Source organism: Muscardinus avellanarius, assembly GCF_963383645.1.
Source record: "Muscardinus avellanarius genome assembly, chromosome: 2".
Taxonomy (NCBI): domain Eukaryota; kingdom Metazoa; phylum Chordata; class Mammalia; order Rodentia; family Gliridae; genus Muscardinus; species Muscardinus avellanarius.
The window spans coordinates 108,563,573-108,851,930 of NC_137787.1; the positions used below are offsets into that span (position 1 = coordinate 108,563,573).

General features: G+C 45.6%; 5 protein-coding genes across 5 annotated transcripts; 4 read left to right on the top strand and 1 right to left on the bottom strand.

Annotated features, from left to right (window-relative positions):
- Positions 1-10,279: 10,279 nt before the first annotated feature.
- TMEM37 (transmembrane protein 37) lies at positions 10,280-16,984 on the top strand (the record flags this gene model as incomplete). The annotated part of the gene is made up of 2 exons (XM_080689017.1): positions 10,280-10,300; positions 16,412-16,984. The coding sequence occupies 2 exons, from the start codon at positions 10,280-10,282 to the stop codon at positions 16,982-16,984; spliced, it is 594 nt and encodes a 197-aa protein (XP_080545143.1).
- A 2,602-nt stretch (positions 16,985-19,586) lies between these two features.
- On the bottom strand, positions 19,587-67,536 carry SCTR (secretin receptor; the record flags this gene model as incomplete). The annotated part of the gene is made up of 12 exons (XM_080689403.1): positions 19,587-19,751; positions 20,728-20,769; positions 25,466-25,592; positions 27,463-27,554; positions 29,542-29,611; positions 31,323-31,383; positions 39,617-39,770; positions 42,294-42,426; positions 43,364-43,461; positions 49,661-49,764; positions 54,535-54,642; positions 67,383-67,536. 12 exons carry the CDS (start codon positions 67,534-67,536, stop codon positions 19,587-19,589), a joined length of 1,308 nt encoding a protein of 435 aa, XP_080545529.1.
- A 44,684-nt stretch (positions 67,537-112,220) lies between these two features.
- On the top strand, positions 112,221-229,524 carry CFAP221 (cilia and flagella associated protein 221; the record flags this gene model as incomplete). The annotated part of the gene is made up of 23 exons (XM_080690092.1): positions 112,221-112,359; positions 115,512-115,612; positions 132,120-132,206; positions 132,326-132,424; positions 134,227-134,327; positions 151,058-151,161; positions 169,392-169,551; positions 172,973-173,093; positions 173,165-173,276; positions 173,467-173,575; positions 178,461-178,548; positions 180,179-180,265; positions 184,575-184,673; positions 188,334-188,439; positions 190,735-190,865; positions 192,610-192,690; positions 193,939-194,046; positions 194,135-194,269; positions 199,054-199,212; positions 200,824-200,915; positions 206,843-206,935; positions 218,460-218,552; positions 229,416-229,524. 23 exons carry the CDS (start codon positions 112,221-112,223, stop codon positions 229,522-229,524), a joined length of 2,514 nt encoding a protein of 837 aa, XP_080546218.1.
- On the top strand, positions 116,545-122,415 carry LOC308279853 (protein Smaug homolog 2-like; the record flags this gene model as incomplete). Its single annotated transcript, XM_080720043.1, is given in 9 exon segments — positions 116,545-116,599; positions 117,407-117,479; positions 118,166-118,238; positions 118,343-119,001; positions 119,003-119,401; positions 119,403-119,565; positions 119,567-120,272; positions 120,275-120,379; positions 122,330-122,415. Coding segments are annotated over 9 exon segments (2,319 nt in total).
- Positions 229,525-264,296: 34,772 nt separating the features above from the next.
- Positions 264,297-265,256, top strand: TMEM177 (transmembrane protein 177; the record flags this gene model as incomplete). Its single annotated transcript, XM_080688835.1, has 1 exon — positions 264,297-265,256. Exon 1 carries the CDS (start codon positions 264,321-264,323, stop codon positions 265,254-265,256), a length of 936 nt encoding a protein of 311 aa, XP_080544961.1. The 5' UTR covers positions 264,297-264,320.
- Positions 265,257-288,358: the final 23,102 nt, after the last annotated feature.

Here is a 288,358-nt window from a genome sequence, read left to right on the forward strand (position 1 = left end):
AGCATGTGTGTACATACACGGAAGCCCTGGGCTCAATTCCTGGAGAGAAGTAAATTGGTCATATGCAGCTTAATGGCAGTTTGTTCCTCCACTTGACTTCCAGGTCAATGAAGGAAGAAAACTTGGAGAATGTTGGGGAGAGTTCAAGGGTTGGGTGTCCCCCAGCCACAGCTGGAGTCAAAGGCAGTGGCTGTCAACCAGACACCCCGACCATTAAGTCCAAGCCTCCATACTGGGGCCCAAGCATCCACATTTATCAAAGCTCCCCAGAGGATTCCACTGAAAAGCCAAGGCTGGGTACCACTGGTCAGGCTCCAGAGTCACTAGGAAGCAGAACACTGGTGCAGAAGAGAAGACAGGAAGATATTGTCTATTGTTGAAAAGGAAAATACTTTTCTTTCATTAGGAAGGACAGAAGTTCATTAACAGAGACAACTCTGGATGCTTTGGGCCTGGACATGTGGCCAAGGAGTCTCCATAGCAAACCTTGATAACTAGACCCCGCCTACCCTCGATTCACCCATTCGCTATATTGTTTAAAACTGCAAGGTTCTTTTGTTAAGATGCAATATATGCCAAAGTTCTACTCGCTCCTTTCAGTAACCCCAACACTCTTGTTAATAAGTTTGGTTTTTCTCAATTAACTTATCAATATAATTTATAGGATACTAGCCACTGAGCCCAAGATGGGTAGAGGAAACTATGTTGCCATCCCCACAAGTTATTTGGGGGGATTCTGTAAGGCACTGTTTTTAGGCTGATAAGAGAGTTCAGGAAAAAATAAAAACACAACTGTTCTTAAATGTCTTCAGCCAAAAATGATTTTTATGGCCTAGTAACATATTCCAAATCTCTCCAATTTAAATAGCTATTGCCAGCCTGGTGGCAGCAGGCTAGTTGATTACAGGCAGTGTGTGCCTGTAATCCTAATACTTGAGAGGCTGAGTCAGAAGAATCTCAGGCTTGAGGCCAGCCTCAGCAACATAAGGGAGACACTCAGTAACTTAGTGAAACCCTGTTTCAAAATTAAAAAAAAATTGCTGGGCGTGGTGGCGCACGCTTGTAATCCCCGCGCTTGGGGGGCAGAGACTGGAGGATCGTGCAGGTTCGAAGCCAGCCGCGCGCGCTGGCTTACGAGACCCTGTTTCCAAATAAAAAAATGTAAAAATAGGTCTGGGAGTGTAGCCCGGAGGTAGAAGGGCTTCCAGGAATCCCAGTACCACCAAAAAAAAAAAAAAACTAAAAAAAAATTAAAATGGGCTGGGGGAATAGATCAGAGATGAAATGCCTCCAAGTTCAGTCTCCAGTACCAAGAGTAAAAAAAGTCTCCCCAAAGTTCATGTGTTAAAAAAAGTTCATGGTCACCAGCCCATGGTGGTGTGTGGGGTGGAGGAGCCAGTAGGAGGTGGGGGCCTAGTGGGAGTGTGAGACTACCATGCCATTGGGAGTGTGCTCTTAAGGGGGATCCTGACCCCAACCCCTTCCTTTCTCTTTGCTTCCTGGTCACTATGGGGTAAGCAGCTTTGGCCCACCATACACTTCTGCCATGACCTTCTGTCTCACCACACACCCAAAGGCAACAGGGTCAAGCAACCATATGCTGAAACCATGAGCCAAAATGAACCTTCAGTCTTTATAAATTTATTTGTCAGATATTTGTCACAGCAACAGAAAGCTGACCAACACACCAGGCTTGTTTTTGACTCTCTAACAGATCGAGCCTGTGGGTGCCCTGGGCATCTTTGTCTCCTAGGCTCCCTGAAACCTCACGTGGAACTCTTATAAGTCACTTTCAGCGGAGGAGGTAAATGCCAGAGGGTGGGTGGTTTGGTAGCATAGGACCTGGGAGGATGGCTTGCCCAGGATTCAGACAGTACACCCCTTCCCTCTCCAAAGTGTGCTACCCTCCTTCTTCTTGTGTTTTAAATTGATTTAGGGCTGGGAATGACATTCAGTGGTTGTATCTATCAGCATTCTTGCAGCCACAATCTAAATATCTGAGCATACAACTTAGAAGAAAGAAGATTTATTTTCTATGGTTTTGGGCTCAGTCCATGTGAAGCTGGGGACCGCAGATCTCAGGGCATGGTGGCAGGAGGCAGAGGGAGAGCAGGGCTGTGCTCACATCATGGAGGCTGGAAGCAAGAGAGAGAGTAAGGGGAGGAGGCACCCTTTATATAATCTCTAAGGCTGCACCCCCAGGGACCACCTCCTCTAGTCACACTCTACAGCCTACCAGGTACCACCCAGGTAAATCCTTTACAGTGAATTTATTCACCTCTGGGATTACAACCCTCACGACTCAATTACATCAGCTCAAAACCTTAAGTGAGCTCTTTGGAGACATTTTATATCTAACTCTAACAGTGGTTAAGCACTTCACTAGCATGTGTGAAGCCATGGGTTCCATCCCCAGCTCAGCAGTAGTAGGCAGACTACTGTGTGATTCAGGCATCCTAGTGTGTGTGTGTGTGTGTGTGTGTGTGTGTGTGTGTGTGTGTGTTGCTGGGGATTGACCTAGATCCTTACACATGCTAAGCATATGCTTGAACACCAGGCCCCAGCACCAGCCGCAGGCATCTCCATTTGATTTATGGGCCCTTTTCTATTTCATGACCTCTGCATTGACCTGCTTAGTAGTGTGCTTGGAGCGTCCAGAGCATAAAGAGAATTCTCCTCCACATGACAGAACATGGACAAAGATGCTCTTCAGTGTGGCTGCGGGTGGGGCCGGGGACTCTGAAGTGACCTAGTTGCTCACCAAGATGAGCAAATAAAATGTGGTGGATGGAGAGTGGGGCATCAGCAGTGAGGTGGATGGAGAGTGGGGCGTCAGCAGTGAGATGCAGCGTGGTCCGGGAGCTTGCGAGCTTTTCTTTCTGTGGCCCACAACAAAGAAATGGTCCTTATGCTGTAACCCAGGATTGATTGATCTAGCTATCACTGAAAAAAGTTCATAGGAAATTACTTAATTATATCTGAAGCACTTTGACATTTTCTAATCAATATCAGTTAATATAATTGTAACTGACTATATAATATTTCAGTACCTGGGTACGATGTGTAATGATTAGATCAAGGTAATTAACATATTCATCACTTCAAACATTTATCATTACTTAGTACTGAGATATTCATTTTTTTACAAATGCTGGCTATGCCCCTACCACACTGGTTTCACTAACCACTAGTGGGACCTAAGCTATCAGTCATTTGAAACACTGAATTAGATCTATGTGTACATCAACGGGGATGTTCTGAAATCATGCTGTTGGGAGAAAAAAATTAGGAAACAAAAAAAGATCTAGAGTACAATGTCATTTAGGAGAGCAAAAACCACACACAGAGAAGGAGCTACACAGTATATCAAATGCACTGGGAGCTATCAGGAAGACAAGCCCTAGAAGGATCCTGAATGCAAAAGCCACGTGAGCACAGCATGATCTGAGAAGCAAGGCTAATCGGCTCAGACCAGGGTTCAACCAAACAAAAAGATGGAGCCAGTCTGTTGCTAGAAAAATCTGAGCTACCAGGTATGTATCCAGAAAATGCTCAGGAGTTGAAGAACGGTGCATTTTAAATTCTTTTTTTTTTATTTTTATTTTTGGTGGTACTGGGGTTCCTGGAAGCCCTTCTACCTCCGGGCTACACTCCCAGACCTATTTTTACATTTTCATTTGGAAACAGGGTCTCCTAAGCCAGCGCGCGCGGCTGGCTTCGAACCTGCGCGATCCTCCTGTCTCTGCCTCCCAAGCGCGGGGATTACAAGCGTGCGCCACCACGCCCGGCTTAAATTCTTTAAATATATCTCTAAAATCAGTTCATAAGAGTCATAGACAAACTATCTTCTAGTGCCAAGTTGGAAGACAGCAGGAAAGATCCTCTCACCGTAGACACGTTGACATTGGGTACAAAGACCATAACTGGCTTAGAAGCTTTCAAAGAGGAGAGCCAGAGGCAGGGCTGCCACTGTGCCTGAAGTGTGCCTTGGGGTGGGGGGAGTGCTGGGGCCTGGGGCTTGGTGGCCCCAAGGAAGGCCAGCCCCTTACCCACCAGCCTGCCCCACCAGCCCTTGGTCACAGCTTTTTTGGACAGCCTTTACCCTGGATTAACCATCCCTCAGGCTTCTTGCTACCTTTAAATGGAGGCTTTCTACTGGGTTAAGGAGAGTCTCTTAGGAATCTGGACCCAGAAGGGGAGAGCGCATTTGCCAATAAGGGTAAGGGTTGCCACAGAAAGGCCAGGAGGTGGAACCTGGCAGAAAAGGTTCAGAGTCATGGGGGCAGAAACTGGCCAGACATGAGGAGCCAGCTGTGGAAGGATGAAGAGGCTGATGCTCACATCGGGCTGGCTCATCGCAACTGCGTAGCACAAGGTCGGGCTCCACACCATGCTGCTAGAGTGCCACCCGCAACCCAGAGGAGCTGAAGGAGCTGGGGCAAGACTGGTGGGGCTGGAAGTACGTGGCCATCCAAAGGGCAGGCCTGCAGAACAGGGACCATTGTCCCCAGATGGAAAAGTTATCTTCAGTGGTCCACATGGTCTCATTTCTAAGAGAAGTTGAAAATTCTGAGTTTAATGTTCAACCCACATTTTTACTTGACAACTTTTTTTTTTTTCCTTTTAATTAAGGACATCATTTGCCAGGGCACGGTAGTGCGCCTTATAGCCCAGCTACTTGGGAAGCTGAAGCAGGAGGATTGCTTGAGCCCTGGAGTAGGAAGCCAGTCAGAGTAGCATCTCTTTAAAATAAACAAATAAGCTGGGCATGGTGGTGCATGCTTGTAATCCCAGCATTTGGGAGGCTGAGACAGGAGGATCACAGTTCACTGACAGCCTCAGCTACTTAGTAAGGCCCTCTGCTGGGTGTGGTGACACAGTCCTGTAATCCCAGTACTTGGGAGTCTGAGACAGGAGTATTACAGGTTTGAGACCAGACTCAACAATTTAGTGAAGACTCAGCAACCTAACGAGACCTTGTTTCAAAAATAAAAAATAAGTTAAGCATGGTGGTGCATGCCTGGAATCCTAGTACTTGTGAGGCTGAGACAAGAGGATTGCGGGTTTAGGGTAGACTCAGCAACTCAGTGAAACACTCAGCAATTTAGTGAGAGCCTTTTTCAAAAACAAACAAACAAATAGGGCTGGTGGTACAGTTTGGAACTGGGGGTTTATCTCCATAATGAAGCATGTGCTTAGCCTGCCTGAGGTTCTGGGTTCCATACCCAGCACCAGAAAAATAAATAAATAAAAATATATGAAATAAAAATAAAAAGGGTCAAGGGTGTGGCTCAGTGGTAGATCCCCAATAATAGAAAAACAAACACAACAACTTGAAAAGGGGTCTGCACGCTGAGGACTGGGGATAGCCAAAGCAAGACGGAGGCCGCCTGGGTCAAGGCCTGGAGGCTCTCTCCTCCCTCCCAGGAGGCCATCCTTCCCCAGGGAGTCCCCTGGAGAGCTCACCCAGTCTTCCCATCCCTCCTTTGACCCAGCCTGCTTTCCTTGCAAGCAGCAAGTCTCACAGGCAGGGTGGTGGGGTATTTTCTGTGCTTCCACGGAGCTTAGGCATAGCCCTGTCTAAGCTGTACAACTTCCCTCTCCACACTTTCTGGAGCTTAATTTGCTTTCTGGACACTTTGATCCATGCAGGAGGCCTCTGGTAATGGAAGAGCACTCACTTATTCCTGGAAATAAGAGCTCTTAGTCTGTTCCACAAAAGGACCCAGGTGCATCTGTTTACTGTCCCCAAGAGACCTGGTGTCTCCTAGTACTTCCTCAAGCTCAGGGTTCATGGCTACGAAAATGAAAGTGATAGAAGCCTTAGCTAGGGGGCGCTTGGCCCCCTGGAAACCTCCCAGGTCCTGGTGCCTGCCTGCAGGGCTCTGAAAGTGGGGACCTCAAAAGTTCCATCTACACCACTCTCAATGACCTCTTTTAAGAGGCACCTTAAATAACAGTTGGAGGGCTGGAGTAGGAGTTTCAATATATGGAGCTACTTTGGAAAGATAATCTAGCTCCCAACTGGTTTATTTATTGCTGCAACAGAAGGGGTTCCTGGGCCACCTCCTGCCATCGTCAGAAGCTGGGCGTCAGGAGTGGGACTGGCTGTTGCAGGCCCTTCCCTCAAATGCAGCACAACTGTGACCCGTTACCCAGAAATGGAGAAAGGCACCCGGCAGGGTAGGGCAGGGCAGGGAGCCCTGCAGCAGCCCTGTGCGCCAGGCTCACTAGGTGGCTGTAAACAAGCTCTGTGTTGCAATCTGGTACCTGCGGGAAGGTCAGGCTGGTTGAAACTCGGGCCTGAGGCTCAAGACAGAGGAGGCAAAAAGCAGGTGCCATGGGTGCAGGCAAGGGACCTGGACTGGGGGAAGGGCCGGGGAAGGAGGAATAGGGAGGAGGGTGATGAGAGAGCCAGAGGAGAAAAGGTTCTGCTCTCTCTTCAGGGCAGAGATCCAGGGGAGAGTTGGAGAAATCAGCAGGACAGAGCCCCGTGGCTGGGAGTATATGTCATCCCAGCAACCACTCAGCTCTCAAACTATCCTGACAGCCTCCCTGTTACTACCTCTGGCTTTCGGACCCACCTTATCCTGTGTCCAGGAGGTCTCGTCCCCTCTCACCCCCCCAACCTCAAACCTGCAGCGGATGGATGTCCTTCCCAGATTAAAGTTCTGCACGGGTGGGGCAACTAAGGGTCCTTGAGAGCCAGAGACCACCAGATCACCAGACCTTGAGCCCCTGGAAACCTGGATGGTCAAGATTTTAATTGTCGGAGCCTGTGTACTCCAGACAGGACAGTCTGCTGGCCATTTCTTACAAGATGTCTCATGGGAACCTGATAACGCCCAGACGGAGATGAGTCCTCGCCAGTTGAGAAGCAGGGCTCACAGAGGGTAGCATTTGCTGAGAATGCAGCTGATACAGGCTCTGACGGCTAGCACATGGAGTGTTTGAGAGGGACATCAGGCCCAGGGAGATAACTAAAGCACCCTGTACCATCTTGTGGCTACTGGACTGATGTCATCCTCACACACCTCCTCCTGCCCAGCCCTCAGGAAAGTCTTCTATGAAAGAGCAGCCACAATCCCCCGAAGGCATCTCTCTCTGGAGCCGGCCTGCATTCTCCCTTGATGGTACATTTCTTGCTTTCCTAAATAAATCTCCCTAGCTCTACCCCTTGCCTTGGGAATTCTGCACCACGACAGTGGGGTCTGTAGTACTAGGGCTGCAGCTGGGCAGCTGAAGGGGCAGAGAGGAGGATGGAGTCAAGGAGGAGTGTGAAGAAGAGGGAGATGCAGGGTGTGGGGCTGAACCAGGGAGGCCAGGAAGGAAGCACAACCCAAGAAGGGGGATTTTTACCTTCAGACCCAAGCACTGCACTAACTGCTGAGGACTTTGTCTTTTTCTTCTTGGCCCTCATTGGCCAGGGCAGTGGCGAGTACACAGTAATAAACTGATTTATTCATTTATTTAGTCAATGAATAGTTACTGAGTACCTACTGTGTGCCTGGCTCTGTTGGTATACCCAGTGAACACGGCAAAGTCCTCGGCCCCTTAGAGCTTTAAAGAAAGTGTACAGAGCTCGGGGCAGCACCACACATCTGCAGTCCCAGCTGTTTGGATGGCTGAGGTAGGAGATTGCTGGAGACCCTGAGCTCAAGACCAGTGCAGCAAGATAGCAAGAGCTCATCTCAAAATTAACTACTTAATTAATTACAATGACAGGAGAACCTTGTTTTGGAATAAATTACTGCACCGAACTCTCAACAGACCGGGCTAAAAATTAAAATGGAGTCATTCACATTAATGTTCTACTTCACTCAGCTGAAACTGCACTGTTTATCTGGCCTTCTGATAAATAAGGATTAAGAAAAAGAACAGCCAAATCTCCCAAGCAGGCCAACTGCAGTGGCATGATACTGAAGATTCTCCTCCCCTAGTCTTTTCACATAAAAGGCAGGCTGAGCCGGGCACCGTGGTACATGGCTGTAATCCCAGTACCTGGGCAGCTGAGACAGGAAGACTGCATGTTTGAGGACAGCCTCAACAATGTAGCAAACCAGCAAGATCCTGTTTCATAAAAATAAAATAAAATAAGGGCTCGTGGTGTAGCTCAGGGGTTAAATGCCCCTGGGTTCAATCCTCAATACCATAAAATAAAATAGATCAATAAAATAAAAAGGACTGGGGGCAAGAGTGGTCAGAGTGGTGGGCAGGGGCCACTGCCCCCTGTGTGCTAGTCCTCTTTCCCCAACTCTGACCAGGCACAGAGGTGGGAGTGGGGCAGGGCTGCATTTATCACACTGTCTGGAGAAAGGGCAGAAAAAGTCAAGGAACGAGCAGGCTCTCTCTGCACTGACCCAGAGCTCAGCACTCCTGTCTGTGCTGCTGCTGTTTTTAATACCTGGAGACCACCCTGTCACCCCATGCACACCTCCGCCCCTGCCATGCCCTGCCCCCACGGACAGCCACCTGGTGAGGTGCTTGCCTCTGGCTGTCTGGCCAGGGCTCTGGAGTTCACAGGAAGCCTGTGGACACTGCCTTTATAGTCTGCGTCTAGTCCAAGGGTCTCAGCTCAAGCTCCACCCGACTCCAGGCCTGAGTCCCCAGTCTCCTGACTTGTATAAGATGATGTGAGCCAGAGAGTTACTTCCTTCTTATTCCTGAGTAATTTCTGCTTCTCCAGGCATCTTGCTGACAAGACATGTTGCTCCACATTCTTCTACTGATTCAAGATTTTTCTTACTAACAGAGCATAACAGGCGACCCGAACACGCCTGAGCACACGTGAAATCTTAGCAGGCACTTGGGGGTGCAGATTGCCCAACCCTGCGGTTCCTTCTGACTTTCATGGCAGGCACTGGCCTCCTTCCTGGTCAGGTGAAATGTGGCGATGTAGAAGGCCGTCCAACAGAGCATTCCAGGGATCTGAAAGGGGCCTTGAAGAGGGTTAGGTCCTCCTCTGCCATGCCGGTCTCTCCTCCCTGAGTCAAACTCTAGCAATCCAGTCTCTCCTCCCTGAGTCAAACTCTAGCAATCTGTGCTGGAACAAACTGGCCAGGGGTTGCGATGCCAGTGGTGACGAGAGCTCAGTCTAGGCCCATCAGGCAGTGATGTAAGCAGCTGAAGAGCTAGGTGGAAGATGGATCAGGGATGGAACGGCCACCTTTCCCACTGTGGCTCTTTGCGGGGGAGGGGGATAAATAAGTTCAGTTGCTTTTAATGTCTCTGGAGAAAGTCACAGAGGACCTGCCTGCCTGGGACGAGCCAGGTAGTTTTTTGGGTTTTTGTTTGTTTCTGCGGTACTGGGGCTAGAACCCAGGGGCATTTGACCTCCGAGCCACACCCCCTGCCCTATTTTTTATTCTTTATTTTGAAACCAGGTCTCACTGAGTTGCAGAGGGCCTCACTAAGTAGCTGAGGCTGTCCGCGAACCACGATCCTCCGGTCTCAGCCTCCGGAATGCTGGGATTACAAGCGTGCGCCACCACGCCCTGCTCGAGCCAGGTAGTTTTATGTACTCCATTTAGTTGCGGATCCCGCTTTACCTAAGCAGAGCACACCACTGCTCCCCACGACCCCCAGCTGCAGAAAGGGCAGAGGGGGTGTCCCTTGGACTTTGCCGCCCAACCTCTCTTTGGGGGTGGGAATGTTCTGGCATATCTGCCTTTTTTATTTATTTTATTTTATTTTATTTTTGCGGTGCCAGGATGGAGCCCCAGGCCTCACACCACGCTAGGCAAGCGCTCTGCCCCTCGGCCACACTTCAGTCTACAAGCAGGATCACCCCAGAAGTTTCCACTCCATTCACGTTTACCCCAACCTACCATACACAATCTGACTTACTGGCTGGAGCTCTGCAATGTTACACAAGCCGTGGGGAAGGGGGAGGGCAGGGCACGGAGACGGCCACCAGCCGGGCCTCCAACCTCGGGACCTACTGACCCCTCACCCCGGCCACCCCGACGCTCAATTCACGGCCCCGCCGGGCTGTCCGCGACCCCGAGGCATCTGCGCGGAAGCCGAGCGTCCTCGGAGGCTGGGGAGCCGGGAGACTCGGCCTCAAGTCGGAGGCCGACCGCCCCGCTCGGGGCAGGGGGGGCTCCTCCCGGCGCCGCCGCTGACTCGGCGAAACCCGAGCCGCGGGACCGACGCCCCGCCCCTCCCCGCCCCGCCCCGCCCCTCCCCGCCCCCGCCCCGCCCCGGACTGGGGTCTGAGCGGCGGCGGCGGCCGCGGCAAAACGGCGGGAGCCAGCGGAGCGCCGCGCGGCCGCGCAGCATGACCGCGCTCGGCGTGCAGGTAGCCGGGCAGGGGGCGCCGCTCGCCCGGGAGGCGGGGAGGAGGAGGGGCTGCGCCCCCCGCGAGGTCCAGCCTCGGGGGTGGGGGGGCGGCCGGTGGCGCCCACCGTCGTTGCAAACCTGCCGGGTCCCCTGGGGGTCCTCGGGGCTGTCCTGGGGGCGCCCCCCCCCACGCCGCTGCGGCGTCGCGGTCTCCCCAGGTCGCTGCGTGCGGCTGGCGGCCCCGGGGCTCCCATCATCCCCGGAGAGGAGTCGATGCCTCTTTTCCTATCACCTGTGGGTTAGGTTCACCGCGGGGAATCTCCTTTTTAAAAGCGAGGCATTTGGGGCCGAGAACCGACTGAAGCTTGCCTTACTCTGGGGAGGATGCGACTCTGGGGGAGCTAGAACTTTCTGGAAGTGTGGGATAGTCCACCCCCCAGTCGTGTTTGGGATGCTGATCGTGAGGTGGATTTGCAAGAGGCTGGCACCTCCGAAAAAAGACTACAGAGGAGGGAGGAGATCCGCTGCTCCAAAGGTTTGGTTTCTCTTTGGGGTGGTACAAGATGCTTATGTTGGCCAAGAACCCACACCTTCCTGCCCCTTCCAGAGGGAAGTCTGCTGCTGACTTCCTTATCCACATATCCCACCGCTGGCCTCCGGATTGGACGATCCTGCCCTGATGACCACAGGCCTCATGGTTATGCTGGACTCTGCCTTCAGAGGCTCAGACCCCTATCATGTTAGGTATTGCAGCATGTTTATTTGAGTTGGGGGAATCGCCCTGTATCGCCCAGGCTGGTGAAGAATTGAAGTGGTCCTCCTGCCTTAGTTCCTCCCCCATCCAGTAAGTGGGAAGACAGGGGCAGTGCCATGGTGTCCTGCTCTGCCCATTTTATAGATGAAATAACTGAGGCTCAGAAGTAACCTGTCCACAGTGGCCAGCCAAGTTACAGAATCAAGATTCAAACCTGGAACTTTCTGCCTCCCAATCCCACCCTCCCCCTCTATCTTTCCTGGAAGCAGAAATGCTGCCGCAGGCTTCCCCCAAGACCCCTTTTAGCTAACACCCAGACCCTGGGTTGGGCAAGGCACCCTGGTCTGGTGAATTCCTCCTTGTTCTGGGCCTTCCCTGAATCATCTCCAGTGACAGTCCTGGGAGGAAGGGAAGGAGGAGGAGGCCACGACCAGATGTGTTCTCTCAAGAAGTTACCTGTGGCTAGGGAGAGAGACTTGTCTTGTAAGCGGGTTATCAGGAGGTGAGTGTAAATTAAGGATGCAGGTCTCGGGCAGGATAGCTTGTCAAGAAGGGAGACTTTGCGCAGGGCTAAGGGATGCTAGCCAGGTGAGGAGGAGGATGTGCTGGTGGGGGCTAGGCAGGGCCTGAGTCAAGCCCAGCGGCTCTCCTCTGAGCTGGACAAGGCCACCCAGTGGTGGGGGAGTGCTGGGCTGGCTTGGTGCTTACAGGCACTTAGCTTTTAAATTTGTCCCCACAATGAGCACACAAGGTAAGCAGTACTACTATCTCCACGTATAGGTGAGGAAGCACAAAGAAAGAGGAGGTGAATGACAGCTAAAAAACAAACTTTGGGTCACACAGGCGGGGACAGTTGGGGGGTGGGGGTCGGGCGCTGGGGCTGAAAGGAACAGAGATAGACTGGCCTATTCGCAGGCTGCAGAAGAAATTTCAGGGTGTTGTTGCTGGTGGTGGTGGTGATGGGCCTAGGCAGGGTGGGTGTTGAGAGGTAATAAATATGGGAGTCATGTTGGGGCTGCAGGGAATAGTAGAAGCTCAAGGTATCTTTTGGAGAGTGCTATTGGTTGAGGGGAGAGAGGGGAGACAGGATCATGGCATTGGACTCGGTAACCCAGTAGCATGGAGGAATCTTTGCTCTCCAATCTCTAAAAATCATTCAAGGTCATGGGGAAATAGAAAAACATGTTATTTTTTTAAGCAGAGGAAGTCAAAGTCTTGAGATTTAACTGATCACATGAGGGACCGCTGGGGTCAGCAGGTCAGAGGCAGGACTACGCTGCCTCCTTCCCCACTTGACTGCCCTTCCACTGAGTGACTGCTGCCCAGTTGCCCTCCAGGAGAGAATTCCAGGCCCTGGCACAGGAGGTGAGGCGCCAAGTGGTAGAAAATGAAGACTCCAATATGCATTATTGTTACTAATATTATCGACCGCTCCCAAGAATTTATCATGCATCTTTATTTATGTGAACTCATTTAATCCTTGGGATTTTATTGTTGCTGGTGTGAAACTCAGGGCCTTGTGCATGCTGGGCAAGTGCCCTTACACCCCTACCCAAATCTTTGGGGATTTTATTGTTGTGAGAGCGAGTTTAAATGAAGCCCTGCTGTGGGCAGGAGGAGGGAAAGATGTCCTTATATCAGATATCAGCACTCTGCAATCCCAGGGTGATGTCTTAGGGCTGGAGATTAAAGTCCAGTCTGGGCCCAGGAAAGGTGGGGCTGAGGAAAGGACGGGACGTGCCTGTTAGCCAGACAGTGTAATGTCCAGGGTCAAAGGCTCCCGGGGCCCCGTCGTCTGCTGACTTCTTTGCACCGGGCTCTCCCAGCCTCTGACCATATATCAATCTCTAGGGATTTTGTAACGTCAGGTGCCTGCAGGGCCTTTGCTTTCCTGCAGGTGTCACCAGCCTCACTCCAGAAATGAGAAAACAAGGCCCAAAGAGTTAAGAAACTTCCAGAGGACAGATACTGGTATTGGTTTGTACTGTGGACATAGAGGCACAGCTTTCACTTTCCTTTGGTTTGTTTCTTACCAGTAGATTCTCTCTTTTTCTCTTTTGCAACACAAGCTGGGTATGGTGATGCATGCCTGTAATCCCAGTACGTGGGAGGCTGAGACTGGAGGATCACAGGCTCAAGGATAGCCTCAACAATTTAGTGAGGCTCGCAGCAACCTAGTGAGACCCCGTTTCCAAGTAAGAAATAAAAAACTGGTCTGGGGATATAGCTTGGAGGTAAATTGCCTCTGGATTCAATTCTCAGTACCAAATAAGTAAATAAATAAATAAATAAATAAATAAATAAATAAATAAATAAGAAAAGAGTATAGGCAGACATGGTAGCCCAGGCTTGTAATTCCAGTACTTAGGAGGCTGAGACAGGAGGATCACAGGTTCAAGACCAGATTCAGCAACTTAGTGAGGCCCTGTTTCAAAATAAAAGACTAAAATTTGGCTGGCGGTTTAGCTCGGGAATAGAATACTTCTGGGTTCCATCCCTAGTACCACACACACCAAAAAAAAAAAAAAAAAAAAAAAAGGGAGTATAACTTGGAGGTAGAATGTCCGGGTGTTCAATCTCCAGAAACTCCCTCCCGCCGCCACCACACACACACACACACACACACACACACACACACACACACACATACATACTGCAACCCAGGCTCCTAAACCTCCAGTGTCTCGAGCAGGTCTATTGCAGTTGACGTGAGAACAGAGACCCAGGGCTGGCTTGCTGAGTCCCCCCTACCATCTGGTTTCGTGCCCAAAGCCCTCCACTTCCTGGCTCCACCCCAGAAAGCCAGGAGACATGGTTTGAGAATTACAGCCTACACTCCTACCTGACTACTTTTGCAGCACCCAGGACCTTAGTGGAGGCACTGGTCCTAGTTCTGACATGGCCCTTTGAACTTCCCTCTGTACTCACATCCTTTTCGTCAGCAGTGACATGGAGCCCTGGCACACAGGCCTGTCACTGAGAAGGCCCAGTGAATGTTACTAGTGGAATGATTCCCCCTCTGCTCTCTATGCAGTTGTCTGGGCAACTATACCAAGCATTGTTGTGATTTAGGTGAGTGATACTGGGCAAGTTCCTTGTTTTCTGCGTGAAGTTTTCTTTCTTTCTTTTTTTTTTTTTTTTTGGGGGGGGCTACTGGGGATGGAACCCTTTTACCTCCGGGCTATACTCCCAGACCTAATTTATATTTATATTTTATTTGGAAACAGGGTCTCTTAAGCCAGCGCGGCTGGCTTTGAACCTGCGGGATCCTCCTGTCTCTGCCTCCCAAATGCGGGGCTTACAAGCGTGCGCCACCACGCCCGGCTCTGCATGAAGTTTTTTACTCTATCAACCTCATAGGTTTAAGAAGAAAGTGGGCTGCTACTCAGACAGCAGTGCCGAGAGCAAACTGCTTCCTTCCTCCTGTGTCTTTGGGTTGAAATAGCAAGCACCTCCAGTGTGGGTGACACCAGCAGACAGTCTGGTGTGCAGGGGCTCTGACCAGTCTCCCAGGGGCCAGGCTTTGCACTACATTGGCACGGAGAGGTGTGGCCCGCACCTGCCTTTGGAAGCTTAATTTGCGCTTGGCACAGGGCACACCCACGGTCCCCTTTCTCCATTCTCCTGGTTCCCTAGCAGTGGCTGTCATGTATAAGCTATCTGCTTTTCTCAGCTCCCAAACTGGCACATAACCTGCTTCTATACATACTGTAAAGGGGGTAATTCAATCTATGACTGGGTAGGAGACTCAATTTAAAGGGGGCTTTAGATGGAAGTGACAGTGGTTGCCAACCTGACCCTTTATCCCATGGCCCTTCCTTAAGTACCTACTAAACGCCCAGGCAGAACATTGTGGCAGGGACTGGGAATACAGCAGTGCCCTGACGTGGAGGCCTTGCCCTCCTGGAGGACACAATGTCCAAGTGAGACAGACAATGTTCGTGACTACAAAGTGTGACCAGAAAGGTGAAGAAAGCAAAGAAAGTGCCTGGTGGAGAAGCCAGGAGAGGATTCACTATGGCTTGGGTGGGGGTGAAAGACACACCCGAGAAGTGGACTTTAAACAGCATAAAGAATGGAGAAAAGGAAGCTGGGCATAGTGGTGCGTGCCTGTAACCCTGTACCTGTGAGGCTGAGACAAGAGGATCACAGGTTTAAGGCCAGCCTCAGCAACTTAGTGAGACTTCCAGCAACCTAGTGAGACCTTGTTTCAACAACAAAATAAAATAAGATCAGATAAAATGGGCTTGGGATGTATCTCAGAGGTAGAATGTCCCTGGGTTCAGTACCAAAAGAAAAAGGAAAGAAAGAAAGAAAGAAAGAAAGAAAGAAAGAAAGAAAGAAAGAAAGAAAATGGCAAAAAGGAGTCATTTTGAAGGGATGAGGGAGCTCCAGAGAGCCTGTTGGGCAGAGGGATGGGGAGGTCTGGGGAAGAAAGTTCTAGGCATGGAATAGGCTGCCATGGTGTTGAGGGAGAGTGTCCTGGGACATGCACTTGGAAAGGTAAGAAGACAGATCTTGCAGGAGTCTGATTCTATCTTTTGCTTTGTGGGTTGGGAGAGGTTGGGTGCCCAGGTAGCATCTCAGGACAACAGATAGGAGATGCCTCACTGGACACCTAGTTTGCATGCCAGGAGGCTGAGCAGGTGAGATGCACCCCTCCATTGCTGAGAGGCTGGGAGCTGCAGTGGCCTCCTCATGCCCAGACACTACTAGACCAGCCACTTCAGCCAGCTCTGGGTAGGGCACAGGCCAAGCAAGGCCAAAGGGCAGGGTGCAAACATCACTTTCATTACTTGGGAGAATGAGATCGTATGACATAGAGGCCAGACCAGGTGTAGAAGGTGCAGAACCTGGTGGGTAGGGGTTGGGATGAAACTATATGAACTGGGGAAGGAACAAGCTTGTGTACTGGCATGCTAACATGCCATGCTTCATACAGCCTGTGGCCCCAGTGGGCAGCATTCTTGTTTTGGGTACAACAAACTCAAAGCAGGCTGTGTGCTCAAGGTCATAGGAGCCAGGCTAGGCAGGTTTTCTGAGTTCAGAACTGAGTAGAGTCTGCAGGTCAAGTTGGGTTCTTCACCCATTGTAGAGATCTTGAAAGGAAGAATGGTATGAGAAGAGTTTGTGCCTGTGAACACCAGATGGTCCACACTTACAGGTCTACAATGGAGGACAGAGGACAGGCAGACAGGGTCCCCCAGTGGAGGGGTCCTATGCTGTGGAAGCCTAATCAGGGAACAGTTCCAGTCTTCCCAGGAGACCAGAGCAGAAAACAGGCTGCAGGAGGCTGGAAGGCACGTTCTTGGTGTTCCTGGAGAGGGTGTGGTAAGGCGCTGGTGCTGACCCACTGCTTCTGGTGTTGTCTTCTAGGCCCAGAGGATGTTGGGCCAAAGGAGGCCTCAGCGGTCCTTCTTCGAGTCCTTCATCCGGACCCTCATCATCACGTGTGTTGCCCTGGCTGTGGTCCTCTCTTCTGTTTCCATCTGCGATGGGCACTGGCTACTGGCTGAGGACCGCCTTTTTGGCCTATGGAACTTCTGCACTATCACCAACCAGAGTTGGCCACACTGCCTCAGAGACCTGAGTCAGGCACACGTGCCCGGACTGGCTGTGGGCATGGGTGTGACCCGCAGCGCAGGTGCCATGGCAGTGGTGGCTGCCATCTTTGGCTTGGAGCTCCTTATGGTGTCCCAGGTGTGTGAGGACATCCATTCCCGGCGCAAGTGGGCCATTGGGTCCTTCCTCCTCCTGGTCTCTTTCGTCCTCTCCTCTGGGGGGCTCCTGACTTTTGTGATCCTCCTCAGGAACCAGGTCACACTCACCGGCTTCACCCTGATGTTTTGGTGCAAATTCACAGCCTCCTTCCTCTTCTTCTTGAACGCTATCAGTGGCCTTCACATTAACAGCATCACCCAGCCCTGGGACCAACCAGAGAAATTCTAGGGTCTTCTTCAGGACCTCAAGTCCTACAAAAAAGCATGGTCAAGATGGAACTCTGCCAACATGTGACCCTGAGTGGGAAGGGAGTGGGACAATGACCTTGAGCCTGCAGCCTTTTAGCCACTAAGCTCTAGGTGTCTGCCAGCATGACCCATACACCTCTGTAGCTGGTGGGCTGCAGGAACAGGCGTCAGTACCACCATCTGCACAGATTTCGACAAATGTATTAAGATGTTGATTTTTTTTTTTTTTTTTTTGGGTACTGGGAATGGAATCCAGGACCTTATTCATGCTAGGTAAGCACTCTACCACTGAGCTACATCCGCACTCCTAGGATGCTGATTTTTAAAAGAAGAAAAATATTTTAAAACTTGTGTTGGGTTTTCTTCCCTGGACTAGAATAGATTGGGAGCAGCTCCAGTAACTGGTGCGTAGGCTAGCTGTCCAACCGAGCAGAGCTCACACTGTTGAATTGACTTCGTGCTGGGATATTGACTGTAGGGGCCCTGGGGCTCTCGAGGTCACTGGAATGAATTGTTCTTCCACCGCAGGACCAATCAGTGTCTAGGACATTCCTCCACCACCTCAAGGGTCTTGGTGCTCCTCTCCCTGGCCCCAGTAGGTTCCTAATAGGTTTTTTAACCATTTGACTTAATTTCTCTCCTGCCCACTGTAAGATCCTCACAAACCCAGATAACTCCAGCTTTTTGCAGCTGGCTGTCCCTTCTGGTACTCTCGCTGTCACAATCCTTTCTTGAGCAAGTCCTCCCAGGAGGGGCCCGCTGATTTTTAACACACAGTCCTCCCTGGGCCAGCATGCATTGTGCGGGTTTCAGTGTCTGTCCTTTGTAAGGTCAGAGGGCCTCAAGGTACCATTTGTGATCCTAGAACACATTTCAAAGAGCAGGGACCTGGACCTGCTGGACTCCACAGGGTGTGCCGGGAATAGCCAGATCTCAGTAATGATTAACAGCCACCCCTGGGGATGAGTGGAGGTGAAGGGGGGTCAAGAACAAGTGGAGATTTCCACCCTTGCCAGCAGATCTGCAGTTTCGTTTCTCAGGTTGCCCCCTTTCCAGTCCCTTTTCTACTACACTGATACCTTCTCTCTCCCAACCTGTTGAATTGTTTTCCACTGATTGCATGTGGTTTTTGGTCTCTGTCCTGCCCTGTAGCTGCAGGTCTTTCCTGGGCTGGGCATCTGAACCTACCTGCCTCTCTAGTAACCCTCTGTGTTGCTCAGACTGGTACTGAGCTCATGGGTTCAAGTGGTCCTGCCTCAGCCTCCTGAGTAGCTGACTACAGGTGCATCCCACTTAGGATGATTTTTAAAAATCTTTACTCCAAGATGCACAGTCATGAGGCTGTAGATGCTGAATCATCAAGAAACAGGGAGTCCAGGAATTTTGCTTTTCAGTGCTGAGATGGAACCCAGGGCTAGTATACTCTGCAGCACTGTCCCACCCAGCTCCACTCTGGCCCTCCTGGGAACTGCTTGGTTTTGCAGAGAACCAAGTGTATCAGCCACACATGCTGTATCTTAGCCTGGAACATGGGGACCTGCAGCAGTCTGTAAAGTGCACAGGGGTGACTTGTCAGCAGAAAGAGGGCAGGACAAGGGAAAGCTAGCCATGGCTGGGACCAGAGCCGGCTGTCTCCACACTGATGCCTCAGCTGCTCTTCAGAATGCTTTCCCTGGACCACTCGGGGGTTTTGTTTAGTAAAAGGGGTTTAGTTATCTTTTATCCTTATATGGGGACAAAGGGGGTACAGCTACTCATGGGAACTGAGAGCCAGAGTGAACGGTGGGACTAAAGTCCCCAGGAGCTTCATGAAAGGCCCCGTCCTTCCCTGCCTGGGAACGCAGAAAGCTTGGGCACAGTCTTGGAACTCCCGCATTTGAAGTAAAAGGCTTTGGGTCAAACTGCTGCCTCCTTGCTGAGTAGATTGGGCAAGTCACAGGGCCTGGAGAACCTGTTTGTCACTGTAAAATGGGATCGTGTCATGCTTCCTAACACACCTGTCCACCCTACACACACATGAGCCGAGCCTTACACCATGTCAGAGGGATGCAAAAGCGCTGAGGGTCCTGGGGCTCCCTCGTGGCTTCACTGAATTAATTTAGGTGTTGTCCAAGGCTCCAGTGAAAGCTACTAGACAGGCATTTTTTAGTGGGGGACAGATGGCTCAAGTTTTCAGAGCCTCTAAGCTTACTCCCAAAAATGAGCCAGGGTCCAGGAAAGCCCCCTCATCCTGCAGGAAATGGTCAAGAGTGAGCCAAGGCATATTCCCTCTCTCGTTTCAGGGCCAAAAGACTGACAGATACAGAGCAAATCAGTTCCCAGATACCATTTATTTCCCCGCCTCTCCTGGGTTGCCTGGACTGCTCTTCCTGTGGGGGAACACCACAGACCAGTCCCAGGCCCTCATTCCCCCCCCACTTTGCCCCAGGTCACTTCAGTTCTGAGGAATCCCAGGCCTGGGGAGGGGTGTTTACAGCCACAGGGAAGCACACAGGATGTCTGCTGGAAAGATGGTGGCCTCTGGTGTCCTGCCCTCCACAGGACTTGTTGGCTTCTGTCCAGGAGCAGCTGTGTTGCAGCTCTCAGATGATGCTGGACCTGCAGGTCCCCCGGCTCTGCTCGGAGGGGCAGGTCTTGGTGCCAGGACCACCGGTGCCGGTACTGAAGGAGGAGCTGAGCCCCACGGGGCGCAGCGGCAGTTCCTGGAGGTTCCACTGCCGCCACTTCTTCTGAACTTCCAGCTGCACCTGCCCAAGACCAGCTCTCAGCAGCAACCCCGGCCCAAGCCCGGCTCACACCTGGGGGCCTCCACACAGGGCCTGCCACATCTGCCCATCTGGGCCTGGTGTCTCCTCACCTGAGGGCCATTGACCATCACCAGCCTCATGTTTCAAGTTCCTGGGCACTTATAGTAGCCATTTCCTTACATCATTTCCCAAAGAAAGGACTTAAGACTCGTCTCCCAAACTGCAGAACTCAGCCATCCAGATCCTCAAAAGAGTTTTTGCTTATTCCCATGAAGCCACCCCAGCTCTGAATTTACCAGGGAGCTGCTCTGGGCATGCTTCCCCGACTGGAGCAGCCAGACCCTTGACCTTTAGCCTCTGATGGAAAGCATCAGTGGTCATTCCCATCCAAGTGGAAACCAGGTCAATAGCCAGAGAGAGGCTCTGTTTGAATGCAGCACCATATTCAACCATTGCTGATTATGTGTCTTTTGCTGCCCCCTGGGCTGACCCAAATGCTCCAGACCAGAGTCCCCTAAGTGAGTGCACGGCCCCAGGAGCCGGGGTGCTGCTGAAGCCCGCCAGGGGCTGAGCTGGAGGTGCGGCTTCCGATCCATCCCTTTCACCCAGGGGAAGAATGAGGCGCAGCCCCTGTAGCCTGGGCTCTGCTTTGATGCCCGCACTCTCCCCTGTTTCCTACACTGGCCCTTGTAATAAAATCCCTGGGTTGCTTAGAAAATGACCTTTTCTGAAGCCCTAGCCCAGACCTATGGAATCAGAAGTTCTGCTGAATCAGAACCAGGGCAGTGCTCGGGTAGTGTTTTAACATCCAACAAGCCAATCTACTTTTATTGCGCTCAAACACCTATAAGACTGATCAAGCCCTTGCCATGGGCCCCTCCTTCCCGCCCCCCCACCAATAAAAAAGCAATCTCCTCAACCTGCAGCTCCGTGGAGCTTCTGCCCTGGAATCCACTGGCAACCTAAGAGCACTCACCTCCCCGTTGAGGAAGCAGTAGAGGACAGCCACCACCAGCCCCTGCAGGAGAGAACAGGGGTCAGTGCAAGTACTTTAGTGTCAGCCCTGGGCAGTGGGCCTGGGACCCATTCCTCCCACTCTTCCCACCCCGGCCCTCTCCTCACCAGCTGCCACTTACTCCCCCATCTCTTTTCTCAGGAGAATTACCTCTCCTGGGCCCAGCAATGCTCCTGGCTGTGCTCACACCATCCGACTCTGAGTCCTTGTCACCTGTCGTCCCAAGTGTCTCACACAGGGGCTCTGTAGTGTCAGTGACAGACAGGAGCTGCCAACTTGGATCCAGCCAGCAGGGATGAGGAGGGTCACCTGAATCAGTGCCCTGGGCCATCTGGGAGCTGTGTGGCCTTCCTGCCTAGTGGACAGTCAGGGTCCCCGGCTCTGCCAGGGCAGGGATTCCAGGCTGGGCAGCCAGAGGCCTGCAGAGCCATGAGCCAGGTAAGGGGCTGTGCTGCTCACCACCTCGCGGGGCCCACCTGTCCCCATTGAGGCCTGTGTGTCTCTCTCCCCCTCCTCCCTAGTTCTACCAGGCCTGCACTCAGTTGCTTACCACCTCAGAGACCCAAAGGGTGATGACACAGCCTTCTGGGGTGAGCTATTACTGCACAGGTATATTGGCTTCTTCTCTTTTAGTGCTGGGGCTTAACCCCAGGACCTTATGCATGCTAAGCACATGCTCTACCACTGAGGCCCAACCTTAGAATACGGGCACTTTATTGGGTAAGTGTCAAACCCAGAAGAGTTGGCTTTGGAATTGTAGGCATCCGTGACTGCTAAATAGAAAGGGGACTACCAGCATGGCAGGAAGGCTTACTCAGGGCTGCGAGGTTTCCAAATTTTGTAGTACATTAAAATCATCTGGCAGTTAGTGTCTCCGGTTGTACTGTACCTCCCAAATCCCATCCTAAGGTTTGGGAGTGAGGACCTGAGCAGCTTTTGAAGATTCCAGAGACAGAGATGGTGGTGCAGGCCTATAATCCCTGATTGGAAGGCTGAGGCAGGAGTATTGCAAGTTGAGGCCAGCCTGGGCAACATCGTGCCTTGGGTTCAACCCCTAATATAACCTCCCACAGAAAGATTCCCAGACAGTTAGAAGAGGTTCTAACTGTCTAACAGTGGGAACCATTGTTAGGGAGATGGAGGAGGCTATGAAATAAATCAGGCCCGGACTGGGGGCACAGTCTGGCTGGAGTCATGTGGGATTCTGTGTTCCCTGATGCTTCATTGAATCCTCACCAAGCCCTTGGTGGAAGGTAGAGGATCCCACTTTATAGTTAAGGGACTGAGTCATAGAGGGGTTCCAGCAGGACTGGAATTGTGTGTACTTCACGCAGAGCTGGTGGTCAAACCAAGGCTGCTCCCTGTCTCATGGGCCTAGGGTTGCTGGACCAACCTGTCCTGTGTCCAAGGATTCACTTACACTTCTCAGGGAGGGCAGGAGTCCTGGGTGAGGAAAAGTTAGCCATGCCCCAAGAGTACACAGGGCAGGGCTCGCACACACCAGCATGTTTACCACATTTCACAGCTGTTATGCAATCGTTAAAAATGAAGACTTTGCAGAATTTTAATGCTATGAAGAAATGTTCTCGTTTTTATTATTGCAGTACTGGAGACTGAACCCAGGGCTTTGCATATGCTAAATGCTGAGTTACATTCCAGCACAAGAAATGTTCTTGATGGGTGTGATAGAGAGTTAAAGCCGGAGAAAGAACTATACACATCATGATCCTCATTACATGAACATGTGTGTATCTGTGTGTTGTGTATGTATCTTTCTGGTAGATGTTATTTCTGGAGTATTAGATGGGGGTTCCCTAGCTTTTTTCTTAAGGTTCTGGGGATTGAACCCAGGTCTTTGAGTTATGTTAGCCAAGCACTCTATCACTGAGCTACACCCTTGTCCTCCTTTTTTATTTTACTTTGTTTTTTTTTTTCTTTTCCTTATTTTCCACATTACCTGTAATAAGGAAGTAGGACACAATCAGGAAGGATTCATGCATTTCAGATTGTACAAGTATATGTCAGGGAGAAGAGTATGATGGTTGTATGTGTTCTTTTTGTGTGTGTATGTGGTACTGGGACTGAACCCGGGAGATTCTACCTCTGAGCTACACCCCCAGCCCTAATTTTTTATTCTTTATCTTGAAACAGGGTCTCACTGAGTTGCAGAGGTCCTCACTGAGTAGCTGAGGCTGTCCGTGAACCATGATCATCCTGTCTCAGCCTCCCAAATGCTGGGATTACAAGCATGTGCCATCATGCCCGGCTGTTGTATGTGTTCTTTAAGCCTTTGTTTCTTAGAATTACAGATTAAAATGTTCATAGATGAACTAATATGATGTCTTGGGTTTACTTAAAAAGATGGGGGCCGGGCGTGGTGGCACACGCTTGTAATCCCCACGCTTGGGAGGCAGAGACAGGAGGATCACACAGGTTCGAAGCCAGCTGCACTGGCTTAAGAGACCCTGTTTCCAAATAAAAAAGTATAAGATAGGTCTGGGAGTGTAGCCCGGAGGTAGAAAGGTTTCCAAGGGTTTCCAGGAACCCCCCCCCCAAAAAAAAGATGGGGATAGCAGGCCCAGTGGCCCACACCTCAACTTGAGAGGCTAAGACAGAAGAGTCTTTAGTTAAAGGCCAGCTTGGAAAACTCAAAAAGATTCCCATCTCAAACTAACAAACAAACAAACATGGGGCCAGGATGGAAATGAAACAGGATGAGCCATGAGTGGATATCTGTAAGCTGTAGGACTGGTACAGGTGGGATAATTCTATTATTCTCCTTGTTTCTGCATATGGAAGAAATTATTTTCATATATGTACATATACATGTATTTTACTTATATGTATATATGACATATGCACACTATACATACACATATAAACTTTTTAATAATTCATTTCCTTCATGAACATTTCTGTGGGAACATTAGGAAAGTCCTTTTGGTTTTTTCTTGACACGTTCCCAGAGGCAGAATGGCCTTTGCTTGGGTAATCTACACCCCCATCCACAAGCCCCACCTCAGGGGGACAGAAAGTCCCACCTGCGTCATGAGGCAGATCTGGGTCTCCCAGCTCTCTGCAGGGTCACTTTGTGGACCTGGATCTCAAATCCCTGAACTGCTGAACAAGACATACCGCGAGCCCAGCCTCCTTGTACAGCACCAGCGTGACAGTTGCAAAAACTCCCTTGCCCATGGGTTACATTCACAGGAGGCTGGGTTCTCTAGAGGTCAGGGAGCTGGCAGGGGCTCTGGAGCGCTGGACAGAGCTGTGGAGCAGAGGAGGGCAGAGGGACTGAAGACTGGGGGAAGGGCAAGACCTGGCGCCACCCAGTACTGTGTCCTCCCTGGAACCTGTGAGTGGAATGAGGACCCTGGCCGTGCCCGCCCAAAACACACCCTGAGGACGAGGGGGCACTGAGCACCACCATGGCCCAGGCCTGCCCTGCAAAGCTCCCCTGGACGATGGGCATGCTGTTGAGAACTGGCTGTGCCTTTAGGAAAACCCACTGGGAGAAGTCGCTCACGCTCTAGGGCCGGTAGTCACTGGGCTTCTCTGGGTAATTGGTTGGCTTTCATCTTTCTTTTTCAGGGCTGGGGACAGAACCCAGCACCTCCTACAAAACAGGCAAGTGCTCACCACTGACCGCCACTACCTCAGCTGGGGTTGCTTTTATCTTATGAATACCGTAAAGCTTGAAACATTGTTTTTGTCTTTGTTTTGGCTATTGGGAAGTTTCAGACCAAACTGATGACCCACCTCTCCTGTCTTGCTAGGACTTGGTCAAATCTCTTCCTGTGTAGGAACTCAACTAGCTTTATATATTTTCCCCAACTCGTTCTGCATCTACTATTTTTATTTTTTTTATTTTTTTGCCTTCTGTATGGTCTTCCCCAAAGGGACATCATCTTATCCTCCCACCCCAAAGGAAATAGCTATGAATAAATAAATAAGTAACAATGTAAAGTTTGGGATTCATATTAAGATTTCTTTCTATCCACACGTTTCCTTTCCTTTTTTTTTTTTAACCTTGTACATCTTGTTGGATTTATAGGTAAAAGATTTTCTACCTCTCTCCCTTCTTTCTTTTTTCCTTCTTTCTTTCTCTCTCCCTCTATTTCTGTCTTATTCAGTTTTTATTTATATTAAGTTGCTCAGGCCCAGAGTTTAAAAAGTCAAGTGATTCTTGTTGGAAAACCCAGGAGCCTCCTGACACCCTGCCCCCACTTCCTGCCCCTCAGAAGTGACTGCTGGACTCCTTTAAAGATTCTAAATAATCTGCTGATTCTGCTACTTGTGGATTTTTTTTTAGCGTGAGCACCCTCTATGGACTTCCCATTATGAAGACGAGGATTTTGCTGTTTTCCTTCCCACAGGGCTCATCTTTCTGGAAGCAGGCTTTTCAGCCTTTTACACTGGGACTATGTCTATGCTGCGGACAGTTCAGACAGTGCTGGGGTGGCTTCTCCTTTGTACCTGGAGTCCTGTGTGACTGTGGGGACCGTGAGTCTCACTCAGGGTCATGCAGCACAGGCAGGTCCTGTCTCTGTGTCCCTTGGGTTCCTGATGATGAAACATCCCCCTCCCCACACCACCCCTGAGCTTCCAAGGCTTTGCCTTGCTGTCCCTGCCACCTCCATTTCTCTCTAATGAACCAGAGGGTTCTATTTTCAGCAGCAGCCACAGACCCAGAGCTTACCTGGAATGAGCCAAGGGCCAATTCAAAAAACAGCTGGACCTCCATGGCGTCCTCCGGGGAAAAGGCAAAGACAATGTAGTGGACTCCAAAGAGGGGGATCAGCAGGAGGGTGGACTTGGCCAGGCGCCTGGGGACACAGGGACACACTGCCACCTCTGCTCTGCCTCCTTCCTATCCCACAACCCAGCTACTGTCTGTTTGCTGGAAGCCTGACAGCAGTGTCCCAGACTTTTTTGTTTTGCTGGAGATTTTTGTTTGTTTGTCTTTATTTTGTTTGTGATACTGTGAATCAAGTCCAGGACGCTAAGCAAGCACTCTGCCGCTGAGCCGCACTCCTAGCCCTGTTTTTATTTTATTTTGGAAAATTCCTAACTCCCACATGCCTATCACCCAGACACAGCTCTCACCATCTTATGATCTATCCCAAGGCTTTCTGATCACCTAACTCTGTCAATAAATACATTAATAGCTGGGCATGGTGGCACATGCTTTTAATTCCAGTGCTTGGGAGGCTGAGACAGGAGGATCGCACAGGTTCAAAGCCAGCCTCAGCTACTTAGTGAGGCTCTCGGCAACTAAGTGAGACCCTCTTTCTGAATAAAGTATAAAATATGTCTGGGAGTATATAGCCCAGAGGTAGAAAAGCCTCTGGGTTCCACCCCCAGTACCACCAAAATAAATAAATAAATAAATACATAAATACATACATAAATAAATACCCAAATATCTTCTGTTTGTCTATAAATCATGTGCCTGTATTACTGCCGCTCTGTGTTTAACACTTGAAGAGCACAGCTCAGCTGGCCTTGTTATTTGTTAGATGATATCTATAAGGAGAAGTTCTTACATTTTCTTCCCAGGTTAAGGTTGCCAAATTTAGCATATAAAAATACAGGATACCCAGTTAAATTTCAATTTCAGATTCACAATAGACACTTTGAGGAGTATGTTCTAAAATGTTTTCTGTTTATCAAAAGTTCAAATGTAGTAGGCATCCTGTATTTTACCTACCAACTTTATCCTAAATCTCTAGTTCCACCCAAATTCAGAGCTTACTGCTCCAGGGCTGTTGTGGAGAATCTGACACAAGTGATCCTGGCTGCTGCCAGATTCCCAAATTCAACACATAACAGAGATCTAACACTAACTTGACTTTGACATATGTCATGGGCTGAATCTTACCCCCCCACACACACACATACACACACACTGTGTTGTTACCTTCACCCCTCAGTACCTCAGAATGTGCCTGCTTTTAGACACAGAATGTTTTAGGGGATGGGACTTCTAGCCTCCAGAACCATAAGAATATAAATTTCTATTGTGTAAGCCCTTTAGTCTGGTGTTTTGTTATAGCAGCTCTAACAGACTAATACATCTTAAAGGTTTTAAGTATGTTTGAATCACACATTTTGAATATCTGATGGAAGCTAAGATCATTCTCCCCTGAACAATTGTAGTTATGTGTCATCATTATACCGATGTGTCTGAATTCAGGCCTCGGGAGCCCATGTATACTCCCTAGCCTTGCCTGGAGGGCCAGCTTTCTGCTTCCAAGCTGCCTGTCTGAGACTTCTTGATTTCCCCACCCACAGTGTTGGAGGCTTCATAATCAGACCCCATACCCATTGGCATACACTTACATGGTAAACTTCTGAGACTACGTCCATAACTTTTCCTTTTTTAATTTTTTTGAGTGTCTGGGGATGGAACCCAGAGGCATTTGACCTCTGAGCTACACCTCCTGCCCTATTTTTTATTTTTTATTTTGAAACAGGGTCTCACTCACTGAGTTACAGAGGGCCCCACTAAGTAGCTGAGGCTATCCGTGAACCATGATCCTCCAGTCTCAGCCTCCCAAATGCTGGGATTACAAGTGTGTACCACCATGCCCGGCAACTCTTCTTTTTATAAGCTGGTACCAGCTGACTCAGCAGTAGGTGCTCAGTAATGCTTCCTGACTCACCAGCTGAGCAGGTCTGGGTCTTTCTACTTACTTGTAATGGTCGATTTCATTTCCTCTTGTCTCTTGAGTTCTTAGTTTTCTCATCAGGATTCTTAGAATATTTATAAAAAAGATGAAATTGATCTGCAGAACATAAGGCAGAGGTAGGCTGAAGGTGTCTTGCTTTCCCGGTCACCTCTCCTGGCCCTGACCCTGGTCCTAGTGGTGGGGAAGACACTACAGACACCACAGCCAAGATGGTGCATCACTGCTGCCCCTCCTACCCCCCTGCCCTTTCCAGAGGCCATGGCTGGAATCAGCACTCCTCCCTCCCTCCCAGCCCAGCCACCACCTCTCTAAGCTCTGCCAGTTCCCAGAAAACCGCTCACACTGACAGGGCTCTGCAATCCTGAAAGTGTAGGTCTCATGCTGGGCCCAGGAGCCTACATTCCTTATAAGCTCCTGGGTGAGTTCAAGCTGATTGCCTTTACATCAACAATTCTCAACATTTAGGTAAGAATGTCGGGCCTTGTCCCCACTGGCCGTGGTTCAGTAAATCTGGTATGAGGCCAAGGTTTTGTTTTTATTTTTAATTTTTTTTGCTCCTACTTCCCCACCTCTACCCCAGTCCTGAGGATTGAACCCAGGACCTCACACATGCTAAGCAAGTTCTCTACCACTACCACTGAACTGCATCCCCAGCCTTATTTTATTTTATTTTATTTTATTTTATTTTATTTTATTTTATTTATTGGAACTAGAAATGGAACCCAGGGCATTCTACCTCTGAGCTATACCCCCAGCCCTGCTTTTTTTTTTTTTTTTTTTTTTTGTGTGTGTGTGTGTGTGTGTGTGTGTGTGTGTGATACTGGGGTTCCTGGAAGCCCTTCTACCTCCGGGCTACGCTCCCAGACCTATTTTTACATTTTTATTTGGAAACAGGGTCTCCTAAGCCAGTGCGCGCAGCTGGCTTCGAACCTGCGCGATCCTCCTGTCTCTACCTCCCAAGCGGGGGATTACAAGTGTGCGCCACCACGCCCGGCCCAGCCCTGCTTTTTTAAATTTTGAAACAAGGTCTCACTAAGTTGCAGAGGACCTCACTAAGTAGCTGAAGCTAGTGGCAAACCTGGGATCCTCCTGTCTCAACCTCCCAAATACTGGGATTACAAGTGTGCACCACCATGCCAAGGTTTATTTTTTTTTTTTATGTTTACACAGGGTCTCACTAAGTTGCCCAGGTTGGCCTCAAACTTGTAATCTTTCTGCCTCAGCCTCCTCAGTAGCTGCAATTACGTCATTCGCCACCTCACAGGCAAGAATTTGCATTTTTAGTAAGCTCCCAGACAAAGCTGAAGCTGCTTTGAGAAGTGCTGCTTCTCAACCTTGAGTTTTTTGCAGCTCCATCACCAGCTCCAGAAAGCCTCCCGTGTGATTACCTCCCATTCCTGATTCATCAAATTAAGGGATGATGTTACTGTGTAAGAACCCTTAGAATATCTTAAAAGGAGGCTAGGAATATGACTCAGTGATAGAGCATTTGTCACGCATGCTTGAAGGTTAGAGCAAAGGCCTACATGGTTTCATCTGCCAAAAATGTGTCCATGCTGAACACGGTGCTGGACATGGTGCTGCACACCTGTAATTCCAGTACCTGAGAGGCTGAGTCAGGAGAATTGCAGTTTCTAGGCCAGCCTTGGCAACTTAAAAAGGCCCTCAGCAACTTAGCAAGACCCTGATTCAAAATAGAAAATAAAATGGGGCTGGAAGTATAGCTCAGAGGTAGAATGCCCCTGGATTCTATTCCCACTATTATATATATATATATATATATATATATATATATATATATATATATATATATATATATTGTTGTCCACTTTCTGAATCAAAACTTCTAGAGGGGCAATAGTAAAGTCTTTTTCGTCATCTCTTTGGTGCCCCTCGCCTACCAGGGCCTGTGCTGGGAGGTTATGACTTTGCCACATGGCAGTGTTCCCCCGCGCCACCTACTCCAGCACAGTCCTGCTTCTTGAGGCACACTGGCCTCTGGGGGAATTCTGGCCTCCAGGTCCTCTGGTCACCATTTCCCTCTGTCCCATCAGCCCCAGCTCAGGGGAGGACAGCCACTCACCAGGATGGAGAAGATCACAGGTCCTCGGATGACCCACCAGATGGAAGCATTGGCATTTATGTCCCAGCACCTGCGGGGCAGGATCCAGAATGGTTAAGAGCATCTGTGTGCCCAGCACTGAAGCTGTCCCGCTCAAGTGCCCAAGAGCACTATTGGAGCCAAGGGAGTGACCACTGTGTAAGAACACTAGATGCAGGACCCTGGAGATGCAGGACCCTGGATCCCAAAACACTAGCGTATCATCAGAATTCACAGGGGCGCATGGCGGCAAACTCAGCTTCCAGCAGAGCCGGGCAGCTGACATCAGTGAGGGGCTCGCTGGGACATCTTCGTGGGGAATACCTGGACAGAGCACATGCCTGGCCCCAGGCAGCAGAGCAGAACTGCTGATTATTGCTGCAAGGGAAAATGGAAAATGCTAAACTTTCTAAAGGCCGAAATCTAGATTTAAAGAATCTAATTATGATGATGATTAGAGGAGGGTCCTGCAGTGCTGCCCAAGATGACCTCAAGCCCCAGGCTCAAGTGACCCAACTGTTTCAGTCTCCTGAGTAGCTGGGACTCCAGGTGCGTAACACTGCAGCCATCAGATTTTTTTCTTAACGAATTCATCTATTTTAAAAAGGCATTTTGAAACGCTCGTTTGGGGCAGAATTTGGACAATAGGACACTTGTAAGCCTTACCTGACCTAGTCCTCTTACTGGGCTGGTTGTGTCATGGCGCCCTGGGGAAACAGACTCCCGCTCACCATGATGCCTCCCTTCTTCTCCCGGCTTCCTTCAGGCTCACTTGACACAAGCTTACTCCTCACTCCTTTAGAGGACAAGACCGGACCTCTGGTCTTCCCTGGTCACCGCTACACTCACAATTTGATAAGATCTGGGCCCTGCTGAGCCTGGCTCCTCAAGGTTCTTAAATACCCAGGGTAGAGAGGCATCCAGGAGAGAGATCCCAAGCTAGGGAGAGCCGGCGTGGCCCTTCCTTGGGCTTCTTCTACTGAGTAGCACCTGCTTGGAGTGCTGCAGCTCCTGTCTGCACCTGACCTGAGCACAGTGCTGACCCTGCAGCCAAAATGGCAGGGAGGGCCAGGAGATGCAGGCAGATGCAGGCACAGCCCATTGGGAAACTCAGGCTTCAGAGAACTCACCTGCCGGCCCTAATTTGAGGAACAGGCCTTTTCTAGATTGCTCCAAAGAAGTATCTATGAGTTTGAAGAAAAGGACGATAAATACATCGACCTTCATTGTCCACAGGAGATGGGTCCCAGGAGCATCTATAGTACCTAAATCCATGGAGGCTCGAGTCCCTTATATAAAATCACGCTATTTGCATGTAACCTATGCACTTCCTACCATATACTTTGTGTGTGTGCAGTACTAAGAATTGAACCCAGGGCATCCTCCAAGCTCCAGTCCCATTCCTATTTTCTTTTTTCATTTTGAAACAGCGTCCACTAAGTTCCTGGCTGTGAACTTGCAATTCTCCTGCCAGGATTAGAGGTGTGCACCACCATGCCTGGGTCTCCTGTATACTAAGTCATTTATGTATATTTAAATCATCTTTGGATGACTTATAATACCTAATGCAATGTAAGAGTGCTATGTAAATAGTTACATTGTGTTGTTTAGGTAATAATGACAAGAAAAACATTTGTATTATGTTCAGTACAGACCAGTTTTTTAAACGTTTCAATTAGGTTTGATTTAATTCATGGATGTGAAACCTGTGGATATGGAGGGCTGACTGTAAGCTTTTGTCATCTCTTCTTCCAATAGCTTACCCAACGTCTTCCAGAAAGTGCCTGGTGATAGCCCACGAAGCAACAACAATGGCTGGCGAACCTGAGGGTTGAAAATGGGAGGAGGGGAGAGGACTCAAACTTCAAGACTTGTATGAGAAACCAGACAGTAGATTGCCCCAGCCTAAATACCAAGCAGGCACCAAGATTTGGTTTCCACGGAAACCCTTTGCCATCCCATGTCAACATGCAGCCGCATGCTCAAGGGTTCTGGGTGCCCTGGGAACAGAGGTAGGATCTGACAGTCCTGAAAGCCACCTGGGGCTGGGTGTCCTGGGAGCCTGGGCTAGATTCTGTGGTCCCTCTACAGAAAAGGGAGACACTGAGGAAGGGAGAGCCCTGAGGAGGCTCAAGGATCCATGGAGGCACCTGGGAAGGAGGAGAGTAACCAGGTCATAGAAAACATTGGTTTTATTAAAATATTGTTTTGTAAAAGCCTGGCCATCTAACTGGTAATTAAACCATCACTGCCATATTTACCCAAAACTACATTTTGGACTAGAGAAGAAAAAAATACCTGTGGACAGATAAGACATAGCAGGGTGCAGTGGCACATGCTGGCAATTAGTACTTGGGGAGCTGAGACAGAAGAATCATAGGTTCAAGGACAGCCTCAGCAACTTAGCGACGCCCTGTTTAAAAAATAAATTAATAAGGCTGGGGATATAGCTCAGAGGTAAAATATCCTTGGGCTCAATTCTCAGTATCAAGAAGAGAAAAAAAAAAGACCCAAGAACACGTCCTGATTTCTGATTAAACAAGGGAAACTGAACTTGCACGGTTATTTTCTCTCTCGGAATTCTCTCTGAAACGACAGGAAAGAAATAGAAAGGGGGCTGGGGATAGAGTTTAGTTGCAAAGTGCTTGCCTAGAATGTGTGGGGCACTGGATTTCATCTTCAACACTACAGAAAGCAAGGAGAAAAAAAGCAAGAAGAAAAGAGAAGAAAGCATAAGTCCATAATCACAAAGACCAGGAGAGCACGAGACGCCGCCCCACTTAGGAACAAGGGAAGCTGACAGAGGAGAGCTAACTGATGTCCCAGAGCAGAGGAGGCTGAATGTGAGCTCCTGGAAAAGTCTCTGGGGTGCTGGCGTTGAGTGGGCCCCCCCGAAGGAGGGGTGAAACTGGAGCACGCCTTGGCCTGGCAATATGAATAAGACGCAAATGACCACCCCAGGTGCTCAACAGTGCCCTCCCGAGGCCAAATAGCTGTGTGGCCCCAACGAGCCAAGGAGCACCAACGGGCCAAGGAGCGCCGGGCTCCAGCCTGGCAGAGATGACACAGGTGTGACAAGGTCTCCCCTCACCTGCACCATCCAGGACTGCAGCCACTGGCTCCGCTGCGGAACACCTAGTATGTGGCTGGTCCCAGCTGAGATGTGCTGTAAGTGCCAGATAGGTGACAATGTGTTTATTTTTGCAATGTTGGGGCTTGAACCCAGAAGAGCTCTACTAAGCAAACACTATATCTATATCTATATCTATATATCTATATATAGATATATAGATATATAGACACACACACACACAGGCTCAATTCTCAGTATTAAGAAAAAAGGCCCAAGAACACACACACACACACACACATTGTGTGTGTGTGTGTGTGTGTGTGTGTGTGTGTGTGTTTTAAGAGACAGGGCAGCTGGTTTCTACCCCTACTGCAGCCCCCTGGTCCCCAGTAGGGGCAGGCAGGAGATTAAAGGATTCTTTTCTGGAGAATCTGAATAGCCCAGATACAGAGCCTAGTGATAGCAATGCTGGGGACCCCTGAATGCTGTGGACACCCCTAGTGCAGTCTCCATTGAGACACAAGCCTCTCCCAGAGCCCCCGCTCAGCTCTCAAGTGACTCATTCTTAAGTATGAAAACAGCCAAAGTCACCAACATCTGACTACATAAAAGACTAAGAACAAAACAATCACAGAGGGACTCAGAGGAAACAGACCATGCCAAGAGCAGAAGGAACTTGAAAAACACAGCTCTAGGAATGTCATTGGAGAGACGGGAAAGAGCGCATCTCCCTTGTGCAGAAGGAGCTGCAAACCACAGGCCTGGGGGCTGAATGCATGCCGATCCGAACTTAACAACAACTTCATAGGTGGGCGGGAAGATAAATGCTAGGAATCTCCAAAAAAGTAGAACAAAAGAAGAGTGGAATGCAAAGTAGGAAAGTAGAAAATTAGAGGTTGATTTCAGCATGCACACCATCTGACTAAAAGGGTCTCAAAAGAGAGAAAATGAAGACTAGAGGAAAGGAAGTGTTCAACAGGTAATCCAGGACCATCTTAAGAAACGAGGGCATGAGTTTGCAGATGGAAGGGCCGCCTGTGCCAGCAACGCAGATGGGAAAGGACTGAGCTGGAACACATCCCTGAGACACTGGAAAGCACAGAGGGAAGATACTCATCTTATTTGATTTATTCTTTGCCATTCTTGAGATGGAACCCTGGCCTCGTGCATGCTAGACAAGTGCTCTACCACCACGCTACAACCCCAGTCCTTGCCCTTTGGATAGAGTTGTGTACAAGCACTTAGGAACAGCATAGCACTTCCCGTAACACCAGAGGGCCAAAAACAAAAGATTCAAAAATGATTTTTCATCCTGATGTTATATATCCAGCAAAAGTAGAATAAAGATATTTTAAGATATGTAATACAAACAAAAATGTTCCCTCCAGATCTTGTTTGTGAAAGATCCTGGAGAATGTGCCCCTACACAATGAGAGAGTAAACTGAAGAGAGGAAGACAAGAAGCAAAGAAAACAAGACTTGTAGAGGAAGGTGAAGTGGATTTTCCACGTCAAAGGTTGAACCCCACTCGTGCAGGAGAAAAGCTCTAGAGAGAACAGGGGCCGGTACTCGGTATGGTGGCGCACACCTGTAATCTCAGTACTTGAGAGGCTGAGACAGGAGGATCTCAGGTTTGGGGCTGGCCTCAGCAACTTAGAGACTGTTTCATAATAAAAATAAAAAGGCTGCAGTTGTAGCTCAGAGGTAGAATACCCTTGGGTTCAATCCCCAGCCCACCCCCCAAAAAAAATATTAGTGTCTTCGTGTCAGAAAGCAGGACATGGAGCAGATTTCTCTCAGTGACTCCATGAGGCATCCCCACCACCCTGGATTTCAGACTTCTGCTCTTCAGAACTGTGAGGGGATAAATTCTTATTGTTTTAAGCAACTAAATTATAATTTATTATGGCAGCCCTGAGAAATCAGTAATATACTAGGAAAGAAATAGAAAAAATGTGATGAACATTGTCAGGACCAAAATGGAGTTACTTGTGTCAACTCTAACAAAAAAGTACAAAAATCCAGGAAATTATGAAGGAAGGGTTATTATGCAGGATCACCTTATAGTGTCACAAAAGACTGCCAAAACCACAAGTTTTCACAGAGGCCACAGCCTGATACAAGAAGTACTTCCAAGGACATCAGCCCAGAAACTGTTGAACCTCAGACTCACACCATTCTTGTTATTAGTCATTGTGGACAAGAATTAGTATTTCAAAAGAGCTGATACAATCCCCCTCATCTTTGTCTTTAAAAAAAACCTCCCTTAGCCAGGCATGGTGGAGTACGCCTGTAATCCCAGTACTCAGAAAGCTGAGACAGGATGATCACAGTTTTAAGACCAGCTTCAACAACTTAGCGAAACCCTCAGCAACTTAGTGAGATTCTGTTTCAAAAAAAAATAAATAAATAAGGGCTTAGGGTGCAGTTCAGTGGAAGAATGCCCAGGGTTTACTCTGTCCCCTTCCCTCAACCTCTCTGAACACACCCACAGTTTAGCATGACACATGTATTCCCATCACATTAGTCTGCTATTCCCAAAGAAATGTCATGAATCTGTGGAGCATATTTCTCTGATTTTAAAAATTTAGGTTGACAGAACAAATAGAAACTGATAGATTGTTACATATGATGATTTGGAAAATAGCACTGGAGGGTTTTTCAGAGAATTCGGGAAAATTAATAAAAGCTACATGCATGTATGTATGTATATGTGTGTACGTATATGTATTATATGCAAATAAAAGATGACTCCAGGAAAAATAAAATGCTAGATAAATTAGAGGGAAAATCATTGTAGATCACTTGACTCAAGAATATACATATTTATATAGATGTAATAACAGTGTCAACAGAATTCAGTGTAGTAAACTGTTCTGGGTGAGGGGAGGCAGAACGTGGGAGGAAGACTGGGAGGAGGAGGCAGCCTCTCCTACAGCTTCTGTCCACCTCCCAGTGGTCCAAGGACTTGGACCCCATCCCAGCTCTGTGAACTCAGAAGCTCTAGGCAGGGGACCAGCAAGCCTGGCTGGACACGATCCCCTCCCCAGGAGGCTTGTTTTTGTTGTTGTTGTTGTTTGTAGTATTGCGAATTATACCCAGGGGTGCTCTACTGCTGAGGAAACCCCAGACTTTACATTTTGTATTTTGAGACAGGGTCTTCTACATTGCTGACACTGGCCTGGAATGTGCGATCCTCTTGCCTCTGCCTCTGGAGTCCCTGGGATTACAGGTGTGTGCTGCCGCCCCTTCCCCGGGTGATTTTGATGCAGAAACATCAGACCCACCATGCATTCAGGTTCCAGCCCTGAGTGGGAGCCAGGGCTGGGCACAGACTGACAGGGCGGCGACTCTGAAAGAGTAACGCCTTTAAGTCATTATTAAAAAACTTAAACAGGTTGACCCCTTTGACTCCATAATCCAGGCATCCAAATCTGGGGTTCTGTATCACATAGGGACATAGGAAAATGCTTGCCCATCAAGTGTTCATCACTGTGCTATTGATAATAGTGAAACTGGGAGGTGTGGGGTACACCTGTCGTCCCAGCCACTTGGGAGGCTGAGGCAGGACAATGGCTTGAACCCAGTTCAAGGCCAGGCTAGGCAACATAGTAATACCCCATCCCAAAACAAAAAAGTCAAACACATATATGTGTAAAAACAATAAAAGGTAGAAACAACCTAAATGTCCAAACAATGGGGCATTTTGTTAAATCCCTTCACGTGGTAGTTAAAAATATAAGTGATTTGAAATAATACAGAAAATGCTTATGTGTTCATGAAAAGAAGCAAAACTCAAAATCTACATACCGAACAACCACAACTATATGGGGGAAATTCCCAGCAGAATAAAGGCCGAAGGAAATTCCAGGAAATGTTTATATATGGGACTAGGGTAACTTCTTTTCCCAATAAGAAGGATATACATATCCTGTATGTGTGTGTGTGTGTGTGTGTGTGTGTGTATAATTTATAGTTAAATATATTTATTTTTATATATTTATATATTATATGTTTTTATTATATATATATATATATATATATATATATATATATATTTATTTATTGCAGGGTTTTTTTGTGTGTGTGGTACTGGGGTTCCTGGAAACCCTTCTACCTCCAGACTACACTCCCAGACCTTTTTTTAATATTTTTTTAATTTGGAAACAGGGTCTCTTAAGGCAGCGTGGCTGGCTTCAAACCTGCCCAATCCTCCTGTCTCTGCCACCCAAGCGTGGGGATTACAAGCGTGCGCCACCACGCCCGGCTATTTATTGCAGTTTTACAGTGGCATTTAAGCCACCTATCTCTGGAGAAGCTACTATGAATTGAGGGAGAGGCCATTGCTTCTTCATGAGAAAATCTTCTCACAGAAATATATTACTCAATGGTAAACAATATTTACATAGACACAAGAAAGTATTTATGTGATATATATATATATATATATATATATATATATATATTTTTTTTTTTTTTTTTTTTTTTCCCTGCAGTGCTGGGACTCAAACCCAGGGCCTCCCATATGCTAGGCAAGTGCTCTACCACTTATTTCGAGACACGGTTTAGCTACATTGTCTGGACTGGTCTCAAACTTGTGATCCTCCTGCCTGGGCTTCCCTAAACACGTGCACCCCCATGCCCAGCTTTGAATATGATTTAACTAAAAATCACGATGAAGGCATAGGGGTAGTGGATGAAAAATTTTGTATCCCGCATCTTCCATCATATGGAGGCAACAAGTAATGCTTCAAATAGACAAATCAAGAAAGAATAGTTTGTGTTCTAGAAAACTAACAGAGTTACATCCCTTTTGTGAGAATTGGTCAGGAGGAGGGGAACCACTGCTGGGTTTTATTTGTTTGCTTGTTTTATTTCTGTGTGTGTGTGTTTGTGGTACTGGGGATTAAACCCGGGGACATTCTAACTCCAAACCACACCACCGGCCCTATTTTCTTCTTTATTTGAAACATGGTCTCCTTAGGTTGCTGACCATCTTGCGAGGTCGCTGAGGCAGGCCGTCAACCTGTGTCTCAGTCTCTCAAGTACTAGGATTACAGGTGTTTTCTTTTGTGTTTGTTTTTGTCATACTGGGCTTGAACCCAGGGGCATTCTACCTTCAAGCTACACCTCTAGCCCTATTTATATTATCTGTATTTTGAAACAGTATCTTGTTACGTTGATGAGAATCATCCTCGAAACTGCAATCCTCTTGTCTCAGCCTCCCAGGTGCTAGGACGACAGGTGTGCACCACCACGTACACCCAGTTTTGTTATTTATTTATTTATTTATTTATTGTGTGTGTGTGTGTGTGTGTGTGTGTGTGTGTGTGTGTGTGTGTGTGTTACTCGGGATTGAATCCATGGACCTTATGCCTTGATGCTACGCCCCCAGATGTATTTTAGATTTTATTTTGAAACAGGGTCTCATTAAGCTGCAGAGGGCCTTGCTAAGTTTGAGGATGGCAGTGAACCTGTGATCCTCTCAAGTGCTGGGATGACAAGCACAGGGCCCAGTATTTAGTAAATTCTCAATAAATACTTGAGACGATGAGACCCAGGGAGGAAGAAAAGAACACTCCTCTTATGTAAAACTCTCAAAAACCCATGACAAAGACATTAAAACAATGGGGGCTTTTTGTTTTATTTATTCATTTGTTTATTTTTGTGGTGCTGGGGGTCATAGGCCAGGTGAGTGTTTGACCACTAAGCCACACCCCAGCCTCTGTAATGCCATTGTGTCTTCTACTATTCAAATCCCTCGAGCAATTTTTGTACTTTTTGCTTTTTAGATAATTTTTATATTTTTATAATCTCTGAACACAGAGGTACTCAAAGAATATTGAGTAAACTTTGACCCTGATATTATAGAGAATTGTTCATATTCATCCAGCTATACCCTGGCAGATCTGGGCTTTGAAGCTCAGTATATCGAGCTCCAAACTGGGAGATTTTATTTTTATTTATTTATTCATTATTTTGTGTGTGTGTGTGTGTTACTGGGGGTGGAACCCAGGGGCTTTTCTAACTCCGGTCTATACTCCCAGACTTCTTTTTATATTTTATTTGGAAACAGGGTCTCACTAAGTTGCTGAGAGCCTCACTCCGTACCTGAGGCTAGCTTTGAACCTGTGTGATCCTCCTGTCTCAGCCTCCCAAGCACGGGGACGACTAGCGTGTGCCACCAGCCTGGCCTTATTTGTTTATTTATTTATTTAATTTTCAGAGTCAGTGGCATAAAGCAAGCCTAGCCTACAGACCTCTGGGACTTCTGGCCTAGTCAGACATCTGCACAGCCCTACGAGCTGCTGGCTGACGGTCACGTGCTAATCATGCTGAAAAGGTTTAGGACAGGAGAGCGCAGCACGCTCTGCCCTCTGGCATGACAGGGAGGCCAAGCCCTTGCATGTAGGATTTAGACACGTAGAAGAGGCAGTGGAGGGTGTTCCTGGCAGGGCTTCTTTTGTGTTTTGGGGGGCACTGGGATTGAACCCAGAGGCATTCTGCCTTCCCGCTACATACTCAGCACTATTTTATTTTTATCTTGAAAAAGAGTTCCATTAGTTAATGAGCATCTCACTACCTGCTGAGGCTGTCCTGGAAACTGTGAGGCCCATCTCGGCCTCCCAAGTACAGGGATGACAGGCGTATGCCACCATGCCTGCGTTGTATGGCAGGGGGAAGCATCTTGACGCAGAAAGGAGGCCAGAAGAGGGCCGCCGATGGACCATCTACAGGAGATGAGGCAGCATGTGCTAGGCAGAGCCAAACTGCAAAACACTTTGGATGCCAGGAGTCAGGGCTCACTTTTACCTGTTTTTTCCCATCCGACAGATACATAAGCTGAGGCCAGAGAGTTAAACATCAAGCAAGTGTGGGAGATTGTACAAGTTCATTAAGTGTGCAGCTGAAACCAGGAAGGAAGTCCTTCTGGCTCAGTGTGGTCCCTGTGCACTGTACCGGAACAGTGCTGCAGCAACATACCCCATCCGAGCGCAACGAATCCCTGCAGGTATTTCCTTTCTGAGAAGAAGGAGATGGCGAGGAGCGTGTGAAGGTAGAGGCCTTCCACCAGCAGCCAGGCGTAGTTAGCCATGATGCAGTACTGGAAGAAGACCATGACCAGCTTACAGCCCACCTGCACAGAGAGAGGCAGCTGAGGCCGGCTGGCGCTGCGGGCTTCCCTTGCCCCACTGGAAGCAACGGGGCAGAGGCCAGGCCACGAGCAAGCGAGCCTCAGGGTCCCCAGGCCGTCTTCTGTGGCCTCGCTCTGTCAGCAGACCCAGCACAGAACTGTCTAGAGAGTAGACGTCCACAGGTCCAGTGGGTCCAGTCAGATGGCCAGTGGGTCATTTACAGGAGCAGGAACAGGTTTGAATTCTGGATCTGGCTGGTGGCTCGATGAGGAAGATTCTCCCTTGTCTAGAAAACTGGACAAGATATTGCCCAGCCCCTCATTTTTCTCATGAGGCAACTGAAGGTATTTCTGAGCCAAGGAAACAAAACTCTGTCCAGGCTCACTTTCTCCAGAATCACAGTGAAGGGATGTGCGACCACGTTAGCAAACAGCGCTGACGGAGGTCCAAGGGAACCTGACTGTACATTCTGCCTGGACCCCAGACCTCCCAGTACCTGACGGGGATGCACAGCAGTGGAGGGCTTCCCTAGACATTGACGTGTGTGTGTGTGTGTGTGTGTGTGTGTGTGTGTGTGTGTGTGAGAGAGAGAGAGAGAGAGAGAGAGAGAGAGAGAGAGAGAGAGAGAGAGATTGATTGGGGATTGAACCACTCAGGGGTATTCTACCTCAGAGCTACACTCCCAATCCAATTTTACTTTTATTTTGAAACAGGTTCTCACTAGGTTGCTAAGAGTCTTGCTATGTTGCTAAGGCTGCCCCCAAACTTTCTATTCTCCTGTCTCAGCCCCCAAGTGCTAGGTTCATAGGCATGAGCCACCATACCAGCAAGCAAATAATCTTTAGTAGCCATGTCCTCTTCTCCAGGGGTCCTAAGGGTCAAGTCGATGGGATTGTGGGAGAGGTGCCTCCCCATTGCTAGGTGGTTCTCCCCTTCTTATTCTGAGCTGTCCCCTGGAGAGGACAGCCCCTGGGATGGTCCTGGGATGTGTGTGGACAGCTGAGAGGCCAAGCCCCAGGAGAAGGAGGCCCAGTGCTCCCATGCTGGCCAGCCCTGGCTCCTGCCCTGTGGCTTCCAGGAGACTCTGAGTCTTAGCATAATTTCTAGCTTGTGACCTGAGAAGGCTCCTGCGGGGCATTGCTGCTCAGTAATGGGAGGGGCCAGAATTTAAATCTCCTGGCCCTAGTCTGAGTCTCTGGTTCCTTCCTTCCTTCCTTCCTTGCCTCTGCTGTGAAGACTGGGAAAGTAAAAAAAAAAAAAAAGAAAGAAACAAAAAATCTCCACCTCCCAGCTTCCTTTGGAGTTAGGCATGGTCACATGACACCATGCTAGCAAATGAGGCACACGCAGGACTCTGAGGAGGGACAGAAAAGCAAAGCCTCCCTAAGGAACCATGTTTGACCTTTGCCCTTCCTCCTGCCCAGAGCAAGTTGTGAGACCTGGGGTGCAGCAGCCAGACTGCAGCCACGTGGTGTGAAGCCTGAGGTCAAAAGCCCACAGTAAGGATGGCAGAGCAGAAAGGTAGGAGAAGACGTCCTGAGTGGTGCCATGGAGACCCAGTGTACCTCTGGAACACCCACTGTGGGCTGGTTATGTGGGCAGCATCCCCCATTGGCTTAAGCCCTTCATGAACAGCCCTCTGTTACGTGGGATTCCCAAGTGATAACTTGCAATGAGTTAAGAGTTATCTGGGTATTTGGAAGAATAAAGGGGTCAGATTTAGCAAAATACACATGTCTATCATCACATATGCACATACTGGCACATTGCTCACCATTATTATTATTATTATTATTATTATTATTATTAATTATTTTCTTTCTTTTTTGTACTGGAGATTGAGCTCAGGGGCATTGTACCTCTGAGCTGCACTCCCTGCTGTACTTTATTTTTATTTTGAAATGGTTTCCCTAGATTGATGAGAGTCTCGCTACTTGCTGAGGTTGGCCAGACCATGTGATCCTTCTGTCTCAGCCTCCCAAGAGCTCAGATTAAAGCGTGGGCCACAATGCCCAGCCGTTAGTATGTATTGGTACTGGGGTTGGAACCCAGGGGCATTCTACCTCCGAGCTACACACCCAGCCCTATTTCATATTCTTTATTTTGAAACAAGGTCTCACTGAGTTTCAAAGGGTCCTCACTAAGTAGCTGAAGCTGTGAACCAGGATCCTCCTCTCTCAGCCTCCCAAATGCTCACCCTCTTCTTTTTATAACCTATCCCAACTTTCTCCAGACTTGGTCACTTGTCTACAGCTAAGAAATGGCAAGAGTAGGGGAAAACGGAGTCTCAGATATACCAGTTCCGGGGTGGCTAATCCATCCCAGGGCACTGCGTGCAGGGCCGCCCCCACACGGTTACCAGAGCACTCATGCAAGACCCAGACTGCACATGTGTGGCCATCTTCCCGCCTTCCTGGGCTTAGCCCCGGCGCTGACCTCTGCCCTGAGCACTGGAGGGCAACCGGGCGTCTAGCCTCCCACAGCTAGGCTGCAGGCAACCTAGCTCTAGGATGCCCAGGCCTTACCCTGTGAGCGTCGCAGTAGCTGACATCATCTGAGGAGAAGAGCACTGCATCTTTGATGAAGTTGGACAGGGCGCGCAGGATGAAGGACACGAACAGATGCATGTGGATGTAGTTGCGGGTGCAGTGGAGCCTCCTAGGGGGAGAATGCGGGGCTCAGTCAGGCCCACCCTGCCCCCGGTGGACTGGGGAAGCTGAGGCCCTGGACTTGATCCCCTTCCAGGACACACGACCCCAGAGAGGTCCTGGGTCCCCAGGTGCCCAGTGTATTCTCAGACTGCAGTTCTCTAAAAAGCTCAGGGTGTGGAGGCAATGCCGACCCACCACTGTCTCCAGCGTCCAGAATGCTCTCTCTGTTGTAGAGCCCGAGTCTGCTACTCCCCCCTCCTCTTCTGCTAGTAGACCCAGGTTTTTGTTTTTTTTTATTTTAAACAGGGAACCCATTCCAACTCTGAGTGGTGATGGCCATGCCCCCCACACCCTCATGACAGACCTGGCCAATCAGAGAACTCCATCCCCGACTGCAGCATTGGGCTCAAAGTTGGGCATGTGACTCTGAGACTCCTTGGGACTTTTACTAGAACTAATGGTGAAGGGGCTGACTCTGCTGAACTAGAAGACGGTACCCCTGGTTGTGTCTGGCACCTCTGAAGAGGCCTGCCAGAGGAGGAGGCCAATGCAGAGTAGAGAAATGGAGGGAGACAGATCTGATTCTGCTGATACCTGCTGAGCCTGAAGCAGATGCCCCTTAAGTGGTTTGAGGTAGATTTCTGTCTCCTAAAACTCAGGGTCTGGCTAGGCACATGTAGAGGCACTGCTACCAATCTCAGCATTGTGAGAAGATTAGAAACAACGCGCGTAAAGAAACTGGCCGCATGAAGTCATCAGTCCTGCAGGGTAAACGCTGAGTGCATGGAGCAATGAATACGGCCACAGAAGTTCAGTGTTGTGCCACAGGAAGCTTTTGATCCAGGGAAACTGAGGCAGCCCCCAAACCTCCCTCCTTAAAAGCTGAGCAACGAGAGCGAGGCCTGCGCGGGCAGGTTGGGGCGGAGGGCTGGCGGTGTTCTCACCGGCAAGCGCACAGGATGCCGAGGGCCACCAGGAGCATCACCAGGGAAGAGCTGTAGCCCACGGTGTACATGACCTTCAGCTTCAGCAGGTAGGCGTGCTGCGGGGAGAGGCACAGGTCAGCGCCGCCCACCCGGCCCGGCCCCGCCCCTTCGTCCTCTGCCCCCAGGAGCCAGTTCCCAGACGCAGAGCAGCACAGTGGCTTGGCTTCGGAAAGTTCCTGGGCTCCTCTGATGCCTATTCAAACTCCGCCTACAACACTCCGAGTTCCAGCCTTCACTTGGAGACTCGTAAGGACAAGGTGCTCACTGCTGCTTGGTGCACAAACATGCAAAACTAGAGTTTTTCCTCACGTGAGGTTAAATCGGTTTCCTATTACATTGCACCTTTTGGTCCTTTCTTTCGGCCTTCTGAAGACACTTTAACCAAACTGGACTTGTCTTGTATGCCGGGCCTGTCTTCTATGGAAAAGTTATGAAGATTAAACAAAAGGCCTGTCACTTTCAAATAAAGCTATTCTGCACATCTGCCCCCGACTCGTCTTCTCTGCATTCTGTCTTTAACACCTTTCCAAAATTATTCATGATTATGCTCCAGTGTGTCAGTGTCCTTATTTAAGACACCCATGACCACATGGCTGAAGCACTCCAGAGGTGTTCCCTGAGGAGGGAGGAACAGAAGGGGACCTTGTCTCCTCAATGTATGTACTGCGTTCCTGCATCACACTGTTGGCCCATCTTTGGTAAAACATCTCAGAAGACTGGAATTTTGAGCAAAGAATTCAGTTGTGGAATATAGAGATTAAAGACCTGCATTTTGGTTCAGAAAAAAAAATAAATTGTGCAATAGTCTTAAAAAGAACCAAGGAAGTGGAACTTAAAAATGATGATGGTTTTTTTTTTTTACTAACCAAATTAACACGTATTTTAAAATAATAATGTTCTATTCAAGTGAGGGTATAATAGGGATAAAAATTAGTTTAATATTCCTGAAAAGTAATATAGAAATATATATCAAGAACAATTGGCGCCAGGCATGGTAACGCATACCTGTAATCTGAGTACTTGGGAGGCTGAGACAAGATTGCAGGTTCGAAGCCAGCCTCAGCAACTTAGCAAGACCCTGTTTCCAAACTAAAAAAAGAAAGAAGAAAAAAAAAAAGGGCTGGGGCTGTAACTCCGAGGTAGAATACCCCTGTGTTCAATCTCCAGTACCCAAAAAAGAAAAACAGATTAAAATTGCTGGGCGTGGTGGCGCACGCTTGTAATCCCCGCGCTTGGGAGGCAGAGACAGGAGGATCGCGCAGGTTCGAAGCTAGCCGCGCACGCTGGCTTAGGAGACCCTGTTTCCAAATAAAAATGTAAAAATAAGTCTGGGAGTGTAGCCCAGAGATAGAAGGGCTTCCAGGAACCCCAGTACCACCAAAAAAAAAAAAAAAATCCGGGTGTGGTGGCGCACGCTTGTAATCCCAGCATTTGGGAGGCTGAGACAGGAGGCTCTCGGTTCATGGCCAGCCTCAGCTACTTAGTGAGGTCCTCCGCAACTCAGTGAGTGACACCCTGTTTCAAAATAAAGAATAAAAAATAGGGCTCGGGTGTATCTTGGAGGTAGAATACCCCTGTGTTACATCCCCAGTACCACAAAATAAAAGAAAAAAGAAAAAAATTCTTTGAAATATGCATTTATTTGACCTCTTTTCTTCTTTCTTTGTTTCTTTCTTTCTTTTTGCAGTACTAGGGATGGAATCCAGGGGCATTCTAAATCTGAGCTACACCCCCAACCCTATTTTTAAAGTCTTTATTTTGAAACAAGGTCTCACTGAGTTGCAAAGGGCCTCACTAAGTAGCTGAGGTTGTCTGCAAACCATGATTTTCCTGTCTCAGCCTCCCAAAGGCTGAGATTACAAGCATGCGTCACCACGCCCAGCTTATTTGACCTCCTTCTACTTCTACTCTAGGAATTAATTCTATGAAATATAATTGCACATACAGATTCAAATCAACCATGGTAAAAATTATTTTAATTGCATCTGCGCTTAAATGCATGTATAGACTTTCCTTGTCATTATTTCCTAAACAGTATAGTCTAATAACTATTTACATAGCATTTACATTGTATTCAGTATTATAAGCCATCTAGAGACAATTTAAAGTATATCAGAGTGTTGGGCGTGGTGGTCTACACCTGTAATCAGAGGCTGAGACAGGAGAATCCAAAGTTTGAGGCCAGCCTGAGCAACCTAGTGACTCCCTATTTCAATTTTTTTTAAAGGGCTGGAGATGTAGCTCAGTGGTAGAGCAAGTACAAGGCCTTGGATTTAATCCCCAGCATTGCAAATAAATAAATAAAGTGTATAAAAGAGTATACTTAGGTTATATGCGAATATTATGCTACTTTTATATAAGGTACTTTTGAGAATCCTTGGCTTAGGTTTCTGTGGAATCTCAAATCAATTCCCTGAAGATCCCAAGGGATGTTTTCTTGAAGTTAAAAAGGCAAAAGCTATTTATATTTAAAGATGTTTATTACAGAGCTTGTTTATGATTTAAAACCCCTACAAATGTTCAACAGCAGCATAGTTAACTATTTAAAACCCTAATGACTTTAATATTATACAACTGTGAACATGTTGTTTTCTAGTTTTTATTTATTTTCATTTATTTTTGTGGCACTGGGAATGGAACCCAGGGGCATTCAGCCTTCGAACCCCAGCCCTATTTTTATTTCTTAATTTGGAAGCAAGGTTTCTCTAGATTGATGAAAGTCTCACTATTTACTGAGCATATCCTCAAACCTGCAATCCTCTTGCCTCAGCCTCCCACATATTACGATTATAAGTGTGTGTCACCAATCCTGGATAAGTTTTTAAATGTGGATGATATATTGTTATATGAAAAAGGCAAAATCAAATTTTATATTTGCAGTGTGACTCCAGTTATATGTTCAAAAGTGTGAGGCTGAATTATATGAAATTGCCTTATTTTTGTAGGTTGAAATGATTGGACATCAGCCATTCCGTGGGGCTCAATCTCATCTACGTGCATAGAAATGAGATTATAAGATGATATACTGTATGTTAATAAGTGGTTAGCTTTGAATTATAGATTTGTGAAGAGTTGTCATTTTTCTTCATATTTTTCTATACTAACTTTTCTATATTGTATAAGAGCTATCTTATAACTAAAAGAAAAGGGCAATTTTTTTTTATGTGCTATGCAGACACATTCTACCTCTGAGCTATACTCCCAGCCCTAAATGTCTCGCTAAGTAGCTGAGGCTGGCGTTGAACCTGCGATCCTCCTGTCTCAGCCTCCCAAGTACTGGGATTACAGGCATGCACCATTCCGTCTGGCATAATTATTTTTTTAAAGAACAGCAAAGGTGGGAGCCTAGCTGATAGCTTTGAGATAAAAATAGCCAAAACTCCAGTGGTGTCCCCCAGGGTTCACTGGAGAAAGCACACACGCTCTAACTCTAGGACTGTTGCTTACCAGCTTGCTTAACTTCTCTGAGCCTCAAGGACTGTTGCTTACCAGCTTGCTTAACTTCTCTGAGCCTCAGAGTTTTCCTCTGCAAATGAGGATAAAAATATCTACCCGCGGGCTCATTGGAAGAATGGGTGAGATACCAGAAGAGGACCTAGACAATGCCTGACGTTTAGAAGACTCTCAGGGTGTGGTCATTTTCCCCTACTCTGCCATCTACCCTTCAAAATGAGTCAGTGGGATGAAATGGTATGGGGTAGCTGCTAAAAAAAATAAGGCCTATTCTCAGTTACACTGGTGAGCTGCTACACACAGCTGGTCACACTGGAATGCCTGCAGTGTGTGTTCAGGTCTAGGCTGGTTACTTTAACTGGCACATTGATAAACTCAAGCATTTCTGGAGGACAGCAATTGCATCCCCTGGAGAGTTCAAGAAAAAAGTCTAGGTATGCATCCCTGTTGGGGGGAATAACAACTAAGAGGAGAAAAATAGGATCAACATGCAGAATAAAGGCAAGATTTTATGTGCACGCTCTGGGGTAAAGGAATAACCATAGTTTTTTTTGCCTTCATGGGAATACTTGCTAAGGACATTACCTTCCTTCCCCCTTACTTAAGCTCCTTCCTGGAAGCCAGGGGTCACCTTCCATCGATGACAGGAAGAGTTCTGATAGGCACTGAGCTGCCTTATTAATGGTTCCTTAAATGTTGGGTATCAAAGGCCTATGAAATATCCAAAAACTGGGGACAACATGTCACTTATCATCTTGCTGCGTATAGGATGAACCTGTAGCTGAGTGTGTCAGCCTCCCTTCTGGGAGACCTGGGACAGTCTGAGAGGCGCAGGAGAACAGGTCACTCGCTCACTGAGCTATACCCCCAGCCCTTTTTATTTTGAGACAGGGTCTTGCTAAATTTCGCAGGCTGGCCTTGAACTTGCAGCCCTCCTATCTCAGCCTCCCCAGTAGCTGGGGTTGTAGATGTGCACCACTATGCCCAGCTCACTTCCTTTTGTGCTTTTTTGGCATGTCCCCACCACAACCTATAAGGAAGAAGCTAGCTGGTTCCCCATACGCCCCCCTGGGGGAGTTTAGCTAATGGGACTGCTTGAAAGTACACTTTGCAGAAGATATTAGCGGGGAGGTGGCAGAAGAAACACTGGCTCTTTTGGAGATTTGCTTTAAGCCCTGCATCTACTACTTTATGTTTCTTCAGGAGGAGTGCTGGTTCAAGGCCAGCCTCTACAACTTAGTGGGCCCCTGTGTTAAAATTCAAAAAGGGCTGGGGGAGTGGCCCCAGATTTGATCTCCAGCATGCACATTCTCTCTCTCTCTCTCTCTCTCTCTCTCTCTCTCTCTCCTCTCCCTCTCCCTCTCCCTCTTCCTCTCCCTCTCCCTCTCGTTTCTTAACCCCTCTGAGTCTCAGCTTTCTCATCTGAAAAGTCAAACTTTGCACTGGACAAATGGACTTTGTCTGGTGGGTAATGCATGTGCAAGGCTTGGAGGAGGAATGGGGCTGTCCATGAAGTAGCAGGTGCAGATCCTCAGAACAACAAGCTTTCCTTTGGTGGGGGAAGCCAGGGTAGAACCCAGGGCCTCACATAACAAATACTTACTAGACATATTGAAACTGCTGAACACTGTGCTGGACACTGGGGACCTGGGTATCAATAAGGCTCTTGGCCACTGCGGGACGTTGTACCTAGATTGTGCCTGGCCTATAGCAGGAACTCAGTAAATGTTTATTGAGTGAATGAACACCCATGAGGAGCCCATATTTCAGTGAGAGATGGCACCACAAGGCACATGCTGACCTTTTTGTGTGTGTGTGGTACTGTGGTTCCTGGAAACCCTTCTATCTCCAGGCAACACTCCCAGACACCTATTTTTCATATTTTTATTTGGAAACAAGGGTCTCTTAAGCCAGCGTGGCTGGCTTCAAACCTATATGATTCTGCTGTCTCTGCCTGCCAAGCGTGGGGATTACAAGTGTGCACCACCACGCCGTGAGGATACGCTGGCCATTTTAACCTGACATGGGGAGTAATAGCACAGAGCATGGAATGAGGCCTTCCTTGGAGGAAGAAAGAAAGGGCTGAGGTAGATGGATCAAACTGGAGTCTTAGAGGTGTGTAGGACTACCCAGAAACGAAAAGGATGGCTTGGGATGTGTGAGCTTTGGGACAGAGCTGTTCTGCAAAGGGACAGTGACTCAGGTGAGCCATGCCCCCAGCTGGGCTGCAAGTCTCTGGAGGTCCCTGAAGAAGTTCAGCCCGCAGCTCATGGGTGCTTCTTCTAGTGCTAAGAAGCCACCTTGGCTCTGTGCTGGCTCTCTCCAGCTTATCAGAGCCATGACCCCTTTGCAAGCAAGTTTATTGAGCAGGTATCCAGGCACACATCATTTGTATTTTTGACAAACCTGTGCAGTTGGGATTATTATTAACCCCATTTCCCAGGTGAAGAAACTGAAGCAGAGGGCATTTAAGTCCTCTCCAGTCCCACCAAGGTCAAGGCTGGGATTCAGACTCACCAGGCTATCTCTGAGCATTGAGTTACCATGTGGCTTCTCTTTGGCTTAATGAATAAGCCGCCCCCAGTTTCCTGGTGGTATGTGGCAATGCTCACGTGCTCAGGGTCGGCCTGACCTTCACCTCTAGGATGATGGACCAGGGTGGTGAAGCAGGACCAGAGCCTCCGGTGAGCAGGGAGGTGGGCTGAGGGCGGCCCCAGGCCCATGCTGGCCCCCATCCTCTCAGGCCTCCCCGCCCCACAGGCCCCATCCCAGAGTTGGGAGAGTGGAGGTCGACACGTTTACCCGCTTCTCATTGGAAGAGTCGTTCACATTAACCCCACAGGCCAGGTCAGGCCTGGGGAAGGTCTCCGACCAGCCATCCTGGGTGCAGTTTCGGAACAGGGAACCTGTGGGTGCCAAATGCCCAGTAGGTGAGCTATTTTTATAGTAAACTTTTAACAACATATAAACACTACAGCCACTTTATAGTTATGGAGACAGAGGCACACAGTGAAGAAGTCGCTTTCTTAAGATCACACCCTGAATGTGGGAACGCTGGGCTCTGAGCTCCATGGACCACGTTCTTCACTGCACGGCACAGACTAATCCCCTTTCTTACTCCTTCCTGGTGCTTTATCTGACCCCAGGTCCCCTCACCCCCACCCTGACACATAACAGACGAGTCCTAGCTACATCCAGAGTGGTTGACAAGGACCTGGCCACTCATGCAGTCAACCTTCCTCAAGTTTCTGCTGTTACAAGTTCTGCTCCAAGTAAGTTCTACTTTATATCTAATTTCATACCCTGCTCACTGGGACGTTTGAAAACTATCACAGTACCACTGAGATAAACCCTTCCGGGCAACCACCCCTCCCTCTGGGGATGGAGTCATTAGTCCTTTTTTTATTTCTAAAATTTTTATTTGTTGTTTTGAAGATTAAAGTTGATGATCTATAGTAACATATAATGGTTTGAACACAGCATTGTATAATTACTAATGCTTTATATTATGATTTTTATTATTTGAGTTATAAAATAGACCACATGCTATATTAGATTTCTTTTGTGTGTGTGTTTCATACTTTTATTAGTGTTTTATGTCTCACATCATAACGCAGGTCAGAGCGGCAGTGACTTGCATGCACATGGCACTTGGCGGCTTCCCCCTCCCCATACACAGTATTGGGGTTGGTGTTGGTAATCCCACATATGTATGCAATGTCAGAGGAAACATTTCCTTTGTTACCTGCAGGCACAGAAGTGAAGAGCCATATGTTTTCTCTCATATGCAGAAGCTAGGGAGTGATGGAGTACAAGGGGAACTTTAGACAAGGAGGAGAAAGCCCAGCGGGGCTAGGGAGTTGGCCTAGGGAAGGGTGGGGGAGAGGGAGAATTAACAAAGGAAACCAGTGAGGAAGTGCTACCTCTGCAGTAAACCAGAAAACCAGAGCCCAAATTTGGGCCACAGTGCCCGCCAGGCTGTAGCTCGTTCCTGTGCTGCTGGCTAAATGTTTTTGGAATTAAATCAGGGAGCTAGGTTGTCTGAAAGGAAAGAAGGGTGACTACATTCGGCAGGGTGGGTAGGAACACAAAGTCTCCAGGGCCCAGAGCCAGAGGCACCCAGCAGGATTCGCAAGAGAGCTTCATGTGCCCCAAGCGGGTTGCCCAAAGCTGCTGACAAGGCGAAGCCCCTGCTGATGATACCTGCAGGACTGCAAAGGAGGGAAGGCCCGGCACTCTCTGGGGTCCCTTTAACTCTACTTCCTGAACCTAAGTCCTAATAAGTAAATATAGTCAGAGTACACCTCAGGGAACCCCAGAAAGCAATCAGTATGCTTGTGCGTATATGCATGTGCAGTTAAGGAATGAACCTGCCCAAAGCCATCATTCAATTCTGGTCTCTAGGACCCTGATGAGAGTAGGAACCCTGCAGCTAAGGCCAGGTCCCCACTAAGGCAGAGGAGAAAGGGCCCAGGCCCAACTCAACCCAGACCCTGTTTTTCAATCAGGAATTCCAAAAGACCAGAACTCTTTTAAGTAACAAAGGAATGCATCCTAGCAGGAGCATTCCCGCCCAGCACAAGAGCTATCTGGGCTGAAGGCTGCCTGCATTTTCTCCAGTCACACAGATGTGTCCACCCTGTCCACATTCATGCAGTGGGTGTTCTGGAAAAGGAAACATGGAATTTATTTTGCTTATGTTTTATGTATTTATGTATTATTTATTTGTAGTAGGGTTTGAGTCCAGGGACACTTTACCACTGACCTACATCCCTAACCATTTGTATTTTGTATCTTGAGACATGGTCTTACTAAGTTCCTCAAACTTGCCATCCTCCTGCCTCAACCTCCCAGTCCTTGGGATTACAGGTGTGTGTGTGTGTGCCACCACACCTAGCTCTGAGCGCTACCTTGTCTCAGCTGGGTACTCCTTTCTGCAGTTGGGGACACCAGTGGGGGAAATGTCACTCCTGGAGGGAGATAGGGACAGGGGTAGATCTGTTGGGGAGGGAAGGTTCTCAGTGATCATCTGGTGCTGGACAAGTCCTGACCTATGCTCTCGGGCTGGTCAGCACCTGAGGCCAGGACTGAGCAGAGTGTTCCATTGTGAGAGGATCCTCTGCACCACTCCCAAGAGCTGGGCTGCTCAGAAGTTGGTCCTTCTGGTGACTGTGACCACAGCGACACCATGTGGCCATGAGTGAAACTGCAACAGGGGTAGGCACAGAGCCCCAGCTTAGGTCCCAAGCATGGAACAGAGAATTGACCCTCTGGGGAGCCCTGGTGGGTCTCAAGGATGGTTAGGTCTCATGAAGAGACAATGTAATTCTTTTTAGCAAGGCTGTCAGTTACTGGGGAGGGAGGTGACGTGGTCACCCTGTGGCCATCGGTGCTGCCTGGCCTGGCCCCTCTGCAGAAGGGCAGAGGACAGGGGAGGGGAGATGGGGACCCTGTGACTCTAGCAAGGGTTCAGGAGGCTGGCAAGGAGGAGCTTCAAGTCCTCTCCAATGGGAGGAAGCCCATGAGCCAGGAACAGAGTGCTGGCTGCGAGTCAGAGGCCGGGGCTGGTCCTAGACTCAAACCAGCTGCACCAACGCCTATGTCTGTGCTCCAGGACCCCACGACAGACACATCAGGAGGAAAGACTGGTAATCTTGCAGGTGTGTGAGTGTGCGTGCGTGTGTGTGTGTGTGTGTGTGTGTGTGTGTGTGTGTGTGTGGCTAGTGAAGGGGCTGAGACTAGAGGGGATACCTTGGGAGGGGGACAAGAGGGAGGGCAGGAGAAGAGAGAAAGGAAGATATCTAAAATATATTTCCATCCATGTGATGGCACACAGCTGTAATCCCAGTTCTTGGGAGATTGAGACAGGAGGATCATCAGTTTGAGAGAAATTTAGTGAAAGCTATTTCAAAATAAAAAAAAAAGGGCTGGGGGTGTAGCTCAGTGTAGAACCTCCCTGTATTTGATCTCCAGTACCAAAAATAAATTTATATCCAAGAAAGCTTAATAGTCAGGTATTTTGTTCCCCCACTTTATAGATAAGAAAACGGGTTTAGTGACAAGGAGCCACTTGAGTCACTTGGCTGGCCGGTACCAGCTGGGCGGTTTCCCCATGTCCCTTGCAGCTAGGCATTGCTGTGTGTCTGAGTGCTGGCTGCCCACGTGTGGGCCGAGTGCCATTCTGCTCAGGCCTGGCCTTCAAAAACTCCTGGGCCACTCTCTGGGTCCTCCCCACTTGCCAGCCAGCCTGGAGCAGCATGCAGAAGCCACAGCGGCAGGCACGGGGTCTGTCATCACGCATGGCATCGCCTGCTAATCAGGAACACCAGTGTGAGACTCCGATTCCTGCCTACCTGGTCCCTCTGATTCCTGTCCATTGGTCCCCTCTGGTTCCTCTATTGTGGGGTGTTGAATGAGGCTGAAGAATAGTGAGCTATAGCAGCATATGTCCCAAATGTGTGTGTGTGTGTGTGTGTGTGCGCGCGCGCGCCCATGGTGCTAGAGAATTAGTGAGAAGAATCTCCACTCCTCTCCCAGGCCCCAAGGTCTCTGTCTCTGTTACAGTTTGAATCTAGAGTGTTCCCCCAAAGGCCCACATGCTAATGGCTTAGTCCTCACCTTGGGCTATTAGGAGCTGGAGGAACGCTTAGGAGGCAGAGCCTAGTGGGAAGAAGTTAGGTTATTGGAAGCTCGCACTTGAATGGGATATTGGGGTCCAGATCTCTTTGCTTTCTTCCATGTACATCTGCCTCAGCACAAGCCTAAAGCCAACCACCCATGCTATTCAAAACTGAGCCAAAAGAAACCTTTCCTCCTTTGAGTTAATTTTCCCAGGTGTTTTCGTCACAGCAACAGAAAGCTGACAAGCACAGTCTCCATGAATATCATTTCCTTCCTAACTTTGGCAGGCGGGTGGGCTTTGGTGTTAAATCACCTGTTCTTTTGATGTGTTCGTGTTAAGGGCCTCATCAGGTGGCCCTTCCTCCTCCCTGTATGGATGAAGAAGAGGGGCAGCAGGGCCAGGGCAGGCAGACTTTAGATGACAAAGAACCCCAATGAGGTCAGGGGTAAAAAGCCATGAACCTACCTTACTCCCTCCCAGGTTCACCCCAACCATGGGGACAGAGACCTGCCTTGACTATGACCTCAAGGACAGCACCAATTTTGTCGTCAGAAATCAGGATTACGTCCTAATCTCTCCACCTGTTGCTGTGGACTTTGAGGCAACCTTCCCAGCCTCTCTTAGTCTCTCTTATTAATTAAACTCAGGGCATTCAACCTCAGAGCTACACCCCTGATGCTTCTATCTATTTATCTATCTATCTATCTATCTATCTATCTATCTATCTATCTATTTACTTACTTACCTACTTATTTTGAAACAGGGTCATGCTCAGTTGTAGGTCTTACTAAATTGCTGAGGCTAGTCTTGATCCTGCGATCCTGTTTCAGCCTCCCAAGCACTCGGATCACAGGTGTGCACCACCACACTCAGCTAAACCCAGCCATATGTGTTGCCTTCCCCACAACACTGCCTCTGAGCCCCTTCCTTGGGACCTTGAGAAGTAAGCCCACCCTCAGTACCACAACAAGCATCTCCCCGTCATCTCACCCACGGTTCATCCCCAGAGAAGGCTCCTGGCCTCCTGCCTCAGCCCCCCCAGCCCAGTGCTCACCGTTTCTGCTTGTGAGCAGCTGGAAGAAGCGCGGGCACTCCACCTCCACCGTCTGTCCTGGTGCAGCGGAGGGCCAGCAGCTCATGTTGTCCCACATGGCCTCACAGCCTGCGGAGAGGGGCCACAGCATGGGCCTGGGCTGGAGCAGGGGCCATCCTGTCATCAGCCCCTGTCCGCCTGGTGTTCTTACTAGGCCTAATGGGAACTTATTCCCATTAGGCCCTTACTCCTTGTGATGAGGAGCCAGTGGTGTCTAATGGGCAAGCACACCTTTTCAACTTTGGGACCTTGGACCCACCATCTACACAGAAGTGCTCAGGGTTAGAGACATCAAGAAGGAAGGAACCACGCTGGCCTCTGCTTGCTACGGGCCTCCATCCTGGCTCCCAGTACAACCAGCCGGAGGCTCAGCACATACCTGTAGGGTTAGCCACAGAATGGCCCCGTGAAGAGCTCGTATATTGGTGTTTGAAGTTGATGCAATAGTCTTGAGGGTTGTAATCCTGGCAGTGCATAAATCCATTGTAATGCACTTATGGGGTGGTACCCCTAGGCGGATGGGTGTGACTGGAGGTGGTCCCTGGGGTGCGGCCTTGGGGTTATATTGGCTCCTCCTCCCCCTGCTCACTCTCTGGCTTCCGGGCCTCCCTGATGTGAGGAGCACAGCACTTGTGTCTCCCTCTCTCCACATCCTGCCACCGTGCCCTGAGAGCTGCAGTCCCCGGCCTCAGGTGGACTGAGCCCAGAACTATAAGAAAATAAATCTTCCTTTTTTTTTTTTTTTTTTTTTTTTGTGGGTCTGGGGGTGGAACCCAGGGGCATTTGACCTCCGAGCTACACCCCTGCCCTATTTTTTATTCTTTATTTTGAAACCGGGTCTCACTGAGTTGCGGAGGGCCTCACTAAGTAGCTGAGGCTGTCCCCGAACCGTGATCCTCTGGTCTCAGCCTCCCGAATGCTGGGATTACAAGCGTGCGCCACCACGCCCGGCTTAATCTTCCTTTTTCTAAGCTCTGTGATCAGGTCTTTATATTATGGCTGTGAGAATGCTGACTGTAACAATACTTAACCAGGGATCCCAATGGGGTTGGATAGGGTGGGCCCAGGCATGGCTTCCTAATAAAGCTTTCCAGGTGCTTCTGTCCCGGGGGCAAGACAACTCCATAAAGGGCCCAAGTGGTTCCCAGAAGGGGAAAGGGAGGTACTCAGCTCGGGAGCAGACGGTCCTTGGCTCACGTGACAAAAAAGAATCTCAGCCTGAGTCAGTCAGAGACACAGACAGAGGGTTACTTAGCAAAGCCAGAAAGACACATGTCAGGGAGAATGTGGGCCGCCTCAAAAACAAGAGGGGCCCTTTTGGGGTTCATGGTCTTCTTTCATATGAGACTTCTGTGAGGCGTGGGCAGGAGGAGGTATGTGGGGATGACATCAGTCCAGTAGTCATAAAATGATTTAGGGGGTGTTGGTCACCCCCTGGTCCAGGTAGAGCCTTTGCTGTCTTCTCAATAGGGATCTCTCTTATTAAACTATTCAGGGGCCGCTCACAGTGCCCCAGGAGATTATCCTTTGTAACCTCTGGCCTCTGACCTGCTTGACTCTTCCCAGGTTGGACAGTAACAGTCCAAGGTATTTTGTGAGTTCCAGTATGGTGTCTGGCCACTTTTCCCAATCTTCTGTGTGGTCTCTGTCATTTGATCAATAGATACTCCTTTGAGGATTGTCAGTAGTGCTCAGGGTCATTACTAAAGATGGGTGAATGCCTCAGAAAACTGGGACTCACACCACCTTCTACCTTAAAGTCGTGTTTCCTTTGTTCTTCCTTTATGTCTCCTTTCTACTTATTTCTTTACTTCTTCGATCCTGCCTTACTTCTAATGTGGTCGAGGACTTTTGTTCCGCAGTTCTTGGACTTCAGTTCACTTTGGAATTGCTTGGGAGGCCTGGTAAAGCACAGCTTGCTCAGTGGGCAGGGGTCACGGGCCTGAGAACTGTGTTTCTAGCAAGTTGTCAGGTTCCTGAGGCCGCTGTTGATCTGGGCCTGCCTTTGAGAGCCGCCACACTGGCAGCTACACCAGAGTCGCCATTGTCCTTAGGGTAGGAATACTGTTAACAATGTTGCTGTGTCTCAGAGTTCCCTTTGTGAGACCCTTCTAGTATATATCTGTCCTGATAGACACTGAAACTGTGATCATTGAAAGACTTTGAAAAGAATCAGAAACACCAGACGTGGTGGCAACACTTATAATCCCGGTGCTTGGAGGCTGAGACAGGAAGATAGCAGGTTCATGGCCAGCCTCAGCTACTTAGTAAGGCCCTCTGCAACTTAGTGAGAACTTGTTTCAAACTAAAGAATAAAAAATAGGGCTGGAGATGGAGCTCAGAGGTAGAATGTCCCTGGCTTCAGTCCCCAGAACCACACACACACACACAAAAAAGAATCAGCAAGATGCCTGGGTGTTTTCAGTGCAGAACTAAGCATTGCCTAAACAAAGCCTGAGTTATCTAACTAGTTATATAACTCCATGGTGTTCTGGCATTTTATTATTTTTGAGCTAGTTCATAGACACATACAACTATTGTCCAGTTCAAATGCAACTGGCTTTGCTCCCCTGTTTCCAGGCATCCTTGTGTCCACTTACAAATTAATTTGAATCTTCTGTCTTTTATACATGATGCTTTGAATTCTCTTATGAACCAGTGGTAATATCTTCCTGATTTCCTCAATAATTAAATAAAATGCCTGGAAGGTATTCACTTTATATGTGAGTTATAAGTATATGTGAGTTATGACCATACTCTTTTAAGAATGATCATTTCACATAATCACCCAGTAATTCTCCTGAAGTTGAGCCCAGGAGGCAGAAACCTGGGGCAACTGCTTCCTGTGACAGGGATTCTGGAGGCCATCACTGCGGGATATTTGGAAGGGGCTGAGTCACCCCTTATGCAGACCATACCACCCCAAAGCTCTTTAGGAAGAGCCGGCAGACATGGGTTCCGATCCTGCCTCCGCACTCTGCCCTGGTTGACCTCCCTGTCTTCTGGGGATGGAGGCAATGCCTCCCTCGTGAAGCTGTCGGGAAGCTGAGCTCCAAGCACACACTAGGCAGAAGGTGGTAAAGGGCAGCCCCTTCCCCAGGCCCCGGCCACTTCCCTCTCTTCCTCCTGGTATCTGGATTGTGGGTCAGGCTGGGCCTTTGGGTCTGCAGTTTTTAGTTCTGAGGAATAGGAGATGCACAGAGTCTGCCTGGGTCCTTGGAGTGCTAGAGGACAAAGAACCTCATTTTCAAAAGAGCAACAGTTTATATTCAGGCATGAATCCAACCAGGCTCAAAGAATCTATATCCTCTGTGACTCCTGGCTCCTGACAGACAGGGACAGAGGTGGCCGTGGGCCCAGTGAGCAGCACCTGAGGGCACCAGCCTCACCACATACCAGGTGGGGAGCCCCTGAGAGCAGGAGCCTGTCTGCCTGTGTGCACACCTGGCTGCCTGCGTCTCAGGCTCCTGCAGCATCCCTCCCGCATCACTCTTGACTGGGCTTCAGCTCCACACCCACCGGACTTCTTGCTTCCAAGTCCAGGTCCTGGTCTTCCACCCCTTGGCACAGGCTGGGCTTTGGTGCCAATGGGAGGAGCGCTGGGCGCCTGGCGGCACCTCCACTGGACCAGTGAAGTCAGAAGCAGAATGAGGTAGAGAGGCTTCCCAGGGCCACCCCGCCAGGGCGTGCAGGTGCCTGAGAGTGCCACCTCCTCGGCCACTGCTTGGTGCTACCTCACGGCCTCCCCCATCTGATCTGTCTCCAGGTGATGCTGACTACCCCCAGCCTGGGTTGGGAGCTGGAGAGAGAGGTGGACTGGCCAAGGAGGGAGTGATCAGCAGCTGGACAGCGGGGTGGGAGCTGAGGCAGGAGCAGCCCTATGGTCAGGATGCCTGAGAGGGGGCTTTGGAGGGGCAGAGTAGGGAACACAGGCAGGCTGTGGTCAGGGGAAGGGGGTGGAGGTCTGGGGGGAAGGCCCTGGGATGTGGGGGACAGGGGCTCCCACATGGCCAGTGAAAGCATCAGTAGGATGGAGGATCAAGCATCAGTGTCCTTCAGGGTATCCAGGAGATGGGAAGCCCTTGGATACTCCTGAACCTTGGCCCTGAATCTCGCAGTGAGCCCAGCAAGAGGAGGGACTATGCCTGTCTCCACTTAGGACCTCCCCAGAGACCCTGGGCAGGGCTTTGCTACTGGCCGGGAGGCTGGCCCTTCAGCTGCCAGCTGTGGAAGCTGCTCCCAGAGCTGGCAGACCCTGGGCAGCAGCAGGGCCCCCAGATGCCCATGGGCTGGTGGCCTGGCCCTGGGAGGGTACTTTCCAATGCCCCACTGCCTCGCTCACTCTGAGCATCTGGAGTCCCAGGAGACCAAGGAGTTCCTTGGTCCTTTCTCTTATCAGAGCCTCTGCTGACAGTGCGGTCTCCCTGCCTGCTCAGTGGTCTCTGTGGCACTGGAAGCAGGTGGACACTTCCAGAGCATGGAGCAATGCAGGGGCCTATGACCTCACTTTGGGATAGAGGAATTCCAGGCTGGCTAAAACTATAGCACTGGCTATGCAACAGATGACCTATGCCCAGCTGACCAGACAGGCAAAGGGTTCCAGAATGTCTGACAGCCTTCCTGAGCTGGGCCATGGTGGGCGGGGCCCTCAGGGACACCTACCCTGGTGCTGGTAGCCATGTTCAGATGGAGGCCCCAGGCTAGGGGAGGACCACACCAGGCTGTACTGGGCACATAGCAGACATTCTGCAGCTAAATGTCACAGCACAGTCCAGGGGTCAGGTAGGGTCACTGTCCCAGGGTAGAGGAGGAGCCCAGGGCTCCAAGAGGCAAGTGACAGAGCTGGGATGGGTGGGCCCAGCCTCAAATCTCCCCAGCCCTGGGAAGGCCCCTCGCCAGGCCGCCCCTCGAACATTTTTTATTTATTTTAATAATTACACTTTTTTTGGTACTAGGGGTTGAACCTCAAACCTGAAATCCTCCTGTCTCAATCTCCCAAGGAACTGAGATTATAGGCATGCACCGCTACTTCCAGTTTAATAGCTACCCTTTCTAAAAGAGAACTTGGAATGTTTTTAAAAATGATAAAGCTAGCATATCACATCTCTGAGTGTATAGCTCCTAGTACTTAGGTTGAAGCCATTTTTTGTGTGTGTGGTACTGGGGGAGGAACCCAGAGGCTTTCTCCCTCCGGGCTATACTCCCAGCCCTATATTATATTTTATTTTGGAAACAGGGTGTCACTAAGTTGCTTAGAACCTCACTAACTAGCTGAGGCTGGCTTCGAACCTGCGCGATCCTCCTGTCTCAGCCTCCCAAGCGCGGGGATTACAGGCGTGCGCCATGTTTTTTTAAAGTCCACTGATTTACAAAGGAAAATACTGAGGACGTCTTAGTACAAATGCTGCACAGCTGTAGTCTCCTGGCTGCTGGCAGGGATGCCCTTGCTCTGCTCCCAGCACCTGAGAGCTGAGCGCCTGAGATACACTCCCAAGTGCCCCCGGCCCAGGCCAGGCTGGAAGGGGAGGTGGGAGGGCTGCTCCTTCCAGGCTGGGACATGCTCTCCTGGCCCTGGCCTGCCCCCAGGAGCCCTGGCAGGCAAGGGACACAGCCCAGGACTGAGGTTGCTGGGGGATCTCGGGCAGAGTTAAATCTAGAGCAGCAGACTCACCCCTGAGCTGGGGTGAGAGGGACCCATGGAGAAAGGGCTGTGCATGCAGGACCATGGCCCCTGATCCCCATGGAGGGGTCGGCGCCTCTCCGAAGCCTGGCCCCAAACGGCTTAGCCTCTCAGAGTCTCAGTTTCTCACCTGTGAAATGCAGATGATAATAGCAATTATTGCACTGATACTTTTGTTTGCTCGTTTGTTTATTTTGTGGTACTGAGGATCAAACCCAGGGACTTACACATGTTAAGCACTGAACTATATCCCCAGCCCTGTTTACTTCAATTTTATTTTGAGACAGGGTCTTATTGAGTTGGCTGTCCTCAAACTTTTGATCCTTCTGCCATGCTGGCCTCTAACTTGTGTCCTGCCTCAGCCTCCAGAGAAGCTGGGATTACAGGCATAAGTCACCATGACTGTTTGTGCCATTGTTTTAAGCCCTAAAAAATTAAAAACTATCTAATAGGTTCTATAAGATCTACAGAATAAATTAACTTCTTTCTGAAAAACAAGCCAAGATTAGTTGTGCCCAGGAGAGGTCAGGCAGGGGTCAGCTGTGGCCAGCACCGGGAGATGGCTCAGGGCTGGAGGAGGGGGAGCCCTGGCTGCCCAAGGGCATTAGGAGCTGGGGAACCCCAAAAGGAATGGGAGTGTTTGTTAGAGAAACCACATCTGTTCCCCAGATCTCTCAGCAAGAACCACTGATTGATTCATACACCCATGGATGAACCTTGAAAACCTCTTACTCAGGGCAGGAAGGCAGACAGACACGAAAGGTCACGTACTGTATGATTCTATTTTTATGAAATGTCCAGCCCTGGCAGTGACGCAGAGGCAGCAGATGAGTCACTGCCAGCAGCTGGAGAGAAGGAAGGAGACCCAGCGCTTCCTTAGTGAGTACCGGGGCGGATTTTGGGGTGATGAAAAGTTCGGAGCCAGGTAGAGACAGTGGCTGCAAAGCACTTTGAATGCTCCAGACCGCATGGAATTTACTTTAAAGTGGTTAGTGTCATGTGAATTCACCTCAGTAAAAGAGTTCAAAGCCAGGCACGGTGGTGGTAATTGGGAGGCTGAGACAGGAGGATTGCAGGTTCAAAGCCAGCCTCAGCAACTTAGCGAGGCCCTCTGCAACTTAGCAAAGAACCTGTTTCCAAATAAAAGTAGGGCTGAGGGTGTGTCTCAGGGGTAGAATGCCCTTGGGTAACACGCACGCGTGCTCACACACATGAGTGCACACACCCACTCCCCCCCCCACACACACACACAAGGGCAACCCAGCTAGAGGGGACAAGAAAAATGGAGCTACCACATCCCTTCCCAAAGGCAGGCACACTGAGGCCCAGAGAGGTCATGCTCGGCGTTACGTGACATCAGGGCTGGGGTGACATGCTGCCACCATGCTGTCCTTCCAGAACATTCTTCTTCTGGGGAGAGCCGGCATTCTCTCACCGGCCAGCTCTGAGGGGGTATTGGTTTCCATAAACAGAGTAATAAATATCCCAGGGCACAGGCCAAGCAGCTATTACTGTGCCCTGAAGGTTCCCACAGGCCAGCGAGCCCTTGGCCACCTGCCCCAGTAGCTGAGGGGCTCATTTTTCTTTTGTGATAAGTTTGCTGGGCTCAGTGACAGCTCTACCGGTGGCATTCCTGCAGCTTGTCTGACTTCAAACATTAACCTGACCCCAGGAGGACGGGCGGCTTGCCCAGCAACCCTGTGCCCTGCTCCTGGCCCAGTGCTCAGCCCCTGCACAGGCCCCAGGCACCGCCAAACAGCGGCCACCCTGGCCTTGCCGTGACAGGGCCCAACATGAATGTCGGCGGGCCCAGAAGGTGGGCAAGAGGCCATCTAACTGGGTCACCTAGTCTGAGGCTGAGGCGGGGTGGGCAGAGGCAGTTCAGTGCTCCCTATGGGAGGACCAGGAGGACCAGGGGCCAGCCCCCTAGGGGTGATGGGGCGTTCACATCGTCTTCAGGAGCCCTGGCTACCTCCAACCTCTGCCTCAGCTCCTGCTCTCTCCCTTTCTCCTGCTCTCAGTCAACCATCTGCACACATTAACTCACTCGATAAGTCAGTCAACAAACACACATTCAGTGTTCAATGTGTTCAGGTGCTGTGCCAAGCACTGGTGACAAAAAGGGGAAGCCGCGCCATCCCCGCATTGGGCTGGAGGCAGGGCTAGTCCAGCGAGGTCATCTTTAAGCTGAGCATGGTGGCGCACGCCTATAATCCTTGTACTTGGGAGGCTGAGACAGGAGTATCGCAGGTTTGAGGACAGCCTCAGCAAGTAGCAGGATCCTCAGCAACCTAGTGAGACCCTATTTCAAGACAAAAAATTTTTTAAAAAGGGCCTGGGGTAAAGCTAAGAAGTATAATAGCCCTGAGTTCAACCCCCAGTATTACACACAAACAGAGGTTCCAAGAGACAGAGAAGCAGAGGGTCCTGAGGGAGTCGGGGGGCAGCTAGCCCATGGGCTGTGGGCATTAGGACATAATTCAGAAGAACCTACGAGGCCGGTGATCAGCCAGGAGTGGCCGCACACCTGTAATCCCAGTACTTGGGAGGTTGAGACAGGAGGATCATTGGGCAGCCACAACTACTTGGTGAGGTGACTTAGTGAGACCCTGTTTCAAAATAAAAAATAAAATAGGCCTGGAGGTGTCGCTCAGAGATAGAATGCCCTGGGGTCAGTCCCTAGGTACTCAAAAAATAAACGCAGCTAGTGGTTGGTGGAGTGAGGAAGAAGGGTGTTTTGACAGAGGGATCACCATGTGCCAAGTCTGGAGGTTTGAAAGAAACTGACTGTGTCATTACTGGGAGATGGCTTCAAAATATATTTGAAAATAACTTTGGTATTGATGTGTTGGTATTGGAAAATGATTTTGGTATTAATGTATCAAAAATTGGTTTCAAAATATAAAAAGCAGTCAGGGCCTGGTTACTGCCAGGCACTCAGCAGGTGTTATAATGCAGAGTTCCCTCACTAAAAGTAATTAGCAAATACACAGAAGAGTTGGGACCCAGGGCCTTCAGATTTGAAAGACAGTAACTTTGGCCGGGCGTGGTGGCGCACACTTGTAATCCCCGCACTTGGGAGGCAGAGACAGGAGGATGGCGCAGGTTCGAAGCCAGCCGCACGCGCTGGCTTAGGAGACCCTGTTTCCAAAATTTAAAAAATGTAAAAATAGGTCTGGGAGTGTATCCCGGAGGTAGAATGGCTTCCAGGAACCCCAGTACTAAAAAAAAAAGAAAAGAAAAGAAAAGAAAGAAAAGAAAAGAAAGAAAGAAAGAAAAAGACAGTAACTTCTAGCAGATAGGCTAGAATTCCCCAGAGGATGCAGGAGGGCACAGGCCTCTGTCAAGGGGGAGCAGATACCACGCAACCCCTGACTTTGTTAATCATTCAGGTCCTAACAAAGACCTGGGCCTACACCTGCATCAAGGCAGGAAGGCTTTTGGCAGAGCAAGAAATCCCCCAAATCATAATCTCCATAACCGTAAGAAAGGGCCTGCCTCACACCTGGATCAGAAGATTATTGGTTGAGTAAGATGAAGGATAATGTATCTTTATAAAACTGTTCTGTATCCAAAACTCCAGGAACTTATTTTCAGTTACTCCACTACAACCCTCATGCAGTGCTTTACTCTCTGTCCTATCTTTCTGCCTTTGTAATAATAAAATTGCTTAAGCTAACAGCCGAAGATTTTTTGGCTATCCTTTTCTACAAATAGCTAAAAACAAGAACCCACAGCGACATCTCACACTGGTACAGTTTTACGGTCCCACCTAACATGACCAGCCTGGAAATTGCAAGCGGTTTGGTTGAGTGAAGTTGCTGTGTTAGGGTGGAGTCTGGCCCCGGCCTCATCCCAAAGCAGCAGGCAGCGAAGGGATGATTAAGCACATCAGACGTTAAGATAGTCACTCCTTAGGTCTCAGTGTGACCAGAGGCCATCACCATCTTACAGAAGCTTGACCCGGGGCCACTGGAATTTTAGGCCTTCTCCTTAGGGGAGTAGGAGGAGGGGCCTGAGACCTCACCTGCCCCTTCTGGCAGGGCCAGGAGGAGGGCCCAGGCAATCAGGAAGCTCTAATCTGTGCCTCAGGGTACGTAGGCCAGGTCTGGCTGCCAGCCAGGAGGGGAAGGGAAGTCTCAGAGTAACTACAGGGTGGTCAGCGGTCAGTCTCTAGGTGGATGCGTGAGCGACGGCAACACGCACGCCACGTCCACACCAGCACACACAGCTTCCTTCATTTCTTCGCTCAGTTGCTCAAGACAAATACCTGGGCTCATCCTCGATTCTCCTCCCTCTCCCTGGATCCAGCTCAATCGTCATATCTAGGCAATGTTTCCACCTAAACAGCTCTGACCCACGTCTCCAGCCCCACTGCCCTTTCAGAGCAGACACTACCATAAAACCCTCGGACATAACCTATTCTGGCCTCGCTGTCCACTGCTGGCCCCTGGACCCCTGTGTCTGGCGCTTTCTCCAACTATGGCAGCCTGCTTGTCCCCCAGCCACAGAAGACTGGGCGTGCCAGGGAGTGGCGACTGCTTCCCTGCCTCTGACTGCTGGGGAGCTAGTGGCACCTTTGCCACCTGGCTCCGCATTTTGCCAGCTTCCTTCCTGCTCAGCCTCAGTTCCCAAGCCCTGTGCTATCCTGTGGTCCGTGATCAGCAGCTCTGGCCCAGACCACCAGGCCCACAGCACATCTCTCTGAGCTTATGCCTGTCTTGCTCCAACCCGCCTGCCAGGCAGACGATCACAGCACTCACTTCAGGATGCAAATCCTCCACGTGTCTGAGGAGCCCATGCACTGTGGCTTGCGGCTCCTCAGACCCCAGCTCAAGCATCTGGGCCTGGTCAAGACCCTGGCCCTACACTCAGACAGACAGGCCACCTAGCCTCTCTCATTCTCATTTTGCATGGATCTGTGATTAGGTCACTCCTGTCTCTATTGCAGCATGGAGTCAAGATGGCTGTGGCAGTGACTGTTGCCACCCCCCTTCAGTTCTTTCTCACTAGCAGAGCCTGGTTTTGTTCAAGGCAGCCACATGCAGACCTACAACAGATGCTCAGCGTCAGCCTCTGTTGCAGGGGGTGGCTGTGCGGTCCACTCCTGCCAGACACAGGGATTCTCCTTTCCTTCCTGGAGGTGCAGTAGCCATTGTATGACCATGAGGACAAAGCTACACAGTAAGCCAGAAGACAGAGGAACCAGAATGGATGACATCTCGGATCTTCGCCAGCTCTGGACTTTTTGTAACAGGCAACATAGAAATCCACTTGGTGAAGCCAGAGCCCCAGGCACTGGGGGCTGCGTCCTCAGCCTTGACTCCTTTGTTTGACCCACTCTCACCGCATATCCGCGAGTGCTAAATATTTTCTGCATGAATTCTTTTTTTCTTCTTCTTGCTGTGCTGAGAATTGAACCCAGGGCCTCTCACATGGTAGGCAAATGCTCTACCACTGAGCCACATCCCCAGACCAAGGAAGTATGTTTAATTTTACACCAATTTGTTAGAACAGATGAGGAAACTGAACTTGTCTAAGGTCACAAAACTTTCTAGTTTAAGAGCTTGGGTTTATCTTATAAGTGAAATTGCATAACCTAAACTTAACCACTTAAGTGTGCAATCCAGTGATATTTAGTAAATTCACAATGTAATACTACTCAATCATCACTTCTATTCAGTTCTAAGACCTTTTCACCACCACAAAAGGAAACCCTGGATTCACTCGGCAGTAATTCCCTGTTGACCTCCCCTGTCAACAGCTAATCTAATTTCTGTCTGTAGATTTGCCTAATTTGGACATTTCAAATAAGTGGACCCATATGCATTGTGACCTTATATCTGGCTTATTTCAGTTAGCACCATGATTTTAAGATTCATCCGTATCATAGCACATATTTGTACCTCACTCCTTTTTTTTTTACTTTTATTTCTTCTTAAGGATGAATAATATTTCATCATTTGGGTAAATCACATTTTATGTATTCATTCATCAGTTCATAGGCATTTGGGTTGTTCCAATCTCTTGAGTGTTAGAAATAATACTATTATAATAATTTGGGGTGTGTGTGTTTTACTGGGGATTGAACCCAGGGGCATTCTACCTCCGAGTTATACCCTCCAACCTTATTTTTTATTCTTTATTTTGAAACAGGGTCTTGCTAGGTTGATGAGAGTCTCACCTTGCTGAGGCTGTCCTTAAACCTGTGATCCTCCTGTCTCGGCTTCCCAAGCACTGGGATTACAGGTGTCCACCACCTCACATGGTTACAAATGTTTTTTTTTTTTTAATATTTCCAATACCTAGCTAGTTTGCTTGCTTGTTTCTTGGCTGCTGGGGATGCAGTTCTTTTCTTAAAACTGCATCCTGAGATGGTAGGGAGCAAAGAAGAGAAGTTAGGAGAGGAAATAGAAATACAGCATTTAAATATAAAACTAATACTATTTAAAATATTGGTTAATAATTAATATTTAATTAATATTTTATTTATAGAGCACCTATATTTTACACACTTAATCTCATTTATCATTATAATCCTAAAGTAGACAGTATCAAATTTATTCTATAGTTGTTCATTTGTTTGGTAATAAAAATTGAACCCAGAGGCTCTCTACATCTGAGTTACACCCCCAGCCCTTTTCATTTTTTATTCTGAAACAAGGTCTGGCCGAGTTGTTAAGGCTGGCCTCAAACCTAGGACCCTTCTGTCTCGGCCTCCCAAGTACTGGGGTTACAGGCATGCATTGCCACACCCGGCTCCTCCATTCCACAGATCAGGCAACGGAGGCTCAGCGCCTTCAATAATTTGCCCACATTCACACAGCCAGTGACTGTCACCCAAGCCTTGGGGCCCCTGTCGCCCCTCCTCCATTCTCACTCAGACTGGCGGTGGAGGGGAGTGCGCCAACAAGAGGCAAACACCTACAAGAGGAAACAGTTCCCAGCCTTACCTAGGCGAGGTCCTCCTGCGGGATGGCCAGCGCACTGGCTGTCCCTGTGCCCAGAAAGGAGTGGGATCCTGGCTCCTGAGTCCCTGTAGACTGCTAACCAGACCCCCCAGCTGACTGAGTACATAGAACTGCACCAGCCTCCATCTCCCATCCCGGCCAACAAGCTGGCGCCATACCTGGGGCCGGCAGCTGAGTGCTCAGGCGCCCTGGCCTCTCGCTGGAGAGCTCCTGCAGGCACTGCTGCTGCTCCTCCTGCAGCACCCGCAGCACGTCACACAGCCGCGGCAGGGCGCCAACCTGGAATCCAAGCAAGGGTGCAATCACCGCCATGAACCCATCCTGCACACAGGACTTCCTGTGAGCAAGAATGAGGCTAGACAAAGGGGCCTCGAAGCGAGAAAGGCCAGGCATGCAGGAGGCCTGGGCGCAGGGCACGGAGGCAGCCGGAGGCAGCCACCCTGGGAGAGTTCAGAACACAGCCCCGCAGCCACAATGCTCGCAAGACCTGCAGCTCCTCCACGGCAGGTATTGCCCTTGAGTTTCTCAAGGATCCAGAGTTGCTTTTTTGGCATGTTACTTTAGTCTGTAGGATTTGATTTTTTCTATTACACCTGTGTGGACATCTCAGATTTTGAAAGTTTAGTTTTGATTCAGACAAGTTCTTTGGAACCTACACTTGACCATTTTCCTCCCACAGAATCCAGCCAACATGATCGCTCTGTGACTGCAGAGAGGAGATGGGCAGGGTGGAGGGGGCCAGCACATGGGCCCACCTCCCCACCAGCACACCTCCACAGCACCGCTTCCTTACTTCACTGAAACTGAACAGATGAAAGGAGGGACTCTTATTCTCCTTAAAAAGTATGGGTATGGAATTTTAATATTATAGAATTCTTTTACATACATTAACGTAATCAGTTCTTGGAATAAAGAGGCACAGAGACAGAAACTGAGGTCCATGGGGTGAGGGGATATGACCAGGGTCATAGACCCCAGGCTCTGGATTTTGGAAACTGTCTGTAAAGACAAGGTCTTAATGCCCCTTGTCAGCACTAATGTTTTATAGATGAAAATTCCAACATAATGGCGCAGGAAGAAGTCCCTGGGGATAAAGCTAGATTAGGGCCATTCTTCAACAGCCCAAATAAGCAAAACCTTTGGGCCAGAGGACAGCTAAGGCAGCACTCAATATTCAATGATTTCACACCAGGCATGGTGGCACACGCTTGTAATCCCCGCGCTTGGGAGGCAGAGACAGGAGGATCCCACAGGTTCGAAGCCAGCCATGCTGGCTTAAGAAACCCTGTTTCCAAAAATAAAAAAGTATAAAATAGGTCTGGGAGTGTAGCCCAGAGGTAGAAGGGCTTCCAGGAACCCCAGTACCACACACACACACACACACACACAAATATTCAATGATTTCAAAGACAAATGTAGGTACTCTTTCTTTTTTTTTAAATTTTACTGGTACATTATATTCATACATCATATTGGAGTAAAAAACTTGTGTGTACATACAAGTACACATCACCATTTTAACCCCTACCCAATTCCCACCCCATCCCCTCCCCATCCCTCTTTCCCTTGCTTGGCTTAGTGGTTGACTTTGATATGTTTAAGTACACTGTGTGCTTTAGAGATTTTCCTTCTCCCCCCCATCCCCTCATTTAGGTCGTCTTGTTTGTTCATCTATAGGATTTCCTTTTTCATCTAGAGTTGTAGGTACTCTCAATCACCTCCTATATTGGACTTTCCACATCTTCTCACGCTTCACTAATGTAGTCAAAAGGATCTGCCAGCTGTCAGCTACTGCTCCTCTTCGCCCACGTCCTGACATCAGGGTTTACAGTCCCCAGGAAACACACACATCACCTGTCCTGGCCTGTGCTCAGGGACGCTGGGCATCCGCTCTGAGATCTAGCACACTTCTTCTTTCTTCCAAGTCCCTACTTACCCCCAGAACAATATATAGCAAATGACTTTTACTCGCTTTGCTGGGAATGAAACCAGGGCCTCGTGTATGCCAAGCAAGGTCCCTGAGCCTCATTCCCAGCCCTCAGTGACTATCACACTGCAGCTTGTATTTATACTTAAACTGAGCCAACTATCGCTATCCCTCAGTCTCCTCACAGGAGCCTGGTTCCAGAATCACACCCTGACCCAAGATATCAAAACCCACAGATGGGCTTGGCATGGTGGCGCACATTTGTAATCCCAGTACTTGGGAGGTTGATACAGTTCAAGGCCGGCCTCAGCTTCTTAGTGAGGCCCTCTACAACTTAGTGAGATGCTGTTTCAAAATAAAGAATGAAACATAGGGCTGGAGGTGTAGCTTGGAGGTAGAATGTCCCTGGGTTCCATCCTCAGTACCCACCCCACAAAAACCCACAGATGCCCAAGGCCCATATATAAAAGGGCTTTGTATTTGCATAGAACCTACACATGCCTTACATTATCTCTGGTGATGTATAAGAACCTATTGCAATGTGAGTGTTTTGCATTTACTTTTAGACTATATTGTTCAGGGAATACTGGCAAGGAAAAAATGTCTGTACATGTTCAGTACAGATGCTTTTAAAAACATACTTTTAATCCTGGATGTGGAGCCCACAGCTAAGGAGGGCTGACTGTAGCTTCTCTAAGAATACAGCAACCGTCCAGAGGGCCGGCACTGATGCACACCACATATGCACACTGGAGCCCCATTGTCTTCCTTGTGGCCTCTCGCCTGATCTTAGTTGAAGCTCATTGTATCCAAAGCTCTCTGGCCTGGGGTGGAGCTGAAGGAAGAGGCTGGGTGGAAAAACCCACACACGGTTACATGAGCTGCCATTTAACGGTAGACATGGGTTTGTTCAGAGCCACTCAGACCAACATCACACTGAAAATTGAGACAGTTCTGCTTGATCAGAATGATCTTTATTGAATTTAAGGGATCCTATGCATATAGTGACACAGAAATGTCTAAACCCTTTGGCCAACTAACTCTACCCCCATTCCATATGTGGAAAAAACTTTGTCGACAGACTGTAGTGGCTTTATATCTAAAAGGAAGAAAGACAAGCTCTATTTCCAGGAAAATGGGTCAGATGTGTTTTTTCTATTACTTCCAGAAAGTACAAATAAAATCCAAGGCATTAAAAACAAACAAACAAACAAACAAACAAACAAACAAAAATAAAGCCGGGCGTGGTGGCGCATGTCTGTAATCTCAACATTTAAGAGGCTGAGACAGGAGGATCGCGGTTTGAGAATAGCCTTAGCTACTTAGTGAGGCCCTTTACAACTCAGTGAGACCCTGTTTCAAAAAAAAAATAAAAATAGGCCTGGGGGTGTAGCTCGGAGGTAGAATACCCCTGGGTTCCATCCCCAGAACCACACACACACACACACACACACACACTCACACACACAAAATAATGCCAAAAGAGGATGGCAGCTGGGCAGGGACCTCAGGCCAGGGTGTGGTACAATGGCGAACCGCCCTCAGACTGCACATTCTGGAGCTGAAGAGGTAGGCAGAGAGGACCCACCCAGGACAGACTAACAGACCCCGACTCTCTCTAGGCAAGGACCAAGCAAAGAGCTCTTAGCTCACTAGAGACAGAAAACTTTCCCTTTCTGTACCGGGTGCTAAACCCAGGAGCTAACCTTCTAAGCTTTGTTTTGTTTTGTTTGTGGTACTAGGGATTGAACCCAGAGGTGTCTTACCTCTGAGCTACGCCCCAGGCTTTTGTTATTTTTTTCTTTTAAAACAAGATCTTAAAAAGTTGATGAAGGCCTTGCTCCAGTAGTTGAGCCTGAGCTCAAACCTTCGATCCTCCTGTTTCAGCCTCCCAAGTCCTAGGATTACAGGCATATATCACTGTGCCTCCCTAAAATTTTTTTTAATTGATGTATTATGCATCATAGTGAGGTTCAAAGTGATATGAACATATATGCACACAGCACTTGGTATATTTCCTTCTGTTCCTTATATCCCTTCCTCTCTCCCATACATGTTAAAGAGGTTGGCAGCAAAACCTTCATATATGAACACAGCATTATTTGAACAAGTGAACAAGTGAAGCAATAACTGTCCTACTCCTCCAAACACCAAAAAAAAACCCACAGCCCGCCCCCCTGGCTGGAGGTCAGGAGGGAGCCAGGAATCTGCCCTCTGAGGCCAAGGTGCCATGCCCAGCTTGGGTGGCCTCATCCAACAGCAGAATGCACATTTTCAAGTGTCTGTGTAAACATATACCAAAGAACACCATATTCTGGGCCATCAGACAAATCTTGACAAATTTAAAAGAACTAAAATCATAAGAAATGTGTTTTCTGATCACAATAGAATCAAACAAAAAAAATCAGTAACAGAAAAAAAAGAGGACTATCTCTAAATACTTGGAAACTAAGCAACAGGCTTCCAAACCGTCTGACAGTTCAATATTGAAGATCAATGTAATCCACCATCTAAACAGGTAAAGAAGAAAAATCACATGTTCATATCAATCAATGCAAAAAAAATTATTAACCAGAGTGAGTGGTGGAGCCACCCCTCCACCTCATAACTGGGGATGAGAGAGGCAGAGGAAAGGGCCAGGGTCTCCCTGCCCCTCCAAGGTGTGTCCTCATGACCAGCAGGCCTCCTACTAAGTCCTACTTCTTAAGGTTTCCACCACCGCCAATAGCGCCAAGCTGTAGCCTAGGTCTTTAACACAATCACTTTGGGGGAACAGTCCAAATCCAAGTGATAGCACACTTAAAATTAATTGTGTATGGGGGTGTTTTTACTGGGGGTTGGACCCAGGGGCAGTCTACCTCCAAGCTCCACTCCCAGCCCTTTTTATGTTTTCACTAGGATCTCACTAGGTTGCTGAGGTTTTCATCAAACCTGTGATCCTCCTGTCTCAGTCTCCCAAGTACTGAGATTACAGTTGTGTACCACCACACTGCTTACATATGAATCTAACAAACATATGCAGGACATGTGTGCTGTATAATGTTGATGAAAGAACTAAAATTTCTAAATAAATTGGAGCCATGTAGATGCTCCTTGACTTATGAGGAGCTGTGTCGCTGTTTCCCTGGGGATCCCCTGGCTGACTGAGCTTCAGCTCCCGGCCACAGCCCGGCATCACCAGAAAGGACCACATCATATATCTCTAGCCTGGGAAAAGGTCCAAATTAAAAAAAAAATCAAAGTGCAACTTCTATTGGATGCTTTTTCACCACATTACATTAATAGTAAGTCAAACCATCCTAAGCTGAGGACTATCTGTAATCTCACAAGCGGAACTGCTAGAGTCTATGGTAATACTACATTTAATACTTTTAGAAACCACCAAACCAGGCCGGGCGTGGTGGCGCACGCTTGTAATCCCCGCGCTTGGGAGGCAGAGACAGGAGGATCGCGCAGGTTCGAAGCCAGCCGCGCACGCTGGCTTAGGAGACCCTGTTTCCAAATAAAAAATGTAAAATAGGTCTGGGAATGTAGCCCGGAGGTAGAAGGGCTTCCAGGAACCCCAGTACCGCCAAAAAAAGAAAAAAGAAAGAAAGAAAGAAACCACCAAACTATCTCCCCTAGCAGCTGGACCATTTTCCATTCCCATCAGCCATACACAAAGGTTCCAGTCTCCCTCTATCCTTGCCCACACTTGTTAACACGCCTACTGTTGTTAATATTGTTTTACAGTGAGTGGAAGCAGGTCATCCCACAATTGTTTTACCCGTGATCCTTCCGCTAAAATAATAAACTGAAATCATTTTTTTGTGGGTGGTGGTGGTATGCCTATTAAAGAAATCTGTATGTCCACCAGGGTCTATGTGACAAGTCTTGTTGAAAGGACCGAGCCCATGGCTTCCAAGTGGGGACAAGCAAAGAAGCAAGATGGCCCTCGGGGCTGCTGGGAGTGGCTAGAAAGACACTGATGGTCAATGGAGACGTCTTGGTAGGAGAAAGTTAAATGATCTGCATTATCCTAGGGATGGGAGGAGAGACTGATACGGGGCAGATAGGGCAGACAGGAACTTTTACATACTTACTAACAATGTGTTAAATATGCTTCTACTTGAGATGAAAAAGAATAAAAATGTAAAGATGAAAAACTGCTGAGCTTTATATATTTTTTCTCAAAACAAGAACGATTCGTTTTTAAAAGATCTCTTTAAAGTTCAACAGTTTAAAAAAAAATTGTGTTTGGGTAATTACATATCTTTTCTTTCCTTTTACCTCTATTAGTACCGAGAGTTTAATTTTTTTTTTTTTTTTTGGTGGTGGAACCCTTCTACCTCCAGGCTATGCTCCCAGACCTATTTTATATTTTTATTTAGAAACAGGGTCTCTTAAGCCAGCACGGCTGGCTTCGAAACTGTGCGATCCTCCTGTCTCCGCTTCCCAAGCGCGGGGATTACAAGCGTGCGCCACCACGCCCAGCAGAGAGTTTAAAATTTAAAAACAGCACTACTCGATCCTCATCTTCACTTGTCCTCCAGAGGTGACTGTTCTCAGCTCCTTTTAGTGGTTAGTTTTGTGTTTTCATTTTTATCTTTATACTTTGAAGTTATGTTCTTCTACTATTATCTCTTGGCTTATTGAGATTCCCCAAACTTCCTATTATGGAAGAAAAAGATTTAGGTATTTTTAAATATTCCTGCACGTATCTCTCTTCTCCTAGAGTATGTATGCTTCTCTTCATTTGATTTTTAGTGAAATAAATGTTCGGTACTTATAATGATTTCTTTGGACTATGAAATAGTGTTTGCTCCTGAGTCAAGTCACATAAAACAATTATGTGTCTCTTGTACATTCTGTTTTTTCCTGAGGTCAATAAGTGCTGTGGTTTTTTATTTGATTAGTTTTCTGTGTACCTATGGCTAATTTTTCAAAGTGGTCCCGAGGCTCTGTCACACATCTATCACAGCCCTATTTACTTTTCCTCAGGAGACCTCTCTCCCAGAGTCCTCTGTTCCTCCCCCCAGTTCCACCTGGGGCCCATTACCTGGCTGTGGTTTAGGGTGTCCCTTCCCCTCCCATCTTGCTTGGAGTCCTACTTTCTAGTTTTTATTGTCATTTTTTTTCTTGGTTTTTAGGAGCACAGAATTCTCCAGTAACTTCCCAAGAAAACACACATAGGAACTAATTATTTTTCTTTTCCTTTCCTTTCTTTCTTTCTTTTTTTTTTTTTTTTCTTTTTTTTTTCTTTTCAGTGCTAGGGATGGAACCGGGGCCTCGTACATGCTAAAAAAAAAAAAAAAAAAAAAAAAAAAAAAAAAAAAGCCCTCTACTACTGAGCTACATCCCCAGACCTGGGAGTATATTCTTTAATCTTTGCAGAAGTGAAAAGCTTAATTAATCATCAAACTAATAATTTTGTTAGAGATTTCTAGGTTGAAATAATTTTCCACCATTTTTTTCTTTCTTTCTTGGTGCTGTGGGTTGAACCTAGGGGCATTCTACCTCTGAGCTACACCCCAGCCATTTTTATTTTGAAACAGGTCTCACTAAAGTGCTAAGGGTCTCCCTAAGTTGCCCAGGCTGGCCTTGAATCTGCAATTCTCCTGTCTCCGCCTCCCAAGTACTGGGATTACAGATATGCAGAAACACTCCTGGTTCCTTGCAAGTTTTGAAGGTATCTTTCCTCCTCTCTTCCTCTGCAGTTTGTAAGAACCAACTGCAATCCCAAATCTTTTGTATGTGGCTTTTTTCTTTCCCTCTAGAATAATAATAAGATTTTTCTTTGTAGTTATTATGAAATGTCTTACAGAAATGGTTTTCTTTCTTTTTTGTTAATTGGTCGGATATTCACTGAAGACTTGTGTTCTTCAGTTCTGGGAATTAAAAAATATTGTTATTGATTATTTCCTCTCTTTTTATTTTCTGTTTACCTGAAATTCATACTAGTTGATTACTGTACTATCTGGACCAATCCTCTAATCTTTTCCTCTTTCTTGACTATTCTACAATCTACCTTTTGTGATCTTCCTTTTGGAGATTTTCTTTTTATGATCTATGAAGTTTTTTAATGGATACTTAATTTTTACGCATTTCATTTCCAAGAGCTTTTTCCATAGTTTCCTCTTCTTATTTGTGGCTCTGGAATTTTTTAAATAAAAGCCTTTGTTAGATGGGTACAGTGCCACATGCCATCAGTACTTGGGAGACTAGGCATGAGGATCAGAGATCTAAGGCCAGTACAGAGTAATTTAGCAACACCAGTTTTAAAATAAAAAGGGCAGACCCTGGGCAGGTGGACAGGCGCTGGCGGGGCGCCCCTAGGCGACCCCCCTCTTCACCCGGAAGGACAACGTGGTCCGGGCTCCTGGGCCCCGACCCTGAGTGGGTGGGCAGGCGCTGGAGGGGCACCCCTAGGCGACCCCCTTTCCACCTGGAAGGACCCTGTAAAAAAGGAAAAGAAAAAGAAAAAAGGAAAATATCGGAGAGGGGTCAAGGAGGTGGCGGATGCCAGGATACTGGAGATGCAGACAAAACTTAACCAAATGAACTGGAATTATTGGAAAATTTCCCTGCTAAGGAGGACTGTTTCTTCTCTACACTGTTAACAATCTAGGACATCACCTGTAAGGAGAGAGACTTTAGCGGAGACCAAGGAGAAAGGCGGTGCTGATAGCGGTCTCCGCGTTGGCGGTGGAGACTTGTATTCAAGAGGAGCAGAAATCGGAGCCTACCAACCTTTTTTTTTTTTTTTTTTTTTTTGGAGAAATTACACCAAAGGTTGAATGCTACCGTTGCGCATGCTTAGGAAGACTGGACAACATTCAGAGTGGAAAAAGAACTTGGGAAAGATTTGAAATGGTGGAGGCAGTGGCAATGGCAGTGGCCAGTACTCAGGGGAGGCAGAAATCTGATGCATTACACCTGGAACCTTTGAAGTAATGACCCCAGAGGCAGAATGCTACCACCACCACGCACCCTCGAGAACGTGAGAATAGTTGGGCGAAGAGGTTGCTCGGATTAGAGCCTGCCGAGGGTTGAGGCCGGCAACAGACACAGCAAAGTGGGATCGGAGCCTGCCCTGAGGGAAGGCTGGTGCTGGGGCCTCCGAGGCCGGGATCAGAGCCTGCGGAGGGGTTAGGCCGGTGCCAGGGCCAATGGCCGGCATCGGAGCCTTCCGTGAGGCAAGGCCGTTATTGAGGCCTCTGAGGACAGGATCAGAGCCTGCCGAGGGGTTAGGCCGGTGCTGGGGCCAGCGAGGCCAAGATCAAAGCCTGCCGCGAGGCAAGGCCGGTGCTGGGGCCTCTGAGGCCGGGATCAGAGCCTTCTGAGGGGTTTGGCTGGTGCCGGGGCCACTGGCCGGCACCAGAGCCTTCCATGAGGCAAGGCCGCTATTGAGGCCTCTGAGGCTGGGATTGGAGCCTGCTGAGAGGTTAGGCCGGTGCTGGGGTCACTGGCCGGCATCGGAGCCTTCCGTGAGGCAAGGCCGCTACTGAGGCCTCCGAGGCCTGGATTGGAGCCTGCCGAGGGGTTAGGTAGATGCCGGGACCATCGGCTAACATTGGAGCCTGCTGTGAGGAAGGCCGGAGCTGGGGCCTCTGAGACCGGGATCAGAGCCAGCTGAGGGGTTAGGCCGGTGTATGGGCCAGTGAGACCAGAGTCGGGGCCTCCCATGAGGCAAGGCTGCTGCTTGAACCAGCGAGGTCTGGATCAGTCCACCGGGTAGCCAGGCCACAACTGGGGCCGTCAAGAGTGGGATTGGTATTTGCAACGCGGCATGCACAGAGAAATATCGCAGAAAATTAAAACCAGATGCTTCCCCTAATCAGCAATAACTAGGAGGAAAGGGGCAACAGGAAGTAGTCAAGCTATAGAAGGGGCCCTATAGTGAAGCAATTAAGGTGACCAGTCAGAGGGTATGGAATAGGGGAGGATGGAGCCTCTTTAAAAAGCAGGAGGTAGCAGGGCGTGGTGGCGCACGCTTGTAATCCCCGCACTTGGGAGGCGGAGACAGGAGGATCGCGCTGGTTCGGAGCCAGCCACGCTGGCTTAAGAGACCCTGTTTCCAAATAAAAATATAAAAATAGGTCTGGGAGTGTAGCCCGGACATAGAAGGGCTTCCAGGAACCCCAGTACCACAAAAAAAAAAAAAAAGCAGGAGGTACATAAACATTTTGTATCAAAGTTAATCACCAAACAAACATGGGATCGAGGGAGAGGGAGGGAATGGGATGGGGACTGGATGAGGGCTAATTGGATGATGTGTGCTTGTATATCCTCTCAAGTCTTATATTCCGATGTGATGTATGATTACAATGCACCAATAAAAATAAATTAAAAAAAAAGAAAAAAAAGAAAAAGGGCTGGGGGTGTAGCTCAAAGCTATATTTCCCCAGGGTTCAATTTCCAGTACTAAAGCAAATAAACATAAAAGTGCTTGGTCTGTTTTTCTGTTGCTATGACAGATTACCACAGACTGGATAATTTATAAAGAAATGAGATTTGGCTCACACTTCTGGAGGCTGGGACACCCAAGAACAGCGCTGGCATCTGGCAAGGGCCTTTGCACTGAAACCTACCATGGCAGTAAGAAAGCCATGTGTGCAAAAGAGTAGGCAGGCAAGCACAGGTCCTCTCTTCCGCTTATGGGGATTCTACCCTCATGTCTTAGAGAGAGAGAGAGGGAGAGGGAGGAGAGAAAGAGACACAGACTGAGGATTGAACCCAGGAGCATTTTACCTCCAAGCTATACCCCCAGCCCTTTTATTTATTCATTCATTCATTCATTCATTCATTCATTTATTCATTATTACTTTGAAATAGGGTCTTGCTAAATTGCAGAGGCTGACATGGAACCTGCAATCCTCCTGTCTCAGTCATTCTCTCAAGTACTGGGATTACAAGTGTGTACCACCAAGCCCAGCTTCTCCACTGTCATTTGAAGGGAGTTTTCAGGGTCAGTATAAACACATGTGGTCAGTCCACCACTGTGAACTGAATCCCTTCAGCAGAGTTTGTGTGTGTGAGTGTATGTGGTACTAGGGATTGAACCCAGGGTGTCCTACCTCTGAGCTAAACCCTCAGCTCTATTTTATTTATTTATTTATTTTTTGAAACAGGGTCTTTCTAGGTTGCTGAGAGTATCGCTACATTGCTGAGACTGTCCTCAAATCTGCGATCCTCCTGTCTTGGCCTCCCAAGTACTGGGATTATAGGTGCTCACCACCCTGTCTAGCCAGTACATTTCTTTTAATTCTCCACAAATTTAATAATTGATTGTTAGAGAAAAATCACTTAAAGGTGTTTTCACTTATTATTGTATTGTTTTTATTAGCCAAACTCAAACATACATTACACATTCTTTCTTTTTTAGAGTTTGAGTTGAAACCATTGTTGCATGTGAAGTTTCTGTATTGCTAAAATTATGTTAAAGTTTGCCTTTTTAAATATTTGAGCCACAAGAGTTTCTGTCTTTCCTGCAGCTTTTAAGTTGACTTTTTTTCTAGTTGATAACAAAATTCACCGGCTTTTGCCTCATCTCGAGTTGTACTTCCAGGTTCTGAGCAGAATGACCTTGAATACTGCTGTCAACGGTCTTTCCTAGGCCTTTCTTCAAGGAGTCCTATGACTTCACATCTAATTCCTTTCTAGGTCTGTTGCAGAACTGTGGAGTTGATATCCATCCACTGCAGTCCTAGGTGAATTCTGCTTTTAAAAAATCATATTTTAGATTCAGTTTTGGTTTTGCTAGGGTGTAACCTGTGGTTTTGGCTTGTATTGGGGATTGAGCCCAAGGGCATTCTACCTCCGAGCTCCACCCTTCAGCTCTTTTTATTTTTTATTTTGAAATAGGGGTTCTCTACCTTGCTGAGGAGCTCGCTATGTTGCTGGGGCTGGCCTCGAACCTGCAATCCTACTGGCTCAGCCTCCCAAGAACTGGGATTACAGGCATGCACCACTGCACTGGCTTCTGGTAATTTTTAAAGAAATAGTGCACACTTACATCTTGTAAGATGTATGAGGCTTTGCGTGTTCAATGGTGTCTCCACAGGAAATATCACCCTCTGTCTCACTCAACACCAGGTCAAGGTTAAACCTGCTACAATGTACCAGTTCACATCCACTGCTCCTGGGTCATCCTGTGATTAAATCCACCATCCCTTTCTTTGGGGTACTTTTCTAGAGAGTAGACATATTTTGAGACATCTGCTCAGCCTGGGAGCCATGAGCTCTCCCTGGGAAGAGCCTTCATCTCTACAGTGGTTGGTTTGCACTGTACGGCCTGATCTCACTGACTTAATCAATGGAGAAAAACATACTATAGTTTGAATCAATCTGCCTTCTTCCCTTGGACATTTGGATTGCAATGGAGAAGAAAGTCAGTCTTTCCTGTTCCTCAAGCATGTAAACTTGGAAGCTATAGGGGAAGCTATGGGGCAACCAATTTCTGTCCTTTAGAAAGTAACCAAATAAGCCGGGCATGGTGGCGCACGCTTGTAATCCCCGCACTTGGGAGGCAGAGACAGGAGGATCGCGCAGGTTCAAAGCCAGCCACGCGCGCTGGCTTAGGAGACCCTGTTTCCAAATAAAAATGTAAAAATAGGTCTGGGAGTGTAGCCCGGAGGTAGAAGGGCTTCCAGGAACCCCAGTACCACCAAAAAAAAAAAAAAAAAAAAGGAAAGTAACCAAATAATCCAGTCCGCAGAGAGAAAGAATAACCAAGCAGACTGCTCATGAGATGAAAGATGGACAGAGAGTTCTGCTAAGCATTGTAAAGTTTAATTTTGGACTTCTAAATCTGTAAAGATAAAATGTGAGAGGAGATATGATTTTAAAAACTATTAAATTTGGAAGACAGTGAAACGTAATTTTGCTTTTCACATTTCATAATGTAATTACTTACCTGCCAACTTGAGACTAGAGAGACAGTTTCCAGGGAAAGAAGGGAGCAGTAACACAACTTACACAATGAAAATTAAAAGAAGGGGACTCACTAGCACATGACCAGTTCAAACCACAGAACATCAGCAAACATTCACTGGGCACCCACTCTATGTCCAGCTGTCTGCTGGTCACTAGGGACAAGAAGGTAAATGGATTACAGTCCTGTCCCTGAAGCGCACGGTCTCCACAGAGGCACAGAGAGGCCAGTGGCCAGCGTGCACCGGGACTGGTGCCATGCATGCATGCGGAGGCGAGATGTGGGGTGCACAGTGGGGGTCCGGGGTGGCCAGGAAGGTCTGGACACCTCGCTAGGGAAGGCAATGCTAGAGTCAAGTTCTCCAGTGGGAGTCGTATGTCCAGATAAAGTGATGGTGATGAGTGAGGGCTTCCCACGAGCATGTGGAAGGTGTGAGCGCGTGAGTCCATAGGCTCCCCAGGGAGGGCAGGGGAAGGAGCAGGGATGGAGTTGCTGAGAAGGCAGCAGCCAGATCTCAGAGGACCAGCGCTGGCAGCAGAGACCCTCAGAACATGGTCCCAGAGTTTGGACAAGAAGCAAGGACTGTCATCCCAGAGCTGCAACATCCTGCCTCCCAGGAGCGTAGGGATTACAAGCGTGCGCCACCACGCCCAGCATAGTCATATATCTTAATGGGGTACAAGATGGCAGAGGCATACTTGCACACATCGCTCATTTAGCCCTTACCCAATTCCCACCCATCCCCTCCCCCTTCCTCCTTCTTAGGTTTGGCTTACTGATTCGCTTTGATATGTTTATGAATGTATATCATGTACACCCCATCTCCCTGAGTTATTTGTTTTTGAAACAGGATCTCACTAAGTTGCTGCGGGTCTCACTACATTGCTGAAACTGGCCTTGAACCTGTGATCCTCCTATCTCAGCCCCCCAAGTACTGAGATTACTGTCCTGTGCCACCATACCCAGCTTAGAAATATATTTAAAGAAAATGAAATCAGCACCATGTAGAGACACCTGGCATGCCGTGCTCACTCAGCACTAGTCGCAACAGCTGAGGTTTGACTTATCAACAGGTGAATGGATAAGGAAAATAGAGTATAAGTTCAATGAAATATGGCTCAGCTTTTAAAAAGGAGGGAATTCTGCCACAAATGACAATATAGCTAAAACTAAAGGTATGCTAAATGAAATAAGCCAGTCACAGAAAGAAGAGTACTGTATGATCTCACTTACAGGTGGATCTAAAAAGTCAAATATATAGAAGCAGAGCTGCCGGGGCTGAGAGGAGATAGAGGTAAAAGGTATAAAAAGCGCAGTGAAGCTGGGCGTGGTGGCTCACAGTAGTAATCCCAGTACGTGGGAGGCTGAGACAGGAGGATCACAGGTTTGGGGCCAGCCTCAGCTACTTAGTGAGGCTCTCTGCAACTTAGTGAGACCCTGTTACAAAAATAAAGAATAAAAAATAGTTCTGTGGATGTAGCTTAGAGGTAGAATGCCACTGGGTTCAATCCCTAGTACCGCTGGGGGGAAAAAAAAAGGGTTAGTGTAGTGGAATAATTTTGGACAGAGATCATGTTACTACATGGTGACTAGTTAATAATGCTCATAGACCAGGAATTTGCTAAGAATAGGTTTCAGGCTCTGTCAAGACACATGCATGCACGCACGCGCGCACGCACACACACACACACACACACACACACACACACACACACACCACTGGTTGCTGTATAAAGAGACAGATATGCTAAAATGCTTAACTAGTCATCATTTCACACCATATATCAAAAATCATTTTGTGCACTTTAAATAAATGCAATTTAAAATAAATCGGAGTCCAGTGATGGGGCAAAACAAAGGCTACTGCTGAGGCTGACCTCCACGGGCGGCAGGAGGGCGGCAGGAGCCAGGCTGCAGAGCTGCCATCAGGGAACCGCAGGGGGCCGTGGCAGAGGCTCCTCACCTCCTGCTCTGCACAGGCTTAGGCGAGTCGCCCAGCATGGGAAGGGTGGAGTCTGAACAAGATGGCTGTCCTGTCTTCTAAAGAAGGAAGCCCCTGGGGATGAGTGTGGGTGCTGCCATAGTTTGATCTGGGGCGCCCCCAAAGGCCCATGCATTAAGGGCTTGGTCCCCAGCTTGGTGCTATGAGAAGGAGGTGGAGCATCCGAGCAGTGGGTGTGGGTGGGTGGTCTTCAGCTCTCTGGGGCATGCCCTCCCAAGGACATAGCCCCTTCCTCTTTTTCTGTTCTTTGCTTTGTGCTCAGGAGGTGAGTGGTTCAGCTCTAACATGAGCTCCCACCTCGATGTGCTGCCTCTCTGCAGGCCCAAAGCAACAGGTCAATCCATCATGGACTGAAAAACTAGGAGCTGAGCAAACCTTTTGTCTTTATACATTGATTATTCCAGGTATTTGTTATAGTGACAGAAAGTTGACTGACACAGGAAGGTGAGGTTTAAGGACTAGCTGTGAAAGGAGGAGCACCAAGCCGGGCGCGGTGGCGCACGCTTGTAATCCCCGCGCTTGGGAGGCTGAGACAGGAGGATCGCACAGGTTCGAAGCCAGCCTCAGCTACTTAGTGAGGCTCTCAGCAACTTAGTGAGACCCTGTTTCCAAATAAAGTATGAAATAGGTCTGGGAGTGTAGCTTTGAGGTAGAAAAGCCCCTGGGTTCCACCCCTAGTACCACAAAAAAAAAAAAAAAGAAAAAAGAAAAAAAAAGAAAAAAGGAAAGGAGGAGCACCTCTCTTCCCCTTGCAGGAAATTAATAACTGAAGGCTTGTGTCCCCCCCCCCCACCACCAAAAAAACACACATATATTGAACCCTTAACCCCCAGTGTGGCTATATTTAGAGAAGCGAATAAGATCAAATAAAAGTTATAAAAGTTGAACCTAATCCTAAAGAATTCATGTCCTTATAAGAAGAGACACCAGAGCTAGATGTGGTGGTACATGCCTATAATTCCAGTACTTGGGAGACTAAAACAAGATCACAGGTTAAGGCCAGCCTCAGCAACTTGGTGAGATCCTCAACAATCTAGTAAAACCCCATTTCAAAATAATATTTTCTTTTTTAAAAAAAGGGCTGAGGATGTAGCTCAGAAGTAGAACATCCCTGGGTTCAAGTCCCCAGTCCCCAAAGTAGAGGCACCACAAAGTGTTCTCCCCACCTCAGCAGGGCACTCCCTGGAGAGGCCGTGTGAGCCGGGAAGTGGGCCTCACCAGAACTGAACCCCGCCAGCCTCGCTCTCAGGCTTCAGCATCCAGGGCTGTGAGAAAGGACGTCTGTTGTGTAAGTGGCCAGGCTGTGGTATTCTGTTATGACAGCTCAGCTGAGTAAGATGAATGGGAAGGAAGGGGACAGAGAGTGGCCATTAGGAGACTCCTGAGAACCCCTGGTGAGGAACCGGGCTCCAGAGAGGACTTGGAGACCTAGGCAGCCCAAGGGCTGCTGGAGGGATGGAGCAGGGACACCCACACCCATACACACACACATGCTCTTTGGATCAGAAAAGGACTGAGGAGGCTGTGAGGGCTTTCCCTCTCTCTCTCTCTCCACACAGCCTGAGCAGTCTGTTTGCAATGTAAGCGAGGAGATAGGATCTGTTGTGGCTTTTCCCCAGGGCTGTGGAGCTGCAAGTTGTCCTGGGGCTGAAGGGAAGGTCAGCGGTAAGGATCCTGTCTTCTAAAGGCAGGGATACCTGGGCCAGCAGAGAGGGCCACGGTGGCGGTGCAGTGCTACTTCTGGAGAGAAAGTCTGGACTTTCCAGAAGGGTACCGGTGGGGAGGCCAAGGGAAGGGAACTCTGTGGAACCCAGAGGAGACAGCAAAGCTGAGAGGTGGACTCCCCCACTTTGGAAGTGTCTCCCCTTCCCATCTGTTTGGTTCTGTGGTCCCCAAGCTCATCTCTGCCTCATGATAAGTGCTATGTGTAACTCAGTATTTGTTCTAGGCTCTATAAAGAGATTAAATGAAAATAAATGCCACTTTGAGACCCAGGAGAGAATTTTAGGTCAGTCCTTGGGCACCAGAAACCCATGGTGGGTCATACATGAAGCAGGCAATATACTGGTGGAAGCCACTTGCAACTGAATTCTCACGCCTCCCTGTCCAGCCAGGTGACCTCAAGCTACTGCCTTCGCTAGTCTCTGAGCCTTGGTGTCCTGTCTGCACAGGGGGAAGTGGTGTCATTGTGAGAATTTAGTCAGATGGTCTGGGAAGGACTTAGAGCATCTGGTAGGGAGGAGGCACTCTCTAAGAGAGGCTTCACCACCACCACCATCAGCAGCATGCATCTATTTGAACTTTTAAATGAAGTCCACAAGTACTTCTTGATAAACATTAGGGAGTGATTTTCCAAGGATGCAAAGGAATTACCCAGTGACCCTCCTCTGAAGAGTCATCAGTAACCTGCTTCCCCAGGTGGCCCTTGCAGGCCTTCCTAAGGTTCTGCTTACCGCCTGCCACAGGGCCAGTCGGCCTCTAGATCCAGACGGCAGCACGGACAGGGGCAGTGCCAGACCCAGAATGTGGGGTTTTATGTTTCTTAGCCATCAACTGAGGACAGATGGGAGGAAAAAGATGGGAAGGTAGGAAGAAAAATATCAAGGAACCTGTTCCCTGGAAAAACCTTTATGTTTGGCTTAGAAAAAGTTTTGCTTGTTTGTGTATTTTTAAATCGGGGACACCCGGTTCTGTTCTTTGACCCAGGTTCCCTGTCGCCAGTCCCACTGTTCTAAATCCAACATGTAGTGAAGCTCTGTTGTTAGCCCTGTGGATGCTTCTCCCCTGGGACACGACAGCTCTTAAGGCCTGGTTCCCAAACAGGGTCAGTGTTGCCCTTCCCAGCCCCAGAGAACATTTGGCAATGGCTACAGACATTTTCTGTGGTCACACTTTGGAGAGATGCTCCTGGCTTCTAGTGGATAGGGGCTTAAATGTTCCCCAAAGGTCCTCAGTCTCCATCCTGTGGCACTCCTTGGGATGTGGTGGAACCTTTAAGAGGTATGTCTAGTGGAATGACGTTAGGGTAAAAAAGAAGTTAGGAAGGAAATATTGGGACCCGACCCCCTTCCCATCTGTCTCTTTGCATCTGGGCCACCATAAAGTGAACAGGTTTCTTCTGCCACGTGTTCCCATCATTGAATACTATGTAACCATGGGCCCGAAGCTGCCAGAGCCCGAAACCTCTGAAACCAAGAGTCCAAAAGAACCTTTCCTCCTCTGAGTTACTGATCTCTGGCATTTTGTCACAGTGATGGCAAGCTGACTCACACAGTGTCAAAGTTGAGAAAGCCAGCTTAAAGGAAACCAGCCCCGCCCACTCCACTTAATTTATTCAGGCCATCAAGCAAGCAGTTGGTTTGGTGCAGTGGATCAAAAGGCCTACTCCGAGCGGTTCTTCCACCACTTGGCACATACAGTTTGGCAAGCCATGACCACTCTCAAGATAGGGTTCTTCACTACTAGTTGCTATATGAAGCTGCCACAGTTTAGGAGAGTAGGAGAGTTGTTGCCACACTCTCTACTTTGCCATTGTCATCGTCCATTCATTCAGCATCCATTCATCCATTCGACACACACGCCCATGAGCTCCCTCTTGCAGTAGAACAGGCTGTGACCATATGAGACAAACAAGATGAGGTCGAAATGCCAGGCTGCAAGCGTGTGCACAGGGCAGGGGGAGGTGCACACGCATTGGTAAATAGTAACAGTAATGCTCCTGGCAAAGTGTTCACACCAGGGTGGGAGCAGAGGAGGAAGTTCCTCCCTGATTCTTATGGAAAGACTCAGAAAACTCCCCTTCACCATTACCACCTTCTTGTTGCCAAGTGCAAGGGGCCCTTCTGATACTTCCCTGTATGGAGAGATGGAAATATATGCAAGATGGGGGCAGGGTAGGATTAAGCAATTTGGCTCCAGTGACTACCCATTAGAAAGATGCCCATATGTTCCTCAAGGAGGAGCCCCAAATGAATAAAAGTTATTATTATAATTTGGTACAGTGGTTTAAACACAGGGGCATTCTACCTCCAAACTATCCCCATGTTTCTCTGGGGAGGTGCACATGTGTTAGTGAATAATAACGGTAATATATATATATATATATATATATATATATATATACACACACATACATACATATATGTAGAGTACACATGTGTTAGTAAATAATGACAGTAATATATATTGTATAATATATATTATATATGCATATATAGCATACTATATATATATATATTTATATTTAAACGGGATCTTGTTAAGTTTCTGAGGGCCTTTCAAAGTTGCTGAGGCTGTCCTTGAACCTGTGATCCTCCTGTCTCAGTCTCCTAAGTACTGGTATTATTGGTGTGCACCACTGTGTCCAGCCAAAAACCTATTTTTAATACCTCTGAATTCCAAAAACAAATGTCTGATCACTCAAACTGAAGCAAAGCAGGGTTTCAGAGGCTTGGAAATCCTCCAGCCAAAGTAGGTCAATTCCACTCTAATTTATTAATGGAATTTTCTGCCAAGAAGTATGGGACACAACCTCGAGTCTGGATTAGCCCATAAAAGATTTACCAGAGGACCACAATTTATACACAGGAAGCCACCTCATAATAAAAACACAGCACAGTACGTGGGTGAGTGAAAATGACATGTAAATACAGAAGGGCGATGGGCAGAGCCCCAGGGTGCGGGGGATGAAGCAATCCGATGTCTAGTCCCAGCTCTCCTACTAAATCTGGTCTTGGGCAGGTCCCTTCTCTCTGTGGGTCTGTTTGCTCATTTGTAAAATGAGGGAATCAAATCAGAATCTAATGAAGCATCCTTCCAAGGTACACTGAAGACCTGAACCAAGCAAAGACTCTCATTTCCCCTCTGTAATCCTGAACTGATCCCAGAGGTCCAATTCAGATGAAAATGCAGGCTGAACTGTAGTCCTGCAGCCCAGGTACCAGTAAGGACAACCTCAAGATTACTGCAGGGAGGTTCCCAAGGAGGACTTCCTCTTCAGCCTTTAACCACTCAGTAGCACACCTCCAGGCTGTATCTGGCTCTGCTTTCTCCCCAGTGTCCCAGAGATCATTTGCCCAAATTGGGATTCAAGATAATGAGTGGGTTTTGGAGGCTCCAAGAACACATGGGAGATGGGAGAGAACCCCAAATTACACTCTTCCATATAATGGCTGCTGGAATGTCATGGGCATCTCCTGTGTCAGAGCTCTTATCAGCGCCAAGAGCGGACGTTTCCTTATGATTAAATAGGAGAAGCCAGTCTGGTGTGGTGGAACAGGCTTGTAATCCCAGCATTCAGGAGGCAGAGACAGGAGGATCACAGTTCTTGGACAGCCTCAGCTACTTAGCGAGGCCCTTGGCAACTCAGTAAGACCCTGTTTCAAAAAATTTTTAAAAAGACTAAAATATAGGGCTGGGGATGTAGCTCAGAGGTAGAACGCTCCTGGGTTCCATCTTCAGTACAGGAAGAAAAAAAAAAAAAAAAAAAAAGGAGAAGTCAGCATGGTGGTGGTGCCTGCCTATATAATTCCAGTATCTGGGAGGCTGAGATAAAAGGATCACAGGTTTGAGGTCAGCCTCAGCAACTTAGTGAGACCTGTTTCAAACTAAAAAATATGTAGCTCAGAAATAGAACGCCCTGGATTCAAATAATAAATAAACAAACAAACAAACAAACAAATAAATAAATAAATAAATGGACTACAGGAAAATCAGGGTGTCCGATGCCAAGAAGAGGTGGCCAAGAGGTTGGAGACAAAAGGAACATGTGCCTTGGGGGCCAGTTTAGAGTAGTGGTGGGCAGGGATGGTTCTGAAGTCTGCCCGTGCCCCTCTCCACTCCTTCCATTCTGTGGCGAGGGTGCAGACTCTTTCTCACAAATCCCGAAGAACTCCCAGGAGTTTCTATGGGAAAGGAGAAGAGAGAGCCGCCCTGCCGCCTTCCCTTTCTCTTCTCGCCCGCCGCCGCCCACTGGACGTGGTTTGCCAGCCAGCTGCTCCAGGAGCCACAATGGCTAAGAAGGCGAATCCCACCCGGGCGGGCTGGGGAGCCGCAAACGCGCCGTCACGAACCCGGAAGCTCAGGCCACAGCTTTCTGGGATTGTCCCATCTGCAGCCCTGCGCGTGAGAAAATCTCTAGGCTTTGGGGCAGACGAAAGTGGGTTCCAATTCTCTTTTCCTGACATGAGGCAAGATTTCCCCTTCCCGAGCTTTGATTTATCTGTAATGGTAGTAGTAGTGTGGAGACGCGATTGGGATGTTTCAGTGAAACACTGGAGGCAAAGTGCCTGCAACTGCGCATCGCCGGGGGCGGCCCTAGACTTTCGGTCCTGGAGGGACCTGGAGGCGGCGGAGGGACGCGTGCAGCTCGCCGCAGGATCTTAGCGCGGTCTGCTCCAGGTGCGCACGCGGTTTTAATCTGGGGTAGGGTCCTCTGGAGAGGAGCTAATGAGATTATTTTTGGAGCGAGGCACGGACTCCCAGTCTTCAGCACTCTCTGCTGGTCCTCTGCATTCCCATCCCGCGTGGAACTGGGGCGAGACCGCCGCCCGCACCCCGCCCCAACACGGCCCCCTGCCCCCTGCCCCCTGCCCCCTGCCCCCTGCCCCACAGCTTCGCGGTGCTCACCGTGTGCGCGACGCAGGCGATTGGCAGCAGCCTCAGCAGCAGCGGCCGCCACCAGCAAGGGCGCATGGTGCCGGGCGCGCCCCCGGGGGCCACCCGGGGCCGCCGGCCTGTGCGCTCTGCGGGCTCCCGAGCTCAGCGCCCCGCGCAGCGTCCCGAGACCCCGACCGCCTTGGCGCTCGGAGGAGCCATGCATGGGCCGCACGACCTGCGGTGGGTCCTAGGACTGCTGCTCCCGGGACAAGGTGGCCACGCGCTCTGAGTCGCCCAGCCCATCGATAAGGACGCGGCGCTACCCGCGCCTCCACCCAGTCGCGACTAGCCGGGGGGCCGGCGGGAGGCTGGCAGGGAGGAGGTGGAGGGGGAGGGCGGGTGGGGGCTGGAGACCGCAGGCTCGCCTGGCCTTCAGCACTGCAGCCCTCCTCCTGCTGTGTCCTCAAAGGACACTCTCCCAGCAAGGCTGGGGGCTTCCTGGGTGCCCGTGGGCAACTTAGGCCACCTTTCTGTGCCTCAGAGTTCTTATCCCTAACTAAGGATCTAATAATATCCAGCCTCGGGTTCAGAGCAGTAGGGGCTCCGTACATGCTAATAGCAAGTATTTCTGCGCGACAGCCACCTGCTCGGATCCCCCCTCCCTTCCCGATCGAACCCAGGGACATTCTATCTCCAATCCAATCTGATGATTTCTATCATCAGCTCTTTTAATTTTTGTTTTGAAAGAGGGTCTAAACTGCTGAGGGTGGCCTCAAACTTTCAATTCTGTCTCTGCTTCCCGAGTACTGCGATTATGGATGTGTGCCACCACATCTGGCTTGTTTTTCTTCATTATTAAAGTCAGACTTGCTCTGGAAATTTCAGGAAGCCGCTCCCCTACTGGCCCCATCACACCAGAAACCTTTAATGATCAGGTGAGACCAAGAAGGACATTCTGGTTGGAACACCCAGACAAGATTTGGGAACTGGCTCAGCACTTCCTGGGGCCCCAAGGAAGCCTGCTCAGCATGGGTGAGGGTCTGGAGGGTGCATTTGGCCTCTCCTTATCCTTACAGTCCTGCTAACGGTTTGTTCTCTCCTCCCTATCTCTCTCTCTCTCTCTCTCTCTCTCTCTCTCTCTCTCTCTCTCTCTCTCTCTCTCTCTCCTAGACCCAATTCTTCTTTCTGTACACTGGTGCCCAACCCCTTACCTCTTACCTTTCCTCTTTTTTGACGTTTCTCACAGCACTTTAAGAACATCAGCTCCTGGGATCCCCAGACCTCTAGATAGTATCATGGCCTTTGCCAGAGGAGGGCACTGAGTGGAGGAGGATCAGCTCCAGGTCAGCTCCAGGAAAGCCGGGTCATCCAAAACTGGCCTCTGCTCAAACGACTATCCCAGAAGAGATGGTCATTGTTAAGGAAGGCCGGTAAATCCCAGTAGAAATAATGGGAACAGAGGTGTGTTCAGCAGTGTGTTCAGGATGCATCAACCTAAAGTGCATAGTCACTCAGTATGCATCACTAATGTGTATACACAGTCACCGATGAACCCAACAGGTATACGACAAATATTCACTCAGAAGTACTATTCCAGTAGCAGAAAACTGGAGACAATGTTTGTGGAAGGGAAACTCTGGCCTCTGGTGCTCCCTTCTTTTTTTTTTTTTTTTTTTGGTACTGGTGTTCCTGGAAGCCCTTCTACATCCGGGCTACACTCCCAGACCTACTTTTATATTTTTATTTGGAAACAGGGTCTCTTAAGCCAGCGAGGCTGGCTCCGAACCAGTGCAATCTGTCTCTGCCTCCCAAGCGCGGGGATTACAAGCGTGCGCCACCACGCCCAGCGGTGCTCCCTTCTTCTTGGAGAGCAACCGTTAGACCTCTCCTGAGCTCTTTTACCTCTTCAGTAACACATACTCACATGCATGTGTGTACACACACACACACACACACACACACACAAGTCTGGCTCTGCCGGATGAGGCACTTGTTTTCATACTGCAGGGACCAGGTGCTGGTCTACCTACCTACTTCTGGGGGTTACTGTTAGAAATCCTGCTTGCCCACAGAATAAGCTATGTTCTCCAGTGGCAGAGCATTTGCCTAGCATGTGCTAGGTTTCATCCCAAACAACACACACACACACACACACACACACACAACACACACACAACACACACACACACAACACACACACACACACACACACACACACACACACACACACAAAGTGATATTTGGCCCCATCCATCTTAATCTTACTTCTCAATTAGTTCAAGATTCAGGCTGAAGAAAAATGTTTTTTCCTAGGCTCATAGGATTCCCAGCCCCCTGAAAGTACCTGCAACAAAGTTGCAATTTTCACAATATAGATGTCTCTGCTTTCCTTGAATATTTTCTGTAACAACTCTAAGTATTATTTTTTCACCTGAAAGAAATATAATGAAACAACAACAAAAAAGGTGATCTCTGCTCTATGCCAGAAGCTTATGTTGTTTGACTAGAGAGCGGAATATTTGTTCTGGACAATTCAATAAATGCCTGGCCTGTGGCAGGCCATTTATCCTTAAACGGGAAGCTCTGTCTTTCAGAGTTGAGAAAAGGGTTTGAAGTGCTCTGTGAACGACTCTTTCACAAGCTGTGGATATAATCCTGGCTCTGGAAAACCTTCCTGAGAAGACAACAAGTAATAGGGATGAAGGGGTGGGGGTATGGGGAAACTAACAATATCGTTACCACCTGTCACTGCTAGGGAGTCTGTTGGGAGCTGGATGGGGGAGGGAGTTATCATACAGTCCTCTTGGACTCTCAAAGATGGGAGCTGCAGGCTAAGGGAACACTTGCTCCCATTAGCACAGCTAGCAGGAGACGAGTGGGATTTGAACCCAGAACTGATCTGCACCTGTGCCCTATTCAGTCTACTGGGGTTCCTCTCTGTCTTGAAGATGGCTTCCTAGCTCCTGGGGGCTGCCTTAGCATCTCTGCATGAATATTTTCATTTCTCTGTAACTTTTGGTAGGACCAGCAGTCAGGTGCCTGGCAGGAGCAGGAGAAACCATTGTTCAAATGGTTTGTTTGAAAAGAGTTTAATGAAAGAACGATTCACAGAAGATAGGCAGACGCCAACAAGGTAGATGAGACACCAAGGATCAGCCACAGTCTACCGCAAGTGGGAAAGAGACTCCCTACCTGGCCCAACTTTAGCCAGACCCTGAGCCCTATTCTCAACTAGGCCTCAGCCTGACCCCTGTCATAACTTGGATATGGAATAGCCCCAAAGCCTTGCGTTGAAAGCATAGTCTACTGTGAACAAGGCTCTGCAGCGGGGCTTTGGGTGATGACTGGATGATGGGGGCTCTGACTGGGGTTCATCACAGGATGAATGCACTGATGGCTGATGGGACCACAGGGAGGGGCCCAGCTAAAGGAAGTAGGCCACTGGGGGCATGCTCTGGGTTTACCTTCTCCTCAGCCGCTTCTCTCTCTCTCTCTCTCTCTCTCTCTCTCTCTCTCTCTCTCTCTCTCTCTCTCTCTCTCTCTCTCTCTTTCTCTCTCTTTCGTTCTCTCTCTCCTCCCTGGCTGTCATGAGCTGAGCAGCTCCCCTTCACCTTCTGCCATGACCTCAGGCCCAGAGCAATGGAGCCAGCCAAACAAATCTTCCAAAACCACAAACCAAAAGAAATCTTAGCCAGGTGTGGTGGCACACACTTGTAATCCCAGTACTTGGGAGGCCGAGACTGGAGAATTGCAGAGTCATGGCCAGTCTCAGCTACTTAGTGAGGCCCTATTTCAAAGTAAAGAATAAAAAAATAGGGCTGGGGGTGTATCTCAGAGGTAGAATGCCCCTAGGTTTGATCCACAGTATCTCAAAAAAAAAAAAAAAAAAAAAAAAAACAACTTTCTCCTTTAAGGTATTCTTTTTTTATTATTATTATTTTGCAGAGGGTACTGCTGATTAAAGCCAGGAGCACTCTATATATGAGTTACACCCCTCAGCCCTTTTAATTTTTCATTTCAAAGCAGAGGATTGCTAAATTGCTGAGGACCTTGATAATTGAGGCTGGCCTCAAACCTTTGATCCTCCTGCCTCAAGTGTCCCAAGTAGTGGTATTACAAGCATGGGCCACTCTACAGGGACTTCTAAATTGTTATTGTTAGTTATCTTGGTCACAGTGGCCAAAAGCTGACTCACACAGACCCTTCCTGACTTCATTCTTCCTTAGCAAGTATCCCTCCCGGTAAGTTAGTTTGGCAAGAACTCTCAACCGACCCTTAATATCTCATCACCATATCTGATGGTAATTCCTCATCCCCCACCTTTGAGATAGAAGTCCTTGGCCCGTCTTCAGCTAGAATTCTATTTAGTAGGCTTAGTGAGAATTTCCCCAGCCTTGATAATCTCCTCTTAGTAATTTTCCATCCACTGCCCCCACCCCCACCCGCTCCTGGCTATAAATCCCAGTTGTCCTATTGTATTCTGAGTGGGGCCCACCTTTCTCTCCTATTGCAAAACCTTTATTACAACAGTCCTAACCACTTTAGCAAGTATCAGAATAATTTTTTCTTTAGCTAGGAGTAAAGAGAAAAATCAATATTTCCAGAATCTAGCAAGAGCTGTCCTTGGGGGAGGGGTCACCCCCAGGAGCTAGCCATAGACGAATGAAGCCCAGTCCAACGGTGGCCTGGCAAGGGGTCAGGTGGTGGGTAAACACCTCCCTCCTGGGCAGACTTCTGTGCTTATCTTGACAACTTTTTAATTTTTCTGTTTTTGCTCTGCTGGGTATTGAACCCAGGGCATTTGCAAAGGCTGGGGAAATGTTCTGTCTATGAAATACACCCCCAGCCTTTATTTTATTTTATTTTATTTTATTTTTTGTCAATCATAAAAGCTTATTTAGAGCCGGGCGTGGTGGCGCACGCTTATAATCCCCGCCCTTGGGAGGCTGAGACAGGAGGATCGCACGGGTTCGAAGCCAGCCTCAGCTACTGAGTAAGGCTCTCAGCAACTTAGTGAGACCCTCTTTCCAAATAAAATATTTTAAAAAATGAGTCTGGGAGTATAGCCCGGAGGTAGAAAGCCTCTGGGTTCTACCTCCCTACCACAGAAATGAAAAAAGAAAGAAAGAAAGAAAGAAAGAAAGAAAGAAAGAAAGAAAGAAAGAAAGAAAGAAAGAAAGGAAAGTTTTTCCACTTGCAAAGAAAAGCTTACCCAGATTCTAAAGAAGGTGACATTGAATCTGTAGTTGTCAGCCTTCAATCATTATAATTAATATACAAGACATCTAATGCATAAATAAAGAGTTTCTTTGGGCTCACCTTTCCGGAAGTTTCGGTCTATGATTGATTGGCACCATTGCTTTGGGCTCATGGCAGGAACTCAAGGTGGAGTGAAACCACTCACATGAGCCAGGTAGCAAAGAGAAAGATGTTGCATCCTACAATCCCCTTGCATGCCCCCAGTGCACAAAAGCCCCTTCATAAGGCCCATTTCCTAAAGGGTCCATCACCACCCAACAGTCCAAAATAGAGTGGGAAGATTCTAGAAGAGCATGTGGACAATAAATACTGTGATGGCCCTTGTGGGAAATTACCATGCTGGACATCCTTTAATTTCATTGTAACCCCATAAGAGACAGCAGAGTCATCCTGTTGATCTTGATGGCTTCCCAGATCTTGATTCTAATTCCTTTCTCCCATTCCCATGCAGAAGAAGGTGACAGATACATCAAAGTCATGACCACCATACCAAATACTAGACATTCACTGTGTCCTCACAACAGTCATTAAAACGTTCTCCTGAGGATAAGAGATCCTGTATTAGGTTCTAGGGTAAATTCTTCAACAGTTTCATACAAATACTTTTATCACCCTAGTGAGGCAGACAGTAAGATTAACTATAAATCCAAAAACTAAAAATTAAAAATTTCCCTGATATCAAAAGAGATCTTTTCTTCTCTTCCTTTCCTTTTGGCATATCTTTTAGAAACGTCCTGTCTCTTTATGCAAGTCTTTAAAAAAGCTTAACAAGACCCTTGCCAGTTTCAGGTCCCAGGAATGTCTTTCTTTGAGCCCGTGGAGCTTCCCCAGGGACCTGTGAGTGTCAGGAGAACGGCACCTGTCCCTGTGCCATGGGAGGTCAGCTGGGACAGTTGCTTCTGGTTGTAACTTCAGACTCATCCAAAGAGCTGAGAAACTGTCTTTTCCCTTTGAATAAAAATGTTTAGCACCCTCCTGGCCATAGAAAAGGGTGAGATTTCTATTTGTCTTTACAATATCTTTTGTGGATCACCAGTGATATCTAGTTGTTTATTTAATTATAAAATAGTTTCTTTCTTTCTTCATTTTGCAGAGAGCATTTACCAGGTTTTCCATAGATATTATTTTCTGTTATTTCTCCAGGTAGATCTTTTTATTATTATTTTGGTATTTTCCCAATAGCAATAAACAATTTCTGGAGAACTAATGTTCATTTTGTGAATATTTCCTCATCACCTCTCCAGATTCTGTGCTAGGATGACAGAGGTCTGGGGAAATTGCCTTTGGCAACTTCAGCCCTGTACACAAAGCCAAGGCAAGATGTATATTTCCCAGGAGGCCTAGGAAGATGACTGAGGCTGCTACCCATGATATAAGAGACTTATGATCACCACACATTGAACAAACCCGTTGCTTGTCTTATATAAGCAACTGCAGAATGTATGATGGGTAATATTACAACCTGTGGTACGTTCTAGAGAGTACAGACTAAGGGATCAGACCAAGGCTTGGATCGATGCATCAACTTGATTCCTACCAGTCACCATCCTTCTGGGTCAAATGCATTTAAATATCAACAATTCTATAAGTATCAAGCTTAAAGACATGTGTTGGTTCTGCCTGTGTCTCCTCCATTCCCTCTTCTAGGTCAAGAATCTTTTCTATCCACCATCGGACTGTGTGGCTTTCAGGGGGATTTCACTGAGAGTAGTGCCAAGAGTGAGCACATGACCCACACCTGGGTGAGGAAACTCACACTCCCAACTACAGTGATTGGCTCAGGGCTGAGCATATGACTTGACCTGGGCCAATAGGAGTGACATGGACATAAGCTATGTGCTGCCATTACCATCAAGCTAATAGCCAGGTGGTTGCCCTGTTCACAGCATGCAGAAACCCTGATGAGATGGCAGCCAGCTTGGATAGGAACAATCAAGAGGCAGAGAGGTGCAGAACCCTGATACTGGCATCGGGCTCCTAGATACAGCTGTGCCTGAGGTCTTGAGGAAGTCTCTCTCTGTGTCTCCTTTGAATCAATTTCTCTCTTGCTACTCAAAGAGCCTGACTCACTCTTAGCAAAACTTCTCTGAGGAAGTGATATGTGAGCTGGAAGGGCTGGTTTGGGGATGGCAAGAGTGAGGAGAGCAGTGGACAGAGAGAGGGGGAGAAAGTAGCTGTGTCTGAGTCTAAGGTTATCACCGAAAGACCACACAAGTGTGAAGAATGTGCTCTGCTCCTTCAGGATGGAATAAGCCAAAGAGCCCCATCCTCCCCTGAATGTCAGTTTTACTGGGAGGCCAACTAATGTATTATTGATGAACCATAAATAATGGGGTAAGAGTGATTTCCTATTTGGTCCTGAAGTACAAAGGTATAACACTGACATTTTAATGAGGCTTTTATGGTCCAGGCTCACTGTTTACACTCTGGAAATATGAGCTGGCTTTTGCAGGAAAGCAATTTTTCCCTTTACTTTTTAAATTTTCCTTCTCCATTTGTCAGCATTCTTTTAAATATTTATAGGAATTATTATCATTAAGGCAGATCAAATTTTAAAAAAGAGTAAATAAACCCATATCTGAAAGACAGTGTTGCTAGCGCTTCCAAGGCCTTAGCAAAGGAAGGTAAAGGCACAAACTCTCTCATTTCTGCCTGGTAAGGCATTCGGCATAAAGAAAAGAATGTGGCCAAAGACAAAACTGGGTTCAAGTCCTGACTTAACCATCAGTTAACCATTTAACCTTGGGCAAGTTGCTTGAGCTGTCTAAGCCTCAATTTTATCATCTATGTAATGGGGAAAATAAAACCCACCTTTTAGCATTGCATGTGCTTCAAAATAATTCAGTGCATTTTAATTGTTGACCAAAGGCCTTGGTCAACAATTAGGACCTTGGCTGACAGCTTTAACATCAACCATCAGATGACGCCTTGAAATGACTCTGCCTTCAAGATTCCAGATCTTCCCAAAAAAGCCTCAGACATCAGGGAGGCAGATACAAGCCTTCTCTGCTGCATCTTGTCTGAATTCCTATCCCAGAAAAAACATGAAGGAGTATAAATAATTATAGTTGTTTCAAGTCATTAGTTTAGCAGTAATTTGTTATAGAGCAGTAGAAAGAAATATAAATTTTTTTAATTCTAAAAAATAGACCATGTCAAATGAAAAGCTGGGGGAAAATTGTATTGTGACAGTTATCTCAGAATAAAAGAATACTGTTGCTTATATGTAAAGAGTTCCAACAATTCAATAAGAAAAAGACCAATAATCAATTGAAAAGTGGGTAAATGGTATGGATTCACTAAACAGGAAACACCTCTGAACTACATTATTATGTGAGACTACAACATAGCAATAAAAGCATATTAAAAATAAAAAAGAGGAAACACAAATGTCCCCCTCAACATAAAAAACCATGCTCAACTTCATTTATTTGAGAAATGCAAAAATATATACCTATCAAAATACTATTTTCTATCTATCAGATTGGAAATAAAAGTTTTATAATACACTCACTGATGAGGCTATAAGGAAACTGGCTCATGTAGTGGTAGTAGAAATTAACATTCACTGAGGGCAATTTGGCAATAGTTTATCAATATTACAATATTTTAAAATACTTATGCTTTGGGGACTTTTCTACAGATATTCTCACATGTTTATGAGTGGGTATATGCACAATTTTAAAGAAAGTGTATACACACTTATATAAATAACAACATTGTTTATAACAACATAAGATCAGAAACAGGGAACTTCCAGGAAGATGGCGACCGAGAAAAGGGGGGCTTAAGAGCCCTGCTAACAACCAATCTCTATTACCACAAAATCAGCGCCTTTCATAGCCAGAAAACACCATCACCAGAGAAACAAAAAAATCACCAGCCCCAGAGGTGAGGGGGTCTCATATCGGAGCTCAGAGCCACAGAGGAGATACACCAGCCTCACGGCCGAGGACACAGCAACAGCCTTACTGCCAGCGGCAGCGGCGAGCTCACCGAACAGCTCCAGACCAACGCACTCAACAGCCCACCAGGCTCCAGAGAGGAGCGGCGCATAGCGAGCCGAGGTGAGCCGCTGCGGAAGAGCCCGGACAGGGAGCCGAGGTGAGCCGCTGCGGAAGAGCCCGGCGGGATTCGGCAGATTTTTCGGCACAGGGAGCATCTAAAGTTCCCAGTGGCTGGGCTCAGCACACGCTGCAGGGACTCAGAGTGGAGCTCAAAACCAGAGAAGAAATACGCCAGCCTCACAGCCGAGGGCGTGTAAGCGGCGCCATATTGCCACCAGCGCAGCAGCAGCGAATTCACCGAGTCCAGTACAGCTACATCTGCGTACTCAAGAACAGTGAGTCAAATTGCGGGCCCCAGAGGAGAAATCCCAGTACTGACTCCCAGGGACTTGAACCAGTGGGGGAGTGGCGGTGGCAGAGATATCACACCATAGGAGAATGCACAACCTGGCACCCCCCATAGTCTAAAGCAGCCTCTATTGACTCCCTGGGTCTGAGACTTTGTGATATAACCCAGTAAAGGAGTAGTGGGGTTTGAGATACCACAGACTCGAGATCCAGAGCACCTTAAGTGAAGTCATAGTGACCCAAGAGAAGAACCCAGAGAAAGCACAAACTTCTGAAATCATGGGAAAGAGGAATAACAATGGAGCAATGAATGCCCACAATCCCATAACATCAGAACCCGATAAAACAGAAATTCAGAGATTTCTAGAAGATCAAATCAGGAAAATAACTTTAGAAATAATAGAGGTGCTTCGAAAAGAATTCAGAGAGAGCCAAAGAGAGATAAAGGATGTAATTCATGAAGTAAAGACCTCAATTCAAAGTACAAACAACTGATTAGACCACATGGAGAATAGAATCTCGCTCTTAGAAGATAAGCAATCCAAAAATGAACACAAAGTTTCCAATCTAGAAAAAAATATCCGACAGCAGGAATCTGACATTGAAGAAATATGGGCCCATTTTAAGAGAGCTAACCTAAGAATAATTGGAATAGAGGAGGGAAAAGAAGGTGAAACCAAAGGGATCAACAATATCTTCAAGGAAGTAATAGCAGAAAATTTTCCAAACATAGAGCAAGAGGTTGATACACAGGTCCAGGAAACTTATAGAAATCCCTTTAGACAGGATCGGAGAAGAGGATCCCCATGCCACATAATTGTCAAAATGACCCATGTGGAAGCCAAGCAGAGAATCTTAAAGGCAACAAAAACAAAGGGCCAAGTGACATTCAGAGGCAAACCAATTAGAATCACTCCAGAATTCCCAAACCAAGTCATGAGAGCCAGAAGGGCTTGGAGTAACATATTCCAAACTCTGAAACAAAACAACTTCCAGCCAAAAATTTCCTACCCAGCAAAACTTTCTATCAAATTAGATGGAGAAATAAGAAGCTTCCATGATAAACAGAAACTGAAGGAATATATGTCTTCAAAACCAGCACTAGAGAAAATACTCAAAGAGATTAACTACAAATAAGAAATAGGTAACACACACCAGAACCAGAGAAACAAGATTTTCCATCCAACAGACAACTAAGATTAGTTATCTGTGGAGATTCATTATTTATGTTAGTCTTATACCTATCTCTAAATTGTATTGTTTGCTTTTATTGTTAATTTTTAGGATTTCTAGTTGGAATATTAATATACCTTCAGATATAGCATTTGGAAATATTTTATCCCATTCTATCAGTAACTTTTAACTCTGTTTACATTGTATTTGGATATACCATATTTTATTTTTTAGGGAGTTTGTATACCCTTTTGTTGCCTGTGCCATTGAAATCATATCCAAGAAATCACTGCCAATTTCAATGTTGTGAGGTTTTATGACCCAGATTTTCTTCTAAAAGTTTATAGTCTTAAGATTTATATTTAGGTCTTTTATCTATTTTGAGTTAATATTTGTATATGGGATTAGGTAAGAGTCCAATTTTATTCTTTTTCATATAATTATTATTTTTCAACAACATTTAGTTAAAAGATTATTATTTCCTCCACCAAATGTTCGTGAAAACCTTGTCAAAAATAACTTGACAATATATGGAAGAATTTATCTCTAGGCTTTTATTTAACTCCAATGGTTTATATATCTGCCTTTAGAACAGTACTACACTGTTTCAATTATTGTAGCTTTATATGGTTTGAAATTAGAAAATATATATCTTCTAGCTTTGTTCTTTTTCGAGATCATTTTGGGTATCTAGAGTCCATATTCCATATTAGGATAGATTTTTTTCTGAAAAATAAATATATAAATATATGATAGTTTCACCTAAAAAATAGAAAAAAAATATTCTCTGGTAAGAAAGAAAGCAAAAAGAAATATTGAAATGTTATCTTTAAGTCATCAAAAGCTTGGTATCAGACAAATGAAACTGTTATGTGAGATTATCATTTTTAATTTTGGATAAATTGCTATAATACTAGATGTCAACCACTAAGCCAAGCATGGGAAGGAGGGATGGGGAGGGAATGGGGTGGGGATTAGGTGTGGGCTGATTGGGCAATGTGTGCATATATGTCTACAAAAGTTTTTTTGTATCCCACTATGATGTATGAATACAGTGCACCAATAAAACATTTTTTAAAAAACTTAAAAAAAAAAATAAATAAATAAAACAGGGTTTTGCTAAGTGAAAAAAAAGATCAGAAACAAACTAAATATATAACAATAGAAACAGTAAATTATTGAATATTATGCAGTCACATAAAAGGATGAGAAGGAACTTTATCCATAGGTATGGAATAATCTCCTAAATATATTTTAAGTGAAAAATAAAGGTTCAGAGCCAGGCGTGGTGGGGCCCACCTCTGAGTGGGGCCCACCTTTCTCTGCTATTGCAAAACCTTTATTACAACAGTCCTAACCACTTTAGCAAGTATCAGAATAATTTTTTCTTTAGCTAGGAGTAAAGAGAAAAATCAATATTCCCAGAATCTAGCAAGAGCTGTCCTTGGGAGAGGGGTCACCCCCCGGAGCTAGCCATAGACGAATGAAGCCCAGTCCAACGGTGGCCTGGCAAGGGGTCAGGTGGTGGGTAAACACCCCCCTCCTGGGCAGACTTCTGTGCTTATCTTGACAACATTTTAATTTTTCTGTTTTTGCTCTGCTGGGTATTGAACCCAGGGCATTTGCAAAGGCTGGGGAAATGTTCTGTCTATGAAATACACCCCCAGCCTTTATTTTATTTTATTTTATTTTATTTTATTTTATTTTATTTTTTGTCAATCATAAAAGCTTACCTAGAGCCGGGCGTGCTGGCGCATGCTTGTAATCCCCGCACTTGGGAGGCTGAGACAGGAGGATCGCGTAGGTTCGAAGCCAGCCTCGGCTACTAAGTGAGGCTCTCAGCAACTTAGTGAGACCCTGTTTCCAAATAAAATATAAAAAAAAAATGGGTCTGGGAGTATAGCCTGGAGGTAGAAGGCTCTGGGTTCCATATTCAGTACCACCAAAAAAAAAAAAAAAGTTTCAGAAGGGGTAGTGGTCTTACAAATACAAGCATGTCTTACAACATTATTGCTTTTAACCAAAGGGATCAACAATCTTTACAAGGAAGTAATATCAGAAAATTTTCCAAAGACAAAAAAGATGGATACACAGGAACAGGAAACTTATAGAACCCCTTTTAGACAAGATCAGAGAAAATGTTCACCATGCCACATAATAGTCAAACTGACTAACAAAGAAGCCAAGGAGAGAATCTTGAAAGTAACAAAAGCAAAAGACCAAGTAACATTCAGAAGAAAACCAATTAGAATCATTCCAGACTTCCTAAACCAAGTCATGAAAGCCAAGAGAGCATGGAGCAACATATTCCAAACTTGGAAAGAAAACAATTTGCAGTCAAAATTTTTTATTCAGAAAAACTATCTCTCAAATTTAACTGGGAAATAAAAATCTTTAATGACAAACAGAAGCTGAAAGAATTTATGTCTTCTAAACTAGCACTAGAGAAAATACTCAGAGATCAACTGCAAGGAAGAAGTAATAAATACCAGAACCAGAGAAACAATAATTTATATCAAACAACTAAGCAAAGAAGAACAAACACTACTTCAAACAGAAGTTAAAACTCAAAGTGTTAGGAATTAAAAATCATCTTGAACATAAATGGCCTCAACTCTTCAGTAAAAAGATATTAAGTGACAAAGTGGATTAAAAATCAGAATCCACCTATATGTTGCCTGCAAGAAACACACCTTACAATTAAAGATACTCACAAACTAAAGATAAAGGGCTAGAGCAAGATAATCCATGCCAACTGAACTTGAAGACAGGGAAGTAGCAACTATAATGTCAGTGAAATTAGGTTTCAAACCCAAGCTTATCTGAAAAAAAAAAATCAAAGCAGGTCAATTTTTACTAGTAACAGGTACAACCCAGCAAGAAGGAAATAACAATAGTCAACATTTATGCCCCAAACAGAGGTGCAGTCAATTTTTTAAAATAAACTCTTTGTGACATTAAGTCACACATAGATCCCAATACAATATTAATTGGAGACTTCAACACTCCTCTGATTCCTCTAGACTGATCTTACAGACAAAAGGTCAGTAAAAATGCCTCAGACCTAAAAAACACCATCAACCAAATGAACCTATTAGACATATATAGACTATTTCACCCAACTACATCAGAGTTCACATTTTTCTCAGCTGCTCACAGAACCTTCTCCAAAATAGATCACATCCTGCATCACAAAGTGAGCACTAGCAAATTTTTAAAAATGTGACATACTTCCTTGTGTCTTTTCAGACCACAATCCAATGAAACTATAAATCATCTATAAGAAAACCCAGAGTAACCACATAAACTTGTAGAGACCAAACACCACATTGCTGAATGAACAATGTGTCACAGAACTAAGGAGTGAAATTAAGAATTTCTAGAAACAAACAAAAATAGAGATACAATATATCAAAACCTCTGGGACACCTTGAAGGCAGTATTAAGGGGAAAATTTATAGCACTGAGTGCCCACATAAGAAGAACAGAAAGTCACCAAATAAATAATCTGACACACCTCAAAGCCCTTGAGAAACAGTAACAGTCTAATCCCAAAGCCAGTAGAAGACAGGAAATAAAATCAATAAAGTAGAGAATAAAAAAATACAGAAAATAAACAAAACCAAAAGCTGGCATATTGAAAAAAATAAGCAAGATAGATAAACCACTATCCAATCTAATCAAAAGAGAGAATCAATCCAAATTACAAAAATAAGAAATGAGAAAGGATATTGTACCAATAACAGTGTGGAAATACAGAGGATTATCAGAAACCACTTTGAAAAACTATACTACAACAAAATGAAAAATCTGGAAGAAACTGACAAAATTCTAGATACATAAAACCTTCCTAAACTGAGTCAAGAAGCTATAGAAAATTTAAACTGACCAATAGCAATGACATTGAAAGAGCAATAAGGAGTCTGCCATCAAACAAAATTTCAGGACTAGGTGGTTTCCCAGGTGCATTTTATAAAACCTTTATGGAAGAGCTAATCCAAATGTTCCTCAATATATTTCATGAAATAGAAAGAGGATTTCCCCAAATATATTCTATGAGCCCAACATCACATTAATACCAAAACCAAATAAAGACAGCTCAAGGAAAGAAAAATACAGACCTATATCATTGATGAACTTAGATGCAAAACTGCTAAACCAAACACTAGCAACATGTATTCAAAACCACATCAAGAAAATCATACACCCTAACCAAGTAGGGTTCATCCTAGGAATGCAAGCCTGGTTCAATATATGGAAAACAATTCATGTAATTCATCACATAAACAGAACCAAAGACAAAAATCACATGATCATTTCAATAGACACTGAAAAAGCATTCGACAAAATCCATTTATGCTAAAAGCACTGCATAGAATCAAAATAGAAGGAATATACCTCAACATCATTAAGGAAATATACAATAGGCCCACATCCAAAATCATATTAAATGAGGAAAAACTGTGAGAATTACCCTAAAAACAGGAACAAGATAAGAATGTTCATTATTACCACTTTTCAACCATAGTACTTGAGACTCTAGCCAGAGCAATAAGGCAAGAAAAAAATCAAAGGAGTATAAATAAAGAACTAAAACTATCACTATTTGTAGATGACATGATATATACTTAGAAGACCCAACAAACTCAACCAAAACATTTATAGAACCGATCAAAAAATATAGCAAAGTGTCTGGATACAAAATCAATTTTAAAAATCAGAAGCTTTCCTGTAGGCCAACCGTTTGAAAAAGAAATCCAGAAAACACTTTCACTCATGATATCCCACAAAAAAATTAAAATATTTAGGAATAAACCTAAGCAAGGAGGTAAAAGACCTCCTCAGAGAAAATGATAAAACAATGAAAAAAATTGAAGAAGATCTTAGGAGATCTTCCATGTTCTTGGATAGGTAGAATAAATATCAAAATGGCCATTCTTCCAAAAGTGATCTACAGATTCAATCCATTAAATTACCAAGGTAATTCCTCACAGACATAGAACAATTAGTCCTTAAATTCATTTGGAACAACAAAAAACACAGAATAGCTAAAGTAGTTTTCAGCAACAAGAACCATGCCAGAGGCATCATGATACCTAACTTTAAACTATACTACAAAGCCATAGTAATAAAAACAGCATGGGGTTGGCACAAAAACAGATACATTAACAATGGGCAAGGGAGGTTGAAACTGGAGGAACGTGGTTTGCCAACAGTCTCAGCTACTTAGTGAGGTCCTCTTCAACCTACTGAGACCCTGTTTCAAAAAATAAAGAATAAAAAATAGGGCAGCAGGTATAGCTTGGAGGTCCAATGCCCCTGGGTTCCATCCCCAGATCTACAAAAAAAAAAAAAAAAATAGAAGACTCAGAAACAAATCTCCACACTTACAACCAATTGTTTTTTTTTTTTTTCAGGTCTGGGGATGGAACCCAACAACCAATTGATTTTTTACAAAGGAGGCAAATACATACACTGGAAAAAAGATAGCCACTTCAACAAATGATGTTGGCAAAACTGGTTAACCATATGCAGAAAAATAACAACAAACCCTACTTTCTCACCCTGCACAAGAGTCAATTCAAGATGAATCAAAGACTTGGAAATCAGACCAAAAAACTTGCAGCTCCTTGAAGAGGGCATAGGTCTAACACTTCAACACATAGGCACAGAAAGTAAAAACTTTCTCAACAAGATCCCAAAGGCACAATAAATTAAAAGGAGGATCAATACATGGAATTTCATTAAACTGAAGAGCTTTTGCACAGCAAAGGAAACTATCAGTAACCTCTACAGAGAGCTGACAGAATGGGAGAGAACTTTTGCCAACTATACCTCCGGTAGAGGACTAATATCTAGAATATACAGAGAACTCAAGAAACTCACAGGTAAGAAAACAAATATTCTAATAAAAAAATGGGCAAGTGAACAAAAGAAGAAATTCAAATGGCCAATAAATGTATGCAAAATTGTTCAACATCATCAGTAATCAAAGAGATGCAAATCAAAACTGCCCTAAGATTTCACCTAACTCCAACTAGAATGGCAGTCATTCAAAACACAAAAAACAACAAATGCTAGTGAGAATGTGAAGAAGTGGGAACTCTAATACATTGTTGGTGGGATTGCAAATTAGTGCAGCCACTTTGGAAAACAGTATGGAGGATCCTCAGAAGAATGAGAATAAACCTACCATATGATCAGCAATACCACTTCTGGGTATCTACCCAAAAGAATGTAAACCAAATTACCAAACTAATGCATGCATATCTATGTTCATAGCCACACAATTCACCATTGCTAAACTATGGAGCCAGCCAAGATGTCCATCTAATAGATGAATGGATTACAAAACTATGTGTCATGTACACAATGGAATTTTACTCAACCATAAAGAAGGATAAAATTATGTCATTTACAGGGAAATGGATGTAACTGGAGAACATTATGCTAAGTGAGATTAGTCATCACAAAAAGTAAAAAAAATTGGATGTTCTCCCTAATATGTGGAAATTAGGGAGAAAAAGGGTCATAGGAATGCTAGACAAAGAAGGAGAAACCATAGATGAACAAATAAGGTGACCAAACTGAGGGGCTTGGGGGGGAGGGAAATCCCGTAATGTACATGATGTACATTCACAAACATCAATGTCAGTCACTAAACCAAACATGAGAAGGAGGGAGGGGGAGAGAGTGCGTTGGAAATGGGGAAGGGCTAAATGAGTGGTGTGTGCATGTGTGCCTCTAGCATCTTATACTCCATTAAGATGTATGACTACAATGCACCAATAAAAAATTTAAAGAACCAAATACAACTGCTTGTATATATGTAAGACATATTCCTAAAAGACAAATATTAATTTGGTAGTACAAGTTACCTTTGGGAAAGCAAATTTAATAGCTTAAAGGACAGAGGCAGTAGGGAGATGCTTTACTTTTTAAATTTTAAATCACATGAATACATTATCCGTGTGTGTGTGTGTGTGTGTGTGTGTGTGTGTGTGTGGTTTAAAATTTAGAAATCACTGTGAATATGTCATTGCCTTAATTCTGTAAATATTTTGGGGTTTCAGCAGGTGCCAGGCAACACGCAGATGATGGGTATATGGCAGTGAACTGGCCATAATCATCCTCCATTGAATTTCTAGTCCAGCAAAAGCAGTGTCGAGGAGAGAAGCTCAGAAGCCATGGCCTCAGTGTGTATTCCAGAAACTCACGAGTCGGACTCTGGGGCTGTGATTGGGTCTTAGGGCAGCACACACAGACCAAGGCAGCTCTGAAGGGAGAGGCGCATGCTGGGAGAGGAGTGGTGGGGTGGGGCCCAGTGTAGGGGGAACACCAGGCAAAGCCTCCGAGGAAGGGTTCCGTTGGCTCAGTAGTAATTAGTCAAGTTTCTGGTTTAGTGCAGTGGTATAAACTACTATCCAAAAAGCACAGGAGCTGAAAACAGCAACCATGTCATTAAAGCTCACGAATGTCGAGGCTGGAAATTTAGTTGGGACTCAACTGGCCATGAAAGCAGTCACAGGCCCACCGAGACCCAAGCGGGAAGGTGGGGCCACTTTTCCACAGAACAGTGTCAAGAGCTCTGCGGCCCATCTACCCCACCGCAGGCCAGGAGAGGCAGGGGTGCAGGTGAACTGAGGGGCTAGCAGACAGGTCCCTGAGAATATACTAAGGATTTTTCTGTACATGTGAGTATGGTTCTGGGGATTGAACCCAGGGCAAGTTATACTACAGAGCTAACCTCAGTCCTGTTTATTTCTTTCTTTGAAACAGGGTCCCACAAAGTTACCATGCATTTGCCTCAAACCTGTGATTCTCCTGTCTCAGCCTCTCCAGTACTAGGATTACAAGAGTTAGCCACTGCATCTGCTGTATTAAGAATTTTGAATTTTATTTTTTATACAATGTTAAAGCTACTGAGGAATTTTAAGCAAGAAAATGAATGGCTCCCTGTGATATCAAGGCTTATCGCTTAGGCTTTCATGCCTGATGTCACACTCATCTCATTTTTTTGAAGGCCGGGTTACCTTCATGTCCTTCTTGTACATGCTATGTGAAATAAGTGTGGATTATGTGCATGAATAGACTAAGTAACTGATGATCTCAAATAGTTGTACGTCTAAAACATCCGTTAGCAACACGATTCCCAAATTTGGTTGCACCTATAAATCTCCTGGGGAAATCTTATTAAAATGCAGTTTCCGATTCAGTAGGTCTGGAGAGCACAAAATCCTGCCTTCCTCAGGATCTCCTTGCCTCACTGCACACTTTGAGTGGTGAGTATTTAGAAATCACTGTATGTCAGATGTTTTCAGCTTCAAGAAAGAGATAATGGGATATAGGTAACAACCAGCCAGAGGAGAGATGACATGGAGCCCACAGGTCTATCGATGTCACCGCTTTCGCCCTAAAGCTGGGGTCTGTCACAGCCTTGGATGGCTGCTGACATTCCAGATGATTTCTAGACACTACATGGTTCAGAAGGGGAAAGATACTGTATCTACCTGTGTCCTTCTTAGCAGAGAGAAAGCCTTTCTCCAAAAGTCTTCCAGATGTCTCTAAATCAATCATGGGCAGGGAGGGCAAGAAGATTGGAAATTCCATATTGGACAGATTAATTAATCTACTGCTAGAACTGGGAACAGGGGGGAAACATGAGCAAAGGTAGGGTTCTCTTAGAAAGAGACTGAAAGCAGATAATCAACAGTGTCCAAGTATTAAGATATACAATTTGGTTAATTGCTTAAATAGTATGTTAGCCAGCTTAAATAGTATGTTGTTAGCCAGCTTTTCATCACTGTGACTGTAATACCTAGCAAGAACTTAGAAGAAGAAATACTTATTTGGCTCAAGGCAGCAGGAAAGAGGGAGAGAGAAAGTGTGAGAGAATGCAAGGGCGAGAGACCAGGGAGAAGACAAGCTTTCCAGAGCATGCTCCCTTTAACCAACTTTCTCCAACTAGACCCACCTCCTGTGGTCCATTTGACTCTTAATTAAATCACCCACTGATGAGGTTGGGCGCTCAGGAGCTAATGATCACCTAAAAGCCTCACATCTGAACCTCGCTCTATGGGGGACCATGCTTACAACACCTGATCTTTTGGGGGACATTCCAGATCCAAACCACAATATACAGAGACTTGTGTATTGTCTCTATATAATAGGAAATACTTTTCTAAGTACCGATTTTTAAACGTTACCCAATATTCATTAAAAAATACATGGGAACAAATATGATTCAAGTTGGTGTGGGAAGATTTGGGACTATGGGAAACATGCACCTGTTCTGAAGTGTGTGCATGCGTGCGTGTGCATGTGCGTGTGTGTGCGCGTGTTTGTGTGTGTGCCTGTGTGTCTGTGTGTCTGTGTGTCTGTGTCTGTGTGCATTTGTTTTACTGGGGATTAAACGCAGGGCATTCTGCTGGGCATGGTGGCGCACGCTTGTAATCCCCAGGCTTGGGAGGGGAGACAGGAGGGTCACACAGGTTTGAAGCCAGCTGTGCTGGCTTAAGAGACCCTGTTTCCAAACAAAAATATAAAAAATAGGTGTCTGGGAGTGTAGCCTGGATGTAGAAGGGTTTTCAGGAACCCCAGTACCACCGGGGGTGGGGGAACAGGGGCATTCTACCTCCAAGCTATACCCCAGCTCTTTTCGGTTTTTTGTTTCAAAACAGGATCTTTCTAAATTGCTGAAAGCCTATGTTGATGAGGCTTCCAAGTTCTGGGATGACAGGCATGCACCACAATGCCCAGTCTCTCCTGAAATCTGACACCTTGTTGGGACAACAGAACAGAAAGAACTAGAGCAATCTATTAGATAAGCAAATGAATTTTTTCACTCCCTTGGCCAACAGTTACTGAGTAATAATTGTGGACAAAGAACAGTATTAAGAGCTGTGGGAGACCCAAAGATAAAGAAGGCATGGTGCCCTCCCACTAAGAATTCTGCAGTTCATACACATGCACAAATATTGAAGGGCGCAGCATATAAAGAGATAAGCACTATAAATAAGGTGCAACAAAGCATTATGGAAGCCAAAAGGGAAAAAAAGAGCCCTTTTGGCCAGGGGGGTAGAGGGTAAACTTATTCAGTGTTAGCCTTGAAAAATGGGAAGATTTTTTTAAATAGGTAGCAGTGGCGGGGGCGGGGGGGGGGTACTGGAGAATGGAAAGATGGAAGGAATGAAAATTCCAGCTGGGAGGGGAACATCCCCAGCACAAGCAAGAAGGAAAGCAGTTAGTCCCATCGGATGCCTATTATAATCTTTTAATTTAAAGCCATAAATAACATCAAGCAATGCAAGTCATACAAGGAAGGACAGCGGCAAAGCAGCTCCTGAGAAGGAAGAAGCGTGAACTGTCTGTGTGAGAAAAGATACCCAGGCCGAGCAGGTGGCAGGACCCGCAGGCCGAGCAGACAGGCGTCATGCTTGTTACCCTAAAGAGCAGTGTCTTCAGTGAAGAGACTACAGCAAGAAGAGCTAGAGGGGGATCTGCTGATTAAGAGAAAGGTAAAAGGCATATCAATCTATCCTAATATGTAGATTTTTATGGTATTTGAATTCTAACTCAAACTGGTAAATGCTGGGAAAAATAATTATGTCTTATGAGACAATTGAATGCAGTGCTAGGGGCTTTGTTTGGTCCCGGTGCATTCTACTTCTGAGCTACACCCTTAGTCCTATTTTATTTTGTATTTTGAAACATGGTATCACTATGTTGTTGAGGGGCTCACTGAGTTCCTGAGGCTGGCCTCGAACCTGTGATCCTTCCAGCTCAGCCTCCAAGTACTGAAATTACAGGTGTGTGCCACCACACTCGGCTATTATTTGATATTTGAAGATGTTAAGAAATTATTGTAGATGTTTAAAGTTTTGTTATTCTGAGTTTGTTATTGTTTGAGAAGTCCTTATCTTTTAGAGGCACATTCTGAAATGTTTATGGATAAAATGATGTCTGGAATTTTCTTCAAACTTCTACAGAGACTGAAGGAAACATACAGATTAAGCGATTGGCCATGATTTGATCATGGTGGCGGCTGGATGTTGAGTTCATCACCCCCACTCTGCCGGACTTTGCAAATGTATGAAATTTACCGTAATAGAAAACATTAAACAAACTACAAAAATATAGGGCGCCAGGAATGGAGCAGGTGGGAAGCTCCGCCCACTGGCTGGGAGCCCCGCCCCCGCAGGTGGCCCTTCCCAAAGCTTCGCGGGTCCCGGTTCCCCCCGGGAATCCACCGGCCGCCCCCTCCGGTCTCGCTCTCCGCTCTTCCCCCCGCCGGGTTCCCTCGGCCTCCAGCGCCAAGCCGCCGGGCTCCCCCACGGCCCGTGAGACTTTGGTCTCGTCCGCTCCCCATCAGCGCGTCTGCGTTGTCATGGCGACGCTAGGAGCAGGTGCGGGCGCCAGCAGAATCCTGCCTGGGAACCATCTCCGGTGTGAGCGGCCCTGGACCGGGCCGGGGTGGCCAGGGGCTGCCACCGAGTTGCCGAGGAAGCTGGAGCCCCGGGCAGGTGGGCAGCCAAAGTCAGCCCCCGCCGGGATCCGAGGAGAGGTCGCCCGAAGGGTTAAATGAGGCTGGAGTGGTGCGTGGGTCTGGGGTCCACCCCCACCCTCAGCAGGGGAGGAGCGGAAGGTCACTGAGGGGAGCAGGCGGGGACAGGAAGCCTGGGGGTTGGAGGTAGGCCGAGGAGACTGGACGTGGCAGAAGAGAGTTCAATGGCAGTGGGCAGACTGGCCTGCAGACTTTTCATACAGGCGGGCAGGGGAAGGGGCTCAGGTGAACCCCGGGCAGGTGCTGAAGACAGGAGGGGATGAAGCGGGGCAGGGGGAGGATGCTCTGGAGTGGGCAGCCCTCAGCCATGATGCAGGTGAGCTGGCGTTCAGGGAGGGGAAAGCGGAAACTTCTCTCTGAAAAGGAATTTTAGGCCCATCCTTCAGAATAATCACTTGGTGCTATAGACCGGAAACTCTAAAGCCAAGGCCTTCTCCAGATAGCAACCAGAACAAAACACATGAAGGATCCATGCATGATTTTACATTCAAATTCAGGGGCTTCAGAGCAGCCCCCTGGCCCCAAGTTAAGAGACTTAGTTGTAGAAGATATTTTTTAAAATGTGAGATTTGTAAAGTGCTGCGATCAATAAATCATTAATAAATTATTAATGCCAAATGAGCCACAGATGCAGTAATTGCTGAGGAACATTAGATATTAGTGTTGGATCAGAGGGGACTTCACAAGGAAGTGAAATTTAAGTGACTGTGTTAAGGGAAGGAGAATCTGACAAAATGTGTGACCTAACTGAGACCCATGAGCTCCTAGGATGTCCCCAAGTCTCTTCACTAGCTCCTCATCACCCCAATTAGCAGAAGGGCCCAGGAAGGTGACTCATAACTGCCATACCTGCAAACAGTTAATTTAAGTTTAGCTTAAATTAACTGTTTTAACTTAAATTAAAAGTTAGCTTAAATTCCTTCAGCTGTTCCAGAAGCATCCTCGGAGAACTTCTTGGAAACTCCGGAGGCTCCTGGAAGGTTTGCAGTTCTGGCGCCATGTTGGGTCATGATGTAGGACTGCACGCATGGGAAAGGAGTGGTGGGCGGAGACCAGAGGCCACAGGCCCTGAACCACGGTTAACCACATAGTGACAAGATTTGAGAAAAACTATGTGTGTGGTTTCTCATGGATGATTATACTGATGTGGTTTTCTCCCCAGGAAATGACCTTTGGCTCTAGAAGGAGACTCCATTTTTCATGATAAAATGGCAGCTGTCAAAGCCCCAAACCGGAAACTAAAGAATGCGGAAGAACCTTTTAATAACATATCGCCTCTCCTTTTGAAGAATCTAGTGGAAGAGCCCAAGAAAAGAAGAGAAGTGCCTAACCACCTCCTTGAATCAAGTAAGTGGCTAGAAAACAGATTTGCTCTACATCACACACCTTCCCAGGGAGTCCAAAGTCTAGAAGGCATCATGGAATTTTGGGTGGTGATTTACCTATATCATTTTATATGCCCATAATAGTGTTTCCTATTAATAACAATAGTTCTATTTAGATCTAACTGCTTGAATGGTAGATTTCTGTGGTGTAGACTAGTTACCAAGTTCTGTTGCTTCCTGTGACTCAGATGGCTTTCCTATCTGTCCCCACTGCCTGTTTCTCACCTCTGGTCTCCAGGTCACTGGCCACTCTTTCTTTCTTTAAATTTCCTTTCCAGAATCCTGGCTGACTCTTCATCTCCATCCTGCTTGAATGCTCTCGATAGTTCCCTTCGCATACAGAACAGGATTGAAATTCCTTCACTTGGTATTTTTCCCCCTTTGATGAATTTGACAATCTAGCACCATCCCCATGCCGAGCCTGACTCATCCCTAGTTCCAGCCCGCACCAGGTTACCCTCCACCTCAGACAATGGACATTTTTTACACTTTCTTGCCTTTCCTCTACGTATGCAAAAGGCTAATCATCTGTCTGTCTTATTCTCATTGAATCTACACAAAGCAACCTCATGAGTTATATCGATTTCCATTTTACTGTCCCATCATGTTCCCCACGTGGCACAACTCGGAAGTGAAGGGCTGGTCTTCAGCCAGTGGAGCCCTGTGTCCAGCTTTCCACCATCATGTTTGGTGGCTCCATCTCAAATTTTAGAAATGTAATATTCTGGAGTGAGTCATCACTGTAGAATGAATATGTTAAGTTCAATTTTCTGTACTTTACCATGTCTGAGCATTAGCAGAAAAGCCTAGTTTTATATCTACTTTGTGGCCCTAAAATAAGATTCTTTCAGTATTAAAGAAATTACTGAACAATGGTAATTTCAGCACTTGAAAATGAAGAAATACTAACCTATAGAGATGACCAGTCCCCTGACAAACCATCCCCTCCCCAACCCCGGTCCAGCCCTTCAGTCTGGCCCAGAGTGATAACTCACCTGATGGGAAGAAAACACCCTCAGAGGTCACACGCTGCTTCAGATCCACAACAGGGTAGCGATGGGTGCAGGAGTCTGTGGCTCACAGGATTTGGATGAGACCGAAGTCAAAGGCTGTCCGTCATTTGTGAGAAACTCATTTTTCGGAGTGAGGCAGTCAGGTAGTTGGAATCCGGCAGACCTGGGTTTAATTTCTGACTACTAGCTGTGGGCAAGTCGCTCAACCTTGTTGAGCCTCAGCAACCCCCTCTTTGAAGTAGAAATAAGACCTCAGCAAGGATTATAAACAAATGCATGCTGAGCCTTGCACAGAAGTCATGGAAAAGATCATGGAGTAGGGTCCCAGCACCTCCTTCACACATCTCCACTTCTGCATAAGCAGAGAGCAAAGTTTTACAGAGCTGGATGCTTTGAGGACTGTAGCTGTTTAAACCTTGCTCTTGCCGGGCGTGGTGGCACACGCTTGTAATCCCTGTACTTGGGAGGCTGAGACAGAAGGAACACACAGGTTCAAAGCCAGCCTCAGCTACTTAGTGAGGCTTTCAGCAACTTAGTGAGACCCTGTTTCCAAATAAAATGTAAAAAGAGGTCTGGGAGTATAGCCCGGAGGTAGAAAGCCTCTGGGTTCCACCCCAGTACCACCAAAAAAAGAAAAAAAAAAAAAAACCTTGCTCTAAAGCCAGGCATGGTGGCGCACACTTGTAATCCCCGCGCTTGGGAGGCAGAGACAGGAGGATTGCGCAGGTTCGAAGCCAGCCACGCGCGCTGGCTTAGGAGACCCTGTTTCCAAATAAAAAGTATAAAATAGGTCTGGGAGTGTAGCCCGGAGGTAGAAGGGCTTCCAGGAACCCCAGTACCACCAAAAAATAAAATAAAATAAAATAAAAATAAACCTTGTTCTTAAAACTTAGCCTATTTTCTGTTTGTCCAGCACTGGCTGCTGCAGCATTTACCCAGAGATAAGTTATAGATTACAGTCCTAAAGGATTTTCCAGAATGGATAATTGGAAAGCCACTAAAAAAATAAAAAATAATAAAAAAAACTTTTCTTTTTTTTCAGTATTGTTACTGCAAAATATTGTGCAGACACTTGAGCTGGAGGTGTTTTGGTAAACATGGCTTCTTCTGGACACATCTTGTCTCAGGCAAATTTTTGTTCAAGAATTCTTTGATATGCACTGGTCAATCAAAGGCCCAGATTTCACTGAAGTTCATACCCATGTTGGATTTTCTTATAAATAAGTTTACAACTGTACATACTCCAAATAGAAAAGTTGCCATGGACGACTCAGTCAGATTTGTTTCAGCCTGTTTGTGTAAAATTAAATGAATGTCCGCCGGGCGTGGTGGCGCACGCTTGTAATCCCCGCGCTTGGGAGGCAGAAACAGGAGGATCGCGAGGTTCGAAGCCAGCCCCGCGTGCTGGCTTAGGAGACCCTTTTTCCAAATAAAAATGTAAAAATAGGTCTGGGAGTGTAGCCCGGAGGTAGAAGGGCTTCCAGGAACCCCAGTACCACCCAAAAAAAAAAAAAAATTAAATGAATGTGGCAGTGAGCAGCACTGTTTTTTCTAAGTAGGAAATGGGTTTAAAAAAGGCATTCACATTATGACAAAAGCCATTCAAGGCTTTCCATCCAGAAGAATACTCAGGCTTTTAGGATTTTTCTATATAATTCTCTAGTGCTATCTGAAGGAAATCAAGTAATAAAAATTAAATACACAGTTATAAAACTGGACATTTGGTCTGTGGCTAGATATTCAACATTTACTGAGCAATGTCAGTGTTAGAGCAAAGGCAGAGCATGTCGGTCTTACAAGTTGGTATTTTATTAGAAAGATATCCACGACATATGTGCAGAACAACTTATTGTAATAGGTAGTAAACACAATATGAATTTTATTGGGACAGCAGCATCTCCTAAGCGAGGCTTAAAAACAAAGAAGCACTCCAGTTTCTTCAGACTAGATGATTAATCTTGCAGACAGCTGTCTCTTGTGTCTCAAACCTTCATGTGCTTTAAATGTCCCACACTGAAGATAGCCTGTGGTAATAGAATCTTCTCTAATTTAATACTGTCTTTGATGTCTCATGAGGTACTTATCTGCCTTGTTTTTACAGAGGTTTATGCCACACTTCTGGATAATAAGGTCATACAGGCAAGACCTGGCATAGTACATTTTGGAGGCTATCAAGTAGGAAAACAGCACCAACAAGTTCTGGTGGGTACCTTTTAAGGGAGATAACTAATCATATGAGTGAAATGACGTGAATGGTCCGCATTCGTATTTCACATTTTCTCTTGTTGTTCTCCTCCTACTCTTCCTCTTCCTCTGCCTCCTCCTCCTCCTTCTTTTCTGTGTGTGATACTGAGAATTGAACCCAGGGGCATTCTACCTCCAAGCTACACCCCAACCCTTTTTATTTTTTGTTCTGAAACAGGCTTTCTCACTAGTTATGAGTCTCACAACTTGCTGAGGCTAGTCTTGAACCTGAGATCCTCCTGTCTCAGCCTCCCAAGAACAGGGATTACAGGCATGGGATTATACACCCGGGCTCGTATTTCTCATTTTCTTAAAGAGCAGCATAATCACCCAGAGCAAGAGGCTAGAAGTGTAGTTCCATCCTTAGACAAGGGTCTCATCCTTGTCTCATCCTTAGACAAGGCTCCTCCCGGCCCTCTTTCCAAACTCACATCACGTCCCTGCCAAGCCCTGTTAGAGCCAGGTACCCAGCTTCGTGGTTCACATTACTGAATTTAGTCCTTGTAGTACCTCAGTGTGGGGTGAGTTATTCTCTCTTTATGTACAGGAGGAAATGGAGATTCCAAACTTTGGGTCAGCTGTCATGCTTCCATCAGTCATCATGACCAGAGAGGATTTGTTGCAGTCTGGGTGGCTGGGATGGGGAGGGACAGCTCCATTGAAGGAGCCCCAGAGGGCTGGACTGCCAAGCAGACAGCGCCCATGGGGATTGAGGTTCACTGGAGAGCCACAGTCCTTCTGGGCCCTTCACTGACCTGGATGCTGATCAGGGTGGGCTCTGTGTGACCTCAGGGTTCTACCCACACTAACCCATCTGAAACATACCTGAGCTTTTACATCAGCTCCCAGCCCCAGGGACCTTAGCATGATCTTCTGAAGTTACACTGGGCATGACGTCTGGGAACGGGGGTCTAAACCGTGCAGGCCCCCAAGCTGTGTTGGCAGGTGGGTGAGGCTGTCTCCCCACTGCACAAGGTGGCCCTTCTGAGACCCTGGCTTGTATGTGGTATCTCTCTCCAGTCTGTCCCCAGGCACCACAAGACTCTGCTCTTAGAGACAGTCCATTCTTGAAGTTATTTCTTAAGGGGAATCATTTTATTATACCATATCGTTCAGAGATAGGTGAGTCACTGAAGGAGACTGGCATGGAAAAGCTGTCAAGAAGTGACATAGGGTTCTACCAGGCAGTCCCCAACAGGCAGGGAGAACACAGTTTCCCTGAGTCCCTATCACGGAAGCAGACAGAGGAAAGGAGGCTGCAGGAGCCAAGAATTTCCTCTTAGGAGGATTAGGAAATTCACTCACCAAACGTCAAGGAGAACTTTCTTAGAACATAGCATCAAAGATCAAAGTTAATGATTTATTTGGTAGCCAACGTTCCTTTGTTGAAGTTTGCTGTCTAAGTCATGGTAGGATAGATCTGAAATCATTATTATTCATAATTACTCACTGTTCATAACCTCTATATATACCAGAAGGTAAAATAGAATTTTATTGCTTGTTCTTTATTATTCTCTCCTTTACAGTTTCATTGAAATAAAACTTACCCATTTATAGTCAATTTAATGATTTTAGCAGATTTGTGGATTTGTGCAACCATTACCAGAATTAGGTTTAAAACTTAGAGAATCACCCCCAAAGGAAGCCATACTCATCCTTGGTCCCTCCCCGTCCCTCACTCCCTACATCCCATCGCCTTGCCCCACCCAACCCCCACCTTGGCAACCACTCATCTATTTTCTGTGTTTATAGATTTACCAAGTCTGGACATGTTAGAGAACTCATACAACACGTGGTCTTTTGTGTGCGGCTCCTTTCACTTTGTGTAATATTCTTTGTCTCTTCCAACCTGTGGCTTGAATTAGTATTTCATCCCTTTCTAAGGCTGAATAAAATCCCATTGTATGGAAAGACCACATTTTGCTTATCTTTTCATCCACTGATGGACATTCAGGTTGTTTCCATCTGGGGTCTCTTATGAATTATGTTGCTGTGAACATTTAGATTCATGGTTTCCTATGGACATACTTTCATTTTTCTTGAGTATATACACAGGAGAAGAATTGTTGGGATATATGGTATATAAATTTTTGGCAGAGCCAGACCTGGTGGTGCCCGCTTGTAATCCCAGTATTTGGGAGGCTGAGATAGGAAGATCGTGGTTCGCTGCCAGCCTCAGCTACTTAGTGAGGCCCTTTGCAACTCAGTGAGATCCTGTTTCAAAAAAAAGAATAAAAAATAGGGCCGGGGGTGTAGGGAGCTAGAATATCCCTGGGTTCCATTCCCAATACTGAAAAAAAAAAATTTTTGGCAGCTGCCACAACAAATTACCACACATTTAAAGTATTAAAAAATAAGAGTTTAAATGGGATGGGGGTGGGCGGCGGTGGGGGGTGTGGGAGGAGGAGAGGGGCTACGGGGTGGCGGAGGTGGCCTGAGGAGGCCCGGGCAGCGGCAGAGGTAGAACCTGGAGAGGTGTGGCTGGACCAAGACCTCCCCCAATGTGAGCAGGTTCCCTCCTCCCCCCACCACCCATTGCCACCACACCAGGGAACATCCTCAAGCCCTGGCCTTCAGGGGAGAGGTAACAGGAGCCCAGAGACGAGACCATGTGACGGCGCTGGCCCTTGCCACCGCCGTCCCCCCAACCCTGGCCCCAGACCTGGCACCATGATGCTCTGAGACCAGGTGGGCATCCTTGCTGGCTGGTTCAAGGGCTGGAATGAGTGTGAGCAGACAGTGGCCCTGCTGTCACTTCTGAAGCGGGTCACCCGTACCCAGGCCGGCTTCCTGCAGCTCTGCCTGGAGCATTCACTGGCAGACTGTGATGACATTCACCTTTTGGAGTCGGAGGCCAACAGTACTGCCATTGTCAGCCAGTGGCAACAAGAGTCCAAAGAGAAGGCGGTGTCCCTCCTGCTGTCCCACCTGCCCCTGCTTCAGCCAGGCAACACGGAGGCCAAGTCGGAGTACATGAGGCTGCTGCAGAAAGTGCTGGCCTACTCTGTTGAGAGCAATAACTTCATTGAGGAGAGCCACCAACTGCTCTCTTATGCCCTCATCCACCCAGCAACCACACTGGAGGACCGCAATGCGCTGGCACTCTGGCTGAGCCACCTGGAAGAGCAACTGGCTAGTGGCTTCCACACCCGGCCAGAGCCCTCTTACCACTCACGCCAGAGCTCAGATGAGTGGGGAGGACCTGCAGAGCTGAACCCTGAAGAAGCAGGGCCAGGCTGGCAGGACAAGCCACCCCGAGAAAATGGACATGTGCCCTTCCACACTTCCAGCTCAGTGCTGCCAGCCATCAACAGTATTGGGAGCAATGCAAACACAGGTCTCCCTGCCAATCCACCCTAGCCCACTGAAGCGCTCCATGTCTCTCATCCCTACAAGTCCCCAGGCCCCTGGTGAGTGGCCGAGTCCAGAGGAGCTCGGTGCTCGGGCTGCTTTCATCACGCCTGACCACGCACCCCTCTCGCCCCAGAGCAGTGTGGCCTCCTCTGTCAGTGAGCAGATGGAGGAACAGGGCTCCAGCCGGAACACTTTCCAGGAGGACGGCAGTGGTATGAAAGATGTACCCTCATGGCTCAAGAGCCTCCGCTTGCATAAGTATGCAGCCCTCTTCTCACAGATGAGCTACAAGGAGATGATGACACTTACTGAGCAGCACCTGGAGTCACAGAATGTCACCAAAGGTGCTCGCCATAAGATTGCCCTGAGTATCCAGAAGCTGCGTGAAAGGCAGTGTCCTCAAGTCCATAGAGAAGGATATGCTGGAAGGTGGGAATCTACGGAATGCTCTGCAGGAACTGCAGCCGATCATCATCACCCCTATCAAGGCCTACAGTGTCCTTCAGGCCACTGTGGCTGCTGCTGCTGCCACCCCAACTGCTAAGGATGGGGCCCGGGGGGGGGGGGGCGGAGCTGCCCCTGCCAGGTGCTGAGCGCCCCCTAGCCCACCCTAGCACAGACAAGGGCACTGAGGCAAATGACCCTCCGGCTACAGAGAGCTACCCCCCTCCACCAGCTCCAGCTCCCACTGATGGCAGTGAGCCAGCCCCAGCTCCAGTCACCGACGGAGACCCCAGCCAGTTTACACGGGTGATGGGCCAAGTGTGCACCCAGCTGCTGGTGTCCCGACCAGACGAGGAGAACATCACTAGTTACTTCCAGCTCATTGAAAAGTGCCTGACTCATGAGGCATTCACAGAGACGCAGAAGAAGCGGCTACTGTCCTGGAAACAGCAGGTGCTGAAGCTCCTCCGGACATTCCCACGCAAAGCCGCACTGGACATGCAGAACTCCCGGCAACAGAAGGGCTGGGCATTCGGTTCCAACTCACTCCCCATAGCTGGCTCTGTGGGGATGGGGGTGGCCCTGCGGACCCAGCGGCAGTTCCCATTGCCTCCACGGGCCCTTCCACCTGGCAGGATAGGCCTACTGAGCCCCTTGGGCATTGGGGGTGTCTCTCCCCTACATGCCCTCACCAGCCCCAGCCTTGGGGGCCAGGGCCAACAGAACCTGTGGTTTGCCAATCCTGGAGGCAGCAACAGCATGCCCAGCCAGAGCCGCAGCTCTGTGCAGCGTACCCACTCACTCCCGGTCCACTCGTCACCCAGGCCATTCTCATGTTCCCTCCAGACTGCCCGGTACCTGGGCCTGACCTGGAGATCAATCCCACCCTGGAGTCTCTGTGTCTGAGCATGACAGAACACGCCTTGGGTGATGGGACAGACAAAACCTCCACCATCTGATGGGACCCATAGGCTCCTGGGGCAGTGGGCGGGGGGCAACCCCCAACGGGCTTCTCTATGGCAGCGAAAGGGTGGGCTGGCTCAGCTATACATTCTAATATTTTTCTACTCTCTCACCCTTTTAACTTTTGTTTAACATTGGCACATGCCTTGCTCACTCCCAGGCCCGTGGAGAGATCTCTGCTGAGGCCGGGGGACAGAGGGGGCAGCCAGGATAAAGGGGCAAGGACTGGCTAGACTGCCTGCCCCTCCATCCCTCCCACATCCCCCACCTGGCCTTGGCTCACCCCTGCCTCCTCCAGACCATTGACTGCTGGCCCCTCCTCAAGGGAGCAGACTCCCCAGACAAACTGACCGCTACCTTGTGGAGCCTGCTTGAAGCCTTTGACATGGTTTCTGGAGAAGAGGGTGAGGAGGGGAAGCATTCTCCCTCCCCTCTCCATTCTAGACTGTCACCACTCCCATCATTCCCTGAAGACAGGCACCACCTTCCTCTCACCTCTTGCCCTGTTTTATCAGAGGTTCTCTACAATTAATTTCTTAGGCCTATTTAAGATACATATTTATATAGTTCTTAACGGTTTTTCTCTTTGATCATTCCCCATCATTTTTAAATCCCCAGGCCTCTCTTTGAGCCAAGACAGTGGGAGGGGGCCTGAAATTTTTGAGTGGAGAAGGCAGAGCCCCCTCCCCCAGGACCCCCTCCCCTCTTCCTCCTGCAGCCCTGGCTCCTCAGATGCAGAGGTTGAAGGTGGCAGCCAGGGCAGCGGTGAGATCAGGGAGTCTGTTGCCTTAACATCCCCTTCCCCCACCAACACACTCCCTTCTTCGCTCCTAGGTCTGGTGAAAGACTTGGGGGTTAGGAATATGGGAAAGGGGATTGTTTGGTTTTTGGTTTATTTCCCACCCCACCTTTTCTTTCAACCCCCCACCCCATTATGTCATGACCTCATATAAGTGGAACACTATATCATAATCCAGAGGTGCATCCCAGCCCAAGTCACACAGACCCTCTGGTCCCTGTTTCTGATGAGGGTTTGTACTGGGGCCAGATGGAGAGAGGATTTGGGGGTTCAGACTGTGGGGAAGCCAGGGTTCTTCATTCCAGCCTTCTCTTCCTCCTCAACCTAGCCCCTCATTGGGACATCCTCAAGCTTTTCACATGGAAAAGGAAAAAATGTTATTTTTAGATACATTTTATGAATAACTTTTGTTATGAATATGGCTGGTAACCATTGTGTATGTTATTAAAGATAAAAATGTTGGGGAAAAAAACAAAACAAAAAAAAGAAAACCACCACCCTCCCTGCACTATCAGCCCATTCCCCAGACTTTGCTCCTGCCCCCCTGGTCTGTGGACCTTCCTCCACTCTGAGCCCAGGGAAGGGGAAGAGACCAGGGGGTAGAGCAGCCCTGGGGACCTGCCTCTGGGTCCCCACTTCCTCTCTCAGTGCCGGGCTGGGTGGGGTGTCAGGTTTATTTATGTACTCTTACACACTCATCAACCTATGCAAGTCCCCACCCAGGGCCCCTTCATGTTTCTGTGCCTTTGCTCATTCCCCTCAAGCTCCCAGGGCTTGTCCAGCCACCTCCCACTAGCCACAGGAAGTGGGATGGATTGGGCCACCTTGTTTGGAATCAGCAGGATGTCCCTCTTGGGACCCTCACCTCTCCTTGGCTGGTCCTATTCTGTCCACTCCCCGTCAGGGTGAGCTGACTCTGCCTGGCACTGGGAGGTGGTGAGGGACACCATCCCACACACAAAGGGAGGTGAGAGCGAGCTGCCCCCTCCCCACCTGACAGCAGAGTGTAGGATGCAAGCGGCCCCACTCTGATGGGCAGGACCCTGACCCTCTCCTGCTCCACCCTCCCCCAGGCCCTCCTCCATGATCTCACCTTCCCTACTACTTGTCCCCAGCCCCACTGGCAGAATCAGCTTTGAGTAACTATACAGTTTTTCTCACTGTTGGAAAAGACTTATTTGTTGGAGCTTCACTTGTTTAATGGTCTGGGCTTATTTTGGAAATAAATAAATAAATAAATAAATAAATAAATAAATAAAATAAATGGGATGGTGGTGCATGCTTGTAATTCAAGTACTTGGGAAACTGAGACAGGAGGATCACAGATAGGAAACCAACCTCAGCAACTTAATAAAACTGTTTCAAAATAAAATATAAAATGGGACTGGGGTGCAGCTTAAAGGTGGGATACACCTGGGGTCAATCCCCAGGTCTAAAAAAAAACATTGACTCATAATTCTGGAGGCCAAAGTTCAAACTCAAGCTTAACTTCTTTTGCATGCTCCAGTATTTTTTGTTAAAAAGACTATTGTTTCCCCATCGAGCAGTCTTGGTGCTATTATGGAAATTCAGTTGACTGTAAATGTAAGGGTTTGTTTCTGGACTCTCGGCTCCCTCTGCTAATGTGTGTGTCTGTTCTAATGGCATTACAATACTTGATTACCGTATCTCACAGTAATTTTTGAAAGAAGGAAGTGTAAGTATTCCAACTTTGTTCATCTCTTTCAAGGTCATTTTGACTATTTTTTGTTGTTGTTGTTGTTTTGTTTTGGTCCCCTGAAATTCCATATAAACTTTCTGAAAAAACAAAACAAAACAGAAAAACAAGAAATAAACAAAACTACCTCGGATTTTTATATGAGTCACACTGAATTAATTTGGGAGTATTGCATTATAAATATTAAGACATAATTCTTTCTTAACGATGTGTTTCATAACTTTTATACTTGCCTTAGGGTATTTTCTCCCTGTGTAGGTGTGGTACAGGAGGGTTCACCTTCCATAAAATAAATTTTTCTCAGGATCACACAAATTATAGTTCGCTTTCTAAGATTCCCCTAGTTTCAAGAAATATTGAGAGTTCTTACAGGATGGCAATTATTAAAATTAATAATTAACTGGTAATTTTAGAAGTTACTGTGCCAAAATTTGCAAAGGGCCTGACCAAGTACCTGAAGCTGTCCTCAAACTGAGATCCTTTTGTCTCTGCCTCCCAAGCACAGGGATTACAAGTGTGCACCCCCACGCCCATCTCTGATACAGCATTTTTGTGTGTGTGTGGTACTGGGGTTCCTGGAAGCTCTTCCACCGAGCTACACTCCCAGACCTATTTTTTTTTTTTTTTTTTGGAAACAGGGTCTCTTAAGCCAGCATGGCTGGCTTCGAACCTGCCCGATCCTCCTGTCTCTGCCTCCCAAGCGTGGGGATTATAAGCATGCGCCACCACGCCCGGCTGATACAGCGTTTTTTAACTGGCATTTTTTATGTTAATGATTCCAACAATGTTACTAAATTTAAAATTATTTTGCCTTCATAATTTTAATCATATTAGCTATATATCTTTTACTATGCATTTCTCTAACTGATCTTTCTTTGTATATTGTTTTATATTTGGTGAATTTGTGCTGGTTGGTATATTTTATGCCGTTATAGAGTTGAGGATTTTCTTGTTTAGTTCCACGCATGGTTAGAGAGAGCATGCGTGGTGAGCTAAACCACGTGAAAAAGCATTATGGGAAATGCCAAGGTACACAAAAGCAAGGAATTTTCCAAGTAGTAGAAGGTATTAAAAAAGCAACCAAACAACCTGAACATAATACTAGGCAAGCAAGATGGTGTGAGAAAGTAAGAAGGAATTCTCTGTGGAGATAAGGCGCCATCTCATCCACACAGAAGAGTAGGAAAAAGGCTCAGACCCGAAGCCATAGGGAGTGGGGAGAAGACACACAGGGCACAGAGGAGGTGTGGAGAGAAGTAGAGTGGGCTAGGGGCGAATGTAAGGTCTGGTTTACCTGGACTGCAGGGTTTGAGGAGGGAACTAGTGATGGAGAAGGTGGGACATGTGAATTGGGACAGAAACAGCAACATGAAGAGCATGGGTATAATTCATACTGCAGAGGAAATTAATGAAGTTTGTCTTGTTTTGTTTTTGTTCTATGGTGCCAGGGATTGAACCCAGGGATATTCTACCCCCGAGCTATACCCCCAGCCCGTTTTAGTTTTTGTTTTGAAACAGGGTCTTCTGGAGAGTCCACTACATTGCTGAGGCTGGCCTCCAACTTAGGATCCTCCTGTCTTAGCCTTCCAGGTACTGGGATAATTAAGTATTTTTGAGCAGAAGAATGATGCACTTAAGAAAACTGAGATCAGTTTGGTAGAATTTTGGAGATAGCTGGACTCAACCTTTTCTTTCATTGTCATCCCCTAAGGAGACATAGTGAAAGAAATGAAATAGTAAGGAGTAAGATTTTGTCAGAAAGGGTTGACCTTTGGAAGGTCCAAGCCACTGTAATATCTAAGATTGCTTTGCCTTCCCAAGAATCAATTTTCACTCCCCTTGTAGCAACTTCTGTCCCACTGAGAATGGCTGAGAAGCAAGAGGGTCTGCTTTCATTATTGAAGTAGACACGAAGCTCTGCTTCTCTCTGCTGCAGGACAGAGGCCCCGAGTCTTTCTAGTCTTTCCTGTGGCTTCTTTCTTTCTGCCTAACACAAAGCCCGTCACACAGAAGGCATTTAGCAAACACTTGGGGAGGAGCGATACTGAGCTCACTTTCTTGGAAGAGACTGACTTGGCAGAGGCTCCCTAATTTCAAACAAATACAGTGTAAAGTCTAAATTACCATACCACTTCTATTAGACATTAAAACAAACAAAGGTACAAAATGATTTCATTGTAATAATATTCTGGGAGATACTGAGAGAGCCAGCTTCCTGTTTCCACCAGCAAAGTGAAGCGGAAACCGGAGGCGATTGCCTTGAGATGCCAAAGGGGAGAATCCTACAACCCTTTTTATCTTGGTTTTCTAAGGAAGCTCTACAAATTGCCCAAGGATGGGATGATTAAATCTGCATTTAAAGCCATAATAAATTGTTCATTAACATTGGAGACCGATCAGTTCTGGTTAAAGGGTTTGAAACATTTTACTGGCATTCATATTGAAATCAGTCCTTCAATTCACGTTGCAGTTTGAAATATAGCCCTCAGTTTTCTCAAAGCCATGACCCCTTACATTCTTTTTGTACTTTGCGGAAAGACATTTGCATGCAAAATTATATCTACAAAGTAAAACAATCCATTAGTTTCCCTAGGATACAACTAGTGTTGCTGTTGCCAGCCCCAGACAAATTATTAACCTATAAAGCCTAATTTTTTTTTTTTTTTTTTTTTGCAGTACTGGGGATGGAACCCGGCCAAACTCCACCCCCAGCCCTATTTTTTTATTCTTTATTTTATTTTTGAAACAGGGTGTCACTGAGGTCTCACTTAGTAGCAGAGGCTGTCTGAGAACTGTGAGCCTTCTGTCTCAGCCTCCCAAATGCTGGGATTACAAGCATGCACCACCACACCCAGTTTAAAGCCTAATCCTAAATGAACAGTTTCTTCTGGCTTTCTGAAATAATATTACTTTTCAGTTTCCTGATACAGCTTTTATGGACCCCTCCCCCAACACACACACATACACACACACACACACACACACACACACACACACACACACACACCAGATCTCGCTTCTCAGAATTAGAGCCATGAATCTCAGTGGCGTATCCCCAGCATATGAAGGTGGGGGAAATTGAAGCCACAGTGTAAACATAATGCATCTTTCTAGAGTGTCAGTTTTACTCTCAGAGTTTACAAAAATGCAGTGCAGATCAAAGTTTTAGGGTAAAATACATGACTAACATGCATTTTAAGATAAACACTTTGAGGAACTTATCCAGCTGCTTGAACTTAGCCCCAGATTCCTTGGGTGAAGTGGAGACCTTCTCTGAGAAACTGTGCTCACAAGGAGAGGGCTAAATAAGCTCACCTTGACTGTGCCCCAAGGGTTTACTGGGGGCAGATTCTGCCTACTGGGATGTGCAAGGTGGAAGGTGTGAAGGTGGGGAGGGGAGTGAAGAAGGCTCTGAGCCCTGTTGGGAAAATTCCTACAAATCCTGAGTACCAGGTGTTAAGCCCATAGCTACTTGGGAGTGGGGTGAGTTTTATGGGGTGTTTTTGGGGAAGGGGTATTGAGATTGAATCCAGGAGAATTCTACCTTTGAGCTACATGTACTCCAACCCTTTTTCTTGTTTATTTTGAAATAGGGTTTTGCTAAGTTGCTGAGGCTGGTCTAGAACCAAGGATCATCCTGTCTCAGCTTTCCAAATCCTGGGATTACAGGTATAGGGCACCATGTCTAGCAGGGAGCAGTTATTAAAGTCTGCAGAAGGAGCTGGATTTTTTGTTGTGGTCAAGGTGTGTGTGCCTTGGCAGCAGTGCCAGGGGGATGGGATCTCAGGACCGGATCAGCTCCCAGGGAAACAGAGGTCCTGGAGGGCTAGGAGTCTACTGACCTCCAAAGTGGAAGACAGTTATCTTGCCTCAAGGGCACTGCTGGTTTACTCTTATTTTTATATGTTTTCAAATAAACTTTTAGTATAAATTCAAAATGTTACGGTGGGAGAACTGTTAAGGGGGCCCTATTGGGCTCCCAAACTGTAACAGTGAGGGTGTAGCTATGGGTTCTTGTTCTGAGCTCTGTATAGAAAACAATAGCCCAAACTCCTATGAGATTAAGCAATATTTATATTATTACAAAGATGGAAAGATAGGACATAGTTAATAAAGCCCCATACCAGAGGTAGTATAGGGGGGTGACTTGAAAAGAAGTCACTGAATTCTTCTACATGCAGAGCATTTTTGTTTTTTGGTGATATGGGGTTCCTGGAAGCCCTTCTACCTCCGGGCTACACTCCCGGACCTATTTTTTTTTATATTTTTATTTGGAAACAGGGTCTTTTAAGCCAGCAAGAATGGCTTCAAATGCGCAATCCTCCTGTCTCCGCCTCCCAAGCACTGGGATTACAAGCGTGCACCACCATGCCTGGCACATACAGAGCATTTTTATAGATACATGGTCCTTTATCTTGCTCTACCAAGTAATCTTCTGACCTAGGTGTAAGTCTGCCCATTAACTCCGTACAGGCCCCTCTTTTATGATTATGGGGATTATGATTATGGGGATTTCTAGCTCTGCCAAAAATCCTTCCTGCCTTACTGCAGGTGTAAGCCTAGGTTTCTTTGTTAGGACCAGAATGATTAACAAAGTCAGGGGTCATGTGGCATCTGCTCTCCTTTGACAGAGGTCTGTACCCTCCTCCCATACTCTGTACTCTCTTCCCTCACTCTTTGGGAATTCTTAGCTTTTCTGCTAGATGGCATTTATTATGTAAACCTGTTTTTAGAATATGAAGGCCCTAGGTCCCAACTCTTCTATCTACTTGCTAATTCGTTTAGTGAGGGTACTCTGCATTATAACAGCTGCCTGAGTGCCTGGCAGTAATCAGGCTCTGAACTTTCTACATTTTGAAACCGGTTTTTGATACATAAATACCAAATTCATTTTCCAAATTCATTTTCTAATACATTAATACCAAAGCCATTTTTCGGTACCAGCAGATTAATACCAAAACTATTTTCAAATACATTTTGAGGCCATTTCTCAATATCGGCACATTAATACACAAGCTATTTTCAAATACATTTTGAAACCATTTTCCAGTATTGGCACATTAATACCCAAGCAACTTTCAAATACATTTTGAAGCCATTTTCCAATACTGGTACACAAAATATACTTTCTAAGTACTTAATTCTTTTCTCAAGAATTTTTTGAATAGTATTTTCCCCAGTTTTAGTTTTAAGTAAAGGCAGGAATACCATTTTATCTCTGAAAGGAAATTGCTTTAAACAATCCAAAAATAATGTTGAACTGCTAATACAATATACAAAGAAAGCTAGGTAGGACCCATAGTTTGGGCCCTGTGATAACACTGAGGTATGAGGCAGTAGGAGGCAGAGGAAAGAGCCCTAGACCAGGAGTCTAGACCTACCCTGTGCCACAGCAGCACCAAGTGATTCTGTCTTCATAAAATAAGGGGATTACACTAAATGGTCTCCCTGTCCTCCCAGGGCTCAGACAACACAGTCAACAGGACAAACAATATGCATTGGTCTATGTATCTGTTTTTATGCTGATACCATGCTTCTTTTGTAGTATAATTTGAAATCAGGTATTACTACACCTCCAGCTGAGCCAGTCAGGTGGCGTGTGCCTGTAGTACCAGCTATTTGGGAGGCTGAGGCAGGAGGATTGGTGGAGACAACAGGAGTTCAAGACCAGCATAGAAAATATGCAAGACTTTGTCTCAAAAAAAAAGTCCTTATCCAAGGAAGGAATTCCCTTCGTTCACTACTGCTAGTCTGTTGGTAGCCTGTCGACCATCAAGCATGGGGAGCGAGGTGCCCAGCCCTTCAGTGTTAACTAGTTTTTATTTTACTTCAACTCTCCAGTAGAAGCTAAAATTTCTTCCTCTTCCTCTACTTCTCTTACCTACATATCTAAATTTCTGTTTAAGTTTGTTATTTCTCTATTGATCCAAGTTAATAATTCCAGTTCAAGAATCACTTAAAGATGCATATGAGAACCCATACCCATATGATAACGTACATTTTTGTCGTGAATGAGATTTATGTCATTTTTTCATTAAGATAATTGTCCAGTGTTTTCTTATTTCTATTTTTAGCTCACTTGACCATACAGGCATCATCTTATGAATTCAAATGTGCCACCTTCAAGGTTGAAAGAGATAGTGGGTGTGTTTTTATTTTCTCTGCCAAATCAAGATGGGTCAGGTATTATTTTTTTCTATATCAAAGTCTGAGTTAGCCCTCTACCAATGGGTACTGCTAGATCTCCAGTCCCAAGAGCCCCGGTTCCTATCTCCCAGGGGCCATTCAGGAACAGCAGGACAGCTGAAGCAGCCTCACAGACCTGAGGACAGACCTCTGTTCTTTTGCCCATGAAGTTGCTTATTGCAAACTGATTTAGACCAGTGAAGTTACTTCTAGTTTGGAGTAGATATTGATTGTCTGGCCCTGTGGGAGATGGATGTCATAAGTCCCAATCCACCAAGTCTTACTACCAGAGAGTCTACTGCAGTACAATTGAGTACAGGGGTGGGACCCCTCATCTGAAAATCCCAGACCTCAAATGTAGAATCTAAAACTTTTGAGCACTGACATGATGCCACAAATGAAAATTTCCACACCATGAAACTACCTTATGCATAAAATTACTTAAAATACTGTTTAAAATTACCTTCAGATCGTATGTATAAGGCATATATGAAACATAACTAAATTTCATGTTTATATTTGGGTCCTATCCCCAAGATGTCTCATTCTATATATGCAATATCCCCAAATACTAAAGAATCTAAAACCTGAAATATTCCTGGTCGCAAGCATTTTGGAAAAGATATCTCAACCTATTCAAGGAGAAATTCTGCCACACATATAAACACTTATTAGCAGGCATGGAAAACAGATCGTTATAATCTCCAGAAAATCCCAGCTGTAACTCCTGGCAAGGAGCTTTGCTGACAGTGGATACTGCAAGTGACTGACAAGTTTTTAAGCAAAGTGCAAAACACAGTATATAAGGGAATCCTAGGCTTTTTTTAAGTGTCATTCTCAAGGATATTGGGCTTCTAGGCTCTCCAGATTCTCATCTGTCTTTTGAGAGTGGAAATGCCACTCCTGCTAATCCTGGAGCCCCTCCAGCACCTACTTTGGTGAACGTCATCGAAGCTTTCTAGTTGTCACTTTCAGAGTGTGGATGCTGGATGAGGACCTCTCAGTGCTCACTGAGCGCTCCCAGAGAAAGGATTGCTGGTTTCTCTAAGGTTAACCACCCCCCTTCCCCAGGGGAGACACACTGCAACCGATTCACACACCCTTGTTTGTTGCACTGGCTTTGCTGAATGGCAAGGCCATTTGTCATTAATGACATTGTCATTGCTTAAATGACAAATGATAGAACCACTTCCGCTCCCACTTCTCCCTGGACTCCCAGCTAGAAGCTTCTTCAGTCCTTCCCCCATGACTAGCATAGGATCAGAGGTCTTTGTCAAGTCTAACAGGCCCATAGCACCTCTCTGTCCCCAAGGGCTCCGCATGTGATGAGTCTAGCACACCTGCCCTCCCAGTCTCTCTTTAAAGATCACCTGTGTGTGGAGCCCCTGGGAGACCAGCCTTGACCAAGACTGTCCCCTCTGAAGAACCTCTTGGAAGTCATGAGAGGCCTCGGAAAATTCTTTTCTAGGATTTTAGTATAATACAAGAGGAAATAAAATGAAGCAGGGTCATAATTGTGGCACTTAAGGTAGCAAATAGCCATTTCTTAACACCACTGTCCTCTCCTCAGAAGATAATGTCTAAAGTATAAATTAGGGCCTTGCTGGCCATGAGGCCTCAGGCACAGGCTTTCTGGCCCCAGCATCATCAGCTAAACCTCTGGCCTGGATTTTGGAAACCAGAAGACTCTTAACTCTCCCCTGACCCAGGCGAAGACCAGTTGTCTAGAACTCGAAGTTTTTGCTTCCATCTCAAGCAGAAGAAACACTCCTCTGTTCCTTAACTTGTCTAACTTATCTTCCAAGTGACCTTGTCCCTGAAGGGGCCTTTTCCTGCCACTGTCAGAGAACCATCTTTTCCTTTGACCCAGCCACACTCTTCCTGATTTTCTGACAGGCTAAGTATCCCCTGGCCTTAAAGCCAGTGGCATGTAACTAGAAAGCCTGTGAGAGTTGGGGGCTGGGCTCAGCTCAGGTAAACCTCAGGACCAGGCTGAGCTCATCCCAGCGTGCACACGTGACCGCTGAGGACTGAGGAGTGGACGAGGACCAGGCAGGGGCTAGAGCTTTGGCATTGTTTTAGAAGCATGAGTCTATTTCATTGTTCTTGTTCTTTAAGTGGTGTATAATATATTTAAGTGGTGTATAATATAGTTAAAAAACAGAAAATGAGCTGGACATGGTGAATGCTTGTATTCCCAGTATTTGAGAGGCTGACAGGAGGATCACATATTCAAGGCCAAACTTAGCAATTTAATGAAGTCCTTTACAACTTAGTAAGACCCTGTTTCAAAATAGAAAGTAAAAAATGGCTGGAGATGTACCTTGGAGGTAGAATGTGCCTGGGTTCAATCTCCAATTCTGCCTCCCCTCTACAAAAATGTTTAAAAATATAACACACAGCTGTAATCCCAGTACTTGGGAGGCTGGGATAGGAAGATTGCAGGTTTGGGGTCAGCCTCAGTAACTCAGGAAGACTATATAAAAGATAAAAATAAGCTGGGTGTGGTGGCACATGCTTATACTCCCAGTACTTGGGAGGCTGAGACAGGATTGTGCAGGTTTGAAGCCTGCCTTAGCTACTTAGTGAGGCTCTTAGCAACCTAGCAAAACCCTGTTTCCAAATAAAAAATAAAGTAGGGCTAGTAGGGGTATAGCCCAGAGGTAGAAGGCTGCTGAGTTCCATCCCCAGTAAGTACCACAAACAAAAAAAATAAAAATAAAAATAAAGAGGGATATAGCTCAGAGGTAGAATGCCCCTGGGTTCAATCCCAGTGCCAAAATAGAAAAAAAGGGTTGGGGATGTAGCTCAGTGGAAGTGTGTTCACTTAGCACGCTCAAAGCTCTGGGCTTGATTCCCATGTGTATGTGACCGTATACAAACAAGCCAAAAAATATGTCCCCTCAAATCCTTTTCAGAGCAAGGGTAGGAATAAGTAAATGAGGGGATGAATGTGCACATCAGCCAACGGTGTCTTGACTCTATACATCTCTCTCACCCAGAGCCTGGTCAATGTTTCTGATGAAGACACACATGTCCATATCTTACCCCCACAAACAAAATACTTCCAGATCAACTATGTGAAAAAGGTAAGCGTCCTGGGGCACCTAGTGCGCGGTGGCCTTGCCGGGTCGGGTTTCCGCTGTCACTCACCTGCTGCCACTATGAGGCCTGCAGCTCGTCCCACAAGAGCCCACTTGCCTTCCAGGAACACCGCCTGGTCCCTGGCCTGTCTCTCACGGTCACCATTACGTTTTCTCCCAATGAGTGGCGATACTACTATGACTGCATCCGCATCCACTGTAAGGTAAGTTTCCTAAGGTTACGCGCGCGCGTGCGTGTGTGTGTGTGTGTGTGTGTGTGTGTGTGTGTGTGTGTGTGTATGGGGGAGGCAGAGGTCAACACATATCCTCAAGGGAGGAGGAAACACAAGTGGAGGGACCAGTTTGAGCCTCCACAGCACTGCACAGGGTGTTCCTCTGCCTGGAAGGAGTGTTACCCGGGAACGTGAACCCCAGCCAGGAAGGTGTTGGTACCGAGACACTGTGTGCCACCACTTTAACGTATTCCTTTTAGTGCTGAGCTGAAAAATTAACTGCCACCCAAGTTGTGATTATAAACACTGGCAACTGGCTCATGTCTTGTGCAGGAATGTCCACAGAGGAGGCCCTGGGGCCTGTGGGACGGGGAGCCTGGTGACCTGGCCCCAGGTGGCTGTGTGACAGGAGCTCTGAGGACCTTTTCTAGGTCTCCTCCTTCACCCTTTGGCCTCCAGCCAGGGCCAGCTCTGTGTGTTATCAATTCTTTCTTTAAACTGGTCACTGCAGCCCTTCCCTTTCTTTATATGGCAAAGAATCTTGGAGCTTGGAAAACCTCAAAGTTAAGTGCACTCGTAATGTTTCAAAATTAAAATGGAAGAATATGATTTAGTAGTGAAGGAGTTTCCTTTTTCTTTTTTAAGCAATGCTTCTTATTGCATAAGATCTATATAATAAAGTGATTTTCCTTTTTTAAAAGTCATAAAACTTTGTAAAGTTAATTTTACAAATTGATAGCACTGTCTTATCACACCTGAGACCCTCTCCCCTAGGGGAGGGGGGCTTAGACCTGAGATCCCCTAGGGGAGGGGGGCTTAGACCCAAGACATTTTAGATTAAGAAGCACATTTCCTTAAGAATGGGATAAACCATGCTTATTATTTTTTTAGTTTCAATTTTTTTTAAAGAAGCCTAAAAATAAAGCCAGAAAACTATTTACAGAAGGAGTGTTCTGTACTCTGCAGAAGAAAAATTACCAGACTAAGCACTGAACACAGCACCAGGGCGTGTTTTCTGCCACTTGTAGGAATGTTAATAACACGACTTCATACTGATGCACTACTTCTAATTTTTAAGGTTATCATTTGATTTAATTTTTAAAGACACTTTTAAGGAATGGTATGATTATCTTCATTTTGTGGAGGAAAAAGCAGGTCTGGAGATGTCGAAGGTCATACCTTGTTCAAGGTCGCAAGTTCCGCAGGAGTGGAAGCAGGTTTCTACGCCCTCCTGCCAGTAAATTACTACCTGTCCGGCTTGGATTGGATGAGTCTGTGCTGGTTTTCTTTCCCTTGGGCCACCAATCAGCGTTTTTAGTAATTTTTTTGAAATGGAAGTAGATTACCATTTTCATATCTATGAGAGGACCTTGTCTTTAGCTTCCTTAGATAATAGTCAACATCATTTTGTGTGTGTGTGTGTGGTACTGGGGTTCCTGGAAGCCCTTCTACCTCTGGGCTACACTCCCAGACCCATTTTTACATTTTTATTTGGAAACATGCGGCTGGCTTCAAACCTGCGAGATCCTCCTGTCTCTGCCTCCCAAGCGCAGGGATTACAAGCGTGCGCCACCACGCCCGGCTTGGTCAACATCATTTCAATTTAGTATACTTAAAATATTCTACACTTCATTTATGGCTAAGGAAACTGAATATTTCTAATGTTGTAATTAATCATAAGTTTCCTAAGGAAAAATTTTAATGATAAGTAGAAAGTGAAAAATCTACAGGTCTATCTTTAAAAATCATAATTTTCAGTATCTTGAACTGGACCTTTTTCTCGTTAATTTTAGGGAGATGAAACTTTGCTTGTTCCTATCCATGCCTATCCTGTCATGAACACATTGGACTTTCCCAAGTTTATCAATCTATCAAATGTTCTCCTTGGTGAAAGGTGAGTTACCAAAATAAACCAGCAAAATTTTGTCATAGATGGGGAAAGTTAAGAGACGTTCACACTAATTAATGAAAACTTAGACTTGTGTTTTTTCTAGTGGAAGTTTATCCTTCTGCCTAATGGCCAAACAAAAGAACAAAAACTTCACATAAGAAACTTTATAACACTCATGAATAGAAACGAACCCTAGTCAAGGTATCCAAAGAAAGAAAGGGAATGTGTTGGATTCTTTAAATGTGGTAGGGATGGGGAGTCTTCAGGCATGGCTTGATGTAGGGACTTAAATCAGTTCACAGAAGCTTTTCTCTCTCTGTGCCCTGGCGCCACGGTGAAGTGGGTGGTCCCCACTGCTGACCCAGTGTCTCCTGAGGACAGGCACCCAGCCGGCTACTCTGAGGGGAATGGGCGGCGGGAGCAAGGGGGAGCCCATGCAAGACTTCTGGGAAGAGCACATGCCTGAGCCTGCTTTAGGAAGATGGTTAGACTATAACCAGCCGGGGAGGGAGTGAAGGAGGAGTGAAGAGTTGGAGCTCCAGGCAGAATGGACGGGAGGAAGCAGGGGTGTGAAATGGCACAGCACATCTGGGCCTGTCTAGAACATTCTGTGACCGGGCATGTGTTGCAAGACCCATGGCAGAAGTGAGTGAGAGGCCTCAGGCTTTGCTGGGAAATGTAGATTTTACCCCAAGGCCATCACTGAAAGGGTTGAGCAGAAAAATATGCTGGACATATCTCCATTTTAGAAACTGCACTCTGGAAGTCCTGTGCAGAGGGCTGGAGGGACTGTGGCCAGGCCTGCTGCGGTCAGCCAGGTGAGGAGTTTGAGAGGCACAGAGAGGTTATTTTCCAGGATCACACAGCCATCATGAAGCAGAGCCTAGAGGGAACCCAGGCAGAAGTTTTCCAGAGCCTTCAGGGTTTGTGCTCTGAATGTGACACTGTATTGACACATCTCCTTTTCTTATCCAGTCTGTGGCTTCCTGTTATAACATCACAAAATTAGGCAAAGACACACTTACCTTTTTTAAAAGTTTTATTGAGATCTAATTCGCATAGCAAAATTTTACCAATTTAAAATATATAATTCAGTCATTTTGGGTATCTGCAACAATCACCATGATCAACTTTAGAACATTTTCATAATCACCCAAAGGAATTTTGTACCCAATCCCAAACCCTCACTTCTCAGAGGTCCCAGTCCTAAACAAATTAATTTATTTTTTGTTTTTATGAGTTTTTCTATTCTGGACATTTCATATAAATAAAGTCATAGATTGAGGTCTTTTGTGACTGACTTTTTTCACTTAGCATGTTTTCAAGAATCACCTCACTTGTACGTCATCTAACTTAAATCAGTACCTAATTCCCTTTTTATTGTGGAATAATATTCTATTTTATGGACATACCACATTTGATTTATCCTTAGTAGATGGAGATTTGAGTTCTTCCCCCTTGGGGGCTTTTGTGAATACTACTGTTATAAACATTTGAGTATATATTTTATATGGCTGTATTATTTTTGTTTCTCTTGTCTATATACCTAGCAATGGAATTGCTAGATCATATGACAACTCTCTGAAGAAGCACAAATTCAATAAAAGGTGGATTCTGAAGAATATATTTTCCCTTTGCACATAGAATTGATTTAGGCAAAATTGTCTAAAGTCATGGGTTTTGTATTTAATACCACTAATTTTACTTTTTTATCGTGGAGTTGCTGGGCAGAGCTTCTCCAAAAATAGATGGCCACTTAGTCCATTTCCCACAGGGCCATGAAGTGGACCTGTTTATATTTACCCACTGAATTTTCGGTGGTTGAATCTGATAGCTGAACATTTTCTTTACTGAATTAAAATACCACGTGGACACTTGCCAACTACCTATAAACAACTTTGATGGCTTAAAAGACCTGGTGAAATGCACCTTGACAACCTCTGTAAATAACAGAAGTTGCATTCCACTGTCTGTCCAACATCTCTAAGTCAAACGCAGCACTGTGGGGTTCAGAGGCTGCGGCTCTTCTGCTTTTCTGTAGGCCCAAACTGCTTCATAATTGGATAATCCCCACCATCACGGCTTGTTAAACACGGTAGTCACTCCACATCTTAGTACTGAGCTAAAATGCACTCTCATCTTTCCTGTGCATATCAGGAAAGAAGAGCATGCTTATATTAGACACAAAAATTTTCTTATCATTCCATTCCCACAGTTCTGAAAAGATTTATGTTCATTCTCTTGCTCTGTAGTTTCTGCAAGTGTTTTTCTGGTACCAGATAACCAGCTGGAATTGGCAGCAAAGGCAGTCAGTTGACCAGTTGTTCACCCCTCCCTGGTCTGTGGCACATCACGCTGACCCTGAGGACCAACAGTTCAGCGTGCTGTGGTCACGTGCATGTGAGTGCCACCAGGTAGGGATGGACAGCCCAGGAGAGGGCCTGTGCTGGACCTGGCCCTATGGCGAGGCTGCCAGGCTCCCAGGGCAAGCTGGCCCTGTACTCAGCTTGGGGCAGCAGAGGCCCACATGAACAGCATGAATGGAGAAGGTCTGTGGCTACTCCATTCCAAAGCCAGAATATTTGTCTTTGGAACTTTTAAGTCATAAGTTTAGCAATTTACCAAAGGTCACTTTTTCTTAAGCAGTGAACCTTGTGGCTCATTTTAGAAAGCACAAAAATAACCAAGCTCTGAATATGATGTTAGAGTGACTGCGAGTTCTGTCACTGTTCTTGGGTTTTAAACATCTGGGTTACGCCAGGCGTGGTGGCGCACGTTTGTAATCGCTGCGCTTGGGAGGCGGAGACAGGAGGATCGCGCAGGTTCGAAGCCAGCCACGCTGGCTTAAGAGACCCTGTTTCCAAATTTAAAAAGTATAAAAATAGGTCTGTGAGTGTATCCCGGAGGCAGAAGGGCTTCCAGGAACCCCAGTACCACCAAAAAATAAAAAATAAACATCTGGGTTACACTGGGCGTGGTGGCGCACATTTGTAATCCCCTCGCTTGGGAGGCGGAGACAGGAGGATCACGCAGTTTGGAAGCCAGCCGCACTGGCTTAAGAGACCCTGTTTCCAAATAAAAAAGTATAAAAATTGGTCTGGGAGTGTAGCCCGGAGGTAGAAGGGTTTTGGCCTTGACCTGTGATCTTCCTATCTTAGCCTCCCAAGTACTGGGATTGTAGATGTGCGCCACCACACCTGGCTAGAATGTGCACTCTTATCTAGCACTGAGAGGGAAGGTGGGTTGGAAAAGTTGCCTCATACAGACAACACCAAGCCTAGTCTTGCACTGTGCCAACTGTGAGCCTTTATATGAGGGGCCAAGAACTGGCTGTAACTGAGTAGAATGAATGTGTCAGGAGACAACTATAAAACTGATCAGCAGAAAGAGTTTTTGAGGGCCTCTTTACTTGAAGAGAAATAATTCACATTTTTCAGCTTGTCAAGGCAGGGATGCACATAGTAAGGATTCATTTTATGCCTACCAAACTCAGAGTCAGTTGGAAGGAGCAGCCGCATTTTGTGAATGAATGCTAACGAGGGTGACTTGAGCTCATTAAACACTTGTTATTTAGCCCCTGCCTGGGATTTGGGGACAGCAGTGAGCTTCTCTTCCAAATTCAGTATTTAGATAAAAGTCACTGTGACCTAACAAGAGCTTGGGTTTTCACTACATGAGAAATTCTCCTTTCTTCATAGTTAGAAGTTCTTCTACTTAATATCTTTTATTGATTATCAATCTAGTTACTCATCTTGACCCTGTCTCCTTGCTCCTTCTATGAATTTCAGCAGGAAAAGATTATCTAACCTCTAAGCTATAGGGATCTTTATTAATAATGACAGAAATGACATAAATGTTTCCCTCTTTCACTTCGTAAAAGTGAGCGCCAATTTGAGATAGTCACTGAAGAGAGCTTCCTGTGAAAGATCTCAGTTAGCTTTTATTCTTTTTGTCTTTCTCACAGAATTCTATACTTTTGACTCCTTGGAGAAAGCAGTGCAAAGGTTGAAAGCCTGAAGGTAGAAAATCATTACCGATCTTGTGAAAGTCTAGCTTGATATTATATACTGTTTTTCTCCCTTGAACTTTTTACATTGTGCTCGATTGATTTGTGTGAAGGGTAGAGCAGCACAAATTGGCATCACGAGCAAATGAATGTATGCATCGGGGCAGGAGTTGAAAGTGGAGCATTTTTCTTGCTTAGAGTCTTCTAGCCTGTATAAATTTTTCAAATGATTCATTATATTCAACAGCATATGCATATTGTGACTTATAGGAAAACACTAAACTAGTAACATATACTAAGCAGTAGAAAACTTAAGCTATTATTATTATAAATTTTTTTTTTTTTTTGGTGGTACTGGGGATGGAACCCTTCTACCTCTGGGCTACACTCCCAGACCTATTTTATAATTTTTTTTATTTGGAAACAGGGTCTCTTAGCCAGCGAGGCTGGCTTCAAACCTGTGAGATCCTCCTGTCTCCACCTCCCAAGCGCGGGGATTACAAGTGTGTGCCACCACGCCCGGCCTTAGAATCTCTTAAATAGCTATTTTTGTTAAATATGTCTTCAGTTTCTTATCCCAAATTCTTATATATCACAATTTCAAAACCAAGCGTATTTGAATTTAAGTTGCTTTGCTTTAAAAACACTTTGTTTCTTATTCCAGTGTAGAGTGAACTTCTTGTTTCACTAATTGCTGGGAGCCATGAGGCCTGGGAGCCTGGCAACTGGGTGCCGCTGGCTGTGTGAGCCACAGGCATGGAGCCGGGGAGTGCGGGCCGATAGAGCTAGCATGTGGTTCCTTCTACCCTGAACTCTGAAAGAAGAGGAGGCTGTTGGTGCTTTTAGCTTTTAGTGTGTCCTCTTATCTTCCCCCATGAATGGTCTGTTTTTCTCAACAGAGGAGCCATCGGGCTGCGGGCGCTTTCTAGCTCCCTCACATCCCAGTTAGCGGCTTCCTTTCCCTTCAACTTAGAATGGTTAAAATGCTAGTAAATTTTGTTACTCTTATATTTATTTATTTTTATTTTTATTATTTATTTATTTATTTATTTATTTATTTATTTATTTATTTATTTTTGGTGGTACTGGGGTTCCTGGAAGCCCTTCTACCTCCGGGATACACTCCCAGACCTATTTTATTTTTGGAAACAGGGTCTCTTAAGCCAGTACAGCTGGCTTCGCACCTGTGCGATCCTCCTGTCTCTGACTCCCAAGCGCGGGGATTACAAACGTGCGCCACCATGCCCAGCTACTGTTATATTTAAAAGGGTTGCTTGTGTTTTCTTTTCAGTTCTAGGGGTCAAAACCAAGGCTCCTAGTCCTTTTCAAAACCAAGGCTTACGTCCAGCTCATCCTTTTCTCTGGGCTCCTGCCACAGGCCCTGCTTCCCCTCCAGGGAGCCACCCCCGAATTTCTCTCCTTACCCCCCCCCCGCTCCCATTAGCCCACATTAGCTGCCACTCTGGGGAGGTAGAAAGAGCTATTTCCTGTCACATTTATTATTATTATTAATATTTTCTTGTTAAGTAAAGTTACCATGTGATCTTTAAAGGATCTTTATAGGAAGTACCCAGAGTCATCAGACTCACAGAGACAGACAGTAGATGGTGCTCTCAGGAGCTGGAGGAGCAAGGAATGGGGAGCTTGTGTCTAATGGAGACAGTAGTTCAGTTTTGCAAGATGAAGAGTTCTGTGGATGGATGGTGGTGATGGTTGCTGAACTTAGAATGGTTAAAATGCTAGTAGTAAATTTTTGTCACAGTTTTACTTAAAAGGGTGGTTTGGGTTTTGTTTTTGGTTCTAGGCCTCACACATAATAATCACGTACTCTACCACTGACTGCATCTCCAGTCCTAAAGGGTGTTTTTGAACTCTGAACAGGCCACTTGTTATCTCCACCAGATGGCAGATATGATGCTTTCTGGTCCCTGTCTTTTTCTGAATTCAGTTCCTGTCCAGCCCCCAGGGAAATGCCTTAACTTCTTTTATCAGGTGTAGAGAGGTTGTTACCTTGTACATTCAGCAAGTTTTTGATTTCCTAAGCCACAGGCAGAGTGAGGGCGAGGATGGGGCAGTGCTGCCTACAGGGAGGAGCTGGGGCTGGACCAGGGACAAGGAGGCCTTCCCGGGCATCCTTTCTCTAATATTGGTCTAAGCTTAGTCTAAAATGCAGGCAGTGCTTCTTCTCTAGGTGTAACAAATAATTAAATGCCTGTTACTTGGACATTTCTGTACATAAGTTTGTTGTTGTCTATAATTGACTATATCATTAAGGATCCTGGGTTTCCCTGCTTCCTGTTTAAGGCCCCAATTACAGTGAAATTGTGTCTTTGAAAAAAAAGAAAAAAGATAAGCAACATGTGAAGAGTTCGAGATTTGCCCACCTTCCCAAATAACGGAGAACACACAAGGAATGTAATTCCAAGCAGGGTTTATTGCTGCAGCGTGTTCCTTGCCAGCAAGGGGCCTTCCCGGATCGACGGCACTCACCCGTGGGGAGGAGGAGTCAGTCGTGGTCCGGCGGCCCCTAGCCTCCGGTTCCCTCTAACTTTATAGCCGGAGTAGGGGGTGGGCACACACACCAGAGCCCGCCAAAGAGAAGCCCGCGAAAGATACATCCAATCAATTAAACTGGTAAAAAGGTACAACCACTAAGTTTAAAGCAATCACACATCCATTTGAATTACAGCAAATGGTTTCACAGAGCTGCCTCCCTACGTCATTGCCCGCCAAGGGTCTCCTTTGTCTTCCCTATGGGGGGATGTGCGCCCGTGCTTCAGGAGCCACCCCTAGCTGGCAAATGTTTCCCGTCAGATAACTTTTATGGCTTCCAACATTCCTTCCGTATCACCCCTGTCTGAAACAAATGGCTATCTCCTCTGCTTGGACAAATGGCTATCTCTTGACACTTATCTCTGGTACCTCAGCCAGGGTCTTAAGCAGGTTATAACAGAAGTAAGAAGTTTGCCCATTTATTCAATTCATTGCTTACACAAACTGCTACCTTCTTATCCTAACCTTATATAATATTCCCTTAACTCTAATATTGGCAAGGGCTTCCTTAACTAAAACCTCAGGCTGGGGAAGACTTTTCTTCCTGCATTCCTACACATGTATCTTCAAAAAGAACAAAAAGTGTGGGGTGTGGTGGCGCGCGTTTGTAATCCCTGCGCTTGGGAAGCAGAGACAGGAGGGTCGTGCAGGTTCGAAGCCAGCCTCGCTGGCTTAAGAGACCTTGTTTCCAAATAAAAATATAAAATAGGTCTGGGAGTGTAGCCCAGAGGTAGAAGGGTTTCCAGGAACCCCAGTACCACACAAAAAAATAAAGAAAGAAAGAAAGAAAGAAAGAACAAAAGAAAGAAAAAGAAAAGAAAAAAATATCTTTAGGAAAAGAAACATTTTTAAATTTTAAATTTTTAAATTTTTAAATTTGAAATGTAAGTTACTCTGAGCTCTTTATATGTTTTCAAATTATTGCCTGTTTGTTTGGAACTTGGAAGTCCAACTTATTAGGCAACTAATAATGCCTCTCATATTCTTCTCTTTTTGTTGGCTGCCTTCTAGACATAGTAATTTATATCTGAAGCTTAAGTGAGAGTGACTGGCCAGTCTCTAGATTTCCTTCTTTTTCCCTGTGTACATGAAAGGAGAGGAGGTTGGTACACTTAGGAAAAAGTCTTGGGATTTGTCTTTGCACACACTGCTATAAGAAATCATCACAGACTGAACAGCTTAAACAGCAAACATTTTTCGCCATCCTAGACTTTCAGCCCAAGATCATGGTGCCAACACCGGCAGGTTCTGTTGAAGGCCCTTGTCTGTGTTTCCTCACGTGACAGTAGTGGGGTGGGGATTGTAGAGGACTCTGGCCCCTTCTTCCTCTTAAAAGAACACTAATCCCATTGTGGGGGGTACTCAGGTCCTCACCTAACCTTAATGACCCCTCAGAGGCCCCACCTCCATCATGGGAATCAGGGCTTTAGCTAATGTGTTTGTGAAACTTGGTCCACAGGAGGTGTTTCCAGGTCTTTCTTGATGATTTTCCTTGTAAAAAGCTTCACAAATAAAGTTCAGAGGGATCAGTGTCAGGGAGTCACAGAGAAGAGGACTGCTGTGCCAACAATGAGACAGCATTAGCTGGTCTTTAGTATCAGAGACCTAGGGAGGCACTGCAGGACAGCAGTTCAGAGCTCAGGGTCTGAGACCTCTGCTTTGAATCCCAAGTCACCTTTACGACTGTGTGACCTTGGACTTCCCCAAAGGTAGTTTATTCATGCATAAAATGGGGATAATCATGGCACTTACCTCATAGGGTAAATTAAAGGTTAACTGAGATATAAGTATATCTCTTAATATGACTAGCACATATTAAGAGCTGATGCAAAAAAATTCAAAATTGCCAAATTAAGATTTTATGCAGAATAAAGTAAGATAATTATTCACAGAGGGATAAATGAAATGGGAAGGAGAGATGCTGTTTGGTTCCATCTTTCTATGTAACAAACCACTCCAAAAGTAGGGGCTTAAAAGAATAACAATCATTGATTTTGCTCATGGATCTACAATTGGCCAGGCCTGATAGGAAGGGCTGATCTCTGCTCCATGTAGCCATAGCTGCTCAACTGCCATTGAAATTCTACTTCCCAGATGGTCCACTCACAGGCTGACTCTTATCTGGGAGCTCAGACACCTGAGGGCTGGGAGCCTTAACTCTGGTCTTATAGGTCTCTCATAGGCTGCTTGAGCATCCTTGCGCAATGTTGATGAGGGTCCAGAATGAATATCCCAAGAAAAGTGGAAGGCACCAGTTTCTCGGGCCTTGGCCCTAAGAAACAGGCACTTACCTCATAGTGTTCTCTAGTCAAGTGGTGACAGAGCTTGGAATCAGGGAAGTAGGCCCAGACTCCACCTCTCAAAGGAGGGAATGTCAGGGTTTGTAAACCGCTTTGAAGACCATCACAGTATGTAACCCCAAAGCTTGCCCAGAATCTGGATAGTTGCAATAGTCTGGGACATTTGGAAGGGAAATATGATGTGCAGATATATTATTGTCATCCACATCTTGTAATCTACGAGTGGTTCCCAGATCAATGAGCAGTTGAAAAAGAAAAAGTTGAGGCTGAAACAGGAGGATCTGGGTTCATGGACAGCCTCAGCTACTTAGGCCTCTGCAGCTTAGTGAGACCCTGTTTCAACATAAAGAATAAAAAAATCGGGCTGGGGATAGAGCTCAGAGGTAGAATGCCCCTGGGTTCAATTCCCAGCACCACACACCAAAAAAGGGAAAAGTCCTACTACACTGACTCGACCCTAAAATGAGAGGGCTGAGCCTGTTGGCTGCAGGCATTGATAGCTGTGTGTTCCTGTCTGGGCATGGCTTGTCTTGTCCACACATTTTTGTGGGAAGGCCCTTTCTCTTGATAATGTTTCCCTCAAACTTTACATAAACATAACAATTAATGGTCAATTGCTTTTGCTTCTGAATCCAGCCATCTTGGAATAGCTTGCAGTAGTCATGCTTTTTGCCCTGTGCCTTTTGTTTTCCAGAAAAGAAGCCAAATCCTATGTGGTAAAGTGTCCTGGTCACTCTACTCTCTAGGTATTGGAAGCAGTAGATTAGAGAGGATGTTTGATTTCACATTATCTCTAGTAACTTCACAAAGCACTATCCTTTCAAAATCTCAAAGAAATAACAAGGAAGAAATTTGAATATATTTTACTCTTTTACTTTTTTTTTTTTTTTTAATTTGGAAACAGGGTCTCTTAAGCCAGCGTGGCTGGCTTTGAACCTGCACGATTCTCCTGTCTTCGCCTCCCAAGCGCGGGGATTACAAGTATGCACCACCACACCCGGCACTCTTTTACTTTCTATAAGGCAAATTTATGTTCTCCTCTAATAGGCATATAATTTGGACATGATTTTAATGTAAAAGCTTAGTATTTAAAATATTTGAGCTGGATTTTATCCAAGAGTGGAGAATAATTATTTGAAAGTACTTAATATATTGTTATACATAGCCCTTGCATAATTGAGAAAATGTTTAATGATAAAGTAACAGATTAAAAAAATTGTGGCTACCTCCAAAAGTACTAACTTCTACTTGCTTTCCTGTTTTAGTTGCTTGCTTCCTATACATTCTAGAACTTTCATCTCTTATTTACTTCTGAGGAGTAATAAGCACAAGATATGTATATTCATGGTTCTTTATTGTAGATCGGTTTCAAATGGTATTTAGCAATGGGAATTTAGTTGAGAATTTTTAATTCTACCCAGATCCTATGATATTCTGTTTCTTCAAATATGAAAAACTTCAAAATAAACAAAACTTTATATTACCTAAGCTTCTTATTGACCCAAATTCACCTAGACCATTCTTGATTCATTATCATGGTAGCAGCCCCACTAATTTGACATCCATAATAGGAACAGTGGCAATGAGCACAGAGTCCAGAGATTCCACTGAAATTTGGATGACTTGTGCCACTAAGTCTCTTGAATCATGGTGTTTGGAATTTTGTACCTTTAAGAATTGTTTATTTTTCCTGACTGGTTAATGCTTCAGGAACTTGGCTTCACATAATCATCATTAAACAAAAACCTTGACACGTTTTCTATAGGAATTATAAGAGCTGTGAAGTTAACTGAAAACTGTATTTGTGACCAGTAGGAAAAGTCTCAAAAGAGTTTTTTGAATTTGTTTCAGTTCAGGAAGATGTAACCAGGCGGGTTTTAGCAGAATGGCCCTAAGGGTCAGCTCATACGTGGCTGGGACAGCTCTGGGCAGAGCCCTGAGGGTGCTGATCTGAGGGCTGCACAACCCTGGGGCTGTGCAAATCCCAGCCTAAGCTTCAGAGGGCACACTGGTCAGTTTAATGGTTTGTGTTGTCTGTTACCCACAACCTCCCTACTTCTCCACCAGCCTCTGTCACTTGTGTGCTGATGTGACTTGCAGTGTTGATTTAATCTGCCCAGGTTGGGTGAAATAATCCACCTCAATGGGGCCCAAGAGTCTGTTAGGTTGAATGACCTTGAAAATGTAATGGCTTCATATGCTCTGAATTAGGAAGAATCTCAGAGAGTTGAGATTGACTGCAGCCCGCCAGCAGAGCCTGATTTAGGACAAGATTTATGAACTTAGTTGAAACCCCTCTAAAGTGCTCATCTCACTGCTGGCTGAAAAGAACACTCTGTATATGACCCTCAGGCCTGTCCCTATTGGTAGTCTCATGACAGGTAGCTCATAGAACAGCTACCTTCACCTCACAAAGACATCATAAGGAACAACGTTTAAAAATAAAGGCAAGTGAAGATTAATTAGGACCAGGACGCTGCCTGGCAGGCCTAAGAGCCCTCTGCATTCAGTGTGCAGGTCTCTCAGAAGCACATTTAGAGATCTGCTCAAGATGAAGCAGTGAGTTTACACTGTATGGCACCTCTTCTACTCCAGACAGTAATAGTGACAAATGAAATATAAAAAGAGCCTTCCAGAGTGACACCCAGCTCAGAAGCCAGGCGGTCAGTCAGCTTTGGAGTGGGAACAGAAAAGAAAGGACAAGAGAGAAACTGGGTGAGGCCCACGCAGGCGCAGGCTCTGAGGCAGGGAGAAGGTGGCAGGTGGGTTCACTCCCATGGGTGGGGTCAGGCAGCCACATGTCCCGTGGATTCAGGGGCTTCATGCCCCCCTTCCCATGAAGGAAAGCTGGAAATCCCTGCTGGCTGTTACCTGGGCCTGGACTTTGTACCCAGACATGGACAGAGGGCAGCAGAAAACAGGAATAGCCAGCTTGTGATGTGGAGTGAGCGAAGCTGCCAGCTGGACCTGGGGCTAGTAGGTAGTCCTAAAACAGCTGCCTGGTGGGACCCTGTGCAGCCATAGACAGCAATGTAGAGTAAGTCCTTTCATCCAGGATGAGCCTGCACATTCAAATTTCAAAACACATGAGTAAATATCATGCTAAGAAAGAAATCCAGGAACAAATCATCAGAACAGAATTGGGAACAGAACAGTTGGATAAAGACTTGAAAATGTGTATATTTAGAACCCTCAATAAAGCCAAAATAGGTGGAAAGTTTTAAAAGACCAAGTAGATAAGAAGAACCAATTTGAAATCTTAGAAATTCAAAATAGAGCCGGGCATGGTGGCACACGCTTGTAATCCCAGCGCTTGGGAGGCTGAGACAGAAGGATAGCACAGGTTCCATGGCCAGCCTCAGCTACTTAGTGAAGCTCTCAGCAACTTAGTGAGATCCTGTTTACAAATAAAGTATAAAATAGGTCTGGGAGTGTAGCCGGGAGGTAGAAAAGCCCCTGGGTTCCACCCCCAGTACCACAAAAAAAAAAAAAGATATTAAAAAATAGAGGTAGATATTAAATTTTAAAACCTCAATAGGTCAAATAAATTTTATATTGATATAAAGAAAATAATATACTAAAAGATAATACTTAGGAATTCATCCAGAATATAGCATAAAGAGATTAAATGTAAAAGGAAAGGACACTAGAAAAATAGAATCAGGACTGAGACGCTCTAACATAGGAGTGTTGATAAGAATTTCGTCAGGGGGCTGGGGTTTGGCTCAGTGGTGGAGCATGCTGAGCATGTCCAGCCCCCAGCACTTCAAGAGAGAGAGAGGAGTGGGGTGGGGAGAGCACTGCAGAACAAAGTGGAAGGGACACAGAGAAATCATATTTTATGTTAATAGCTGAGAAATTTTCAGAATTAAATTTAAAATAAATAGGAAGCTTTCAAAAGGTGCATTCAAATATCAAGCAGGGTAAGATAAATTCCTACCTAGATACATGAGATTTAAGTGGCAGAATATCAAAGATAGACCTTTAAAAGCTTCCAAGGAGAAACGAGGGGCTATATTATCTGCCAAAGAATGACACTGGCGGTCCTTGATTGGCAACAAACACACAGGGAAAGATGTGGAGTAAATATTTTCAAATGCTAAAGGAAAATAAACAGTCAGCCTTAAATTTTTTCCCAGCTAAATTATTGTCCAAAGACAGGATAATTTTATATACCTAAGAATTTACTGAACACAACCCTCCCTAAAAGCAATTTTGAAAGACATACACCAGCAAGATAAAAAGAATATTCTACCTGGATAGGGAGGCGCCATGGGGATCCAAGGATGATGCTGAAGTTGATTATATATGTCAATACAGTTAACAAATAATGAACTTTTTTTCATGTGGCACTGGGGATGGAACCCAGGGGCATTCTACCTTCAAGCTACAGCCCCAGCCCTATTTTTTTTATTTTTTTTACTTTTCTTTTGAAACAGGGTCTTGCTAGGTTGAGAGTCTCACTATTTGCTGAGGCTGTGTCCAAACCTGCAATCCTCTTGTCTCAGCCCCCCAAGTCCCGGGATACAGGCATATGCCACTACATCCAGCTATGAACTATTTTTGAAATTAATATTTTGTTTAAAATCAGTTAAAACTAAAACTCAGCACAGAATACAGAAGATAGAGAGGTAAGAAATAGTCTTCAGGCCAGATGTGGTGCACACTTGTAATCCTAGCACTTGAGAGCCTAAGATAGGATGATGGCAGGTTCAAGGCCACCCTTAGCATCTTAGCGAGGCTCTGATTCAAAATAAAATAGGGTTGGGAGTATAGATAAGAGGTAGAATGCCCCACTCCTGGGTTCTACCCCCAGGACCAAAGGAGAAAGAAGGAGAGGGAAGGAAGAAGACTTTGGTGGGCAGAAAACATAAAATAAGTGGTGGAAATAAATTCAAATCTATAACATAACAAATGAAAACAGATTAAGCTCACCAACTGAAAAATGGATACAAGTTATACACAGGCTGTTCATAGAAGAGGAAGCCCAATGTATACACACAATGATAGAAAGGCAACTTGGAAAAAAAGAGAATTAGCCGGGCGTGGTGGTGCTGGTGGCGCACACACTTGTAATCCCCGCGCTTGGGAGGCTGAAACAGGAGGATCTTGCAGGTTCGAAGCCAGCCTCAGCCACCTAGTGAAGCACTCAGCAACTTAGTGAAACCCTGTTTCCAAATAGGTCTGGGAGTGTAGCCCAGAGGTAAAAAGCCCCTGTGTTCCATCCCCAGTACAGAAAAAAAAGAAAGAAAGAAAGAAAGAAAGAAAGAAAGAAGAAAGAAGGGAGGGAGGGAGGGAAGGAAAGAAGGAAGAAAGAAAGAAAGAAAAGAAAAAGAATCTAAATAAAAAGAAGATACTATTTTACCTCCATCAGGTCAATAGAAGTTAAAATGCTGGAAAATCCTAAACATTGTAAACCAACAGAAACTCTCCTCTGCGACTGGTGGAAGCATACACTTGTAAAAGGGTTTGGAGGACACTGTGGCCACATCTAGTCAAGTGGGTCTTTTTAGCTTAGTACTTATCAGCAATTCCATTGCTTCAGGTGCCACACATCCACAAGAAACCACGCTCAAGGATCCATTGCCTCACTGAATAGTAAAAACGTGCAAGCAATCTAAATACCCCCCGCAGGAGAGCCAGTGAGTAAGTTAATAGAGTGGTGTAGTCACAGAATGGAGTGCCCTTCGCCAGTTCAAAGGAGGGCGTACAACTGCATGCTTCATCACGAAGAAGTCTTTAAAATGGCATGCATCAAAAATAGCAAGTTTCAGCTGGGCGTGGTGGCGCACGCTTGTAACCCCAGCATTTGGGAGGCTGAGACAGGAGGCTCGCAGTTCGTGGCCAGCCTCAGCTATTTAGGCCCTTTGCAACTCAGTGAGACCCTGTTTCAAAATAAAGAATAAAAAACAGGGCTGGGGGTGTAGCTTGGAGGTAGAAGGAGCCTGGGTTCCATCCCCAGTACTGAAAAAAAAAAAAAAAAAAAAAGCTAATTTCAGGGGCTGTGGGCATAGCTCCATGGTAGAGTACTTGCCTCATATGCGCAAGACCCTGGGTTTGATACCTAGCACCACCAAAAATAAAAATTTCAAAACAATAATGTTAAAAATAATTAATACAGTATTTTATATGTTTTATGAATACACATCTATGTGTATTCACACATATATGCAATGATGTTATATAATACATGGGAATGCTGGACAATAAGTATGAGTAATCCCTGTTAAGGGAGTAGAGAACAGGGAGCATCAACTTTCTGCAATATTTTATTTCTTTGAAGATATATAAATAATAGTGATGTGTTTTAGGCAAAGATTTGCTAGAACTTGGAAGTAGATTAAGGGCTTTCTATTTATTGATAACTAAAAGTATGTATGTATATGCAGTGTTGGGCGTGGAACCCAGGGCCCTGCACCCTGTAGGCAACGACTTTACTCCTGAGCTACATCCTGGTCCAATATTTTTCTTATATTTTGAAGTATTTCAAATATTTCACAGAATCTTTTAAAGGTAATGAATTTTAAAGTCCAATAAAAATACTTTGAGCATAATTTCTAAAACCACATTTGCAACCCCCATATTTGCTCCTGACAAAGGGGATATTTTGCTGTGCTCTGTTGAGCACCTGATGTGTATGGGACCCTGAGATAGTGCTAAGGTTACGCTGGAGGAGACCCAAGAGGACTCCAGCTCTGCATTTACAGGCTCGGTGTTCAGGGAAGACGGTGAGGGAATGTGTGTGATGGTGAGGCCCACCATCACCTGGAGGTAGACCGGCCAGAATGCTTAGCTCCTGAGAAGTCAGATGCCAGCTGGCTCTCATCTGCTTAAACTGTAACACTGCAGTGCTCTCCCAGAAGTAAGAACTGGGAAGATGTGAGAGATGGGTAGTTGGCGGTTGGCCACCATCTAGAAGTCAGGACCAGCCATAAGGCAGGAAGCCCATGAAAGGCTGTGACAGGCCTTTATGGCCTGGGAGCTGCGGGGCAGAGAAAAGGTGCACAGAGCTGAGGATAAAGAATCTGGCTGTTGGCCAGAGGAGAGGGGAAGAGATAGGTAGGTTAGGCAGGGACACAGTGAGTGATGGGTCACTTGAAAGCTGGGACTCAACTTCCTGCAGCTAAAAGGGGACCAAAGTGTGCTCCAAGACTGCACAGAATGCCAAGGCCAGGGGAGAGCTCGCCCCTCAAACCCCAGCTGACCTGGACTTACCCTGTGGAAGGAGACAGACCACGATAAATGTGGGGCTTTCTAAGACATGCCACCTCTGCGGCATCACAAGCAACAGCTGCGGCTTACTCAGAAGTCTCCTGGTCTTGGCAACAGAGTACTTCCAAATCTACAGACCTTCTCTGGGGTCTCCCATCATTGCTGGACTTGAAGCCAAGTAGAGTTAGTAATGTATTTCATCACAAAAAATCTGCAGTATGGTTTCCAGACCTCTATGAGGCTGTGGGTTCATTGTTTCCTAGGCTCCTGAGCCTAGCTGTGTGTATGTATGGCCTCTCCCCCCCACCCGAGTCTCTGCAGGATGACCCGCAGCACCTGAGAGGCAGCAAAGACAGTGCTGGGAGTCTGCACACTGACAGTTCACCTGCATCACAGCCCATGCGGCCTGTGAAGAACACCCAGTCTCTCTAGTGCCTCAGTTTCCTCTTCTGTAAGGGAGGTTGATCATACACGCCACACAGGATCAAAACAGTGACGTGCGGGAGAGGCACAGGCCAGCTCCCGTGCCACACGGGAAGGCCTAGATCAAGGCTGTCACTGCTAGTGTTTGTACCACAACTCGAGTCTGCATTCCTTGCCACCAAAGAGCTAGTTATGAAGAAGAGTATGTATTTCATTTTCTGTTTTTTTCTGTTTTGCAGTAAAACATACGTTATTCCTCTGCAATGCAGCTGCCCGGTGGACTTCGAGTTTCATATCACTTTGACTCAGGAACATCCCGCCTTCACTATTGAGCCAGCGTCAGGTGAGCAGAGACAAGGTGTCAGGACTCCAATTTCCTTAGAGTTCTTAGATCCAAGACAGGATTTGGAAAGTAGGTCTCTGCTCTTAAGCAAAACAGAATAGCCATATTTCCAAATATGTACTGTCATGGTGCAAGCATGGGCCAGGAAATAATTTCCAAGACAGAGAGTAGCGCTACACAAGTTTATTTAGAGAAGCAAAAAGTACACATTCCAGGAAGAATGAAGGCCACCTCCAGAGAGAAAGACACACACACACACACACACGCACGCACGCACACACACAGCCAGAGAGGTGCCTCTGGGGAAGCGTGGCTTTTTATTTATAGGAAGCTTGATAAATGGGGAGCAAATGGGGTTAGCCCGATTCCTTTGATCGTGGAGCGCAGAGCAGGCAATGGCGTTCAGTTCGTCCTGGAATCTCTGGGCTGACATTATCAGGTTTAAGGACAGTGCTTAAGCTGTACCCATATCATTGGGTCTTGAACAATGTCTTTCTCTAGACTTTTTTTTATCAGTCTAAAAATGAAATCCGTAAGCTAGCAAACTACATGGACACCAATTAACTGGACTTAAAATTCTCTAAGATTTACTGAGCCTTTAAGAATTCAGGCTTAGAAGAAAACAGGCCCTTGGAGTGAAGGGGAGGGTGATCATTGGAGAGTTTAGCTATAAAGCCACAGTCCCCGCTCCCGCCAATATGACACACGGTTTGCCTTTTTCAACACCAGGTAAGGCACCACATGCAACAGCAACAAGCTTACATATCTGACATAGTGCACTTTGGAATTGGGCACTTGGGAATAAGGACACTTTTGAGTAATTTATATCATGTAGATAATTTATAATAATAACCACGTAAATTTCTTCCAAGGTCAAAACTTGAAGTCAGAAGTTAATTGAGTCTAATTCCAACTGGCTGTTGGTAACACCGCTGGCTTTGTATTCATCTTTTTAATTCAATCTTAAATAAAATAGCAATATAATTTCATCCTAAGCTTTCAGAATCCAATGCCTTTGTCTTTTGTGCAGGATGAATGACCTGTCTTTACTTGCCCCAAAGGATGTAGATCCCTACCCTTTGAAAGTGGCAGGCCTCACATTTGAAAGTAAAATTTTATATATCAAAAGTGATTTCTGCTTCCCAGTTTCTGTCTCTTGATATTTAGGTTTGGAGTTTTAATATTTGTCCACAGTGACGTGCTGTGAATGCTAAAATAGTTTAAGTCTAAGCATTCCATTTACAACTCTTTCATCATTGCAAGTGCATATTTTGTCCAGTTAAGGAGTGTTCAAAATAAAAACCTTGAATTTAAAATTATTAAATGCATATAGATTATGTTCTGCAGAGTTAGGAACCATTCTGAGATTTTTTAAAACAAAAAGTCCCTCTAGTCTACATTGTAAAAAAAAAAAAATGGGACTTGATTCTCTTTCCAGAATGGAGAGGTTTATTATTTTCAGCTGTCCAGCATTTAAAAAGAAAGAAAAAAATGGTCACTAAAATCATACTAGCAAGATAATATTTTCAAGTATAGTTTATATCCTCTTAGTAATAATATATCCTGTTTTGTTAGGATGATAGTAGTACTACTTTGAGGTTGTTATCTGCTAGACACTATTCTAGACACTATACTTTTAATCTGCCCCTCAGCCGTATCAGGTGAGTATTTCTATTTTACAGAAATAAAAGTGAGGCCCAGAGGGGTTAAATACTTTGTCCAAAGCCACTCCTTAGTAATTGACAGAGGAAGGATTTGAACCTACTCAGTCTGGCTGCTAAATATACACACTACCTCATAAAAGCACAAGTTGAAGCCAGGCATGACGGTGCATGCCTGTAATCCCAGTGCTTGGGATTAGAGATTTGAGACCACCCTCAGCAACTTAGCGAGACCTGTTTCTTCATCATCATCATCATCATGTTAATAATAATAATGATGGTGATGGGTCAGGAGCTATAGCTCAGAGGTAGAATGCCCCTGGATCCATCCCAGCAGCAGCAAAAAAAATAAAAATAAAAATAAAAATAAATAATAATAATAGTAATAATAATTCAAGTTGAAATTTCACCTTAACTCTGAAGAGGTTACTGACAAGATGTGTAAGTACAGTGAGCCAACTCCTTGACCTGGAGTTAGATGGCTTAGAGGAGCACAGACTCAGCAGGAATCTCTACCCCATCTGGTGTCTTGGACACCATTGGAGCTCTGGGATTGAATGAGGGCCACATTCTCAGGCAGGCTGTAGTAAGTCCTGAGGAAAGCTGTGAGGGTCATAGAAAGACTGGTGAGGGCGGGGTAGGTGAGTTAACACCAGATTGCGGGAGGCGGGAGCCCAGGTCAGTGCCCTCACATGTTGGCCACTTGGGGAAACTGTGAAGCCCAGGGACCCTCTCTGGCAATTCGGGTTTATAAAAAGCTTGGAAGGGTCCTGGTTTTCTGAACTTTTAACCAGTGCCTCCACAGGATTCTGATAAAGACATCCTGAGAGAGGTGTTTTTTGAGAGTCCCTGGGCTAGTTTGATCCATTGGTCCTGTCCCCCTGGAAGGTCTGTGGTTTTATTAAGTTCCATTGGCAGAAAAAAAGAGCTAAGATCCCTGAGCGGTGGCAATGGCAGCTGGTGTTAGGCCTGGGTGGCCGCAGTGCACAGGTGTGGGTACAGCCTGAGGTGGGTACAGCCCAAGGCAGGGAACGGAAGGGTGAAACAGGTCGCCCTTGAGAGCCCGGACAGAGCTGGTGTCGAAGCAGAGAAACGGAGGAGCCAGAGAGCTGACCGCCTAGTGCTGCTTCTCTAAAAGCCTGTGTCCCGAGGCCAGCCACATTCATTTACCAAATATTATGGTTTATACATAGAATATCCACTGGAAAAGCTCATGGACTGAGCAAAAATATTGAGGTGAAATCATTGAATCCTGAGGGTTCTAGTCTCGTCAGTGGGTAAATCCACTGATGGAGAGTGACAATCTGAATGGATTTATTGGGTGGCAATGCCACCACCACCGCCGCCATTTATGCTCCAGAGCCAGCCCAGTAGCCAGAAACCATGAGTCCCGGTAAAACTCACCCTCAGTAAGATCTGAGTGGCAGGCGTTTAGACACAGCAACGAGGAAGTTGACTCAAACACCAAAAGAGTTTTGTAATGTAGCCTAATCAAAACCTAGGAGCCACGTAGAGAAGCAAGTACAGCACTGCACACAAACACAAGGCAGTGCGGGCCTCCCCAGGGTCAGGCATAAAGCACACAGCCAGGTGCCCGAGGCAGCGCAGGCCTGAGCCGCTGCCTGAGCCATCCAGGAGGCGCTGTGTGGTTCTGGTGCTTTGTCTGTGCCTCACACTTTTTTTTTTTAAATATGTATGTATGCATTTATTTGAATATAGCATTCATTAAATTATTTGTAGCATTTTAAATCATTGCAACCTTCCAGGGATTGCCGGACCATATTTTAAATTCCTCCCTAAGTGAAATTAAACCAAATAAACCAGGCTGAAGTTGGGAAAGCTGCGACTGGAGATGTAATTTCAGCATCACTGGGCGTTGATGGAGATGCAGCTGCCGGACTGGAGCTGAGGTCACCCAGGGAGTGGGTGTGGGTGAGAGAAGTGAGCCAAGGACTGAGTCCCAAATGCTAAGCACTCAGAGCGTGGGGTGGATCCAGTACGGAGACCAAGGAGAAAACCAGGAGAGTGGAGCACAAGAGAAAAGGAAGGGAGGGAGGGAGGGAGGGCGTGCCAGCCAGGGCTCCTGGCAATCCCTCTTTTTCATTTTAAATGATCTGCACCGCATAGCTGGTGTTGCTGACATGGCTTTCCACTGGCCTCCCAGGATGGGCCCTGCAGCCTCCTCAGTTGTGATTTTATGTGGCTTATGGCTTAGCGCATCTGTTGGTCCAGTGGGTCTCTCAGGAACTTTCTTGTTTTGATTCCCACTTTATGAATATATTAATTTATCTTTGTTATGCTTTTGAGGTGGTAGAATTTCCAGTGTGTGGTACTGGGGATTAACCCCAAAGGTTGCTACCCCTGAGCTATACCCCAACCCTATTTTATTTTTTAATTTGCTAAGTTATTGCATACTCCAGGCCTTGAACCTGTGATCATCCTGTCTCAGCCTCCCAAGTACTGGGTTTTTAGGCATGTTCCACCATGTCTGGCTGAGATTGTAGAATTTAATAATAGAGTATTGTCACCTGCAATAAAAGGCCCTGGCTGCATGGAAAGGGAATGCAGCTCTGGCTGGCACGTCCTCCAGGCAGGCTCTGGGCTAGCCAACTTTCCCGCCTTGGCCTGATCCACCAACCTTACAGTTGGATGGCAATGGATCACTTTCTGGCTTGGAAGGCATCATTGCCTACCTTCTACAAACTGGGTCCAGATGGACTGAGAACCACAGGCTAATTTACACAGCTAACATGTCCATCTATAGACACTGTTCCAAGTAGATCTTTGGTAAACAATTGACCAGACGACTCATGGAGACATCCATAGTCTATCAGGTTGTGGTGCCATATCTTCTCTGGGAACTAGACTCCTCATCTCTCCCTGCCTCCCAGGCCGGCTGTGCTCATTTATAAAGCATGAATCTGAGCAGCCCTCAACTTTCACTCCGATGTTCATTTGCCCACTGCTGTAAGAAGCTAGATCTGCTGCCAGTGCCAAGACTTTCTTGAGATTGGAGGAAATGAGCAAAGGATTCTGTGACCTTCCTTGTACTTTGAACAAGGAATCATGCACAATTAAAATGTCACGAACAATCTGTTGGTTATTTTGGAAGAACCAGCCATATATGACTTTGGCTAAAATCTTAGTGTTGAAGATGGGCCAGAGGCCATAAATGTTGAATTTCTTTACTTGCAACTATTTGAGATCCTAGACATTCATTTGGCATCACATACACTAAAGAAGAAGGCGTCCAATTCACACAAATGGCAAATTACAGCCCAAAAATGGTATAAAGTATAATTAACCTGTGGTTCTAAGTCTATCAAGGGCCAGTTTGTAAAATGCACTCAACAGTAAGGCAAGGTGCCCAGAGTTCTTATATAAAGTTTCAATACTTTGATTACCTCATTTTTTTCAATTATGAGGAATTTATAAGCTATATATAAATAATTTTGTATTTTATATTTTCTTCCAAAACATAAGTCCTTTACAGTTTTTTTTCTTTGTGGTACTGGGGATGGAACCCAGGGACATTCTACCTCCGAACTTCACCCCAGCTCTATTTTTTAGTCTTTTTTTATTTATTAGTTTTATTTATTTATTTATTTATTTATTTATTTATTGGTGGTACTGGGGATGGAACCAAGGCCCTTCTACCTCCGAGCTACACTCCCAGACCTATTTTATATTTTTTATTTTGAAATAGGGTCTCTTAAGCCACCGGAGGCTGGCTTCGAACCTTCGCGATCCTCCTGTCTCAGCCACCCAAGTGCAGAGATTACAAGCGTGCACTACCACGCCTGGCTTAGTCTTTTTATTTTTGAAACAGGTTCTCACTGAATTGCAAAGGGCCTCACTAAGTTGCTGAGGCTGTCTGGGAACCACATCTTCAGTCTCTACCTCCCTAATGCTGGGATTACAAGCATGTGCCACCACACCCCGCTTTTACAAAGATTTTATTAATTTGGGTGGCCCCTGAGCCTTTAGCCTTGCTTTGGCTTCCAGCCCAGTAGGAGGACATCCCAGCAAAGAGCATCCCCCTTCTTCCGGTTACTGTCAGAATCCAAGGCACCTTCATGCATATTCTATGGGCAGCCTATCTGGACTTGACCTTGGTGTAATCACACCATTTCAGGATGACCCCCATGGTAGAGCCGTCCCTCTCACATGGGAATGTGAATAGGGAATGTGGCCCATGCTTCTCGCAGCCTCACTGTGCACTACACACAGATGAGCCTGAAGACCCCCAAGGCCTGGCCTAAGCTGCACAGGGTACAGATCAGGACTGTCAAGGATGGTAAACTGTCTGTATCTCAGTGCACGAAGCAGGACCCCACCAGATGCTCCCTATCAGTGGTTAGGACCATGATGACTAGCCTCATCCTAGAATATATGGCTGATTATATGGCTGTGTAGAGAAATGGCAACATAATAGATCTTTTAAAACAAGTAATATAGAAACCTCTGGAAAAACCGGCCCGGTCATCAGACCTTGGGTCCCGGGCAGGGGTCGGGCGGGGCACGCAGTAGGGGTCGGGCGGGGCACGCAGTACCCCGGAACAACGGGGGCCCGGGTCACAGGACTCTGGGCCCCAGGCCGAACCGTGTGGAGTACGCCAGACCCCTGGAGAAACCGGGCCCAGTCGTAAGACCCTGGGTCCCGGGCGGGGGTCGGGCAAGGCACGCTGGACCCCAGAAGAGCTGGGACCAGGGTCGCAGGACTCTGGGCCCCAGGCAGGATCACGCAGAGCATGCCAGAGCCCTGGAGAAACTGGGGCCCGGTCGCAAGGCCCTGGGCCCCAGGCAGGGGTCAGTCAGGGCACGCTGGACCCCTGGAAGAGCCGGGGCCCAGGTCGAGGACTCTGGGACCCAGGCGGAGTAGTGCGGAGCACGCTGAACCCTTGGGGAAACAGGGCTGGGTCACAGTGCTACTGAGTGCCTGATCTCACAACCTCCTCAAACCACACATACTGTCTTCTCTTATTTAAAAAAAAAAAAAAAAAAAGGAAAGGAAAAAAGAAAAATATCAGAGAGGGATCAAGAAGGCTGTGGCGGATGCCAGGATACTGGAGATGCAGACAAAACTTATCCAAATGAACTAGAACTTTTGGAAAAAATCTCCGTGAAGGAGGACTGCTTCTTCTCTACATTGCTAAGAATCTTGGACGTCACCTGTACAGAGAGAGTTTAGTGGAGACCAAGGAGAAAGGCAATGTTGAAAGCGGTCTCCGCGATGGCGGTGGAGACTTGTATTCAGGAGCAGAAATCGGATCCTACCAACCTTATTTTTTTTTTTTTGAGAAATTACACCAAATGTCGAATGCTACCGTCGCACATGCTTAGGAACACTGGACAACATTCAGAGTGGAAAAAGAAAGATTTGAAATGGTGGAGGCAGTGGCAATGGCAGTGGCCAGTACTCAGGGGAGGCAGAGATCTGATGCATTACACCTGGAACCTTTGAAGTAATTACCCCAGAGGCAGAATACTACCACCATGCACCCTTGAGAACATGGGACAAATGGCTGGGCGAAGAGGGTGCTCGAATTGGAGTCTGCCGAGGGGTGAGGCTGGCGACGGACACAGCAAAGCTGGGATTGGAGCCTGCCGTGAGGCAAGGCCGTTGCTGGAGCCTCCAAGGCCGGGATCGGAGCCTGCCAAGGGGTTAGGCCAGTGCAGAGGCCAGCAAGGCCAGGATCGGAGCCTGCCATGAGGCAAGGCCGGTGCTGGGGCCTCCGAGGCCAGGATCGGAGCCTGCCGGGGGGTTAGGCCAGTGCCAGGGCCAGCGGCTGACATCAGAGCCTTCCATGAGGCAAGGCCACTACTGAGGCCTCCGAGGCCAAGATTGGAGCTTGCCTTGAGGCTAGGCCGGTGCTGGGGCCACCGAGGCCAGGATTGGAGCCAGCTGAGGTGTTAGGCTGGTGTCGGGGCCAGCGAGACCAGAATTGGGGCCTCCCATTAGGCAAGGCTGCTGCTTGAGCCAGCGAGGTCTGGATCAGTCCACCGGGTAGCCAGGCCACTACTGGGGCCATCAAGAGTGGGATCGGTACTTGCAGCATGGCATGCACAGAGAAATAGCGCAGAAAATAAAGACCAGATGTTTCCTCTAATCAGCAATAACTAGGAGGAAAGGGGCAACAGGAAGAGGTCGAGCTATAGAAAGGGCCCTATAGTGAAGCAATTAAGGTGACCAATCAGAGGGTATGGAATAGGAGAGGAAGGAGACTCTTTAAAATGCAGGCGGTACATAAACAAATGTATCAAAGTTAATCACCAAACAAGCATGGGATGGAGGGAGGGGGAGGGAATGGGATGGGGGCTGAATGAGGGCTAATTGGATGATGTGTGCTTGTATATCCTCTCAAGTCTTGTATTCCAATGTGATGTATGATTACAATGCACCAATAAAAATAAATTTAAAAAAAAAAACATAAAACAAGTAATATAGAAAGGAATGAGCTACAGCAGCAAAGTGCTACTGATAGCATTCCAGGAAAGCAAATGGGGAATAACCTAGGACCACATGAAGGGTTAGAAAAAACTGCTCAGGAGGGGTAAAATCGAGAGGGCCAATGTTTAAGAGCATTTCTGCAGCACCATTCTTCATGGGGAGGAAGGGAGTACAATTTAGGAGAGCTAATATATCAGATGCTAGCAAGTTTCCCAGCTTTTGGAGAATGCAAGTAATTAACATGTAACAGCAGATTGAAGAAAGCAGGAAAAGCTAGACGGCAGGTGGCACCTTTGTGCGCCATCCCTAAAGCAGCCTGTCCTGTGACAGCAATGGCAGCTTTTGCCCAGCACCTCCTTGAGGGGTGGCAGCATGGTGCCCTGTGGCTGGCACTGAGTTAATTGCTCCCACTCACCAGCTGTTAGCCACACCTAGGCGCTGTGCTCAGCTTGCCACGTGCACTGTCTCATCCTGCTCTCCTGGGAGGAGAGAGCTATTGTCATCTATTAAAACTTGAGGAAAGTGAGGCTGGGCAGGCCAAGTGACAACACTGAATTGCTCCGCACCCACACTAGGCTGGAAGAGCAGTGATGCCTGGAGGCCTTGAACAGAGACAAGGCCAGCCTAGCAGAATCACCAAGAGCTCAGGGGGGTTCTGTTTTGTGAAAGCAACAGCAAGTAAATTAACAATAGCTCCCAACCACACCCGTGCCTTCCTCTTGCCTTTAGGAGCCCTAGGGCTCCAGCCTGAGCTGGTTGAGCTCAGTTGACCACAGCAACAGGCAGTGAGCTTGACCCACAGAGCAACACCTGACCTTGACCGACTGTTCCTCCTACTGTTCATCCCAAAGTATCGGTCCCATGGAGGCCCTAGCAAAGGCCGGGGGGGGGGGGCTTGTTTCATTTCTCTGTCTTAGAAAACCTGTCGTCCAGAAGGCTGAAAGAAAATCCCAGCTCCCGTCATAGGAGAACAGGCCCTTCTGTGGAGCCCACAGCACTGGTCTGGGGTAACAACAAAGGCAAAAACAGGCGATGGGGGTGGGGGCAAAAGCAAATTTAAAAATCGTGTGGTCTAACACCTGACACACAACACTTAGAGGAAGAAAGGTTTATTTGCTCACAGGTCAAGATTCATCCACATGTATAATAGATTTAAACAGGCTGCCAGGCAGGAGCCTGGGCTACAGGCCCTCAGGGCATGATGGCAAGGAGCAGAGAGAAATGTGTGAGAGCTGTGTCAGCTCATGGTGCCAAGGGAGAGAAGAGAGCAGGAGGCTGCAATAGCAGGCATGAAACAACCCTATCCCTGGCCCCAGGGACCCATCCCCAGCACCCAAGTCCCACCTGCAGCGTGGCTGCCTAGTCCACTGCATGAGGTCTGGGGGACAATTTAAAGCCAAACTGTAATAGCATATTCTCTCCAACCCCAAATTCTTTATTTCAGTTCTTTTTCTTGTTGTCTGGATCTTTCTGCCTCATGGTTGGGTAAGCACAGGTTCCCAAGGACATAGGCTAAGGGTACTTGTATGTTTGAGAATGGTCTCTGCTACCTGTGATCTTGAAGGGCAGTCTAGCTGGTTATAAAAGTCTTGGTTTACAACTTTATCTCAAAACTTTGTATAAACTGATGATTATTCTCTGGCTTTTTCTTTTTCTTTTTCTTTTTTTTTTTTTTTGTGGGTCTGGGGATGGAACCCAGGGGCATTCGACCTCTGAGCTACACCCCCTGCCCTATTTTTTATTCTTTATTTTGAAACAGGGTCTCACTGAGTTGCAGAGGGCCTCACTAAGTAGCTGAGGCTGTCCGCGAACCACGATCCTCCCTTCTCAGCCTCCCAAATGCTGGATTACAAGCGTGCACCACCACGCCCAGCCTGGCTTTAAATTTGCTAGAAATTCAGAGGCTTCCACCTATCTTCATCAAAGGTGAATTTTGGATGCCCTCAGGATATTTCTTTATTTCAGTCTAAGGTTAAATAATTTATTAGGGTATATATTAGTATTGTTTTATATCATTTTGTTTTCCTGAAATATGGCATGACCTTGTGGTCTGGGAAAAAATTACTCATTATTTTAGGAATTTTTTAAACTATTAGAACTTTACATATTTTAATATCCTACTTGCTTTATTCTCTTCCACAGGAATATTAGTTATATATGTATATTGGTTCTTCTTTGCCTTCAGTATCTCTTTAAACTATTTTTTTTTGTGTGTATGGATGGTACTGGGGATTGGGCCTCTTGGGATTCTACCTCTGAGTTATACCCCAGCCCCTTTTTATGAAACCCTAATGAAACAGGATCTCATTAGGTTGCTGAAAGTTTTGCTACATTTCTGAAGCTGGCCTTACATCTGCAGTTCTCCTATCTCAGCCTCCCAACTAGTGGGATTACAGGAGGTGTGCACCACCACATGAAGGCAAAATGATTTTATTTAGTATTTCTCATTCCTACCTGCTCCATCCGTTTTTCTGCCTGTGTGTGTGTCTGTGCGTATGCGTGTGCACTCACCTGTATGTGTATATGTTTATTGCTCTTCTCTCCCTTGCAGTTTCTGCCTCCATGACAGTTTCTTTTCTCATTTACTTCTTGAGCCCCACCAACTCTCTTTTCATCTCCTTCTAGTGTGTCCTAGCATGATTTTCATAAATTCCGGTCACTCTTCCTGTGATAAGCCCTTGCTCTTAGTCATCTCTCTAAGACTCTGGCAAACCATCGTGTCCTGAGTTTTTCCTCCTGCAATGCTTGTCCCATATCAGGTTCTGCCTTTGTTCCTTTCTTCTTTCAAGTAGTATTAATTTTTAGTTTTGCAGTTTATGTACATAATACCTGTGTTGTCCTATTCGGCACTTTACTCAGTGGGAGGAAGGATCAGTAATAACGACATTGGTTGCTGGAGCCACTACTCCACATGCAGAACTCATTTTATAATTCTCCTGAGGTAGATTCTTTTTTTTTTTTTTTTTTTTTTGGTGGTACTGGGGTTCCTGGAAGCCCTTCTACCTCCGGGCTACACTCCCAGACCTATTTTTGCATTTTTATTTGGAAACAGGGTCTCCTAAGCCAGCACGCGGGGCTAGCTTCGAACCTGCGCGATCCTCCTGTCTCCGCCTCCCAAGCGCGGGGATTACAAGCGTGCGCCACCACGCCCGGCTATCCTGAGGTAGATTCTGTTATTACGTCCACTCTGCAGGTGGGGGCTGAGGTGTGAGTATTTAGTGAGGTGCTGAGGGCACACGGTTGGTAGGTGGCAGAGCTGGGAGTGGGCAAGGAGCAGCCCTGCCTGGGTCCTGTGTTGAAGCATCCCGGGAGGATGTCCTGGTAACTGCCCTGTGCCCCAGGAGGGCTCCAAGGCAGCCTGCCACTGAGGCCACGCAGTGGTCACTGCTCGCCCCTCCCCTGCGGCCACCCAGCCGCCCTCCCAGGGGGGTCCAAGTCACAGGTGACAGGAATGGCTGGCAGTGCCGATGTTCTCTGGGCTCCGCTCTCTAATAGGCTGTGATGCTGGGTCCAGTCTCACGTCCCTACCCATTTGCCTTCGTTTTGTCACTTTGCCCAAAGCGTGGCTGCGCCTGTCCATCAGAACCGTGACTTGTACCTGGGGAGCTCTGTGCTCCCTGGCTCTCAGCGTGCTCCCATGCCTTCGCCACTCGTTGCTTCATATTTGTGCTCTGAGCTTGTTTAATAAAAGATACTTATCCCTTCCCACTTTCCCCCCTTTCTTTCCCCTTTGGTTTTTGCTGCATTTTGAGGGTGGTAGCCGAGCTGAGAAAGGTCTAGATCACTGGCTCTCACCAAAAGTCCCCTGGGCTGGTTTCTGCAGGCTGTGCTTCCTCTGCTGGATCCTCCGTTTCCCACCCACTCACCCACACTGTGCCCCCGGCACTGGGGACCAGGAGGCACTCGACAGACACGGTTCCTCTGTGCTGGAGCTGAGCTTTGGGGTGGGGGGACAAGCACACAGACCAAGAAGGGCATGGAGTAAAGACGTGGTGGGCTGGGCTGTGGCCCGCTGGTAGGATGCTTGGCTTGCGTGCTCAAAGCCCTGGGCTTGAGCCTCAGCATAACAAAAAATAAAAACAAAAACAAAATAAAACCTGATGATGTGACAAAATGACTGCTCTCAAGCAGGTGGTCAGGAAAAGTCCTGCTGGTATAGGCCTGACAGATCAACAAAAGGGTGCCGGATTGGGCCATGCTGGGGACAGGGACATGATCAGTGCATGGCCTGGCACATCCAAAGAAGGGCCAACGCCCTGGTGGATGACTGGCCCAGCTGGAGGCCTGCAGAGGCTGTGGGTTGGAGCAGGGCAGCATCGCCTGGTATGTTTCTAAAATCCCTCAGGTGCCCGAGAAGCAGTGCCACAAGGTAGAAGCAGGCAGCTGAGATTAGCAAGGATGGGTAGATGGCGGAAAAGACAGGCCTTGTGGAAGAGCCGAGTGAGGCTGACCGATTAGGAGGTGGCTCTGATTGCCCAGGGTGCCATGCAAGCACTGTGCTTCATGCAGCACCTTGGACACAGAGATAGCTTCCTGTACACTGCCTATGCACCCTGTGGGCCTGTCTTCATGGCGCTGCACTCATAGCCCACATGGTGAGCACGCAGCAGTGACAGAAAGTGAACTGCTGCCCTGGCTGCATCCTCTAGCCAGGTTCACACATAGCCCTGGGGTACCCAGGGCCTGTTCCTGATGTCTGCATTTTGGATATTTAATGCACAGGAATGAAAAGTTAGTAGATTCAAAAAACTTTCTGGAGGGAGAAGGGAATCAAAGATTAAATAAGCCGGGCTTGGTGGCGCATGCTTCTAATCCCAGCATTTGGGAGGCTGAGACCTGAGGATCGCAATTCGCGGACAAGCCTCAGCTACTTCGTGAGGCCCTTTGCAATTTAGTGAGACCCAGTTTCAAAAATAAAGAATAAAAAATATAGGGCTGGGGTGTAGCTCAGAGGTAGAAGGCTCCTGAGTTCCATCCCCAGTACTGCAAAAAAAAAAAAAAAAAAGATTAAATAAGTGTTTAGGGATTATTCAAAATCATACTGCAGGAGCCTTCATCCTCTAAAGTGATGTGGGAGTTGGTTCTTCCTGAGAAATTTAGACATAAACTTGTATCAGAAAGCTGCAGGGCTTATATTTCTCCACCTTGAGTTAGGTCTCCAGGCCTAACTCTTACTGCTTTTTATTGATTGATTGATACTGGGAATTGAACCCAGGGGCATTCTACCTCCAAGCTATACACCCATGGTCTATTTATTTATCTATCTATCTATCTATCTATCTATCTATTTATCTATTTGTTTTGTGGTACTGAGGTTTGAACTCAGGGGCATTCTAGCCCTACTACACCCCCAGCCCTATTTTATTTTTTATTTTGAAACAGGGTCTTGCAAAGTTGCAAAGGTCCTCACAAAGTTGCTCAAGCTTCAATCCTCCTCTCTCAGCCTCCCAAATACTGGGATTACAAGCATGTGCCACCACGTTCAGCCCCTTTATTTATCTATTTATTTTATTTAAATAGGATCTCACTAATTTACTAAGGGTCTTGCTAAGTTGCTGAGGCTGGCCTCAAACCTGTGATACTCTGTCTTGGCCTTCCAAGGACTGAGATTACAGACTTGGGCCACGGAGCCTGGACAGGCCTCTTAAAATCAGCTATTCTGGAGGCAGTGCAGTTCTTGACTTCTGACACACAGACTCTCCTGCGTCTGGTGCTTTTTCAAATCAAAAGGAAAGATCTAAGCTCTGAGAGACTCAACCAGTGGCTGGGCTTCGGGAGGCAACTGTCTCTTCCTTTTCAAGAAGTCAGGTGGATCAAGTATAAGTTTTTGAAAGACATATTTCCTCTTCCTACTATTTTAATGATAATGTGATGTAAAATAGGTCGTTACTTGCTTTCTATAGTACAGATGCTGGGAAGCCACATTTATAGAACACAAACTAGCCAGCATTATCTCACGTCCTGGGTTTCCTCCTCCTTTAAGCCTTTCCCATTTTGAACAGAAGAGAGAACTGAACCCAAACTAATGTGTCCACACTGTGTCCCAGAGCTCATGTGGGCACACAAGGGCAGCAGTCAGGGTCTGTGTGGCTCTCAGGGCTGTCCTCTTGCCCCACACCCTGGGGCAGGGGTAACCTCTGAGTATGAGAATCCCCTTCCCTCTTTCTTGAAACCACCCCTCTGTAATCCAGTGAATCGAGGGTGCTATAATTTGTCAACAGCTTGTTCGTGGAGGATTTTTAACTGACGTAGCTATTGATTTCCCATCTAAATCTTAGAGAGAGATTAAGTCATTTGCCCCAAATCCCATAGTGAGTAGAGCCCTAAATCCTGGAAGATTAGAACCAATCCATACTAATACTCCAAACATGTGGGTTGGATGGCCCTATGACAACTTAGGGAGAATAAGCAGTGCTCTTTCAAATATGTGGAGGAAAAGTTGTTTAAAAATTATAGCAACATTCATGATCTCGCTTATATGTAGAATCAATGAAAGTGGATCTCCTAAAAATAGAGCATAGAATAGTGATTACCAGAGGCTGGAGAAGGGGCAAGATTGTCAACAGGTGCAAAGTGAGAGTCAGGGTAGAATCAATTCTCCTGTTCTTGCACAGTAAGGTGACCATGTTCAACAATAATGTATTGTAATCTTCAAAATATCTAGAAGATTTTTAACGTTTCATCACAAATTATAAATGTTTGAGGATAGGTATGCTGATGATCATTGTATAACTACACATGAATTGAAATATCACATTTTTACAATTATGTGTCAATTAAAAGAAAAATAAAACTAAAAATTATAACATGGTACAGACATATAAGAAAGAATAAATTTTTGCAGGACATGGTTGCAAATGCTTCTAATCCTAGCTATTCGGGAGCTGAAGCAAGAAGATCACAAGTTCAAGGCCAACCTGGGCAATTTAGCAAGACCCTGTCTTAAAGTAAAAAGCAAAAAGAGCGTTTTCTGTGGTAGAAGGCCCCCAGATTCAATCCCCAGTTCAATCTTACACACAGAGGGGGGGAGGGAGAGGGAGAGGGAGAAAGAGAGAGAGAGAAGCAATTTTTATATATTATCCCCATTTGGGGCCTTACTACCCTAGAACATAATGTGCTTTTATTTTTCCATCTCCTTCTGGTAATTACCCAAATGCCCATACCATATGTAGTCCTAATCTAGCAAAGGGTCTAGTGGTCACTTCATTTATCATGTGGCATTTGTCCAGGCTGCTACATTTTCTGCATAATACGTGTTGTCTAGGTAATGTAGGTCTTTCATGATTTCTGTGTTTTGTTCTCACCTCTCTGTGTCTGCTCACCATCCTCCCTGCCCTGCAATCCAACGTTAGCCCTGGTTATTTTGAGGGCAGAGGTCTAAACTAACCCCAGTTGCCAGTGGAGTGAAGCAGAGATGAGGTCATCTCTGGCCACCTCCTCACTTTCAGAACATGGGTCACTTGCTGGGCATGGTGGCGCATGCTTGTAATCCCCGCACTTGGGAGGTGGAGACAGGAGGATCGTGCAGGTTCGAAGCCAGCCACGCTGACTTAAGAGACCCTGTTTCCAAAAATAAAAAATAGGTCTGGGAGTGTGGCCCGGAGGTAGAAGGGCTTCCAGGAACCCCAATACCACCAAAAAAAAAAAAAAAAAAGAACATGGGTCACGACATGCTCTCCTTCGCAGCCTGTTAGTTTGGGCCACGTAGCAACTGTGACTGCTTGGCACACCTTCTAGTAGCTTTTAATACTTGACAATCAGCTGCCACTGTGCTCTGGTAACAAAGCTGATGTCCCTGTTAATGGAATACACAGATATAGCCCTGGTTGCCTGGATTATATCTCTATAGTGTGCTTTATGTATTAGTTCTGGGCAGGGAGCACTTAAAAAAATCAACCAAGTCGAGGCAACACATTAATCCCTGCTCTGGACCTCATTCTTATTTTTTTAAGTTAATGAGCTAGAGCAGAAGCAATAGAAACCTGTCTCTCTAAAGCCCCTAATGAATTGTGGGTCACTTGGAGTGTATTTACTAACCAAGTAGGTGGTCAAGGTGCTGAAGTCAGTGCATCTTGGGGAATCGGTGTCCACTCAGCTGGTCTTCAGTCAGCTGGTAGATCCCAGCCCATCTGCTGGTTTATTCTTCCTGCCCTGGGCTCAAGGCTCTCCATAGGCTGTCATTTAAAAGTTTGCCTCTGTGCTCCGGAAATTGATAAACATTAATTTTTGAAGTATTGTGTGTAGGACTAGGGAAGATAGAAAAACTATGTCTGTCTGTAAAACTTGCAAAGTCTGCAAGGTCACAGTTGGAGTGGTACATGCGTTTCATGGGGCAGGTGGAAGTTCACTGAGGGAAACTTCTGGGGCTGGGGAGGCAGGAGGAGTTTCCTGGAGTGTGTGGGTTGAGGCAGGCTTTCATGTTTAGGTTCATTCATTCATTAGACAAGAGTTTCCTGAGCTGGGAATGCAATGACAAGCAGGTTCCTGCTTTCTTAAAACTTCCATTCTGGTCTAGGGGTAGGAAGATGGTAAGTGAGAAGATTTTAGAGGTTAGGAGAAGGCTCCAGAGGAGCAGGAGGAAGCGCTCTGGGTCTAGGGGACAGTGAGCACAGAGGCCGCATGGCTAGAGGAGCCAGCGTTTGGGGACTGGAGCTGAGGCCTGGCCTGGCCTCCTCAGCACCTCCTCGCCTGAGACAGAAGGCCCCACTTTACTTTTCTTGGTGGTGTTTATGACTTGACTTCATATTTTGTATTCATTTGTTTCTTTTTGTTTGCTATCTCTGAAGGGAATGTAGACTCCAGGAGACTTGAGACTTTGTCTTGTTTATTGCTGTACCTCTGAGTCCTTAAAACAATGCCAGGCACAGAGAACTCATTCAGAAAATGCTTCCGTGGCTGCGTGGATGTCTATGTGGTTGAGCATAGAGAGGAGGAGGAGAATAGCACAAGATTCAGAGGAGAGGGGCCAGGCCCTCTGGGGGACTGGGCAGGGGCTCTCTAGTGACAGTAAAGAGACCAGAGGTACAGGGCCAAAGGCTCTCATCTAGGTAGTAAACCAAAGAGCCTTCAGTGTAAGTCAGAGAGAACACCAGCCTTCGTCACACCCATCCATCCATTGTCCCATATTTGTTCAGAACTTAGTATGTTCTGAGCCCTGCTGGCCCCAGAGATCCAAAAGAGGAACAGGCATGGTGTGGTATTCAGCTTTGGAGTGGAAAGAATAGATTCTAAAGGAGAGGACTGGGGTGTGGCGGAGTGGTAGAGCACTGGCCTTGTATGCACTAGGCCCCAGGTTCCATCCCCTGCACCACAAAATTTTAAAAATGAACATGAAAGGAGAGAATCATATAACTCAAAAACACAGGAAGCTGAATTATCTGGACATAAACCTTATGTGTTCGTAGCTTGTCCTTACTGGTTATAATGCTAACCGTGACGTCTGGTGCTTAAAGATTAGAGTTCTGGGAATTCATGTTTGAATCACTAATGCAAATTGATAGGTATATATTTATATAACTGACACAATCAAATAATTATTATAAAGGATTAATATAGTAAATGATAAATGAGATCCAGGTAAACACACAAAGTTTATTAATGAGTATTTAATGAAAAGAACATATAAAAATCATAGAAATACTTGTGCTTATCCTAGGAAGAATGTGTTTGCACGTGTCCACGCCCCTCCCCCTCTCATAGAATAGCATTTTAATTTGTTGCCTTAGAAGCCTTCTTTTCATGGCATTGAAGATCTTACCTGGAATCATAACTAACAAAGATAGGGAATGGAGACATATTATTCTTTTGTAAATCCACTTCTAAGTGGCCAGTACATAGTAAATGTTCTTTATATTTCTGAAAATAAAGAACAAATGCAGCCAGGTGGGTGTGGTAGCACGCACTTGTAATCTCAGTACTTGGGAGGATCACAGGTTCACAGGCAGCTTCTTAGCGAGGCGCTGTTTCAGAAAGTAAAAATGCAGGGCTAGGGGTGTAGCTCAGAGGTAGAAAGCCCCTGGGATCAATCCTCAGGACCAAAATAAATAAATAAGAACAAATGCTCAGAGGCCCCTCTTGCTTCCACTTGACTATAACGCTTCATCTTTCTTTCCTCCCAGGAATAATCCCAGCGAATGGGAAGGTTAATGTGACTGTCAAGTTTGCACCTTTTCAGTACGGAACTGCACAAATAGCAACGCAGTTATGGATCTCACAGTTCAACTCTCAGCCGTACGAATGTGTCTTCACCGGGACGTGCTACCCCAACGTGGCCTTACCGTACGACTTCTTTGAAATGTTTTTGTTTATTCTTAACACTTTCTCAAACAATCCAAGTCTTCCTTCCTTCCATTCTGTCTGTCTGTCTTGTGACAAAATGCCATTACAAATTTATTTTAAGGGCTGGGGCAACAGCTCAGTGGTGAAGCCCTTGCCAGGGATGCACAGAGCCCTGGACTCGAACTGCAGCACCACAGAAATGAACAGACAAACTTACTGTAAAAGAGAAGCCCACATAACACAACAGTGATGCCTAGGATATCTCTCTGCTGGCAGCAGAGTTGCTTCTGTAAAGCAAAAGAATCAATGGAGGAAATGTGTAGTTTTGAACCAAACTTCCGCTAATTCCTGCTGGTGTGCTGTTTGAGGTTTTGACCATATGCATGCGCTACTGCCTGTTCAAAAGTTTAGAAGGCACACCTAGTTTTAAAGTTTCCATATAGCATTAAAATTTCTGAGTGCCCATTGAATGCACTGTCTGTTCCAAAGCCCCATGGGAAATGGCCCATATGCTCCAGATGTCAAAATAAATCACTTACAGCAAGTAATGCCACATGAGGCCGAGACAGAAGCATCCACCTAGGGGTGGAGGGGAGATTCTGAAAGCGTGAAGATGTGCAGTAGACTTAACTTTTACTTCATAATGAATCTTCCCTGAACTTCCATTTGAATAGGACCTTGTGTTTGTACATACAAAATATTTCTACTTAATGTTAAATATTTTTCTAATATGCAGAATTTTTATAAAAGATGAAAGTTGCCACAATATAAATACAAATCTCACTGGGCATGGTGGCACACACCTCTGATCCCAGTACTAAGACAGGAAGGTGGCTTGAGACCAACCTCAGCAACTTAGTGAGAATCAACAACTTAGTGAGATCCTGTTTCAAAATAAAACAGGCTTGGGATGTAGCCCGGCGGTAAAATGCCCCTGGCTTCTATTCCCAGTACCACACATATGAATACTGATCTCAAAATGCCCCAGCAATTGGGCTGGGATGTAGCTCAGTGGCAAAGCACTTGCCTTGCAAGCTCAAGGCCCTGGGTTTAATTCTCAGTGCCAAAAAGGAAAGAAATCTTGACAATTACTTTGAAAATGATGAAGAAATGTCTCATTTTTCTCCTGTTTTTCATACATGGATACTTTTTACATATTAACATCAATCAGCATATTAAAAATGCAGAAATAATCTTATGCCTAAATATGAATTAACTCCATGGTTTATATGTTTATATCATGATTTTCTTCCTAAAAATCCAAAGCAACCCAAGTCATCTGTGGGATGTATGGCCCTTTGAACCCAAATCCTGCAGGTTATCAGAGTAGAAATAAAATCATTCAGGCAATAAACAAATAGAATCTATACAAATAAAAACCTGGTTTTCCTGGTGTTCAATAACTATGTAAACAAAAATGTCATTTGCCTTCCTATGTCATGAGCTGCTGAACTCAAATGACTTTCTCACAGATATCACTCAAGGAGAACTTTATTTTTATATCCCCCACATGTGTTATTATATTTTTTATGTATTTAGCTTTAATGCTGAGGATCGACCCCAGAACCTTGCATGTGCCAAGCATTCCTTATGCCACTGAGCTGCACCCTACCCAGATGTGTTCTTTTTTTTCTTTTTCTTTTTTTTTTTTTTTCCTTGTGGTACTGGGGGTGGAGCCCAGGGGCTTTTTTACCTCCGGGCTATACTCCCAGACCTATTTTATTCTTTATTTGGAAACAGGGTCTCACTAAGTTGGTGAGAGCCTCACTCAGTGCCTGAGGCTGGCTTCGAACCTAAGCGATCCTCCTGTCTCATCTTCCCAAATGCGGGGATTACAAGTGTGCGCCACCACACCTGGCTCCAGATGTGTTCTTAAATACACAAGAACACCGTATGAATGCAGGTGTACACTGCCTCTAAACTATTATGCTTAGCTCGCTTCCCAGCTAGGGTTTAATACTTTTTTTAGTGCAGTCATGACATTTTCAAGGAGTGTATTTCAAGACCTGCATGTCTCTAAGCTGTAAATAGTCCTGTAACATTTAAATTTCACCAAAAAGGGGGAAACATTATACAGCTGTCACACTCTCTGAAACTTTCAAACTGCTTTCTTTGTTTCAGTGGGGAATGTGTGATAGACTCACTAAATTCCTAAATTTAGCATTGCCAAATTTCACATGTAATTCTTTGGCTTATCACCATCTTAGACTTCTTCATTTCTATGACCAGTGCTGGAAATTAGAGCTCCTTAGGAGACTGTATTTCAACACTCAAAGGGTTTCCCAATATTTGGAGCACAGATGACGTCAAAGCCCCTCTGAGATGCAGATGCTGAGCCATGGCTCAGTCCCTAGCTAAGCCCTCATCCCTGCATATGGGCCCATGCCATTCAGTGCATGTCTCACCAATAGACAGGTTCTCCTATGCTATGGCCCTTGAGATGCTTTCCCACAGGTAGATTGGAATGGCCAGCACACACTCTATATAGTGCCACCGGCCTGTTCAGTAGGTGCTTAGCTAGTGCACAAACTGTCAGAATGAATGCACATCTAGGGGAGTGTGGTGGCACATGTATAATCCTAATACTTGGGAGGCTGAGACAGAAGGATTACAGGTTCATGGCCAGCCTCAGTTATGCCCTCTGCAACTTAGTGAGACCCTGTCTCGAAGAATAAAAAAATAGGGCTGGGGGTGTAACTTGGAGTTAGAATGCCCCTGGGTTCCATTCCCCAGTACTGCAAAAGAAAAAAAAAAAGGAATGAATGTACAGCAATATGTTCTTATCTTATTTCTGTAATATTGCTGGAAAAAAGCATTCAACCTGGCAAACAAGTGTGTGAACACACATTCTCATTTAAAGAAATGCTTTTCAGAGAGCTTTTCGGATTCTAACATCGTTCTACATCTCATATTAGCCCAAATTGCGTCTACAGCTACTGGTTGTATTGCCTCTGTGTGTGTGAGTCCAAAGGCAATGTTACAGAAAAGATAGCAAATGTTACTCGAAATCCCTTTTTGGAAAGATACTACTACCAATAATGGGCACAGTCATGCTTTTTCACTAGGAAGGTATATCAAAGCAGGATGTTTAAAATGCATTCAGTTCAGCTGTTGAAAACCAACAGGCTAATAATGAACTCTGCAAGAACAGGGTGCATGTTTTGGCCTGTCATGTTTTTACAACTTCTTTTTCTTAAGAATCCAATGAAAAAACAACCATTGGTGGCCGGTGGTGATATACTGCTTATATGCTAGTGTACTGATGTCACATTTATTTTGATAGACCACTGTTTTAGCACATAGATTTATTTTCAGTTTAGACAGAATAATAGCGTGCACATCATGGTATTATCAAAAGGAACATAAAAATAGAAACCCTAAGTTCTTTGTGTACTCATTTAATATCTGTTTTAAACCATAGATTGGAAGAATTTGAAAGATTAAATACTCTCTCTAAGAAAGCAAACCTTCCTCCAGAAAAAACAATGGCACCTATACATTTCTACCGACTACCAGCAAAACCCAAGCCTCCGAAGATGAAGGTAGAGGGGACATAACCCCTGGGGGAGGGGGACAGTCAAGAAACTAATTTCCTACTGTTTTTGTCTCTCAGGAAATTGAGTACCATAACCTGAGATTTCCAGTAAATTTGTCAAATCCATTTGCTGTGGCAACTGTTTTAAACCAAGTACCAGGAAAATTGAAGATTAAAGAATTAAGAGAAGGTAACCAGTTGACCCAACCATAAGTCAGCCCCTGGACAGAACATGAAAGAATTATTCCTTGTCACACTTATAATTCATGGACAACAAAACTAGTTAGGTCCCTGTGATGCCTCGCTATTGGAAATGTGTTCTCTTCTCAGCGATGACTGCTTTAATTACTGGCATAATCATCATTTGCTCCTGCCTGCAGTTATGGACCAAGGCACCGAGATTTCAAAAACAAGGCAGATGAAGGAGGCATTTTTTGAACAGAAAGTCAGACAGAACATTCTTGAGGAGAAGGAAAATCATCTTAAGTGGTAAATATTGAGCAATTATTTTATCAAAGTGGTAGTCTGCTTGTTTTTAGTGGATGTGTTTTTATGCATGAGACATAATGAAATGCAATAATTTTTCATATCCTTTGGAGAATTTGATTATTATTTTCCCTTCACTGGTCTTTTTATTTCAAAATGAACCTCTGTTTGGAATAAATTGTGACCAGACCATGTTTTTTCCTAAATGTGACCAAACACACAGAACTCTAGTATATTGTAAGGGAGTCTGGGACCCTCCACCATATATATGCCCAGCCACTGCCACCAGCAACCACCCCCCACACACTTCAGGACAGATCTGGGGTGGTTTGGGCACCCCAAATATCACCACACCCTCGTCCCCTGTGCCCAGTGCTGTGTGCCTTGGGGACTTCTGGGTAGTCCTGCAGTTGGGAAGGGGATCTTGGGGGTAAAAAGTCAGATGTGAGAGTTCCTGTGCTTCTGTAATTCAAATGAACTCTAATTTGCAATTTTAAAACTAAAACCTACCAGGCATACCCATGTGTACAGAGTCAACTAAAGTAAACTTTTGTGGATTTTTTTGTTTTATTTTGGAGTTTGTGTTTTATTTTCATTGGTGCATTGTATCATACATCTCAATGAGGTACAAGATGGTAGAGGCATACATGCACACATCACTCAATGAGCCCTTCCCCAATTTCCACCCCACTCCCTCCCCCTCCCTCCTTCTCATGTTTGCCTTGGTAATTGACTTTACTTGTGAATATACATCATGTACTTTAGGGGATTTTCCTCTTCCTCCCTCCCATCCACTTGTTAGGTCATCTTATTTGCTCCTCTATGGTTTCTCCTTCTTCATCTAGTGTTCCTATGACCCTTTTTCTCCCTAGCTTCCAATTAGAGAGAGCATCCAATTTTTTACTTTTTGTGACTGACTAATCTCACTTAGCATAATGTTCTTCAGCTCCATCCATTTCCCCCAAAATGATGTAATTTTGTTCTTCTCTATGGCTGAGTCAAATTCCATCCATTCATCTGTTGATGGACATCTTGTTTATTTGTGGTACTAGGGATTGAACTGAGGGGTATTCTACCTCCTATCTATAGCCCCAGCCCCCCCAAATACACACACACACACACACACACACACACACACACACACATACACACATATATATACACATACATATATACGCACACACATATATATACACATACATATATATGGATTCCCATTTATATATACATATAAATATATATACATATAAATAAATGGGAATATTCCAAGTATTTAAAGATTTATTTTTTAATTTTTATCCATATATGGATAAGCTATATATATATAGTTTTGTTTTGTTTTTAAACAAGATCTCTCTAGGTTACTGAGAGTCTTGCTACATTGCTGAGACTGTCCTTAAACCCATAATCCTCCTATCTCAACCTCTCAACTACTGTGATTTCAGGTGTGCGCCACCACACGCAGCCTGGATTGTCGCTGTTTTTTTGTTCTTGTTTTGTTTTATTTTCTGGACCAAGGTCTTACTATGTTGGAGAAGCTGCCCTTAAATTCCTGCCTCAGCCTCCTGAGTACCTGGCGCTTACCATGTGTGCCACTTCACCTGGTTCTGAAGTAAACTTAGAATCTCTTGAATTGAATCAGCAGAAGAGGCTCCTGGGAAGGGTTGCGGAGAGGCTGCCTCCTCGCTTCCCACGTACACTAGAAGCCTCCGGAGGAGTCCACAGAACTCAGGCCTATTCTAACAGAAAGGGCCTCCACTTCTGAAAGAGACCCCTTCTGCTTAAGGCTGCATTTCTGTCTTGCCTCAGTTAAATGGGCATTTATTTTTTTATTTTTTATTTTATCCATAGTAGCTTTATTAACTTACAGTCCCATCAGCAGTGTATAAGACTTCCTGTTTCCCTACATCCTCACTAACAGACATTATTGTTTGTAGTCCATTAGGACCTCTGCAGAGCTCAGTATGGAAGTTCCTCCAAAGACTAGGAACGGAGCCACCATATGACCCAGCTCACCACTCCTTGGTATCTTTAAAAAAAAAAAAGTCAGAATGCTATAGTGATAACACGCATATTTATATTGAGAGACGGAAGCACAGTTGACAATAGCCAAATTATTAAACTGACCTAGATGTCAATCAACAGATGAATGGATGCAGAAATATAATATTTCCTGTATGCTATAAAAGTTTATATTCCTGTACACACATAATTTATATTTTAATATTATATATGGATATATTATTCATATATCTTATACATATATAGAGAATATGTGTAGTTATATTCCTGTACACACATAATAGAATTTTACTCAGCCATAAAGAACGAAATTGTGTCATTTGCAGGAAAGTGGGTGAAACTAAAGAATAGTATGCTGAGTGAAACTAGGAAACAAAAGAGACTTTGGATAAGGGAGGAGAGAGCCCAGCAGGACAGTGGAAGGGACTGAGGGGAGGTGGGGAGGAGAACTGAGGAAGGAAACAGTTCTGATAGTGCTGCCCGGATGACAGAGCCACCGCCGCCGCACTGGCATGCCCGGAGGGTGATGCCGCGGGCGGTGTGCATGTGTGCTCGCATCCCTCGAGCCTCCCTATAAAGGAGAGGTACAGTGCACCAGCAAAAGCATATTAAAATATTTCCTCCATTTATTAAAATGGATACGTTTTCATTGTAGGAGCCCTGAAAAATATATCTTCAAAAAACTACAAAGAAGAGGGGAATACCACTAAACCACCACTCAACAATGACCCTGTTATCAGTCGTCTTTCCTTCTGTCTGTGCTTCTGTGTTACATACTTGAAATTCCATCTTAAGCTTTATTCTGAAAGCTGTGTTATATATATTTGCTTTATACATTTTCTCAACATTTTATGTTGGAAGATTTTAAAACATGGGTAACACCAAGATACACTTGACCTTGGTTCATGAACTGTTAACATTATGCCACACTTGCTTCTGCCCACTCTGCACACATGGACATACATGCACACACACACACACACACACACACACACGCACGCACGCACGCACGCACATGCACGCACACACGCACACACACACGCACACGCGCATACACGCATACACACACACACACACACACACACACACACACACACACACACACATTTTCCCAGCCATTTGAAGTTAAGTTGCAAACACTGGAAAATTTCACCCACAAAATACTTCAGCATGGCCAGGCATGGTGGCACACGTTTGTAGTCCCCATGCTTGGGTGGTGGAGACAGGAGGATCAGGCAGGTTCGAAGCCAGCCTCGCTGACCTAAGAGACCCTGTTTCCAAATAAAAAAATATAAAAAATAGGTCTGGGAGTGTATCCTGGAGGTAGAAGGGTTTCCAAGAACCCCAGTACCACCAAAAAACAAACAAACAAAAATACTTCAGCATGTAACTCCTGAGGACAAGGACATTCTCTGACAGCATCTTATCATCTCCAAGAAAAACACTGATAAAATAATATTATCATGTAGCCAATCTATATGCAGATTTACCCAGATATGTCCTAGCAAAATGTGTTGCATAACTAAGTTTTTTGGAGGTTTTTTCTTTTGCAAAGAAGGATTCCAGGGTTTAATAAAATATCATGCAATTTATGCTTAATTTTCCTGTTTCTTTAGGCTACAGCAGTCCTCCAGACATACACACCCACTTTTTTTTTTTTTTTGGTGGTACTAGGGTCGCTGGAAACCCTTCTACCTCCAGGCTACACTCCCAGACCTAGTTTATATTTTTTAATTGGAAATAGGGTCTCTTAAGCCAGCAAGGCTGGCCTTGAACCTGCGAGATCCTCCTGTCTCCACCTCCCAAGCTCGGGGATTACAAGCGTGGGTCAACACGCCTGGCTCACACTACTTGGTTTTTTGTTTTGTTTTTTGTTTTGCAGGTCTGGGGATGGAACCCAGGGGCATTTGGCCTCCAAACTACACCCCCTGCTCTATTTTTTATTCTTTATTTTGAAACCGGGTCTCACTGAGTTGCAGGGAGCCTCACTAAGTAGCTGAGGCTGTCCACAAACCACGATCCTCCGGTCTCAGCCTCCTGAATGCTGGGATTACAAGCGTGCGCCACCACACCCGGCATATATACAAGTTTTTTGTAGGAACTTTTTTTCTGTGTGTGTGTGTGTGTGTGTGTGTGTGTGTGTGTGTGTTCAATTTTCTTGGTTTTATTCCTAGGAGCAGAATTGCTGTGTCTGTGGTCACTCTGTTTAACTTTTTTGAAGAGTCGCCATTGTACACTCTCACCCAAACACATGAGAGTTTCAGTTTGTCTGTACCTCAGCAGTACCTGTAGCTTGAGATGATTTTTAAAATCATTATCATCATAGTTATTTCAGCAGATGGCTGGCAGTACATCGTGTGTCTGGGTTTTGCATTTTCCTAATGACTAACAACATCGAGCATCCAGACATTGTTTTTTTTTTTTTTTGTTTTGCTTTTTGTTCTTTGTGGTACTGGGGATTGACCCAGAAGCATTTTACCTCTGAGCTACACACTCGGCCGCATTTTATTTTTATATTTTGAAGCAGAGTCTAGATAAGTTGCTGAGAACCCAGTTTCCCAGGCTGGCCTCAAACCTGTAATCCTCCTGCTCAGCCTCCCAAGTACTGGAATGAGAGGCATACGCCACCAGCCTGGCTAGACTCACCCATCATTCATAAATACTTTAGCCTGCGTGACTAGAAGAAGAGCACCATTTCCTGGGACCTGCTCTTCATCCTGGTGATGTTGCTGAGCCTCTCCCGGTCTGCTTCCTTCAACACTTCAGCATCAGACTTAGTTGTGGAATACAGCAGAGACGCTCGGTTCAGCCTAAAACAGATGGGCCTTCCTGATGGCTTCTAGAAGTTGGCTTTTTTTCTCCCCAGGCAGATGCACCTTGGTAAAGATTACTTGTCTTTTAAGTTTAGAAAAGAGCTTACTGAGGAGCAACAAAGAGCGCATAACAAGTACAAGGTCAGAATTCCTGCTAACTCGGCATCACTTGTCTCACTAAGTACTCTGAATTTCTATTATATCCAAATGGCACGTGTGTGGCTTGGTTGGGAGGAAGGAGGCTGATGACAAGCGAATTGTTAACTGTAAATCAAGGGTGGCAATAAATACTACATAAGACCTATGCCGAGTGCCTGGGGATGCAGAGGCCAGAGAGGGGAGTGAGGAGCCAGGAACGGTTTTGAGAATGGGGGCAGAGGACCGAGATGCGGGATGGAGGGAGAGCCGGTCAGGCTGTGATTTGGGCGTAAGGGCACCTTGTCCTATGATCTGCAGGCCACAAAGACAAGATCCAGGACAGTGCTGACAGCCACACCAGAGCCAGGCCCAAGTGACAGAGGTTGAGCAGGGGTGGAGGGGCTGGGGAAGTGGGCCACAGCCGGGTACCAAGCTGGCACCTGGGGGAATAGGGATAAGAAGAGCAGGACTGAGCAGCTCCTGGGGCCTCTCCAGGGCGTGAAGATGGTTAGTGTTTGAAGGGCAGGAGCAGAGAACAGTGGGGACAAGTCTGCAGTGGCAGAAGCCCCAGATATATGTGGGCAGGAGTAGAGAGGACTCGGCCTCCAAGTCAGTGGGGTTTGGACTTACCTGGAAGGACTTGTGGGATCATCACATGGTGAGGATCTGACTCGGCGGCCATAACAAAGTAAGTGGGCAGCTCCCACAGCTGGAGGTAAGGGCACCGTGTCCTATGTCAGCAGGGTGGTTCAGATCCCCTCTGTGTGCGTCTGTGTCCAAGTCTCCTCTTTGTGTGAGGATTCAGTCAGATTGTATCAGGACCCACCCTCATGAGCTCTTGGCCCAAGCACCACGCTGAAGACCCTGCCTGCAGACACACATGCATTGTCAGGGACACAGTTCACTCCATAACACACGCTGAAGCTCAGCAGTTGAGCTTCAGGGAAACAAACTCGGTATCACCGAGCAGGAGGGACTGGAGAAAACCACGTGTCTAATCAGGTACTCCATTCTTCTTCCTAGATTTGGAGTCCACACCAGATGTTTGGATAAATTGGTCTCATTAGCCTTTTTTCATAAGACAAACAAAAGAATATAAAATTACTACAGTGGTAAATCTTCACGCTTAAGGAGAGACACAGATGAGATAGTCATTTAGATGGTGTCCTGCATGCGGTTTCCAATCTTTGCAAGGGTGGCACCAGGTGCCTGCCTAAAACCTAAGCCTTGGACAATCAGTGCTACAGAAACCTCACTGGGACTTATGCTTCTTTTCAATGAAATCTACAGTGTACACACCCCTGTGATTAACGTGGTTCCCTAAAATTCTTTCTGTGAATTTTAAGTGCCTTGAAAATAATTTCCAGAGGCAGGCCCCCTAGTGTTATATATGTATATATTTATATAGATAGTTTTTTTTAAGGTCTTGGATCTGTGCTTCTGTAAAGTCTCCCTGTCTACATAGTCACTGTAATTACCATGAGCATTTTAGCCTGCTCCATGTGCACCACCCCCAAGCAGAACTCCCCACAGGACTTGACCACCAGCTCAAAGGGGGCCTGTCAGTTTTAAAGAGAAATAAAGTTTATGCATTTGTCTTCCACCTTGATGTTTTGATGATTAAAAACCCCAGAAAGATAGAGGAGAACCTTCAGAAGAGGAATTTCAACGATTCAAAACAGAAGTGATCAATAAACGGATCGTCCGCAACCTTCATGAGGTGGGGTTTCCTTTGCTTGGAATCTAATTGTTAAATGATATTAACTTGGAGCCTAGTTATTAACTGTTTAGGTTTTGCTTGTTTCGTTGTTGTCATTTTGTGGTACCCAGGATTGGACGCAGGGGCAGTCTACCTCCAAGCTACACCCTCAGCTCTTTTTATTTTTTATTTTGAAACAGTGTCTCACTAAGTCGCCAAGGCTAGCCTTAAACCTGTGATCCTCCTGTCTCAGCCTCTATAGTCCTGGGGTTACAGGCATGCACCACCCAACCCATCTGAACTGTTTCGTTTTAAGATGCTAAACAATTGTACAGAAAATCCTTTCCCAAAAGATAGCGGTAGTTTTTAATATTTTTACATTTTCAAACTTTTTAAACCATGTATGTACAAATAAAGCATCAAAACTTGTGATTGTTTCTTGAAATTGACAGCAGCCTGGCGTGGTGGCGCACGCTTATAATCCCGGCATTTGGGAGGCTGAGGCCAGAGGATCGTGGTTCGCGGACAGCCTCAGCTACTTAGTGTGAGGCCCTCTGCAAATCAGTGAGACCCTGTTTCAAAATAAGGATTAAAAAATAGAGCAGGGGGTGTAGCTCAGAGGTCAAATTCCTCTGGGTCCCATCCCCAGACCAGCAAAAGAAAAAAAAAAGAAAAAGAAAGAAAGAAAGAGAGAGAGAAAGAAAGAAGGAAAGAAAGAAAGAAAAAAAAAAAGAAAGAAAGAGAAAGAGAGAGAGAAAGAAGTTGACAGCACCCTCTACTGTGTATGGCTCCTCCTTTGCACCTCTACTCTTTTTTTCTTGGTATCCTTTCTGTTCCCTTCGGTCTCCACGCCCATCTCCAGGCCCTTGATGTGGGTCCCTGGCCCCTGGTCACCAGCTCCTCCACGTGGTGGAAAGAATGCAAGACAGGAAGTGAGAAGCCAGAGTCTTGGTTCCAGCTCTGTGACAGACCTGGAAGCCAGGGCAGCTCCAGTAGGACTCCTTGTGTCCTCCACTGGCCGCCCCACCTGCACCTGGCCCTCTGTCATTTGACAGTTTCTAATTATAACTCTTAGCTTTTAACACTAAAAACAGTTCTTTTAAATCCCCTCAATGCTATTATGCTATTATTCTCATTGTGTGTGTGTGTGTGTGTGTGTGTGTGTGTGTGTGTGTGTGTGTGCTGAGAATTGAACCCATTGGCCTTCTACCTCCAAACTACACCCCAGCCCCATTTTATCTTTTTTTTCTCGCTAGGTTGCTTAGAGTCTCACTACATAGGTTGCTGAGGCTGGTCTGGAACCTGCCATCCTCCTGTCTCACACTCCCAAGTACTGGGATTACAGGTGTGCACCACCACATCTGGCTCATTCTCTCTTCTTTTTTAATTTATTTTTTTTATTTTTATGTGGATCATATCAAAAATGACATACATTCAGACTGTGCTTGGTGCCCTCTCCCCCCACTTCCCCTCCCCCCAACAACAAGTGTCCAGGTTGTCCACACCACATTATTCTTTTACACATATTTAAATATAGCTTCTCCATTAATCAACCTCAGCCTTCTTCATCTCCTACCCTTCAATTTCAGCTTTGCTGAGGCTTCCCCTCCACTATCTGGAGTCCCTCTGGTATTCCTAATACTCCCTAGTTTGGGCATATTAGAGAAAACATATGTCCCTTCTCCTGTGCTTGGCTGACCTCACTTAACATAATGTTCTCCAGATCTTTCCATGTCCTTGCGAATGACATGATTTTGTTCTTCTTTATAGCTGAGTAGAATTCCATTGTGTGTGTTTCCCATAATTTTGCAGTTCATTCATTTGTTGATGGAGACCTAGGTTGGTTCCATATTTTGGCTATTAAGAATTGTGTGCTATGAACATGGGTATGCATATGTTACTGTAGTTTTCTGATTTCAACCCCTTTGGAAAAATACCCAGGAGTGGTATAGCCAGATCATATGGTAGATCCATTCCCAGTTTTCTAAGGAATCTCCATAATGGCTGAACTAGTTTGCACTCCCACCAACAGTGTAAAAGAGTTCCTCTTTCCCCACATCCTCACCAGCATTTGTTGTTATTTTATTTCTTTGTGCTTGCCACTCTGAGATTAGATGGAATCTCAGCAGCATAGGTTTGATTTGCATCTCCTTGATGGCTAATGATGTTGGATAGCTTTTCATGTATCTATTGGCCATTTGTATCTCTTCTTTTGTAAAGTGTCTATTCAGTTCAGTTGTCCATTTCTTGATTGGGTTGTTTGTTTTGCTAGTATAGTCTTTTGAGCTCTTTGTATATTCTGGATATTAGCCCTCTATCAGAGTGGTGGCTGGTAAAGATCTCCCATTCTGTAGGCTTTCTCTTTAGGTTCTTGATGGTTTCCTTTGATGAGAAGAAACTTTTTAGTTTGATGCCATCCCACTTGTTAATTCTTGCTTTCTTGGAGGTCATGTTAAGAAAGTTACTGCCTGTGCCTATATGTTGGAGTGTTGAGCCTAGGCCTTCCTCTAATAACTTCAGCCTCAGGTCTAATTTCTAAGTCTTTGATCCATCACGAGTTGATTGCCAATAACTCTTCCACAGGCCACACCCAAGTCCGACCTCGGCAGCTCACCTTGACCAGTTCTACAGGTTTCTGTCCATCCCGCTCCTTGGAAGCCTGCATTTGTGGTGACTGTCTCACTGTGCATTTCCTGCTCACACTTCTACAGCTCTGGCCATGCACTGTGCCCCAGCCCTGCCCTCTTCACTAATCCTCGCCATGTGCACCCGGGCTGGGCTGAGCAGGCGCAGGGCACGCAGGGCTGAGCGGGCGGTCCTCCTTCCTAACCGAGCCTCCCAATCTACTCCTCATTCTGGATGCTGCGCAGCCCTACTTGTGGGGCTGGTTTATGTGTGACTTTATCCTTCTTCCTGGATCATATGTATTTGCCTGAGCTGCCTAACTAGACTTCCTTCCTCTTTCGTGTGTGTGTGTGTGTGTGTGTGTTACTAGGGAATGAACCAAGAGGCATTCTACCTCTGAGCTACACCCCCAGCCCTTTTTTAATTTTTGCTCTGAAACAGGGTCTCGCTAGATTGCTGAGAGTCTCACTAAATTTCTGAGACTGTCCTCCAACCTGTGATCCTCCTGTCTTAGTCTCCCAAGTACAGCAAGGATTACAGGCATGTGCCATCATATCCAGATTCTCTCTGTGCGCGTTCTCTCTCTCTTTGTCTGTGCACCAGTGAGTCTCTGTCTGTCTGTCTCTCTCTCACTCCCTCCTGGAGATTGAATCCAGGCCATTCTTTCTCTGAACTACACCCCAACCCATTTTATTTTATTTATTTATTTATTTATTTATTTATTTATTTATTTATTTATTTATTGGTACTGGGGACTGAACCCAGACATATTCCACCTCCAAGCTATACTCCAGCCCTATTTTTTATTCTTTATTTTGAAACACTGTCTCACTAGGTTGTGGAGGCCTCACTAAGTAGCTGAGCTGAGGCTGGCTGCAAACCTGCAATACTCCTGTCTCAGCCTCCCAAGTACTGGGATTACAAGCATGCGTCAACACACTTGGCTTTTATTTATATTTTGAAACAGGATCTTGCAGAATTGCTGATTGTCTCACTAAGTTGCTGAGGCTGGCCTCGAAGCTGTGATCCTCCCAGTACTGAGTGTCTAATACCAAGATTACAGACATGTGCCACTATCCCCAGCAACTGTCAGTTATTTAAAACCCAAATCTTGCCAGGCGTGGTGGCACATGCTTGTAAGGCGGAGACAGGAGGATCGCGCAGGTTCAAAGCCAGCCGTGCTGGTTTAAGAGACTCTGTTTCCAAAAATAAAAAGGTATAAAATAGGTCTGGGAGTGTAGCCCGGAGGTAGAAGGGCTTCCAGGAACCCCAGTACCACAAAAAAAAAAAGAAAAAACCCCAAAATCTTGAGTTGAGCGTTGTGGCACACTCTTGTAATCCCAGTATTTAGGAGGCTGAGACAGGAGGCTCACAGTTCTCAGACAGCCTCAACTACATAGTGAGGCCCTCTGCAACTCAGTGAGACCCTGTTTTAAAAATAAAAAGAATAAAAAATAGGGCTGGGGGTGTATCTTGGAGATAGAATGCCCCTGGGGTCCATCCCCAGTTCCACAAACACCAACCTCAAACTCCAGAAGCATTCTCTATAATGCTCTGTATACTGTGGGTACTTAATAAATGCTCGCTAACAGGAACAAATAAATGATAACCAGACTTGGGACCTGATTCTAAAACATTTTTGTTAAAAGCTTTTGCCAGTAGCTAGAATTTAAATGTAAAATGTGCCCATGTTTTATATTTACAGAGAATCAAAGAACTTGAGCCTAGTTTTGATCCACTTGTTAATAATACTTGGGTGAATAAGTACAGGGCACAGAGACGGTTTCAACAAGTAGCTCGCAAGGTGAGTCTTGGGACCCAGACTGGAAGTTTTATTTGTTTGCTCATCAGCACAAGGAAATCCAACAGTGTTTTTAAATAGCATCTTTACTGAAACAGAATTCACACTGGGTGTGGTAGCCCCAACATGTAATCCCAGCATCTGGGAGGCTGAGGCAGGAGGATCACAGATTCCAACCAGCCTCCTCAGCTACTTAGTGAAGCGCTCTACAACTTAGTGAAACTCTGTTTCAAATAAAGAATAAAAAAAATAGGGCTGGGGTGTAGCTCAGAGGTAGAATGTCCCTGGGTTTCATCCCCAGTACTGTGAAAAAAATTTTAAATAAAGAATAAAAAAAATGGGCTGGGGGTGTAGCTCAGAGGTAGAATGCCCCTGGATTCAATCCCCAGCGCCACAGAAAGAAAAAAGAAAGAAGGAAGGAAAGAGATAAGAAAGAAAGAAAGAAAGAAAGAAAGAAAGAAAGAAAGAAAGAAAATTTACGTAAAAATCACCTTTATAAAATATTCAACTTAGTGTTCTTTTTAATATAGCCACTGAGTTGGGCAGCTATCATCACTATTTAACTTTAGATAGAAAGTTTCCATCCCAAAAAGGAACTCAGTACCCCTTATCGATCACTCCCCATTTTCTCCTTCCCCCAGCCCCTGGCAACTACTAATCTTTTCCCTAGCATTAACCCCTGTGGAATTACCATTTCTGAACATTTCACTTAAATGGAATTATACAATAAGCGCTTTTTGTAATTGGGCTTCCTTCTCTTAACATTTCTAAGTTCACTGGTGTTGTAGCATGTGTTAGTGCTTTGCTCATTTTTTAATGTGGTACTGGGGATGGAACCCAAGCACATTCTACCTTCAAACTATGCCCCCCAGCCCTCATTTTTATTCTTTATTTTTAAACAGGGTCTCACTGGGTTGCAGAGGGCCCCACTAAGTAGCTGAGACTGTCCGTGAACCGCGATCCTCCTGTCTCAGCCTTCTGAATGCTGGGATTACAAGCGTGCGCCACCATGCCCGGCTCAGTACTTTGTTCCTTTCTATAGCCGCATAATATTTCAATGTTTGGATAGAACACATTTCTTTTATTTATTCATTGATAGGCATTCTAATTATTCTCACCACTTGGTTATCATGAACACTGCTGCTGTATTTGTACACAAGTTAGTGGACACATATTTTAAATTCTTTTGAGTATACCTACTGAGGAGTAGAATTACCTAATAATAACTCTAAAACAATGGGATAATTGGTCCCATTTCCAGAGAGAACAACTGAATATTCCAGTGAGAACTAACCACTGATATCAGGTGATGGTCTCATCTTCCGCTGTGGCCACACTGGTCTTCCACCATGCATACCTCTAGCCACCAGTGGCCTCCTGATGTCAGGACAAAACAAAGACTTCTAAGCTTCTAAAACTAACAAGGGTGTTCTGAGCCTCTGGAACTGAGCCAGACCCTCCGGTCTGGCTGTCGTCACAGCTCTTCAGCTGCCTATGGCCCTTTACGGAGTCCCCGTCCTCGTCTTCTAGACACATCACACTCGTCCCCTACCATAAGCTTGTGTTTAGACTCCATCCTTGCACTAGAACACTTCTGCACCTCCACTGCAGGGTCCACACCTGTCTTGGGCCAGCTCAAGTCTATCTTTTCTCCCAGAAACAATCCTTGTAAGCTTTAAGGGTCTCCTCGGTGCCTCTGTTATCATCCCTGCCCCTCGAAAGTGGCTTCCCTGAGGGGCAGAGCCATACCTGAAGCAAAGGAGAGCGGTGGTTAAGACTTAATGTGTTTGACAGCTTTCAGTTGCTGTGACAAAGTAGCTGAGAGAGCCAGCTTATAAGGAGAAAAGATTCATTTTGGACCAGCTCCGGGGGTTTCAGTCTATGGTCAGTTGGCTCCGCTGCCTTGGGACCTGCGGTGACAAAGGGAGAGAGGAAGGGCCGGTCCCAGTATGCCCTCCAAGGTCCCCTCCCTTCCGCTAGGCCCCGCCTCCAATGGTTCCTCCACCTCAAAACAGCACCAACTGCTTTAGATGAGGGCCCCAGGGCATGTTCAAGATCTCAACCAGGACCCCTGGCTCTGGGCCTGCCTGCACTTAATTCTTGGTGCTCCCTCTTGTGGACCTTCAGATTACCAACAGGTGACTTGTCCTCTGTGCCTTGGTTTCCTCACCTGAAGTTTGCAGGTAACACTAGGACCCACCTCATAAGGTGACTGTGAAATGTCTAGGACTCCAGAGTTCTTGCGGGTTGTCCTTTGGCCCGGCATGGCTATTCCCACATTGAGTGACCTCCTCCCAAATGTCCAGGGCCCTGCAGAACCCATGTCCCCACCGTCTCTGCGTCTGCACATGTGCAAAGCAGGGCTGTCACAGGATGCTTGGGAAGAGAAGAAGCAGCGCAGAGCTGTGCTCCACGGAGAGAGTCAAAGCCTGTGCAGACCCAGCAAGAGGCTGGAGCGCCCCTGCCCTCCTGCCACCAGCCCTCAGCCTCAAAAGGGTGCCTCCAGGAGTGGAGTGCAGGCCGTTCACTTCTCTACATGCCACAGAGAGCACTATCAGCTCTACACCCACTATGTCCCCAGCCTAAAGATTTCTTGTCACCTCCCAAGTGACCTGGATCCCGGCTACGGTCTCCCAGACAGCAGCCAGAGGGGTTTCTGCAAAGCTTAGAGTTGACCATGCGCCTCCCCTGCTAGGACTTCCCAGAGCTTCCAATCACATTGAGAATGGAACATGGTTTTTGTCAAGGCTACGAGGCCATGGTGAATTCCTTTGTCCCTTAACCACGTTGGCTTCTTTCTGTGCCAGGACCTCCGTATGGGCCAGGTCCTCTGCTCAGAACTCTCTTTCCAAGATCTTTCTCAGCTCCTGAAATGCCTGCCCTCACCAGCCTCGCAGAACCAGACCTCTGCTTCCAGAGCCGCCCTGCGTCACCTTCACGTCCCCCCGAATGAAATCCTAAGGATCTGTGTGAGGACTTCTGTCCTCTCCCTCACACACATCCTGAAGGCCAGCCCCGGCAGGCTGGTGCAGCTTTGCACCTTTCTGTCCCTCCAGTGACTTGCGCAGAGCTGGGCACAAAGTAGCCACTTCATAGCATTTGGTAGATTGAGAGACTAGAGAGCAGCGCCACCGTGGAGTGGACGGTCCTCTCTGCAGCTCTCTGCACAGGGAGCACCCACCTGTGCAGCATGGGACAGCACAAGGGGCACTCACCGGCAGCAGCACGGGGACGGGCCACCTGCGCAGCACAACTCGGAATGCAGAGCTCAGCGGTACAGGCAGCTCCGCCTTGGCGCCCAGCCCCGCGGCTACAGAATCACCCACGCAGTTTGTCTTTTAACCCTGAAAACAGTGCCGCGGAGGCATAACTCTTCAGATACAGCCAAAGGGCGCATGTAGCCCTAGCCAAGGCTCTTTATTGGGTGTGACAATGCCAGATGACAACCGGATCGCTCTTCTTTGGGGTCCACGTTAGTCCCCTCTGCTTGGCCCATGAAATCCTCATGACCCTGCTCTCAGACAGCTCGCCACTGTCCCTGTGAATCCTCCTTAGGGGGAATCTGAGACCCCGGCTAAGGATTCCGAAAAGTGAATTAGGTTGAATTTCCAACTGCGTGTGCGTCAATTAACCATATGAAGTCATTATTCTCTCTGATTCCAGATCATGTTCGAGCGGCGGTTACTCAATATGCTCATTGCTCTCCGCGAAATGGACAGAGAAGCCATAATGAAGAAGCTCATGCAAGTCAGACGATCGCTCGTGCAAGGTAATGTGCAGCTGTGGAGCGCGCCGCACGGGCCCACCCCGGGAGCAGGAAGTCTCTGGAATGAGATTAGCTGCTGTGGAAAACCTCACAAGTATAAGAGCTTAGAGCAGCACGATTTGTCACCGCTCTGGAGCTCAGAGTTTACAGCTGAGTGTCAGCAGTTGGGCTCCAGAGGCTTCCTGGGCTGTCCATTCCTGTGCCTCCCCAGCTTCGGGAGGCTGCCTGTGCTCCTTGGCCTGGAGCCCTTTCACATCACTTAAATCAATCTCTCTCTCTCTCTCTCTCTCTCTCTCTCTCTCTCTGTGTGGTATTCAGAATTGAACCAGAGGTATTCTACTTCCAAGCTACACTCCATCCTATTATTATTATTATCATTATTTGTTTTGAAACAGGGTCTTACTAGGTTGCTGAGAGTCTTACTTCTTTGCTGAGGCTGTCCTGCTGTCTCGGCCTGCTGGGTGCTGGGGATTACAGGGCTGTACCACCACACCCAGCCCACTCTAATCTCTTGCTTCAGTCTTCACACCTCTCTTTTTGTCTTGCTGTCCAGTCTTCCTCTTATAGAGCCCTGTGATTTCTTTAGGCCACCTTGATACCCCAGAATAATCTCCTACCTCAGGATGCATAGCTTAATCACACCTGCAGAGTCCCTTTTGTCACGTAGAGCCACATGTTCGCAGGTTCTAAGGGACCGGGCTGTGGACACCTTTGGATACCATCACCCTGCCTATCCCATGACACATAGCAGATCTTCCTGCCAGATGTGGGCACAACACCTGCTCAGTTAATGATACACAAGGTCACCTGACCCCAGGCCAAGTTACGGCACCTGTGAAGAGTAGCTATGGCCTGCCTTCTCGTTTTGGTAATTTGCTTCCTCTCATTACCAGGGACCAGGATGGTTGTCATTTGTACTTGCCGATTGACAGCTGAATCTGGTATTCTCTCGGCCCAGCACTGGTATTTATAGCTTTTACATCAGATGTTGCCTTTTCTGCTCCAATCTTCTGGTCCCTAGTATGGGTGGGGCAGTTGGAGGCAGGGGCTGGATATGTACCCCAGGCCAGGCTCATAGGCATGCAGGTCAGGTTCGTAGGCAGGCCCTGCGCCCCCGCCTCCCAGCTCCCTGGCCTTAGCCCTGCACAGACCACATTCCTGCCCCCCCTACCAGGGTCTAGATACCTACTCTGTTTCCCAAGACATTTTGTAGCATTTTAACTATTCTTTTTATTTCTATATTATTTTTCTTCTTTTATATTTCTATATTATTTTTATACTTTTTGATTTTTATAATATTTCTGGCATTGAAGTTCTAATAAAGAAACCTTTTTAGCAAAAGAAAAAAAGTGAAATTTATCCACAAATCATGTATGGATCGACCCTCTAAATATCTTTCTTTAACTCTTTTCTTTGTTGAATGTATTAGATATTTTAATTAAGAGTTATGGTTTTGGAGGATGGACCTGAAAGTAGAATCATGATCACTGGGGTTTGGAAAGGCTGAGGGGAAGGAGGCGGTTGGATGTGATCCGCACAGGCTATACACTTATGAAAATATCACACACAACCCCGTGAATATACACAATAAATTCTTGTTGAAATGTTTTGAAGAATTAGAGTCTTATAAAAGCAAAAATGAAAACTTTAGGCATGGTGGTGCACACTTGTAATCCCCGCACTTGGGAGGCTGAGACAGGAGGATCACAGGTTCTCAGCCAGCCTCAGCTACTTAGTGAGGCTCTCTAGAGCAATTTAGTGAGATCCTGTTTCAAAATAAAGAATTAAGAGCCGGGCGTGGTGGCGCACGCTTGTAATCCCAGCATTTGGGAGGCTGAGACCCGAGGGTCGCAGTTTGGGGAGAGCCTCAACTACATAGTGAGCCCCTCCGAAACTTAGTGAGACCCTGTTTCAAAATAAGGAATTAAAAATAGGTCAGGGGGTGTAGCTCGGAGGTCGAATGCCCCTGGGGTTCCATCCCCAGACCCACAAAATAAAATAAAATAATAAAACTGGGGATGTAGTTTGGAGGTAGAATACCCCTGGATTCCATTTCCAGTACCATACACAATATAAAGTTTTAAATCTAGAGAAGGAGTTAGGGATAAAAACTCAGTGGACCTAAAAATAGAAACATGTTATACACATTATATATGCTTCTATATCTCTGTGTATACATATAAGCATTAGTATTCTTTTTAAAATAGAATGTGGTAAAAATACAACTAAAGATGATAGTTTTACATATAAAGTACCTTAACCACTCCCCTAAAAGTGCAATTTTGTTTCTATCCATAGAGAAAAATCCCAGAAACGTCATACCGAGAATCAGTCACGACGACTACGCCTGCCGGTTCTCGGTTTCGTCCAAAGAAGTGCTGCCCTTTGCCTTCCCATCCTACAGCCCTCCCCAGGGCGACAAGGAGCTGGTGAGTGCCACCAAGCTATGGGATGGCTCCAGGCATGGTCCATGCTTGTCGGACAGTGTCCAAAAAGCCCAAACCCAGTCCTGTGCCTCCTCTGAGGGGCTCCGAGGGAGACCTGTGCCCAGGAAAGTATGGCCAGTAACAAACTAGAGACCATCTGGTACCATCTGCCATGTGCCTGGGGTACCTAGGACTCCTGTGAAGAGCTCCCTGGAAATCCTAGTAAGGAGGGGTTGTGGTCCCAGAATCAGACAAGCTAACCCATCAGGCTCAGAATCCTAACTCTCTTCTAATTCATTCATATTCCCTCCCTCTCTCTCTCTCTCTCTCTCTCTCTCTCTCTCTCTCTCTCTCTCTCTCTCTCTTCTCTATCCCCCCCACTAACAAACATTTCTTCTTTTTTGTGAGCGTGATGATATATCATAATGAAAATAGTTAATTAGCCTTTACATTGCCCTATTAACCAGATCTTAAGTACTTCGGATGTGTAGCCTCAGTTAACTTTCAACAAATCTGTGATAGGTTTATCATTTTATGGACAGGGAAACTGAGTCAGGAGATCGTGTAACTAATCATAAAATGTTGCTCAAGTTCACAGTAATAATTGCTGAAATAATTGCTGCAAGTGCATGTGAAAATATTTTTAATTTTAAAGAATAAACCTGCTATTTATATCCTAAATCTTTGTTTAGCATTTCAGGTTAATTAAGAATTATAGGAGTGAATATAGAAATTTCATCTTTTCTGTTTTTGATAATTAAATGACTTAAGATTAGAAGACTCAATTCTTAGGAAATTACTAGGAAAAAGTGAATCAGTGATGTTCACACAATAATGGGGTGATTAATTAATGGTGACACAGAGCCCACCTCGTTATTTCTGAGAAGGTCAGACTTATGCATTTCACTTGGAATTTGGTGCTGACTTCTCTTTCCTTCAGGGTTGATGAAAATGGAATTCCCAGCATTCCTGTTTACGAAGAAGAAAATAAATTATTAATGTATTCCATAAATATTGTATTTTGTCACTTCTAAGGTGCACTTCTTTTTTACATTTAGCACCTTTGAAATTGGGAAGTACCTTAAAAATTATGACATATTAAGATTACATCATATTAATTGAATGGTGGTGTCTTCAGCTAGGTGAAGTATGGTAATTATCGAAGGCCAGTCATCTGCCAGGCCCTGGGGTTCCAGGTTCCTCCGGCATCTGGGGCAGATGGGCATGCAGGATGCTCGGGGTGCCAGCGCCCATGGAGGGCAACACAGGGAAGGAGGCTAGACGGAGAGGGTGGGACTGCAGTCTACCTTGGCAAAGCCTCAGCTGAGGTCAGGAGGAGCCTGGTGCTGGGAGAGGGCGAGGGGATCCCGCCTTTGTTTTGTGGCTTCAACCTGTCACTGGAGGCAGGGAGGCGACCTCGGCCTTGAGAAAGCCAGCTCTGTCCAGCCAGGACAACTGCTGAAGAGAGCTGGCCGACAGCTGTTTCTACCCGCATGGCTAAATGCAGGGCACGGAGACCTTCATGCTGAAAGGTGGCCCTGGGTGGCACATCACAGCCTCTCTAAGACCACACACTGAGACCAGGGCTGCCCTGCATCCCACAGAGCCAGTGGCAACTAGGTCATCGGAAGGACTCTTTGAGAGTCAAACTATCCATTTAATGTTTCAAAATGTAATGGAAATGAAATATAGCTGCTCTTTCTGAGCACCGATAGATTGTTTTTGTTTCCTAATGCTCCCATTTTAGGCTCCTGACGGTCTTGGACTGGTCCCTGTGAAGCCTTCTGACGTTCAAATCAAGCAAAGTTATTTCTTCTTCAACTTGCAGGTCAGACCTATCATATAGTATGAATTATGAAGTGAACAAATTATTCATGAATTTGATTTGTGTTCTTGTATCAGTGTTGCTTGATTATAAATTATACTGAGTGGTGTAATATGTATCTTTCTGAAATATATATTAATTTTTTTTTCAAGTCTGGGGATAGAACCCAAGGGCATTTGACCTCCGAGCTACACCCTCTGCCCTGTTTTTTGTTCTTTATTTTGAAATGGTCTCACTAAGTTGCAGAGGGCCTCACTAAGTAGCTGAGGCTGTTTGCGAACTGCCATCCTCCGGTCTCAGCCTCCCAAATGCTGGGATTACAAGCGTGCGCCACCACACCTGGCTATCTTCCTGAAATTATTTGATGTTATGTTGAAGGTGCCACAGATTATTTTTCTTAAATATGGCTGTGGAAACCAGGGTCTTTACTCTGTGGGGATACTCCTTATGTTGTACATACATGCAGTATCTCAGCTCTATCTACTACCGACTTCAAGACAAAACACACGATGAACTGACACAAGCTAGCCAGCCTTTCTTGCAATATACCGTCACTTTTGTTTTTTTAAAATAAAAAGTATTTCAGTGCATTTCTACAGTTAAATCATATGGTATAAGAAAGCAATTATGAATTCTGATGTGTGCCGAGACCAAGGACAGGGCCCTAACGCCTGTCAAGTGATGGTCCAAACTAGCGGTCACCACAGCCCCATGGCTACAACATGATCCTCGCTCCCCTTTGACCCTGTGGCAGCTGTTGCTGAGAATTAGAACCCACCACATGGTATTTTTAAGGATATCTGTTCTGATCAGCATTCTCACAGCCATAATCTAAAGATTCGACCATGTAACTTGGAAGAGAGATTATTTATTTTCTTATAGTTTTGGGCTCTGTCTGTGTGAGGCCGGGGACCGCGGATCTCAGAGCATGGCAGCAGGAGATGGACGGAGGGAGAGCTCGTGGGCAGGGCTCCTCACATCATGGACGCCAGAACAAGAAAGCGAGCAGGAGGAGGAGGAGGAAACACATAGAATCTCAGAGGCTGCATCCCCAGGGATCCTGCCATACCCTACTAGCCCAGGCCACGCCCCAGATAAATCCAATCCATTAGAATGGATGTATCTACTCCTGGGATTACAGCCCTCTTGACTCAAGTACATCAGCTTCTAACATTATCAACTGAGCTCTTTAGGGGACATTTTATATTTAACTATAACAATCTTCAACTAGTTCTTTCCTTCCACCCTCAGGTTCCTCAACTGTACAAAATTAAGGGATATCAGCCATTCTCTGTCCAAAAGTCTTTCACAAATTACATACCTCAAAAGCTTGCCCGGGCCCTGCGGCAAGGAGCTGAGGTAACACGTCCCCATCTCCAAGAATCACTTTTACCGCTCCCTCTTGTCCCAGCATCGAGGCTAAGGGCCACTCTTGATCCTCATACAGGATGAAGTCACCACCATCGTGGCCCATCCAGAACAGAACTCCACGCTTCAGCTCTCGGGAAGGGCCTCCGTCTTGAGTATGAAGCCACCCGAGGCCCTGGCCATGTCCCTGGAGTATGACCCGCTCTATGTGTTCGTAAGTAACAGCAGGCAGAAGTCTCACATTCGGTGTACCTTTACTTTCAGCAATTACTCTACAAGAAAACAGAAACTTTAATTCAGAATACCTTTTTCTCTTTGGAGTAGCAAATGTTAAACAATATATCCTTTTTTTTTTTTTTTTTTTTTTTTTTTGGTGGTGGTACTGGGGATGGAACCCTTCTACCTCCGGGCTACACTCCCAGACCTATTTTATATTTTTATTTGGAAACAGGGTCTCTTAAGCCAGTAAGGGGCTTCAAACCTGTGCGATCCTCCTGTCTCTGCCTCCTAAGCGCGGGGATTATAAGCGTGGGGCACCACACCCAGCAACAATATATCCCTTTTGAAATTGTTTGTCATTATTTGTTGTTTGAAAAATATCAATGTTTCTGTCTTTTAACAGTCATGACATATTTTCTGACAATAGCTTTATGAGCTGGATGTACTGATCTACACCTGTAATTCTAGTACTTGTAAGTCTAAGACAGGAAGATCAGGGTTCAAGGACAGCCTGGACAACTTAAAGAGACCCTGATTCAAAGTTAAAAAATAAATAAAAAGTGGTAGAGTGCCCCTGGGTTTCATCACAAGTACCAAAAAATTTAAAAAAACTTTATGATCTTTAATACTCTTGTATGATATGTACTTATAGGCAAAAAAGAAATCAAAACAGAGATTAGAAGGTTTTTTACTGAATGAAAATGAAAGCAAACAGAAAATTATGCAAAATTTATAGCAATATACTGCTGCAGTAGAAAAACAAAGTTCTCAAATTAGTTTCTAAGCCGGGCATTTGGCGCACACTTGTAATCCCAGCTACTTAGTGAGGCCCTCTGCAACTTAGTGAGACCCTGTTTCAAAATAAAGAATAAAAAATAGGGCAGGAGGTGTAGCTCAGAGGTCGAATGCCCCTGGGTTCCATCCCCAGACCACAAAATAATAATAATAATAATAATAATAATAATAATAATAATAAATTAGTTTCTGATGCTGCCACTTTAAAAAATTAGAAGAACAGATGATATTCCTGCTAAGCAGAGAAGAGATATAATAAGATCAGATTGTAAAAAAATGAAACAGAGGAAAAAATGTTCCTCTGAAAAGATAAATAAGGTAGATATGCCTCTAATGTTACTAATTAGGAAAAAAAAAAAAAGACAGAAGACACAAATTGCCAAAATCATGAATAAGAAAGGGTACCATACCACAGATTCTAAAGATAAGTTAATGTTATGAAAAACTTTGTGCAGGAAATTCAATGAATTGGGTTAAATGCAAAAATTTATTTAAAAGGGCAAACTGTGAAATCATATTCAAGAAGAGATAAGTAGTCCAAATAGCTCGATATCTATAGAACTGAATTTATGCTTAAAACTCTTCCCACAGAGAAAACTCCAGCACCAAATGCCTTCAGGAGGATTCTGTGAAACATGGAAAGAAAAAATCATACCAAATCCACAGAAGCTCTTCCAGAAAGTAGAGGAAGAGAGCCCAGCCTTAACTCATTTTAGAAGCCACTATGGCTCTGATACCAAAGCTAGTTACAAACATTACAGGAAGGGAAAAGGACAGACCAACATCCTTCATGAATATATCAAAAATTTTTAACAAAATTTTAACAAATAAAATCCATTGTGACATAAAAAGGATAATGTATTATAAGAAAGCAGATGCCTATGCCAAGAAAAAAGATTAGATTAACATTAAAAAATCAATGTATCCGTAAGATCCTGTTTAAAAGTAAAGAATAAAAAATAGGGCTGAGGCTGTAGCTCGGAGGTAGAATGCCTTTGATTCCATCCCCAGTACCACCAAAAAAAAAAAAAAAATCAATGTGGTGGCGCACGCTTGTAATCCCCACACTTGGGAGGCAGAGACAGGAGGATCACACAGGTTTGAAGCCAGCCTCGCTGGCTTAAGAGACCCTGTTTCCAAATAAAAATATAAAATAGGTCTGGGAGTGTAGCCCAGAGGTAGAAGGGTTTCATTCTCAGTACCACCAAAAAAAAAAAAAAATCAATGTAAAGCCTGGAGTGGTGGTGCATGCTTATAATCCCAGTACTTGGGAGGCTAAGACAGAAGGATCACAGGTTTAAGGCCAGCTTCAGCTACTTAGTGAGGCCCTCTACAACTTAGTGAGACCCTGTTTCAAAATAAAGAATAAAAAATAGGACTGGGGGTGTAGCTCAGAGATAGAATGCCTGTGGGTTCCATCCCCAGTACTGCAAAAAAAAAAAAAAAAAAAAATTCAATGTAACTCACATCCTAACAAACTAAAAATTAAAAACAATATGATCATCTCAGTAAGTAGATGAATGAGGAATAGAAGGGAACTTTCTCAACCTGTTAAAGAACATCTATTTTAAAACCTAGAGCTGCCGGGCATGGTGGCACACGCTTGTAATCCCAGCATTCGGCAGGCTGAGACTAGAGGATCACGGTTCACGGACAGCCTCAGCTACTCAGTGAGGCCCTCCACAACTTACTGGGACCCTGTTTCAAAAATAAAGAATAAAAAATAGGGCAGGGGGTGTAGCTCGGAGGCCAAATGCCCCTGGGTTCCATCAAAAAAAAAAAAAAAAAAAACTAGAACTAGTTGGGCAAGCACAAACTATAATTTCAGTAACTGAGAGACTGAGACAGGAGGATCACAGGTTCAAGACCAGCCTCAGCAATTTAATGAGACTCAGCAACCTAGTGAGAACCTATTTCAAAACAAAAAATAAAAAGAGCTGGAGGTGTAGCTCAGAGGTAGAATACCCTGGGTTAAAATTCCAATACCACAAACAATCAAAAACCATAGCTAACATTAAGCTGAATGATAAATGACTGAATGCCTTTCCCCCTAAGATGAGGAATAAGATAAAAGCATCTGCTCTCAACTAATTCTATCCAAGATTGTAATTGTAACCAATACAATCAGGCAAGAAAAAGAAATAAACCACATTCAGATTTAGAAGAAAGACTTAAAACATTATTGGCTATGTATAAAATACAATGTAATCTACCAAAAAATCTACAAAGAACAATAAATAAATTTAGCAAGGTTTCAGAACATAGGATCACCAAAAATGAATTATATTTTATATACTAGCAACAAACAACATAAAATTGAAATTTTAAATTTTGAAATTAAAATTTTGAAATTTTAAATTTAAGTCAAAGACATTTTAGGGTAAGTCTGACAAAAATGTATAAAACTAATATACTGAAAATTAAAAAACATTGCCAAGAGAAATAAAGGAAAGCCTAAATAAATGAAGATGTGCAGCACACTGGTAAATCAAAAGACTTAATGTTGTTAAGGTATCATTTATTTCCAAAACAGTGTAAAACTTCAACACAATCCCAAGCTATAGAACCCAGGAAGCTATAATTTTTAGAAATTTACAGGCTTATTCTAAATTTTATATGAAAATTCAGATATGTCCAAAATGTTTTTGAAGAAAAATAAAGTATTTATACTATCTGACTTTGATGTTTATTATAAATCTACAGTAATTGAAATAGTATTGAATTGGGTTAAAACAAACAGACTAATGGAAGAGAATAAGGAATCTAGAATATATATATATTTGGCCTAATAGTTTTGGACAAAGTCCAATTTATTGGAGAAAGAGATCTTTTTAAAAATAGTCTGGACATTTGAACATTTATTTACCAAAAATAAAAATAAAACAGCTTCATTCCTTACATCTGGGGGTGCTCACTGAGGTGTATGCTTGTTTGTATATTGCTATGGGCATCATAGACACTCTTGGGTGGGCTTCACCACCTCCCTGCCTCCCCCTTACATCCATGCCTTCAGGCAGAGAGCCCTCTGTGCACCTCTCCCCCAAACCCTCTCTCTGATCCCAGGCTGAAAGTCAGCCCTTCTATACCCCATCCCAATCTTTTTAGCATCTGGACTCACCAACACACCAATTTTGATTCCTTCCATGCCTGTATCCAGGGGCTGGGGTGCCTCCTTGGTCTAACTATATATCCCTCTGATCTACATCCCCATCCCTGTATTATTTTAATTATTAAAAATGAATAAAACCTCAGCTTGGTAGTTCTTAAGCATCAACAGTTAAACAACTGTGATCTGGGCAAAGCTAAGCTATTGTTTGGCACAAGGATAGGGTATTTGTTGCACATACTCTTGAAAGAACATTAACAGGTTCTATATTTTAGTATTTCTACACAATTGCTCTGTGTATTCATTTGTTCTGAAAAAAAAAAAACTTAATTGTGTTCCTTCAAACCAGGTACTACATCCCAATTGAGTCTTCTTAAATTAAAAATATTACCAAAAACATTGTGAAATGTTCACATTTTCCAATATACAAAATGGCAGTCTCCTCTTTGTCTTCTCTTTAAAGTAGCTTCTAAGAAGCTATTTTTGTTTTCAGAACCAGAAGCTTATTTGCTTTTTAAAACCAGTTTGCTTATTTAATAATTTCCCCTAATTCATCATAGCTAGAAACAAGTACTTGAGGCCATTTTAAGCTGTCACTTTAGTTATGCTTGCTTCCGTGTGAGGTTAATAAGTCTACATGGCATGTAATGATGTTCTCAAACCAGAAAAGTGGCATTTATGAATGACTGTGATATTTTAAAACGCCACCAACGGGAACATGCCCCTGTGCTCCCTCCAGCCTGTGCGTCCCAGAGGAGCTGACGGGAAGCACAGTGTTAGTGCTGGCAGGAGCCACAGAGAACCTTAGCTGACGCCTGTCCCCCGCCTAGCTTGGAAAAGCGTAAACAAAACCATCATTTTCTTCCTCTCTTCTGCAGAATCCCAACCCAGGACTGTTTTCCGTGATGCGCCCACTGACCTACGCCGAAACGCTGATAGATTATCATCTGTGCTCTCACCCCAAGTACAGGTTCACCAAAGGGTGCCACAGTGGGTCCAGTATCCCTCTCACCCAGAAGCAGTTCCTGCACCACACGGTGAGGGCCTCGCCAGGCTCCCTGGCCCAGCTGGCCCTGGCTGCAGGGAGGGAGGAGCTGGGGGCGAGGATGGAGGCCACAGCTGTGCATCGAGAATGGTCAGGACCATCCTGATGCTGCCGGCCCTGGAGGAACGCGGGTGGAGACACAGCACCACGTCACCTGCCCAGCTCCTTGCTTCCCTGCCTCCCACATTCCTGTTGGCTTCCCCTGAAGGGTGACATGCAATGTTCCTTTATTTATATTTCAACCCTGTGAAGATGCTCAGGTGGTAGGCATAACCCCATGGCTGCCTTTGCCCCAGCAAGCATAGAAACTTCAGAAAGGACAAGGGAGAGGAGTGACAGGTGTGCAGTGACGAGGTGGCTCCAGAGAATCCCCCCCCCAGTGGCCTGAACATCCGGACATGCCTGAGGGCGACCCTGGGGACTACCTTCAGGCCCCTCAAACTCAGTGAATCCCTAACTGCTGTCATTATCTCTCCCGGAGTCCACCTACTGTCCTCAGAAGCACCCCTCTTCCTAAGTCACCCGCTTGCCTTTCGTCTTTTGGAATTGTGCACAGACGCATGTGATCCTTGGTCCCTCCCACTCTCTCATTCTCCTGATTTAACCAGCCTGCCCCTCTCCCTCTAACCTCCCCTGTGGCTTCCCACTGCTGCCATCAGTCTTCCTTTGACACAAACCCCAGCATGCTGGCTTCTGTTCACAAGGCAGGCACTCCTGCCTGTCCCGTGAGGCCCTTGGGGACCTGCCAGCCTCCCCAGATGTGTCTTTCCCCATCCCCACCGCATGCCCTGCACTCAGCTGAGCTGAGCCTCCCGGCAGCACTTGTCAAAGCCACATCTTGCCCTCCACCATGGGGACACGTGTGTGTGTGTGTGTGTGCGTGTGTGTGTGTGTGTGTGTGTGTGAGAGAGAGAGAGAGAGAGAGAGAGAGAGAGAGAGAGAGAGAGAGAGAGAGATATGAGGTGAGACACTCTCCTTTGCCCCCCATTCTTTGTGGCACTGTACAATGTCCTGTGCTGGAGGAATTGTTTTTGCTTCAGCAAAATTCAATCAAATTTAGTTAAATCGATTTTAGAGCTAACTTTGGGGACTTAAAAATAGCTGAATGAGCTGGACATGATGGCACGCACTTGTAATCCCAGTACTTGGGAGGCTGAGACAGGAGTATTGCAGTTTCCTGTCACAGCCAGCCTCAGCTACTTAGTGAGGCCCTCTGCAAATTACTGAGACCTTGTTTCAAAATAAAGAATAAAAAATAGGGCTGAGGTGTAGCTCAGAGGTAGAATGCCCCTGGGTTCCATCCCCAGTACCGGAAAAAAAAAAAAATAGCTGAATGAGTCAGGAATGGTGGCACACATTTGTAATCCCTGAACTTGATGGAAGGTTTGCGATCAACCTCAACTACTTAGTGAGGCCCTCCACAACTAAAAATCAAAGAATAAAAAATAGGGCTAGGGGTATAGCTTGGAGGTAGAATGCCTCTGGGTTCAATCCAAATACCAATAAATAAATAGAGAGATAAATAAATAAATGAAGATGTTCCTAGACTCTACTCCACCAAACATTCCCTTTCCTGTCATCTCTGTGCCAACTGTCATTCCAGGACATCATTCCCGGAATCATGCACTGGAAGAGGTTCCAGTCCCTGGCGATCTCATCCCTACCTGAAACCTCCAGGCTGGAGACCACCCAGAGGTAAGACGCAGCCCAGCTGCTTTTCTACAGGGAGGTTCACCCACAGTTGACCAACAATGTGTCAATCCATACTTTATAAAGCACAAACGAGATTTGCTAGTCAGAGCTAAAGATGTATAAGTGGTTTTTATATTTTTAATTTATCTCAATTGAGATATACTTTTTAAAAAGTATGTGTGTATGTGTGTTTGTGTGTGTTTGTGTGTGTGTGTGTTACTGGGGATGTAACCCAGGGGCTTTTCTACCTCTGGGCTATACTCCCATACCTATTTTATACTTTATTTGGACAGGGTCTCACTAAGTTGCTGAGGCTGGCTTCAAACCTGTGCGATCCTCCTGTCTCAGCCTCCCAAGTGCTGGCATTACAAGCATGTGCCACCACGCCCAGTGAGATATACTTTTAAAAAGCATTGCCATGGGTGGGCAATTCACGATACATTAGTAAAAGTAGACAAACAATCCATGTAATTCTGTTGATACTTGTCAATTAAAAAATAATAATAAGTTGCCAGTCAGGCATGGTGGCACACACTTGTAATCCTAGCATTTGGGAGGCTGAAACAGGAGGATTGTGGTTTGCAGACAGCCTCAGCTACTTAGTGAGACCCTTTGCAACTCAGTGAGACCCTGTTTCAAAATAAAGAATACAAAATAGGGCTGGGGGTGTAGCTTGGGGGTAGGATACCCCTGGGTTCCATCCCCAGTACCGCCAAAAAAAAAAAAAAAGTTGCCAAGACTAGCCTTCTGTGCCCTCAGATCCAGCTCAAAAGATCCCCTCTGTCAACTGGGTGCTGGCTGGGAGCCCCACGCTAGCCTCAGAAAAAGATGTGCCACAGGTGCAAGACCGGTGGGTGAGAACACTGTTGGCCAGTGAAGGAAGACATTTAATCTGCCAGTCCAGTTTGCTCATTTAATACATGTCTCTTCAGAGACTTCACATACATAGCCTGATGCCTTTTCTTTAGACTCTGCCAATCAGAAGACCACTCCTGAACTTGCATCTTAAGTTCATTGTCCTATAAATAGAGTTAGCTGAGCATGGTGGTGTACGCTTGTAATCCCAGTACTTGGGAGACTGAGACAGGAGGATCTCAGTTTGCAGACAGCCTTAGCTATTTAGTGAGGCCATCTGCAATTTAGTGAGAGGTTCTTTCAAAGAATTTTAAGCCGGGTGTGGTGGCGCTGAGACCGGAGGCTGAGACCGGAGAATCAAGGTTCGCGGACAGCCTCAGCTATATAGTGAGGCCTTCCATAACTTAGTGAGACCCGGTTTCAAAATAAAGAATAAAAAACAGGGCAGGGGGTGTAGCTCAGAGGTCGAATGCCCCTGGGTTCCATCCCCAGACCCGCAAAAAAAGAAAGAAAGAATTTTTATTTTATTTTTTTTTGGGGGGGGCCTGGGGATGGAACCCAGAGGCATTTGACCTCCGAGCTACACCCCCTGCCTGGTTTTTTATTCTTTATTTTGAAACAGGGTCTTACTGAGTTGCGGAGGGCCTCACTAAGTAGCTTAGGCTGTCCACGAACCGCGATCCTCAGGTCTCAGCCTCGCAAATGCTGGGATTATAAGCGTGAGCCACCACGCCCGGCCAAAATAAAGAATTTTTAAAAATAGGGCTGGGGTGTAGCTCAGAGGTAGAATGTCCCAGTTTTCAATCTTCAGCACCAAAAAAAAAAAAATTTTTTTTTTGTTTTACACATTTATGGCCTGGGGTATGGCTCAGTGGTAGTGCTTCTGCCTAATGTGCTTCAGGACCTGGGTATGACCCATGTAAATCAACCAAATACAGCTTGATCCGGGTGTCTGACATGAGACTGTAAGCAAAATGAGAAGTGATGAGAAATGGGAACTGCCCACATCCACGCGCTGCCAGCACACGATTCCCAAGAATTAAGCAAAAACATCCTTTTGTTGATGTTTTCTCCTCCAAAGTAATGTCCTTGGAAAAACCCTCGGAGGCTGTTCTTTCAACAAGCAGTCAGAATACATTTGCCTTGAACTTGAGTAACCATGAATTAAACATGAATTCTACATGAATTAAAGAGACTCTCCCACCAGGGCTTGTTACTTACAGCTTCTGGGTCTAAGTGCTCTGTGGGACCCTTTTGTTTCCAAATAAACGGCAATTGAACAACAGTTCAGAAATCAAGAGCAGATTCTATATTTTCTTATCATGGATTTCCGCTGGATGGAGGATTCTAAGTCATGCTGTTATTTCTAAAAACACTTATAATAATGGTAATTCCTTCCTTAAGATTTGTCTTAATCCATTCAAGTTGCTCTAATAAAATAGCATGGGCTCAGTAGATGATAAACAACATAAGTTCCCAAAGCCATTTGGCTTACCACCCCTCTTTCAGACGAGATTGGACACGTTCAGGGTGGTATGGTCGTAGACGCCACCCCTCTTTTAGACAAAAATTACTCAGCATCCCCCTGGGCACTTCTACCACCCCCTTATTTTTATTCAACTCTCTCCAGTTGCAACCAAGACCTCTGCCTAGCTGGATCATTTCAGTGTATCCCTGGGGGTAGTATCACCCACGTTGGCAATCTATGAATAGCAAATTCCTACAACTTCATTAATAAATTTTCAATTTTATTGTATTTTGTTTGAATAAATTACCTCCTATTACTTATGAAGTTTCCCTTATGCCCTGAGATTTAGCTGCATCTTATTAAACCATGGGACACAGCTGTTTAAAAATTATTTATTTCAAGTCCTCTTTGTATCTTTAAGAATCAAAGCAATCAGGGCACGGTGGCGCACGCTTGTAATCCCAGCATTTGGGAGGCTGAGACAGGAGGATTGCGGTTCGAGGACAGCGAGGCCCTTCGCAACTTAGACCCTGTTTCAAAAATTTTTTTTTAATTATAAATAAGGCTGGGGGTGTAGCACGTAGGTAGAATGCCCCTGGGTTCCACCCCCAGTGCTGCGAAAAAAAAGAATCGAATCAAAGCAGCTCATTGATTTGTTTACTCTTTAGTAAATTCAAAGAGAATATGTTGCATATCTGTAAACATCTACAAGATCTGAGGGTAAGCAGCAACCAAAGAGTTGATCTAATCCAGTAGCTTCCAGACTTTCAGATTTTGTAAATAAGCATAATGTTCAGAAGCATATGGGGAGCCGTCAGGGTCGGCAGAGTTTTGCCCTGTCGAGTAATGGCACTGAGTTAAAAACATACAAAACAAATAAAAGCCCCAACTGCCATCCACCTCCAGCACCATTCAACTTTAAGAGAACATATTAACACCAAAAAAGGGGTCAAAGGAACATGCTCTGAGGATTTACAAACTGAACTCATTTTATTTTATAAAAATCTCTTGTTGTCATGCACTGGCCGGGCCCCAGACCACTCTGGCTCTGGTCAGTGGTCCAGCTCCCGACTTCTCAGCCCCAACCCTGAGCACCCATCCTCTCTGACTACACACGTTCTGAAGTTTTGGTGGAATTTTCAGTTAACCTGGATTCTTTGCCATAAAATTAGAAACAGAACTAATCTGGAGATGGTAGAGTCCAGAATTCTTTTGATAAGGAATGGAATTAAAGCCCAAACCTGGATGATTGCTACTAGGGTGTGTTTGTACCTTGGCCTCTTAGCAGACAAGGCTGTAGGTACACATACATACACTTATGTACCTACAAAGAGACATGTGCACACACATAAGTGCATAGATACACACACACATACACATGTGCATACCCACCAGCACCCGCAACTCCAGTCGGCCACGCGTTACTTCTTGCTCTCCTCCAGTCCACATTTGTACCTCCCTTCCCTTGCTGGAAAACCCTGACTCCTAGCACATTTGCTTACTTACTCAACTGTATATTACATCTAAAATAGTTTCAGAATTGCCTCATGCTCGAACACATTAATAAACAAGCATAATAAATACAGATCAGATTTATTTGCAGATCTCCCCTACCCTAATCTCCCAAGACTGTGGGCACATGGGTGTAGGCAAAGTGGGTGTAGCCAAACGCTGAATTCCTAAGTTACTCCACTTACTACTTCTCTCTCCTGTTTCCTTCTCTTCCTCCTCCTCCCCCTCCTCCTCTTCATCCCCTTCCCCCTCCTCCTCCTCCTCCTCCCCTCCCCCTCCTCCTCCCTCTCCCCTCCTCCTCCTCCTCCTCCTCCCCCCTTCCTCCTCCTCCTCCTCCTCCTCCTCCTCCTCCTCCTCCTCCTCCTCCAACTCAAAACTATATAAGAAGGCATACTCTGGGAAATGTGCCTCCCACCCACCACTCCCCCTACCCTTCCCAGGGGAGAGAAGCAACCTAGTATCTAACTCACCTCTCCTGTGTTTCTCTATGCAATGCTAAAGCATTGCAAATGTATGTAATTTTCTTAAATTTTTCTTCCTTCTTATACAAAAAGTGGCACTCTAAGCCAGGTGGTGGGCAGGCAGACATGGTGGCCCTCACCTGTAATCCCAGAACTTGGGAGGCTGAGACAGGAGGATTACTGGTTCAAAGCCAGCCTTGGCAACTTAGTGTGACCCTCAGCAATGTAATGAAACTCTGTAAAATAAATGTAAAATAAAATATAAAATAATAATAGGGCTGGGGTTGTAGCTGGGAGGTAGACTGCCCTTGGGTTCAGCCTCCAGCACCACTCACATCCACACAAAAGTGACACTCTAGATATGTTCTTTGGCATTTGCTTTGTTTCACTTACTGTCTCCTAGAAAACTTTATCAGTTCACACAGAACTTTCCGTTCTCTTTTCCATCTGTAAAGTCCATAGTGCCATAGGTTTTATTTTGTTCTGTTCTGGCCAGTCTGTATTGGCACACAAGCACATTTTGACCCAAAACAAATCGAGGTAAAGAATTCCATCTTAAAGACAGACGTTCGCACAAAGGAGTTTCCGTTAGTCCCGTGTTCTGTCCCTGTCCCGGCCTGCTCCCGCCTGCAGAAGTCACTCTCCTTCCACATGTGTTCTGTGTCTCTCTGCTCTTTTTTCATGACACAGCACTCTTCCAGGCTTCTGGAAATTGCTCCCACAAGAACGTCAGGAAACATTTATCGGCTGATGTCCTTTCTCCTGTTCTCTTTGCTGTTGTTTCCAGTTTTCATTTCCTTTAATACCATTTAAAAGGTTTATAAGGAAGGAGTTGAAACCCACCTACTCCCCAAAAAAGGAGTAATACTTCCACCATTTTGAAACAGAAGTCTACTGACACCTTTTTAAATAACAATGTTTTTCTCCCTATCTCAATTTTTTTTTTTTTTTTTTTTTTTTTTTTTGCGGGTCTGGGGATGGAACCCAGAGGCATTTGACCTCTAAGCTACTCCCCCTTCCCTATTTTCTATTCTTTATTTTGAAACAAGGTCTCACTGAGTTGCAAAGGGCCTCACTAAGTAGTTGAGGCTGTCGGCGAACCATGATCCTCCGGTCTCAGCCTCCCTAATGCTGGGGTTACAAGCGTGTGCCACCACACCCAGCTCTCAATTTTCTAATGTTATCACTTCTCAGGAATTTTCATATCAAGCTCTGCAGCAGTGATGCCAAACAGCGCACAAAGATATAAGGGAGAAGGTTTGAAATTGGATAAAATGACTAAGGAAGGGTGTAAAGGTAGAAGAAATACTAGAGATAAAAGTAAATTTTCTAAGTCCCTCCCTCCCACCCCAGGAAATAATATTGTGGTCTCTCACATGCTAGGCAAATGCTCTGCCACTGAGCTCCTGCTATGATTCTGGTTGTACACTCCAGAAAACATCTTCTGGAGCAGCCTCCTCCAGGGGTCCACGGGGGCCTCTAGAGCCCCCCGCCTTTGCCTGTTACAGAAGCAGGAGTGGGCGGAGAAGTGGAGGCCCCAGTAGTGGTCAAATTGAAATGCTCTTGACAATCACATAAAGATGCCAGTATTGCTAACATGATCATTCTTGGCTGCCTGTGTGATTCTTCCACAGCTGCGATTCCTACAATTCAGCTATGCTTCCTATAAACGTTCCTGCCCCTCTTGAGGCCTTACCGGAAGAAGACAGACTGGAAACTGATGAAGGGTATTTTTCCTTTTTTTTCTCTTGATATCTAACATAGTCTGTTTTCCATAAATATGCGGCATGTTGTCAGGGATTTCAGAAGGACACACAGCACCTGGGCTTGCAACCCAAATGAGCAGATGAGGCGAACGCCCAAACATGCCACTGCCTCCATGAGCGGCTCGGCCGCAGTGGAGGAGAGACAGTCCCTGAGGTCTGAGAGGTGCCAATCTTTGCCCCAGGAGCACAAAGGAAAGGAGAGCAGAGATGGTGCTGATGAAATGCGGTTTTCTTCTGAGCCCCCCCAAGATGAAACAGGGGGTTTCCTGAGAAGAACCCTGGAGTTTCATCATAGATGAAACGGAGTTTCTTGAGAAGAAACTTGGCATTTTCTTACAGGGTTCTTGTCTACGGTGAGCGAAGAATGACACCCGCAGACCTCAGGAAGGGGAGTAAGAGGTTTATTGGAAGCAGCAGGGAATAGGGAAGATGGCTGAACACCCCAAAGGGTCTGTCAGGTCTCTGATATCCAGCCGCTGCCTTCAGGACAATACTTGAGAGTAGTCCAAGCCTAATGACTTCAATTACACGCAGCTTTCTTCCAGAGTCCACGCAATCTGCCAGAAAGGAGTAGGGAAAGTGGCAGAACACCACTCGGGCTGTGGGGTCTCTGATGTCCAGTAGCTGCCTTTAGGTCACTACCCTAGTGTCGCCCAAGCCAAGTGCTGTCAGTTGCAAACTACTTTCTCCCAGAGTCCACGCAATCTGCCAGAAAAGAGGAGCAGGTCCCCCTAGGGGCCCTGGTCAGCCTTGATGTCCAGCAGAGGCCTTCAGGTCACTACCCGAGAGTATCCCGAGCCGCGTGCCCTCAGTTGCACTCTGCCTTCTCTCAGGGCTAACGTGACCTGCGAGAGAGAGAACAGCTCCCCAAAAGGGGAAGGGGTCCCGAGAGGGAAAAACCCAATTTGCTGGCCGGCTAGGGGCTTGCCCAACGTTTGCGAGTCCTCTTTTGGTTATGGTGACTTTGGGATTCCAGGAATTCTGGGAAGCAGCTCTCAGAATTTGCATAGGGTATTTGCAAGTCCTTTGAAGAATCTCCTCTCAGTAAAGTGTCAGACTTGCTCTGGTGGAGGCTCCTGGGTTTGTTGATTAGTAAACCAATGGCTTTGTGAAGCTCTGGTCCTTCTTATCTCTGAGCCTTTGGAATTTCAGACATTCCTCGCCCCTCAGGTAACTCAGGAAATTAACTTTTTCTACCGAGGCCTCTTCCCTATCTGCCTATTTCCTTTCTAGCTCCTCACTGACAGGCATGGGAGGCTGCCCAGGTCATGTGGACTTGGGTTAGAACCTGAAAGCTGGGTAGGACTTGTGCAGGCATGTAGAAGCATCCCTCAGCCAGTGGAGATGTGTCTTCCAGCCTCCTGTACCTGTGCTTATTGAAATCCGATGACTAGAAATCCTGCAGCAAACCCCAGAGCATGAAATCTGAGCCAAGCAGAGTACATGTGCTTGTCTCCAGAGAGCTTCTCATCATGCGCAGGTAGCTCCGTCTGCAGCACCAGCCAATCCACCTGCTGCTGCCCTGCTTGCAGATGACTCCAGATTGCCATCATTGCTTTCTCCTTTTAAAATAGGCTTAGCTCTTTATCACATCACTGTCTAATTTCAGGGAGAAAACAAGACATCACACATATTTCTGCAAGTACTTTGTACCAGGCAAGGGTAAAATCCACTGACATTTTTTTTAGTTTAATTAACCAACACAGCATAAAGTTTTAGACCTACCCACCTGTATTAGTTTATTTTCTGTTATAATAAAACAAAACATCTAAGTCAGGCTAACTTTACAAAGAAAAGGGTGTTGCTTAGCTCACAGTTCTGGGATTGGAGGCATGGGATAAGCTAAGAATCTCATCGTATGGGATCTCCACAGTGGGAGCGCACGGCAGACAGGAAGTCAAAGAGATTTACTCTTGGAACACTCCACTCTCACAAGAACCAGCTAAAGTGGCCCCCAAGAGCTACCTTAATCCTTCCAAGGACAGAACCCTCAAGAATCTACTGACCTCTCATTGAGGGACCACCTTCTATTCCACATCACCTCACTGGGGACCAAGCTGCCAACACATGGACCCTTTGGAGACAAACCACATCCAGCCACAGTGCTGTCTTTCATTACAGCTGTATTATATTAGATGCTTCTAGAGCATTCAATGTGTGGACAGCAGAGCTATGAAGGTGTAGGCTGTGGTTCCAGCCCCACCCTGCCTCTCACTGTCAGCACACCTTGGGCAGGTAGTTTCACCTCCCAGTGCTTGGTGAACTCACTTTAATGTGGGATTCCACAGGAACCACCTCCTGGGTGGCTTTCAAAAGCAGTATGTATAAAAGTGCTTAGACAGGTGCCTGGCACACAGCAAAATCTTGATAATTAAGGCTATTTTCATTAATAATCTTAATATCCCAACCCCCTAGCCCAGGATCTGACTCTTGGTAAGCAAGCAATGGCGCCCTTTTGACTGCCTGTCCTATCACCCAATGGTAGCAATATAAGAAAATAAGAATGACGAAAAATACATGGTCAGATTTCCAAAATAGCAAATAAAGAGTTATTCATCTTCCAAGAGGTTTCCCTCATCTAGTGCTATGCCAAATTAGAAGATGAATAGCCGGGCATGGTGGCGCACGCCTGTAATCCCCGCGCTTGGGAGGCTGAGACAGGAGGATCGCGCAGGTTCGAAGCCAGCCGCGCGCGCTGGCTTAGGAGACCCTGTTTCCAAATAAAAATGTAAAAATAGGTCTGGGAGTGTAGCCCAGAAGTAAAAGGGCTTCCAGGAACCCAGTACCACCAAAAAAAATAGAAGATGAATAAATAATGCTGATGTTTTTAGTATTTTTTATTTTTAATGTCTTCGGGGATATAAAGGAATACTTGGAAGTACCTATGACAACAGCATTGGGGTACAAAACAAAGAAGGTCACCAGCCTATATGACAATACTGTGGGCACATAAGGAAAACCCAAGGCCCCAGAGTTTCTCTTTTAATCTCTGTTTCCTGAACCTCTATGACTCAGTAGGTTTTAGCCTATTAAAGTATCCTGTGGAGGGAATCCTAAGGTCTCACCAATAATTCAGAGTCTTTTTAGAGTCCAGCCTTGGGGACAGGGGCAGGAGAGAGGATGGAAATTAGTAGACTCCTAATCTAGTGGGGGTCAAGGAAAATGCGGAGAGGGGAGGGGGAGAAGCTGAAAACACACATCACCAGCTTAGGCATTTACCAGAAGCCAAATACTCCTGCATGCTCCTCCTATTTGCCTCAGTACTAGCATGAAGAGGCTGGTCTCCGATCGCCGTTCAGGCAAGTGCCCAGTCCTGTGCCTTCCTGATTGTTTCTGTATTTGCTTCTGGCTCCAGTACCAATGACAACTGTGTAGCATTGTGGTTTTGATCAGGAATGCCCCCCAAAGGCCATGTGTGAAATGCTTGATCCTCAGCTTGGCACCACTGGAAGGTACTGGAACCTTTAGAAGGTGGGGCCATTGGGGGTGTGGCCTTGAAGAAGCTTGGGGACTGGCCCTGCAGTGAAGAGGCTTCCTCTGTGGCACACTCCCCACCATGGTGGACTGTGCTGCCACAGACCCAAAAGCAACAGGGACAAGTGACCATGGACTGAAACTTCTGAAGTTGTGAACCAAAATCAACCTTTTTCTAAGGTCATTGTTTCAGGTATTTTGTCACAGTGACAGAAAGCTAACTAGCATACATGGGATTGCTTTGCCTTGAAGTGAGAAAGAGGAAGTGTTCCAAAGTATATTTATTTGGCAAGATGGATCTTTTATTCAAGATATGATTCTTAAATAAATTTTTCTAGTCTTTATATGGATGCTTATTTTATAAATAAATCTCTTATTATTTTAACCCTTGTCACTATGTTTCAGAAACTCACTTGTCTAAATGTTTTTCAGTTTCTTTGGCATCTGCAAAAGTTCCTAAGTCTTGTCCAATGAACCATAATACTTGTACAAGCCAAACAAAGCAGTGCGTCTCTCACAGATAGGCAGCAAGGATAAACAGAACCTGGGACTCAGACAGGTCATTCCCCAAAGCAGAAAGCCACCCAGGACAGAGGCAGTCACATCTGCTCTGCCCAACACCCACTGAAGCTGAGGGACCCGAAAGCCTCCACCCTGGTATTAACCGCAGTGTCCTGTGGATAGCTGAGCACAGCATCCAGAACGTGCTGTTCTGGGAGGAACAAGGACTCAACCAAGTGGCCCTGGACATTTTCTCCTTCTCTCAGAGTGCTGAATACTCAGGACCTGGTGTCCTAGAATTGCAAGCAGTGGTACAGATCATAATCCTGAAATACACTATCCCAAGTGCCATAGTCCCTAATATTGAAATCTCATTCAAAATCCCTAAAGTCTGAAAATCGCAATACTGAAAGATTAAGATCCCAAATGCTGAAATCCTGAAAATTGTAATTCCTTCTGAAAAAAAGGCTATATAAAAGGAGTAGAAGTCAAACTCTAGAGAAAAGTATTGGTCATCTAATACAGCAATGACGAAACTTTGGCTTAAAAATTAGTGGAAGGAGATTGGAGTAAGGAGCAGGAAGGATGGAAACCAGTCAAGTAATGCTTTGGCATTATATGAAGGCATCCCTGGCAGTTTCCCTAGCACGTGCGGGAGGAAGGAGGCGTAGCAGGATGGAACGCAGAGGGAAGTACACCAAGCTGTGTGCGTGGATCACATTGAGCCTCACTATGACGTATAATTGCAGTGCCCTGATAAAAGTATTTTAAAAATAAAGATCAAGCCAGGTGTGGTGGCGCATGCCTGTAATACCAGTACTTGGGAGGTTGAGCCAGGATGATGGAAGGTTTGAGGCCAGTCTTATCAGGAATGAGACTCTCATCCACCTAGAGAGACCCTGTTTCAAAATTAAAAAATAGGGCTGGGGTGTAGCTCAAAGGTAGAATGCCCCTGGGTTCTATCCCCAGTACCACAAAATGAATAAAGATCACATGGCCAAAAAAAAACCACTAGTCTGCACTGGTATTCCTTTAACCTGATGAAATGTCAGGAGCTTTTAATAAATTTAAATTGCCAGGTATAGTGGCACTGTAATCCCAGTGCTTGGGAGGCTAAGACCAGAAGGATCGCAGGTTTGAGGGTCAGCTCATCAACTTAGCCCCTCAGCAACCTAGTGAGACACTGTTTTATTTTATTTTATTTTTATTATTATTATTATTTTTTTTGGTGGTACTGGGGGTGGAACCCAGAGGCTTTCTACCTCAGGGCTATACTCCCAGACCTATTTTATACTTTATTTGGAGACAGGGTCTCACTAAGTTGCTGAGAGCCTCACTAAGTAGCTGAGGCTGGCTTTGAACCTGTGCAATCCTCCTGACTCAGCCTCCCAAGCACAGGGATTACAAGCGTGCGCCACCACGCCCGGCGACACTGTTTTAAAAATAAAATTAAGCTGGGCGTGGTGGTGCATGCTTGTAATCCCCGCCCTTGGGAGGCGGAGACAGGAGGATCGCACAGGTTCGAAGCCAGCCGCGCTGGCATAAGAGACCCTGTTTCAAAAATATAAAATAGGTCTGGGAGTGTAGCCCAGAGGTAGAAGGGCTTCCAGGAACCCCAGTACCACTATAAATAAATAAATAAATAAATAAATAAATAAATAAAATTAAAGTAGGACTGGGGGTGTAGCTCGGAGGCAGAATGTTTTTGGATTCAATTCCCAGTACCACAAAAAATAATAATATTAGTAATAAATTAAAGTTATGATTGCCTAAAGGAGTCATTGAAGTTACTGACTGGTTTCAAAATAATTATATGCACAGTAGGTTAAGAGGACAACTTGACAACAGTGCTTTTGTCCAGTCACTGGTATTATTTCCACCAAGTTTGAGGTCTGTATGAGAATGCATGTGGAATGGATTTTCACATTCCCAAAATGATACAGAAGCATGACACAGAAGGTGGGAAATAAAATAGGGAATGCGCATGCTGGTATATGTTGAACCGCAGAAGAATTTTTTAAAAGAGTAGCACATAGAAAATAAATGTGAACATATTCTCTGATGAGAGCCATGACCTTAAAAAATACAGCAGCTATTTATTTCTAGGAAAGACCTCCATATGTGGTTAAAGATGGTGAAGGTCAGTGGCTCTTACAGATCTCCTCTGTGTGGCTGCCCACCTTCTGTCTCTGAAAGACACTTTTTACCTTGGGGGTAGAGAGGGTGATTCCCCCCCTCTCTCCAATTTTTCCTATTTTAAATTATCAGTATTATTTATTACATTCACTATGCTGTGTATTTATTTCATCTTCACATTATTTCCAGATCTGGAGGTACACATTGTACAAAGACTTAGAGAGTTCTGATATTTTCATACATTTTTTTACAAACTTGAATTAAAGTGAAATTATCTGACAGGAAAGTGACTTTGTATAAGCATTGTGTGTCTCAATAAATGAAGACATGCCCTTTTTGTACATTTGTATTTAGGGTTTTTGGGTTTTTAAATTTTTTATTGGTGCATTGTACTCATACATCTTTGTGGTGGATGTGTCTAGGGATGGAACCCAGGGGCATTTGACCTTCGAGCTACACCCCTTGCCCTATTTTTTTTCTTTATTTTGAAACAGGGTCTCACTAAGTTGCAGAGGGCCTCACTAAGTAGCTGAGGCTGTCCTTGAACCGTGATCCTCCTGTCTCAGCCTCCTGAATACTGGGATTACAAGTGTGCTCCATCACGCCCGGCTTGTACTCATACATGGTAATGGGGTACAAGATGCTGTAGGCACACATGCACACATCACCCTATTAGCCTACCCGATCCCACCCCATCCCCTCCTCCTCCCTCTTCATGTTTAGCTTTGTGATTGACTTTGATATGTTTGTGAATCTGCATCATGTGCATTAGAGAACTTCCCTCTTCCTCCTCCCATCCCTCAGTTAGGTCTCCTTGCTCATCTATAGGATCTCCTTCTTCGTCTAGAGTTCCTCCGATGACCCATTTCTCCCTAGCTTCCGGATATTAGGGAGAGCATCTGATTTCTTATTTTTTGTGACTGACTAATCTCACTTAGCATAATGTCCTCCAGTTCCATCCATTTCCCTGAAAATGATGTAATTGTGTTTTTCTTTATGGCTGAGTAAAATTCCATTGTGTACATATCACAGTTTTGTAATCCATTCATCTGTTGATGGACATCTTGGCTGGTTCCATAGTTTGGCTATGGTGAACTGTGCAGCTATGAACATAGATACACCTGCATTGGTTGTGGTAATTTGGTTTCCATTCTTTTGGGCAGATACCCAGAAGTGGTATTGCTGGATTATATGGTAAATTTGTTCCCATTCTTCTGAGGATCCTCCATACTGTTTTCCAAAGTGGTTTCACTAATTTGCGATCCCACCAACAATGTATTAGAGTTCCCACTTCTCCACATCCTCACCAGTACTTGTTTTTGTGTGTGTTTTGAATGATTGCCATTCTAGTTGGAGTTAGGTGAAATGTCAGGGTAGTTTTGATTTGCATCTCTCTAACTACAATGATGTTGAACATTTTTTCATGCATTTATTGGCCATTTGAATTTCTTCTTTCATGAAGTGTCTATATAGTTCACTTGCCCATTTTTGATTGGGTTATTTGTTTTCTTAGTGCTAAATTTCTTGAATTATCTGTATATTCTAGATATTAATCTTCTATTGGAAGAGTAGTTGGCAAAATTCTTCTCCCATTCTGTTGGCTCCTGGTTGAGGTTTTTGATAATTTCTTTTGAATGCAATCCCAAGCATTGATTTGCCTTTTAGTTTCTTGTGCCTTTGGGTTCTTGTTGAGAAAATTTTTACCTGTGCCTATATGTTGCAGTGTTGGACCTTTGCCCTCTTCAAGGAGCCTCAAGGTCTCTGGTTTAAAATCCAAGTCTGTAATCCATCTTAAATAGACTCTTGCGCAGGATGAGAAAGTGGAGTTTATTTCCATTTTTCTGCATATTGTTAACCAGTTTTGCCAACACCATTTGTTGAACAGGCTATCTTTTTTCCAGTGTATGTTTTTGGTCCCACTGTCAAAAATCAATTGGCTGTAGTGTGTGGATTTGTTTCTGAGTCTTCTCTTCTGCTCCATTGGTCTATGTATCTGTTTTTGTGCCAGTACCATGCTGTTTTTATTACTATGGCTTTGTAGTATAGTTTAATGTCAGGTATTGTGATTCCTCCTGCATGTTTTTTTCCCTGAGAACTACTTTGGCTGTTCTGGGTTTTTGTTGTTCCATATGAATTTAAGAACTGATTTTTCTATCTCTGTGAGGAATGACCTTGGTAATTTAATGGGTATTGCATTGAATCTGTAGATCACTTTTGAAAGTATGACCATTTTGATGATATATTCTGCCTATCCATGAACATGAAATATCTTTTCATCTTCTAAGGTCTTCTTCGATTTTTGTGAAAAATGAAATTTTTCTTGAGATCTTGGTTGGAGGCAACTGCATATGCGCATGACCCTTCGTGGTTTTGACTAATCTCACCAAAAAACTTAGATTCTCCATTATGGTGCTTCAGACAACTGAAGTGATAAAACTAGGGGCACATAATTGCCAACCACAGTGCTATGTGTTTATATATCTCATCTTTTGAGCTTTTTCATATGAATGACATTTGTCTACTCATAACTATAACCCTGTGACTGTCATCAGTTCAGTATACCTGAGTGTTTATGCTTACAAACATGTGTGTACTATTATTACCCATTTTTATTGTTTCTCAAATCCCCTTTAAAAATGGAGATTTTTAGCCAGGCATGGTGGCTCACGCTTGTAATCCCAGCACTTGGGAGGCTGAGACGGGAGGATCGCGGTTTACAGACAGCCTCGGCTACTTAGTGAGGCCCTCCGCAACTCACTGAGACCGGTTTCAAAATATAGAATAAAAAATAGGGCTGAGGCTATAGCTCAGAGGTAGAATGCCCCTGGGTTCCATCCCCAGTGCTGCAAAAAAAGGGGGGGGGATATTTTTTCTTTTAGATTTTGATCTTAGGGATTTTAGATTTGGGGCTTTTGAGCCTTTGAGATTATGGCCCAAGCCTTTCAAGCAAGGGACGGAAGAGCTAGGTCACCCAGAGTCATCTGAGTTCTGTCCTACAGCATCCTTGCTGATTTGCCCTCCTTAGTCCCATTATTAAAAAATGTTTTTATTCCTAGTACATCCATACTTTTATATTCCAAATTTCACCATCGTTTCTGATGAAGCAAAGACATTCTGGTAACTCCAGCACTGACAACTAGCCTTCAGTGTCACAGCTGGATTAGGACCTGCCAGCCTGCTGTATTCTCACAAGGTGTGGTTTACTATTTACCTTGCTACAGCATCTCTTACACAGTATATACCCAGAAATAAGCATGCTGCATAATGTTTCTACTTCTTTATTTTACAAATACATGCTATATTGATACTTTCATTTTTACATGTTAAATAGTCAATTAGTGAAGTCCTAAATACCTAAAGTATATATCCCATGCTTCTAAGACCTGCTCACATGCACTGAGACTCAGAGGTACTTAAGTATCTAAGCTTGGAATCCAGACCTGGAAAGAAAAGTTGAAGTGGTCTCTACTCAAACCACTTCATGGGGCTGGGGGCTTTCTAGAAAGTACTGCAGCCACCGCAGAATGATACACACTTGCTTCAGGTTCAAAGAACAGGCCTGTCTGACAGCTCACAGGGAGACATTCAACAGACCAAAACAGAGCCAACCTCTCCTCCATTCAGCGCTGACACATACACTATTGTGGGCAATTTCCTCATCTTTGAAATGGGAATAAGAGTCAAATTAAAGGAGATAATATGACACTGACCAGGAGGATGATAATTAGGATAACATTTAGCCAGGTGTGGGGGTACATGCCTGTAATCGCAGTACTTAGGAGGCTGAGACAGGAGGATCACAGGTTCGAGGATGGCCTCAGCAAGTAGTGAGACTCTCGTCAACTTAGCTAGACCCTGTTTCAAAATATAAATAAAATTGGGCTGGGGGTATAGCTCAGAGGTAGAAGTCTCCTGGGTTCAATCCCTGATGCCACACAAAAAAAAGAGAATGCCTAACATTCATTTCCTGAGTACTAAATGTATACCAGGCAGTGCTTGGCAGAATTTCATGTAGTCTCCAAGATGAGGTCTCATTATTATGTCCATGTCAAGATGATGAAACTGCTAATGGGAAGATGATGTCTGCAGAGCACCAGCACAGGGATCTGCATGCAGCAGCTGCTCAGTAAATGCCAGCTTTCCACCTAGTGGACTGGCACTGCTTTTTTCTAGGGTATTTTCCTTAACAGAAAACTGCCACGATCACCTCTGCTTATATATGGCTACTAGATAAAGGACTCCTGTTTGTAATTCCAAACGGTTTTATGGTTGCATTATAACCATAAATAAAAAGTGCGATTTGTTGTAACACATTTGTATATGCACATAACATAATTTAGTCAATCCCATTCCCCATTTTAATTACAAACTTTGTAGCCTTTGTTCATCTTGGAAGCATCTCACTTAACCTAAGTGTGGTAAAGAGGGCTGTTGTCCTAAAATCCGAGGCCCTTCTTCTGATATCATAGTATTACAGGCTAAAGGTTTCAGCCTCCCTTGCAGCTAAGGCCTCCGTTTGACTAAGCCTTTGCCAATGAGATGTTAGTGGTGAGATGTAGTCTACTTCTGAAGTCAGGACAAAGTGAGTGTGTCTTCTCACTCTCCCTCCCCACTTTTTCCAGATGAGATCCAAAAGGCAAATGGACACAGTTTTAGCCACTGAACAACAAAGCTCTAGGCCACAGGTCAGTAAACTATGGCCCATGGCCAAGCCTGGCCTGACACTAGTGTCTGTGAATAAAGTCTTATGGTAATGCAGCCGCACCCATTCAATAATATATTTTCTTATTCCTTTGATGCTACAGTAGCAGAGATGCATAGCTGTTAAGGAGACTGTATGCCTTGCAAAGTCTTCATCAAAAAAGTTTGCTGACCTCTGCTCTAGGAGAAACTACTAAAAGATTAAAATAACCTAGATCTGTTGAATTTCTTTCTCCCATGGACTATTTAGAAATATATTGTTTAATTTTAAAGCAACTGTGGACTTTGTAGTTATTCTTTGCTACTGATTGAAATGATTCAGACTATGTTCTCTGCCCACAATGGAATTAGAATAGAAATCTTTGTGGCTCAAGATACAGTCCGTTTTGGTAAATGTTCCGTGTGCACTTGAAAAGAATATGAAACCTGTGACCCCATTTCCAAAAACTGCTTTTTATTCTCTCGTTATAAATAAATGTTTGCACCATTGTTTGCTTGCAGAATGCAATCTATGGGCCTTATGCTTCTCTGAACATAGACTCAACAATAGCAGATGTCTAGAACTAATGGTGAAAGTCACAAGAAATGCAGAAGTCCCAAATGACCACAATATTTCATTCCACTCTTATGTTAGAAAAAAGAAGCTTCCATTAAACATTGTTTTCCTTTTCAGTGACCTCTTTGAACACAATATAGAAGTCATATTGACTCCAGAAATGATCCAAGTGGAGTTCCGGATGCTGGACCACAAGGACACCAAGAAGAAGTAAGGAGAGGCTCTTATGTCTCATTAAGAGGTGGCCTTAGGTGAAATTTGTCCTAAGTGAAGTTCAAAACTGTCTTGTGATCCAAATCTTAATATCTCAAAACTTAGAGATGTACTTGTGATACCTTGTATATTTTATGCACAATTAGCTCCTTCTGCTTTTGTTGGCAAGTAAACCCTTACAATTGAATCCAGTCTTTCAGTTTGCTTATCACTGTTTCAGAGAAGTGCTTTTTTCTTATTAAGAGCTAACTGAATCTCGTTCAGTGTAAAGAACCCAAGCTCTGGAGTCAGACCAAACCTGGGGCTAAATCCCAGCTCTACCACACATCACATAGGCAGCTTTGAGCCCAGTTACTTGTTTTCTCTGGGCCTCAGTTTCCTCATCTGTAACATGCAGAAAATAAAACCTTTCTCACAGGGCAGGTGTGAGGATTGAACAGGATGCCAAGTGTGAAAGCCAGCCTTTCCTTTGTTTCTCTGAGGGGGCTAGCTAGCTAAACCAGCAGCATCTTTTTAAAAATTAGTTTGGAATAATATTTTTGTAACATAAATGAAAACTTTGTAAAAATAAATAAAAACTCATATGGCTTATGAGTTTAAAATTCCGTGTATCTTTTTTTAGCTTTTATTTTTTAAAAATGCCTTTTTGATTAAAAGTCAGAAAATACAGAAAACTGTAAGGATGAGAATAATATTTCTAGCACTAGAGGTTGTAATTTGTATATCTTGACTTATGTATATGTTGGACATTTTTTTATTTTTTAATTTTTTTTGGTGTATTGTAGTTGTACATCTTAGTGGAGACAAAGATGGTATAGGCATACATGCACAAATCTCCCAAATAGCCCTTCCCCAATTCCCACCCCATTCCCTCCCCCTCCCTCCTTCTCATGCTTGGCTTAGTGATTGACTCTGATATGTCTGTGAATGTGCATCATGGACATTCAAGTCTATATGTACACACGCAATACACATTGTTTTAACAAAGTTAAATTATGCTATACATATTGTTTTGTTTTCTGTACTTTTATTTAACAATATATCATAAACATGTATTTAAAAATGTAAATATGCATCATTTTTTGTGGTACTGAGGATGGAACCCAGGGGCATTCTACCCCCCGAGCTATACCTCCAACCCTATTTTTTTTTAATCTTTATTTTGAAAGAGGGTCTCACTAAGTTGCAGAGGGCCTCACTAAGTAGCTGAGGCTGGCTATGAAACTGTGATCCTCCTGTCTCAGCCTCCCAAGTGCTGGGATTACAAGCGTGCGCCACGATAGCTAGCTGCACCATATTATTTCATTGAGTAGCTGTACCATAGTTGATTTAAACCAACCCTTTACTGCTGAATATATAAGGTTGGTTTTTTTTGGGGGGGTTGTTGTTTATTTTGGGGTTTGGGTAGTTCTGAGGGTTAAACCCAAAATGTTATACCTCTGAGCTATATCCCCAGCCCTTTTTATTTTTGTCTTTGAAACAGTCTTGCTAGGTCGCTAGAGGCACTAAATTCCTGAGGTTGGCTGGCCTTGAACCTGTGATCCTCCTGTCTCAGCCTTCCAAGTACTGGGATTACAGATATATGCCACCAAAGCAGGTTTATAAATTTTTATTTAATGTTCTACTATTATTAAAGTTTTATAACAAATATCCTTGTGCCTTAGTTCTTTGAAAACTTATCAGATTCTTTCCCTAGGATAAATCCCTAGCAATATAAATACTAGTTCCATGTGCATTTTAAAGTTTGAATGTATACAGCTTAATTACCTCCATAACATAACATGCACGGGGACACTTCCTAGCAGTGGAGGTCAGGACTGCCTACTATCAAGGGCACTGGACTACTCAGAATACTACTTTTTTTTTCATCTTTATCAGTGGGATAGATTTTTTTTGTACTAAGGATTGAACTCAGAGGCATTCTATCCTCAAGCTACACCCCCAGTCCAATTTTTTATTTCTTATTTGGAAACGTGGTCTCACTAGGCTGCTGAGGGCCTCACTAAATGCCAGGGCTGCCTTCGGACCTTCAATCCTCTGGTTTCAGCCTCCCAAGTACTGGGATTGCAGGTGTGCTCCACCACACTCAGCTGGGATAGATTTTTTTAATTAAAATTTTAAAAGACCATCTTGTTTTAATTTGATTTCTTTGTTTTAAATTTTCTGTTTATCAACTTTTTTATTATTGTTGTTGTTTACGAGCTTATTTTCCCATTTGGCCTGAGTTTATTTATTTGCAAGAGTCCCTTGCTTCTAAGGTTGTCTTCTCTCTTTGTTGAGGTGCTTCCCTGGGGGTGCTGGCTTTTTCTGGCCTGCCTCAGGGAGTGTTGAGGGTTCTCTGGTTTGTTTGTGATTGTTTCAGAGGCCTGCAGCAACCAACATTTCTCAGAAAAATGGGTTGGCAGTTTCTAGTAGAAGAAAATTTAGAAAATAAAAATTGTAAATAGAATTCTAGTGATCATCTGTCTTTTGGGGGTTTTTGTTTTTTGTTTTGGTGATACTGGGGTTCCTGGGAGCCCTTCTACCTCTGGGCTACACTCCCAGACCTATTTTTTATATTTTTATTTGGAAACAGGATCTCTTAAGCCAGAGAGGCTGGCTTCGAACCTGCGCAATCCTCGTGTACCACCACACTGGGCTGCAATCATCTGTTTTGAACAGTTACTTTACTCCATAAAATCTCATACTACACTACCCAGTGTACATATACACACACAAACTTCTTGTACCTGAGCAGAAGATAAGCTAAGATTAGAAGATGTACTTTATATTTTGTTTCAAGTTTCAGATAGTTTGTTACAGTGTGAGACTTTTTATTGGGGCCTTGTTGGGCTCCCAAACTGTAACAGTGAGATGTAGCCAGGAGTTCTTGTTCTGAGCTATGTGCAGAAAATAGTAGCCTGAACTCTTTTGCTGTAAGCTTAAGCGATTTTATTATTACAAAGACGGAAAGATTGAAACTGATAGTAAAGCCCTATACCCCAAAGGGTGTAGGTGAGTGACTTGGAAATAAGTCACTCAAGTCTTTTGGATACAAAACCTTTTTATACCAAGACTTCTGACCTGACTAGATCTGCCCTTTCTCGGGACAGGTCTTTTGCTGTGGTGATTCCTTCCTGTAGCCCTGCCCTGCCTCCCATACAGGCCCCAAGCCTCTTGTTACACTCCAAAATGTGTTAATTAATTTTAGGAGTCTGGGATCTCTTGAAAGCTTATGGCATCCCTTCACATCCTTGGGAAATCTTAGGTTATCTTTTACAATGTAAAAGACACTGGGCTTCCTCTATTTTTTTGCTAATCACCCTTGGTGCCTGGAACTCTGCAGGGTCCTTTACATTTTGAAGCCCTTTCCCAATACCAGCACATAGTTGACTAAGGATTTTTAATAATAATCTTTTTCTTCTACATCAAAAATTATCTATGAATAAAATGTCTTGCCTGTGAGCTAGGGAACACCCAGTAAATTCTTTCTTTAATCTTTTTGTAGTCCTGGGGCTTGAACCTATGGGCACTCTACTACTGAGCTACACCACTAGATTTTGTCATTTTCATTTTGAGGCAGGTTCTCATTCAGTTGCCAGGCTGGCCTCAAACTTACCATGCTCCTCCTGTCTCCGCCTCCTGAGTCACCAGGAACAGGCGTTTCACCACTACACCTGGCTGGCCAGTACTTTCCTATTTGTTCTTTAATGTAGTTTTTCACTCAGTACTACAGTACTACAGTACTATAGAGTTAATGTTAAATGACATTTGATTATAATGTTATTGCTAAATAAACTGGAAGTTACTAGTTTATTTATTCACCCAAAATAGTGTCATTTTTTATGTATTTCAGCTACTTTACAAAAAAATTAACAATGAATTCTGAACATTTTCTACACATCAAATTAGCTTCTAATTTATAATATAAATACATATATATGAACCAAATACAAATATAAACACACATATGTATATATAACCTATGTATAAAACATAAATAAGCCGGGCTTGGTGGTGCATGCTTGTAATCCCAGCGCTTGGGAGGCTGAGACAGGAGGATCGCACAAGTTCAAAGCCAGCCTCAGCCATTGAGTGAGGCTCTCAGCAACTTAGTGAGACCCTGTTTCCAAATAAATTATAAAATATGTCTGGGAGTATAGCCCAGAGGTAGAAAAGCCCCTGGGTTCCACCCTCAGTACCACACACACACAAAAATAAAATAAATATATAACATATTACACCATTTTTTTTTCATTTTTCAGAGGGTTGTTTTTTGTTTTTGTTTTGTTTTGGGGTTTTTTTGTTTTGTTTTGTTTTGTTTTTGCTGTACTGGAGGATTGAGCCTAGGGGCATTCTACCTCTGAGCCTTATTTCTTTTTATTCTTTATTTTGAAACAGGGTTTCACTAAGTTGCTGAGGCTAGCTGCAAACCTGGGATCCTTTTGTCTCAGCTTTCCAAATGCTGGGATTACAAGCATGCACCACCACACCCAGCTCATGTTACACATTTGTAATAAAAATTTTCAGGATATTTTGAGCTGACCTCTTTGACAATTAAAATTCTTTATGTGCATATTTTCACATGTCAAAATTGTCAACATGAGTATTCTTTTATTGACTGCATAGTATTCTCACAGGTTGATAGCTCATAGACCATTTTGCAGTTTTTTAGGCCCTGACATTCTCTTGAGCCCACAGGAAGCATTATCCTATGTTTGAGGTAGCCTTTCTGGATTTTTCTGTTCATCTCCCTCACCTCCTTCAGCCTCAGCCAGAAACCAAGAACTTCCTCTGTCAGACACAGCATACAGCCAGAGCTTGGGAGGACAGGACAGAAAATAAAGAACACATACATGATTTTTAATTTCCCCATTAAATCTGTGTACAGGCTGGAGGTATAGCTCAGTGGTAGAACATTTGCCTAAAGTGCACCAGACCCTGGGTTTTATCCCCAACATCACAAGAAACAATAAATCAAACAAAAAAACCTGACATTTTAATATTTATTTTCATTGATGTAAAGAATCACCTGCTCTCCCTTAGTGACTGTAACTAGCTAAATAGATGCTTTGCTGTACACCAAGGCTCTATTGTAAAATGTCTTTAGTTTCTGACATATCATTCAACATTCCTAAGTTCATCACAATATTAATCATTAGTGTCGTTAAGGAGAAACATGATCTTTAATCATGTGCATTAGGGAACATTTCAATTCTCCAATTTCTGATGTTTCTGGTTTTCCAAAAGTGTTTTTTGTTTTGTTTTGTTTTGCAGTACTAGGGATAGAACCCAGGAGCAGTCTACCTCTGAGCTATACCCTCAGCCCTATTTTTTACTATTTTGAAATAGGGTGTCACTGAGTTGCAAAGGGCCTCACTAAGTAGCTGAGGCTGACCGGGAACCAGGATCCTCCTGTCTCAGCCTCCCAAATGCTGGGATTACAAGCGTGTGCCACCACGCCTATCTTTCCAAGTCTTTTGGTTTTTTAGAGTTTACACATCACCCTGTTTAAAAAATGTCTCGCTTGTAATCCCCATGCTTGGGAGGCAGAGACAGGAGGATCGCGCAGGTTCGAAGCCAGGAGACCGTTTCCAAAATAAAAACACAAAATAGGTCTGGGAGTGTAGCCCTGTCGCGTCCCTAGGGCTCTGACCAGCAGAGCCTAGGGAAGAAACACACGAACGCCGACTCTGTTGATGAAGCTCCTTCCTCTTTAATGCTCTCTCAACGCCCTCTCAGGTAAAAACAACATCAGTCTTCTATCCCCTCCCTCATCACTCCACCAACCCTCCTCGCTTCCCCGCTAGGGCATGCGCATTTTCAACCTTCTCCTGGGCGGGCAGGTGGTAGCACGAGGCGCTGCGTAGTGTGCGTTGTCCATGTATCAAGTCCATCCATTGTTGTACTGCGGCGACTTCTACGCGGGTAGAATTAATTGCAGCGATGGATGCTCGAAGCTCAATCATGGTGTGTTCAAATTCACGGCTCCAAGTCCCCAGAAGCATCTTGCTTAATTGACAAGACAAATTACCTGCATGGGAGAAATTCTGATACTGCACATACGTTATATATAGTCCAGATAATTGAGCTTGCTGAGCCATGGCAGCAGCCACATGTGAGGATAGAGCATTCATAGTGGCTGCAGTATTTATAGATGTCGCCAAAGCGGCAGCAGCTGTAACTGCCACAGCCACAGAGGCCACAATTACAGCAATAAGAGCAGAAATTCCAAAGTCTCCAAGGGTGCATAGAAGCATTCTGCTCCTGGTGTAGGCAATATCTCCACCCACGGACTAACCTCAGGTGTCTTCCATCTATCAGACCTTCCTTTCTCAGTAAAATATGGTGGCGGATTAGGAGAGGGAGGGGGAGGAGCGGAAGGTTCAGGGTGTTTCTTTTTTCTATCACAAGACATTTGAAATCTGCGCCAAGATTCTAACAGAGCTTCTTCCTTCTTATCTCTTTCTGGTGAAACAGGCCATATCTCCTCCTCAGGGGAGTTAGAGGAGTCGCTTTCAAAGGACTCCTCATCCCTCTGAGAGACTGCCTGTTGACCATTCCCTGAAATCTCCTCTTTCGCTTTCAAATTTTCTAAAATGGCTGCTTTCACTTTAGCAACCTTAGACCCCATGATCCTACAAACCTATCGTCGCAAATTCCTGCGAACCTATCAGTCGCAAATTCCTGCAAACCTATCAGTCGCAAATTCCTGCGAACCTACACAGCGCTGTCCCTCGCTTATCCGCGAGCCCTATCTTATTTTGTCGCTTACCTGTGAACCTTTTCCACGGCGTTCCCGGGTCTCGGCACCACTTGTCGCGTCCCTAGGGCTCTGACCAGCAGAGCCTAGGGAAGAAACACATGAACGCCTGTCGCGCGCAGTGACGACTCTTACACGATCTTCCTCAAGCAGTTTTATTACCCCAGGTTCTTGTACAGTTCCTCTTTAATGCTCTCTCAACGCCCTCTCAGGTAAAAACAACATCAGTCTTCTATCTCCTCCCTCATCACTCCACCAACCCTCCTCCGTGGCACTCTACGTCTCTGCTGCAGCACACACCGGTCACAGTGGTGGCTTTGTGAACATGTCCGTCCCAGCTCGGAGCCCAGAGCAGTCCGCCAAGAAACTCTCTTCCTGTCCACCAACCCTCTTCTCCTTCTCCTTCTTCCCGCTAGGGCATGTGCGCTTTTTAACCTTCTCCTGGGCGGGCAGGTGGTAGCACGAGGCGTTGCGTCACTAATTATCCGTAAGGCGCCTGATAGGGCTCACTGCGCAGGCTCAGGGCACCGCCAGCCTCGTGAGCCTCGTGACTTGGCTGCAAGCCCAGGCGCCATCTTGAGTCCACGCTGGCAACAAGCCTGGGTGCCACCTCGGTCCTGCCGAGTGGGCCCCAACATATCTCCCTTTTTGTTTTATTAAAATAAGGCTCGGGATCGTGCCTGTCTTAGGTTGCCGACCCTCAAGGACCATTCTTACCCGTCATTGGGAGAACAATAGCATGATTGTTTCCCTGTCTTAGGTTGAAAGGTCCCGGGGACGATCTTACCCGTCACTGACTACCGATCCAGCATACTGAGCCATACATGGGGAGATAAGCCAGCTTCTAGGGCTGCCAGAGCTTGCACCAATATGCGCTGTTGTTGCAGTGCGCGTTGTCGAGTTCGCCTGATATATCCAACCATGAAACATCATGCTACCACCAGCAAGAATGCCCAGAACGCCATGCCACCCCAGTTTTTTAAAAAACCCAATGTTCCGTGTATTAAGTCCATTCATTGTTGTACTGCGGCGACTTCCACGCGGGTAGAATTAATTGCAGCGATGGATGCTCATAGCTCAATCACGGTGTGTTCAAATTCACGGCTCCAAGTTCCTAGAAGCGTCTTGCTTAATTGACGAAACAAATTGCCTGCATGGGAGAAATTCTGATACTGCACATACGTTATACATATAGTCCAGATAATTGAGCTTACTGAGCCATGCCAGCAGCCACATGTGAGGATAGAGCATTCATAGTGGCTGCAATAACTGCCACGGCCACAGAGGCCACAATTACAGCAATAAGAGCAGAAATTCCAAAGTCTCCAAGGGTGCATAGAAGCATAGCAGAAAGTCAGAAAACAGGTATCAATAAAACAACCTCATTAACCAAGGTAAAGGAAGAGGGAAAGTAGAAATAATTCCCCAAAGATCTTAAAGAAAACAACTCATCTCTACGGTACCGAGCAGTAGTTTCTTCCTTAGGAAACTTAACACAGAGCATATCTTCTAACATATATGCAAAAAACAAAAAACTTATTTTTTGACCCATTGTATATTTTTACAACTCTTACGTTAGGAACTAATCTTCTGACCTATCCTTTATTACTATTTACACATTAGGCGCCTTCATTTTCTATCTTAGTTTCTTTCTTCATTTTCTAAGTTTTTTTTTTTTTTCCAGCTAACCTCAGGTGTCTTCCATCTATGGTGGCGGATTAGGAGAGGGAGTCGAATCAGGACCAGCCCGATTCTCTAACTTGCTTACACTAAAAAATATCCTCCTTAATGGAGCCCCCTTTGATCGGGGAAAATACAGCGCTGTCCCTCGCTTTTCCGCGAGCCTCGCTTATCCGCGAGCCTTATTTACTAAATATCCTCCTTAATGGAGCCCCCTTTGATCGGGGAAAATACAGCGCTGTCCCTCGCTTTTCCGCGAGCCTCGCTTATCCGCGAGCCTTATTTACTAAATATCCTCCTTAATGGAGCCCCCTTTGATCGGGGAAAATACAGCGCTGTCCCTCGCTTTTCCGCGAGCCTCGCTTATCCGCGAGCCTTATTTAAAAAATATCCTCCTTAATGGAGCCCCCTTTGATCGGGGAAAATACAGCGCTGTCCCTCGCTTTTCCGCGAGCCTCGCTTATCCGCGAGCCTTATTTACCTCCTTAATGGAGCCCCCTTTGATCGGGGAAAATAACCCTCCGTAAACGGAGCCTCCTCCTCCCTTTTCGGAGTCAAGGAGTACTTACCAGCCAGCTGCCCCAGCTGCCCTGGACTGCCGAGGTTCTGATCAAAGCGAAGTTCCCCGTACGGGCCACCACTTGTCGTGCGCAGTGACGACTCTTACACGATCTTCCTCAAGCAGTTTTATTACCCCAGGTTCTTGTACAGTTCCCGTAGATCTTCTCCATCTTCTCCCCCATCACTCCACCAACCCTCTTAGCTCCTTCTCCTTTTTCCTTCCTCCCGCTAGGGCATGCGCGCTTTTTAACCTTCTCCTGGGCGGGCAGGTGGTAGCACGAGGCGTTGCGTCACTAATTATCCGTAAGGCGCCTGATAGGGCTCACTGCGCAGGCTCAGGGCACCGCCAGCCTCGTGAGCCTCGTGACTTGGCTGCAAGCCCAGGCGCCATCTTGAGTCCACGCTGGCAACAAGCCTGGGTGCCACCTCGGTCCTGCCAAGTGGGCCCCAACAAACGCCGACTCTGTTGATGAAGCTCCTTCCTCTTTAATGCTCTCTCAACGCCCTCTCAGGTAAAAACAACATCAGTCTTCTATCCCCTCCCTCATCACTCCACCAACCCTCCTCGCTTCCCGCTAGGGCATGCGCATTTTCAACCTTCTCCTGGGCGGGCAGGTGGTAGCACGAGGCGCTGCGTCACTAATCATCCGTAAGGCGCCTGATAGGGCTCACTGCACAGGCTCAGGGCACCGCCACCCTCGTGAGCCTCATGACTTGGCTGCAAGCCCAGGCGCCATCTTGAGTCCACGCTGGTAACAAGCCTGGGTGCCACCTCGGTCCAGCCGAGTGGGCCCCGACATAGCCCAGAGAAGGGTTTCCAGGAACCCCAGTACCACCAAAAATAAATAAATAAAGTCTCAGAATCTTTTCATTTTATGTTGAATTCTCCTGTCTTCAAGATGGCTTAGCTCAGATCACAGTACTCAGAGGAGACATCTGTCTTCTTGATACTCCTCACTTCCTCCCAGATGTCTGAATGGTGGGAAACAGTCTCTCAGCTGCATCTGCACCTGCACCTTCACCCTTGGGCCCAGCTTCCAAGATGCAAGGTGACCCCAAGAAGCCCAGATATTCCCACTCAGCTCGTGGCCTCAGTCCTCATGGCACCCATTAACTGAAAACCTCTTTTTATACCACATAAAGTTCTACCCAGCAACCTTGGCTACAGCTCACCATCACTATTAGATTGAGTGTATAACTCATACTTCTGCCAATATCAGAGTCAGAAATTGTGTGTGTGTGTGTGTGTGTGTGTGTGTGTGTGTGTGTGTGTGTTTATAAAGGAGAAAAACAACTAATGCTGACTGTCAGTTTAGAAGATATCATGCTAGGGTCTCATTTTGCCTTTACAACAATGCTGGGAGATAGAAGAGTTACGACTTTGGAAAGTGGAGACTAACACTTAGTAAGCTGCCATTAATGCAACTTAAACTGATGCAGCAGAGCCTGGAAGCCAAGTTCGGATCACTTGTAAGCTGAGGGTTCTCAGTGGTTAGTAAGGTATTACTAAATATAATTCAAGCCGGGTGTGGTGGCACAGGCTTGTAATCCCCATCCTTGGGAGGCGGAGACAGGAGGATCGTGCAGGTTCGAAGCCAGCCTCACTGGCTTAAGAGACCCTGTTTCCAAAATAAAATAAAATAAAATAGGTTTGGGAGTATAGCCCGAAGGTAGAAGGCCTTACAGGAACCCCAGTACCACAATAAATAAATAAATAAATAAATAAATAAATAAATAAATAAATAAAGTTCAAACTTTTTAATACATTGAAACAGAAGCTCCAGCCTCCCGGGCAGCACTGGGCATATGTGGGTGATATGGATGTTTTACTAAGTGCCTCATGAGCCTTTCTTGTATCTTTTGCTTTTGATCTTCAGAGAAGTGAAAGACCAACCACAACCCACAGAGAAGGCAGGAGAAAAGGTGCTGGAGGAGATGAAGAATCTGCGGGCCAAAGCTCTCAGCACGTACCTGATTCTAGAATAAAAGTCACCTGTGGGTCAGCTCCTCTCACTTGCTTTCTGCAGGTCACTGTGGTCCTCTATGTCCATTTTCAGTCCAGCCATTCAGGGAATTCATGTATCTAGAGAAAACATTGAAATGTAAACCTAGATATTTTTCAATTATTTTTCTCTAAAAATAAAATGCCGTTAGTCTGATGATTGTTGAAAGCTACTTGGTACAAGATTTAGTGATCGAAACAAAGCCTTCCAGAGCGAGGCCTGTGCCACTGCGACGAGGGACAGGTGCTTACAACTGTGTCTGGGGGTCCTTCGGAGGCACGGTGCCCAGTGGCCAGCTAGGGCAGGCCCGGGAGGGGGCTGCTCTCAGTGCATCTCTGCACAGACCCTGCATAGCCCTCTGCGGCCATGGCCAGCCACTCCCACATCGTTGGTGTGGATACTGGCTCCTCAAGCAGCTCTGCTGGTGGCAAACACTAGTAGGGGAGTGGGGCTGGGACTGGAGGGGCATTGCAAGATGACTAGAGCTGTAAAGCTTCACTCTGGGAACTCTCAGAGGCAGCTGGGGCATGAAGTCACTGCAATAGCCAGCCAACACTGGTTAGTAAACCAGGCCTTTTTATTCTCGCAGTACCGGGAATGGAACCCAGGGTTTCCCTCGTAGCTAGGAAAGTAAGTGCTCTACCACTGAGCTACATCCCTAGCCCCAAACCAGGCCCCCCTTTTTTGGTAGTGGTGCTGGGAATTGAACCCAGGGGCATTCTACCTCCAGGCTACACCCCAAGCCCTTTTAATTTTTTGTTTTGAAACAGGGTCTCACAGGTTGCTGAGAGTCTATATTACTGAGGCTGTCCTTGAACCTGTGACCCACCTGTCTCAGCCTCCCAAGTACTGGAATTGCAGGTGTGCGCCATCGTGCACGACTCAAGCCAGACCTTTAGATTGTCAGCAGGACTCCATTAGTTTTTCAGCTTTTTTTTTTTTTTTTTTTTTTTTTTTGGTGGTGGTGGAACTGAGGTTCCTAGAAGCCCTTCTACCTCTGGGCTACACTCCCAAACCTATTTTATACTTTTTTATTTTTGGAAACAGGGTCTCTTAAGCCAGTGCGGCTGGCTTCAAACCTGCACGATCCTCCTGTCTCCGCCTCTCAAGCACAAGGATTACAAGTGTGTGCCACCACTCCCAACAGCAGGACTCCATTAGTATGCATAGTCTAGTAAAGCTGATGGTATCTGGATTATAATAACTCATAATTCTCCAAATATATGTGGGTGTACCCTTCCACATGTTTTATATGTATCAGTGTAATATATACATTATATAGGTATATATGTATAAGTACATGTATGTATATGTGTGTGTATATATACACATAATTACACACACACACACACACACACACACACACACACACACTGAAATTTGTTCTAGGACTCATTTGTTCCTTTTGCCTACAAGTGACTTCTAGGAGACAGGAAACCTACGAGAGACCAGCATTGTCCCGTCCATGATCCCTTGGACCAACAGCTGTCCCCAGGGCAGCTCTATGCCTACCAGGCATGCTCCAAGTGCCATCATCCCAGGTCATCCTGGTGATTGACAGGGTGGGGATGCCAACATATTCATCTAACCCTGTTATCAGAAAAAAAAAAGTTGTCTTCTTTTGCACAATGAAGGGAAGGGGCACAGTGGTTGCATCCTGTCTTGGAACAGGGACTTTCTGCAGAAAGGAAGAAGCACTGGCCTTAGGGTCACTGTGAGTTGAGTAAGCTGGGACTAGGCTGGTGGGATGGCTGAGGACTTGTCTGTGCCGCAGTGAGGGCCACAGGGGCCTTCTGGACAGGAACACCCCAGGGGCCTGTCCAAGCCTGAGCATCTGGACCCAGCTGAACTCATAAGCCCCACCAGAAGGGCCTGATGGCACCCTCTAATGGATACACCTGGGGTGTCAGGGGCCCCAGGCTTCGTTTTCCCTCCTGAGTGGCACCACAGAGGTGGAGCCGGCTGTCTGTGTAGGTGGCAGACCAAAGGATCCAGGAGGAGCATGGCCTGGTGTTCAGGAACTCTCTTAGGACCAGCAGGTGGGGCAGAAATGGACCAGCAATGTCCGAAAGGGCACATGTAGTTTATGCATATGTGCCCAAGAAGGCTCCAGAGAGCTCTCAAGTCCTTTGGTCAGGTGGCAGATGTCAGTGCTTGGCTGAGACATCGAAAGCCATGCCAGCCACATAGAGTCCCATCTCCTCTTTTTAATGAAACTTGGAAAGACTTAATTGGGGAACCCCTGCCCCAATAATATTGAGTTCCCTTGTCAGCCTCCTTACCCAGAACCAGTTGGCCACCTCTCTCTCTCCTCACCAAGAAGACAGGATTCCTTCCAAGCATGCCCCCTCCTGCCCACTCACCACACACCACATGCCCATCGTCTTCAGCTGCCTGGCAACTAGTGGCAGTCAAGAAGGAACTGAAGCCCATCTCTTTTGTTACCATTCATTACCTTCGACTTTTGACAGTTCCTTTGGAGACTGTCGTTCAGCATGGGTTTGCCTGATGTTTTCACATGACTAAGATGAAGTTATGTACTTTTGGTGCATTATATCAAGGGGTATAAGATGCCAGTGCGCTATCACTGGTGATGTTTACCTTGATTACTTGGTTAGAATTGTGTCCTTTGGTGTGACAGTCAGCTTTCTGTCCCTGTGACAAAACATCTGAGAAAATCAATTTATAAGGAGAAAAGATTTATTTGGACTCACAGTGTTAGAGGTTTCAGTCCATAGTCAGATGACCCCATTTCTTTGGAGTAGTGGTGAGAACGAAAACATGAGGACTACTGACCTCATGGCAGCCAGAAAGTGAGGAGGAAGAGGAAAGGGCGGGGGTCTCAACATTTACCTCAAGGGAACAGCTCCAGGGACCTAACTTCCTTCCACTGGGCCCCACTTCCTAAAAGTTCCAACACCCCAACAGTGCCATCAGCTGGGGACCAAGCCTCCAACCCATGGGCCTTTGGGGACATTCGAGATCCACACCATCCGGTTGTCATGGCATACACCTGTAATCTCTGTACTTGGGAGGCTAATACAAGAGGATCGCAAGTTCACAGTCGGCCCTGACAACTTGGTGAGGCCCTTCACAACTTAATGAGACCTCATTTCAAAATAAAAAAGTGATGCTGGGGGTAAAGCTCAGAGGTAGAAACCTCCATTCAATCCCCAGTTTCAAATACACACACACACACACACACACACACACACACACATCCAAATCATAGAACTTGGTAAATCGTAAATGTCTTGGGGAAAAACTTTGAGACTATGAACATCCTATTTCTCCGCCACTTTTTCCTGTGTGTGTGTGTGTGTGTGTGTGTGTGTGTTCATGCCCACTTTAGCATCCATCAGTGGGTCTTGCCTGCAACAGTTCTTGGTGTTTGCTTAATGATGATTTCCATGAACTATCCATCTTTCTAATTTGTTTATTTATTCAATATACCAGTATGGAATCAAGCCACAAGGAGCTCCTACAGGCCACTTCTCTGTCCTTTTAAAAATACCTCATCCCATCTTAAGTGTGATCCAGGTATGGTGGTGCATACTTGTAGTCCCTGTGCTTGGGAGGCTGAAACACAGGTTTGAGGATAGACTCAGCAAGTAGTAAGACTCATCAACCTAGTGAGACCCTGTTTCCAAAAAAGAAATAGAATCAGGCTAAGGATATAGTTCAAAAGTAGAATGCTTCTATGTTCAATCCCTAGTACCACAAAATAAATAAATAAATAAATAAATAAATAAATAAATAAATAAATAAATAAATAAATAAATCTTAATTTATCTGCATTTTCTTGGCCTCAGCCCTGGACTTACCCATTTCTCTAAGGAGTCCTAGTTCCTTTTACTGAAGAGCAGTGCTTAGAAGCCAAGATCTGAGCACTCGGTAGCTCATTGCTACTGGGTGCCATTGTGTCTAGACATTGATACTGACCACTGCTACTGTTTGGGTAAGTGTCCGCCCACCTCCCAGGTTCATGTGTTGAAGGCTTGGTCCCCAGTCCCCAGTGCTATTGGAAGATGGTGGGACCCTTAAGAGGTGGGATCCAGTGGAAGGAAGTTAGGTCATTGGGGGCATGACCTCAAAGGGGATATTGGGATCCTCACCCCCTCCTGTCTCTCTCTGCTTTCCATCTGCCATGAGGCAAGCAGCTTCCTCCAGCTGTGCTTCCCACACTGATGTCCTATTTCCCCGCAGGCCAGAGGCAATGGGGCAAGCAACTCTAAATGGAAACCATGAGACAAAACTTTCCTCCTTGTAAGTTGACTTTCTCAGGTTTTTTTTTTGTTTTTTTTTTTTTTTTTGTCTCAGTGACAGAAAGCTGACTAAATAGCCACACATATACACACATCCAAAGTCAGGTTACTTTTGTTTGTCTTTGTGATCACTCCCATCAGTGTAGCTGGGCTATTTATTTGAAATTCAGTCCTCTTCACTTATTACTGTGTGCATTCCATCCTGAGATCCCCACATTCTAGTTGGTTGCAATTATTTATTTGGGGATAGGTAGATGTTGCTTTTAGTCTTAGAGCCAGAGCTGTATATAGAGATTTACTCAGGGAAGTGTCATTTTTGCTGCCCCATTCCCGTCTCCTATCCTATCACCCTGCTTTACCATCCCCTGTGAGTAGACATTATCTTTATCTTCTGGATTATTTTATAGTTGGTAATGTTTAAGTCTTTCAAGGTCTGAGAACCACGGTTTCCCCTCTGCCTTCCTGTACCTCATGCACCATCTCTGGCCTTTTCAAAGCCCTAACCTTCCGACAGTTTTCTCAGCATAACCCACTGGTTCAGACCTCTGGGCCTTTGCACATGTATTTCCCAAGATGCCACCACCTTCTCACCTTGGTACGTTCCCAGCCCAGGTCTTCCCTCAGAACTCTGCTCCTTGGGCCTTGTACTTAGCTCCACTATTCCCTACTGTCACAGAGGAAAGGCCCAAGCTGTGTTTGTCCAAGAAGTTGCTTTCCTTGGCATCCATATTTAACACCACTTTATCCTGTTGCTCCATCAGCAGTACTCAACCACCAGTTACTAAGCCCTGCCTAATTCCACCTATCTCTTCCCCCTTTCTCCTGGGGATCCAGCATTGCATTATTTGTGTGAAGTTTCTGGCTTGACTTATTACATGACTTGGAACTCTTTTACATGTTACTAAGAATGTATTTATGTCCATGTCAATCTCCCCACCTATAAACAAGAGTGAATTTGTTTCAGTTCTCTCCCTGCCTTCCAAGGGCCACCCTGAGGCTGTGGCTCCAGGGAAAGCTGCAGGGGCTGTATTGGGGATCTGGTGCCACCTGGTGGATACTGCAAGAAAGGCCTCTCCTGACTCCCAAGTTGTCATGGTTGCTGGGGTTTTTTGTTGGTTGTTTTCTTCAGACCACCTTTAGGCAAGGAAATCTACCTTTATGCTTTCTTCAATAAGCTCCCATAGAAAAAAATTCCTTCAGTGAAGCCACCGGCCATGTGAAGTTGGGGCTCTGTGAGACCCAATCCAGGTTCCTCAGGGGCTGCAAATGTAGTGGAGGCAGCTGCACAGCTATGCGTGGAGGCCTCCTGGCTCTTCCTCCTACACTCACTCACTGTCTTCCACCGCATCATTCATTCTCTAAGGCCCAAGAAATACCTAACCAAGCCGGGCGTGGTGGCGCACGCTTGTAATCCCAGCATTCGGGAGGCTGAGACGGGAGGATTGCGGTTTGTGGACAGCCTCAGCTACTTAGTGAGGCCCTCCGCAACTTAGTGAGACCCTGTTTCAAAATAAAAAATACAAAATAGGGCAGGAGGTGTAGCTCGGAGATTGAATGCCCCTGGGTTCTACCCCTAGACCCACAAAAAAGAAATCTAACCAAAGACCCTCAGGATAATTCACCACAGTTCCTTCAGCTTAGACGTAATTATGATTGCTTCCTCTTCCAAGGAGTTTTAGTTCATGAAATATTTTTCAATGATTCTCCAGCATTCTGAGACATGCAGGGTATCTACATAGTGACTATCTCTTATCCAAAATACTAGGGACCAGAAGTATTTCTGATTTCAAGGGTTTGGGGATTTTGTAATATTGATATACATAATGAGGGATGGGACAGAAGTATAAACATAAAATTCATCTGTTTTATATTTACATAGCCTGAAGGTAATTTCATACAACATTTTTAGTGCAATTGTGTTCTGTGTGTGTGTGTGTGTGTGTGTGTGTGTGTGGTGCTGGGGACATTTTACCTCTGAGCTGTACCCACAAACCTCTTTTAGTTTTACTTAGAAACAAAGTCTCACTAAATTGCTTAGAGCCTCTCTAAGTTGCCAAGGCTGGCTTCAAGTCTGTGATCCTTCTGTCTCAGCCTCCCAAGCACTAGGATGACAGGCATGTGCCACCACATCTGGCTGCAGTTGTGTTCTGACTGCAGTTCATCACATGAGATCAAATGAAAGAATATCAAATGAATTAAAGGATGTCAAAAGAAATAGACAGCCCCCGCCCAGCACTGGCGGAGCACCTTTACAGAGGCTACAGCCGTAGGCCCCAGCACAGACCTGGCCTAGGCCCAAACCTGCGCAGTCCCATCTGGAGGATCTGAGGCATAGCCAGGAGAAGGCGCAGCCCAACCCACCTACTGCAAAAAAAAAAAAAAAAAAAAAAAAAAAAATCCAGTAATTTTAACTTGCGAGAGTCTCTGCAACACCCACAAAAGGTGCCATATCGAACCACAGACCTAAAAAGGATTTGGGGGAACGGCAACACTGCAGCCCGGTGAACTGTCTAAGAGTCTGAAAGTGATCATAGAGCTTTGACATCCCAAACTTTGAGATTAGCCAAACCCCAGAGCCACACTGTTGGCGCAACAGAAAAGAAATATAAAAATTATTTAATATCTATTTACCTTTTCATAGACATGTGTTTGTAGAGTATATTTACTATAGGAAAAATAGGAGCTGAACCTAACAGATGAATTTAGGATCTAGAACATCAGTGAAAGGATGTGGAATACCATCTAGCCATGCCCTAGTAGGTATGGGTGTTGGCTCTATAGGTTTAGTAAATTCATGTCATTTTATTAACTAGGTGGGAAAAGCAGCATTGAGTCCATGGAACGGCTGTGAGGTTATAGGAGATACTCGTGGTAGCACGCCCTACAATGAGTCCATAACAACAGTCAGCTAGTACTGGGATCAGTCTTTGTATGTGGAGGGAATGGACTAGCCACCTCCAACAGCCAGCTCCCATTCTCTAATAGCTCAGTGGGAATCTGCGTAGGAAAGAGAACTTTCCAGCCTGGGAGGGGAATGAAACACTGTACTGAAGAATACTAAGACTCCCTCTTCAATTAGGGCTACAGGCATGCATCCGGCTTAGTGTCTAAACAGTGGGGATGGTTGAAGTGTGCAGGAGGCAGAGGGATGGACTGATAGGCTCAGTTCTCTCCTGTCTCTCCCAAAGATCTGGAGGAGTCCATCTCAGGCCTTGCTGTCCAGGTCAGAACGCAGGCTACTTGCCCTTTTCTCACTAGATGATAGTACAGAATGGCCCTTTCTCCGAGGGGACAGCCTGCAGAAGGCCCCTCCACTCAGGACCTCGTGGCTTGGATCTGGAACGTCTCCAAGGCTCCTCTGTTCAGAGTGTGCTCCCCAGGCAGCACTCAGCAAGGAACTATCCATCCATAGCTGAGTGGGAGGGATGTGCCCTCTTCTCCTGGCCTGTCTGTCTGTCTGTCTCTCTGTTTGTTGGCTGCCATAAGGTGCACAGTTTTCCTCCACACACTCCTGTCACAGTCCCCCGCCTCAACACAGGCCCAGAAACAGTGGAGCCAACCAGCCAGACTGGCGGCCCCTGAAACCACGAAACAAGTAAGGCTCCTTACCTGCAAAGTGAGATCAGCCAAGCACAGAAAGAGAAGGGACATATGTTTTCTCTAATATGCCTAAACTAGGGAGCATTAGGAATACCAGAGGGACTCCAGATAATGTAGGGGAAACCTCAGCAAAGCCAGAGGGAAGGGTAGGAGAGGAAGAAGGCTGAGGTTGATTAATAGAGGAGCTACATCCGAATATGTGTAAAAGTATGAATATAGCATGGTTAACCTGGACACTCATTGGGAGGGGGCCAAAGAGGGGGGAGAGGACACCAAGTAGTCTGAGTATATGCCATTTTAAATATGTTCCACATAAAATTTAAAAAATAAATTAAACTCCTTCAAGTCTTTTATGCCAGGTATTTTGGTCACAGCAGCAAAAAGCATCCTAGCTACCAGGAGAACAAGCACTGGGAATAAACAGGTGGGTGAAAGAGGAAATCAGCACCCTTCCCAACCCAACACACACACACACACACACACACACACACACACACACACACACACCAGCACCAGGGAACAGACAGGTGGGTGAGAGCGATGAGTCTAGTAGTTGTAGATTTTTTTTTACTTTTTGGTACTAGGAATGGAACCCAAGAGTATTCTACCTCCGTATTCCACTCCCAGCCCCTTATTTTTTTTTTTATCTTGAATCAGGGTCTTGCTAAATTGCCACATGTCTCTCTAAGTGGCTGGCCCTCCAACCTGCAATCCTACTGTCTCAGCCTCCCAAGAACTGAAATTACAAGCATATGGCACCACACCCCAGTTACAAGTCACAGTTTTTAACTCTGCATGATTAGGAAGAGTCTCTAGTAAGCAGGAAACACAACAGTTTGAAGAGCACAGCTGGCAGCAACCACTGGGAAAGTAAAGTCGCTTATCCCTCAATAAGTAGAATAATATTGCTCAGTCAAATGATATACACTGTCACTGTCATGAAGTCCCACCTTCAGATGTCAAAAAGACACCAGTGACAGTGGAAGGAAAATAAAGGATCATGAAAGTAAAAGGGAGGCACAGTGCCATCCTGCCAGGGACCCTGGGACACATTTGTCCTCTGTGGGTCACACACTATCTATATGACAAAATATACATGCAATTCACATGATAATATATCCAATATGATATACGATGTAAATGGTGCATTAAAATTAGTAAAAGGATGTTGCATATGTTGTGGCAGTAAGAGAAACTAGGATCTCTCAGAAATGACAAGAAAAAGGACGGGCATGGTGGCATACGCTTGTAATTCCAGCATTAGGGAGGCGGAGACCTGAGGATCCCAGTCCCGGACAGCCTCCGCTACTTGGTGAGGTCCTCTGCAACTCAGTGAGACCCTGTTTCAACATAAAGAATAAAATATAGGGCTGGGGGTGTATCTCGGAGGTAGAATTCCCCTGGGTTCCACCCCTGGTACTGTAAAAAAAAAAAGACAAAAAAAAAATCTTCCACTGGGCGTGGTGGTGCATGCTTATAATCCCTGTGCTTGGGAGGCTGAGACAGAAGGATCACACAGGTTTGAAGCCAGCCTCAGCTACTTAGTGAGGCTCTCAGCAACTTGGTGAGACCCTGTTTCCAAATAAAATAGAAAATAGGTCTGGGAGTATACCCCAGAGGTAGAAAGCTCCTGGGTTCTACCTCCAGTACCACAAAAAAATAAATAAAATGAAAATCTTTAATATTTAAACAGGTTTAAGTACTCAGTTAAGTTGCAAATAATAATATCACATGGTATTTTTATTTTTTTATTTTTTTGTTTTTTATTGGTGCACTGTATTCATACATCATAATGGGATAAAAATAATACTTTTGTAGACATACATGCACACATCGCCCAGTTAGCCCCTACCCGACCCCCACCCCGTTCCCTCCCTATCCCCCCTTCCCATGCTTGTCTTAGTGGTTGACATCTAGTATTATAGCAATTTATCCAATATTAACGTTGATAATCTCATATAACAGTTTCATTTGTCTGATACCAAGCTTTTGATGACTTAAAGATAACATTTCAATGTTTCTTTTTGCTTTCTTTCTTACCAGAGAATATTTCTTTCTTTTTCTTTTTTAAGGTGAAACTATCATATATTTATTTATTTATTTTTCACAAAAAATCTATCCTAATATGGAATATGGACTCTAGATACCCAAAACGATCTCGAAAAAGAACAAAGCTAGAAGATGTATATTTTCTGATTTCAAACCATATAAAGCTACAATAATTGAAACAGTGTAGTACTGCTATAAAGGCAGATATATAAATTAGTGGAGTAAAATAAAAAGCCTAGAAATAAATTCTTCCATATATGGTCAAGTTATTTTTGACAAGGTTTCCACGAACATTTGGTGGAGGAAATAATAATCTTTTAACTAAATATTGTTGAAAAGTAATAATTACATGGAAAAGAATAAAATTGGACCCTTACTTAACACCATATACAAATATTAACTCAAAATATATAAAAGACCTAAATATAAATCTTAAGACTATAAACTTTTAGAAGAAAATCTGGGTCATAAAACCTCACAACATTGAAATTGGCAGTGATTTCTTGGATATGATTTCAATGGCACAGGCAACAAAAGGGTAAACAAACTCCCTAAAAAATGAAAACATTGTATATCCAAAGACAATGTAAACAGAGTTAAAAGTTACTGATAGAATGGGATAGAATATTTCTAAATGCTATATCTGAAGGTATATTAATATTCCAACTAGAAATCCTAAAAATTAGCAACAATAAAAGCAAACAATACAATTTAGAAATAGGTAAAAGACTAACATAAATAATGAATCTCCACAGATAACCAGTCTTAGTTGACTGTTGGATGGGAACTCTTGTTTCTCTGGTTCTGGTGTGTGTTACCTATTTCTTCTTTGTAGTTAATCTCTTTGAGTATTTTCTCTAGCGCTGGTTTTGAAGACATAAATTCCTTCAGTTTCTGTTTGTCATGGAAGCTTCTTATTTCCCCATCTAATTTGATAGAAAGTTTTGCCGGGTAGGAAATTTTTGGCTGGAAGTTCTTTTCTTTCAGAGTTTGGAATATGTTACTCCAAGCCCTTCTGGCTCTCATGACTTGGTTTGGGAAGTCTGGAGTGATTCTAATTGGTTTGCCTCTGAATGTCACTTGGCCCTTTGTTTTTGTTGCCTTTAAGATTCTCTGCTTGGCTTCCACATGGGTCATTTTGACAATTATGTGGCATGGGGATCCTTTCTCTGATCCTGTCTAAAGGGAGTTCTATAAGTTTCCTGGACCTGTGTATCGACCTCTTGCTCTATGTCTGGAAAATTTTCTGCTATTATTTCTTTGAAGATATTACTTATCCCTTTGGTTTCACCTTCTTTTCCCTCTTCTATTCCAATTTTTCTTAGGTTAGCTCTCTTAAAATGGGCCCATATTTCTTCAGTGTCAGATTCCTGCTGTTGGATTTTTTTTTCTAATTTAGAAACTATGCGTTCATTTTTGGAGTGATCATCTTCTAGGAGCGAGATTATATTTTCTATGTGGTCTAGTCGTTTGTTTGTACTTTGAATTGAGGCCTTTACTTCAATGATTGCATCCTTTATCTCTTTTTGGCTCTCTCTGAATTCTTTTTGAAAGTCCTCTATTATTTCTACAGTTATTTTCCTGATTTGATCTTCTAGAAATCTCTGATTTTCAGTTTTATCGGGTTCTGATGTTGTGGGGTTGTGGGCATTCATTGCTCCATTGTTATTCCTCTTTCCCATGATTTAGGAAGTTTGTGCCTTCTCTGGGTTCTTCCCTTGATTCACTACGATTTCACTTAAGGTGCTCTGGATCTCGAGTCTGTGGTATCTCGGTCCCCACTACTCCTGTACTGGGTTGTATCGCAGAGTTTCAGACCCAGGGAGTCGATAGAGGCTGCTTTATACCATGGGGGGGGGGTGCCAGGTTGGGTGTTCTCCTATGGTGTGATATCTCTGCCAACGCCACTCCCCCACTGGGTCAAGTCCCTGGTAGTACAGTACTGAGATTTCTCCTCCAGGGCCCACAATTTGACTCACTGTTTTTGAGTATGCAGATGGAGCTGTAATGGACTCGGTGAATTTGCTGCTGCTGCCGCCGGTGGCAATATGGCGCTGCTGCCACGCCCTTGGCCGTGAGGCTGGCGTATTTCTTCTCTGTTTTTGAACTCCGCTCTGAGTCCCTTCAAGGTGTGCTGAGCCCAGCCCCTGGGAGCTTTAGATGCGCCCTGTGCTGAGAAATCTGCCGAATTCCTCCCGGCTGTTCCGCAGTGGCTCACCTCGGCTCGCTGCCCGCCGCTCCTCTCTGGAGCCTGGTGGGCTGTTTAGTGCCTTGGTCTGGAGCCGTCCAGTGAGCTCGCCACTGCCGCCGGCAGTATAGCACTGCTGCTGCGTCCTCCAACGTGAGGCCGGCGTATCTCCTCTGTGGCTCTGGGCTCTGTTCTGAGTTCCCCTCCTCTCTGGGGCCTGGTGCTGCAAGAAAAGATGGCGCCCACGCCGTTCCACGCCGCAGCTCCGGCTGCAGCACTGAGGTCTGGTTTCTGGTGTCTTGTTTTTCCAGCCCTTTTTTTCTCTGTCCCTTGTAATTACATTTTTTGTTTCTCTGCTGATGGTGTTATCTGGCTATGAAAGGCGCTGATTTGTGGTAATAGAGACTGGTTGTTAGCGGGGCTCGTAAGCCCCGCTTTCCTCCGTCGCCATCTTCCCGGAAGTCTCACATGGTATTTTTAAAATGCACTTTTCAGCATCTACTGTGGCCTGCTGTAACTGTCACCCACTCTTAGTATCTGCTGGTCTCACATATGCCTGAAGCACCCAGATTTTGGTCTCAACTACAGTTCCCTATTAAAAGAAACCAAGGATCCTTGGAAAGGATTTGCTCTTATATCTTGGAGCAAGAATAATAAAAATGGTCTGGGGGGATCAATATTGTCAGAAAGAATGCTTCTAAAGCTGTCCAAGGCAATCTTAAAGGATAAAGGAGCCAGTTTGAAGGGGCTCCCACTGAGCAAATTGTGACAATTTTGGTATTATTAAAAAGAAGCAACAGCTCTCTGCAAAACTATATAAGGCATGCTAAAAAGAAAGAAGAAAGGCATGTACCAGCCTCCAATGGTGTTTGTAGTATATTGATCCAGCTGAACTATGCTTTACTATACTTGAGTTTTTGTCCACAGTGTCATCGTTGCAAATCAAGCAATTAAAAGATCCATTACAATCTTGGTAGGGGGTGAAGATTTTTATCAGTTCTACACTGGCAAAAAAAAAATTGTAGGAGATTATTACTATAAGGACAACTTAGGAAGTCCAATTATCCCTGGAGACTCAGCCTCATAAAGCTACCTTGTGATGAATTATTCTGAGAAGACATTTATCGCAGTTGTGACCAAGAGGTTCGTTGTTGACACTCCACACAAACTTCATATGGCTTATATTTTAGGATGGAGAGAGAAGATTGGTGTAACATACCTGAAAAGGCAGGTAGGGCAGTCTGTTTACTGTGGAGCTCGGTTGCCTTTGCTGGGGTCTCAGATCTGGGTTAGTTTGAAGTCTGCTCTGTTTCTTCAGACTGACCTTAACTAGTGCGAGCATACCACACTGAGAGGGTCGGCATGAGGAATTGTCCGGCAGCTACAGGTGGCAAAGGCCTTTGGCTGAGTCAGCTGTCACCAGTAGTTAAAAAGGCAAGGCTCCATGGCAGGTGGGTGTTAGGTCTGAGTTGCCCACTGTTACTGTCTTCAGGTTGCTAGGTATTAGTATTAGTTGCCAAGGCATAACCTTGTTACCCCTGGGATATCTAGATATTGCGTATCATGCTCAGGCCTTGCACCTGTGCTTGGAGCCTGCGTGTTGCCCACAATACCTGGGTGTGTTGTGCCATGCCTGTGTGCACTTGGAGAGTTGTGCTTATGTGTTGCGCACTATGCTTAGGTGTGCTTTGAACACTAAGTTCTTCTTCGGTGTTAGTGGAGGCTGTTTTTATATGTGCTCCATACATGAATGGTCAAGGATCCTCTCTGGATCCTGTCCTAGGCATAAACATCCCCCCTCACCTCATGGCAGTGTGACTTGACTGTGGTGTTGGTTCTCTGCCCTAGGTTGACAGAGTGTGTGACCCAAGGATGAATAAAAGGATCTTCTGCAGTATAAATAGGGTTAGGTTATCTATAATGAGTTTTGTGATCATTCCACTGTCCTTCAGTTTTGAGATATTTGAAACAGTTAAGAAAATATGTTACATTTAGTGTCAATTGTTTTTATAAGAGTTACTTAAAGGTTTAGAAAAATTGTATTCATCAAATTTGAAAGATTACTTTCAGCAGGGTTGGGGGGCATGATGGTTCATTTCAGGTGTCAACCTGAGTGGGGTGTGGAAGCCTAGATAGTTAGTTAGACATTATTCTGAATGTGTCTGTGAGGCTGTTTCTAGGTGAAATTTTGCATTTGAATCAGTGGACTGAGTCAAGCAGATGGCCCTCCCTAATGTAGATGCACCTCATCCAATCCACTGAAGTTCTAAATAGAACAAATAGTCTCTCTCTCTCTCTCTCTCTCTCTCTCTCTCTCTCTCTCTCTCTCTCTCTCTCTGCCTGTCATAAAACGGGGACATGGTGCTGGGGATATAGCTCAGTGGGCAAGTGCTTGCCTGCACACAGCCTGACGTTCAAGCACCAACAATGAAAAACAACAGCAACAAAAACCTGAAACACTGGTCTTCTCTTGCCTTTGGAAACAGACTTAATATATGAACCTACCTTGCTCTTCTGCTTCTCAGGGCATCTGACTTAGCCAGGAACTAAGCATATGCTTTCTTGGGTCCCAGCTTGCTGACAGCAGATTTTAGGACTTCTCAGTCTCCATAACTACATGAACAGTGTCCTTTTAATAAATCTACACACACACACACACACACACACACACACACACACACACACCACGGTATTAGTTCTGTTTCTCTCTGGAGAACTCTGGTTAATTCAGGCGCTAATGTATTTAAAAGAATCAACTGAACTTAATTTGAAGGTGTAGCTTACAATGTCTAAGGAAATTTGAACAATTAAATACAGAAGTTATATGGCATAAACAGGAATCTGTAAAGCCTATAGGTCAATTACAGAACAAGAAGACACCAGGCCTGGTGGCGCTTGCCCAGCAACTTAGGAATCTGAGACAGGAAGAGCACAGGAGGGAAGTTCATGGTCACTTATTGAGACCCTCTCTCAAAATAAAAAAATAAAAATGAAATAAAAACAGCTGAAAATTTAGGTCATTAGTAGAATGCCTCTGGGTTCAACACATGATGAAGATGAAGATGAAAACAAAGACAAAAACAAAGACAAGGAGGAGAAACTTAATTTAATACAATGCTAATAAGGTATGTAAATTGAGATTTTAGGTTTAAGAGACATGAAATATTTAAACTTACTACTTTAATCAACTAAACAGTAATTGAAACATTATTAATTCTTAAGTACTTTCATGCCCAGAAGCCCCCTCAGAAATTTTCTTTTTTTTGAAAACTCATCAAAAACCCTATCAGTCATCATTTCCTGGGTGCTCATTTCTGTATTTATTTCCTGTTTATCCCCTACTCTGGCCTTCATCACTCATGCCTTGCAGGCCCCACAAGTTTTTTTAAAAGGTATTTTTATTATTTATTTATTTATTTATTTTGGTGGTACAGGGGTTCCTGGAAGCCCTTCTACCTCCGGGCTACACTCCCAGACCTATTTTTACATTTTTTATTTGGAAACAGGGTCTCCTAAGCCAGTGCGGGCAGCTGGCTTTGAACCTGCGCGATCCTCCTGTCTCTGCCTCCCAAGTGCGTGGATTACAAGCATGCGCCACCACGCCCAGCCTAAAAGGTTTTTTTTTTTTTTTTTTTTTTGGTGGTACTGGGGTTCCTGGAAGCCCTTCTACCTCCGGGCTACACTCCCAGACCTATTTTTACATTTTATTTGGAAACAGGGTCTCCTAAGCCAGCGCGCGGCTGGTTTCGAACCTACGCGATCCTCCTGTCTCTGCCTCCCAAGCGCGGGGATTACAAGCGTGCGCCACCACGCCCGGCTAAAAGGTATTTTTAAACATAAGTTGTAGCTTAAGTTTTCTCCAACTTAAGGTTACAGCTATCTTGGGTGCCTAGTTTTTGGCATTAACAGAGGCATAACTGCTTAGCATTCTGTGACCTTCAGAATGCCCAATCCATCATCAGCAAATCCCCACACCTTCACTCTCCTTCCTCACTTGTTCTCACTAAATCTTGGCTGTCTTCCCTGAAGACACTGCCACCCTCTTGCTTGGGGGCACCACAGACACCTGTTCTATCCTGACACAAAAATCAGGGCAAAAGAAGTGTCCTCTTTTCTGCTACAGCCATTTTCTCCTTTGCAAGCCCTCGCTCCTTTGAAATGCATGCCATCAGATCTCTCCAGGATATGCACCATTCTTGCTATTATCTGCCCACCTCCTGGGGACTTCCTCTCAATCCTGAATTATTTTAGCACCTGGGCTACCCTTTTCTTTACCACTCCCCCTCTGGCCATTCTTGCCAATGTCAACATTTGCAGAGACAATTCACCCAACATCCTGGCTTCCTATTACTGAGCCTCCTGTTTTGACTGTACCTGGAATTTAATTTATGGAATGACAACACAGAGAGGTCATGCCACTGCAGTTCCTAGGAATTAGTTACCTCAGGGTTGGGGAGTCTCTCCAGAATTAATAAGGTGCTCCAAATGTTAAACATCATTAATATGGGAAAAACATGATTAATGTACTTCCTCAACAATCTCCTCCTCCCCACCTCAGCCATCTGCTTTCAGTCATACCCTCTGGCCTTATTGTCACCAATGATCACACCACCTCTGGCATGACCATTGCAAGACATTTGTCCTCAGGGCTAGGGATAGTTCACTGTAGAGCACATGTTTAGCAAGTTCAAGGTACTGGGCTCAATACCCCCCACCCCACCCCCCCAAAAAAAGAATCATACCCTCTAACTACCTGTTCCTTATACTTTTCCTGGCTTATTGTGGTGAGCCCATTTCAATAACCTTATGGGGACTTCCGGGAAGATGGCGACCGAGAAAAGCGGGGCTTAAGAACCCTGCTAACAACCAATCTCCATTACCACAAAATCAGCGCCTTTCATAGCCAGAAAACACCATCACCAGAGAAACAAAAAAATCACCAGGCTCCAGAGAGAAAGCGGACTGAGAACAGAGCTCAGAGCCAAAGAGGAGATAACCGGCCTCATGCCCGAGGACGCGGCAGCAGCGTCATACTGCCGGCGGCAGCGGCAAATTCACCAGACGGCTACAGCAAGCTGAGGTGAGCCGCTGCGGAACAGCCAGGCGGGATTTCTCGCCGCAGGTAAAATCTAAAGCTCCCAGTGGCTGAGCTCAGCACACGCCGCAGGGATTCAGAGTGGAAATCAAAACCAAGAAGAAATACGCCAGCCTCACGGCTGAGGGCGTAACAGCGGCGCCATATTGCCACCGGCGGCAGCAGCAGAGAATTCACCCGAATCCAGTACAACTACATCTGTGTACTCAAGAACAGTGAGTCAAATTGCGGGCCCTGGAGGAGAAATCCTAGTACTCTACTCCCTGGGACTTAACCCAGTGGGGGAGGGGCTGTGGCAGAGATATCACACCATAGGAGAACTTGCAACCTGGCACCCCCCACAGTCTAAAGCAGCCTCTATTGACTCTCTGGGTCGGAGACTCTGTGATACAACCCAGTAAAGGAATAGTGGGGTCTGAGATACTACTGACTCGAGATCCAGAACACTTTAAGTGAAGTCATAGTGAGCCAAGGGAAGAACCCAGAGAAGGCACAAACTTCCTAAATCATGGGAAAGAGGAATAACACTGGAGCAATGAATGCACACAACCCCACAACATCAGAACCCGATAAAACAGAAAATCAGAGATTTCTAGAAGATCAAATCAGGAAAATAACTGTAGAAATAATAGAGGTGCTTCGAAAAGAACTCAGAGAGAGCCAAAAAGAGATAAAGGATGCAATTAATGAAGTAAAGGCCTCAATTCAAACAACCTATTAGACCACATGGAGAACAGAATCTCGCTCTTAGAAGATGATCATTCCAAAAATGAACGCATAGTTTCTAATCTAGGAAAAAATATCCGACAGCAGGAATCTGACATTGAAGAAATATGGGCCCATTTTAAGAGAGCTAACCTAAGAATAATTGGAATAGAGGAGGGAAAAGAAAATGAAACCAAAGGGATCAACAATCTCTTCAAGGAAGTAATAGCAGAAAATTTTCCAAACATAGAGCAAGAGGTCGATACACAGGTCCAGGAAACTTATAGAACTCCCTTTAGACAGGATCGGAGAAGAGGATCCCCACGCCACATAATTGTCAAAATGACCAATGTGGAAGCCAAGCAGAGAATCTTAAAGGCAACAAAAACAAAGGGCCAAGTGACATTCAGAGGCAAACCAATTAGAATCACTCCAGACTTCCCAAACCAAGTCATGAGAGCCAGAAGGGCTTGGAGTAACATATTCCAAACTCTGAAAGAAAAGAACTTCCAGCCAAAAATTTCCTACCTGGCAAAACTTTCTATCAAATTAGATGGGGAAATAAGAAGCTTCCATGACAAACAGAAACTGAAGGAATTTATGTCTTCAAAACCAGCGCTAGAGAAAATACTCAGAGATTAATTACAAAGAAGAAATAGGTAACACACACCAGAACCAGAGAAACAAGAGTTTCCATCCAACAGTCAACTAAGATTGGTTATCTGTTGAGATTCATTACTTATGTTAGTCTTTTACCTATCTCTAAAGGGTATTGTTTGCCTTTATTGTTGTTAATTTTTAGGATTTCTAGTTGGAATATTAATATACCTTCAGATATAGCATTTGGAAATATTTTATCCCATTCTATTAGTAACTTTTAACTCTGTTTACATTGTCTTTGGTTATACAATATTTTTTTTTTTATTTTTTAGGGAGTTTGTATACTCTTCTGTTGCCTGTGCCATTGAAATCATATCCAAGAAATCACTGCCAATTTCAATGTTGTGAGGTTTTATGACCCAGATTTTCTCCTAAAAGTTTATAGTCTGAAGATTTATATTTAGGTCTTTTATCTATTTTGAGTTAATATTTGTATATGGGATTAGGTAAGGATCCAACTTTATTCTTTTCCATGTAATTATTATGTTTCAACAATATTTAGTTAAAATATTATTATTTCTACCACCAAATGTTCGTGGAAACCTTGTCAAAAATAACTTGACAATATAGGGAAGAATTTAGCTCTAGGCTTTTATTTAACTCCAATGGTTTGTATATCTGCCTTTAGAATAGTACTACACTGTTTCAATTATTGTAGCTTTATATGGTTTGAAATCAGAAAATATATATCTTCTAGCTTTGTTCTTTTTCAAGATCGTTTTGGGTATCTAGAGTCCATATTCCATATTAGGATAGAGTTTTTTTCTGAAAAATAAATATATAAATATATGATAGTTTTACCTAAAAAAAATAGAAAAAAAATTCTCTGGTAAGAAAGAAAGTAAAAAGAAATATTGAAATGTTATCTTTAAGTCATCAAAAGCTTGGTATCAGACAAATGAAACTGTTATGTGAGATTATCATTTTTAATTTTGGATAAATTGCTATAATACTAGATGTCAACCACTAAGCCAAGCATGGGAGGGAGGGATGGGGAGAGAATGGGGTGGGGATCGGGTGGGGGCTGACTGGGTGATGTGTGCATGTATGTCTACAAAAGTTTGTATCCCAATATGATGTATGAATACAGTGCACCAATAAAAAATAAAATAAAATAAAATAAATAAATAAATAAATAAATAAATAATAATAATAACCTTAAGGTTCACTGGGCCAATGATCTCGACACTTTTTCCTTCTGCAAAGTGCTGAGAAACTGCTGGGCACGAGGTGTACAGCATTTAAATGTTAAGTAGATAAATCACCTGCCAGGCCCACACTATGTTCCTTGTTTGCCTAGAGTTCATGGTCCATGTAATGACTTCTCTGCAAACTCTCTCACCAACTGTGTCCCTCTTTCCCAAATTTATACTTGACAAATCCCGGCTCTAACTAACCTCTGCCAACCATCTCCCTATCCCTGCACCTGAGCATCTGAACTGTTACAGTTTGGGGGAAACTGTTCCTGGGGACCTCTGTTAGGCTCCTGGAAACTTTTCCCATAGCCATGGGTCTTTGTCATAAACTAGGATAAATATACACTAGTCCAAACTTGCTGAAAACTTAAATGAGTTTATTATTACAAAGACAGAAATATAGAAGACCTTTTACAGCCCCAGACTATCCTGGAATAGTATGGGGGCGTGGCCCGAAACAAAGTCACTGGAGTTCAAAATACAAAACAGCTTTTATAGATACATAGTCCCCCATCTTGCTCTACCACGAAATCCTGTGACCTAGGTGTAAGTCCACCCCTTAACTCTGTGCAGGCATCTTTTGTTATACTTACGGGGATTTCTGGCCTGGCCAAAAAAAAAAAAAAAAAAAAAACCTTCCCGACTAACTTCAGGTATATGCCTAGGTTTCTTTGTTAAGACCAGAATGATTCACAAGGTCAAGGGCCATGGGGTATCTGCTCTCCTTTCACAAAGGTCAGTGCCCTCCTCTCATACTCTTGGGGAATTCTTAACTTCTTGCTAGATATCATTTATTATGCAAACCTGTTTCTAGAATGTGAAAGTCCTAGGTCCCAACTACTCTATCCACTTGCTAATTACTTTTAGTGAGGGTACTTTGCATTATAACAGCTACCTGAGTGCCTGGTAGTAACCAGGTCATAACTGCTTTTCTTTTTTACAGATCTGAACTATACTTTCTATAAACCGATTTTTGATATATATATGAATAACCAAAACTTCTTTTTCTAATCTTTTTAGACCATTTCCTAATACTGGTACATGAACATTATGGATGAAAACCACTAACTGGTCTCATGTTTCATTTGTGACTCCGAGGATATAATTTAGATTTTTTCTTTTAAATTTTTTATTGGTGCATTATATTCAAACATCATATTGGGATTAAAAAAAAACTTGTGTTTACAAACATGTACTCATCACTGATTTAACCCCTACACAATTCCCACCCCATTCCCTCCCCGTCCCTCCCTCCCTTGCTTGGCTTAGTGATTGACTTCAATATGTTTTAAGTACATTGTGTGTTTTAGAGATTTTCCTCTTCCCCACTCCTTCCTCCTCCTTTAGGTTGTCTTGTTTGCTCCTCTATAGGATTTCCTCTTTCAAGAGTTCTTCCTATGACCCATTTCTCCCTAACTCTCACATATTAGGGAAAGCATCTGATTTCTTATTTTTTGTGACTGACTAATCTCACTTAGCATAATGTCCTCCAGTTCCATCCATTTCCCTGAAAATGATGTAATTGAGGGGTTTTTTATGGCTGAGTAAAATTCCATTGTGTACATATCCCACAGTTTTGTAATCCATTCATCTGTTGATGGACATCTTGGCTGGTTCCATAGTTTGGCTATGGTGAATTGTGCAGCTATGAACATAGATACACATGCATTAATTTGGTAGTTTGGCTTCCTATCTCTTGGGCAGATACCCAGAAGTGGTATTGCTGGATCAAATGGTAGATTTGTTCTCATTCTTCTGAGGATTCTCCATACTGTTTTCCAAAGTGGTTGCACTAATTTGCAATCCCACCAACAATGTCTTAGAGTTCTCACTTCTCCACATCCTTGCCAGCATCTGTTGTTGTTTGTGTTTTGAATAATTGCCATTCTAGTTGGAGTTAGGTGAAATCTCAGAGTAGTTTTGATTTGCATCTCTCTGATTGCCAGTGATGTTGAGCATTTTTTCATGCATTTATTGGCCATTTGAATTTCTTCTTTTGTGAAGTGTCTATTTAGTTCATTTGCCCATTTTGTTATTGGATGCTTTGTTTTCTTAGTATTGAGTTTCTTGAGTTCTCTGTATATTCTAGATATCAGTCCTCTATCAGTGGTGTAAGTGGCAAAAATCTTCTCAGATTCTGTTGGCTCTCGATTGAGGTTCTTGATAGTTTCCTTTGCTGAACAGAAGCTCTTAAGTTTCGTGCAATCCCATGTATTGATTCTCTTTTTAATTTGTTGTGCCTTTGGGGTCTTGTTGAGGAAATGTTTATCTGTGCCTATGTGTTGTAGTGTTGGACCTATGCCCTCTTCAAGGAGCTTCAAGGTCTCTGGTTTAATTTCCAAGTCTTTGATCCATCGTGAGTTGACTTTTGTACAGGGTGAAAAAGTGGGATTAATATCCAATTTTCTGCATATGGTTAACCAGTTTTGCCAACACCATTTGTTGAAGAGGCTATCTTTTTTTCAGTGTATGTTTTTGGCCCCTATAGTCACAGAGTGAAAAGAAGCAGGGTGGTCATAAGGATCCCGGCAGCCCATCCCAGGCCATGCCCAGCACTTCCCTTTCCTTACAGTGAAGAGTCACTCCTGACCCGGCATCTTCACCGTTCTCACCTAACAGAGGAATTCCCTCCTGCAGCCGTCCCTCTTCCTGGTATCATCAGTTTCTCTCTCAGTGAGCTCATTATTCTATAAAAACACCTTATAAAACAAAACCCTTCTGGACCTCTTCTGCTTCTTGAGATACCATCCACCTCCCCTCTCAGCTAAAAAGCCATCTGCATTTCTCACCTCCCGTTCACTCTTGGCCCAGGCAGACATTCCTGCTCCCCTCTCCCTCAGCAGCTCTTGTACAGGCCACAGAGTCAAAGGCAATGGCCCCAGGCCCCTGCCCACCTCCCGCCTCCTCTGCCTCACTCCACTCTGCCACACCACTTGCTGCTCCTCAGCCACATTATCTCATTGCCGCACTGGGCTTGGAACTAGTCATTTTCTCTGCTGGGGATGCGTCCCCCTGGATTACCATGTCTTCCTTCTCTTCATGCAGGTCTCAGCCCAAGCACCCCCACTACAGAGAGGCCTTCCCTATCACCTCAACTGAATAAACCTCTCCTCTTCCTTTCAAAATCCTATGAGCCCCCTTTTGTTCCTTATTAGTCTTATACCAGTTGGAAATTATCTTATTTTCTAATGTTTGCAGGTGCTAAATAAGTAAAAACATACAAATGTGCTGACTAAATAAGGAAACCCTTGCCAGAAGTTTCACACAAACTACAAGTGTTGGTTGTGAGAAAGAATGAAGGAAGCCAGGATTGTAATGTCAAAAGTAAGAAGGAGGAAAACTAGAAAGAAAGGAGAAAAAAAATATAGCTTTAAAATTTAGAAACTTCATTATCTACACCCGCAAGGTCTGTTCTTTCTTAGACAAAAGCCGTTAATGTTATGGTGAAAGTGTTACAGTGCCCCTGTTGGGCTCTGAAACTGCAACAGTGAGATGTAGCTGCGGGTTGTTGTTTTTAGCTATTTGTAGAAAACAGTAACCAGAACTCCTTTTTGCTGAAAGCTTAAGCAATTTTATTATTACAAAGATGGAAATATAGAAATAGATGAAAGCACTGCATTAAAGGAATAAATGCAGTGGAGTAACTTGAAAATAAGTTACTGAAGTTTTTTGTTCTTTTTTTTTTTTTTTTTTTTTTTGCGGGGCTGGGGATGGAACCCAGGGGTATTCGACCTCCGAGCTACACCTCCTGCCCTAATTTTTATTCTTTATTTTGAAACCGGGTCTCACTGAGTTGCAGAGGGCCTCACTAAGTAGCTGAGGCTGTCTGCTGCGAACCACGATCCTCCGGGTCTCAGCCTCCCAAAATGCTGGGATTACAATCGTGCGCCACTACGCCCGACAAGTTATTGAAGTTTTAGATATAGAATAGTTTTTATAGATACATAGCCCTTCATCTTGCACATCTTCTAACCTAGGTGTGAGTCTGCCCATTAACTCCATGTAGGCCCTTTTTATGATTATGGAGATTATGATTATGGAGATTTCTTGCTCAGCACAAAAGCCTTCCAGCCTCAATGCAAGTATAGGCTTAAGTTTCTTTGTTAGGACCAGAATGATTAACAAAGTCAGGGGTCACATGGTATCTGCCCCCTCTTGACAGAGGCCTATACCTCCTCCCACATTCTTGGGGGATTCTAGCCTACTGCTATAGGTTATTTATTATGTAAACCTGTTTTTAGAATATGAAGAACCTAGGTCCCAACTCTTCTATCTACTTGCTAACTACTTTTAGTGAGGGAACTCTACATTATAACAGCTGCCTGAATGCCTGGCGGTAACCAGGCTTTTTACATTTTGAAACCAATTTTTGATACATTAATACCAAATTCATTGTCCAATGCATTAATACCAAAGTCATTTTCCAGTACTGGAACATTAATACCAAAGCTATTTTCAAATACATTTTGAAGCCTTTCCCAATACTGGTACACTTAATAGGCCACACTTTTAATCACAGTAGCCCATCTGGCCTGTCCCTTCTTAGGCAGTAGTACTCAATAGGCTCATACTTTAAAAAACATGATGGCCTATCTCCCTGCCTGAAATTCTTGTGATTTGTGGTAAACAAACAATCTCTCCCAAAGGTCTGACCTTGGGTGGAGCGCAGGCATCACCTGACCAAAACAGAAAGACCTTGCATACTGAATAAGCTAACTGCAAGTTTCTGCTTCTGTAAACCTGCTTGCTTATTTTAGCATAGTAGATGAATCACTTGCTTGTGATTTTCTCCCTTATAAACCCCCACCCACAGTGAGTAGTGGCACCCCTCCAGTCAGAGGGTACCACCGCTGGCCAGCTAATAAAGGCTTCAACTGGCATAATTCCCCTGGACTATCGAGTCTCTCATTTCTCGCAAAATTTGCATCAACAGTGTGGTGGTGCACGTTTGTAATCCCAGTATTTGGGAGGCTGAGACAGGAGGATCACGGTTCTTGGACAGCCTCAGCTACTTAGTGAGGCTCTTTCCACTCTGAGATTCCTGTTTCAGAATAAAGAATAAAGAATAGGGCTGGGGATAGAGCTTGGAGATAGAATTCCCCAGTACTGAAAAAAAAAAAAAAGGAAGCTGAGGCGGGGACACCTGGCCACTATTCCTGGGCACTCATGGGCCTGGGCACTGCACAGTCAAGGTCAGCAGGCAGAGGGAGGGCAGGCTCCATGACAGGAACAGGCCTTTGTCCTCGATGGTGGCCCACCCTGGTCAGACCAGCTCTTCCCCGCCCCAAGCAAGAAGAGGAGGCAAGAGACCTGTCACACACAGCTGTTCTTAGATACCATCAAACAGCATAAACAGCCTTCTCTCATCCACCCAGCAGCCTGTACAGATGGAGCTAGACACTGGCCATACTCGCCCTTACACAGGGATTTGTAAAGAGGCCTTTGGTGTTACGGTTTGGGAATGTTATGGTTTCGGGGAAACTGTCCCTGGGCACCCCTGTTAGGGTCCCAGACACAATTTCCCTCAAAACACACACACAAAAAAAAACCCAAAACAGAAAAACCGCGGGTTCTTGTCCTGAGCTACAGATAAATACACATTAGTCTGGACCCTTGCTGAAGATTTAAAGAAGTATATTAAAAAGATAGAAATACAGAAGATAGTTACAGCCCCATGCCAGAATGGCATGACAGGGGGTGATTCAAATGAATGCCCCACCAAAGATACATGTGGACCAGACTTTTTATACCCATGACCTCCATCTTGTTTACGTAACTCTGACATAGTAAACGTCCCTGTAAGGTTCCTCCCCCAGCAAGGTGTGGCAAGGTGTCTCCTATCACTGACCCCTCCTCCCGTCCTAGCTAGCTTATCCAATTATTATGTAAACCTGTCTTTAGAATGAGGATGAGGAAGTACTAGTTCCCCTCTCCTATAGACTTGCTAATTACCTTTAGCTAGGTTAATTTACATTGGAATAATTGCCTGCTTCTAGGCAGAAACCAAGTCCTTTCACAAATTTTCCCTCACCCAATTTTTAGAATATATTAATAATTATAGCCTTCTCAAATCTTCCTAGGCCATTCCCAGTACTGGTACATTTGGGACCTTGTAGGCCTCAGTTCTGACAGTGTCTTTTCCACCCAAAGTCCCCCAAAGGTCCTCCCTCCAGGGCTTCTCCCATCGTGTTACAGCTGCTTCTCCCCCAGCCCTGTGTGCCCTGGCCACTGCACACTCAGGAAAGGATCAGGCTGAGAGGCAACCCGCTCTCCTCTCCTGGAACCAGGGACCCTAACCTTCTCCCTTGACCACTAGCAAATTCCTAGGAGTCTTCCAGACCTCAAATACAAGGCACCTGGCCCTATCAGAGGAAGGGCAAGGATTGTTTGTCCTTGTGGTTTGGCTTTGTCTGCGTGTTTATCCACCGGGGAGCTACTAAAGGGTGTGCTTGATTCTTGCCCATGTTTGACCTCTTCACCTGGAACAGGACAGAAGCTGAATGAATAAACAAGAGTGCCTAAGAATAGAATCTGAGATATCCAGAAGGTAGAGAGGGAGGCATTGGGGCTGGTTGGCCCCAGTCACACAACAAACGTGCCCACACTCTTACTGGTATGCACAGCCTCTAGCAGAATGCTCACCCCTAACCTGGGGCTGTCACTTCCAGGTGCTTCAGCCAATGAGTGAGGAATGTTCTACCTGTTCCACAGTAAGGTTAGCTAATCTGCTATCTAGATGTTTTTGTTATCGAGATAAAATTCACATAACATATAATGTAGCATTTTAGCCATTTTAGTGTGTGTGTGTGTGTGTGTGTGTGTGTGTGTGTGTGTGTGTGTGTCGAAAGCCAACTCAGTCCACTCGGGGCACGAGTTTGCTCGTGGTCGAGAGTCTCAGTAAAGATGGGGAAAGATAGAGTGACGTACTACAGATTCTTATCTGTAGCGGTTCTTTCCTAGGAAAATAATCCTATGATCGGCGCTTTTGAAAAAGAACCTGACATGGATCAATGCTTCTTGTGCAATCGAACACTTTATTTTGGACACAAGATTTTTTATATATTCCCCTCTCCCAGTGAATTTCTAGTAAAAAAAAAAAAAAGTGCAAAACACCCAAGGTACAAAAGAGAGATACACATGCAGATTACCAACCCTGAACAAGACAAAAGTAAGGCCTGGGATATCCCAGGTCTTTGTGATTGAGATCAGTCCCATTATCTCAGGTGGGCCTTGTGCTCCTGAGCCCAGCCCCCTTTGGCCTTGCAGCTGCAGAGGCTTCTATTTGGCTAAAAGTCACACCCAAAATCACTTGAAGAGTCCAGTTTGTTTTTTAAGGGTGTTCTTTAACCCTTTTGGAGCTCTCATTACTAGGGCTTAGTCCAATGTCCTCCTTTATATATAATGGGGGACGAAGTCCGAGATTCCAGCTTTCATATAGTTATTGTAAGGAAAATCCGTGTTCCTTTATGATGATTTAAATAATTTCGATGAATGTCTGCTGGATTTTGTCTGCAATACTATCCGCTGTCTGAAAACTTAAACTCATGACACAGTTTAGCAGGTAAACACCAAGAAATAGCACGAAGTCTTTAGATTTAGTTGTCAGATATATTTCTCTAGCAGCTGGGCATTTTCCCTCTTTTAATAATCCATATTCCTATCACTAACCCTCTGCAGCTTTCTTTTCTTTTCTGATTACCCTAATTCTCTCTTTCCCATTCAGGCCAATCTTAGGATAAGCTCTTCTTCATACAAAAATACTTTCTCATTCTCACCATATTCTCTTTCTTTCACCTTTACACATCTATTTTATCTGTCCTTTGTTTTGACATAGCTATTTTTAACCAGGTGGTGTCGCTGTACTAGGTGCAAAAGCCAAGATTTATTGAAGATCAAAGATAAAGGTGGACTGGAATGCTGCCACTGCTTCTAATTACCATTTGAACAAGGCTCATCTAATTATCATTTGAGCAAGGCTGAAAGTTTACTGGAAGGATTATTTTACATGGATTCAATTTCTCTCACAGTCCTGATCTTTTTTCCACTGGAGCAATTCGTTTGGAGAGTTAAAAGAATCATTACCAAAAGGATAGTAGTTAAGAGTGGAGTTTTTTGGCCAGAGACGATGCCCTCTCTCGGGGCTAATCGCCGATGACTACATGGATTCTCACACATGTAGATGCCGAGATGGAGTGGGCAGCAAAGTCTTGGCGTGTGTGTGTGTGTGTGTGTGTGTGTGTGTGTGTGTGTGTGTGTGTGTTGATACTATGGGTGGAACTCAGGGGCTTTCTACCTCTGGGCTATATTCCCAGGCCTATTTTATATTTTATTGGGAAACAGGGTCTCACTAAGTTGCTGAGAGCCTCACTAAGTAGCTGAGGCTGGCTTCAAACCTGTGAGATCCTCCTGTCTCAACCTCCCAAGCGCTAGGTTTACAACTGTGCACCACCACGCCTGGCTTCCATTTTAGCCATTTTAAAGTGTAAAAAATCAGGCCAGGCGTGGTGGCGCACGCTTGTAATTCCCATGCTTGGGAGGCAGAGACAGGAGGATCCCGCAGGTTTGAAGCCAGCCACGCGCGCTGGCTTAGGAGACCCTGTTTCCAAAATGAAAAATGTAAAAATAGGTCTGGGAATGTAGCCTGGAGGTAGAAGGGCTTCCAGGAACCCCAGTACCACCAAAAATAAATAAATAAATAAATAAATAAATAAATAAATAAATAAAATAAAGTGTAAAAAATCAATGGCTTTTAGTATATTAGTATATTCACAATGTTGTGCAATATCACTAATGTCTAACACCAAAATATTCTGGGGATGTAGCTTATTAGTAGAGCATTGACCTGACATGCACATGGCCCTGGGTTCAATCCACAGAACCATAAAAATATCAGCAATACCAAAACACTTCATTATCACAGAAAGAATCACCACACTTATTAGCAGCTAAATCCCCACTATCCTTCTCCAGGCCATAAAGCTACTTTCTTTCTGTGGATTTCTTTTTCTTTTCTTTTCTTTTCTTTCTTTCTTTTTTTTTTTTTTTTTGGTGGTACTGGGGTTCCTGGAAGCCCTTCTACCTGTGGGCTACACTCCCAGACCTATTTTTTATATTTTTATTTGGAAACAGGGTCTCTTAAGCCAGCGCGGCTGGCTTTGAACTTGCGTGATCCTCCTGTCTCCGCCTCCCAAGTGTGGGGATTACAAGCGTGCGCCACCACGTCCGGCTCTTTCTGTGGATTTCTTCTTCTGAATCTTTCTTTTAGACAGAGTTATACAGCATATGGCTTCCTGTCTGGCTTCTTTCACTTTCTATGATTCTTTCAAGGTTACCCATATTGCAGTATGCATCAGTACTTTATTTTCTTTGTCCTAAATAATATTCCACTGTGTGGAATATGCCATACTGAAATATGCCATACGTATACAAGATGGAGGTCATGGGTATAAAAAGTCCAGTCCACATGTTGTATCTTTGGTGGGGCATTCATTTGAACCACCACCACCCCATGCCAGAATGGCATGGGGCTATAACTATCTTCTGTATTTCTATCTTTTTAATACACTTATTTAAATCTTTAGCAAGAGTCCAGGCTAATGTGTATTTATCCGTAGCTCAGGACAAGAACCCGTGGTTTTTCTGATTTTTTGTTTTTCTGTTTTTGGGGTTTTGTTGTGGTTTGAGGGAAACTATGTCTGGGACCCTAACAGGGTCCCAAAACTGTATCATCTCAAACTGTAACAATCTATATTCCCATTTTTGTTTTGGCTGGATCAAACAACAGGCATCATGTCATTTCACCTGTAAATTCCTCCATATGCATCTCTAATAAATATTTTTTTTAGTTTACTTAAACTCCATGCTGTCATCCCACCCAACAAAATAAGAATAATACATTCATAATATCTTATGTGCAATCAATATTCAAATTCCTATTTTCTCAAAGATGTCTTTTACATGGTTAATTTGATTCTGGATCCCAATAGGAGCCGCATATTGCATTTAACTGCTGTCTCTCAAGTCTCTTTTATTTCATAATAATCTCCCTCCCTCCATGTTTTCTATGCCATTTGTTTGTTTAATAAACCATGTCATTTGCCCTGCAGAAGTTCCACATTCTAGATTTTGCTACTATCACAGCACCATTTACATACAAACAAATGAGCAGCCAGAGCTTGAGTCTCTGGACCAGAACAGAGTTTAATAATAATAGCTAATAGCTAGATGGCACAAACTGTGCTGGGCATTATACACAGAGGAACTCATTTTATTCCCCAAAACAATGCGAGAGAGGTACTTCTTTTATTCTCTAAGAACACTTGGGCCCAGAGGACTAATTTGCCCAAGATCACACAGCTAGTAAGGGTGGAGTCGGCATTTAACCAGCATGACTTGGCTTTAGCATCTGAGGCTTTTCACCAATATCCGATTTACATATGGTCACAGAAGCCCTTTGGATAAAGAAGGGTGCTTTCCAAGGCCAAAACTGAAGGGATGACCCACGTGGAATCTACCTTTTCTGGGACAGGTAAGCAGCTATATTCCTTGGATTAGAGTGTAATCAGACACTTCTAGACAGATACTATCCTCAAACAGGAGGAAACTGAGATCCAGTAAGGTACATTGTCTCTGTTCTGGGCTAAGCATCTGGCCCAGGTCTGGTGGGGAGTTACACAGAGTCAACATTCTTCCCTAGAGTAAGCAGGGTCCTTGTCATGGGCTGGTTAGGCCCTTGACTCCACAAGGGGCTGCTGCGCCACCCTGACACCAAGGTGCCCTTGCGGACCACAAAGTTCCCCACACCATGCTCAGGGGAGCAGGAGTCTGATGGGAATTCGAATAGGCTGCCCGATCAGCCTCTGTCCAGCTCATCTCTGCAGCCTATCCTTGGTGGTAGAGGCACTGCAGAGAGACCTGAATTGGAAGTTTGGTCCATAAACTGCTAACCTTCCAAAACCTAATCCCAAAGCCAATTTGCCTCTAGATCTCCTAAGATCCTCGCCTCCAAGCTTAATAAAAATTAATTTTGCCGGGAGTGGTGGCGCACGTTTGTAATCCCTGCGCTTGGAAGGCTGAGACAAAGAGGATTGCACAGGTTCGAAGCCAGCCTCAACTTAGTGAGGCTCTTAGCAACTTAGTGGGACCCTGTTTCCAAATAAAATATAAAATAGGTCTGGGAGTATAGCCCGGAGGTAGAAAAGCTGGGTTCCACCCCTAGTACCCCCCCCCCACACACACACACACAATAATAATTAAACTTGGAGCCCGTGAGTGCTTCCAGACAGGAAAAGGCACAGGACTGGCAGTCAGATGGGCCCCAAAAGGGGTTCTCACGCGGGGCTGCTATACAGATTAAACCAAGTGACCAAAGTCGCAACGCGGCCCTTTCCGCAGCCCGTTGATGTCCCAAGAAGCTCAATTTAGGAAGAAGCCCCAGATAGCCTGAGCAGCCAGCGGGCTCCTCCCTGCAATTCAGCTCAGCAGGAGTCCGCCTGTAAGCCCCAGAGGCAGTCGGCGGTCTAGAGCTTAGCAGGACCTGCAGTCGCCTAGCCCCGCCCCCGACGTCCCCGTCCCCAGGACCCGACAGAAGATTGGTGCTCCTGGCTTCGCCCCTAAGGCCCGCCTCCAGGACCCGACAGAAGATTGGTGCTCCTGGCCTCGCCCTTAAGACCCCGCCCCCAGAACCCGGACCGGCGTGCTTTGCGGCCGCCCCGCCCCGCGCGCGCGTCGCTGAATCCCAGGAAGCGGCGGAGAAGGTGAGCCCCTGCGGCTGTAGTGAGTGGGCGTCCGACCCAGCGTGGCTGCCTGGCTGCAGTACGTTCAGGCTAGTCTAGTAGCCAAGGGAGCCCGCGGTGAAGGCCTAGTGGGGCGTATCTGCGGGAGTCTTGCGGCCCCTCTGGTCCAGCCCCCGGCGAACTGCGCGGCACCGCCCCAGAGGCCAACTTCTTTTGGCGCTGTGGGCCCGGGGGACTTTAGGACTTCAGTACCCTTCATTTACTAGCCTCAGTTTCCTCATTGGAAAGGAAGGCTCAAACGACGTGACGTCAGTAGGCTTTTCTTATGAAAACAGGACAAGTGGTACCCTACGTTCTTGATTGTTGCAATGCATTAAGTAAACACTTATCAGACAGGAATACAATAAGTGTCAACCACAGTTAAATAATTATGATTATTAGTGACATATTCACGGATGAAATGATAGGGTGCCTGATGTTTCCAAATAAACCCGAGGTGGTTGTGGATGGGACTAGAAATGAAACAATACTGAAGGTGGATGAATTTGATGTGCTATTGCGTCTACTTTGTATGTTTGTAATTTAGCATAACAAGTTTTCTAAAATGAAAAGTTTATCGTAGATACCTGACAGCCCATGCTTAAGTACTGTGCTTTTATTAAGCTGCAGCCAAAACAGAACCCTAGACTGGTTTGCCTGAGCAAAATTTATTTTCTCACAGTTACGTAGAGGTCCAAGACCAAGGTGTGCACATGTTTGATTTCTTCTCAAGTCTCTTCAGCTTGCAGATGGCCATCTTCCTGTCTCTTCTTGTGGTCTAGTGTTTCCTAATCTCACATTTATAAACATACCAGTCAGATCAGATTAGAGCCCTTCCTAAACAACCTTATTTTCCTTTCTTCTTTTAAGATCCTATCTCCAAATACAGTTAAATTTGGAAGTGTTGAGAGTTAGACCTTCAACATATGAACTTGGAGAATGGGGCACAATTCAGTCCACAACACCCCACTTTACTCGCTTGGAATTTTGGTCAATTTACTTAGCTGTGTGTCAGCTTTCACAGCTTTAAAATATAGGCAACAATAGTAAGATCTTGGGGTTGTGAGGATTCAGTTGTCTGTAATACAGTCAGCTCTCTGTGTCCTTGTTCCATCTCTGTCAGTTCAACCAGCCACAGACTGAAAATATTTGGAAGCCAGGCATGGTGGCATGCAGCCTGTAATCCCACTCCTTGGGAGGTGAGGAAGGAGGATCACAGTATGGAAGCCAGCCTCAGCAAGAAGTAAAACTCTCATCAACCTAGTGAGACCCTATTTCAAAAATAAAAATAATAAAATAGGGTTGGAGGTGTAGCTCAGAGGTAGAATGCCCCTGGGTTCAATCCCTAGTACCAAAAAAAGGTTTTTTTTTTATATTTTTCATCTATACTGAACATGTACAGACACTTTCTCTTGTCATTATTCCCTAAGCAGTATAACAACTATATACATATCATTTACATTGTACTAGGCATTATAAGTCATCTAAAGATGATTTGTATAACTAAATGGAAATACTGAACCATTTTTATATAAGAGACTTAGAACATCTACAGATTTTGCTATCTGTGAGGTTCCTGGAACCACTCCCTTGTGGTCAGAGGAATGACCATATATGTGTGTATGTTTAAATATCTCTTATGTGTATTAGTTTTACTGGTTTATAGTCAGCCCTCCTTATCTGTAGGTTCTGCATCCATGGATTTACCAAACAATGATCAAAAATACTTTAATTGCATCCATATTTACTAAAAAGGCTCTTTGGTCATTATTCCAAAAATATTACAACTGTACGCATAGCATATATATTGTACTGGGTATTAGTAATCTAGAGATGATTTAAAGTATATGGGAGGATATACATAGGTTATATATAAATACTACTTCAATTTATATAAAGACCTTGAGCATCCTTGGGCTCTGATATCTGTGGGAGATCTAGAATCGAAACCTTGCAGATACTGAGGGATAGCTGTGTATGTAAAGCTGTGAGACCTGTATCTAGCATATATGAGCCAGGTGTGGTGGCACATCCCTGTTATCTTAGTACTCGGGATGCTAAGACAGGAGGATCACAGGTTTGAGACCAGACTCAGCAACTTAGACACTTTTTAAATAAATAAATAGGGCTGAGGATGTAGCTGAGGGTAGAATGCCCCTGGGTTCAATCCCCAATAACAAAAATAAATAAATACAGTACTTACATAATTATTGAACAAGCCAGGCATGATGCTGCATGCCTGTAATCTCAGTACTTGGGAGGCTGAGACAGGAAGGTTGCAGGTTCTAAACCAGCTTCAGCAACTGTGAGACTCATCAATTTAGCATAATCCTGTTTCAAAATAACAAATAAAAATCCCTAGTATTTTTTTAAGTTTCCTGGCAATTTTACAACAGAAGTGTCTTTCTCAAGGACCTGTGAGCCATAGCTTGAAACATAATTATCAAAAGAAATAGCACCCTCCCTCAGTTGAGCCCACAACATAACCTGTGGGATGTTAAGAGCCTGTCAGTGGTGCCTTCTTCCAAGTCATAAAACTACCATGTGTTATAAAGATTCAAGGTTACTTTTCCTTGGTTAAAGCTACTTAGCAAACACAGATGGCTCTATCTCCCTTTCTCCCAGTGCTTAAAAATCAGATACACTTTGTTCAGCAGAGTTGAATTCAGACTGAGTAGGGACCTCTTTCCTAAATTGCAACAGCCTACAATAAAATCTTCAATATCTGTTAAAAATAAAAATAAAAAGGGCTGGGTGTATCTCTCAGAAGTAGAATGCCCCTGGCTTCAATTTAGTACTACAAAAAATAAATAAAAAATAAATGTAATATATGATTCCTTTACAAATTAGTGATCATAGGGCTTTATTATGAGATGAATAGTGGGTAGCATGAGGCGGCTGGGTACTTAGTGCTGTGCCTGGCCATAGGAATAATAATAATTACAGGCATTACCACAGGGAGTGTCTGCCTCTGTGCCAGACACTGACTCTTTTGTGTACATTTGTTCATTTACGCATCACAACCATCTCTGAGATGGACCGTTGTCCCATGCTCATTTGGCAGCTGGGGAAGTGATGCTTTAAATTGATTAGGTCTGCTCATGGAGCCCATGTTCTGAACCATAGTGCAGTATTGCTTCATTTGACAAGGAGCTGGCCCTTGGAGGGATTTAGTGTACCGGCTGACCTGGGAACTGTTGGCTGACTTTCTTTTTTCTTGGCCAGGTTGTCGGCAGTGAAGGCTCTCATGGCTGGTTTCCTGTGGCGGGCCTCAGCCTTTGTACAGAGACACAGGACAGCCCTCTTGGTGGGTTCCTGCACAGGCCTGTTTGGAGCTCAAGTCTCATACCACCTCTTCCCAGATCCTGTGGTTCAGTGGCTCTACCAGTACTGGCCGCAGGGCCAGCCGGCCCTACTTTCCCCAGAACTGCAGAGCCTCTTCCAAGAGGTGCTACAGGACATAGGTATCCCTGTGGATCACCACTACAAGCCCTTCACCACCTTTACTTTCCAGCCTGTGAGTGCCGGCTTCCCAAGACTACCTGCTGGGGCTATGATAGGCATCCCTGCCAGCTTCCTTGGTGGTCCAGTGACCAACACTGACCATCCTGTGGTCATACGTGGGCAAAGAGTGGATTGGCAGAGCCCTGCAGGTACCCGGCTGAGGGATTCCCTGAGCCTGTCCCGTGATGCCCAGAAGTTCGCCTTGGCCAGGGAAGTGGTGTACCTGGAGAGCAGCACAGCTGCCCTGCAGGCCCTGCCAGCCCCAGCTTGCCTGGCAGGAACCTGGGCACTAAGTGTGAGTGCCAAACATGCCCTGGGACTCTACGGAGGCCCCCTGAACTTACGAGCCGCCTTCAATTTGGTGGCAGCAGTGGTGGGCTTCGTGGCCTATGCCTTCTCCATGGACTCCCTCACCCATGCCCTGGAAGGCTGGCTGGACCGCCACACAGCCGCCCTGTCTTCAGCCTATGCCCGAGGTGGAGTAGAATTCTATGAGAAGGTTCTGTCGGGCAACCTGGCCATCCGCAGTCTCTTGGGCCCTCAAGGCGAGAAGCTGTTTACACCCAGCGGGAACATCGTCCCCAGACACTGGTTCCGCATCAAACATTTACCCTATACAACCCGCCGAGACTCTGTACTACAGGTGTGGAGGATGACGCTCAACCCAGGCCGCTCCTGAGGAGCTCGTCACCAGGACAGTCGCCGCTTGTGCAGACAGCGCCCTTCCATTGACTGGGGGAATCTTTTGGTGCCTCCAGATGTACAGCCCAAGGTCTGACAGACCATAGGCTTTGGAGTTAAACAGCCTAGATTTTACCCTCATCTGCCGCTTATGAACCCAGTGACCTTGGGCAAGTCCCTTTATGAAACAGCCTTGTTTTTCTCACCTGTAAAATGGGGAGGATCCAAACTACCTCACAGGATTACAGGGTTGTGTGAAGTCATAAACATGAGGGCAGGCAGACAGAGCACCATCAATAAACAGGACATGGCTCCTCTTTTGTCATTGCATTCCCGTGGGCTGTAAGAGTCAGGATATGCTCACCTTTCGAGGTGCATGTAGTGTGCCAGGCCTTCCTTACCGTGGAGAACCAACGTCCTCCTCCTGATGGTCAGATTCCAGTTCTTTCCCTCCGTTGTGATGAAGGTTAGATGACTGAAGAGGTTGGAATGTGAAGTCAGCGAGGCCCTAGGCTACTTTACAGTCGGGCCTTCAGGGGCTACGCCAGTTGGGTCCTGTAGATGCAAATGGCCCATCGAGAGAGGGAGTAAACAAAGAGGTAGTGGGCTACCAGGGGAGTCCCTGGACCTGGAAGGGAGGGGGGTGTTCCTGGAACAGTGCAAGAGCTCTGCCTAAAGGTATAGAAAGGAAAAGAAACATTGCAGAAGTGAAACTGCTTAGGCAGCGCAAAGCAGACAGCCCCTGGGGGACAGAAGCTGGTTGGGTGGAGAACAAGGGGGTGGGGGTAACTTGGCTCCGAGGGGCAGTGGGGAAAGCAAAGGGTGGAAGTGGGCCATGGGGGAGGGGCTGTGTCTTTGTCCTATGTGCTTCCTGTGAGTCCTGGTGGTGAGTGGAGCAGACCCTAGCTCTGACCTTGGATAGCAGACCCAGGAGGGTGAGGTGAGGACAGCTGTGATCAGAGTCAGGACCAACCTGGCCATTCGTATCATCTTGTTATCAGAAACCATGTTTTCCCTGAGAGAGTTGTAAAGAATTCAGGCCTGGTACCAGTGTAACTCAGGGGAAAGGAAACTGCCCTCTGTGGTGGCAAGCAGTCCTAGCATGGGACCTTGAGAGAAAAATGAGCCAGGTGGGGTGGGCCTGGTACACCTCCCTGCTGTGACCTTAGCATGGGCTCAGTGTGCTGTGCCAGCCTGCAGGCCCTCCCCAAACCTGGGCAGGCTGAGTCCTTGAGGACAGGAGCCTTACTCATCCTACAGGTTCCTAGTGCCTAGGACACCATAGGGTCTGGGATTGATGTGCAGAACTGGTGGATGAGGCACTGGGTGAGTCCTTACCCTAGGGAGTAAATTCTACTTCACAGGGCTCTTTGGGAGGTCACTCAGCTGCTGCTGCTGCTGCTGCTGCTGCTGCTGCTGCTGCTGCTGCTGCTGCTGCTGCTGTACATCAGGAGCCATAAACCATGGGGGCCACCTAATTCTTGGCTGGAGAAGAGCAGTTTGGAGTCTCCACCTTCTTACACTCCCTCCCCATCCCATCTATATTTAATCCCAGCAGGAGTCAAGATGGCGGCATTAGGCATTCCTGCTGATCTGCCCAAACAGTAAGGTGAGTGCTATGATTTGGATGTGGTTTGTTCCCTACAGTTGATGTGTGGAAGCTTAGTGGCAATGTTAAGAGGTGGAGCCTAGTGGGAGATCATTAGGTCTTTGGGGATGTCACCTTCAGAAAGGGTTAATGCAAGCCAGGTACAGTGGACCACGCCTGTGATCTCAGTACTTGGGAAGCTGAGAAAGGAGAGTTGCAGTTGAGGACAGCCTCAGCAAGCACTGGCACTATCATCAACCTAGCAACACTCTGTTTCAAAATAAAAATAAAAAAGACTGGGGGTGTAGCTTTGGAGGTAGAATGACCCTGGTTTAATCCCCATTACAATAACAACAAAAAAAGGGGAGGGGATTGATGCAGGTCTCTGGAAGTAAGTTCTGGTGAGAACATGTTGTTTAAAAAAATATATAGTACAGCAAGACTAGCCACTCCCCACTGGCTTCTTGTCATAAGCTCTCTCCTTACATGTGCTCCCACCTTTGTGATTCTGTGTGCCCTGAGTTCCATGAGTTAACAGAAGCTGGTACCATGTTCTTGGACCTTCAGAATTATAAGCTAAATAAACTTTTTTCTTTATAAATTTCCAAGCCTCAGGTACTTTGTTATAGCAACAGAAAATAGCCTAATAGAGGAAGGTGGCCCCAGTGTGGAGAAGAGGAAGCCCCACGACTTGGCTGCTTACTTGTCTCCTACTCAAAGTCACAATCTTTGTTCCACTCTTGGGTTCTTCCTTGTCCCCACACATGCTTTATATCCCCCACTCCCCAAACCTTGGCTCCTAAAGCCTTTATCATGTGTCTGTTTGTATGTGCGGTCCCTTTCCCCTGTGCTACACACAGCAAATCCAGACACAGCCAGAATACAGGGAACAGAGTTCCAGAGTCGTGACACTAACCCCAGCCCATCCCACTTCTGTCCCCATTGTCGACAGTGCAGGCCCCAGCCAGCCATCACTGGAGCTAGACACATTGCAGCATGTGAATCCTGGGGAGGGTGTATTGTAAGCTTTAAAAGGAAATTGGTTCCCTAACTATAGTGCACTTAAGTGATGCAAGTACTAGGATATTCACTTCTTGGAGTTGCTGCCCAAATACTACTAATTCCTTGAAGCCGAGAGGCTCCCAGGGAACACTGCTGCCTGACATCCTGTATACTATTAAGTGTACAGCTCCACTCCATAGCTCATCAGAGCCCCAGTCAGGGTAACTCTAGGTTACCATCAGTTGGCACCATTGGGAAGTTACTTGGCAGCAGCTGAGAGCAAAGGACCCACGTGGCCCTTAGGGGAGATTCCAGGCCAGGGAAGAGGGCATCAAAGTGGGAGGTGGTGTTTTACACCTCTTATACTGATCATATTTAACACCAATTGTTTGCTGCTAAAGAGGTTATGGCAAACTAGATGTAAGCATTTACTCTGAAATTTGTAGTAGGCATCCTTTAAGATGACCACCATTGATCCCTGGCCCTGCCATTCTTGGCCTTGTGTAATCTCTTGCTTCTAAACAATACAATAACGCATCATTAAAAGTCCTGTTGTTAGAATCTAGAGTGTTCCCTGAAGGTTAAAGGTTAGCCACCTTTGAGAGATGGGGCCTAGTGAGGGTTTTCATGTCATTAGGGGCATGCCCTCGAAGGAGGGAGTGAGACCCCAGCCGCTTCCTCGTTCTCTCTCCCTCCCTGGCCATGAGGCGAGTGGTTTTGCTTCACCACCTGCATCCACTATGATGCTGCTGCCTTGCCACAGGTGCCAACTGATCACGGACTGAAGCTCCCACTGTGAGCCTTTTCTTTTTATAAGTTGATTATCTTGGGTATTCATTAAAATAATCAAAAGCCAACCGTGCTTATGCCATTGCTATGATTAAGTTACACCAGATTTTAACTTGCATCTTGCAAGCAGATGATTGTCTTCTTGGCTTGCATGTCTTCATAAAGCAAGCTGCCCAGTTGGAGATACCCATATGGCAAGGAACCATGGTGGGGTAGCATCTGACCACTAGCTCAGAACTGGGACCTCAGTGCAACAGCCCACAAGTAACTGAAACCTGCCAGCAACCTTGAGAGCTTGGAAGAGAATTCTTCCTTCCCCAGTACTGATTTCAGAGGAAGCTCTAACTTCAGCCAACACATTCATGCAGCCTGTGAGAGCCACCAAGGCAGAGGACGCAACTACACAGTGCCTGGACCTGGACTCAGACACAGCGAGGCAGGAGTGCAGGCTATAGCAAGTGCAGTTTGTTAAGCAGCAATAGATAGCTAACATACATTTAATTTACATAATTTTTTAGAAAGCAGCATGGCACTACTTGATAAAATCACAAAACTATCTTTTGATCTACTAACTTCAAGCCTAGAAATTTATCCTAGAGCTATAATACAACAGATGTTAAACAGTATATGTCCAAAGATGTATATGGACTTACATCCTCGTTCTGCAACAAGGTGACAGATGCATTCCTGCTTCTGGCCCTGCGCTCCTAGGGTACTGCCAACCTCTGCTGGTAACTGCAGCAGCCATGAAAATGCTCTTCAGACCTGCAGCAGGAAACTTCACTGACAGCCCAGGTGTTGTTTCTCTAGATCCACTACTGGGTGTGCACCAAGGCCAGTGTTTCAGCCAGTGACAGCACGATGGTGGCACTGAGGAGGCCTGTGGGTTTTCTACCATGTATGACTGTGGCTGGAAGACTCCTTTGTGGCCTGGGCAAGCCTTTGCTAGAAGTCTCTAAAGTGTCAGACACTTCCCCCTTCTCCACTACAGGTGTCAGACCTGAATTGTAGTCTAAAGGATCTCCCCACTTCCCCTGTAGTTTTGTGTTATTTGGTGCACAAAGTAGAGACTGAAAACCCACAGTCATCTGGGCAAGGGAAGTTCACTATAGGAATTTTGTTTCATAAGGTACAAGAGAGACTAACTTGTAGGAAGTCGAGAGCACTCTAAAGAGTACATGAACAGCAACTATAAAGAGCAGCCGCTCCCTTTCCTCCCAGGGATGGGATCCAGACCTCAGTGGGGGAGCCATGACATGACTCACTGGTAAGGAGAAGTCCCTAGGTGTGGCACAAGCAGAATTGGCTGGAAACTCACTCTCCCTGGTAATAGAGAAGCCACTCACAGGATGTGCTGCAGTACCTGAGAACGTGGTGCAGAGCCATCAGAAAGGATGCTGAGGATGCTGTCCACAGAAGGGGGCCTCTCCAGAGTCTGCTTCGAAGCTCCAAAGGGGTCCCAGGGCTGCCAAGGCAGGACACAGGCCAGCTAGCTAGTTGACAGCGCAGCTGTGTTTATGCTTGCTCCCACCAGCCGAGTCAGGTACATACTGATACCTGCTTTCTGCCTCTGGTTTCCAAGATTTCAGATCACTGTCAATGCTGAATTTCCCTAACTTCACCTGACTATGCAAAGGCACAGGTCCTCACTGTATTATCCAGCAGCAGGGACTCCCTCAGTTTCCAGTCCCGAGCTTCAGCCCCCTAGTTGGTACACATTAGAACTAAACCCAGCAGATCAAGAGGCCCCTTCTGGTTCTATTGCTGGTAACAGCCCTGCAGGCCTGAAACATGCATATCTTAAGAGATTGCAAAGGCAAGCGGACAAGAACTGAGACAAGTGTCCTGGAGACTGAGGCTCCCTATGGGGCCCTTGGCCAGGGAGTGAATCTACAGGGGCTTTTCCAGGCTGCCTTTGGCCTCAGGGCCTAATTACCTGGATTAAGATCTTGGCTCTGCCAATTGTGGTGGCACATGCTTGTAATCCTAGCATTCAGGAGGCGGAGACCGGAAGATTACAGTTCACAGACAGCTTCAGCTACTTAGCAAGGCCCTTTGCAACTCAGTGAGACCCTGTTTCAAACATTAAAAAGACTAAGGGTTGTAGCTTGGAGGTAGAATGCCCTTGGGTTCCATCCCCAGTACCCCCCCCCACACACACACACAGGATCTTGGCTCTGCAAGTTGGTACTCTGGGCAGGTTATTTACCCAGTCTGTGCCTCAGTTTCCATATTTGTAAGTGGGAATGAGGACCATGCCCACCTCCTTCCTCCAATGAGTTAATATTTGCAAAACACCTGGAGCAGTGCCTGGCCTGGGGTTGCAGCTTGAGGAAGTTGAGCAAGGCTTTTTTATTCACTGGTCATCCATTGCCCAAGGCACCAGCAGTCAGGAAGAGACTGAATCTGAGCTGGCCCAGTGTGGCACTTTGAAAGTATGAGTCAGGGTTGGCAGCAGTGCCCTACATAGCCTTCTCCAACTGCCAGAGTCTTGTGCATATGTCTGACTCCACCCTGGCCTGGGACCCCTATAAAGGTAGCAACAGGCAACAACACATCCTCTTCCTGGCACCAGACAAGTGTTTCCTATAAATGATGGAGCTGTGAGGATCTGCCACTTTTCCCAGCAGATAGGTTGCTGGGTCCAGGCCTCTCAACCTGTCTTGTGCCCTCTGGATAAAGCACTGAAAAGGGGGCCCCAGCATCTTCTAAGTGTTAAGTAAAATAAAAAATGTGAAGTAAAGCCGGGCGTGGTGGCACACGCTTGTAATCCCAGCATTTGGGAGGCTGAGACAGGAGGATCGCGGTTCGCGGACAGCCTCAGCTACTTAGTGAGGCCCTTCGCAACTCAGTGAGACCCTGTTTCAAAATAAAGAATAAAAAATTGGGCAGGGGGTGTAGCTCAGAGGTCAAATGCCTCTGGGTTCCATCCCTAGACCCGCAAAAAAAAAAAAATGTGAAGTAAAATAAAAAATATGTGAGTACGGCGGAGTGTGAAAAACACAAGAGAAGTCTGGTACATGTGGCATGTAAAGTTTTAATTGCACGGCTCTCCCGGGGATCAGGGCGAGGCACCATGGGGCCCGTGCACCTGTCTGAAGCTAGAGGACGCGGGCTCTCCTTTTCAAGGTATGCATCTTGCGAGATGGGGGGGTTTACTCGCGGGAACGCAGGGGTTTTGGCTCCCCCTTGCCTGTGCAGAGGTCATGTGACACAAAGTCACACGAGTGCAGGACCCAACATATCACTAAGATTGCTCCTAGCCGCCACTGGGGGCTGCCCTCAACCATCTCTCCTCAGTTTAGACCAGCCTGGCGAGGTCGCCCTGCACTGAGGTCTGTCCTCAGTCTGGCAGAGGGCCCACCTAAGCCTGTGGGCCTCCTCCTAACCCTGGAGAGACCACAGCTCCCTCCACCCCCACACATCCTGACTCTGGCCCTTAAAGCTCTCCCTGCCAGCCAAATGCATGTCAGGAGCCATCTGCTGCCTGAGCTCCTGGCAGCTGTCAGGAACATGCTTGCATACATATGAATTGGTTTTGTTTTGCCTCGTGGTAAGATCTTCAGTTGAGTAAGGGGAGATTTGCTAAGTTATTCAGGTTACTGTGACCTGGGGAGGGCTGAGCTGACAGGCGGGGGTGCAGACAGGCCTGGAGACAGCCAAGGCATTCCAGCAAGCCTGTGGCCTAAGGAGGAGCTGCCGTAATGCAGTCTCAGGCCGAGGTACTCAGGAGAGCACAGGTCCCTGTCCCCACTAGGGCAAAGCTGGGGTGGGCCTCAACAGAGGTGTCAAGTTGGCTCTTGATGGCTTCTATGTTAGTTGACACAACCCCTAAATCAAGGCAGGGATTAGTCCCGGGGCCCAGATGGGAAGCAGTAGCTCCAGAGAGGTTAAATGAGCCTCAGGCTGCGCTGAGCTGGGCTGGAGACCCAGGGCACAGGGCGAGGACATGTGCCTCCTGTGCCATCGCCTCCACCAAGGCCCAGGCCTCAGCAGGGAGGGAGGCATCACAGAAGCACCCTTTGGCGAGTCCAGGCCTGGAGAGCAAGAGCCCTGCTGCCGGGGTGTTCTTGGGGAGCGGATATGACGCAGTAGCAGTGACTGACTGGGCGTTTCAGCACAGCTTTGTCCCCACGTGATGCTGGCCCAAAGTCTTGCTGTTTAAACTCCCCAAGCAGAGGAAGGCAGAGGTGAAGCAAGACCTTGGAAAAGGAAGCTCTGCACCACCTGGGGCCCTCGCAGAACTGACTCCCCAGCTTGCTGCTGACTGTGCAGGAAGACCCAGGAAGCTGCGGCTTCCCCAGGCTTCTCCCAGACGTCATTCTTGTGCACCCCGAGTTTGAGGCCACCGCTTTTCTATGAGCCAACCCTGAGGTTAGTGTTCTTTAAACAGAGCCCATCAACCCCTCAGCCCCTTCTGGGAATGACCGTGCCACACCTGAGGCAGAGGTCTCCTGCCAATACCATGAGGCCCACCCATGTGGCCCCTGCCCACCACCTAGAACTACGCAAGACACATAACACATACATAACACACACATACCATATATACAACCACACGTACCACAGAATACACCCCCCACAATACAACACATACACATACACACAATACATATACAACCACACACCACATTACACACCACAGTACATCTATGCATACCACATATACAATGGCACACATACCACATGCTTGCTACATATGTGTACTACACACATATACTTAAACCACACATGCCACACACATCACATACACACATAATATTCACATATCACATATAGCACATACCACACAGCACATATACATTCCATACACACTCACTCACATAACACATATACACCCATAACCATACACACCTATACACCATACTACACATATACCGCTACCCTTCCACAAACACCTGAGCACCGGGAAGTCTGCCCAGGTAAGGGTGCTATGAAGGCACTGGCCCCATTGGATTCTGAGATTTTCAAAGCAGAGGGGCAGGGGAGCTGGGCAGCTCTGAGTGAGTGTGAGGAAGCCAGGGACCCCCAGAGCAGGCAGTGAGAGGGCTCTGCTCCTACGGCCTCGTAAACAGCCCTCCTCGCTGGTGCACCCATCTTGTCCTCCCCCTTGGGCTGAGCAGCTGATGGGCTCAGCCACACTCCTTCCCTGGATTTGAAAAGAGAAGGGTCATTTGCAAAGGAAATTTTCTGGATCTAGGGTGTCATTCTTCCCCTTCCATTCCCCTAGTAGGAATCCAGAAATTTAGTCCCCAAGTGAGGCTGGGTGGAACAGAGCCCATCACCTGAAGGACGGTGGGGGGAACTTTGCTGTTTCCAGGCACAGACTTGGGGGTCACTTATTACGGCAGCATTATCTACCTGGTCCTGCTGCTCTACCACACCTAAAGCCAAATCAACACAAGGGTTAAACTCCCTCTGCTCAGACAAGCCAGGTACTAACTGGAAGTGCTAACTGGAAGTGAGTTGTGGAGTGGCTCATTGGTAGGAGGTGAGAACTCTGCTCACTCCTGCAAATCCTTAAGGCTTAGGCCCTTACAGCCCAGGGCCCATGAAGCTGCAAAGCCTTTCTGAAAAACAAACAACAAGCATGCACAACACTGAGCTGTAAACATGCTTTGTTTATGGGAGAGCAAGAATTTCTTTCTGTGTCTTTCTTCCTTTATCCCCAACTCCCGTGGAGGGAGCATAAACCCAACAGAGGGGACAGTTGGGACATGAACAAAATGGGACAGGAAAGCTCTGTCTCTTGGTGCTTACCCCCCTCCCCAACACACACCTATCCCGGCAAAGCTGAAAGCCAGGCGCAGATGCAGGCTGTTTCATGGGGTTGCGGCCCGCCCCTGTTCCCATGGCAGCCTGGCACTGCTGCGCACTCTTCATACTGCCTTCTGTCTGGCTCCTTGTCTGGCTCTCCACCTGCTCTGCGAATGGCTTGCAGGCAGGGCTTCTTTCTTAGCTCCTGGGCACCTGGCTAAGCACCCTACCCAGCGTAGGTGCTCAGTGATTGGTGGTGGGCAGGGCAGAATGGTGAGGAGGACGCACCGTGGGGTGAGGCCTGGGACCTGAGAGCCAAAAGCATTTTCTGAGCACCCACTGTGTGTAAGTCCCAGCTCAAGGCTCTAGAGACACATCCAAGATTTGTAAGACACACCAGTTCACAAACACCTTGTTTACATTATTTTTTTTACTTCATAACACATACACAATTATCTTTTTGTACACAAATTATCTTTTTCTTTTTTCTTTTTTTTTTCTTTTTTTTTTTTTTTTTTTTTTGCAGTACCAGGGATTGAACCCAGGGGCATTCTACTTCCAAGCTACACTCAGCCCCATTTTTGTCTTCATTTTGAAAGAGGGTCTCACTAAGTACCTGAGGCTATAATCCTCCTGTCTCAGCTGGCTTAAGAGACCCTGTCTCCAAATAAAAAATATAAAATAAGTCTGGGAGTGTAGCTCGGAGGTAGAAGGGTTTCCAGGAACCCCAGTACCACAAAAAAAAAAAAAAAAAAAAAGAAGGAAAGAAAAGAAAAGCAGGGCTTGGCTCTGCAACTGCACACTTTTTCAATGCCCTGGAATGGCACGTGCGGCAACCCGGAACTGCTTTGTTTACTGATCAAGAGGTGTGCACCCGCCAAGAGTCTGAGGACAGGCTCAGGCCAGGAGGATGAACTGTTTCCAAGAGAGGGGCCAGGGGCCATGGCTGCCCCGTCTCTGGGTCCTCAGAGCATCCTACAGGGCCCAGGCCAGGAGCCATGCAGGGAGGAATGCAGGGATGAAGAGCAAGCTCCACACAGAGCAGTGTCCAGAAACAGGGGTGGGGGGGTTCAAGAGCCGTGGACTAGGATTAAGCCTGAGCCAAGGAGAGGGTGTGGCTGGAAGTCAGCTGCTGGGGTCATTACTGAGGCCACTATGAGTCCCAAGAGAACTGGACCTGGGAATGGTGTCGACTGCTTGTGGTGTCATTCTAACCCGTCCCTAACCTCACAGCCAGCACAGAGCGAGGGGCCACTTGCCACAAGCCCACCATGTCTCTCCCAACAACCCTTCACTCTTCAGCAGATACTCACTGAACAGCTGCCTACCAGGCTCTATTAGAGGCTCTGGAAAAAGAGCAATGGGCAAAAATCCCTGCCTTTATATTCCAGCAATGAACAAGGAGTAAAAGAACATAGAGAATGGAGATAAGACCTGCTGGCGGGCAAGGGCTAGGAAGTGCTGGGTGGGGAACAGGAGCTTTCCTAACTAGGGAGCCTAAGGTGTCTGACACGGAGAAGGTGACAGGGAAGCCCACAGGGAGCAAGCATCCACGGGCATCCTCTGGAGGATGGCCACCGTCCTGAGGGCCGGGTCACATCTATTTCGTTCCCTTACACGAGGCTCCTGGCATCATTGCTGCTGCTTGAGAAGATAAATGGGATGGCATCTAACTGAAAAGCTTCTCCTCTCAGGAAGCAATCAAGAGTCTGAAGAGGGAGCCCACAGCAGGGGAGAAAATCTTCAACAGCTGCTCTTCTGGTAGAGGGATAATATCTAGAATATACAAAGAACTCAAAAACTTAAAACATGTATGCACACGCGCGCACGCGCACACACACACACACACACACACACACACACACACACACACACAAAACCAGTCAAAAAAAATGGGCAAACGATGCCAGGCGTGGTGGAGCACACTTGTAATCCCCGCGCTTGGGAGGTAGAGACAGGAGGATCACGCTGGTTCGGAGCCAGCCTCGCTGGCTTAAGATACCCTGCTTCCAAATTTAAAAAAATATATAAAATAGGTCTGGGAGTGTAGCCCGGAGGTAGAAGACATTTTCAAAAGAATAAATACAATTAACCAATAAATATATGAAAACTCTTTAGCATCATTAGCAATTAGGAAAATGCAAATCAAAACTACACTGAAGCTAGGCGTGGTGGTGCGCACTTGTAACCCCCAGAAGGCAGCAGCACTATGTCTCACAGCTCACTTTGTCAGGAGCCTGAGAGGTCCTGCTGCTCTGTCCTCAGCTCCCCAGGGCCCTGGGAGCAATGGTTACCTCTGACCTGTGCATGCGGGGAGGATGCCACATCTCCACATACCAAGAAGGTACCTGTTTAGGTCTTTTTACATCTGTTCTCATTATGTGTGTGGGTACTAGGGATTGAACACAGGGGAGTGCTACCACTGGGCTACACCTCAGCACCTCTTTGAATATTTTTAATTTTGAGACAGGATCTCACTAAATTGCCCAGGTTAGCTTCGAACCTGAAATTCTCAGCCTCCCAAGTAATGGGGATACAGGCACGCACCACAATGCCTAACTACATCTACTGTTATTTAATCTTCTCAATACTACAATGGGAAGGTTCTGTTCTGGTTTGGTTTGGTTTTAGTGTTAGAGATCAAACCCAGGGCCCAACACATGCTAAGCACACACCCTACCACTGAGCTACCCCTCCAGTGTAACAATGGAGAGATTCTTATTTTCACTTTATGGCTGAGAAAAACAAGATGGCAAGGTGAGGTCCTTATCCATGGGCACAGCCCCTGCTAGACAAGCAGCATCAACAGCAATGCCCAGGACCCCCTCTCGCTACTTCTGCCTCCCCAACTCAAGGAGGCCTGGCCCTCAGGGAGACGGGTGCCCTGCTGGGAAGGCCCCGGGGGCTCCTGGCTCCTCTCCAGGTGCTATTTCACTACAGGAGGTTCTCACGGCACCTATGTGTCTTCATTCGTTGGTTCTCTCGGCCTCTCACGTCTGTGTCTCTCTTGCTTGAGCCTTTACCTGTTCGGGCTGTTTTAAGGTCTTTACTTAGTCCACACAGCCACAGTTCCTTCAGACCAGGCCTACGCTGGGGCTCCAGGGAGGACCCTGCCCATGGGCGTCTAACAGCCTCCTGCTCAGTCTCTTGCAGAAGCCGCAGCCCAACGGGGCAGGACAAGGTGAGGCATGGGGCGCAGGGCATACGAAACAAGGCGATCCCCCACACTGCCTTTCCCTTCCTTCCTCTTTTCTTCTGACCTGCATGTGGAAGCTAGAGCTTAACTCATAGAAATAGAAAGGCAAATTGTGGTTACCAGAGGCTGGGGAGGGGAGAGGGGAGAAGGAAAGGGTAGAGGCTAGTAAAATGTTACAGGGGCCTTGAGTAGGAGGAATAGCTTCCAGTGTCCTACAGCACAGCAGGGTAACTGTGGTCAACAACAATTAGTTATACATTTCAAAACAGAGAGGACTTTGAATATTCCCAAAACAAAGAAATGATAATTGCCTAAGGTGATGGATATGCCAATTACCCTGATCTGATCATTACACAATGTATACACATGTATTGAAATACCACACTGTATCCCATAAGTATTATGATTTTTATGGGGCTATTAAAGGTAAAGCATAGCCAGGCAAGGTGGCACATGCTTGTAATCCGCATTAGTGGGAGGCCGAAATAGGAGGATTGCAGATTCAAAGCCAGCCTCAGCAACCTAGTGAGACCCTGTTTCCAAATAAGAATTCAAATTGGAATTTTATTCTTTTTTCATGTAATTATTATTTTTCAACAACATTTAGTTAAAAGATTTCCTCCACCAAATGTTCGTGGAAACCTTGTCAAAAATAACTTGACAATATATGGAAGAATTTATCTCTAGGCTTTTATTTAACTCCAATGGTTAAATATCTGCCTTTATAACAGTACTACACTATTTAAATTATTGTAGCTTTATAAGGTTTGAAATCAGAAAATATACATCTTCTAGCTTTGTTCTTTTTCGACATCATTTTGGGTATCTAGAGTCCATATTTCATATTAGGATAGATTTTTTTCTGAAAAATAAATAAATAAATGTATGATAGTTTTACCTAAAAAAAAAAAGAAAAAATATTCTCTGGTAAGAAAGAAAGCAAAAAGAAATATTGAAATGTTATCTTTAAGGCATCAAAAGCTTGGTATCAGACAAATGAAACTGTTGTGTGAGATTATCATTGTCAATTTTGGATAAATTGCTATAATACTAGATGTCAACCACTAAGCCAAGCATGGGAAGGAGGGATGAGGATGGAACAGGGTGGGGATCGGGTAGGGGCTAACTGGGCGATGTGTGCATGTATGTCTACAAAAGTTTTTTTTTATCCCATTATGATGTATGAATACAATGCACCAATAAAAATTTTTTTTAAAAAGAAAGAAAGAGGGAGGGGGACGGGGGGGTGGGAATTGGGGAAGGGCTAAATGAGTGATATGTGCATGTATGCCTCCACCATCTTGTATTCCATTAAAATGTATGATTATAATGCATCAATAAAAATTTTTTTAAATTAAAAAAAATTGGGCTGGGGTATAACCTAGAGGTAGAATACCTCTGAATTCAATCCCTAGTACAAAATACATATACAATATATATATATATATATATATAGTATTTTTAGTAAGCATTTGCTTCCAGCTTTTGTTTTCCAAATGCCCTCTTAGACCTTCAGGGGACAGATCTGGTAGGAAACATGAGGAGAAAGACAACGAGGCTTGCTTAGGCGAAGGTCTGGGCAGTATAGGGGAAGAGGTATGAGACAGGATCTGTGCCCTGCTTCCTAGCTGAGCCTCTGGGGTGTGACAAGGCCCCAGTGACTGGCGGGGTATGAGAGCAGAAGGGACCTGGCCCCATTCCCCTGAGAGGGACCAGGTTGAGGGCAGGAGGTGTGGGAAGCTGAATAAAGCTCTCCTTAGCTGTAAACAATCCAGGGCCATGTGACTCAAGGCCACAGAGGGTCCCAGGAATCCAAACCCAAGCAAGGCCATGAGGAATGTGGGTCCTCTCGTGGGGACTTCCTGGCTGCATGAGCACAGACAACAAGGAGGGCTGGGGACACACATCTCCTGTGCAGAAGCTCCCTCTACCGCCCTCTTGGACACACTCCCAGGGAACAGAAGGAGAGTCCAGAAATGACTGAAATCAACTTGCTGCATTTCTTGGTAGGATTGGAGTTCCAAATAAAAATGTAAAAAATTAGAGCAACATGAAATTGCTTTTTTTGTCCAGTGGAATCAGAGGCCAGCAAAATGCCATGGGAGTGGGAAAAAGGATCCTAAGGATTACACTGGGTTTTGAGGTATGACTGAAGAGAGCTTTCCAGAGAAGTTAAGACTAGAGTATAATTTTTTAAGATTCTTGGTATATATGCCAATTTAAGTTCCACTAGTATTGGGTCCTGTTGTAACGGAGACATATCTTTATCCAAGAGAGGTGAAACAAGCAGGTGTGGTGGCTCACACCTGAGACAGGAGAATCGTGGTTCCAGGACAGCATCAGCTACTACTTGGTGAGGCCTTTTGCAACTCAGTGAGACCTTGTTTCCAAATAAAGAATAAAAAATAGGGATGGGGGTGTAGCTTGGAGATAGAATATCCCTGGTTTCCATCTCCAGTACTACAAAAAAGAGAGGTGAAACCAAACATCTTCAGGGGTTTCTCAAGGTCTGGGTACATGCCATTGTCTGTTCTGGGGTGGCAAATCTGCACCACCTGCAGGAGCTAACTGGACATGGCCGCCTGCAGGTGCCCTGCTTGGCCAGCAGGGGGAGCAAGCTTGTCAAGGCCTAGGGCAAGATGACGTCCACAGGAATCTGGGCGTGGAGAAGCCACCGCACCTGGAAGCCAGAGGAGCTGAGAGCCCTTTGAATTTAACAGCCTTCTAGGGAGCAGGCACATTTGTGAGCATCAAGCAGTAGTAGAAACAATGCTTCGAGTGTATACAAATTGCCAATTCAAATCTCAAAGACTTGGAGGGTGGTGAGGGGGAACCTGTGGGGAAGACAAAAGTCATGTGCACGTATTTTTCCAACATTCTTTATCCCAATATGATGTAAAATTATAATACACTCAATAAAAAAAATGAAAAAATAGAGCTGGGCGTGATGGTGCACGCTTGTAATCCCAGCATATGGGAGGCTGAGACTGGAGGATCATGGTTCATGGACAGCCTCAGCTACTTAGTGAGGCTTTCTGCAACTCAGTGAGACCCGGTTTCAAAATAAAGAATAAGAAATAGGGTGGGGGTGTAGCTTGGAGGTCAAATGCCCCTGGGTTCCATCCCCAGACCCATACACACAAAAAAAGATATGTGTATTGTACTAATTGAACAGATTAAGCTAAATGTCCTCTAGCTTTGCTACTACTGATAAAAATAATAAATTGTAGACCCATAATATGATGAAAAAAATATTTTGTGTGGTACCAAGGGTAGAACCCAGGGGCTTTTCTACCTCCGGGCTATTCTCCCAGACCTATTTTATACTTTATTTGGAAACAAGGTCTCACTAAGTTGCTGAGAGCCTCACTAAGTAGCTGAGGCTGGCTTCGAACCTGTGCGACCCTCCTGTCTCAGCCTCCCAAGGGCTGGGATTACAAGCATGCGCCACCACGCCCGGCATGTTGAAATATTATTTAGCCATCAAGAACCTGTCTTCAAGGGATAGTTAATGGCATGGGACAGGTCTCATTTGTAATGTGCTCATTCTCCACGCAGCCTTCTAGAATCATGCTGTGCCCGGCACCCAGCAGGTTGACCCTAATGGTCTACATTACCCTGACTCCTTGGGCCTCTGGCTACGAGTTGAGCTTGGTCAATTTGAGATACCAGTGGGAGACAGAAGGACAGAGGAGGGCCAGGTCGGGACCTGTCTTCACTCTTTCCCTGTCTTAGCACCTCCAGGACTGCAGATCTCTCTGGGCAATCCCATCAAGACTTTGTCACCACTGATTTTACCCTTGTCTCTGTGATCCTAAGGGTGATAACAGCTTCCTGCTACTGCCAGGTCCTGGGTGACTCAGCATCCTTTGTTGGACTTAAATTTGACAAATGTCTGAAAATCATCCCTCACTAAAATGTTCTTTGTTTGAACCTTCTGTATGAAGTTGGTTCCTGCAAAACTCATGTGTTAAGCAAAAGAAAAGAAAACAGAAGTGCAGAAAGAAAAGTCCTGATGCTTATCTTTATTGTTTTGCTGAACCCTTCACACCAATGCAGAATGGTACAGCAGAAGGAAGTATGAGACCAAATTCAAATTTAGAAAGCGCTGAAAGAACGTGCCTCTCCGGAAAGGAGAAGATGCTGGCAAAGGGCAGGGTGAAGGCCCACGAGGCATTCATCCCACTTAAAATCACCATGAGTGAGTTACCACAGTGTGTTTTTTAAAAACATTGTATTTTAACTCTTTTAATAGGCTTCTGATTAGGAGAAGAGGAGGAGGTGGCGGTGGAGGAGAAGGAGGAGGCACAGATGGGGAGGAAGGCGGCTAAAGTAGGCCACATGAGCTCAGTGACCTGGTTTTTCCCTGAGCCAAATTCTTCTCCAGCTTAGAGAGCTCTGACTTGATTTCTCATATCTCTCTCTGCTTGACCACTGAATGGTCTCAGTTTTTTGATCTGTAAAATGGTTATATGAATGCATGCCTTAGGGGTCACTGTGATTCCTCCTAAGTCAGCCTGTGTGCAGTGTCTGGCCCTGTGCCCAGGTGTCCATGGAGACTCATTAACTGTGAATCCCCCTTCCTATTTTTTCCATCACATCTAGGTGGGAAGGCACAGCTCTGCCTGCATGGCAAAGGAGAAAGGAGCTCCATATCGTGACCTCCTGCCTGGCTTACTCCTGCCCCAGCAAGCGCTGACAAGTCAGTGCATGAGCAAAAGAACATTCTGCCCAAAGCTGCTCTCCCTGACGGGTTCCTCACAACTTCTCTTTCTCTAAAGCATCTTTACTCTCTCCACAGTTGCATTAGCTTTTCTATATGTATGAAATTGCCATAGACAACGCACACTGGTTAGCTCACAGTTCCTAGGCACACCTACCTGGAGCCTCTGCTTGGACCTGCAAGGCTGCCCTCGTAGCAAAGGCTGGACCCAGGATGGTCTCACACGTGCCAGTGACTAGCCTCAGTGTCTCCCGAACTCCACAGGCTCAGGAGTCCATTGCCTCCTAGTTGCAGGATGGAGCTTCATATTTTCTTCTGCCTGTCAGCAGAAGTCCCTCCCAGCTTCTAGAAGCTGCCTGTGGTTCCTTGCCACAAGGTCCTTTTTCAGCATGGCAACTGGCTTTTTCAGTTAGCATGAAATAATCTCTCGCTCAGGTTTGCTTAGAGGTGTGTGTGTGTGTGTGTGTGTGTGTGTGTGTGTCCATTTCTTGGTGGCCAACTTATTTATTTCCTTATCTTTTTGAGTCTCCTCCTCCTCCTCTTCTTCTCCTCTTCCTCCTCCTCCTCCACTCCCTCCTCCTCCTCATTCTCCCTCTCCTTCTCCTTCTCCTTCTCATCAGGGTATGTACTCAACTGCAAATAATATAGAGCCCTACAAACACAGGGTTACATGTGTAGGGATTTATTTTAACTGCCTAGCAATAGATCACAAAGTAGGCAGCCGTGGGCAGGCGAGGCTACTCAAAGATACTGCCATTGCTCCAGGCACCTTCTTGGTCAGCATCTAACTTTAGTCCTTATTCTGGGCACAAGACTGCTGCTGTCTCACCTGCATTATGTACATGTTTCACAGAAAGAAATAGAGAGGGCAAAAAGACTTGCCTTTTATTCTGGAAGGATAGCCCTTTCCCAAAGGACTTTCACCTACATCTTATTGGCCAGAATTTGATCACAAGGTCACCAGTAACTTCAAGAGTCCTGGGGAAGCACAACTGTCAGCTGAACAAAATCAAGGGGAGTGGATCTGGGGTAGGTCACCAGCAGGACCATTGTGGGAAATTGGGCCAAATCTCCCTGGTTTCTGAAGGCCGATGGCTCTGCAGTGACAGCACTTGATGTTTCCTGGGTCCCCGTTGACAGGCTGTGCTGACACAGAAATATTCTTGATCTATTTGCCAGAAATATATTCTCTAAAAGTGTTAGTTACTAAAAAATGGAGTGACAGCAGCTCTGCCCAAAGACCCTGGTTGTCCAGAGCTCTCTGGTAGGTGGTAAGGGGTCTGCACTGGCAAAGCTTGACCCAGTGATATGTTAATGTGCAAACTGTGCTTTAGGGTAGACAGCTGCTTATTTGATTTTTAGGTTTTGTTGTTTTGTTTGTGTGTGTGTGTGGTGCTAAGGATTGAACTCAGTGGTGCTCTACAACTGAGCTATATCCTTAGACCTTTTTATCCTCAGACCTTTTTAATTTTTTATTTTAATACAGGGTCTCACTAAGTTGCTGGGGCTAGCCTCAAACTTTATGACCTGATGCCTCAACATCTTGAGTTGCTGAGATCATAGGCATGCACCACCACACCTGTCCAAAAAGCCTGCATGGCTCCAACTTTGCTGGGTGACCCCAACCCTGAGCTCCGGGACAGTACCTCCTTCCCCAGCCCTCCAGCAGGCCTCGTGGCATCTGACCCGAATCTCTGGGTTCTTTATTTGGATCCTCAGCCTCCCCTCCACTGTGTGACCAACATTCTGCCACAAAGACCTTGTGCTTTAACTACACTCTGGTGGTTTTCATCTCCTGGTTAAATCCTGACTCATTCAGACAGCGCAATAACACTCAGCCGTCACTCGGCTTTAACAATTGTTACCATCCTGCCACTCTAGCTTCATCTATTTTTATTTTGTAAGGAAAAAAAAAGTCGCAGGCATCATGATTTTGGTGAACGATTTCAGTATGTAGATCTAAACATTAAGGGCATTTTTTACATAACAAGTAAATTAAGTTGTTCACAGCTATGTTCATATATTAACACACCCAACAAAATATAGTAAAGTTTCTTAAAGTTATCTAACACCCACCCCATACTCAAAGTCTCCCAAATGTTCCAAAGATGCCTATTTTACAGTTGTCTTATTTTAATCAGGATTTAAACAAGATCCACTTGTTGCATTTGGTAGATATGTTTCTTGGGTATCTTTTCATCTCAAGCAGTCTTCACATCAGAGGATGTCACACACACACACACACACACACACAGCATGGCCATGTGACAGAATGCGGATTGGTGTTGCCAGGGGCTGAGAAGAGAGAAGGGGTCGCTGACGAATGGTAACAGTGATGAAACAGGGAAGATAAAAATACCTTGGAACTAGACAGAGGGAGGTTACACAGTGTCCTGAATGTACAAAATGCCACTGGACTTTTCACTCTTTTTTTGGGGGGAGGGGTTTCTAGAAATTAAACCCAGGGGCATTCTGTCTCTGAGCTATACTCCTTTTTATTGATTTATTTTTTCATTTTGAAACAGGATCTCATTAAAAAGCTGAGATCGTCCTCTTATCTCAGCCTCCCAAGTGCTGGGATTGCAGGCGTGCAGGACTGTGCCTGGCTTGGACTGTTTACACTCAAATGGTTAATTTTACTTTATGTAAAAGTAGTTATGCCCATGTTCTGTGGAGCCAAGTGTGTCCTGAGCTCTCCCCCCAGCACTTCCCCCCAGCAGAGCAGACCCCAGGCAGAGAGACTTTGGCTAAGAATAGGCAGAGGGAGGAGTCTAAAATGCCCCCTGAGAGTTGGCATCTGGAAACCTGCCATCCTGAAACCAGCCATCAAGAACCACAAACCCAGAGGAGGCTGCCATCAAACGGCCCAGGGAAGCATGACGATTCTCATTCTTCCTCACCTCTTCCCCAAGTCCTCCAAGAGAAAGGAGCCACGGGTGAGAGAAGCTGGATGTGGTGGCTCCTGACAGGAATCCCAGCCACTAGGGAGGCTGGGCAGGAGGATCTGAGGATCTCAAGTCTAAGCCCAGCCTGAGTAACATAGTAAGACTCCATCTTAAAAAAAAAAAAAGTCACACAAATGTATTAGGGTTGGAGATGTAGCTCAAAGGTAGAACATTCTTCTAGCATACACAGCCCTGGGTTCTATCCTCAGCACAGCAAAATCAATCAATCAATCAATCAACTGAAAGAGATCAAGAGAAGCCATGCTCTCATCCCAAACCCCTAGCTAAAGGGAATCTGGTGCTGAGGAAGCACAAAAAGCAGACATTACAGCTCATTCAAGGAGCGAGGCTTAGTCTGCACTGGAGGGGTTGTTCTTGGTTTTGTGTGGGGGTGTGGTACTGGGGATTGAACCTGGGGGCATTTGACCTATGAGCTACATCTCCAGCCCTATTTTAATTTTTTCACTTTGAAACAGGGTCTCACTAAATTCAGACAGCCTCAGTAGGTTGCTGAGACCATCCTTGAACCTATGATCCTTGTGTTTCAGCCTCCCAAGTACTAGGATTACAAGCATAAGCCACCAAGCCCAGCTCACTAGAGGGTATTTTAAATACTTGCAATCAAAGAGTTATGGTATCCACTGAACACTTGCCTACAGATTGTGAGAAGGAGACTTGGTATCAATCCCCAAAAGACGTGGAGACAAAGTAATCATTTCATGTTTGAGCCCCTCTGTCCTATGAGATGGATATTATTCTTCCCATTTCATGGATAAGGAGTCTGAGGATCAGGGAAGCAACTGGCTAATAAACCATTGTGCTAGATCTGGGAACTAGGTCTGCTGACTCTTTGGGAGCCAGGCTTGCATGCACTCTCTCCAGTTCTGCTCCTGGAAATGGAATCTAGGTCGCACTGCGAGAAGTCCATAGAACGAAGGTCTGATGAGACAGAGATCAGTTCCACTGAAAATAAACTGAAAAGGTATTGCACAGAAGGGGAAGCTGGAGCCTGGCTTTAAAAGACAAACAGGTACTCATTAGGTCAGGAGGAGAAAAGAGAAAACCAAAGGGTACCTGTTATGGTTTAGATTTAAAATGTCTCCCAGACCTCATGTGGTAGATGAGGCAGCCATGTTGGAGGTGGGACTTGGTTGCTGAGGGGTCCCTGGGGATGTGGCCTTGGGGATTATATATGTCTCTTGCCCCTACTCTCTCTCTCTGTCTCTACCTGATGATGACATGCTCTGGGCTCTACAGATGTACCCTGGTCTAACATGGACTAAAACCTCTGAAATCTCCAGAATGGTGAGCAAATAAATATTCCATTCTCTAAGTTGTGGTCAGCAAGTATTTTGAGGTCACAGTTGTGAGAAAACTCACTGATATAGCATGCAAGGAGAAGAGAATCCCAGAAGAAAAGGTCAGGCCTGGGGCAAATCCAACAGGGATGGGATAGAGTAGGGCAGAGCAAGGAATATGGCAAGGTCTCTGAATGTTTTCTCTGCAAGTGTTTTTTCTTTTCATGAAGTGGTGGTGATGGAATCCAGGGTCTTGAGTATGGTAGGCAAGTGCTCTGCCACTGAAGTGTACCCCAAGTCCTGAGAGTGTCTCTTTTATACAACTGTTTAAAAGGGAGCTATGTTTGCATCTGTGGTATGCTAAGGGGTCAGGGTAGAGGCAGTACTCCGCCTTCCTGCAAGCACTAAGAGTATGTTGTCTGTAGAGAATATTATTAACATAGCCTTAACCATGAAGTTACTTGGTATGGATCAAATCATGTCCCTCCAAAATCCATATGTTGAAGCCACAACCTCCAAATGACTGTATTTGTATATAGGGCCTTTGTGAAGATAATTAAGGTTGAATGAGGTCATAAGCATGAACTCTGATCTGAAAGGATCAATGTTCTTACAAGACCATATGGGATGAGATGACCTTTCTCTGCCATGTGAAGACACAGCAAGAAAGTAGCCACCTACAAGCCAGGAAGAGAGTCCTTACAAATCTTCCAGCACCTTAATCTTAGACCTCTCAGCCTCCAGAACTGTGAGAAATAAACATCTATTACCTAAACCATCCAATCTAGGGCATTTATTAAGATTAAGATAAACATTGACACTAACAGTCAGTCTGCTTTTTATTAGCAGTATCTCCAACTTTTCTAAATAAGCCCACTGATAAAATAATTCTTCCTGCAGCCTAGTCCACTCCCATCTTCATACCACTTCTTGGTAGATGGTTCTTAAGACAGATATAAAAAATATTAGGGGCTGAGGATATAGCTTAGTGGTAGAGCACTTGCTTTGAACATGTAGTTCCCTGGATTTTATTCCCATCATACAAAAAAAAGAGGGGGAAGGGGATTTGCTATACATGGTAGTGCATACCTGCAGCCTCAGCTACTCATGAGACTAAGAAAAATGGTTTGCTTTAGCACTGGAGTTCTAGACCATCCCAGGCAAAATAGTGAGACCCCATCTCAAAAAGAGAGAGAATGAGAGAAAGAGGAAAGCAAACAAGCAGAAAGAAAGAAAGAAAGAAAGAAAGAAAGAAAGAAAGAAAGAAAGAAAGAAAGAAAGAGATAGAGAGAAAGAAAGAAAGAAAGAAAGAAAGAAAGAAAGAAAGAAAGAAAGAAAGGAAGGAAGAAAGGAGGGTTATTACTGGCACCAGAAGAAGGCAAGGGTTAGCTCATAGAATATGAGATGAAATGTCACTGGGTAGATCTCATAAGGATATATATAGTAAGTTAGCACTTATATGGTCTAAAAACTCAGAAAATAGTATTAGATATTATTTAGGCATATAGACACTAACCAAAACCCAAAGACTTTCCTAGAAATATCAGACACTATATTTAAGACAATGCTTTTCTCAGCTGGACATGGTGATGCACACCTGTAATACTAGTACTTGGAAGACTAAGAAAGGAAGACCACAGGTTCAAGACCAGCCTCAGCAATTTAGCGGGACTCTCAGCAACCTAGCAAAATCCTGTTTCCCAAAAACAAAAAATAAAAAGGTCTGGGAATACAGCTTGGAAGGTAAATGCTTCTGAGTTCAATCCTCAGTACCAAGAAAAAACAAACAAACAAACAAAAAA